We start from the raw sequence: 288,358 nt of genomic DNA, 5'->3' as shown, positions 1-288,358 counted from the left end.
CCGGCTAACACAAACAGGAACGTGGCAATTGGAAAAAACTTTCAATTTCACAAGTTACCCTTAAGCGCCTAAAGAGTGTGACTTAGAAGAATTAAACTATCTGATTACGGTAGATGCATATGTGCACATTACATAGAGATGTTTACGTCCTAAATGGGTTGAACGCAAGAGTGACAATAGGTAACCCAAAGAACCCAAAATACCTAGCAACTTCCGGCTTTGTTGTTCCTGCTAATAAAGTATGTGGGTCTAAAAAGCAATATGAATCGCCTAGACGACAACTCGGGCATTCATAAACAACATCATATACCCGGCTAACACAAACAGGAACGTGGCAATTGGAAAAAACTTTCAATTTCACAAGTTACCCTTTAGCGCCTAAACAGTGTGACTTAGAAGAATTAAACTATCTGATTACAGTAGATGCATAAGTGCACATTACATAGGGATGTTTACGTCCTAAATGGGTTGAACGCAAGAGTGACAATCGAAAACCCAAAAACCTCAAAATACCTAGCAACTTCCGGCTTTGTTGTTCCTGCTAATAAAGTATGTGGGTCTAAAAAGCAATATGAATCGCCTAGACGACAACTCGGGCATTCAATAATTCATATACCCGCCTACCACAAACAGGAACGGGGCAATTGGCAAAAACTTTCAATTTCACAAGTTACCCTTTAGCGCCTAAAGAGTGTGACTTAGAAGAATTAAACTATCTGATTACGGTAGATGCATATGTGCACATTACATAGGGATGTTTACGTCCTAAATGGGTTGAACGCAAGAGTGACAATAGGTAACCCAAAGAACCCAAAATACCTAGCACCTTCCGGTTTTGTTTTTGCGGCTAAGAAATTATGTGGGCCTAAAAAGCAATATGAATCGCCTAGACGACAACTCGGGCATTCATAAACAACATCATATACCCGGCTAACACAAACAGGAACGTGGCAATTGGAAAAAACTTTCAATTTCACAAGTTACCCTTAAGCGCCTAAAGAGTGTGACTTAGAAGAATTAAACTATCTGATTACGGTAGATGCATATGTGCACATTACATAGAGATGTTTACGTCCTAAATGGGTTGAACGCAAGAGTGACAATAGGTAACCCAAAGAACCCAAAATACCTAGCAACTTCCGGCTTTGTTGTTCCTGCTAATAAAGTATGTGGGTCTAAAGAGCAATATGAATCGCCTAGACGACAACTCGGGCATTCACAAACAACATCATATACCCGGCTAACACAAACAGGAACGGGGCAATTGGAAAAAACTTTCAATTTCACAAGTTACCCTTTAGCGCCTAAAGAGTGTGACTTAGAAGAATTAAACTATCTGATTACGGTAGATGCATATGTGCACATTACATAGAGATGTTTACGTCCTAAATGGGTTGGACGCAAGAGTGACAATAGGTAACCCAGAGAAACCAAAATACCTAGCACCTTCCGGTTTTGTTTTTGCGGCTAATAAATTATGTGGGCCTATAAAACAATATGAGTCGCCTAGACGACAACTCGGGCATTTATAATAACAACCATATAACCCCCTACCACAAATAGGAACGTGGCAATTGGCAAAAAACTTTCAATTTCACAAGTTACCCTTTAGCGCCTAAAGAGTGTGACTTAGAAGAATTAAACTATCTGATTACGGTAGATGCATATGTGCACATTACATAGGGATGTTTACGTCCTAAATGGGTTGAACGCAAGAGTGACAATAGGTAACCCAAAGAACCCAAAATACCTAGCAACTTCCGGCTTTGTTGTTCCTGCTAATAAAGTATGTGGGTCTAAAAAGCAATATGAATCGCCTAGACGACAACTCGGGCATTCACAAACAACATCATATACCCGCCTACCACAAACAGGAACGGGGCAATTGGCAAAAAACTTTCAATTTCACAAGTTACCTTTAAGCGCCTAAAGAGTGTGACTTAGAAGAATTAAACTATCTGATTACGGTAGATGCATATGTGCACATTACATAGGGATGTTTACGTCCTAAATGGGTTGAACGCAAGAGTGACAATAGGTAACCCAAAGAACCCAAAATACCTAGCACCTTCCGGTTTTGTTTTTGCGGCTAATAAAGTATGTGGGTCTAAAACGCAATATGAATCGCCTAGACGACAACTCGGGCATTCAATAATTCATATACCCGCCTACCACAAACAGGAACGGGGCAATTGGCAAAAACTTTCAATTTCACAAGTTACCCTTTAGCGCCTAAAGAGTGTGACTTAGAAGAATTAAACTATCTGATTACGGTAGATGCATATGTGCACATTACATAGGGATGTTTTTGTCTTAAATGGGTTGAACGCAAGAGTGACAATAGGTAACCCAAAGAACCCAAAATACCTAGCAACTTCCGGCTTTGTTGTTCCTGCTAATAAAGTATGTGGGTCTAAAAAGCAATATGAATCGCCTAGACGACAACTCGGGCATTCATAAACAACATCATATACCCGGCTAACACAAACAGGAACGGGGCAATTGGAAAAAACTTTCAATTTCACAAGTTACCCTTTAGCGCCTAAAGAGTGTGACTTAGAAGAATTAAACTATCTGATTACGGTAGATGCATATGTGCACATTACATAGAGATGTTTACGTCCTAAATGGGTTGAACGCAAGAGTGACAATCGGTAACACAAAGAACCCAAAATACCTAGCACCTTCCGGTTTTGTTTTTGCGGCTAAGAAATTATGTGGGCCTAAAAAGCAATATGAATCGCCTAGACGACAACTCGGGCATTCATAAACAACATCATATACCCGCCTACCACAAACAGGAACGTGGCAATTGGCAAAAAACTTTCAATTTCACAAGTTACCCTTTAGCGCCTAAACAGTGTGACTTAGAAGAATTAAACTATCTGATTACAGTAGATGCATATGTGCACATTACATAGGGATGTTTACGTCCTAAATGGGTTGAACGCAAGAGTGACAATAGGTAACCCAAAGAACCCAAAATACCTAGCACCTTCCGGTTTTGTTTTTGCGGCTAAGAAATTATGTGGGCCTAAAAAGCAATATGAATCGCCTAGACGGCAACTCGGGCCTTCATAAACAACATCATATACCCGCCTACCACAAACAGGAACGTGGCAATTGGCAAAAAACTTTCAATTTCACAAGTTACCCTTTAGCGCCTAAACAGTGTGACTTAGAAGAATTAAACTATCTGATTACAGTAGATGCATATGTGCACATTACATTGAGATGTTTACGTCCTAAATGGGTTGAACGCAAGAGTGACAATAGGTAACCCAAAGAAACCAAAATACCTAGCACCTTCCGGTTTTGTTTTTGCGGCTAATAAATTATGTGGGCCTATAAAACAATATGAGTCGCCTAGACGACAACTCGGGCATTTATAATCACAACAATATAACCCCCTACCACAAACAGGAACGTGGCAATTGGCACAAAACTTTGAATTTCACAAGTTACCCTTTAGCGCCTAAAGAGTGTGACTTAGAAGAATAAAACTATCTGATTACGGTAGATGCATATGTGCACTTTACATAGGGCTGTTTACGTCCTAAATGGGTTGAACGCAAGAGTGACAATCGAAAACCCCAAGAACCCAAAATACCTAGCACCTTCCGGTTTTGTTTTTGCGGCTATAAAGTATGCGGGCCTTTAAAACAATATGAGTCGCCTAGACGACAACGCGGGCATTCATAATCACAACCATATACCCCCTACCACAAACAGGAACGTGGCAATTGGCAAAAAACTTTCAATTTCCTTTAGCGCCTAAAGAGTGTGACTTTGAAGAATTAAACTATCTGATTACGGTAGATGCATATTTGCACATTACATAGAGATGTTAACGTCCTAAATGGGTTGAACGCAAGAGTGACAATCGAAAACCCAAAAACCTCAAAATACCTAGCAACTTCCGGCTTTGTTGTTCCTGCTAATAAAGTATGTGGGTCTAAAAAGCAATATGAATCGCTTAGACGACAACTCGGGCATTCATAAATAACATCATATACCCGCCTACCACAAACAGGAAAGGGGCAATTGGCAAAAAACTTTCAATTTCACAAGTTACCCTTTAGCGCCTAAACAGTGTGACTTAGAAGAATTAAACTATCTGATTACGGTAGATGCATATGTGCACATTACATAGAGATGTTTACGTCCTAAATGGGTTGAACGCAAGAGTGACAATCGGTAACACAAAGAACCCAAAATACCTAGCACCTTCCGGTTTTGTTTTTGCGGCTAAGAAATTATGTGGGCCTAAAAAGCAATATGAATCGCCTAGACGACAACTCGGGCATTCATAAACAACATCATATACCCGCCTACCACAAACAGGAACGTGGCAATTGGCAAAAAACTTTCAATTTCACAAGTTACCCTTTAGCGCCTAAACAGTGTGACTTAGAAGAATTAAACTATCTGATTACAGTAGATTCATATGCGCACATTACATAGGGATGTTTACGTCCTAAATGGGTTGAACGCAAGAGTGACAATCGAAAACCCAAAAACCTCAAAATACCTAGCAACTTCCGGCTTTGTTGTTCCTGCTAATAAAGTATGTGGGTCTAAAACGCAATATGAATCGCCTAGACGACAACTCGGGCATTCAATAATTCATATACCCGCCTACCACAAACAGGAACGGGGCAATTGGCAAAAACTTTCAATTTCACAAGTTACCCTTTAGCGCCTAAAGAGTGTGACTTAGAAGAATTAAACTATCTGATTACGGTAGATGCATATGTGCACATTACATAGGGATGTTTTTGTCTTAAATGGGTTGAACGCAAGAGTGACAATAGGTAACCCAAAGAACCCAAAATACCTAGCAACTTCCGGCTTTGTTGTTCCTGCTAATAAAGTATGTGGGTCTAAAAAGCAATATGAATCGCCTAGACGACAACTCGGGCATTCATAAACAACATCATATACCCGGCTAACACAAACAGGAACGGGGCAATTGGAAAAAACTTTCAATTTCACAAGTTACCCTTTAGCGCCTAAAGAGTGTGACTTAGAAGAATTAAACTATCTGATTACGGTAGATGCATATGTGCACATTACATAGAGATGTTTACGTCCTAAATGGGTTGAACGCAAGAGTGACAATCGGTAACACAAAGAACCCAAAATACCTAGCACCTTCCGGTTTTGTTTTTGCGGCTAAGAAATTATGTGGGCCTAAAAAGCAATATGAATCGCCTAGACGACAACTCGGGCATTCATAAACAACATCATATACCCGCCTACCACAAACAGGAACGTGGCAATTGGCAAAAAACTTTCAATTTCACAAGTTACCCTTTAGCGCCTAAACAGTGTGACTTAGAAGAATTAAACTATCTGATTACAGTAGATGCATATGTGCACATTACATAGGGATGTTTACGTCCTAAATGGGTTGAACGCAAGAGTGACAATAGGTAACCCAAAGAACCCAAAATACCTAGCACCTTCCGGTTTTGTTTTTGCGGCTAAGAAATTATGTGGGCCTAAAAAGCAATATGAATCGCCTAGACGGCAACTCGGGCCTTCATAAACAACATCATATACCCGCCTACCACAAACAGGAACGTGGCAATTGGCAAAAAACTTTCAATTTCACAAGTTACCCTTTAGCGCCTAAACAGTGTGACTTAGAAGAATTAAACTATCTGATTACAGTAGATGCATATGTGCACATTACATTGAGATGTTTACGTCCTAAATGGGTTGAACGCAAGAGTGACAATAGGTAACCCAAAGAAACCAAAATACCTAGCACCTTCCGGTTTTGTTTTTGCGGCTAATAAATTATGTGGGCCTATAAAACAATATGAGTCGCCTAGACGACAACTCGGGCATTTATAATCACAACAATATAACCCCCTACCACAAACAGGAACGTGGCAATTGGCACAAAACTTTGAATTTCACAAGTTACCCTTTAGCGCCTAAAGAGTGTGACTTAGAAGAATAAAACTATCTGATTACGGTAGATGCATATGTGCACTTTACATAGGGCTGTTTACGTCCTAAATGGGTTGAACGCAAGAGTGACAATCGAAAACCCCAAGAACCCAAAATACCTAGCACCTTCCGGTTTTGTTTTTGCGGCTATAAAGTATGCGGGCCTTTAAAACAATATGAGTCGCCTAGACGACAACGCGGGCATTCATAATCACAACCATATACCCCCTACCACAAACAGGAACGTGGCAATTGGCAAAAAACTTTCAATTTCCTTTAGCGCCTAAAGAGTGTGACTTTGAAGAATTAAACTATCTGATTACGGTAGATGCATATTTGCACATTACATAGAGATGTTAACGTCCTAAATGGGTTGAACGCAAGAGTGACAATCGAAAACCCAAAAACCTCAAAATACCTAGCAACTTCCGGCTTTGTTGTTCCTGCTAATAAAGTATGTGGGTCTAAAAAGCAATATGAATCGCTTAGACGACAACTCGGGCATTCATAAATAACATCATATACCCGCCTACCACAAACAGGAAAGGGGCAATTGGCAAAAAACTTTCAATTTCACAAGTTACCCTTTAGCGCCTAAACAGTGTGGCTTAGAAGAATTAAACTATCTGATTACGGTAGATGCATATGTGCACATTACATAGAGATGTTTACGTCCTAAATGGGTTGAACGCAAGAGTGACAATCGGTAACACAAAGAACCCAAAATACCTAGCACCTTCCGGTTTTGTTTTTGCGGCTAAGAAATTATGTGGGCCTAAAAAGCAATATGAATCGCCTAGACGACAACTCGGGCATTCATAAACAACATCATATACCCGCCTACCACAAACAGGAACGTGGCAATTGGCAAAAAACTTTCAATTTCACAAGTTACCCTTTAGCGCCTAAACAGTGTGACTTAGAAGAATTAAACTATCTGATTACAGTAGATTCATATGCGCACATTACATAGGGATGTTTACGTCCTAAATGGGTTGAACGCAAGAGTGACAATCGAAAACCCAAAAACCTCAAAATACCTAGCAACTTCCGGCTTTGTTGTTCCTGCTAATAAAGTATGTGGGTCTAAAACGCAATATGAATCGCCTAGACGACAACTCGGGCATTCAATAATTCATATACCCGCCTACCACAAACAGGAACGGGGCAATTGGCAAAAACTTTCAATTTCACAAGTTACCCTTTAGCGCCTAAAGAGTGTGACTTAGAAGAATTAAACTATCTGATTACGGTAGATGCATATGTGCACATTACATAGGGATGTTTTTGTCTTAAATGGGTTGAACGCAAGAGTGACAATAGGTAACCCAAAGAACCCAAAATACCTAGCAACTTCCGGCTTTGTTGTTCCTGCTAATAAAGTATGTGGGTCTAAAAAGCAATATGAATCGCCTAGACGACAACTCGGGCATTCATAAACAACATCATATACCCGGCTAACACAAACAGGAACGGGGCAATTGGAAAAAACTTTCAATTTCACAAGTTACCCTTTAGCGCCTAAAGAGTGTGACTTAGAAGAATTAAACTATCTGATTACGGTAGATGCATATGTGCACATTACATAGAGATGTTTACGTCCTAAATGGGTTGAACGCAAGAGTGACAATCGGTAACACAAAGAACCCAAAATACCTAGCACCTTCCGGTTTTGTTTTTGCGGCTAAGAAATTATGTGGGCCTAAAAAGCAATATGAATCGCCTAGACGACAACTCGGGCATTCATAAACAACATCATATACCCGCCTACCACAAACAGGAACGTGGCAATTGGCAAAAAACTTTCAATTTCACAAGTTACCCTTTAGCGCCTAAACAGTGTGACTTAGAAGAATTAAACTATCTGATTACAGTAGATGCATATGTGCACATTACATAGGGATGTTTACGTCCTAAATGGGTTGAACGCAAGAGTGACAATAGGTAACCCAAAGAACCCAAAATACCTAGCACCTTCCGGTTTTGTTTTTGCGGCTAAGAAATTATGTGGGCCTAAAAAGCAATATGAATCGCCTAGACGGCAACTCGGGCCTTCATAAACAACATCATATACCCGCCTACCACAAACAGGAACGTGGCAATTGGCAAAAAACTTTCAATTTCACAAGTTACCCTTTAGCGCCTAAACAGTGTGACTTAGAAGAATTAAACTATCTGATTACAGTAGATGCATATGTGCACATTACATTGAGATGTTTACGTCCTAAATGGGTTGAACGCAAGAGTGACAATAGGTAACCCAAAGAAACCAAAATACCTAGCACCTTCCGGTTTTGTTTTTGCGGCTAATAAATTATGTGGGCCTATAAAACAATATGAGTCGCCTAGACGACAACTCGGGCATTTATAATCACAACAATATAACCCCCTACCACAAACAGGAACGTGGCAATTGGCACAAAACTTTGAATTTCACAAGTTACCCTTTAGCGCCTAAAGAGTGTGACTTAGAAGAATAAAACTATCTGATTACGGTAGATGCATATGTGCACTTTACATAGGGCTGTTTACGTCCTAAATGGGTTGAACGCAAGAGTGACAATAGGTAACCCAAAGAACCCAAAATACCTAGCAACTTCCGGCTTTGTTGTTCCTGCTAATAAAGTATGTGGGTCTAAAAAGCAATATGAATCGCCTAGACGACAACTCGGGCATTCATAAACAACATCATATACCCGGCTAACACAAACAGGAACGGGGCAATTGGAAAAAACTTTCAATTTCACAAGTTACCCTTAAGCGCCTAAAGAGTGTGACTTAGAAGAATTAAACTATCTGATTACGGTAGATGCATATGTGCACATTACATAGGGACGTTTACGTCCTAAATGGGTTGAACGCAAGAGTGACAATAGGTAACCCAAAGAAACCAAAATACCTAGCAACTTCCGACTTTGTTTTTCCGGCTAATAAAGTATGTGGGCCTAAAAAACAATATGAATCGCCTAGACGGCAACTCGGGCCTTCATAAACAACATCATATACCCGCCTACCACAAACAGGAACGGGGCAATTGGCAAAAAACTTTCAATTTTACAAGTTACCCTTTAGCGCCTAAACAGTGTGACTTAGAAGAATAAAACTATCTGATTACGGTAGATGCATATGTGCACCTTACATAGGGCTGTTTACGTCCTAAATGGGTTGAACGCAAGAGTGACAATCGAAAACCCCAAGAACCCAAAATACCTAGCACCTTCCGGTTTTGTTTTTGCGGCTATAAAGTATGCGGGCCTTTAAAACAATATGAGTCGCCTAGACGACAACGCGGGCATTCATAATCACAACCATATACCCCCTACCACAAACAGGAACGTGGCAATTGGCAAAAAACTTTCAATTTCCTTTAGCGCCTAAAGAGTGTGACTTTGAAGAATTAAACTATCTGATTACGGTAGATGCATATTTGCACATTACATAGAGATGTTAACGTCCTAAATGGGTTGAACGCAAGAGTGACAATCGAAAACCCAAAAACCTCAAAATACCTAGCAACTTCCGGCTTTGTTGTTCCTGCTAATAAAGTATGTGGGTCTAAAAAGCAATATGAATCGCTTAGACGACAACTCGGGCATTCATAAATAACATCATATACCCGCCTACCACAAACAGGAAAGGGGCAATTGGCAAAAAACTTTCAATTTCACAAGTTACCCTTTAGCGCCTAAACAGTGTGACTTAGAAGAATTAAACTATCTGATTACGGTAGATGCATATGTGCACATTACATAGAGATGTTAACGTCCTAAATGGGTTGAACTCAAGAGTGACAATCGAAAACCCAAAAACCTCAAAATACCTAGCAACTTCCGGCTTTGTTGTTCCTGCTAATAAAGTATGTGGGTCTAAAAAGCAATATGAATCGCCTAGACGACAACTCGGGCATTCAACAACAACATCATATACCCGCCTACCACAAACAGGAACGGGGCAATTGGCAAAAAACTTTCAATTTCACAAGTTACTCTTTAGCGCCTAAAGAGTGTGACTTAGAAGAATTAAACTATCTGATTACGGTAGATGCATATGTGCACATTACATAGAGATGTTTACGTTCTAAATGGGTTGAACGCAAGAGTGACAATCGGTAACACAAAGAACCCAAAATACCTAGCACCTTCCGGTTTTGTTTTTGCGGCTAAGAAATTATGTGGGCCTAAAAAGCAATATGAATCGCCTAGACGACAACTCGGGCATTCATAAACAACATCATATACCCGCCTACCACAAACAGGAACGTGGCAATTGGCAAAAAACTTTCAATTTCACAAGTTACCCTTTAGCGCCTAAACAGTGTGACTTAGAAGAATTAAACTATCTGATTACAGTAGATGCATAAGTGCACATTACATAGGGATGTTTACGTCCTAAATGGGTTGAACGCAAGAGTGACAATAGGTAACCCAAAGAACCCAAAATACCTAGCAACTTCCGGCTTTGTTGTTCCTGCTAATAAAGTATGTGGGTCTAAAAAGCAATATGAATCGCCTAGACGACAACTCGGGCATTCATAAACAACATCATATACCCGGCTAACACAAACAGGAACGGGGCAATTGGCAAAAACTTTCAATTTCACAAGTTACCCTTTAGCGCCTAAAGAGTGTGACTTAGAAGAATTAAACTATCTGATTACGGTAGATGCATATGTGCACATTACATAGGGATGTTTACGTCCTAAATGGGTTGAACGCAAGAGTGACAATAGGTAACCCAAAGAACCCAAAATACCTAGCAACTTCCGGCTTTGTTGTTCCTGCTAATAAAGTATGTGGGTCTAAAAAGCAATATGAATCGCCTAGACGACAACTCGGGCATTCATAAACAACATCACATACCCGGCTAACACAAACAGGAACGGGGCAATTGGAAAAAACTTTCAATTTCACAAGTTACCCTTTAGCGCCTAAAGAGTGTGACTTAGAAGAATTAAACTATCTGATTACGGTAGATGCATATGTGCACATTACATAGAGATGTTTACGTCCTAAATGGGTTGAACGCAAGAGTGACAATAGGTAACCCAGAGAAACCAAAATACCTAGCACCTTCCGGTTTTGTTTTTGCGGCTAATAAATTATGTGGGCCTATAAAACAATATGAGTCGCCTAGACGACAACTCGGGCATTTATAATAACAACCATATAACCCCCTACCACAAACAGGAACGTGGCAATTGGCAAAAAACTTTCAATTTCACAAGTTACCCTTTAGCGCCTAAAGAGTGTGACTTAGAAGAATTAAACTATCTGATTACGGTAGATGCATATGTGCACATTACATAGGGATGTTTACGTCCTAAATGGGTTGAACGCAAGAGTGACAATAGGTAACCCAAAGAACCCAAAATACCTAGCAACTTCCGGCTTTGTTGTTCCTGCTAATAAAGTATGTGGGTCTAAAAAGCAATATGAATCGCCTAGACGACAACTCGGGCATTCATAAACAACATCATATACCCGCCTACCACAAACAGGAACGGGGCAATTGGCAAAAAACTTTCAATTTCACAAGTTACCCTTAAGCGCCTAAAGAGTGTGACTTAGAAGAATTAAACTATCTGATTACGGTAGATGCATATGTGCACATTACATAGGGATGTTTACGTCCTAAATGGGTTGAACGCAAGAGTGACAATAGGTAACCCAAAGAACCCAAAATACCTAGCACCTTCCGGTTTTGTTTTTGCGGCTAAGAAATTATGTGGGCCTAAAAAGCAATATGAATCGCCTAGACGACAACTCGGGCATTCATAAACAACATCATATACCCGGCTAACACAAACAGGAACGTGGCAATTGGAAAAAACTTTCAATTTCACAAGTTACCCTTAAGCGCCTAAAGAGTGTGACTTAGAAGAATTAAACTATCTGATTACGGTAGATGCATATGTGCACATTACATAGAGATGTTTACGTCCTAAATGGGTTGAACGCAAGGGTGACAATAGGTAACCCAAAGAAACCAAAATACCTAGCACCTTCCGGTTTTGTTTTTGCGGCTAATAAATTATGTGGGCCTATAAAACAATATGAGTCGCCTAGACGACAACTCGGGCATTTATAATCACAACAATATAACCCCCTACCACAAACAGGAACGTGGCAATTGGCACAAAACTTTGAATTTCACAAGTTACCCTTTAGCGCCTAAAGAGTGTGACTTAGAAGAATTAAACTATCTGATTACGGTAGATGCATATGTGCACATTACATAGGGATGTTTACGTCCTAAATGGGTTGAACGCAAGAGTGACAATAGGTAACCCAAAGAACCCAAAATACCTAGCAACTTCCGGCTTTGTTGTTCCTGCTAATAAAGTATGTGGGTCTAAAAAGCAATATGAATCGCCTAGACGACAACTCGGGCATTCATAAACAACATCATATACCCGGCTAACACAAACAGGAACGGGGCAATTGGAAAAAACTTTCAATTTCACAAGTTACCCTTAAGCGCCTAAAGAGTGTGACTTAGAAGAATTAAACTATCTGATTACGGTAGATGCATATGTGCACATTACATAGGGATGTTTACGTCCTAAATGGGTTGAACGCAAGAGTGATAATAGGTAACCCAAAGAAACCAAAATACCTAGCAACTTCCGACTTTGTTTTTCCGGCTAATAAAGTATGTGGGCCTAAAAAACAATATGAATCGCCTAGACGGCAACTCGGGCCTTCATAAACAACATCATATACCCGCCTACCACAAACAGGAACGGGGCAATTGGCAAAAAACTTTCAATTTTACAAGTTACCCTTTAGCGCCTAAACAGTGTGACTTAGAAGAATAAAACTATCTGATTACGGTAGATGCATATGTGCACTTTACATAGGGCTGTTTACGTCCTAAATGGGTTGAACGCAAGAGTGACAATCGAAAACCCCAAGAACCCAAAATACCTAGCACCTTCCGGTTTTGTTTTTGCGGCTATAAAGTATGCGGGCCTTTAAAACAATATGAGTCGCCTAGACGACAACGCGGGCATTCATAATCACAACCATATACCCCCTACCACAAACAGGAACGTGGCAATTGGCAAAAAACTTTCAATTTCCTTTAGCGCCTAAAGAGTGTGACTTTGAAGAATTAAACTATCTGATTACGGTAGATGCATATTTGCACATTACATAGAGATGTTAACGTCCTAAATGGGTTGAACGCAAGAGTGACAATCGAAAACCCAAAAACCTCAAAATACCTAGCAACTTCCGGCTTTGTTGTTCCTGCTAATAAAGTATGTGGGTCTAAAAAGCAATATGAATCGCTTAGACGACAACTCGGGCATTCATAAATAACATCATATACCCGCCTACCACAAACAGGAAAGGGGCAATTGGCAAAAAACTTTCAATTTCACAAGTTACCCTTTAGCGCCTAAACAGTGTGACTTAGAAGAATTAAACTATCTGATTACGGTAGATGCATATGTGCACATTACATAGAGATGTTAACGTCCTAAATGGGTTGAACTCAAGAGTGACAATCGAAAACCCAAAAACCTCAAAATACCTAGCAACTTCCGGCTTTGTTGTTCCTGCTAATAAAGTATGTGGGTCTAAAAAGCAATATGAATCGCCTAGACGACAACTCGGGCATTCAACAACAACATCATATACCCGCCTACCACAAACAGGAACGGGGCAATTGGCAAAAAACTTTCAATTTCACAAGTTACCCTTTAGCGCCTAAAGAGTGTGACTTAGAAGAATTAAACTATCTGATTACGGTAGATGCATATGTGCACATTACATAGAGATGTTTACGTCCTAAATGGGTTGAACGCAAGAGTGACAATCGGTAACACAAAGAACCCAAAGCACCTTCCGGTTTTGTTTTTGCGGCTAAGAAATTATGTGGGCCTAAAAAGCAATATGAATCGCCTAGACGACAACTCGGGCATTCATAAACAACATCATATACCCGCCTACCACAAACAGGAACGTGGCAATTGGCAAAAAACTTTCAATTTCACAAGTTACCCTTTAGCGCCTAAACAGTGTGACTTAGAAGAATTAAACTATCTGATTACAGTAGATTCATATGCGCACATTACATAGGGATGTTTACGTCCTAAATGGGTTGAACGCAAGAGTGACAATCGAAAACCCAAAAACCTCAAAATACCTAGCAACTTCCGGCTTTGTTGTTCCTGCTAATAAAGTATGTGGGTCTAAAACGCAATATGAATCGCCTAGACGACAACTCGGGCATTCAATAATTCATATACCCGCCTACCACAAACAGGAACGGGGCAATTGGCAAAAACTTTCAATTTCACAAGTTACCCTTTAGCGCCTAAAGAGTGTGACTTAGAAGAATTAAACTATCTGATTACGGTAGATGCATATGTGCACATTACATAGGGATGTTTTTGTCTTAAATGGGTTGAACGCAAGAGTGACAATAGGTAACCCAAAGAACCCAAAATACCTAGCAACTTCCGGCTTTGTTGTTCCTGCTAATAAAGTATGTGGGTCTAAAAAGCAATATGAATCGCCTAGACGACAACTCGGGCATTCATAAACAACATCATATACCCGGCTAACACAAACAGGAACGGGGCAATTGGAAAAAACTTTCAATTTCACAAGTTACCCTTTAGCGCCTAAAGAGTGTGACTTAGAAGAATTAAACTATCTGATTACAGTAGATTCATATGCGCACATTACATAGGGATGTTTACGTCCTAAATGGGTTGAACGCAAGAGTGACAATCGAAAACCCAAAAACCTCAAAATTCCTAGCAACTTCCGGCTTTGTTGTTCCTGCTAATAAAGTATGTGGGTCTAAAACGCAATATGAATCGCCTAGACGACAACTCGGGCATTCAATAATTCATATACCCGCCTACCACAAACAGGAACGGGGCAATTGGCAAAAACTTTCAATTTCACAAGTTACCCTTTAGCGCCTAAAGAGTGTGACTTAGAAGAATTAAACTATCTGATTACGGTAGATGCATATGTGCACATTACATAGGGATGTTTTTGTCTTAAATGGGTTGAACGCAAGAGTGACAATAGGTAACCCAAAGAACCCAAAATACCTAGCAACTTCCGGCTTTGTTGTTCCTGCTAATAAAGTATGTGGGCCTAAAAAGCAATATGAATCGCCTAGACGACAACTCGGGCATTCATAAACAACATCATATACCCGCCTACCACAAACAGGAACGTGGCAATTGGCAAAAAACTTTCAATTTCACAAGTTACCCTTTAGCGCCTAAACAGTGTGACTTAGAAGAATTAAACTATCTGATTACAGTAGATTCATATGCGCACATTACATAGGGATGTTTACGTCCTAAATGGGTTGAACGCAAGAGTGACAATCGAAAACCCAAAAACCTCAAAATACCTAGCAACTTCCGGCTTTGTTGTTCCTGCTAATAAAGTATGTGGGTCTAAAACGCAATATGAATCGCCTAGACGACAACTCGGGCATTCAATAATTCATATACCCGCCTACCACAAACAGGAACGGGGCAATTGGCAAAAACTTTCAATTTCACAAGTTACCCTTTAGCGCCTAAAGAGTGTGACTTAGAAGAATTAAACTATCTGATTACGGTAGATGCATATGTGCACATTACATAGGGATGTTTTTGTCTTAAATGGGTTGAACGCAAGAGTGACAATAGGTAACCCAAAGAACCCAAAATACCTAGCAACTTCCGGCTTTGTTGTTCCTGCTAATAAAGTATGTGGGTCTAAAAAGCAATATGAATCGCCTAGACGACAACTCGGGCATTCATAAACAACATCATATACCCGGCTAACACAAACAGGAACGGGGCAATTGGAAAAAACTTTCAATTTCACAAGTTACCCTTTAGCGCCTAAAGAGTGTGACTTAGAAGAATTAAACTATCTGATTACGGTAGATGCATATGTGCACATTACATAGAGATGTTTACGTCCTAAATGGGTTGAACGCAAGAGTGACAATCGGTAACACAAAGAACCCAAAATACCTAGCACCTTCCGGTTTTGTTTTTGCGGCTAAGAAATTATGTGGGCCTAAAAAGCAATATGAATCGCCTAGACGACAACTCGGGCATTCATAAACAACATCATATACCCGCCTACCACAAACAGGAACGTGGCAATTGGCAAAAAACTTTCAATTTCACAAGTTACCCTTTAGCGCCTAAACAGTGTGACTTAGAAGAATTAAACTATCTGATTACAGTAGATGCATATGTGCACATTACATAGGGATGTTTACGTCCTAAATGGGTTGAACGCAAGAGTGACAATAGGTAACCCAAAGAACCCAAAATACCTAGCACCTTCCGGTTTTGTTTTTGCGGCTAAGAAATTATGTGGGCCTAAAAAGCAATATGAATCGCCTAGACGGCAACTCGGGCCTTCATAAACAACATCATATACCCGCCTACCACAAACAGGAACGTGGCAATTGGCAAAAAACTTTCAATTTCACAAGTTACCCTTTAGCGCCTAAACAGTGTGACTTAGAAGAATTAAACTATCTGATTACAGTAGATGCATATGTGCACATTACATTGAGATGTTTACGTCCTAAATGGGTTGAACGCAAGAGTGACAATAGGTAACCCAAAGAAACCAAAATACCTAGCACCTTCCGGTTTTGTTTTTGCGGCTAATAAATTATGTGGGCCTATAAAACAATATGAGTCGCCTAGACGACAACTCGGGCATTTATAATCACAACAATATAACCCCCTACCACAAACAGGAACGTGGCAATTGGCACAAAACTTTGAATTTCACAAGTTACCCTTTAGCGCCTAAAGAGTGTGACTTAGAAGAATAAAACTATCTGATTACGGTAGATGCATATGTGCACTTTACATAGGGCTGTTTACGTCCTAAATGGGTTGAACGCAAGAGTGACAATAGGTAACCCAAAGAACCCAAAATACCTAGCAACTTCCGGCTTTGTTGTTCCTGCTAATAAAGTATGTGGGTCTAAAAAGCAATATGAATCGCCTAGACGACAACTCGGGCATTCATAAACAACATCATATACCCGGCTAACACAAACAGGAACGGGGCAATTGGAAAAAACTTTCAATTTCACAAGTTACCCTTAAGCGCCTAAAGAGTGTGACTTAGAAGAATTAAACTATCTGATTACGGTAGATGCATATGTGCACATTACATAGGGATGTTTACGTCCTAAATGGGTTGAACGCAAGAGTGACAATAGGTAACCCAAAGAAACCAAAATACCTAGCAACTTCCGACTTTGTTTTTCCGGCTAATAAAGTATGTGGGCCTAAAAAACAATATGAATCGCCTAGACGGCAACTCGGGCCTTCATAAACAACATCATATACCCGCCTACCACAAACAGGAACGGGGCAATTGGCAAAAAACTTTCAATTTTACAAGTTACCCTTTAGCGCCTAAACAGTGTGACTTAGAAGAATAAAACTATCTGATTACGGTAGATGCATATGTGCACCTTACATAGGGCTGTTTACGTCCTAAATGGGTTGAACGCAAGAGTGACAATCGAAAACCCCAAGAACCCAAAATACCTAGCACCTTCCGGTTTTGTTTTTGCGGCTATAAAGTATGCGGGCCTTTAAAACAATATGAGTCGCCTAGACGACAACGCGGGCATTCATAATCACAACCATATACCCCCTACCACAAACAGGAACGTGGCAATTGGCAAAAAACTTTCAATTTCCTTTAGCGCCTAAAGAGTGTGACTTTGAAGAATTAAACTATCTGATTACGGTAGATGCATATTTGCACATTACATAGAGATGTTAACGTCCTAAATGGGTTGAACGCAAGAGTGACAATCGAAAACCCAAAAACCTCAAAATACCTAGCAACTTCCGGCTTTGTTGTTCCTGCTAATAAAGTATGTGGGTCTAAAAAGCAATATGAATCGCTTAGACGACAACTCGGGCATTCATAAATAACATCATATACCCGCCTACCACAAACAGGAAAGGGGCAATTGGCACAAAACTTTCAATTTCACAAGTTACCCTTTAGCGCCTAAACAGTGTGACTTAGAAGAATTAAACTATCTGATTACGGTAGATGCATATGTGCACATTACATAGAGATGTTAACGTCCTAAATGGGTTGAACTCAAGAGTGACAATCGAAAACCCAAAAACCTCAAAATACCTAGCAACTTCCGGCTTTGTTGTTCCTGCTAATAAAGTATGTGGGTCTAAAAAGCAATATGAATCGCCTAGACGACAACTCGGGCATTCAACAACAACATCATATACCCGCCTACCACAAACAGGAACGGGGCAATTGGCAAAAAACTTTCAATTTCACAAGTTACCCTTTAGCGCCTAAAGAGTGTGACTTAGAAGAATTAAACTATCTGATTACGGTAGATGCATATGTGCACATTACATAGAGATGTTTACGTCCTAAATGGGTTGAACGCAAGAGTGACAATCGGTAACACAAAGAACCCAAAATACCTAGCACCTTCCGGTTTTGTTTTTGCGGCTAAGAAATTATGTGGGCCTAAAAAGCAATATGAATCGCCTAGACGACAACTCGGGCATTCATAAACAACATCATATACCCGCCTACCACAAACAGGAACGTGGCAATTGGCAAAAAACTTTCAATTTCACAAGTTACCCTTTAGCGCCTAAACAGTGTGACTTAGAAGAATTAAACTATCTGATTACAGTAGATGCATATGTGCACATTACATAGGGATGTTTACGTCCTAAATGGGTTGAACGCAAGAGTGACAATCGAAAACCCAAAAACCTCAAAATACCTAGCAACTTCCGGCTTTGTTGTTCCTGCTAATAAAGTATGTGGGTCTAAAAAGCAATATGAATCGCCTAGACGACAACTCGGGCATTCAATAATTCATATACCCGCCTACCACAAACAGGAACGGGGCAATTGGCAAAAACTTTCAATTTCACAAGTTACCCTTTAGCGCCTAAAGAGTGTGACTTAGAAGAATTAAACTATCTGATTACGGTAGATGCATATGTGCACATTACATAGGGATGTTTACGTCCTAAATGGGTTGAACGCAAGAGTGACAATAGGTAACCCAAAGAACCCAAAATACCTAGCAACTTCCGGCTTTGTTGTTCCTGCTAATAAAGTATGTGGGTCTAAAAAGCAATATGAATCGCCTAGACGACAACTCGGGCATTCATAAACAACATCATATACCCGGCTAACACAAACAGGAACGGGGCAATTGGAAAAAACTTTCAATTTCACAAGTTACCCTTTAGCGCCTAAAGAGTGTGACTTAGAAGAATTAAACTATCTGATTACGGTAGATGCATATGTGCACATTACATAGAGATGTTTACGTCCTAAATGGGTTGAACGCAAGAGTGACAATAGGTAACCCAAAGAAACCAAAATACCTAGCACCTTCCGGTTTTGTTTTTGCGGCTAATAAATTATGTGGGCCTATAAAACAATATGAGTCGCCTAGACGACAACTCGGGCATTTATAATCACAACCATATAACCCCCTACCACAAACAGGAACGTGGCAATTGGCAAAAAACTTTCAATTTCACAAGTTACCCTTTAGCGCCTAAAGAGTGTGACTTAGAAGAATTAAACTATCTGATTACGGCAGATGCATATGTGCACATTACATAGGGATGTTTACGTCCTAAATGGGTTGAACGCAAGAGTGACAATAGGTAACCCAAAGAACCCAAAATACCTAGCAACTTCCGGCTTTGTTGTTCCTGCTAATAAAGTATGTGGGTCTAAAAAGCAATATGAATCGCCTAGACGACAACTCGGGCATTCATAAACAACATCATATACCCGCCTACCACAAACAGGAACGGGGCAATTGGCAAAAAACTTTCAATTTCACAAGTTACCCTTAAGCGCCTAAAGAGTGTGACTTAGAAGAATTAAACTATCTGATTACGGTAGATGCATATGTGCACATTACATAGGGATGTTTACGTCCTAAATGGGTTGAACGCAAGAGTGACAATAGGTAACCCAAAGAACCCAAAATACCTAGCACCTTCCGGTTTTGTTTTTGCGGCTAAGAAATTATGTGGGCCTAAAAAGCAATATGAATCGCCTAGACGACAACTCGGGCATTCATAAACAACATCATATACCCGGCTAACACAAACAGGAACGGGGCAATTGGAAAAAACTTTCAATTTCACAAGTTACCCTTAAGCGCCTAAAGAGTGTGACTTAGAATAATTAAACTATCTGATTACGGTAGATGCGTATGTGCCCATTACATAGGGATGTTTACGTCCTAAATGGGTTGAACGCAAGAGTGACAATAGGTAACCCAAAGAACCCAAAATACCTAGCAACTTCCGGCTTTGTTGTTCCTGCTAATAAAGTATGTGGGTCTAAAGAGCAATATGAATCGCCTAGACGACAACTCGGGCATTCATAAACAACATCATATACCCGGCTAACACAAACAGGAACGGGGCAATTGGAAAAAACTTTCAATTTCACAAGTTACCCTTTAGCGCCTAAAGAGTGTGACTTAGAAGAATTACTCTATCTGATTACACTAGATGCATATGTGCACATTACATAGAGATGTTTACGTCCTAAATGGGTTGAACGCAAGAGTGACAATAGGTAACCCAAAGAAACCAAAATACCTAGCACCTTCCGGTTTTGTTTTTGCGGCTAATAAATTATGTGGGCCTATAAAACAATATGAGTCGCCTAGACGACAACTCGGGCATTTATAATCACAACCATATAACCGCCTACCACAAACAGGAACGTGGCAATTGGCAAAAAACTTTCAATTTCACAAGTTACCCTTTAGCGCCTAAACAGTGTGACTTAGAAGAATTAAACTATCTGATTACGGTAGATGCATATGTGCACATTACATAGGGATGTTTACGTCCTAAATGGGTTGAACGCAAGAGTGACAATCGAAAACCCAAAAACCTCAAAATACCTAGCAACTTCCGGCTTTGTTGTTCCTGCTAATAAAGTATGTGGGTCTAAAAAGCAATATGAATCGCCTAGACGACAACTCGGGCATTCAATAATTCATATACCCGCCTACCACAAACAGGAACGGGGCAATTGGCAAAAAACTTTCAATTTCACAAGTTACCCTTTAGCGCCTAAAGAGTGTGACTTAGAAGAATTAAACTATCTGATTACGGTAGATGCATATGTGCACATTACATAGGGATGTTTACGTCCTAAATGGGTTGAACGCAAGAGTGACAATAGGTAACCCAAAGAACCCAAAATACCTAGCAACTTCCGGCTTTGTTGTTCCTGCTAATAAAGTATGTGGGTCTAAAAAGCAATATGAATCGCCTAGACGACAACTCGGGCATTCATAAACAACATCATATACCCGGCTAACACAAACAGGAACGGGGCAATTGGAAAAAACTTTCAATTTCACAAGTTACCCTTTAGCGCCTAAAGAGTGTGACTTAGAAGAATTAAACTATCTGATTACGGTAGATGCATATGTGCACATTACATAGGGATGTTTACGTCCTAAATGGGTTGAACGCAAGAGTGACAATAGGTAATCCAAAGAACCCAAAATACCTAGCACCTTCCGGTTTTGTTTTTGCGGCTAAGAAATTATGTGGGCCTAAAAAGCAATATGAATCGCCTAGACGACAACTCGGGCATTCATAAACAACATCATATACCCGCCTACAACAAACAGGAACGGGGCAATTGGAAAAAACTTTCAATTTCACAAGTTACCCTTTAGCGCCTAAAGAGAATTAAACTATCTGATTACGGTAGATGCATATGTGCACATTACATAGAGATGTTTACGTCCTCAATGGGTTGAACGCAAGAGTGACAATAGGTAACCCAAAGAAACCAAAATACCTAGCACCTTCCGGTTTTGTTTTTGCGGCTAATAAATTATGTGGGCCTATAAAACAATATGAGTCGCCTAGACGACAACTCGGGCATTTATAATCACAACCATATAACCCCCACCACAAACAGGAACGTGGCAATTGGCAAAAAACTCTCAATTTCCTTTAGCGCCTAAAGGGTATGACTTTGAAGAATTAAACTATCTGATTACGGTAGATACATATGTGCACATTACATAGAGATGTTAACGTCCTAAATGGGTTGAACGCAAGAGTGACATTCGAAAACCCAAAAACCTCAAAATACCTAGCAACTTCCGACTTTGTTTTTCCTGCTAATAAGGTATGTGGGTCTAAACAGCAATATGAATCGCCTAGACGACAACTCGGGCATTCAAAAACAACATCATATACCCGCCTACCACAAACAGGAACGGGGCAATTGGCAAAAAACTTTCAATTTCACAAGTTACCCTTTAGCGCCTAAAGAGTGTGACTTAGAAGAATTAAACTATCTGATTACGGTAGATGCATATGTGCACATTACATAGAGATGTTTACGTCCTAAATGGGTTGAACGCAAGAGTGACAATAGGTAACCCAAAGAAACCAAAATACCTAGCACCTTCCGGTTTTGTTTTTGCGGCTAATAAATTATGTGGGCCTATAAAACAATATGAGTCGCCTAGACGACAACTCGGGCATTTATAATCACAACCATATAACCCCCTACCACAAACAGGAACGTGGCAATTGGCACAAAACTTTCAATTTCACAAGTTACCCTTTAGCGCCTAAAGAGTGTGACTTAGAAGAATTAAACTATCTGATTACGGTAGATGCATATGTGCACATTACATAGGGATGTTTACGTCCTAAATGGGTTGAACGCAAGAGTGACAATAGGTAACCCAAAGAACCCAAAATACCTAGCAACTTCCGGCTTTGTTGTTCCTGCTAATAAAGTATGTGGGTCTAAAAAGCAATATGAATCGCCTAGACGACAACTCGGGCATTCATAAACAACATCATATACCCGGCTAACACAAACAGGAACGGGGCAATTGGAAAAAACTTTCAATTTCACAAGTTACCCTTAAGCGCCTAAAGAGTGTGACTTAGAAGAATTAAACTATCTGATTACGGTAGATGCATATGTGCACATTACATAGGGATGTTTACGTCCTAAATGGGTTGAACGCAAGAGTGACAATAGGTAACCCAAAGAAACCGAAATACCTAGCACCTTCCGGTTTTGTTTTTGCGGCTAATAAATTATGTGGGCCTATAAAACAATATGAGTCGCCTAGACGCCAACTCGGGCATTTATAATCACAACCATATAACCGCCTACCACAAACAGGAACGTGGCAATTGGCAAAAAACTTTCAATTTCACAAGTTACCCTTTAGCGCCTAAACAGTGTGACTTAGAAGAATTAAACTATCTGATTACGGTAGATGCATATGTACACATTACATAGGGATGTTTACGTCCTAAATGGGTTGAACGCAAGAGTGACAATCGAAAACCCAAAAACCTCAGAATACCTAGCAACTTCCGGCTTTGTTGTTCCTGCTAATAAAGTATGTGGGTCTAAAAAGCAATATGAATCGCCTAGACGACAACTCGGGCATTCAATAATTCATATACCCGCCTACCACAAACAGGAACGGGGCAATTGGCAAAAAACTTTCAATTTCACAAGTTACCCTTTAGCGCCTAAAGAGTGTGACTTAGAAGAATTAAACTATCTGATTACGGTAGATGCATATGTGCACATTACATAGAGATGTTTACGTCCTAAATGGGTTGAACGCAAGAGTGACAATAGGTAACCCAAAGAAACCAAAATACCTAGCACCTTCCGGGTTTGTTTTTGCGGCTAAGAAATTATGTGGGCCTAAAAAGCAATATGAATCGCCTAGACGACAACTCGGGCATTCATAAACAACATCATATAACCGCCTACCACAAACAGGAACGTGGCAATTGGCAAAAAACTTTCAATTTCACAAGTTACCTTTTAGCGCCTAAACAGTGTGACTTAGAAGAATTAAACTATCTGATTACGGTAGATGCATATGTGCACATTACATAGGGATGTTTACGTCCTAAATGGGTTGAACGCAAGAGTGACAATAGGTAACCCAAAGAAACCAAAATACCTAGCACCTTCCGGTTTTGTTTTTGCGGCTAATAAATTATGTGGGCCTATAAAACAATATGAGTCGCCTAGACGACAACTCGGGCATTTATAATCACAACCATATAACCGCCTACCACAAACAGGAACGTGGCAATTGGCAAAAAACTTTCAATTTCACAAGTTACCCTTTAGCGCCTAAACAGTGTGACTTAGAAGAATTAAACTATCTGATTACGGTAGATGCATATGTGCACATTACATAGGGATGTTTACGTCCTAAATGGGTTGAACGCAAGAGTGACAATCGAAAACCCAAAAACCTCAAAATACCTAGCAACTTCCGGCTTTGTTGTTCCTGCTAATAAAGTATGTGGGTCTAAAAGCAATATGAATCGCCTAGACGACAACTCGGGCATTCAATAATTCATATACCCGCCTACCACAAACAGGAACGGGGCAATTGGCAAAAAACTTTCAATTTCACAAGTTACCCTTTAGCGCCTAAAGAGTGTGACTTAGAAGAATTAAACTATCTGATTACGGTAGATGCATATGTGCACATTACATAGGGATGTTTACGTCCTAAATGGGTTGAACGCAAGAGTGACAATAGGTAACCCAAAGAACCCAAAATACCTAGCAACTTCCGGCTTTGTTGTTCCTGCTAATAAAGTATGTGGGTCTAAAAAGCAATATGAATCGCCTAGACGACAACTCGGGCATTCATAAACAACATCATATACCCGGCTAACACAAACAGGAACGGGGCAATTGGAAAAAACTTTCAATTTCACAAGTTACCCTTTAGCGCCTAAAGAGTGTGACTTAGAAGAATTAAACTATCTGATTACGGTAGATGCATATGTGCACATTACATAGGGATGTTTACGTCCTAAATGGGTTGAACGCAAGAGTGACAATAGGTAACCCAAAGAACCCAAAATACCTAGCACCTTCCGGTTTTGTTTTTGCGGCTAAGAAATTATGTGGGCCTAAAAAGCAATATGAATCGCCTAGACGACAACTCGGGCATTCATAAACAACATCATATACCCGGCTAACACAAACAGGAACGGGGCAATTGGAAAAAACTTTCAATTTCACAAGTTACCCTTAAGCGCCTAAAGAGTGTGACTTAGAAGAATTAAACTATCTGATTACGGTAGATGCATATGTGCACATTACATAGGGATGTTTACGTCCTAAATGGGTTGAACGCAAGAGTGACAATAGGTAACCCAAAGAAACCAAAATACCTAGCACCTTCCGGTTTTGTTTTTGCGGCTAATAAATTATGTGGGCCTATAAAACAATATGAGTCGCTTAGACGACAACTCGGGCATTTATAATCACAACCATATAACCCCCTACCACAAACAGGAACGTGGCAATTGGCAAAAAACTTTCAATTTCACAAGTTACCCTTTAGCGCCTAAACAGTGTGACTTAGAAGAATTAAACTATCTGATTACGGTAGATGCATATGTGCACATTACATAGGGATGTTTACGTCCTAAATGGGTTGAACGCAAGAGTGACAATCGAAAACCCAAAAACCTCAAAATACCTAAAAACTTTTGGCTTTGTTTTTCCTGCTAATGAAGTATGTGGGCTTAAAAAGCAATATGAATCGCCTAGACGACAACTCGGGCATTCATAAAGGACATCATATACCCGCCTACCACAAACAGGAACGGGGCAATTGGCAAAAAAACTTTCAATTTTACAAGTTACCCTTTAGCGCCTAAACAGTGTGTTTTAGAAGAATTAAACTATCTGATTACGGTAGACGCATATGTGCACTTTACATAGAGATGTTTACGTCCTAAATGGGTTGAACGCAAGAGTGACAATCGAAAACCCAAAGAACCCAAAATACCTAAAAACTTTTGGATTTATTTTTCCTGCTAATGAAGTATGTGGGCTTAAAAAGCAATATGAATCGCCTAGACGACAACTCGGGCATTCAAAAACAACATCATATACATCGCCTACCACAAACAGGAACGGGGCAATTGGCAAAAAACTTTCAATTTCACAAGTTACCCTTTAGCGCCTAAAGAGTGTGACTTAGAAGAATTAAACTATCTGATTACGGTAGATGCATATGTGCACATTACATAGGGATGTTTACGTCCTAAATGGGTTGAACGCAAGAGTGACAATAGGTAACCCAAAAAACCCAAAATACCTAGCAACTTCCGGCTTTGTTGTTCCTGCTAATAAAGTATGTGGGTCTAAAAAGCAATATGAATCGCCTAGACGACAACTCGGGCATTCATAAACAACATCATATACCCGCCTAACACAAACAGGAACGGGGCAATTGGAAAAAACTTTCAATTTCACAAGTTACCCTTTAGCGCCTAAAGAGTGTGACTTAGAAGAATTAAACTATCTGATTACGGTAGATGCATATGTGCACTTTACATAGAGATGTTTACGTCCTAAATGGGTTGAACGCAAGAGTGACAATCGAAAACCCAAAGAACCCAAAATACCTAAAAACTTTTGGCTTTGTTTTTCCTGCTAATGAAGTATGTGGGCTTAAAAAGCAATATGAATCGCCTAGACGACAACTCGGGCATTCATAAAGGACATCATATACCCGCCTACCACAAACAGGAACGGGGCAATTGGCAAAAAAACTTTCAATTTTACAAGTTACCCTTTAGCGCCTAAACAGTGTGTTTTAGAAGAATTAAACTGTCTGATTACGGTAGATGCATATGTGCACTTTACATAGAGATGTTTACGTCCTAAATGGGTTGAACGCAAGAGTGACAATCGAAAACCCAAAGAACCCAAAATACCTAAAAACTTTTGGCTTTGTTGTTCCTGCTAATAAAGTATGTCTAAAAAGCAATATGAATCGCCTAGACGACAACTCGGGCATTCATAAACAACATCATATACCCGCCTAACACAAACAGGAACGGGGCAATTGGAAAAAACTTTCAATTTCACAAGTTACCCTTTAGCGCCTAAAGAGTGTGACTTAGAAGAATTAAACTATCTGATTACGGTAGATGCATATGTGCACTTTACACAGAGATGTTAACGCCCCAAATGGGTTGAACGCAAGAGTGACAATCGGTAACCCACAGAACCCAAAATACCTAGCACCTTCCGGTTTTGTTTTTGCGGCTAAGAAATTATGTGGGCCTAAAAAGCAATATGAATCGCCTAGACGACAACTCGGGCATTCATAAACAACATCATATACCCGCCTACCACAAACAGGAACGTGGCAATTGGCAAAAAACTTTCAATTTCCTTTAGCGCCTAAAGAGTGTGACTTTGAAGAATTAAACTATCTGATTACGGTAGATGCATATGTGCACATTACATAGAGATGTTTACGTCCTAAATGGGTTGAACGCAAGAGTGACAATCGAAAACCCAAAGAACCCAAAATACCTAGCACCTTCCGGTTTTGTTTTTGAGGCTATAAAGTATGTGGGCCTTTAAAACAATATGAGTCGCCTAGACGACAACACGGGCATTCATAATCACAACCATATAACCCCCTACCACAAACAGGAAAGTGGCAATTGGCAAAAAACTTGTAATTTGCTTTAGCGCCTCAAGAGTGTGACCTTGAATAATTAAGCTATCTGATTACGGTAGATGCATATGTGCACATTACATAGAGATGTTTACGTCCTAAATGGGTTGAACGCAAGAGTGACAATCGAAAACCCAAAGAACCCAAAATACCTAAAAACTTTTGGCTTTGTTTTTCCTGCTAATGAAGTATGTGGGCTTAAAAAGCAATATGAATCGCCTAGACGACAACTAGGGCATTCATAAAGGACATCATATACCCGCCTACCACAAACAGGAACGGGGCAATTGGCAAAAAAACTTTCAATTTTACAAGTTACCCTTTAGCGCCTAAACAGTGTGACTTAGAAGAATTAAACTATCTGATTACGGTAGATGCATATGTGCACTTTACATAGAGATGTTTACGTCCTAAATGGGTTGAACGCAAGAGTGACAATCGGTAACCCAAAGAACCCAAAATACCTAGCACCTTCCGGTTTTGTTTTTGCGGCTAATAAATTATGTGGGCCTATAAAACAATATGAGTCGCCTAGACGACAACTCGGGCATTTATAATCACAACCATATAATCACCTACCACAAACAGGAACGTGGCAATTGGCAAAAAACTTTCAATTTCCTTTAGCGCCTAAACAGTGTGACTTTGAAGAATTAAACTATCTGATTACGGTAGATGCATATGTGCACATTACATAAAGATGTTAACGTCCTAAATGGGTTGAACGCAAGAGTGACAATAGGTAACCCAAAGAACCCAAAATACATAGCACCTTCCGGTTTTGTTTTTGCGGCTAAGAAATTATGTGGGCCTATAAAACAAAATGAGTCGCCTAGACGACAACTCGGGCATTCATAAAGGACATCATATACCCGCCTACCACAAACAGGAACGGGGCAATTGGCAAAAAAACTTTCAATTTTACAAGTTACCCTTTAGCGCCTAAACAGTGTGACTTAGAAGAATTAAACTATCTGATTACGGTAGATGCATATGTGCACTTTACATAGAGATGTTTACGTCCTAAATGGGTTGAACGTGACAATCGAAAACCCAAAGAACCCAAAATACCTAAAAACTTTTGGCTTTGTTTTTCCTGCTAATGAAGTATGTGGGCTTAAAAAGCAATATGAATCGCTCAGACGACAACTCGGGCATTCATAAAGGACATCATATACCCGCCTACCACAAACAGGAACGGGGCAATTGGCAAAAAAACTTTCAATTTTACAAGTTATCCTTTAGCGCCTAAACAGTGTGACTTAGAAGAATTAAACTATCTGATTACGGTAGATGCATATGTGCACTTTACATAGAGATGTTTACGTCCTAAATGGGTTGAACGCAAGAGTGACAATCGGTAACCCAAAGAACCCAAAATACCTAGCACCTTCCGGTTTTGTTTTTGCGGCTAATAAATTATGTGGGCCTATAAATCAATATGAGTCGCCTAGACGACAACTCGGGCATTTATAATCACAACCATATAATCACCTACCACAAACAGGAACGTGGCAATTGGCAAAAAACTTTCAATTTCCTTTAGCCTAAAGAGTGTGACTTTGAAGAATTAAACTATCTGATTACGGTAGATGCATATGTGCACATTACATAAAGATGTTAACGTCCTAAATGGGTTGAACGCAAGAGTGACAATAGGTAACCCAAAGAACCCAAAATACCTAGCACCTTCCGGTTTTGTTTTTGCGGCTAAGAAATTATGTGGGCCTATAAAACAATATGAGTCGCCTAGACGACAACTCGGGCATTCATAAAGGACATCATATACCCGCCTACCACAAACAGGAACGGGGCAATTGGCAAAAAAACTTTCAATTTTACAAGTTACCCTTTAGCGCCTAAACAGTGTGACTTAGAAGAATGAAACTATCTGATTACGGTAGATGCATATGTGCACTTTACATAGAGATGTTTACGTCCTAAATGGGTTGAACGCAAGAGTGACAATCGGTAACCCAAAGAAATCAAAATACCTAGCACCTTCCGGTTTTGTTATTGCGGCTATAAAGTATGTGGGCCTAAAAAGCAATATGAATCGCCTAGACGACAACGCGGGCATTCATAATCACAACCATATAACCCCCTACCACAAACAGGAACGTGGCAATTGGCAAAAAACTTGTAATTTCCTTTAGCGCCTCAAGAGTGTGACCTTGAATAATTAAGCTATCTGATTACGGTTGATGCATATGTGCAGATTACATAGAGATGTTAACGTCCTAAATGGGTTGAACGCAAGAGTGACAATCGAAAACCCAAAAACCTCAAAATACCTAGCAACTTCCGGCTTTGTTGTTCCTGCTAATAAAGTATGTGGGTCGAAAAAGCAATATGAATCGCCTAGACGACAACTCGGGCATTCAAAAACAACATCATATACCCGCCTACCACAAACAGGAACGGGGCAATTGGCAAAAAACTTTCAATTTCACAAGTTACCCTTTAGCGCCTAAACAGTGTGACTTAGAAGAATTAAACTATCTGATTACGGTAGATGCATATGTGCACTTTACATAGAGATGTTGACGTCCTAAATGGGTTGAACGCAAGAGTGACAATCGGTAACCCAAAGAACCCAAAATAGCTAGCACCTTCCGGTTTTGTTTTTGCGGCTATAAAGTATGTGGGCCTTTAAAACAATATGAGTCGCCTAGACGACAACGCGGGCATTCATAAACAACATCATATACCCGCCTACCACAAACAGGAACGTGGCAATTGGCAAAAAACTTTCAATTTCCTTTAGCGCCTAAAGAGTGTGACTTAGAAGAATAAAACTATCTGATTACGGTAGATGCATATGTGCACTTTACATAGGGATGTTTACGTCCTAAATGGGTTGAACGCAAGAGTGACAATCGAAAACCCAAAAACCTCAAAATACCTAGCAACTTCCGGCTTTGTTGTTCCTGCTAATAAAGTATGTGGGTCTAAAAAGCAATATGAATCGCCTAGACGACAACTCGGGCATTCAAAACCAACATCATATACCCGCCTACCACAAACAGGAACGGGGCAATTGGCAAAAAACTTTCAATTTCACAAGTTACCCTTTAGCGCCTAAACAGTGTGACATAGAAGAATTAAACTATCTGATTACGGTAGATGCATATGTGCACTTTACATAGAGATGTTTACGTCCTAAATGGGTTGAACGCAAGAGTGACAATCGAAAACCCAAAGAACCCAAAATACCTAGCACCTTCCGGTTTTGTTTTTGCGGCTATAAAGTATGTGGGCCTTTAAAACAATATGAGTCGCCTAGACGACAACGCGGGCATTCATAATCACAACCATATACCCCCTACCACAAACAGGAACGTGGCAATTGGCAAAAAACTTTCAATTTCACAAGTTACCCTTTAGCGCCTAAACAGTGTGACTTAGAAGAATTAAACTATCTGATTACGGTAGATGCATATGTGCACTTTACATAGAGATGTTTACGTCCTAAATGGGTTGAACGCAAGAGTGACAATCGAAAACCCAAAGAACCCAAAATACCTAGCAACTTCCGGCTTTGTTGTTCCTGCTAATAAAGTATGTGGGTCTAAAAAGCAATATGCATCGCCTAGACGACAACTCGGGCATTCATAAACAACATCATTTACCCGCCTAACACAAACCGGAACGGGGCAATTGGAAAATACTTTCAATTTCACAAGTTACCCTTTAGCGCCTAAAGAGTGTGACTTAGAAGAATTAAACTATCTGATTACGGTAGATGCATATGTGCACATTACATAGAGATGTTTACGTCCTAAATGGGTTGAACGCAAGAGTGACAATCGGTAACCCAAAGAACCCAAAATACCTAGCACCTTCCGGTTTTGTTTTTGCGGCTATAAAGTATGTGGGCCTTTAAAACAATATGAGTCGCCTAGACGACAACGCGGGCATTCATAATCACAACCATATACCCCCTACCACAAACAGGAACGTGGCAATTGGCAAAAAACTTTCAATTTCACAAGTTACCCTTTAGCGCCTAAACAGTGTGACTTAGAAGAATTAAACTATCTGATTACGGTAGATGCATATGTGCACTTTACATAGAGATGTTTACGTCCTAAATGGGTTGAACGCAAGAGTGACAATCGAAAACCCAAAGAACCCAAAATACCTAGCAACTTCCGGCTTTGTTGTTCCTGCTAATAAAGTATGTGGGTCTAAAAAGCAATATGCATCGCCTAGACGACAACTCGGGCATTCATAAACAACATCATTTACCCGCCTAACACAAACCGGAACGGGGCAATTGGAAAATACTTTCAATTTCACAAGTTACCCTTTAGCGCCTAAAGAGTGTGACTTAGAAGAATTAAACTATCTGATTACGGTAGATGCATATGTGCACATTACATAGAGATGTTTACGTCCTAAATGGGTTGAACGCAAGAGTGACAATCGAAAACCCAAAGAACCCAAAATACCTAGCAACTTCCGGCTTTGTTGTTCCTGCTAATAAAGTATGTGGGTCTAAAAAGCAATATGAATCGCCTAGACGACAACTCGGGCATTCATAAACAACATCATATACCCGCCTAACACAAACAGGAACGGGGCAATTGGAAAAAACTTTCAATTTCACAAGTTACCCTTTAGCGCCTAAAGAGTGTGACTTAGAAGAATTAAACTATCTGATTACGGTAGATGCATATGTGCACTTTACATAGAGATGTTTACGTCCTAAATGGGTTGAACGCAAGAGTGACAATCGAAAACCCAAAGAACCCAAAATACCTAAAAACTTTTGGCTTTGTTTTTCCTGCTAATGAAGTATGTGGGCTTAAAAGGCAATATGAATCGCCTAGACGACAACTCGGGCATTCATAAAGGACATCATATACCCGCCTACCACAAACAGGAACGGGGCAATTGGCAAAAAAACTTTCAATTTTACAAGTTACCCTTTAGCGCCTAAACAGTGTGTTTTAGAAGAATTAAACTGTCTGATTACGGTAGATGCATATGTGCACTTTACATAGAGATGTTTACGTCCTAAATGGGTTGAACGCAAGAGTGACAATCGAAAACCCAAAGAACCCAAAATACCTAAAAACTTTTGGCTTTGTTGTTCCTGCTAATAAAGTATGTCTAAAAAGCAATATGAATCGCCTAGACGACAACTCGGGCATTCATAAACAACATCATATACCCGCCTAACACAAACAGGAACGGGGCAATTGGAAAAAAACTTTCAATTTCACAAGTTACCCTTTAGCGCCTAAAGAGTGTGACTTAGAAGAATTAAACTATCTGATTACGGTAGATGCATATGTGCACTTTACACAGAGATGTTAACGCCCCAAATGGGTTGAACGCAAGAGTGACAATCGGTAACCCACAGAACCCAAAATACCTAGCACCTTCCGGTTTTGTTTTTGCGGCTAAGAAATTATGTGGGCCTAAAAAGCAATATGAATCGCCTAGACGACAACTCGGGCATTCATAAACAACATCATATACCCGCCTACCACAAACAGGAACGTGGCAATTGGCAAAAAACTTTCAATTTCCTTTAGCGCCTAAAGAGTGTGACTTTGAAGAATTAAACTATCTGATTACGGTAGATGCATATGTGCACATTACATAGAGATGTTTACGTCCTAAATGGGTTGAACGCAAGAGTGACAATCGAAAACCCAAAGAACCCAAAATACCTAGCACCTTCCGGTTTTGTTTTTGAGGCTATAAAGTATGTGGGCCTTTAAAACAATATGAGTCGCCTAGACGACAACGCGGGCATTCATAATCACAACCATATAACCCCCTACCACAAACAGGAAAGTGGCAATTGGCAAAAAACTTGTAATTTGCTTTAGCGCCTCAAGAGTGTGACCTTGAATAATTAAGCTATCTGATTACGGTAGATGCATATGTGCACATTACATAGAGATGTTTACGTCCTAAATGGGTTGAACGCAAGAGTGACAATCGAAAACCCAAAGAACCCAAAATACCTAAAAACTTTTGGCTTTGTTTTTCCTGCTAATGAAGTATGTGGGCTTAAAAAGCAATATGAATCGCCTAGACGACAACTAGGGCATTCATAAAGGACATCATATACCCGCCTACCACAAACAGGAACGGGGCAATTGGCAAAAAAACTTTCAATTTTACAAGTTACCCTTTAGCGCCTAAACAGTGTGACTTAGAAGAATTAAACTATCTGATTACGGTAGATGCATATGTGCACTTTACATAGAGATGTTTACGTCCTAAATGGGTTGAACGCAAGAGTGACAATCGGTAACCCAAAGAACCCAAAATACCTAGCACCTTCCGGTTTTGTTTTTGCGGCTAATAAATTATGTGGGCCTATAAAACAATATGAGTCGCCTAGACGACAACTCGGGCATTTATAATCACAACCATATAATCACCTACCACAAACAGGAACGTGGCAATTGGCAAAAAACTTTCAATTTCCTTTAGCGCCTAAACAGTGTGACTTTGAAGAATTAAACTATCTGATTACGGTAGATGCATATGTGCACATTACATAAAGATGTTAACGTCCTAAATGGGTTGAACGCAAGAGTGACAATAGGTAATCCAAAGAACCCAAAATACATAGCACCTTCCGGTTTTGTTTTTGCGGCTAAGAAATTATGTGGGCCTATAAAACAAAATGAGTCGCCTAGACGACAACTCGGGCATTCATAAAGGACATCATATACCCGCCTACCACAAACAGGAACGGGGCAATTGGCAAAAAAACTTTCAATTTTACAAGTTACCCTTTAGCGCCTAAACAGTGTGACTTAGAAGAATTAAACTATCTGATTACGGTAGATGCATATGTGCACTTTACATAGAGATGTTTACGTCCTAAATGGGTTGAACGTGACAATCGAAAACCCAAAGAACCCAAAATACCTAAAAACTTTTGGCTTTGTTTTTCCTGCTAATGAAGTATGTGGGCTTAAAAAGCAATATGAATCGCTCAGACGACAACTCGGGCATTCATAAAGGACATCATATACCCGCCTACCACAAACAGGAACGGGGCAATTGGCAAAAAAACTTTCAATTTTACAAGTTATCCTTTAGCGCCTAAACAGTGTGACTTAGAAGAATTAAACTATCTGATTACGGTAGATGCATATGTGCACTTTACATAGAGATGTTTACGTCCTAAATGGGTTGAACGCAAGAGTGACAATCGGTAACCCAAAGAACCCAAAATACCTAGCACCTTCCGGTTTTGTTTTTGCGGCTAATAAATTATGTGGGCCTATAAATCAATATGAGTCGCCTAGACGACAACTCGGGCATTTATAATCACAACCATATAATCACCTACCACAAACAGGAACGTGGCAATTGGCAAAAAACTTTCAATTTCCTTTAGCCTAAAGAGTGTGACTTTGAAGAATTAAACTATCTGATTACGGTAGATGCATATGTGCACATTACATAAAGATGTTAACGTCCTAAATGGGTTGAACGCAAGAGTGACAATAGGTAACCCAAAGAACCCAAAATACCTAGCACCTTCCGGTTCTGTTTTTGCGGCTAAGAAATTATGTGGGCCTATAAAACAATATGAGTCGCCTAGACGACAACTCGGGCATTCATAAAGGACATCATATACCCGCCTACCACAAACAGGAACGGGGCAATTGGCAAAAAAACTTTCAATTTTACAAGTTACCCTTTAGCGCCTAAACAGTGTGACTTAGAAGAATGAAACTATCTGATTACGGTAGATGCATATGTGCACTTTACATAGAGATGTTTACGTCCTAAATGGGTTGAACGCAAGAGTGACAATCGGTAACCCAAAGAAATCAAAATACCTAGCACCTTCCGGTTTTGTTATTGCGGCTATAAAGTATGTGGGCCTAAAAAGCAATATGAATCGCCTAGACGACAACGCGGGCATTCATAATCACAACCATATAACCCCCTACCACAAACAGGAACGTGGCAATTGGCAAAAAACTTGTAATTTCCTTTAGCGCCTCAAGAGTGTGACCTTGAATAATTAAGCTATCTGATTACGGTTGATGCATATGTGCAGATTACATAGAGATGTTAACGTCCTAAATGGGTCCAATCGAAAACCCAAAAACCTCAAAATACCTAGCAACTTCCGGCTTTGTTGTTCCTGCTAATAAAGTATGTGGGTCGAAAAAGCAATATGAATCGCCTAGACGACAACTCGGGCATTCAAAAACAACATCATATACCCGCCTACCACAAACAGGAACGGGGCAATTGGCAAAAAACTTTCAATTTCACAAGTTACCCTTTAGCGCCTAAACAGTGTGACTTAGAAGAATTAAACTATCTGATTACGGTAGATGCATATGTGCACTTTACATAGAGATGTTTACGTCCTAAATGGGTTGAACGCAAGAGTGACAATCGGTAACCCAAAGAACCCAAAATAGCTAGCACCTTCCGGTTTTGTTTTTGCGGCTATAAAGTATGTGGGCCTTTAAAACAATATGAGTCGCCTAGACGACAACGCGGGCATTCATAAACAACATCATATACCCGCCTACCACAAACAGGAACGTGGCAATTGGCAAAAAACTTTCAATTTCCTTTAGCGCCTAAAGAGTGTGACTTAGAAGAATAAAACTATCTGATTACGGTAGATGCATATGTGCACTTTACATAGGGATGTTTACGTCCTAAATGGGTTGAACGCAAGAGTGACAATCGAAAACCCAAAAACCTCAAAATACCTAGCAACTTCCGGCTTTGTTGTTCCTGCTAATAAAGTATGTGGGTCTAAAAAGCAATATGAATCGCCTAGACGACAACTCGGGCATTCAAAACCAACATCATATACCCGCCTACCACAAACAGGAACGGGGCAATTGGCAAAAAACTTTCAATTTCACAAGTTACCCTTTAGCGCCTAAACAGTGTGACATAGAAGAATTAAACTATCTGATTACGGTAGATGCATATGTGCACTTTACATAGAGATGTTTACGTCCTAAATGGGTTGAACGCAAGAGTGACAATCGAAAACCCAAAGAACCCAAAATACCTAGCACCTTCCGGTTTTGTTTTTGCGGCTATAAAGTATGTGGGCCTTTAAAACAATATGAGTCGCCTAGACGACAACGCGGGCATTCATAATCACAACCATATACCCCCTACCACAAACAGGAACGTGGCAATTGGCAAAAAACTTTCAATTTCACAAGTTACCCTTTAGCGCCTAAACAGTGTGACTTAGAAGAATTAAACTATCTGATTACGGTAGATGCATATGTGCACTTTACATAGAGATGTTTACGTCCTAAATGGGTTGAACGCAAGAGTGACAATCGAAAACCCAAAGAACCCAAAATACCTAGCAACTTCCGGCTTTGTTGTTCCTGCTAATAAAGTATGTGGGTCTAAAAAGCAATATGCATCGCCTAGACGACAACTCGGGCATTCATAAACAACATCATTTACCCGCCTAACACAAACCGGAACGGGGCAATTGGAAAATACTTTCAATTTCACAAGTTACCCTTTAGCGCCTAAAGAGTGTGACTTAGAAGAATTAAACTATCTGATTACGGTAGATGCATATGTGCACATTACATAGAGATGTTTACGTCCTAAATGGGTTGAACGCAAGAGTGACAATCGGTAACCCAAAGAACCCAAAATACCTAGCACCTTCCGGTTTTGTTTTTGCGGCTATAAAGTATGTGGGCCTTTAAAACAATATGAGTCGCCTAGACGACAACGCGGGCATTCATAATCACAACCATATACCCCCTACCACAAACAGGAACGTGGCAATTGGCAAAAAACTTTCAATTTCACAAGTTACCCTTTAGCGCCTAAACAGTGTGACTTAGAAGAATTAAACTATCTGATTACGGTAGATGCATATGTGCACTTTACATAGAGATGTTTACGTCCTAAATGGGTTGAACGCAAGAGTGACAATCGAAAACCCAAAGAACCCAAAATACCTAGCAACTTCCGGCTTTGTTGTTCCTGCTAATAAAGTATGTGGGTCTAAAAAGCAATATGCATCGCCTAGACGACAACTCGGGCATTCATAAACAACATCATTTACCCGCCTAACACAAACCGGAACGGGGCAATTGGAAAATACTTTCAATTTCACAAGTTACCCTTTAGCGCCTAAAGAGTGTGACTTTGAAGAATTAAACTATCTGATTACGGTAGATGCATATGTGCACATTACATAGAGATGTTTACGTCCTAAATGGGTTAAACGCAAGAGTGACAATCGGTAACCCAAAGAACCAAAAATAACCAGCACCTTCCGGTTTTGTTTTTGCGGCTAATAAATTATGTGGGCCTAAAAGGCAATATGAATCGCCTAGACGACAACTCGGGCATTCATAAACAACATCATATACCCGCCTACCACAAACAAGAACGTGGCAATTGGCAAAAAACGTTCAATTTCCTTTAGCGCCTAAAGAGTGTGACTTTGAAGAATTAAACTATCTGATTACGGTAGATGCATATGTGCACATTTAATAGAGATTTTTACGTCCTAAATGGGTTGAACGCAAGAGTGACAATCGGTAACCCAAAGAACCAAAAATACCTAGCACCTTCCTGCTTTGTTTTTTGCGGCTAATAAAGTCGGGCATTTATAATCACAACCATATAACCCCCTACCACAAACAGGATCGTGGCAATTGGCAAAAAACTTGTAATTTCCTTTAGCGCCTCAAGAGTGTGACCTTGAATAATTAAGCTATCTGATTACGGTAGATGCATATTTGCACATTACATAGAGATTTTTACGTCCTAAATGGGTTGAACGCAAGAGTGACAATCGGTAACCCAAAGAACCAAAAATACCTAGCACCTTCCTGCTTTGTTTTTTGCGGCTAATAAAGTCGGGCATTTATAATCACAACCATATAACCCCCTACCACAAACAGGATCGTGGCAATTGGCAAAAAACTTGTAATTTCCTTTAGCGCCTCAAGAGTGTGACCTTGAATAATTAAGCTATCTGATTACGGTAGATGCATATGTGCACATTACATAGAGATGTTTACGTCCTAAATGGGTTAAACGCAAGAGTGACAATCGGTAACCCAAAGAACCAAAAATAACCAGCACCTTCCGGTTTTGTTTTTGCGGCTAATAAATTATGTGGGCCTAAAAGGCAATATGAATCGCCTAGACGACAACTCGGGCATTCATAAACAACATCATATACCCGCCTACCACAAACAAGAACGTGGCAATTGGCAAAAAACGTTCAATTTCCTTTAGCGCCTAAAGAGTGTGACTTTGAAGAATTAAACTATCTGATTACGGTAGATGCATATGTGCACATTACATAGAGATTTTTACGTCCTAAATGGGTTGAACGCAAGAGTGACAATCGGTAACCCAAAGAACCAAAAATACCTAGCACCTTCCTGCTTTGTTTTTTGCGGCTAATAAAGTCGGGCATTTATAATCACAACCATATAACCCCCTACCACAAACAGGATGGTGGCAATTGGCAAAAAACTTGTAATTTCCTTTAGCGCCTCAAGAGTGTGACCTTGAATAATTAAGCTATCTGATTACGGTAGATGCATATTTGCACATTACATAGAGATGTTTACGTCCTAAATGGGTTGAACGCAAGAGTGACAATCGAAAACCCAAAGAACCCAAAATACCTAAAAACTTTTGGATTTGTTTTTCCTGCTAATGAAGTATGTGGGCATAAAAAGCAATATGAATCGCCTAGACGACAACTCGGGCATTCATAAAGGACATCATATACCCGCCTACCAAAAACAGGAACGGGACAATTGGCAAAAAAACTTTCAATTTTACAAGTTACCCTTTAGCGCCTAAACAGTGTGTTTTAGAAGAATTAAACTATCTGATTACGGTAGATGCATATGTGCACTTTACATAGAGATGTTTACGTCCTAAATGGGTTGAACGCAAGAGTGACAATCGAAAACCCAAAGAACCCAAAATACCTAAAAACTTTTGGCTTTGTTTTTCCTGCTAATGAAGTATGTGGGCTTAAAAAGCAATATGAATCGCCTAGACGACAACTCGGGCATTCATAAAGGACATCATATACCCGCCTACCACAAACAGGAACGGGGCAATTGGCAAAAAAACTTTCAATTTTACAAGTTACCCTTTAGCGCCTAAACAGTGTGTTTTAGAAGAATTAAACTATCTGATTACGGTAGATGCATATGTGCACTTTACATAGAGATGTTTACGTCCTAAATGGGTTGAACGCAAGAGTGACAATCGAAAACCCAAAGAACCCAAAATACCTAAAAACTTTTGGCTTTGTTGTTCCTGCTAATAAAGTATGTGGGTCTAAAAAGCAATATGAATCGCTTAGACGACAACTCGGGCATTCATAAACAACATCATATACCCGCCTAACACAAACAGGAACGGGGCAATTGGAAAAAACTTTCAATTTCACAAGTTACCCTTTAGCGCCTAAAGAGTGTGACTTAGAAGAATTAAACTATCTGATTACGGTAGAGGCATATGTGCACTTTACACAGAGATGTTAACGCCCCAAATGGGTTGAACGCAAGAGTGACAATCGGTAACCCACAGAACCCAAAATACCTAGCACCTTCCGGTTTTGTTTTTGCGGCTAAGAAATTATGTGGGCCTAAAAAGCAATATGAATCGCCTAGACGACAACTCGGGCATTCATAAACAACATCATATACCCGCCTACCACAAACAGGAACGTGGCAATTGGCAAAAAACTTTCAATTTCCTTTAGCGCCTAAAGAGTGTGACTTTGAAGAATTAAACTATCTGATTACGGTAGATGCATATGTGCACATTACATAGAGATGTTTACGTCCTAAATGGGTTAAACGCAAGAGTGACAATCGGTAACCCAAAGAACCAAAAATAACCAGCACCTTCCGGTTTTGTTTTTGCGGCTAATAAATTATGTGGGCCTAAAAGGCAATATGAATCGCCTAGACGACAACTCGGGCATTCATAAACAACATCATATACCTGCCTACCACCAACAGGAAAGTGGCAATTGGCAAAAAACGTTCAATTTCCTTTAGCGCCTAAAGAGTGTGACTTTGAAGAATTAAACTATCTGATTACGGTAGATGCATATGTGCACATTACATAGAGATGTTTACGTCCTAAATGGGTTGAACGCAAGAGTGACAATCGAAAACCCAAAGAACCCAAAATACCTAGCACCTTCCGGTTTTGTTTTTGAGGCTATAAAGTATGTGGGCCTTTAAAACAATATGAGTCGCCTAGACGACAACGCCGCCATTCATAATCACAACCATATAACCCCCTACCACAAACAGGAAAGTGGCAATTGGCAAAAAACTTGTAATTTGCTTTAGCGCCTCAAGAGTGTGACCTTGAATAATTAAGCTATCTGATTACGGTAGATGCATATGTGCACTTTACATAGAGATGTTTACGTCCTAAATGGGTTGAACGCAAGAGTGACAATCGAAAACCCAAAGAACCCAAAATATCTAAAAACTTTTGGCTTTGTTTTTCCTGCTAATGAAGTATGTGGGTCTAAAAAGCAATATGAATCGCCTAGACGACAACTAGGGCATTCATAAAGGACATCATATACCCGCCTACCACAAACAGGAACGGGGCAATTGGCAAAAAAACTTTCAATTTTACAAGTTACCCTTTAGCGCCTAAACAGTGTGACTTAGAAGAATTAAACTATCTGATTACGGTAGATGCATATGTGCACTTTACATAGAGATGTTTACGTCCTAAATGGGTTGAACGCAAGAGTGACAATCGGTAACCCAAAGAACCCAAAATACCTAGCACCTTCCGGTTTTGTTTTTGCGGCTAATAAATTATGTGGGCCTATAAAACAATATGAGTCGCCTAGACGACAACTCGGGCATTTATAATCACAACCATATAATCACCTACCACAAACAGGAACGTGGCAATTGGCAAAAAACTTTCAATTTCCTTTAGCGCCTAAAGAGTGTGACTTTGAAGAATTAAACTATCTGATTACGGTAGATGCATATGTGCACATTACATAAAGATGTTAACGTCCTAAATGGGTTGAACGCAAGAGTGACAATAGGTAACCCAAAGAACCCAAAATACCTAGCACCTTCCGGTTTTGTTTTTGCGGCTAAGAAATTATGTGGGCCTATAAAACAATATGAGTCGCCTAGACGACAACTCGGGCATTCATAAAGGACATCATATACCCGCCTACCACAAACAGGAACGGGGCAATTGGCAAAAAAACTTTCAATTTTACAAGTTACCCTTTAGCGCCTAAACAGTGTGACTTAGAAGAATTAAACTATCTGATTACGGTAGATGCATATGTGCACTTTACATAGAGATGTTTACGTCCTAAATGGGTTGAACGCAAGAGTGACAATCGGTAACCCAAAGAACCCAAAATACCTAGCACCTTCCGGTTTTGTTTTTGCGGCTATAAAGTATGTGGGCCTAAAAAGCAATATGAATCGCCTAGACGACAACGCGGGCATTCATAATCACAACCATATAACCCCCTACCACAAACAGGAACGTGGCAATTGGCAAAAAACTTGTAATTTCCTTTAGCGCCTCAAGAGTGTGACCTTGAATAATTAAGCTATCTGATTACGGTAGATGCATATGTGCACATTACATAGAGATGTTAACGTCCTAAATGGGTTGAACGCAAGAGTGACAATCGAAAACCCAAAAACCTCAAAATACCTAGCAACTTCCGGCTTTGTTGTTCCTGCTAATAAAGTATGTGGGTCTAAAAAGCAATATGAATCGCCTAGACGACAACTCGGGCATTCAAAAACAACATCATATACCCGCCTACCACAAACACGAACGGGGCAATTGGCAAAAAACTTTCAATTTCACAAGTTACCCTTTAGCGCCTAAACAGTGTGACTTAGAAGAATTAAACTATCTGATTACGGTAGATGCATATGTGCACTTTACATAGAGATGTTTACGTCCTAAATGGGTTGAACGCAAGAGTGACAATCGGTAACCCAAAGAACCCAAAATACCTAGCACCTTCCGGTTTTGTTTTTGCGGCTAATAAATTATGTGGGCCTATAAAACAATATGAGTCGCCTAGACGACAACTCGGGCATTTATAATCACAACCATATAATCACCTACCACAAACAGGAACGTGGCAATTGGCAAAAAACTTTCAATTTCCTTTAGCGCCTAAAGAGTGTGACTTTGAAGAATTAAACTATCTGATTACGGTAGATGCATATGTGCACATTACATAAAGATGTTAACGTCCTAAATGGGTTGAACGCAAGAGTGACAATAGGTAACCCAAAGAACCCAAAATACCTAGCACCTTCCGGTTTTGTTTTTGCGGCTAAGAAATTATGTGGGCCTATAAAACAATATGAGTCGCCTAGACGACAACTCGGGCATTCATAAAGGACATCATATACCCGCCTACCACAAACAGGAACGGGGCAATTGGCAAAAAAACTTTCAATTTTACAAGTTACCCTTTAGCGCCTAAACAGTGTGACTTAGAAGAATTAAACTATCTGATTACGGTAGATGCATATGTGCACTTTACATAGAGATGTTTACGTCCTAAATGGGTTGAACGCAAGAGTGACAATCGGTAACCCAAAGAACCCAAAATACCTAGCACCTTCCGGTTTTGTTTTTGCGGCTAATAAATTATGTGGGCCTATAAAACAATATGAGTCGCCTAGACGACAACTCGGGCATTTATAATCACAACCATATAATCACCTACCACAAACAGGAACGTGGCAATTGGCAAAAAACTTTCAATTTCCTTTAGCGCCTAAAGAGTGTGACTTTGAAGAATTAAACTATCTGATTACGGTAGATGCATATGTGCACATTACATAAAGATGTTAACGTCCTAAATGGGTTGAACGCAAGAGTGACAATAGGTAACCCAAAGAACCCAAAATACCTAGCACCTTCCGGTTTTGTTTTTGCGGCTAAGAAATTATGTGGGCCTATAAAACAATATGAGTCGCCTAGACGACAACTCGGGCATTCATAAAGGACATCATATACCCGCCTACCACAAACAGGAACGGGGCAATTGGCAAAAAAACTTTCAATTTTACAAGTTACCCTTTAGCGCCTAAACAGTGTGACTTAGAAGAATTAAACTATCTGATTACGGTAGATGCATATGTGCACTTTACATAGAGATGTTTACGTCCTAAATGGGTTGAACGCAAGAGTGACAATCGGTAACCCAAAGAACCCAAAATACCTAGCACCTTCCGGTTTTGTTTTTGCGGCTATAAAGTATGTGGGCCTAAAAAGCAATATGAATCGCCTAGACGACAACGCGGGCATTCATAATCACAACCATATAACCCCCTACCACAAACAGGAACGGGGCAATTGGCAAAAAACTTTCAATTTCACAAGTTACCCTTTAGCGCCTAAACAGTGTGACTTAGAAGAATTAAACTATCTGATTACGGTAGATGCATATGTGCACTTTACATAGAGATGTTTACGTCCTAAATGGGTTGAACGCAAGAGTGACAATCGGTAACCAAAAGAACCCAAAATAGCTAGCACCTTCCGGTTTTGTTTTTGCGGCTATAAAGTATGTGGGCCTAAAAAGCAATATGAATCGCCTAGACGACAACTCGGGCATTCAAAAACAACATCATATACCCGCCTACCACAAACAGGAACGGGGCAATTGGCAAAAAACTTTCAATTTCACAAGTTACCCTTTAGCGCCTAAACAGTGTGACTTAGAAGAATTAAACTATCTGATTACGGTAGATGCATATGTGCACTTTACATAGAGATGTTTACGTCCTAAATGGGTTGAACGCAAGAGTGACAATGGGTAACCCAAAGAACCCAAAATAGCTAGCACCTTCCGGTTTTGTTTTTGCGGCTATAAAGTATGTGGGCCTTTAAAACAATATGAGTCGCCTAGACGACAACGCGGGCATTCATAAACAACATCATATACCCGCCTACCACAAACAGGAACGTGGCAATTGGCAAAAAACTTTCAATTTCCTTTAGCGCCTAAAGAGTGTGACTTAGAAGAACAAAACTATCTGATTACGGTAGATGCATATGTGCACTTTACATAGGGATGTTTACGTCCTAAATGGGTTGAACGCAAGAGTGACAATCGAAAACCCAAAAACCTCAAAATACCTAGCAACTTCCGGCTTTGTTGTTCCTGCTAATAAAGTATGTGGGTCTAAAAAGCAATATGAATCGCCTAGACGACAACTCGGGCATTCAAAAACAACATCATTTACCCGCCTAACACAAACCGGAACGGGGCAATTGGAAAAAACTGTCAATTTCACAAGTTACCCTTTAGCGCCTAAAGAGTGTGACTTAGAAGAATTAAACTATCTGATTACGGTAGATGCATATGTGCACATTACATAGAGATGTTTACGTCCTAAAAGGGTTGAACGCAAGAGTGACAATCGGTAACCCAAAGAACCCAAAATACCTAGCACCTTCCGGTTTTGTTTTTGCGGCTAAGAAATTATGTGGGCCTAAAAAGCAATATGAATCGCCTAGACGACAACTCGGGCATTCATAAACAACATCATATACCCGCCTACCACAAACAGGAACGTGGCAATTGGCAAAAAACTTTCAATTTCCTTTAGCGCCTTAAGAGTGTGACTTTGAAGAATTAAACTATCTGATTACGGTAGATGCATATGTGCACATTACATAGAGATGTTTACGTCCTAAATGGGTTAAACGCAAGAGTGACAATCGGTAACCCAAAGAACCAAAAATAACCAGCACCTTCCGGTTTTGTTTTTGCGGCTAATAAATTATGTGGGCCTAAAAGGCAATATGAATCGCCTAGACGACAACTCGGGCATTCATAAACAACATCATATACCCGCCTACCACAAACAAGAACGTGGCAATTGGCAAAAAACGTTCAATTTCCTTTAGCGCCTAAAGAGTGTGACTTTGAAGAATTAAACTATCTGATTACGGTAGATGCATATGTGCACATTACATAGAGATTTTTACGTCCTAAATGGGTTGAACGCAAGAGTGACAATCGGTAACCCAAAGAACCCAAAATACCTAGCACCTTCCTGTTTTGTTTTTTGCGGCTAATAAAGTCGGGCATTTATAATCACAACCATATAACCCCCTACCACAAACAGGATCGTGGCAATTGGCAAAAAACTTGTAATTTCCTTTAGCGCCTCAAGAGTGTGACCTTGAATAATTAAGCTATCTGATTACGGTAGATGCATATTTGCACATTACATAGAGATGTTTACGTCCTAAATGGGTTGAACGCAAGAGTGACAATCGAAAACCCAAAGAACCCAAAATACCTAAAAACTTTTGGATTTGTTTTTCCTGCTAATGAAGTATGTGGGCTTAAAAAGCAATATGAATCGCCTAGACGACAACTCGGGCATTCATAAAGGACATCATATACCCGCCTACCAAAAACAGGAACGGGGCAATTGGCAAAAAAACTTTCAATTTTACAAGTTACCCTTTAGCGCCTAAACAGTGTGTTTTAGAAGAATTAAACTATCTGATTACGGTAGATGCATATGTGCACTTTACATAGAGATGTTTACGTCCTAAATGGGTTGAACGCAAGAGTGACAATCGAAAACCCAAAGAACCCAAAATACCTAAAAACTTTTGGCTTTGTTTTTCCTGCTAATGAAGTATGTGGGCTTAAAAAGCAATATGAATCGCCTAGACGACAACTCGGGCATTCATAAAGGACATCATATACCCGCCTACCACAAACAGGAACGGGGCAATTGGCAAAAAAACTTTCAATTTTACAAGTTACCCTTTAATGCCTAAACAGTGTGACTTAGAAGAATTAAACTGTCTGATTACGGTAGATCCATATGTGCACTTTACATTGAGACATTTACGTCCTAAATGGGTTGAACGCAAGAGTGACAATCGGTAACCCAAAGAACCCAAAATACCTAGCACCTTCCGGTTTTGTTTTTGCGGCTAATAAAGTCGGGCATTTATAATCACAACCATATAACCCCCTACCACAAACAGGATCGTGGCAATTGGCAAAAAACTTGTAATTTCCTTTAGCGCCTCAAGAGTGTGACCTTGAATAATTAAGCTATCTGATTACGGTAGATGCATATGTGCACATTACATAAAGATGTTAACGTCCTAAATGGGTTGAACGCAAGAGTGACAATAGGTAACCCAAAATACCTAGCACCTTCCGGTTTTGTTTTTGCGGCTAAGAAATTATGTGGGCCTATAAAACAATATGAGTCGCCTAGACGACAGCTCGGGCATTTATAATCACAACCATATAACCCCCTACCACAAACAGAAACGTGGCAATTGGCAAAAAACTTTCAATTTCCTTTAGCGCCTGAAGAGTGTGACTTTGAAGAATTAAACTATCTGATTACGGTAGATGCATATGTGCACATTACATAGGGATGTTTACGTCCTAAATGGGTTGAACGCAAGAGTGACAATCGAAAACCCAAAGAACCAAAAATAACCAGCACCTTCCGGTTTTGTTTTTGCGGCTAATAAATTATGTGGGCCTAAAAGGCAATATGAATCGCCTAGACGACAACTCGGGCATTCATAAACAACATCATATACCCGCCTACCACAAACAAGAACGTGGCAATTGGCAAAAAACGTTCAATTTCCTTTAGCGCCTAAAGAGTGTGACTTTGAAGAATTAAACTATCTGATTACGGTAGATGCATATGTGCACATTACATAGAGATTTTTACGTCCTAAATGGGTTGAACGCAAGAGTGACAATCGGTAACCCAAAGAACCCAAAATACCTAGCACCTTCCGGTTTTGTTTTTGCGGCTAAGAAATTATGTGGGCCTATAAAACAATATGAGTCGCCTAGACGACAACTCGGGCATTCATAAAGGATATCATATACCCGCCTACCACAAACAGGAACGGGGCAATTGGCAAAAAAACTTTCAATTTTACAAGTTACCCTTTAGCGCCTAAACAGTGTGACTTAGAAGAATTAAACTATCTGATTACGGTAGATGCATATGTGCACTTTACATAGAGATGTTTACGTCCTAAATGGGTTGAACGCAAGAGTGACAATCGGTAACCCAAAGAACCCAAAATACCTAGCACCTTCCGGTTTTGTTTTTGCGGCTAATAAATTATGTGGGCCTATAAAACAATATGAGTCGCCTAGACGACAACTCGGGCATTCATAAAGGACATCATATACCCGCCTACCACAAACAGGAACGGGGCAATTGGCAAAAAAACTTTCAATTTTACAAGTTACCCTTTAGCGCCTAAACAGTGTGACTTAGAAGAATTAAACTATCTGATTACGGTAGATGCATATGTGCACTTTACATAGAGATGTTTACGTCCTAAATGGGTTGAACGCAAGAGTGACAATCGGTAACCCAAAGAACCCAAAATACCTAGCACCTTCCGGTTTTGTTTTTGCGGCTAATAAATTATGTGGGCCTATAAAACAATATGAGTCGCCTAGACGACAACTCGGGCATTTATAATCACAACCATATAATCACCTACCACAAACAGGAACGTGGCAATTGGCAAAAAACTTTCAATTTCCTTTAGCGCCTAAAGAGTGTGACTTTGAAGAATTAAACTATCTGATTACGGTAGATGCATATGTGCACATTACATAAAGATGTTAACGTCCTAAATGGGTTGAACGCAAGAGTGACAATAGGTAACCCAAAGAACCCAAAATACCTAGCACCTTCCGGTTTTGTTTTTGCGGCTAAGAAATTATGTGGGCCTATAAAACAATATGAGTCGCCTAGACGACAACTCGGGCATTCATAAAGGACATCATATACCCGCCTACCACAAACAGGAACGGGGCAATTGGCAAAAAAACTTTCAATTTTACAAGTTACCCTTTAGCGCCTAAACAGTGTGACTTAGAAGAATTAAACTATCTGATTACGGTAGATGCATATGTGCACTTTACATAGAGATGTTTACGTCCTAAATGGGTTGAACGCAAGAGTGACAATCGGTAACCCAAAGAACCCAAAATACCTAGCACCTTCCGGTTTTGTTTTTGCGGCTATAAAGTATGTGGGCCTAAAAAGCAATATGAATCGCCTAGACGACAACGCGGGCATTCATAATCACAACCATATAACCCCCTACCACAAACAGGAACGGGGCAATTGGCAAAAAACTTTCAATTTCACAAGTTACCCTTTAGCGCCTAAACAGTGTGACTTAGAAGAATTAAACTATCTGATTACGGTAGATGCATATGTGCACTTTACATAGAGATGTTTACGTCCTAAATGGGTTGAACGCAAGAGTGACAATCGGTAACCAAAAGAACCCAAAATAGCTAGCACCTTCCGGTTTTGTTTTTGCGGCTATAAAGTATGTGGGCCTAAAAAGCAATATGAATCGCCTAGACGACAACTCGGGCATTCAAAAACAACATCATATACCCGCCTACCACAAACAGGAACGGGGCAATTGGCAAAAAACTTTCAATTTCACAAGTTACCCTTTAGCGCCTAAACAGTGTGACTTAGAAGAATTAAACTATCTGATTACGGTAGATGCATATGTGCACTTTACATAGAGATGTTTACGTCCTAAATGGGTTGAACGCAAGAGTGACAATGGGTAACCCAAAGAACCCAAAATAGCTAGCACCTTCCGGTTTTGTTTTTGCGGCTATAAAGTATGTGGGCCTTTAAAACAATATGAGTCGCCTAGACGACAACGCGGGCATTCATAAACAACATCATATACCCGCCTACCACAAACAGGAACGTGGCAATTGGCAAAAAACTTTCAATTTCTTTTAGCGCCTAAAGAGTGTGACTTAGAAGAACAAAACTATCTGATTACGGTAGATGCATATGTGCACTTTACATAGGGATGTTTACGTCCTAAATGGGTTGAACGCAAGAGTGACAATCGAAAACCCAAAAACCTCAAAATACCTAGCAACTTCCGGCTTTGTTGTTCCTGCTAATAAAGTATGTGGGTCTAAAAAGCAATATGAATCGCCTAGACGACAACTCGGGCATTCAAAAACAACATCATTTACCCGCCTAACACAAACCGGAACGGGGCAATTGGAAAAAACTGTCAATTTCACAAGTTACCCTTTAGCGCCTAAAGAGTGTGACTTAGAAGAATTAAACTATCTGATTACGGTAGATGCATATGTGCACATTACATAGAGATGTTTACGTCCTAAAAGGGTTGAACGCAAGAGTGACAATCGGTAACCCAAAGAACCCAAAATACCTAGCACCTTCCGGTTTTGTTTTTGCGGCTAAGAAATTATGTGGGCCTAAAAAGCAATATGAATCGCCTAGACGACAACTCGGGCATTCATAAACAACATCATATACCCGCCTACCACAAACAGGAACGTGGCAATTGGCAAAAAACTTTCAATTTCCTTTAGCGCCTTAAGAGTGTGACTTTGAAGAATTAAACTATCTGATTACGGTAGATGCATATGTGCACATTACATAGAGATGTTTACGTCCTAAATGGGTTAAACGCAAGAGTGACAATCGGTAACCCAAAGAACCAAAAATAACCAGCACCTTCCGGTTTTGTTTTTGCGGCTAATAAATTATGTGGGCCTAAAAGGCAATATGAATCGCCTAGACGACAACTCGGGCATTCATAAACAACATCATATACCCGCCTACCACAAACAAGAACGTGGCAATTGGCAAAAAACGTTCAATTTCCTTTAGCGCCTAAAGAGTGTGACTTTGAAGAATTAAACTATCTGATTACGGTAGATGCATATGTGCACATTACATAGAGATTTTTACGTCCTAAATGGGTTGAACGCAAGAGTGACAATCGGTAACCCAAAGAACCCAAAATACCTAGCACCTTCCTGTTTTGTTTTTTGCGGCTAATAAAGTCGGGCATTTATAATCACAACCATATAACCCCCTACCACAAACAGGATCGTGGCAATTGGCAAAAAACTTGTAATTTCCTTTAGCGCCTCAAGAGTGTGACCTTGAATAATTAAGCTATCTGATTACGGTAGATGCATATTTGCACATTACATAGAGATGTTTACGTCCTAAATGGGTTGAACGCAAGAGTGACAATCGAAAACCCAAAGAACCCAAAATACCTAAAAACTTTTGGATTTGTTTTTCCTGCTAATGAAGTATGTGGGCTTAAAAAGCAATATGAATCGCCTAGACGACAACTCGGGCATTCATAAAGGACATCATATACCCGCCTACCAAAAACAGGAACGGGGCAATTGGCAAAAAAACTTTCAATTTTACAAGTTACCCTTTAGCGCCTAAACAGTGTGTTTTAGAAGAATTAAACTATCTGATTACGGTAGATGCATATGTGCACTTTACATAGAGATGTTTACGTCCTAAATGGGTTGAACGCAAGAGTGACAATCGAAAACCCAAAGAACCCAAAATACCTAAAAACTTTTGGCTTTGTTTTTCCTGCTAATGAAGTATGTGGGCTTAAAAAGCAATATGAATCGCCTAGACGACAACTCGGGCATTCATAAAGGACATCATATACCCGCCTACCACAAACAGGAACGGGGCAATTGGCAAAAAAACTTTCAATTTTACAAGTTACCCTTTAATGCCTAAACAGTGTGACTTAGAAGAATTAAACTGTCTGATTACGGTAGATCCATATGTGCACTTTACATTGAGACATTTACGTCCTAAATGGGTTGAACGCAAGAGTGACAATCGGTAACCCAAAGAACCCAAAATACCTAGCACCTTCCGGTTTTGTTTTTGCGGCTAATAAAGTCGGGCATTTATAATCACAACCATATAACCCCCTACCACAAACAGGATCGTGGCAATTGGCAAAAAACTTGTAATTTCCTTTAGCGCCTCAAGAGTGTGACCTTGAATAATTAAGCTATCTGATTACGGTAGATGCATATGTGCACATTACATAAAGATGTTAACGTCCTAAATGGGTTGAACGCAAGAGTGACAATAGGTAACCCAAAATACCTAGCACCTTCCGGTTTTGTTTTTGCGGCTAAGAAATTATGTGGGCCTATAAAACAATATGAGTCGCCTAGACGACAGCTCGGGCATTTATAATCACAACCATATAACCCCCTACCACAAACAGAAACGTGGCAATTGGCAAAAAACTTTCAATTTCCTTTAGCGCCTGAAGAGTGTGACTTTGAAGAATTAAACTATCTGATTACGGTAGATGCATATGTGCACATTACATAGAGATGTTTACGTCCTAAATGGGTTGAACGCAAGAGTGACAATCGGTAACCCAAAGAACCCAAAATACCTAGCACCTTCCGGTTTTGTTTTTGCGGCTATATAGTATGTGGGCCTAAAAAGCAATATGAATCGCCTAGACGACAACGCGGGCATTCATAATCACAACCATATAACCCCCTACCACAAACAGGAACGTGGCAATTGGCAAAAAACTTGTAATTTCCTTTAGCGCCTCAAGAGTGTGACCTTGAATAATTAAGCTATCTGATTACGGTAGATGCATATGTGCACATTACATAGAGATGTTTACGTCCTAAATGGGTTGAACGCAAGAGTGACAATCGAAAACCCAAAAACCTCAAAATACCTAGCAACTTCCGGCTTTGTTGTTCTTGCTAATAAAGTATGTGGGCCTAAAAAGCAATATCAATCGCCTAGACGACAACTCGGGCATTCATAAAGGACATCATATACCCGCCTACCACAAACAGGAACGGGGCAATTGGCAAAAAAACTTTCAATTTTACAAGTTACCCTTTAGCGCCTAAACAGTGTGACTTAGAAGAATTAAACTATCTGATTACGGTAGATGCATATGTGCACATTACATAGAGATGTTAACGTCCTAAATGGGTTGAACGCAAGAGTGACAATCGAAAACCCAAAAACCTCAAAATACCTAGCAACTTCCGGCTTTGTTGTTCCTGCTAATAAAGTATGTGGGTCTAAAAAGCAATATGAATCGCCTAGACGACAACTCGGGCATTCAAAAACAACATCATATACCCGCCTACCACAAACAGGAACGGGGCAATTGGCAAAAAACTTTCAATTTCACAAGTTACCCTTTAGCGCCTAAAGAGTGTGACTTAGAAGAATTAAACTATCTGATTACGGTAGATGCATATGTGCACATTACATAGAGATATTTACGTCCTAAATGGGTTGAACGCAAGAGTGACAATCGGTAACCCAAAGAACCCAAAATACCTAGCACCTTCCGGTTTTGTTTTTGCGGCTAATAAAGTCGGGCATTTATAATCACAACCATATAACCCCCTACCACAAACAGGATCGTGGCAATTGGCAAAAAACTTGTAATTTCCTTTAGCGCCTGAAGAGTGTGACTTTGAAGAATTAAACTATCTGATTACGGTAGATGCATATGTGCACATTACATAGAGATGTTTACGTCCTAAATGGGTTGAACGCAAGAGTGACAATCGGTAACCCAAAGAACCCAAAATACCTAGCACCTTCCGGTTTTGTTTTTGCGGCTAATAAAGTCGGGCATTTATAATCACAACCATATAACCCCCTACCACAAACAGGATCGTGGCAATTGGCAAAAAACTTGTAATTTCCTTTAGCGCCTAAAGAGTGTGACTTTGAAGAATTAAACTATCTGATTACGGTAGATGCATATGTGCACATTACATAGAGATGTTAACGTCCTAAATGGGTTGAACGCAAGAGTGACAATCGAAAACCCAAAAACCTCAAAATACCTAGCAACTTCCGGCTTTGTTTTTCCTGCTAATAAAGTATGTGGGTCTAAAAAGCAATATGAATCGCCTAGACGACAACTCGGGCATTCAAAAACAACATCATATACCCGCCTACCACAAACAGGAACGGGGCAATTGGCAAAAAACTTTCAATTTCACAAGTTACCCTTTAGCGCCTAAAGAGTGTGACTTAGAAGAATTAAACTATCTGATTACGGTAGATGCATATGTGCACATTACATAGGGATGTTTGCGTCCTAAATGGGTTGAACGCAAGAGTGACAATCGGTAACCCAAAGAACCCAAAATACCTAGCACCTTCCGGTTTTGTTTTTGCGGCTAATAAAGTCGGGCATTTATAATCGCAACCATATAACCCCCTACCACAAACAGGATCGTGGCAATTGGCAAAAAACTTGTAATTTCCTTTAGCGCCTGAAGAGTGTGACTTTGAAGAATTAAACTATCTGATTACGGTAGATGCATATGTGCACATTACATAGAGATGTTTACGTCCTAAATGGGTTGAACGCAAGAGTGACAATCGGTAACCCAAAGAACCCAAAATACCTAGCACCTTCCGGTTTTGTTTTTGCGGCTATATAGTATGTGGGCCTAAAAAGCAATATGAATCGCCTAGACGACAACGCGGGCATTCATAATCACAACCATATAACCCCCTACCACAAACAGGAACGTGGCAATTGGCAAAAAACTTTCAATTTCCTTTAGCGCCTGAAGAGTGTGACTTTGAAGAATTAAACTATCTGATTACGGTAGATGCATATGTGCACATTACATAGAGATGTTTACGTCCTAAATGGGTTGAACGCAAGAGTGACAATCGGTAACCCAAAGAACCCAAAATACCTAGCACCTTCCGGTTTTGTTTTTGCGGCTATATAGTATGTGGGCCTAAAAAGTAATATGAATCGCCTAGACGACAACGCGGGCATTCATAATCACAACCATATAACCCCCTACCACAAACAGGAACGTGGCAATTGGCAAAAAACTTTCAATTTCCTTTAGCGCCTGAAGAGTGTGACTTTGAAGAATTAAACTATCTGATTACGGTAGATGCATATGTGCACATTACATAGAGATATTTACGTCCTAAATGGGTAGAACGCAAGAGTGACAATCGGTAACCCAAAGAACCCAAAATACCTAGCACCTTCCGGTTTTGTTTTTGCGGCTATATAGTATGTGGGTCTAAAAAGCAATATGAATCGCCTAGACGACAACTCGGGCATTCAAAAACAACATCATATACCCGCCTACCACAAACAGGAACGGGGCAATTGGCAAAAAACTTTCAATTTCACAAGTTACCCTTTAGCGCCTAAAGAGTGTGACTTAGAAGAATTAAACTATCTGATTACGGTAGATGCATATGTGCACATTACATAGAGATATTTACGTCCTAAATGGGTTGAACGCAAGAGTGACAATCGGTAACCCAAAGAACCCAAAATACCTAGCACCTTCCGGTTTTGTTTTTGCGGCTAATAAAGTCGGGCATTTATAATCACAACCATATAACCCCCTACCACAAACAGGATCGTGGCAATTGGCAAAAAACTTGTAATTTCCTTTAGCGCCTGAAGAGTGTGACTTTGAAGAATTAAACTATCTGATTACGGTAGATGCATATGTGCACATTACATAGAGATGTTTACGTCCTAAATGGGTTGAACGCAAGAGTGACAATCGTTAACCCAAAGAACCCAAAATACCTAGCACCTTCCGGTTTTGTTTTTGCGGCTATATAGTATGTGGGCCTAAAAAGCAATATGAATCGCCTAGACGACAACGCGGGCATTCATAATCACAACCATATAACCCCCTACCACAAACAGGAACGTGGCAATTGGCAAAAAACTTTCAATTTCCTTTAGCGCCTGAAGAGTGTGACTTTGAAGAATTAAACTATCTGATTACGGTAGATGCATATGTGCACATTACATAGAGATGTTTACGTCCTAAATGGGTTGAACGCAAGAGTGACAATCGGTAACCCAAAGAACTCAAAATACCTAGCAACTTCCGGCTTTGTTTTTCGTGCTAATAAAGTATGTGGGCCTAAAAAGCAATATGAATCGCCTAGACGACAACTCGGGCATTCATAAAGGACATCATATACCCGCCTACCACAAACAGGAACGGGGCAATTGGCAAAAAAACTTTCAATTTTACAAGTTACCCTTTAGCGCCTAAACAGTGTGACTTAGAAGAATTAAACTATCTGATTACGGTAGATGCATATGTGCACATTACATAGAGATGTTAACGTCCTAAATGGGTTGAACGCAAGAGTGACAATCGAAAACCCAAAAACCTCAAAATACCTAGCAACTTCCGGCTTTGTTGTTCCTGCTAATAAAGTATGTGGGTCTAAAAAGCAATATGAATCGCCTAGACGACAACTCGGGCATTCATAAAGGACATCATATACTCGCCTACCACAAACAGGAACGGGGCAATTGGCAAAAAAACTTTCAATTTTACAAGTTACCCTTTAGCGCCTAAACAGTGTGACTTAGAAGAATTAAACTATCTGATTACGGTAGATGCATATGTGCACATTACATAGAGATGTTTACGTCCTAAATGGGTTGAACGCAAGAGTGACAATCGGTAACCCAAAGAACTCAAAATACCTAGCAACTTCCGGCTTTGTTTTTCCTGCTAATAAAGTATGTGGGTCTAAAAAGCAATATGAATCGCCTAGACGACAACTCGGGCATTCAAAAACAACATCATATACCCGCCTACCACAAACAGGAACCGGGCAATTGGCAAAAAACTTTCAATTTCACAAGTTACCCTTTAGCGCCTAAAGAGTGTGACTTAGAAGAATTAAACTATCTGATTACGGTAGATGCATATGTGCACATTACATAGAGATGTTTACGTCCTAAATGGGTTGAACGCAAGAGTGACAATCGAAAACCCAAAAACCTCAAAATACCTAGCAACTTCCGGCTTTGTTGTTCCTGCTAATAAAGTATGTGGGTCTAAAAAGCAATATGAATCGCCTAGACGACAACTCGGGCATTCATAAAGGACATCATATACTCGCCTACCACAAACAGGAACGGGGCAATTGGCAAAAAAACTTTCAATTTTACAAGTTACCCTTTAGCGCCTAAACAGTGTGACTTAGAAGAATTAAACTATCTGATTACGGTAGATGCATATGTGCACATTACATAGAGATGTTTACGTCCTAAATGGGTTGAACGCAAGAGTGACAATCGGTAACCCAAAGAACTCAAAATACCTAGCAACTTCCGGCTTTGTTTTTCCTGCTAATAAAGTATGTGGGTCTAAAAAGCAATATGAATCGCCTAGACGACAACTCGGGCATTCAAAAACAACATCATATACCCGCCTACCACAAACAGGAACCGGGCAATTGGCAAAAAACTTTCAATTTCACAAGTTACCCTTTAGCGCCTAAAGAGTGTGACTTAGAAGAATTAAACTATCTGATTACGGTAGATGCATATGTGCACATTACATAGGGATGTTTGCGTCCTAAATGGGTTGAACGCAAGAGTGACAATCGGTAACCCAAAGAACCCAAAATACCTAGCACCTTCCGGTTTTGTTTTTGCGGCTAATAAAGTCGGGCATTTATAATCACAACCATATAACCCCCTACCACAAACAGGATCGTGGCAATTGGCAAAAAACTTGTAATTTCCTTTAGCGCCTGAAGAGTGTGACTTTGAAGAATTAAACTATCTGATTACGGTAGATGCATATGTGCACATTACATAGAGATGTTTACGTCCTAAATGGGTTGAACGCAAGAGCGACAATCGGTAACCCAAAGAACCCAAAATACCTAGCACCTTCCGGTTTTGTTTTTGCGGCTATATAGTATGTGGGCCTAAAAAGCAATATGAATCGCCTAGACGACAACGCGGGCATTCATAATCACAACCATATAACCCCCTACCACAAACAGGAACGTGGCAATTGGCAAAAAACTTTCAATTTCCTTTAGCGCCTGAAGAGTGTGACTTTGAAGAATTAAACTATCTGATTACGGTAGATGCATATGTGCACATTACATAGAGATGTTTACGTCCTAAATGGGTTGAACGCAAGAGTGACAATCGGTAACCCAAAGAACCCAAAATACCTAGCACCTTCCGGTTTTGTTTTTGCGGCTATATAGTATGTGGGCCTAAAAAGCAATATGAATCGCCTAGACGACAACGCGGGCATTCATAATCACAACCATATAACCCCCTACCACAAACAGGAACGTGGCAATTGGCAAAAAACTTTCAATTTCCTTTAGCGCCTGAAGAGTGTGACTTTGAAGAATTAAACTATCTGATTACGGTAGATGCATATGTGCACATTACATAGAGATGTTTACGTCCTAAATGGGTTGAACGCAAGAGTGACAATCGGTAACCCAAAGAACTCAAAATACCTAGCAACTTCCGGCTTTGTTTTTCCTGCTAATAAAGTATGTGGGTCTAAAAAGCAATATGAATCGCCTAGACGACAACTCGGGCATTCAAAAACAATATCATATACCCGCCTACCACAAACAGGAACGGGGCAATTGGCAAAAAACTTTCAATTTCACAAGTTACCCTTTAGCGCCTAAAGAGTGTGACTTAGAAGAATTAAACTATCTGATTACGGTAGATGCATATGTGCACATTACATAGAGATATTTACGTCCTAAATGGGTTGAACGCAAGAGTGACAATCGGTAACCCAAAGAACCCAAAATACCTAGCACCTTCCGGTTTTGTTTTTGCGGCTAATAAAGTCGGGCATTTATAATCACAACCATATAACCCCCTACCACAAACAGGATCGTGGCAATTGGCAAAAAACTTGTAATTTCCTTTAGCGCCTGAAGAGTGTGACTTTGAAGAATTAAACTATCTGATTACGGTAGATGCATATGTGCACATTACATAGAGATGTTTACGTCCTAAATGGGTTGAACGCAAGAGTGACAATCGTTAACCCAAAGAACCCAAAATACCTAGCACCTTCCGGTTTTGTTTTTGCGGCTATATAGTATGTGGGCCTAAAAAGCAATATGAATCGCCTAGACGACAACGCGGGCATTCATAATCACAACCATATAACCCCCTACCACAAACAGGAACGTGGCAATTGGCAAAAAACTTTCAATTTCCTTTAGCGCCTGAAGAGTGTGACTTTGAAGAATTAAACTATCTGATTACGGTAGATGCATATGTGCACATTACATAGAGATGTTTACGTCCTAAATGGGTTGAACGCAAGAGTGACAATCGGTAACCCAAAGCACTCAAAATACCTAGCAACTTCCGGCTTTGTTTTTCGTGCTAATAAAGTATGTGGGCCTAAAAAGCAATATGAATCGCCTAGACGACAACTCGGGCATTCATAAAGGACATCATATACCCGCCTACCACAAACAGGAACGGGGCAATTGGCAAAAAAACTTTCAATTTTACAAGTTACCCTTTAGCGCCTAAACAGTGTGACTTAGAAGAATTAAACTATCTGATTACGGTAGATGCATATGTGCACATTACATAGAGATGTTAACGTCCTAAATGGGTTGAACGCAAGAGTGACAATCGAAAACCCAAAAACCTCAAAATACCTAGCAACTTCCGGCTTTGTTGTTCCTGCTAATAAAGTATGTGGGTCTAAAAAGCAATATGAATCGCCTAGACGACAACTCGGGCATTCATAAAGGACATCATATACTCGCCTACCACAAACAGGAACGGGGCAATTGGCAAAAAAACTTTCAATTTTACAAGTTACCCTTTAGCGCCTAAACAGTGTGACTTAGAAGAATTAAACTATCTGATTACGGTAGATGCATATGTGCACATTACATAGAGATGTTTACGTCCTAAATGGGTTGAACGCAAGAGTGACAATCGGTAACCCAAAGAACTCAAAATACCTAGCAACTTCCGGCTTTGTTTTTCCTGCTAATAAAGTATGTGGGTCTAAAAAGCAATATGAATCGCCTAGACGACAACTCGGGCATTCAAAAACAACATCATATACCCGCCTACCACAAACAGGAACCGGGCAATTGGCAAAAAACTTTCAATTTCACAAGTTACCCTTTAGCGCCTAAAGAGTGTGACTTAGAAGAATTAAACTATCTGATTACGGTAGATGCATATGTGCACATTACATAGGGATGTTTGCGTCCTAAATGGGTTGAACGCAAGAGTGACAATCGGTAACCCAAAGAACCCAAAATACCTAGCACCTTCCGGTTTTGTTTTTGCGGCTAATAAAGTCGGGCATTTATAATCACAACCATATAACCCCCTACCACAAACAGGATCGTGGCAATTGGCAAAAAACTTGTAATTTCCTTTAGCGCCTGAAGAGTGTGACTTTGAAGAATTAAACTATCTGATTACGGTAGATGCATATGTGCACATTACATAGAGATGTTTACGTCCTAAATGGGTTGAACGCAAGAGTGACAATCGGTAACCCAAAGAACCCAAAATACCTAGCACCTTCCGGTTTTGTTTTTGCGGCTATATAGTATGTGGGCCTAAAAAGCAATATGAATCGCCTAGACAACAACGCGGGCATTCATAATCACAACCATATAACCCCCTACCACAAACAGGAACGTGGCAATTGGCAAAAAACTTTCAATTTCCTTTAGCGCCTGAAGAGTGTGACTTTGAAGAATTAAACTATCTGATTACGGTAGATGCATATGTGCACATTACATAGAGATGTTTACGTCCTAAATGGGTTGAACGCAAGAGTGACAATCGGTAACCCAAAGAACTCAAAATACCTAGCAACTTCCGGCTTTGTTTTTCTTGCTAATAAAGTATGTGGGTCTAAAAAGCAATATGAATCGCCTAGACGACAACTCGGGCATTCAAAAACAACATCATATACCCGCCTACCACAAACAGGAACGGGGCAATTGGCAAAAAACTTTCAATTTCACAAGTTACCCTTTAGCGCCTAAAGAGTGTGACTTAGAAGAATTAAACTATCTGATTACGGTAGATGCATATGTGCACATTACATAGGGATGTTTGCGTCCTAAATGGGTTGAACGCAAGAGTGACAATCGGTAACCCAAAGAACCCAAAATACCTAGCACCTTCCGGTTTTGTTTTTGCGGCTAATAAAGTCGGGCATTTATAATCACAACCATATAACCCCCTACCACAAACAGGATCGTGGCAATTGGCAAAAAACTTGTAATTTCCTTTAGCGCCTGAAGAGTGTGACTTTGAAGAATTAAACTATCTGATTACGGTAGATGCATATGTGCACATTACATAGAGATGTTTACGTCCTAAATGGGTTGAACGCAAGAGTGACAATCGTTAACCCAAAGAACCCAAAATACCTAGCACCTTCCGGTTTTGTTTTTGCGGCTATATAGTATGTGGGCCTAAAAAGCAATATGAATCGCCTAGACGACAACGCGGGCATTCATAATCACAACCATATAACCCCCTACCACAAACAGGAACGTGGCAATTGGCAAAAAACTTTCAATTTCCTTTAGCGCCTGAAGAGTGTGACTTTGAAGAATTAAACTATCTGATTACGGTAGATGCATATGTGCACATTACATAGAGATGTTTACGTCCTAAATGGGTTGAACGCAAGAGTGACAATCGGTAACCCAAAGCACTCAAAATACCTAGCAACTTCCGGCTTTGTTTTTCGTGCTAATAAAGTATGTGGGCCTAAAAAGCAATATGAATCGCCTAGACGACAACTCGGGCATTCATAAAGGACATCATATACCCGCCTACCACAAACAGGAACGGGGCAATTGGCAAAAAAACTTTCAATTTTACAAGTTACCCTTTAGCGCCTAAACAGTGTGACTTAGAAGAATTAAACTATCTGATTACGGTAGATGCATATGTGCACATTACATAGAGATGTTAACGTCCTAAATGGGTTGAACGCAAGAGTGACAATCGAAAACCCAAAAACCTCAAAATACCTAGCAACTTCCGGCTTTGTTGTTCCTGCTAATAAAGTATGTGGGTCTAAAAAGCAATATGAATCGCCTAGACGACAACTCGGGCATTCATAAAGGACATCATATACTCGCCTACCACAAACAGGAACGGGGCAATTGGCAAAAAAACTTTCAATTTTACAAGTTACCCTTTAGCGCCTAAACAGTGTGACTTAGAAGAATTAAACTATCTGATTACGGTAGATGCATATGTGCACATTACATAGAGATGTTTACGTCCTAAATGGGTTGAACGCAAGAGTGACAATCGGTAACCCAAAGAACTCAAAATACCTAGCAACTTCCGGCTTTGTTTTTCCTGCTAATAAAGTATGTGGGTCTAAAAAGCAATATGAATCGCCTAGACGACAACTCGGGCATTCAAAAACAACATCATATACCCGCCTACCACAAACAGGAACCGGGCAATTGGCAAAAAACTTTCAATTTCACAAGTTACCCTTTAGCGCCTAAAGAGTGTGACTTAGAAGAATTAAACTATCTGATTACGGTAGATGCATATGTGCACATTACATAGGGATGTTTGCGTCCTAAATGGGTTGAACGCAAGAGTGACAATCGGTAACCCAAAGAACCCAAAATACCTAGCACCTTCCGGTTTTGTTTTTGCGGCTAATAAAGTCGGGCATTTATAATCACAACCATATAACCCCCTACCACAAACAGGATCGTGGCAATTGGCAAAAAACTTGTAATTTCCTTTAGCGCCTGAAGAGTGTGACTTTGAAGAATTAAACTATCTGATTACGGTAGATGCATATGTGCACATTACATAGAGATGTTTACGTCCTAAATGGGTTGAACGCAAGAGTGACAATCGGTAACCCAAAGAACCCAAAATACCTAGCACCTTCCGGTTTTGTTTTTGCGGCTATATAGTATGTGGGCCTAAAAAGCAATATGAATCGCCTAGACAACAACGCGGGCATTCATAATCACAACCATATAACCCCCTACCACAAACAGGAACGTGGCAATTGGCAAAAAACTTTCAATTTCCTTTAGCGCCTGAAGAGTGTGACTTTGAAGAATTAAACTATCTGATTACGGTAGATGCATATGTGCACATTACATAGAGATGTTTACGTCCTAAATGGGTTGAACGCAAGAGTGACAATCGGTAACCCAAAGAACTCAAAATACCTAGCAACTTCCGGCTTTGTTTTTCTTGCTAATAAAGTATGTGGGTCTAAAAAGCAATATGAATCGCCTAGACGACAACTCGGGCATTCAAAAACAACATCATATACCCGCCTACCACAAACAGGAACGGGGCAATTGGCAAAAAACTTTCAATTTCACAAGTTACCCTTTAGCGCCTAAAGAGTGTGACTTAGAAGAATTAAACTATCTGATTACGGTAGATGCATATGTGCACATTACATAGGGATGTTTGCGTCCTAAATGGGTTGAACGCAAGAGTGACAATCGGTAACCCAAAGAACCCAAAATACCTAGCACCTTCCGGTTTTGTTTTTGCGGCTAATAAAGTCGGGCATTTATAATCACAACCATATAACCCCCTACCACAAACAGGATCGTGGCAATTGGCAAAAAACTTGTAATTTCCTTTAGCGCCTGAAGAGTGTGACTTTGAAGAATTAAACTATCTGATTACGGTAGATGCATATGTGCACATTACATAAAGATGTTTACGTCCTAAATGGGTTGAACGCAAGAGTGACAATCGGTAACCCAAAGAACTCAAAATACCTAGCAACTTCCGGCTTTGTTTTTCTTGCTAATAAAGTATGTGGGTCTAAAAAGCAATATGAATCGCCTAGACGACAACTCGGGCATTCAAAAATAACATCATATACCCGCCTACCACAAACAGGAACGGGGCAATTGGCAAAAAAACTTTCAATTTTACAAGTTACCCTTTAGCGCCTAAACAGTGTGACTTAGAAGAATTAAACTATCTGATTACGGTAGATGCATATGTGCACATTACATAGGGATGTTTGCGTCCTAAATGGGTTGAACGCAAGAGTGACAATCGGTAACCCAAAGAACCCAAAATACCTAGCACCTTCCGGTTTTGTTTTTGCGGCTAATAAAGTCGGGCATTTATAATCACAACCATATAACCCCCTACCACAAACAGGAACGTGGCAATTGGCAAAAAACTTTCAATTTCCTTTAGCGCCTGAAGAGTGTGACTTTGAAGAATTAAACTATCTGATTACGGTAGATGCATATGTGCACATTACATAGAGATGTTTACGTCCTAAATGGGTTGAACGCAAGAGTGACAATCGGTAACCCAAAGAACTCAAAATACCTAGCAACTTCCGGCTTTGTTTTTCTTGCTAATAAAGTATGTGGGTCTAAAAAGCAATATGAATCGCCTAGACGACAACTCGGGCATTCAAAAACAACATCATATACCCGCCTACCACAAACAGGAACGGGGCAATTGGCAAAAAAACTTTCAATTTTACAAGTTACCCTTTAGCGCCTAAACAGTGTGACTTAGAAGAATTAAACTATCTGATTACGGTAGATGCATATGTGCACATTACATAGAGATGTTTACGTCCTAAATGGGTTGAACGCAAGAGTGACAATCGGTAACCCAAAGAACTCAAAATACCTAGCAACTTCCGGCTTTGTTTTTCCTGCTAATAAAGTATGTGGGTCTAAAAAGCAATATGAATCGCCTAGACGACAACTCGGGCATTCAAAAACAACATCATATACCCGCCTACCACAAACAGGAACCGGGCAATTGGCAAAAAACTTTCAATTTCACAAGTTACCCTTTAGCGCCTAAACAGTGTGACTTAGAAGAATTAAACTATCTGATTACGGTAGATGCATATGTGCACTTTACATAGAGATGTTTACGTCCTAAATGGGTTGAACGCAAGAGTGACAATCGGTAACCCAAAGAACCCAAAATACCTAGCACCTTCCGGTTTTGTTTTTGCGGCTAATAAATTATGTGGGCCTATAAAACAATATGAGTCGCCTAGACGACAACTCGGGCATTTATAATCACAACCATATAATCACCTACCACGAACAGGAACGTGGCAATTGGCAAAAAACTTTCAATTTCCTTTAGCGCCTAAAGAGTGTGACTTTGAAGAATTAAACTATCTGATTACGGTAGATGCATATGTGCACATTACATAAAGATGTTAACGTCCTAAATGGGTTGAACGCAAGAGTGACAATAGGTAACCCAAAGAACCCAAAATACCTAGCACCTTCCGGTTTTGTTTTTGCGGCTAAGAAATTATGTGGGCCTATAAAACAATATGAGTCGCCTAGACGACAACTCGGGCATTCATAAAGGACATCATATACCCGCCTACCACAAACAGGAACGGGGCAATTGGCAAAAAAACTTTCAATTTTACAAGTTACCCTTTAGCGCCTAAACAGTGTGACTTAGAAGAATTAAACTATCTGATTACGGTAGATGCATATGTGCACTTTACATAGAGATGTTTACGTCCTAAATGGGTTGAACGCAAGAGTGACAATCGGTAACCCAAAGAACCCAAAATACCTAGCACCTTCCGGTTTTGTTTTTGCGGCTATAAAGTATGTGGGCCTAAAAAGCAATATGAATCGCCTAGACGACAACGCGGGCATTCATAATCACAACCATATAACCCCCTACCACAAACAGGAACGGGGCAATTGGCAAAAAACTTTCAATTTCACAAGTTACCCTTTAGCGCCTAAACAGTGTGACTTAGAAGAATTAAACTATCTGATTACGGTAGATGCATATGTGCACTTTACATAGAGATGTTTACGTCCTAAATGGGTTGAACGCAAGAGTGACAATCGGTAACCCAAAGAACCCAAAATAGCTAGCACCTTCCGGTTTTGTTTTTGCGGCTATAAAGTATGTGGGCCTAAAAAGCAATATGAATCGCCTAGACGACAACTCGGGCATTCAAAAACAACATCATATACCCGCCTACCACAAACAGGAACGGGGCAATTGGCAAAAAACTTTCAATTTCACAAGTTACCCTTTAGCGCCTAAACAGTGTGACTTAGAAGAATTAAACTATCTGATTACGGTAGATGCATATGTGCACTTTACATAGAGATGTTTACGTCCTAAATGGGTTGAACGCAAGAGTGACAATGGGTAACCCAAAGAACCCAAAATAGCTAGCACCTTCCGGTTTTGTTTTTGCGGCTATAAAGTATGTGGGCCTTTAAAACAATATGAGTCGCCTAGACGACAACGCGGGCATTCATAAACAACATCATATACCCGCCTACCACAAACAGGAACGTGGCAATTGGCAAAAAACTTTCAATTTCCTTTAGCGCCTAAAGAGTGTGACTTAGAAGAACAAAACTATCTGATTACGGTAGATGCATATGTGCACTTTACATAGGGATGTTTACGTCCTAAATGGGTTGAACGCAAGAGTGACAATCGAAAACCCAAAAACCTCAAAATACCTAGCAACTTCCGGCTTTGTTGTTCCTGCTAATAAAGTATGTGGGTCTAAAAAGCAATATGAATCGCCTAGACGACAACTCGGGCATTCAAAAACAACATCATTTACCCGCCTAACACAAACCGGAACGGGGCAATTGGAAAAAACTGTCAATTTCACAAGTTACCCTTTAGCGCCTAAAGAGTGTGACTTAGAAGAATTAAACTATCTGATTACGGTAGATGCATATGTGCACATTACATAGAGATGTTTACGTCCTAAATGGGTTGAACGCAAGAGTGACAATCGGTAACCCAAAGAACCCAAAATACCTAGCACCTTCCGGTTTTGTTTTTGCGGCTAAGAAATTATGTGGGCCTAAAAAGCAATATGAATCGCCTAGACGACAACTCGGGCATTCATAAACAACATCATATACCCGCCTACCACAAACAGGAACGGGACAATTGGCAAAAAACTTTCAATTTCACAAGTTACCCTTTAGCGCCTAAAGAGTGTGACTTAGAAGAATTAAACTATCTGATTACGGTAGATGCATATGTGCACATTACATAGGGATGTTTGCGTCCTAAATGGGTTGAACGCAAGAGTGACAATCGGTAACCCAAAGAACCCAAAATACCTAGCACCTTCCGGTTTTGTTTTTGCGGCTAATAAAGTCGGGCATTTATAATCACAACCATATAACCCCCTACCACAAACAGGATCGTGGCAATTGGCAAAAAACTTGTAATTTCCTTTAGCGCCTGAAGAGTGTGACTTTGAAGAATTAAACTATCTGATTACGGTAGATGCATATGTGCACATTACATAGAGATGTTTACGTCCTAAATGGGTTGAACGCAAGAGTGACAATCGGTAACCCAAAGAACCCAAAATACCTAGCACCTTCCGGTTTTGTTTTTGCGGCTATATAGTATGTGGGCCTAAAAAGCAATATGAATCGCCTAGACGACAACGCGGGCATTCATAATCACAACCATATAACCCCCTACCACAAACAGGAACGTGGCAATTGGCAAAAAACTTTCAATTTCCTTTAGCGCCTGAAGAGTGTGACTTTGAAGAATTAAACTATCTGATTACGGTAGATGCATATGTGCACATTACATAGAGATGTTTACGTCCTAAATGGGTTGAACGCAAGAGTGACAATCGGTAACCCAAAGAACTCAAAATACCTAGCAACTTCCGGCTTTGTTTTTCCTGCTAATAAAGTATGTGGGTCTAAAAAGCAATATGAATCGCCTAGCCGACAACTCGGGCATTCAAAAACAACATCATATACCCGCCTACCACAAACAGGAACGGGACAATTGGCAAAAAACTTTCAATTTCACAAGTTACCCTTTAGCGCCTAAAGAGTGTGACTTAGAAGAATTAAACTATCTGATTACGGTAGATGCATATGTGCACATTACATAGGGATGTTTGCGTCCTAAATGGGTTGAACGCAAGAGTGACAATCGGTAACCCAAAGAACCCAAAATACCTAGCACCTTCCGGTTTTGTTTTTGCGGCTAATAAAGTCGGGCATTTATAATCACAACCATATAACCCCCTACCACAAACAGGATCGTGGCAATTGGCAAAAAACTTGTAATTTCCTTTAGCGCCTGAAGAGTGTGACTTTGAAGAATTAAACTATCTGATTACGGTAGATGCATATGTGCACATTACATAGAGATGTTTACGTCCTAAATGGGTTGAACGCAAGAGTGACAATCGGTAACCCAAAGAACCCAAAATACCTAGCACCTTCCGGTTTTGTTTTTGCGGCTATATAGTATGTGGGCCTAAAAAGCAATATGAATCGCCTAGACGACAACGCGGGCATTCATAATCACAACCATATAACCCCCTACCACAAACAGGAACGTGGCAATTGGCAAAAAACTTTCAATTTCCTTTAGCGCCTGAAGAGTGTGACTTTGAAGAATTAAACTATCTGATTACGGTAGATGCATATGTGCACATTACATAGAGATGTTTACGTCCTAAATGGGTTGAACGCAAGAGTGACAATCGGTAACCCAAAGAACCCAAAATACCTAGCACCTTCCGGTTTTGTTTTTGCGGCTATATAGTATGTGGGCCTAAAAAGCAATATGAATCGCCTAGACGACAACGCGGGCATTCATAATCACAACCATATAACCCCCTACCACAAACAGGAACGTGGCAATTGGCAAAAAACTTTCAATTTCCTTTAGCGCCTGAAGAGTGTGACTTTGAAGAATTAAACTATCTGATTACGGTAGATGCATATGTGCACATTACATAGAGATGTTTACGTCCTAAATGGGTTGAACGCAAGAGTGACAATCGGTAACCCAAAGAACTCAAAATACCTAGCAACTTCCGGCTTTGTTTTTCCTGCTAATAAAGTATGTGGGTCTAAAAAGCAATATGAATCGCCTAGACGACAACTCGGGCATTCAAAAACAATATCATATACCCGCCTACCACAAACAGGAACGGGGCAATTGGCAAAAAACTTTCAATTTCACAAGTTACCCTTTAGCGCCTAAAGAGTGTGACTTAGAAGAATTAAACTATCTGATTACGGTAGATGCATATGTGCACATTACATAGAGATATTTACGTCCTAAATGGGTTGAACGCAAGAGTGACAATCGGTAACCCAAAGAACCCAAAATACCTAGCACCTTCCGGTTTTGTTTTTGCGGCTAATAAAGTCGGGCATTTATAATCACAACCATATAACCCCCTACCACAAACAGGATCGTGGCAATTGGCAAAAAACTTGTAATTTCCTTTAGCGCCTGAAGAGTGTGACTTTGAAGAATTAAACTATCTGATTACGGTAGATGCATATGTGCACATTACATAGAGATGTTTACGTCCTAAATGGGTTGAACGCAAGAGTGACAATCGTTAACCCAAAGAACCCAAAATACCTAGCACCTTCCGGTTTTGTTTTTGCGGCTATATAGTATGTGGGCCTAAAAAGCAATATGAATCGCCTAGACGACAACGCGGGCATTCATAATCACAACCATATAACCCCCTACCACAAACAGGAACGTGGCAATTGGCAAAAAACTTTCAATTTCCTTTAGCGCCTGAAGAGTGTGACTTTGAAGAATTAAACTATCTGATTACGGTAGATGCATATGTGCACATTACATAGAGATGTTTACGTCCTAAATGGGTTGAACGCAAGAGTGACAATCGGTAACCCAAAGAACTCAAAATACCTAGCAACTTCCGGCTTTGTTTTTCGTGCTAATAAAGTATGTGGGCCTAAAAAGCAATATGAATCGCCTAGACGACAACTCGGGCATTCATAAAGGACATCATATACCCGCCTACCACAAACAGGAACGGGGCAATTGGCAAAAAAACTTTCAATTTTACAAGTTACCCTTTAGCGCCTAAACAGTGTGACTTAGAAGAATTAAACTATCTGATTACGGTAGATGCATATGTGCACATTACATAGAGATGTTAACGTCCTAAATGGGTTGAACGCAAGAGTGACAATCGAAAACCCAAAAACCTCAAAATACCTAGCAACTTCCGGCTTTGTTGTTCCTGCTAATAAAGTATGTGGGTCTAAAAAGCAATATGAATCGCCTAGACGACAACTCGGGCATTCATAAAGGACATCATATACTCGCCTACCACAAACAGGAACGGGGCAATTGGCAAAAAAACTTTCAATTTTACAAGTTACCCTTTAGCGCCTAAACAGTGTGACTTAGAAGAATTAAACTATCTGATTACGGTAGATGCATATGTGCACATTACATAGAGATGTTTACGTCCTAAATGGGTTGAACGCAAGAGTGACAATCGGTAACCCAAAGAACTCAAAATACCTAGCAACTTCCGGCTTTGTTTTTCCTGCTAATAAAGTATGTGGGTCTAAAAAGCAATATGAATCGCCTAGACGACAACTCGGGCATTCAAAAACAACATCATATACCCGCCTACCACAAACAGGAACCGGGCAATTGGCAAAAAACTTTCAATTTCACAAGTTACCCTTTAGCGCCTAAAGAGTGTGACTTAGAAGAATTAAACTATCTGATTACGGTAGATGCATATGTGCACATTACATAGGGATGTTTGCGTCCTAAATGGGTTGAACGCAAGAGTGACAATCGGTAACCCAAAGAACCCAAAATACCTAGCACCTTCCGGTTTTGTTTTTGCGGCTAATAAAGTCGGGCATTTATAATCACAACCATATAACCCCCTACCACAAACAGGATCGTGGCAATTGGCAAAAAACTTGTAATTTCCTTTAGCGCCTGAAGAGTGTGACTTTGAAGAATTAAACTATCTGATTACGGTAGATGCATATGTGCACATTACATAGAGATGTTTACGTCCTAAATGGGTTGAACGCAAGAGTGACAATCGGTAACCCAAAGAACCCAAAATACCTAGCACCTTCCGGTTTTGTTTTTGCGGCTATATAGTATGTGGGCCTAAAAAGCAATATGAATCGCCTAGACAACAACGCGGGCATTCATAATCACAACCATATAACCCCCTACCACAAACAGGAACGTGGCAATTGGCAAAAAACTTTCAATTTCCTTTAGCGCCTGAAGAGTGTGACTTTGAAGAATTAAACTATCTGATTACGGTAGATGCATATGTGCACATTACATAGAGATGTTTACGTCCTAAATGGGTTGAACGCAAGAGTGACAATCGGTAACCCAAAGAACTCAAAATACCTAGCAACTTCCGGCTTTGTTTTTCTTGCTAATAAAGTATGTGGGTCTAAAAAGCAATATGAATCGCCTAGACGACAACTCGGGCATTCAAAAACAACATCATATACCCGCCTACCACAAACAGGAACGGGGCAATTGGCAAAAAACTTTCAATTTCACAAGTTACCCTTTAGCGCCTAAAGAGTGTGACTTAGAAGAATTAAACTATCTGATTACGGTAGATGCATATGTGCACATTACATAGGGATGTTTGCGTCCTAAATGGGTTGAACGCAAGAGTGACAATCGGTAACCCAAAGAACCCAAAATACCTAGCACCTTCCGGTTTTGTTTTTGCGGCTAATAAAGTCGGGCATTTATAATCACAACCATATAACCCCCTACCACAAACAGGATCGTGGCAATTGGCAAAAAACTTGTAATTTCCTTTAGCGCCTGAAGAGTGTGACTTTGAAGAATTAAACTATCTGATTACGGTAGATGCATATGTGCACATTACATAAAGATGTTTACGTCCTAAATGGGTTGAACGCAAGAGTGACAATCGGTAACCCAAAGAACTCAAAATACCTAGCAACTTCCGGCTTTGTTTTTCTTGCTAATAAAGTATGTGGGTCTAAAAAGCAATATGAATCGCCTAGACGACAACTCGGGCATTCAAAAATAACATCATATACCCGCCTACCACAAACAGGAACGGGGCAATTGGCAAAAAAACTTTCAATTTTACAAGTTACCCTTTAGCGCCTAAACAGTGTGACTTAGAAGAATTAAACTATCTGATTACGGTAGATGCATATGTGCACATTACATAGGGATGTTTGCGTCCTAAATGGGTTGAACGCAAGAGTGACAATCGGTAACCCAAAGAACCCAAAATACCTAGCACCTTCCGGTTTTGTTTTTGCGGCTAATAAAGTCGGGCATTTATAATCACAACCATATAACCCCCTACCACAAACAGGAACGTGGCAATTGGCAAAAAACTTTCAATTTCCTTTAGCGCCTGAAGAGTGTGACTTTGAAGAATTAAACTATCTGATTACGGTAGATGCATATGTGCACATTACATAGAGATGTTTACGTCCTAAATGGGTTGAACGCAAGAGTGACAATCGGTAACCCAAAGAACTCAAAATACCTAGCAACTTCCGGCTTTGTTTTTCTTGCTAATAAAGTATGTGGGTCTAAAAAGCAATATGAATCGCCTAGACGACAACTCGGGCATTCAAAAACAACATCATATACCCGCCTACCACAAACAGGAACGGGGCAATTGGCAAAAAAACTTTCAATTTTACAAGTTACCCTTTAGCGCCTAAACAGTGTGACTTAGAAGAATTAAACTATCTGATTACGGTAGATGCATATGTGCACATTACATAGAGATGTTTACGTCCTAAATGGGTTGAACGCAAGAGTGACAATCGGTAACCCAAAGAACTCAAAATACCTAGCAACTTCCGGCTTTGTTTTTCCTGCTAATAAAGTATGTGGGTCTAAAAAGCAATATGAATCGCCTAGACGACAACTCGGGCATTCAAAAACAACATCATATACCCGCCTACCACAAACAGGAACCGGGCAATTGGCAAAAAACTTTCAATTTCACAAGTTACCCTTTAGCGCCTAAACAGTGTGACTTAGAAGAATTAAACTATCTGATTACGGTAGATGCATATGTGCACTTTACATAGAGATGTTTACGTCCTAAATGGGTTGAACGCAAGAGTGACAATCGGTAACCCAAAGAACCCAAAATACCTAGCACCTTCCGGTTTTGTTTTTGCGGCTAATAAATTATGTGGGCCTATAAAACAATATGAGTCGCCTAGACGACAACTCGGGCATTTATAATCACAACCATATAATCACCTACCACGAACAGGAACGTGGCAATTGGCAAAAAACTTTCAATTTCCTTTAGCGCCTAAAGAGTGTGACTTTGAAGAATTAAACTATCTGATTACGGTAGATGCATATGTGCACATTACATAAAGATGTTAACGTCCTAAATGGGTTGAACGCAAGAGTGACAATAGGTAACCCAAAGAACCCAAAATACCTAGCACCTTCCGGTTTTGTTTTTGCGGCTAAGAAATTATGTGGGCCTATAAAACAATATGAGTCGCCTAGACGACAACTCGGGCATTCATAAAGGACATCATATACCCGCCTACCACAAACAGGAACGGGGCAATTGGCAAAAAAACTTTCAATTTTACAAGTTACCCTTTAGCGCCTAAACAGTGTGACTTAGAAGAATTAAACTATCTGATTACGGTAGATGCATATGTGCACTTTACATAGAGATGTTTACGTCCTAAATGGGTTGAACGCAAGAGTGACAATCGGTAACCCAAAGAACCCAAAATACCTAGCACCTTCCGGTTTTGTTTTTGCGGCTATAAAGTATGTGGGCCTAAAAAGCAATATGAATCGCCTAGACGACAACGCGGGCATTCATAATCACAACCATATAACCCCCTACCACAAACAGGAACGGGGCAATTGGCAAAAAACTTTCAATTTCACAAGTTACCCTTTAGCGCCTAAACAGTGTGACTTAGAAGAATTAAACTATCTGATTACGGTAGATGCATATGTGCACTTTACATAGAGATGTTTACGTCCTAAATGGGTTGAACGCAAGAGTGACAATCGGTAACCCAAAGAACCCAAAATAGCTAGCACCTTCCGGTTTTGTTTTTGCGGCTATAAAGTATGTGGGCCTAAAAAGCAATATGAATCGCCTAGACGACAACTCGGGCATTCAAAAACAACATCATATACCCGCCTACCACAAACAGGAACGGGGCAATTGGCAAAAAACTTTCAATTTCACAAGTTACCCTTTAGCGCCTAAACAGTGTGACTTAGAAGAATTAAACTATCTGATTACGGTAGATGCATATGTGCACTTTACATAGAGATGTTTACGTCCTAAATGGGTTGAACGCAAGAGTGACAATGGGTAACCCAAAGAACCCAAAATAGCTAGCACCTTCCGGTTTTGTTTTTGCGGCTATAAAGTATGTGGGCCTTTAAAACAATATGAGTCGCCTAGACGACAACGCGGGCATTCATAAACAACATCATATACCCGCCTACCACAAACAGGAACGTGGCAATTGGCAAAAAACTTTCAATTTCCTTTAGCGCCTAAAGAGTGTGACTTAGAAGAACAAAACTATCTGATTACGGTAGATGCATATGTGCACTTTACATAGGGATGTTTACGTCCTAAATGGGTTGAACGCAAGAGTGACAATCGAAAACCCAAAAACCTCAAAATACCTAGCAACTTCCGGCTTTGTTGTTCCTGCTAATAAAGTATGTGGGTCTAAAAAGCAATATGAATCGCCTAGACGACAACTCGGGCATTCAAAAACAACATCATTTACCCGCCTAACACAAACCGGAACGGGGCAATTGGAAAAAACTGTCAATTTCACAAGTTACCCTTTAGCGCCTAAAGAGTGTGACTTAGAAGAATTAAACTATCTGATTACGGTAGATGCATATGTGCACATTACATAGAGATGTTTACGTCCTAAATGGGTTGAACGCAAGAGTGACAATCGGTAACCCAAAGAACCCAAAATACCTAGCACCTTCCGGTTTTGTTTTTGCGGCTAAGAAATTATGTGGGCCTAAAAAGCAATATGAATCGCCTAGACGACAACTCGGGCATTCATAAACAACATCATATACCCGCCTACCACAAACAGGAACGTGGCAATTGGCAAAAAACTTTCAATTTCCTTTAGCGCCTAAAGAGTGTGACTTAGAAGAATTAAACTATCTGATTACGGTAGATGCATATGTGCACATTACATAGAGATGTTTACGTCCTAAATGGGTTAAACGCAAGAGTGACAATCGGTAACCCAAAGAACCAAAAATAACCAGCACCTTCCGGTTTTGTTTTTGCGGCTAATAAATTATGTGGGCCTAAAAGGCAATATGAATCGCCTAGACGACAACTCGGGCATTCATAAACAACATCATATACCCGCCTACCACAAACAAGAACGTGGCAATTGGCAAAAAACGTTCAATTTCCTTTAGCGCCTAAAGAGTGTGACTTTGAAGAATTAAACTATCTGATTACGGTAGATGCATATGTGCACATTACATAGAGATTTTTACGTCCTAAATGGGTTGAACGCAAGAGTGACAATCGGTAACCCAAAGAACCCAAAATACCTAGCACCTTCCTGTTTTGTTTTTTGCGGCTAATAAAGTCGGGCATTTATAATCACAACCATATAACCCCCTACCACAAACAGGATCGTGGCAATTGGCAAAAAACTTGTAATTTCCTTTAGCGCCTCAAGAGTGTGACCTTGAATAATTAAGCTATCTGATTACGGTAGATGCATATTTGCACATTACATAGAGATGTTTACGTCCTAAATGGGTTGAACGCAAGAGTGACAATCGAAAACCCAAAGAACCCAAAATACCTAAAAACTTTTGGATTTGTTTTTCCTGCTAATGAAGTATGTGGGCTTAAAAAGCAATATGAATCGCCTAGACGACAACTCGGGCATTCATAAAGGACATCATATACCCGCCTACCAAAAACAGGAACGGGGCAATTGGCAAAAAAACTTTCAATTTTACAAGTTACCCTTTAGCGCCTAAACAGTGTGTTTTAGAAGAATTAAACTATCTGATTACGGTAGATGCATATGTGCACTTTACATAGAGATGTTTACGTCCTAAATGGGTTGAACACAAGAGTGACAATCGAAAACCCAAAGAACCCAAAATACCTAAAAACTTTTGGCTTTGTTTTTCCTGCTAATGAAGTATGTGGGCTTAAAAAGCAATATGAATCGCCTAGACGACAACTCGGGCATTCATAAAGGACATCATATACCCGCCTACCACAAACAGGAACGGGGCAATTGGCAAAAAAACTTTCAATTTTACAAGTTACCCTTTAATGCCTAAACAGTGTGAAGAATTAAACTGTCTGATTACGGTAGATCCATATGTGCACTTTACATTGAGACATTTACGTCCTAAATGGGTTGAACGCAAGAGTGACAATCGGTAACCCAAAGAACCCAAAATACCTAGCACCTTCCGGTTTTGTTTTTGCGGCTAATAAAGTCGGGCATTTATAATCACAACCATATAACCCCCTACCACAAACAGGATCGTGGCAATTGGCAAAAAACTTGTAATTTCCTTTAGCGCCTCAAGAGTGTGACCTTGAATAATTAAGCTATCTGATTACGGTAGATGCATATGTGCACATTACATAAAGATGTTAACGTCCTAAATGGGTTGAACGCAAGAGTGACAATAGGTAACCCAAAATACCTAGCACCTTCCGGTTTTGTTTTTGCGGCTAAGAAATTATGTGGGCCTATAAAACAATATGAGTCGCCTAGACGACAGCTCGGGCATTTATAATCACAACCATATAACCCCCTACCACAAACAGAAACGTGGCAATTGGCAAAAAACTTTCAATTTCCTTTAGCGCCTGAAGAGTGTGACTTTGAAGAATTAAACTATCTGATTACGGTAGATGCATATGTGCACATTACATAGAGATGTTTACGTCCTAAATGGGTTGAACGCAAGAGTGACAATCGGTAACCCAAAGAACCCAAAATACCTAGCACCTTCCGGTTTTGTTTTTGCGGCTATATAGTATGTGGGCCTAAAAAGCAATATGAATCGCCTAGACGACAACGCGGGCATTCATAATCACAACCATATAACCCCCTACCACAAACAGGAACGTGGAAATTGGCAAAAAACTTGTAATTTCCTTTAGCGCCTCAAGAGTGTGACCTTGAATAATTAAGCTATCTGATTACGGTAGATGCATATGTGCACATTACATAGAGATGTTTACGTCCTAAATGGGTTGAACGCAAGAGTGACAATCGAAAACCCAAAAACCTCAAAATACCTAGCAACTTCCGGCTTTGTTGTTCTTGCTAATAAAGTATGTGGGCCTAAAAAGCAATATCAATCGCCTAGACGACAACTCGGGCATTCATAAAGGACATCATATACCCGCCTACCACAAACAGGAACGGGGCAATTGGCAAAAAAACTTTCAATTTTACAAGTTACCCTTTAGCGCCTAAACAGTGTGACTTAGAAGAATTAAACTATCTGATTACGGTAGATGCATATGTGCACATTACATAGAGATGTTAACGTCCTAAATGGGTTGAACGCAAGAGTGACAATCGAAAACCCAAAAACCTCAAAATACCTAGCAACTTCCGGCTTTGTTGTTCCTGCTAATAAAGTATGTGGGTCTAAAAAGCAATATGAATCGCCTAGACGACAACTCGGGCATTCAAAAACAACATCATATACCCGCCTACCACAAACAGGAACGGGGCAATTGGCAAAAAACTTTCAATTTCACAAGTTACCCTTTAGCGCCTAAAGAGTGTGACTTAGAAGAATTAAACTATCTGATTACGGTAGATGCATATGTGCACATTACATAGAGATATTTACGTCCTAAATGGGTTGAACGCAAGAGTGACAATCGGTAACCCAAAGAACCCAAAATACCTAGCACCTTCCGGTTTTGTTTTTGCGGCTAATAAAGTCGGGCATTTATAATCACAACCATATAACCCCCTACCACAAACAGGATCGTGGCAATTGGCAAAAAACTTGTAATTTCCTTTAGCGCCTGAAGAGTGTGACTTTGAAGAATTAAACTATCTGATTACGGTAGATGCATATGTGCACATTACATAGAGATGTTTACGTCCTAAATGGGTTGAACGCAAGAGTGACAATCGGTAACCCAAAGAACCCAAAATACCTAGCACCTTCCGGTTTTGTTTTTGCGGCTAATAAAGTCGGGCATTTATAATCACAACCATATAACCCCCTACCACAAACAGGAACGTGGCAATTGGCAAAAAACTTTCAATTTCCTTTAGCGCCTGAAGAGTGTGACTTTGAAGAATTAAACTATCTGATTACGGTAGATGCATATGTGCACATTACATAGAGATGTTTACGTCCTAAATGGGTTGAACGCAAGAGTGACAATCGGTAACCCAAAGAACCCAAAATACCTAGCACCTTCCGGTTTTGTTTTTGCGGCTAATAAAGTCGGGCATTTATAATCACAACCATATAACCCCCTACCACAAACAGGATCGTGGCAATTGGCAAAAAACTTGTAATTTCCTTTAGCGCCTAAAGAGTGTGACTTTGAAGAATTAAACTATCTGATTACGGTAGATGCATATGTGCACATTACATAGAGATGTTAACGTCCTAAATGGGTTGAACGCAAGAGTGACAATCGAAAACCCAAAAACCTCAAAATACCTAGCAACTTCCGGCTTTGTTTTTCCTGCTAATAAAGTATGTGGGTCTAAAAAGCAATATGAATCGCCTAGACGACAACTCGGGCATTCAAAAACAACATCATATACCCGCCTACCACAAACAGGAACGGGGCAATTGGCAAAAAACTTTCAATTTCACAAGTTACCCTTTAGCGCCTAAAGAGTGTGACTTAGAAGAATTAAACTATCTGATTACGGTAGATGCATATGTGCACATTACATAGGGATGTTTGCGTCCTAAATGGGTTGAACGCAAGAGTGACAATCGGTAACCCAAAGAACCCAAAATACCTAGCACCTTCCGGTTTTGTTTTTGCGGCTAATAAAGTCGGGCATTTATAATCACAACCATATAACCCCCTACCACAAACAGGATCGTGGCAATTGGCAAAAAACTTGTAATTTCCTTTAGCGCCTGAAGAGTGTGACTTTGAAGAATTAAACTATCTGATTACGGTAGATGCATATGTGCACATTACATAGAGATGTTTACGTCCTAAATGGGTTGAACGCAAGAGTGACAATCGGTAACCCAAAGAACCCAAAATACCTAGCACCTTCCGGTTTTGTTTTTGCGGCTATATAGTATGTGGGCCTAAAAAGCAATATGAATCGCCTAGACGACAACGCGGGCATTCATAATCACAACCATATAACCCCCTACCACAAACAGGAACGTGGCAATTGGCAAAAAACTTTCAATTTCCTTTAGCGCCTGAAGAGTGTGACTTTGAAGAATTAAACTATCTGATTACGGTAGATGCATATGTGCACATTACATAGAGATGTTTACGTCCTAAATGGGTTGAACGCAAGAGTGACAATCGGTAACCCAAAGAACCCAAAATACCTAGCACCTTCCGGTTTTGTTTTTGCGGCTATATAGTATGTGGGCCTAAAAAGCAATATGAATCGCCTAGACGACAACGCGGGCATTCATAATCACAACCATATAACCCCCTACCACAAACGGGAACGTGGCAATTGGCAAAAAACTTTCAATTTCCTTTAGCGCCTGAAGAGTGTGACTTTGAAGAATTAAACTATCTGATTACGGTAGATGCATATGTGCACATTACATAGAGATGTTTACGTCCTAAATGGGTTGAACGCAAGAGTGACAATCGGTAACCCAAAGAACTCAAAATACCTAGCAACTTCCGGCTTTGTTTTTCCTGCTAATAAAGTATGTGGGTCTAAAAAGCAATATGAATCGCCTAGACGACAACTCGGGCATTCAAAAACAACATCATATACCCGCCTACCACAAACAGGAACGGGGCAATTGGCAAAAAACTTTCAATTTCACAAGTTACCCTTTAGCGCCTAAAGAGTGTGACTTAGAAGAATTAAACTATCTGATTACGGTAGATGCATATGTGCACATTACATAGAGATATTTACGTCCTAAATGGGTTGAACACAAGAGTGACAATCGGTAACCCAAAGAACCCAAAATACCTAGCACCTTCCGGTTTTGTTTTTGCGGCTAATAAAGTCGGGCATTTATAATCACAACCATATAACCCCCTACCACAAACAGGATCGTGGCAATTGGCAAAAAACTTGTAATTTCCTTTAGCGCCTGAAGAGTGTGACTTTGAAGAATTAAACTATCTGATTACGGTAGATGCATATGTGCACATTACATAGAGATGTTTACGTCCTAAATGGGTTGAACGCAAGAGTGACAATCGTTAACCCAAAGAACCCAAAATACCTAGCACCTTCCGGTTTTGTTTTTGCGGCTATATAGTATGTGGGCCTAAAAAGCAATATGAATCGCCTAGACGACAACGCGGGCATTCATAATCACAACCATATAACCCCCTACCACAAACAGGAACGTGGCAATTGGCAAAAAACTTTCAATTTCCTTTAGCGCCTGAAGAGTGTGACTTTGAAGAATTAAACTATCTGATTACGGTAGATGCATATGTGCACATTACATAGAGATGTTTACGTCCTAAATGGGTTGAACGCAAGAGTGACAATCGGTAACCCAAAGAACTCAAAATACCTAGCAACTTCCGGCTTTGTTTTTCGTGCTAATAAAGTATGTGGGCCTAAAAAGCAATATGAATCGCCTAGACGACAACTCGGGCATTCATAAAGGACATCATATACCCGCCTACCACAAACAGGAACGGGGCAATTGGCAAAAAAACTTTCAATTTTACAAGTTACCCTTTAGCGCCTAAACAGTGTGACTTAGAAGAATTAAACTATCTGATTACGGTAGATGCATATGTGCACATTACATAGAGATGTTAACGTCCTAAATGGGTTGAACGCAAGAGTGACAATCGAAAACCCAAAAACCTCAAAATACCTAGCAACTTCCGGCTTTATTGTTCCTGCTAATAAAGTATGTGGGTCTAAAAAGCAATATGAATCGCCTAGACGACAACTCGGGCATTCATAAAGGACATCATATACTCGCCTACCACAAACAGGAACGGGGCAATTGGCAAAAAAACTTTCAATTTTACAAGTTACCCTTTAGCGCCTAAACAGTGTGACTTAGAAGAATTAAACTATCTGATTACGGTAGATGCATATGTGCACATTACATAGAGATGTTTACGTCCTAAATGGGTTGAACGCAAGAGTGACAATCGGTAACCCAAAGAACTCAAAATACCTAGCAACTTCCGGCTTTGTTTTTCCTGCTAATAAAGTATGTGGGTCTAAAAAGCAATATGAATCGCCTAGACGACAACTCGGGCATTCAAAAACAACATCATATACCCGCCTACCACAAACAGGAACCGGGCAATTGGCAAAAAACTTTCAATTTCACAAGTTACCCTTTAGCGCCTAAAGAGTGTGACTTAGAAGAATTAAACTATCTGATTACGGTAGATGCATATGTGCACATTACATAGAGATGTTTACGTCCTAAATGGGTTGAACGCAAGAGTGACAATCGAAAACCCAAAAACCTCAAAATACCTAGCAACTTCCGGCTTTGTTGTTCCTGCTAATAAAGTATGTGGGTCTAAAAAGCGATATGAATCGCCTAGACGACAACTCGGGCATTCATAAAGGACATCATATACTCGCCTACCACAAACAGGAACGGGGCAATTGGCAAAAAAACTTTCAATTTTACAAGTTACCCTTTAGCGCCTAAACAGTGTGACTTAGAAGAATTAAACTATCTGATTACGGTAGATGCATATGTGCACATTACATAGAGATATTTACGTCCTAAATGGGTTGAACGCAAGAGTGACAATCGGTAACCCAAAGAACTCAAAATACCTAGCAACTTCCGGCTTTGTTTTTCCTGCTAATAAAGTATGTGGGTCTAAAAAGCAATATGAATCGCCTAGACGACAACTCGGGCATTCAAAAACAACATCATATACCCGCCTACCACAAACAGGAACCGGGCAATTGGCAAAAAACTTTCAATTTCACAAGTTACCCTTTAGCGCCTAAAGAGTGTGACTTAGAAGAATTAAACTATCTGATTACGGTAGATGCATATGTGCACATTACATAGGGATGTTTGCGTCCTAAATGGGTTGAACGCAAGAGTGACAATCGGTAACCCAAAGAACCCAAAATACCTAGCACCTACCGGTTTTGTTTTTGCGGCTAATAAAGTCGGGCATTTATAATCACAACCATATAACCCCCTACCACAAACAGGATCGTGGCAATTGGCAAAAAACTTGTAATTTCCTTTAGCGCCTGAAGAGTGTGACTTTGAAGAATTAAACTATCTGATTACGGTAGATGCATATGTGCACATTACATAGAGATGTTTACGTCCTAAATGGGTTGAACGCAAGAGTGACAATCGGTAACCCAAAGAACCCAAAATACCTAGCACCTTCCGGTTTTGTTTTTGCGGCTATATAGTATGTGGGCCTAAAAAGCAATATGAATCGCCTAGACGACAACGCGGGCATTCATAATCACAACCATATAACCCCCTACCACAAACAGGAACGTGGCAATTGGCAACAAACTTTCAATTTCCTTTAGCGCCTGAAGAGTGTGACTTTGAAGAATTAAACTATCTGATTACGGTAGATGCATATGTGCACATTACATAGAGATGTTTACGTCCTAAATGGGTTGAACGCAAGAGTGACAATCGGTAACCCAAAGAACTCAAAATACCTAGCAACTTCCGGCTTTGTTTTTCCTGCTAATAAAGTATGTGGGTCTAAAAAGCAATATGAATCGCCTAGACGACAACTCGGGCATTCAAAAACAACATCATATACCCGCCTACCACAAACAGGAACGGGACAATTGGCAAAAAACTTTCAATTTCACAAGTTACCCTTTAGCGCCTAAAGAGTGTGACTTAGAAGAATTAAACTATCTGATTACGGTAGATGCATATGTGCACATTACATAGGGATGTTTGCGTCCTAAATGGGTTGAACGCAAGAGTGACAATCGGTAACCCAAAGAACCCAAAATACCTAGCACCTTCCGGTTTTGTTTTTGCGGCTAATAAAGTCGGGCATTTATAATCACAACCATATAACCCCCTACCACAAACAGGATCGTGGCAATTGGCAAAAAACTTGTAATTTCCTTTAGCGCCTGAAGAGTGTGACTTTGAAGAATTAAACTATCTGATTACGGTAGATGCATATGTGCACATTACATAGAGATGTTTACGTCCTAAATGGGTTGAACGCAAGAGTGACAATCGGTAACCCAAAGAACCCAAAATACCTAGCACCTTCCGGTTTTGTTTTTGCGGCTATATAGTATGTGGGCCTAAAAAGCAATATGAATCGCCTAGACGACAACGCGGGCATTCATAATCACAACCATATAACCCCCTACCACAAACAGGAACGTGGCAATTGGCAAAAAACTTTCAATTTCCTTTAGCGCCTGAAGAGTGTGACTTTGAAGAATTAAACTATCTGATTACGGTAGATGCATATGTGCACATTACATAGAGATGTTTACGTCCTAAATGGGTTGAACGCAAGAGTGGCAATCGGTAACCCAAAGAACCCAAAATACCTAGCACCTTCCGGTTTTGTTTTTGCGGCTATATAGTATGTGGGCCTAAAAAGCAATATGAATCGCCTAGACGACAACGCGGGCATTCATAATCACAACCATATAACCCCCTACCACAAACAGGAACGTGGCAATTGGCAAAAAACTTTCAATTTCCTTTAGCGCCTGAAGAGTGTGACTTTGAAGAATTAAACTATCTGATTACGGTAGATGCATATGTGCACATTACATAGAGATGTTTACGTCCTAAATGGGTTGAACGCAAGAGTGACAATCGGTAACCCAAAGAACTCAAAATACCTAGCAACTTCCGGCTTTGTTTTTCCTGCTAATAAAGTATGTGGGTCTAAAAAGCAATATGAATCGCCTAGACGACAACTCGGGCATTCAAAAACAACATCATATACCCGCCTACCACAAACAGGAACGGGGCAATTGGCAAAAAACTTTCAATTTCACAAGTTACCCTTTAGCGCCTAAAGAGTGTGACTTAGAAGAATTAAACTATCTGATTACGGTAGATGCATATGTGCACATTACATAGAGATATTTACGTCCTAAATGGGTTGAACGCAAGAGTGACAATCGGTAACCCAAAGAACCCAAAATACCTAGCACCTTCCGGTTTTGTTTTTGCGGCTAATAAAGTCGGGCATTTATAATCACAACCATATAACCCCCTACCACAAACAGGATCGTGGCAATTGGCAAAAAACTTGTAATTTCCTTTAGCGCCTGAAGAGTGTGACTTTGAAGAATTAAACTATCTGATTACGGTAGATGCATATGTGCACATTACATAGAGATGTTTACGTCCTAAATGGGTTGAACGCAAGAGTGACAATCGTTAACCCAAAGAACCCAAAATACCTAGCACCTTCCGGTTTTGTTTTTGCGGCTATATAGTATGTGGGCCTAAAAAGCAATATGAATCGCCTAGACGACAACGCGGGCATTCATAATCACAACCATATAACCCCCTACCACAAACAGGAACGTGGCAATTGGCAAAAAACTTTCAATTTCCTTTAGCGCCTGAAGAGTGTGACTTTGAAGAATTAAACTATCTGATTACGGTAGATGCATATGTGCACATTACATAGAGATGTTTACGTCCTAAATGGGTTGAACGCAAGAGTGACAATCGGTAACCCAAAGAACTCAAAATACCTAGCAACTTCCGGCTTTGTTTTTCGTGCTAATAAAGTATGTGGGCCTAAAAAGCAATATGAATCGCCTAGACGACAACTCGGGCATTCATAAAGGACATCATATACCCGCCTACCACAAACAGGAACGGGGCAATTGGCAAAAAAACTTTCAATTTTACAAGTTACCCTTTAGCGCCTAAACAGTGTGACTTAGAAGAATTAAACTATCTGATTACGGTAGATGCATATGTGCACATTACATAGAGATGTTAACGTCCTAAATGGGTTGAACGCAAGAGTGACAATCGAAAACCCAAAAACCTCAAAATACCTAGCAACTTCCGGCTTTGTTGTTCCTGCTAATAAAGTATGTGGGTCTAAAAAGCAATATGAATCGCCTAGACGACAACTCGGGCATTCATAAAGGACATCATATACTCGCCTACCACAAACAGGAACGGGGCAATTGGCAAAAAAACTTTCAATTTTACAAGTTACCCTTTAGCGCCTAAACAGTGTGACTTAGAAGAATTAAACTATCTGATTACGGTAGATGCATATGTGCACATTACATAGAGATGTTTACGTCCTAAATGGGTTGAACGCAAGAGTGACAATCGGTAACCCAAAGAACTCAAAATACCTAGCAACTTCCGGCTTTGTTTTTCCTGCTAATAAAGTATGTGGGTCTAAAAAGCAATATGAATCGCCTAGACGACAACTCGGGCATTCAAAAACAACATCATATACCCGCCTACCACAAACAGGAACCGGGCAATTGGCAAAAAACTTTCAATTTCACAAGTTACCCTTTAGCGCCTAAAGAGTGTGACTTAGAAGAATTAAACTATCTGATTACGGTAGATGCATATGTGCACATTACATAGGGATGTTTGCGTCCTAAATGGGTTGAACGCAAGAGTGACAATCGGTAACCCAAAGAACCCAAAATACCTAGCACCTTCCGGTTTTGTTTTTGCGGCTATATAGTATGTGGGCCTAAAAAGCAATATGAATCGCCTAGACGACAACGCGGGCATTCATAATCACAACCATATAACCCCCTACCACAAACAGGAACGTGGCAATTGGCAAAAAACTTTCAATTTCCTTTAGCGCCTGAAGAGTGTGACTTTGAAGAATTAAACTATCTGATTACGGTAGATGCATATGTGCACATTACATAGAGATGTTTACGTCCTAAATGGGTTGAACGCAAGAGTGACAATCGGTAACCCAAAGAACCCAAAATACCTAGCACCTTCCGGTTTTGTTTTTGCGGCTATATAGTATGTGGGCCTAAAAAGCAATATGAATCGCCTAGACGACAACGCGGGCATTCATAATCACAACCATATAACCCCCTACCACAAATGGGAACGTGGCAATTGGCAAAAAACTTTCAATTTCCTTTAGCGCCTGAAGAGTGTGACTTTGAAGAATTAAACTATCTGATTACGGTAGATGCATATGTGCACATTACATAGAGATGTTTACGTCCTAAATGGGTTGAACGCAAGAGTGACAATCGGTAACCCAAAGAACTCAAAATACCTAGCAACTTCCGGCTTTGTTTTTCCTGCTAATAAAGTATGTGGGTCTAAAAAGCAATATGAATCGCCTAGACGACAACTCGGGCATTCAAAAACAACATCATATACCCGCCTACCACAAACAGGAACGGGGCAATTGGCAAAAAACTTTCAATTTCACAAGTTACCCTTTAGCGCCTAAAGAGTGTGACTTAGAAGAATTAAACTATCTGATTACGGTAGATGCATATGTGCACATTACATAGAGATATTTACGTCCTAAATGGGTTGAACACAAGAGTGACAATCGGTAACCCAAAGAACCCAAAATACCTAGCACCTTCCGGTTTTGTTTTTGCGGCTAATAAAGTCGGGCATTTATAATCACAACCATATAACCCCCTACCACAAACAGGATCGTGGCAATTGGCAAAAAACTTGTAATTTCCTTTAGCGCCTGAAGAGTGTGACTTTGAAGAATTAAACTATCTGATTACGGTAGATGCATATGTGCACATTACATAGAGATGTTTACGTCCTAAATGGGTTGAACGCAAGAGTGACAATCGTTAACCCAAAGAACCCAAAATACCTAGCACCTTCCGGTTTTGTTTTTGCGGCTATATAGTATGTGGGCCTAAAAAGCAATATGAATCGCCTAGACGACAACGCGGGCATTCATAATCACAACCATATAACCCCCTACCACAAACAGGAACGTGGCAATTGGCAAAAAACTTTCAATTTCCTTTAGCGCCTGAAGAGTGTGACTTTGAAGAATTAAACTATCTGATTACGGTAGATGCATATGTGCACATTACATAGAGATGTTTACGTCCTAAATGGGTTGAACGCAAGAGTGACAATCGGTAACCCAAAGAACTCAAAATACCTAGCAACTTCCGGCTTTGTTTTTCGTGCTAATAAAGTATGTGGGCCTAAAAAGCAATATGAATCGCCTAGACGACAACTCGGGCATTCATAAAGGACATCATATACCCGCCTACCACAAACAGGAACGGGGCAATTGGCAAAAAAACTTTCAATTTTACAAGTTACCCTTTAGCGCCTAAACAGTGTGACTTAGAAGAATTAAACTATCTGATTACGGTAGATGCATATGTGCACATTACATAGAGATGTTTACGTCCTAAATGGGTTGAACGCAAGAGTGACAATCGGTAACCCAAAGAACTCAAAATACCTAGCAACTTCCGGCTTTGTTTTTCCTGCTAATAAAGTATGTGGGTCTAAAAAGCAATATGAATCGCCTAGACGACAACTCGGGCATTCAAAAACAACATCATATACCCGCCTACCACAAACAGGAACCGGGCAATTGGCAAAAAACTTTCAATTTCACAAGTTACCCTTTAGCGCCTAAAGAGTGTGACTTAGAAGAATTAAACTATCTGATTACGGTAGATGCATATGTGCACATTACATAGAGATGTTTACGTCCTAAATGGGTTGAACGCAAGAGTGACAATCGAAAACCCAAAAACCTCAAAATACCTAGCAACTTCCGGCTTTGTTGTTCCTGCTAATAAAGTATGTGGGTCTAAAAAGCGATATGAATCGCCTAGACGACAACTCGGGCATTCATAAAGGACATCATATACTCGCCTACCACAAACAGGAACGGGGCAATTGGCAAAAAAACTTTCAATTTTACAAGTTACCCTTTAGCGCCTAAACAGTGTGACTTAGAAGAATTAAACTATCTGATTACGGTAGATGCATATGTGCACATTACATAGAGATGTTTACGTCCTAAATGGGTTGAACGCAAGAGTGACAATCGGTAACCCAAAGAACTCAAAATACCTAGCAACTTCCGGCTTTGTTTTTCCTGCTAATAAAGTATGTGGGTCTAAAAAGCAATATGAATCGCCTAGACGACAACTCGGGCATTCAAAAACAACATCATATACCCGCCTACCACAAACAGGAACCGGGCAATTGGCAAAAAACTTTCAATTTCACAAGTTACCCTTTAGCGCCTAAAGAGTGTGACTTAGAAGAATTAAACTATCTGATTACGGTAGATGCATATGTGCACATTACATAGGGATGTTTGCGTCCTAAATGGGTTGAACGCAAGAGTGACAATCGGTAACCCAAAGAACCCAAAATACCTAGCACCTTCCGGTTTTGTTTTTGCGGCTAATAAAGTCGGGCATTTATAATCACAACCATATAACCCCCTACCACAAACAGGATCGTGGCAATTGGCAAAAAACTTGTAATTTCCTTTAGCGCCTGAAGAGTGTGACTTTGAAGAATTAAACTATCTGATTACGGTAGATGCATATGTGCACATTACATAGAGATGTTTACGTCCTAAATGGGTTGAACGCAAGAGTGACAATCGGTAACCCAAAGAACCCAAAATACCTAGCACCTTCCGGTTTTGTTTTTGCGGCTATATAGTATGTGGGCCTAAAAAGCAATATGAATCGCCTAGACGACAACGCGGGCATTCATAATCACAACCATATAACCCCCTACCACAAACAGGAACGTGGCAATTGGCAAAAAACTTTCAATTTCCTTTAGCGCCTGAAGAGTGTGACTTTGAAGAATTAAACTATCTGATTACGGTAGATGCATATGTGCACATTACATAGAGATGTTTACGTCCTAAATGGGTTGAACGCAAGAGTGACAATCGGTAACCCAAAGAACCCAAAATACCTAGCACCTTCCGGTTTTGTTTTTGCGGCTATATAGTATGTGGGCCTAAAAAGCAATATGAATCGCCTAGACGACAACGCGGGCATTCATAATCACAACCATATAACCCCCTACCACAAACAGGAACGTGGCAATTGGCAAAAAACTTTCAATTTCCTTTAGCGCCTGAAGAGTGTGACTTTGAAGAATTAAACTATCTGATTACGGTAGATGCATATGTGCACATTACATAGAGATGTTTACGTCCTAAATGGGTTGAACGCAAGAGTGACAATCGGTAACCCAAAGAACTCAAAATACCTAGCAACTTCCGGCTTTGTTTTTCCTGCTAATAAAGTATGTGGGTCTAAAAAGCAATATGAATCGCCTAGACGACAACTCGGGCATTCAAAAACAACATCATATACCCGCCTACCACAAACAGGAACGGGGCAATTGGCAAAAAACTTTCAATTTCACAAGTTACCCTTTAGCGCCTAAAGAGTGTGACTTAGAAGAATTAAACTATCTGATTACGGTAGATGCATATGTGCACATTACATAGAGATATTTACGTCCTAAATGGGTTGAACGCAAGAGTGACAATCGGTAACCCAAAGAACCCAAAATACCTAGCACCTTCCGGTTTTGTTTTTGCGGCTAATAAAGTCGGGCATTTATAATCACAACCATATAACCCCCTACCACAAACAGGATCGTGGCAATTGGCAAAAAACTTGTAATTTCCTTTAGCGCCTGAAGAGTGTGACTTTGAAGAATTAAACTATCTGATTACGGTAGATGCATATGTGCACATTACATAGAGATGTTTACGTCCTAAATGGGTTGAACGCAAGAGTGACAATCGTTAACCCAAAGAACCCAAAATACCTAGCACCTTCCGGTTTTGTTTTTGCGGCTATATAGTATGTGGGCCTAAAAAGCAATATGAATCGCCTAGACGACAACGCGGGCATTCATAATCACAACCATATAACCCCCTACCACAAACAGGAACGTGGCAATTGGCAAAAAACTTTCAATTTCCTTTAGCGCCTGAAGAGTGTGACTTTGAAGAATTAAACTATCTGATTACGGTAGATGCATATGTGCACATTACATAGAGATGTTTACGTCCTAAATGGGTTGAACGCAAGAGTGACAATCGGTAACCCAAAGAACTCAAAATACCTAGCAACTTCCGGCTTTGTTTTTCGTGCTAATAAAGTATGTGGGCCTAAAAAGCAATATGAATCGCCTAGACGACAACTCGGGCATTCATAAAGGACATCATATACCCGCCTACCACAAACAGGAACGGGGCAATTGGCAAAAAAACTTTCAATTTTACAAGTTACCCTTTAGCGCCTAAACAGTGTGACTTAGAAGAATTAAACTATCTGATTACGGTAGATGCATATGTGCACATTACATAGAGATGTTAACGTCCTAAATGGGTTGAACGCAAGAGTGACAATCGAAAACCCAAAAACCTCAAAATACCTAGCAACTTCCGGCTTTGTTGTTCCTGCTAATAAAGTATGTGGGTCTAAAAAGCAATATGAATCGCCTAGACGACAACTCGGGCATTCATAAAGGACATCATATACTCGCCTACCACAAACAGGAACGGGGCAATTGGCAAAAAAACTTTCAATTTTACAAGTTACCCTTTAGCGCCTAAACAGTGTGACTTAGAAGAATTAAACTATCTGATTACGGTAGATGCATATGTGCACATTACATAGAGATGTTTACGTCCTAAATGGGTTGAACGCAAGAGTGACAATCGGTAACCCAAAGAACTCAAAATACCTAGCAACTTCCGGCTTTGTTTTTCCTGCTAATAAAGTATGTGGGTCTAAAAAGCAATATGAATCGCCTAGACGACAACTCGGGCATTCAAAAACAACATCATATACCCGCCTACCACAAACAGGAACCGGGCAATTGGCAAAAAACTTTCAATTTCACAAGTTACCCTTTAGCGCCTAAAGAGTGTGACTTAGAAGAATTAAACTATCTGATTACGGTAGATGCATATGTGCACATTACATAGGGATGTTTGCGTCCTAAATGGGTTGAACGCAAGAGTGACAATCGGTAACCCAAAGAACCCAAAATACCTAGCACCTTCCGGTTTTGTTTTTGCGGCTAATAAAGTCGGGCATTTATAATCACAACCATATAACCCCCTACCACAAACAGGATCGTGGCAATTGGCAAAAAACTTGTAATTTCCTTTAGCGCCTGAAGAGTGTGACTTTGAAGAATTAAACTATCTGATTACGGTAGATGCATATGTGCACATTACATAGAGATGTTTACGTCCTAAATGGGTTGAACGCAAGAGTGACAATCGGTAACCCAAAGAACCCAAAATACCTAGCACCTTCCGGTTTTGTTTTTGCGGCTATATAGTATGTGGGCCTAAAAAGCAATATGAATCGCCTAGACAACAACGCGGGCATTCATAATCACAACCATATAACCCCCTACCACAAACAGGAACGTGGCAATTGGCAAAAAACTTTCAATTTCCTTTAGCGCCTGAAGAGTGTGACTTTGAAGAATTAAACTATCTGATTACGGTAGATGCATATGTGCACATTACATAGAGATGTTTACGTCCTAAATGGGTTGAACGCAAGAGTGACAATCGGTAACCCAAAGAACTCAAAATACCTAGCAACTTCCGGCTTTGTTTTTCTTGCTAATAAAGTATGTGGGTCTAAAAAGCAATATGAATCGCCTAGACGACAACTCGGGCATTCAAAAACAACATCATATACCCGCCTACCACAAACAGGAACGGGGCAATTGGCAAAAAACTTTCAATTTCACAAGTTACCCTTTAGCGCCTAAAGAGTGTGACTTAGAAGAATTAAACTATCTGATTACGGTAGATGCATATGTGCACATTACATAGGGATGTTTGCGTCCTAAATGGGTTGAACGCAAGAGTGACAATCGGTAACCCAAAGAACCCAAAATACCTAGCACCTTCCGGTTTTGTTTTTGCGGCTAATAAAGTCGGGCATTTATAATCACAACCATATAACCCCCTACCACAAACAGGATCGTGGCAATTGGCAAAAAACTTGTAATTTCCTTTAGCGCCTGAAGAGTGTGACTTTGAAGAATTAAACTATCTGATTACGGTAGATGCATATGTGCACATTACATAAAGATGTTTACGTCCTAAATGGGTTGAACGCAAGAGTGACAATCGGTAACCCAAAGAACTCAAAATACCTAGCAACTTCCGGCTTTGTTTTTCTTGCTAATAAAGTATGTGGGTCTAAAAAGCAATATGAATCGCCTAGACGACAACTCGGGCATTCAAAAACAACATCATATACCCGCCTACCACAAACAGGAACGGGGCAATTGGCAAAAAACTTTCAATTTCACAAGTTACCCTTTAGCGCCTAAAGAGTGTGACTTAGAAGAATTAAACTATCTGATTACGGTAGATGCATATGTGCACATTACATAGAGATATTTACGTCCTAAATGGGTTGAACGCAAGAGTGACAATCGGTAACCCAAAGAACCCAAAATACCTAGCACCTTCCGGTTTTGTTTTTGCGGCTAATAAAGTCGGGCATTTATAATCACAACCATATAACCCCCTACCACAAACAGGATCGTGGCAATTGGCAAAAAACTTGTAATTTCCTTTAGCGCCTGAAGAGTGTGACTTTGAAGAATTAAACTATCTGATTACGGTAGATGCATATGTGCACATTACATAGAGATGTTTACGTCCTAAATGGGTTGAACGCAAGAGTGACAATCGGTAACCCAAAGAACCCAAAATACCTAGCACCTTCCGGTTTTGTTTTTGCGGCTATATAGTATGTGGGCCTAAAAAGCAATATGAATCGCCTAGACGACAACGCGGGCATTCATAATCACAACCATATAACCCCCTACCACAAACAGGAACGTGGCAATTGGCAAAAAACTTTCAATTTCCTTTAGCGCCTGAAGAGTGTGACTTTGAAGAATTAAACTATCTGATTACGGTAGATGCATATGTGCACATTACATAGAGATGTTTACGTCCTAAATGGGTTGAACGCAAGAGTGACAATCGGTAAACCAAAGAACTCAAAATACCTAGCAACTTCCGGCTTTGTTTTTCGTGCTAATAAAGTATGTGGGCCTAAAAAGCAATATGAATCGCCTAGACGACAACTCGGGCATTCATAAAGGACATCATATACCCGCCTACCACAAACAGGAACGGGGCAATTGGCAAAAAAACTTTCAATTTTACAAGTTACCCTTTAGCGCCTAAACAGTGTGACTTAGAAGAATTAAACTATCTGATTACGGTAGATGCATATGTGCACATTACATAGAGATGTTTACGTCCTAAATGGGTTGAACGCAAGAGTGACAATCAGTAACCCAAAGAACTCAAAATACCTAGCAACTTCCGGCTTTGTTTTTCCTGCTAATAAAGTATGTGGGTCTAAAAAGCAATATGAATCGCCTAGACGACAACTCGGGCATTCAAAAACAACATCATATACCCGCCTACCACAAACAGGAACGGGGCAATTGGCAAAAAACTTTCAATTTCACAAGTTACCCTTTAGCGCCTAAAGAGTGTGACTTAGAAGAATTAAACTATCTGATTACGGTAGATGCATATGTGCACATTACATAGGGATGTTTGCGTCCTAAATGGGTTGAACGCAAGAGTGACAATCGGTAACCCAAAGAACCCAAAATACCTAGCACCTTCCGGTTTTGTTTTTGCGGCTAATAAAGTCGGGCATTTATAATCACAACCATATAACCCCCTACCACAAACAGGATCGTGGCAATTGGCAAAAAACTTGTAATTTCCTTTAGCGCCTAAAGAGTGTGACTTTGAAGAATTAAACTATCTGATTACGGTAGATGCATATGTGCACATTACATAGAGATGTTAACGTCCTAAATGGGTTGAACACAAGAGTGACAATCGAAAACCCAAAAACCTCAAAATACCTAGCAACTTCCGGCTTTGTTGTTCCTGCTAATAAAGTATGTGGGTCTAAAAAGCAATATGAATCGCCTAGACGACAACTCGGGCATTCATAAACAACATCATTTACCCGCCTAACACAAACCGGAACGGGGCAATTGGAAAAAACTTTCAATTTCACAAGTTACCCTTTAGCTCCTAAAGAGTGTGACCTTGAATAATTAACCTATCTGATTACGGTAGATGCATATGTGCACATTACATAGAGATGTTTACGTCCTAAATGGGTTGAACGCAAAAGTGACAATCGGTAACCCAAAGAACCAAAAATAACCAGCACCTTCCGGTTTTGTTTTTGCGGCTAATAAATTATGTGGGCCTAAAAGGCAACATGAATCGCCTAGACGACAACTCGGGCATTCATAAACAACATCATATACCCGCCTACCACAAACAAGAACGTGGCAATTGGCAAAAAACGTTCAATTTCCTTTAGCGCCTAAAGAGTGTGACTTTGAAGAATTAAACTATCTGATTACGGTAGATGCATATGTGCACATTACATAGAGATTTTTACGTCCTAAATGGGTTGAACGCAAGAGTGACAATCGGTAACCCAAAGAACCCAAAATACCTAGCACCTTCCTGTTTTGTTTTTTGCGGCTAATAAAGTCGGGCATTTATAATCACAACCATATAACCCCCTACCACAAACAGGATCGTGGCAATTGGCAAAAAACTTGTAATTTCCTTTAGCGCCTCAAGAGTGTGACCTTGAATAATTAAGCTATCTGATTAAGGTAGATGCATATTTGCACATTACATAGAGATGTTTACGTCCTAAATGGGTTGAACGCAAGAGTGACAATCGAAAACCCAAAGAACCCAAAATACCTAAAAACTTTTGGATTTGTTTTTCCTGCTAATGAAGTATGTGGGCTTAAAAAGCAATATGAATCGCCTAGACGACAACTCGGGCATTCATAAAGGACATCATATACCCGCCTACCAAAAACAGGAACGGGGCAATTGGCAAAAAAACTTTCAATTTTACAAGTTACCCTTTAGCGCCTAAACAGTGTGTTTTAGAAGAATTAAACTATCTGATTACGGTAGATGCATATGTGCACTTTACATAGAGATGTTTACATCCTAAATGGGTTGAACACAAGAGTGACAATCGAAAACCCAAAGAACCCAAAATACCTAAAAACTTTTGGCTTTGTTTTTCCTGCTAATGAAGTATGTGGGCTTAAAAAGCAATATGAATCGCCTAGACGACAACTCGGGCATTCATAAAGGACATCATATACCCGCCTACCACAAACAGGAACGGGGCAATTGGCAAAAAAACTTTCAATTTTACAAGTTACCCTTTAATGCCTAAACAGTGTGACTTAGAAGAATTACACTGTCTGATTACGGTAGATGCATATGTGCACATTACATAGAGATGTTTACGTCCTAAATGGGTTAAACGCAAGAGTGACAATCGGTAACCCAAAGAACCCAAAATACCTAGCACCTTCCGGTTTTGTTTTTGCGGCTAATAAATTATGTGGGCCTATAAAACAATATGAGTCGCCTAGACGACAACTCGGGCATTTATAATCACAACCATATAATCACCTACCACAAACAGGAACGTGGCAATTGGCAAAAAACTTTCAATTTCCTTTAGCGCCTAAAGAGTGTGACTTAGAAGAATTAAACTATCTGATTACGGTAGATGCATATGTGCACATTACATAGAGATATTTACGTCCTAAATGGGTTGAACGCAAGAGTGACAATCGGTAACCCAAAGAACCCAAAATACCTAGCACCTTCCGGTTTTGTTTTTGCGGCTAATAAAGTCGGGCATTTATAATCACAACCATATAACCCCCTACCACAAACAGGATCGTGGCAATTGGCAAAAAACTTGTAATTTCCTTTAGCGCCTGAAGAGTGTGACTTTGAAGAATTAAACTATCTGATTACGGTAGATGCATATGTGCACATTACATAGAGATGTTTACGTCCTAAATGGGTTGAACGCAAGAGTGACAATCGGTAACCCAAAGAACCCAAAATACCTAGCACCTTCCGGTTTTGTTTTTGCGGCTATATAGTATGTGGGCCTAAAAAGCAACATGAATCGCCTAGACGACAACTCGGGCATTCATAATCACAACCATATAACCCCCTACCACAAACAGGAACGTGGCAATTGGCAAAAAACTTTCAATTTCCTTTAGCGCCTGAAGAGTGTGACTTTGAAGAATTAAACTATCTGATTACGGTGGATGCATATGTGCACATTACATAGAGATGTTTACGTCCTAAATGGGTTGAACGCAAGAGTGACAATCGGTAACCCAAAGAACTCAAAATACCTAGCAACTTCCGGCTTTGTTTTTCGTGCTAATAAAGTATGTGGGCCTAAAAAGCAATATGAATCGCCTAGACGACAACTCGGGCATTCATAAAGGACATCATATACCCGCCTACCACAAACAGGAACGGGGCAATTGGCAAAAAAACTTTCAATTTTACAAGTTACCCTTTAGCGCCTAAACAGTGTGACTTAGAAGAATTAAACTATCTGATTACGGTAGATGCATATGTGCACATTACATAGAGATGTTTACGTCCTAAATGGGTTGAACGCAAGAGTGACAATCAGTAACCCAAAGAACTCAAAATACCTAGCAACTTCCGGCTTTGTTTTTCCTGCTAATAAAGTATGTGGGTCTAAAAAGCAATATGAATCGCCTAGACGACAACTCGGGCATTCAAAAACAACATCATATACCCGCCTACCACAAACAGGAACGGGGCAATTGGCAAAAAACTTTCAATTTCACAAGTTACCCTTTAGCGCCTAAAGAGTGTGACTTAAAAGAATTAAACTATCTGATTACGGTAGATGCATATGTGCACATTACATAGGGATGTTTGCGTCCTAAATGGGTTGAACGCAAGAGTGACAATCGGTAACCCAAAGAACCCAAAATACCTAGCACCTTCCGGTTTTGTTTTTGCGGCTAATAAAGTCGGGCATTTATAATCACAACCATATAACCCCCTACCACAAACAGGATCGTGGCAATTGGCAAAAAACTTGTAATTTCCTTTAGCGCCTAAAGAGTGTGACTTTGAAGAATTAAACTATCTGATTACGGTAGATGCATATGTGCACATTACATAGAGATGTTAACGTCCTAAATGGGTTGAACACAAGAGTGACAATCGAAAACCCAAAAACCTCAAAATACCTAGCAACTTCCGGCTTTGTTGTTCCTGCTAATAAAGTATGTGGGTCTAAAAAGCAATATGAATCGCCTAGACGACAACTCGGGCATTCATAAACAACATCATTTACCCGCCTAACACAAACCGGAACGGGGCAATTGGAAAAAACTTTCAATTTCACAAGTTACCCTTTAGCTCCTAAAGAGTGTGACCTTGAATAATTAACCTATCTGATTACGGTAGATGCATATGTGCACATTACATAGAGATGTTTACGTCCTAAATGGGTTGAACGCAAGAGTGACAATCGGTAACCCATGGAACCAAAAATAACCAGCACCTTCCGGTTTTGTTTTTGCGGCTAATAAATTATGTGGGCCTAAAAGGCAACATGAATCGCCTAGACGACAACTCGGGCATTCATAAACAACATCATATACCCGCCTACCACAAACAAGAACGTGGCAATTGGCAAAAAACGTTCAATTTCCTTTAGCGCCTAAAGAGTGTGACTTTGAAGAATTAAACTATCTGATTACGGTAGATGCATATGTGCACATTACATAGAGATTTTTACGTCCTAAATGGGTTGAACGCAAGAGTGACAATCGGTAACCCAAAGAACCCAAAATACCTAGCACCTTCCTGTTTTGTTTTTTGCGGCTAATAAAGTCGGGCATTTATAATCACAACCATATAACCCCCTACCACAAACAGGATCGTGGCAATTGGCAAAAAACTTGTAATTTCCTTTAGCGCCTCAAGAGTGTGACCTTGAATAATTAAGCTATCTGATTACGGTAGATGCATATTTGCACATTACATAGAGATGTTTACGTCCTAAATGGGTTGAACGCAAGAGTGACAATCGAAAACCCAAAGAACCCAAAATACCTAAAAACTTTTGGATTTGTTTTTCCTGCTAATGAAGTATGTGGGCTTAAAAAGCAATATGAATCGCCTAGACGACAACTCGGGCATTCATAAAGGACATCATATACCCGCCTACCAAAAACAGGAACGGGGCAATTGGCAAAAAAACTTTCAATTTTACAAGTTACCCTTTAGCGCCTAAACAGTGTGTTTTAGAAGAATTAAACTATCTGATTACGGTAGATGCATATGTGCACTTTACATAGAGATGTTTACATCCTAAATGGGTTGAACGCAAGAGTGACAATCGGAAACCCAAAGAACCCAAAATACCTAAAAACTTTTGGCTTTGTTTTTCTGCTAATGAAGTATGTGGGCTTAAAAAGCAATATGAATCGCCTAGACGACAACTCGGGCATTCATAAAGGACATCATATACCCGCCTACCACAAATAGGAACGGGGCAATTGGCAAAAAAACTTTCAATTTTACAAGTTACCCTTTAATGCCTAAACAGTGTGACTTAGAAGAATTACACTGTCTGATTACGGTAGATCCATATGTGCACTTTACATAGAGACGTTTACGTCCTAAATGGGTTGAACGCAAGAGTGACAATCGGTAACCCAAAGAACCCAAAATACCTAGCACCTTCCGGTTTTGTTTTTGCGGCTAATAAAGTCGGGCTTTTATAATCACAACCATATAACCCCCTACCACAAACAGGATCGTGGCAATTGGCAAAAAACTTGTAATTTCCTTTAGCGCCTCAAGAGTGTGACCTTGAATAATTAAGCTATCTGATTACGGTAGATGCATATGTGCACATTACATAGAGATGTTTACGTCCTAAATGGGTTAAACGCAAGAGTGACAATCGGTAACCCAAAGAACCCAAAATACCTAGCACCTTCCGGTTTTGTTTTTGCGGCTAATAAATTATGTGGGCCTATAAAACAATATGAGTCGCCTAGACGACAACTCGGGCATTTATAATCACAACCATATAATCACCTACCACAAACAGGAACGTGGCAATTTGCAAAAAACTTTCAATTTCCTTAAGCGCCTAAAGAGTGTGACTTTGAAGAATTAAACTATCTGATTACGGTAGATGCATATGTGCACATTACATAAAGATGTTAACGTCCTAAATGGGTTGAACGCAAGAGTGACAATAGGTAACCCAAAGAACCCAAAATACCTAGCACCTTCCGGTTTTGTTTTTGCGGCTAAGAAATTATGTGGGCCTATAAAACAATATGAGTCGCCTAGACGACAACTCGGGCATTCATAATCACAACCATATAACCCCCTACCACAAACAGGAACGTGGCAATTGGCAAAAAACTTGTAATTTCCTTTAGCGCCTCAAGAGTGTGACCTTGAATAATTAAGCTATCTGATTACGGTAGATGCATATGTGCACATTACATAGAGATGTTTACGTCCTAAATGGGTTGAACGCAAGAGTGACAATCGGTAACCCAAAGAACCCAAAATACCTAGCACCTTCCGGTTTTGTTTTTGCGGCTAAGAAATTATGTGGGCCTAAAAAGCAATATGAATCGCCTAGACGACAACTCGGGCATTCATAAACAACATCATATACCCGCCTACCACAAACAGGAACGTGGCAATTGGCAAAAAACTTTCAATTTCCTTTAGCGCCTAAAGAGTGTGACTTAGAAGAATTAAACTATCTGATTACGGTAGATGCATATGTGCACATTACATAGAGATGTTTACGTCCTAAATGGGTTAAACGCAAGAGTGACAATCGGTAACCCAAAGAACCAAAAATAACCAGCACCTTCCGGTTTTGTTTTTGCGGCTAATAAATTATGTGGGCCTAAAAGGCAATATGAATCGCCTAGACGACAACTCGGGCATTCATAAACAACATCATATACCCGCCTACCACAAACAAGAACGTGGCAATTGGCAAAAAACGTTCAATTTCCTTTAGCGCCTAAAGAGTGTGACTTAGAAGAATTAAACTATCTGATTACGGTAGATGCATATGTGCACATTACATAGAGATGTTTACGTCCTAAATGGGTTAAACGCAAGAGTGACAATCGGTAACCCAAAGAACCAAAAATAACCAGCACCTTCCGGTTTTGTTTTTGCGGCTAATAAATTATGTGGGCCTAAAAGGCAATATGAATCGCCTAGACGACAACTCGGGCATTCATAAACAACATCATATACCCGCCTAACACAAACAGGAACGTGGCAATTGGCAAAAAACTTTCAATTTCCTTTAGCGCCTGAAGAGTGTGACTTTGAAGAATTAAACTATCTGATTACGGTAGATGCATATGTGCACATTACATAGAGATGTTTACGTCCTAAATGGGTTGAACGCAAGAGTGACAATCGGTAACCCAAAGAACCCAAAATACCTAGCACCTTCCGGTTTTGTTTTTGCGGCTATATAGTATGTGGGCCTAAAAAGCAATATGAATCGCCTAGACGACAACGCGGGCATTCATAATCACAACCATATAACCCCCTACCACAAACAGGAACGTGGCAATTGGCAAAAAACTTGTAATTTCCTTTAGCGCCTGAAGAGTGTGACTTAGAAGAATTAAACTATCTGATTACGGTAGATGCATATGTGCACATTACATAGGGATGTTTGCGTCCTAAATGGGTTGAACGCAAGAGTGACAATCGGTAACCCAAAGAACCCAAAATACCTAGCACCTTCCGGTTTTGTTTTTGCGGCTAATAAAGTCGGGCATTTATAATCACAACCATATAACCCCCTACCACAAACAGGATCGTGGCAATTGGCAAAAAACTTGTAATTTCCTTTAGCGCCTAAAGAGTGTGACTTTGAAGAATTAAACTATCTGATTACGGTAGATGCATATGTGCACATTACATAGAGATGTTAACGTCCTAAATGGGTTGAACACAAGAGTGACAATCGAAAACCCAAAAACCTCAAAATACCTAGCAACTTCCGGCTTTGTTTTTGCGGCTAAGAAATTATGTGGGCCTAAAAAGCAATATGAATCGCCTAGACGACAACTCGGGCATTCATAAACAACATCATATACCCGCCTACCACAAACAGGAACGTGGCAATTGGCAAAAAACTTTCAATTTCCTTTAGCGCCTAAAGAGTGTGACTTAGAAGAATTAAACTATCTGATTACGGTAGATGCATATGTGCACATTACATAGAGATGTTTACGTCCTAAATGGGTTGAACGCAAGAGTGACAATCGGTAACCCAAAGAACCCAAAATACCTAGCACCTTCCGGTTTTGTTTTTGCGGCTAAGAAATTATGTGGGCCTAAAAAGCAATATGAATCGCCTAGACGACAACTCGGGCATTCATAAACAACATCATATACCCGCCTACCACAAACAGGAACGTGGCAATTGGCAAAAAACTTTCAATTTCCTTTAGCGCCTAAAGAGTGTGACTTAGAAGAATTAAACTATCTGATTACGGTAGATGCATATGTGCACATTACATAGAGATGTTTACGTCCTAAATGGGTTAAACGCAAGAGTGACAATCGGTAACCCAAAGAACCAAAAATAACCAGCACCTTCCGGTTTTGTTTTTGCGGCTAATAAATTATGTGGGCCTAAAAGGCAATATGAATCGCCTAGACGACAACTCGGGCATTCATAAACAACATCATATACCCGCCTAACACAAACAGGAACGTGGCAATTGGCAAAAAACTTTCAATTTCCTTTAGCGCCTGAAGAGTGTGACTTAGAAGAATTAAACTATCTGATTACGGTAGATGCATATGTGCACATTACATAGGGATGTTTGCGTCCTAAATGGGTTGAACGCAAGAGTGACAATCGGTAACCCAAAGAACCCAAAATACCTAGCACCTTCCGGTTTTGTTTTTGCGGCTAATAAAGTCGGGCATTTATAATCACAACCATATAACCCCCTACCACAAACAGGATCGTGGCAATTGGCAAAAAACTTGTAATTTCCTTTAGCGCCTAAAGAGTGTGACTTTGAAGAATTAAACTATCTGATTACGGTAGATGCATATGTGCACATTACATAGAGATGTTAACGTCCTAAATGGGTTGAACACAAGAGTGACAATCGAAAACCCAAAAACCTCAAAATACCTAGCAACTTCCGGCTTTGTTGTTCCTGCTAATAAAGTATGTGGGTCTAAAAAGCAATATGAATCGCCTAGACGACAACTCGGGCATTCATAAACAACATCATTTACCCGCCTAACACAAACCGGAACGGGGCAATTGGAAAAAACTTTCAATTTCACAAGTTACCCTTTAGCTCCTAAAGAGTGTGACCTTGAATAATTAACCTATCTGATTACGGTAGATGCATATGTGCACATTACATAGAGATGTTTACGTCCTAAATGGGTTGAACGCAAGAGTGACAATCGGTAACCCAAAGAACCAAAAATAACCAGCACCTTCCGGTTTTGTTTTTGCGGCTAATAAATTATGTGGGCCTAAAAGGCAACATGAATCGCCTAGACGACAACTCGGGCATTCATAAACAACATCATATACCCGCCTACCACAAACAAGAACGTGGCAATTGGCAAAAAACGTTCAATTTCCTTTAGCGCCTAAAGAGTGTGACTTTGAAGAATTAAACTATCTGATTACGGTAGATGCATATGTGCACATTACATAGAGATTTTTACGTCCTAAATGGGTTGAACGCAAGAGTGACAATCGGTAACCCAAAGAACCCAAAATACCTAGCACCTTCCTGTTTTGTTTTTTGCGGCTAATAAAGTCGGGCATTTATAATCACAACCATATAACCCCCTACCACAAACAGGATCGTGGCAATTGGCAAAAAACTTGTAATTTCCTTTAGCGCCTCAAGAGTGTGACCTTGAATAATTAAGCTATCTGATTACGGTAGATGCATATTTGCACATTACATAGAGATGTTTACGTCCTAAATGGGTTGAACGCAAGAGTGACAATCGAAAACCCAAAGAACCCAAAATACCTAAAAACTTTTGGATTTGTTTTTCCTGCTAATGAAGTATGTGGGCTTAAAAAGCAATATGAATCGCCTAGACGACAACTCGGGCATTCATAAAGGACATCATATACCCGCCTACCAAAAACAGGAACGGGGAAATTGGCAAAAAAACTTTCAATTTTACAAGTTACCCTTTAGCGCCTAAACAGTGTGTTTTAGAAGAATTAAACTATCTGATTACGGTAGATGCATATGTGCACTTTACATAGAGATGTTTACATCCTAAATGGGTTGAACGCAAGAGTGACAATCGGAAACCCAAAGAACCCAAAATACCTAAAAACTTTTGGCTTTGTTTTTCCTGCTAATGAAGTATGTGGGCTTAAAAAGCAATATGAATCGCCTAGACGACAACTCGGGCATTTATAATCACAACCATATAATCACCTACCACAAACAGGAACGTGGCAATTGGCAAAAAACTTTCAATTTCCTTTAGCGCCTAAAGAGTGTGACTTAGAAGAATTAAACTATCTGATTACGGTAGATGCATATGTGCACATTACATAGAGATATTTACGTCCTAAATGGGTTGAACGCAAGAGTGACAATCGAAAACCCAAAGAACCCAAAATACCTAAAAACTTTTGGATTTGTTTTTCCTGCTAATGAAGTATGTGGGCTTAAAAAGCAATATGAATCGCCTAGACGACAACTCGGGCATTCATAAAGGACATCATATACCCGCCTACCAAAAACAGGAACGGGGAAATTGGCAAAAAAACTTTCAATTTTACAAGTTACCCTTTAGCGCCTAAACAGTGTGTTTTAGAAGAATTAAACTATCTGATTACGGTAGATGCATATGTGCACTTTACATAGAGATGTTTACATCCTAAATGGGTTGAACGCAAGAGTGACAATCGGAAACCCAAAGAACCCAAAATACCTAAAAACTTTTGGCTTTGTTTTTCCTGCTAATGAAGTATGTGGGCTTAAAAAGCAATATGAATCGCCTAGACGACAACTCGGGCATTCATAAAGGACATCATATACCCGCCTACCACAAACAGGAACGGGGCAATTGGCAAAAAAACTTTCAATTTTACAAGTTACCCTTTAATGCCTAAACAGTGTGACTTAGAAGAATTACACTGTCTGATTACGGTAGATCCATATGTGCACTTTACATAGAGACGTTTACGTCCTAAATGGGTTGAACGCAAGAGTGACAATCGGTAACCCAAAGAACCCAAAATACCTAGCACCTTCCGGTTTTGTTTTTGCGGCTAATAAAGTCGGGCTTTTATAATCACAACCATATAACCCCCTACCACAAACAGGATCGTGGCAATTGGCAAAAAACTTGTAATTTCCTTTAGCGCCTCAAGAGTGTGACCTTGAATAATTAAGCTATCTGATTACGGTAGATGCATATGTGCACATTACATAGAGATGTTTACGTCCTAAATGGGTTAAACGCAAGAGTGACAATCGGTAACCCAAAGAACCCAAAATACCTAGCACCTTCCGGTTTTGTTTTTGCGGCTAATAAATTATGTGGGCCTATAAAACAATATGAGTCGCCTAGACGACAACTCGGGCATTTATAATCACAACCATATAATCACCTACCACAAACAGGAACGTGGCAATTGGCAAAAAACTTTCAATTTCCTTTAGCGCCTAAAGAGTGTGACTTTGAAGAATTAAACTATCTGATTACGGTAGATGCATATGTGCACATTACATAAAGATGTTAACGTCCTAAATGGGTTGAACGCAAGAGTGACAATAGGTAACCCAAAGAACCCAAAATACCTAGCACCTTCCGGTTTTGTTTTTGCGGCTAAGAAATTATGTGGGCCTATAAAACAATATGAGTCGCCTAGACGACAACTCGGGCATTCATAATCACAACCATATAACCCCCTACCACAAACAGGAACGTGGCAATTGGCAAAAAACTTGTAATTTCCTTTAGCGCCTCAAGAGTGTGACCTTGAATAATTAAGCTATCTGATTACGGTAGATGCATATGCGCACATTACATAGAGATGTTTACGTCCTAAATGGGTTGAACGCAAGAGTGACAATCGAAAACCCAAAGAACCCAAAATACCTAGCATCTTCCGGCTTTGTTTTTCCTGCTAATAAAGTATGTGGGCCTAAAAAGCAATATGAATCGCCTAGACGACAACTCGGGCATTCATAAAGGACATCATATACCCGCCTACCACAAACAGGAACGGGGCAATTGGCAAAAAAACTTTCAATTTTACAAGTTACCCTTTAGCGCCTAAACAGTGTGACTTAGAAGAATTAAACTATCTGATTACGGTAGATGCATATGTGCACTTTACATAGAGATGTTTACGTCCTAAATGGGTTGAACGCAAGAGTGACAATAGGTAACCCAAAATACCTAGCACCTTCCGGTTTTGTTTTTGCGGCTAAGAAATTATGTGGGCCTATAAAACAATATGAGTCGCCTAGACGACAACTCGGGCATTTATAATCACAACCATATAACCCCCTACCACAAACAGGAACGTGGCAATTGGCAAAAAACTTTCAATTTCCTTTAGCGCCTGAAGAGTGTGACTTTGAAGAATTAAACTATCTGATTACGGTAGATGCATATGTGCACATTACATAGAGATGTTTACGTCCTAAATGGGTTGAACGCAAGAGTGACAATCGGTAACCCAAAGAACCCAAAATACCTAGCACCTTCCGGTTTTGTTTTTGCGGCTATATAGTATGTGGGCCTAAAAAGCAATATGAATCGCCTAGACGACAACGCGGGCATTCATAATCACAACCATATAACCCCCTACCACAAACAGGAACGTGGCAATTGGCAAAAAACTTGTAATTTCCTTTAGCGCCTCAAGAGTGTGACCTTGAATAATTAAGCTATCTGATTACGGTAGATGCATATGTGCACATTACATAGAGATGTTTACGTCCTAAATGGGTTGAACGCAAGAGTGACAATCGAAAACCCAAAAACCTCAAAATACCTAGCAACTTCCGGCTTTGTTGTTCTTGCTAATAAAGTATGTGGGCCTAAAAAGCAATATGAATCGCCTAGACGACAACTCGGGCATTCATAAAGGACATCATATACCCGCCTACCACAAACAGGAACGGGGCAATTGGCAAAAAAACTTTCAATTTTACAAGTTACCCTTTAGCGCCTAAACAGTGTGACTTAGAAGAATTACACTATCTGATTACGGTAGATGCATATGTGCACATTACATAGAGATGTTAACGTCCTAAATGGGTTGAACGCAAGAGTGACAATCGAAAACCCAAAAACCTCAAAATACCTAGCAACTTCCGGCTTTGTTGTTCCTGCTAATAAAGTATGTGGGTCTAAAAAGCAATATGAATCGCCTAGACGACAACTCGGGCATTCAAAAACAACATCATATACCCGCCTACCACAAACAGGAACGGGGCAATTGGCAAAAAACTTTCAATTTCACAAGTTACCCTTTAGCGCCTAAAGAGTGTGACTTAGAAGAATTAAACTATCTGATTACGGTAGATGCATATGTGCACATTACATAGAGATATTTACGTCCTAAATGGGTTGAACGCAAGAGTGACAATCGGTAACCCAAAGAACCCAAAATACCTAGCACCTTCCGGTTTTGTTTTTGCGGCTAATAAAGTCGGGCATTTATAATCACAACCATATAACCCCCTACCACAAACAGGATCGTGGCAATTGGCAAAAAACTTGTAATTTCCTTTAGCGCCTGAAGAGTGTGACTTTGAAGAATTAAACTATCTGATTACGGTAGATGCATATGTGCACATTACATAGAGATGTTTACGTCCTAAATGGGTTGAACGCAAGAGTGACAATCGGTAACCCAAAGAACCCAAAATACCTAGCACCTTCCGGTTTTGTTTTTGCGGCTAATAAAGTCGGACATTTATAATCACAACCATATAACCCCCTACCACAAACAGGAACGTGGCAATTGGCAAAAAACTTTCAATTTCCTTTAGCGCCTGAAGAGTGTGACTTTGAAGAATTAAACTATCTGATTACGGTAGATGCATATGTGCACATTACATAGAGATGTTTACGTCCTAAATGGGTTGAACGCAAGAGTGACAATCGGTAACCCAAAGAACCCAAAATACCTAGCACCTTCCGGTTTTGTTTTTGCGGCTATATAGTATGTGGGCCTAAAAAGCAATATGAATCGCCTAGACGACAACGCGGGCATTCATAATCACAACCATATAACCCCCTACCACAAACAGGAACGTGGCAATTGGCAAAAAACTTGTAATTTCCTTTAGCGCCTCAAGAGTGTGACCTTGAATAATTAAGCTATCTGATTACGGTAGATGCATATGTGCACATTACATAGAGATGTTTACGTCCTAAATGGGTTGAACGCAAGAGTGACAATCGAAAACCCAAAAACCTCAAAATACCTAGCAACTTCCGGCTTTGTTGTTCTTGCTAATAAAGTATGTGGGCCTAAAAAGCAATATGAATCGCCTAGACGACAACTCGGGCATTCATAAAGGACATCATATACCCGCCTACCACAAACAGGAACGGGGCAATTGGCAAAAAAACTTTCAATTTTACAAGTTACCCTTTAGCGCCTAAACAGTGTGACTTAGAAGAATTAAACTATCTGATTACGGTAGATGCATATGTGCACATTACATAGAGATGTTAACGTCCTAAATGGGTTGAACGCAAGAGTGACAATCGAAAACCCAAAAACCTCAAAATACCTAGCAACTTCCGGCTTTGTTGTTCCTGCTAATAAAGTATGTGGGTCTAAAAAGCAATATGAATCGCCTAGACGACAACTCGGGCATTCAAAAACAACATCATATACCCGCCTACCACAAACAGGAACGGGGCAATTGGCAAAAAACTTTCAATTTCACAAGTTACCCTTTAGCGCCTAAAGAGTGTGACTTAGAAGAATTAAACTATCTGATTACGGTAGATGCATATGTGCACATTACATAGAGATATTTACGTCCTAAATGGGTTGAACGCAAGAGTGACAATCGGTAACCCAAAGAACCCAAAATACCTAGCACCTTCCGGTTTTGTTTTTGCGGCTAATAAAGTCGGGCATTTATAATCACAACCATATAACCCCCTACCACAAACAGGATCGTGGCAATTGGCAAAAAACTTGTAATTTCCTTTAGCGCCTGAAGAGTGTGACTTTGAAGAATTAAACTATCTGATTACGGTAGATGCATATGTGCACATTACATAGAGATGTTTACGTCCTAAATGGGTTGAACGCAAGAGTGACAATCGGTAACCCAAAGAACCCAAAATACCTAGCACCTTCCGGTTTTGTTTTTGCGGCTAATAAAGTCGGACATTTATAATCACAACCATATAACCCCCTACCACAAACAGGAACGTGGCAATTGGCAAAAAACTTTCAATTTCCTTTAGCGCCTGAAGAGTGTGACTTTGAAGAATTAAACTATCTGATTACGGTAGATGCATATGTGCACATTACATAGAGATGTTTACGTCCTAAATGGGTTGAACGCAAGAGTGACAATCGGTAACCCAAAGAACCCAAAATACCTAGCACCTTCCGGTTTTGTTTTTGCGGCTATATAGTATGTGGGCCTAAAAAGCAATATGAATCGCCTAGACGACAACGCGGGCATTCATAATCACAACCATATAACCCCCTACCACAAACAGGAACGTGGCAATTGGCAAAAAACTTGTAATTTCCTTTAGCGCCTCAAGAGTGTGACCTTGAATAATTAAGCTATCTGATTACGGTAGATGCATATGTGCACATTACATAGAGATGTTTACGTCCTAAATGGGTTGAACGCAAGAGTGACAATCGAAAACCCAAAAACCTCAAAATACCTAGCAACTTCCGGCTTTGTTGTTCTTGCTAATAAAGTATGTGGGCCTAAAAAGCAATATGAATCGCCTAGACGACAACTCGGGCATTCATAAAGGACATCATATACCCGCCTACCACAAACAGGAACGGGGCAATTGGCAAAAAAACTTTCAATTTTACAAGTTACCCTTTAGCGCCTAAACAGTGTGACTTAGAAGAATTAAACTATCTGATTACGGTAGATGCATATGTGCACATTACATAGAGATGTTAACGTCCTAAATGGGTTGAACGCAAGAGTGACAATCGAAAACCCAAAAACCTCAAAATACCTAGCAACTTCCGGCTTTGTTGTTCCTGCTAATAAAGTATGTGGGTCTAAAAAGCAATATGAATCGCCTAGACGACAACTCGGGCATTCAAAAACAACATCATATACCCGCCTACCACAAACAGGAACGGGGCAATTGGCAAAAAACTTTCAATTTCACAAGTTACCCTTTAGCGCCTAAAGAGTGTGACTTAGAAGAATTAAACTATCTGATTACGGTAGATGCATATGTGCACATTACATAGAGATATTTACGTCCTAAATGGGTTGAACGCAAGAGTGACAATAGGTAACCCAAAGAACCCAAAATACCTAGCACCTTCCGGTTTTGTTTTTGCGGCTAATAAAGTCGGGCATTTATAATCACAACCATATAACCCCCTACCACAAACAGGATCGTGGCAATTGGCAAAAAACTTGTAATTTCCTTTAGCGCCTGAAGAGTGTGACTTTGAAGAATTAAACTATCTGATTACGGTAGATGCATATGTGCACATTACATAGAGATGTATACGTCCTAAATGGGTTGAACGCAAGAGTGACAATCGGTAACCCAAAGAACCCAAAATACCTAGCACCTTCCGGTTTTGTTTTTGCGGCTAATAAAGTCGGACATTTATAATCACAACCATATAACCCCCTACCACAAACAGGAACGTGGCAATTGGCAAAAAACTTTCAATTTCCTTTAGCGCCTGAAGAGTGTGACTTTGAAGAATTAAACTATCTGATTACGGTAGATGCATATGTGCACATTACATAGAGATGTTTACGTCCTAAATGGGTTGAACGCAAGAGTGACAATCGGTAACCCAAAGAACCCAAAATACCTAGCACCTTCCGGTTTTGTTTTTGCGGCTATATAGTATGTGGGCCTAAAAAGCAATATGAATCGCCTAGACGACAACGCGGGCATTCATAATCACAACCATATAACCCCCTACCACAAACAGGAACGTGGCAATTGGCAAAAAACTTTCAATTTCCTTTAGCGCCTGAAGAGTGTGACTTTGAAGAATTAAACTATCTGATTACGGTAGATGCATATGTGCACATTACATAGAGATGTTTACGTCCTAAATGGGTTGAACGCAAGAGTGACAATCGGTAACCCAAAGAACTCAAAATACCTAGCAACTTCCGGCTTTGTTTTTCCTGCTAATAAAGTATGTGGGCCTAAAAAGCAATATGAATCGCCTAGACGACAACTCGGGCATTCATAAAGGACATCATATACCCGCCTACCACAAACAGGAACGGGGCAAATGGCAAAAAAACTTTCAATTTTACAAGTTACCCTTTAGCGCCTAAACAGTGTGACTTAGAAGAATTAAACTATCTGATTACGGTAGATGCATATGTGCACATTACATAGAGAAGTTTACGTCCTTAATGGGTTGAACGCAAGAGTGACAATCGGTAACCCAAAGAACTCAAAATACCTAGCAACTTCCGGCTTTGTTTTTCCTGCTAATAAAGTATGTGGGTCTAAAAAGCAATATGAATCGCCTAGACGACAACTCGGGCATTCAAAAACAACATCATATACCCGCCTACCACAAACAGGAACGGGGCAATTGGTAAAAAACTTTCAATTTCACAAGTTACCCTTTAGCGCCTAAAGAGTGTGACTTAGAAGAATTAAACTATCTGATTACGGTAGATGCATATGTGCACATTACATAGGGATGTTTGCGTCCTAAATGGGTTGAACGCAAGAGTGACAATCGGTAACCCAAAGAACCCAAAATACCTAGCACCTTCCGGTTTTGTTTTTGCGGCTAATAAATTATGTGGGCCTAAAAGGCAACATGAATCGCCTAGACGACAACTCGGGCATTCATAAACAACATCATATACCCGCCTACCACAAACAAGAACGTGGCAATTGGCAAAAAACGTTCAATTTCCTTTAGCGCCTAAAGAGTGTGACTTTGAAGAATTAAACTATCTGATTACGGTAGATGCATATGTGCACATTACATAGAGATTTTTACGTCCTAAATGGGTTGAACGCAAGAGTGACAATCGGTAACCCAAAGAACCCAAAATACCTAGCACCTTCCTGTTTTGTTTTTTGCGGCTAATAAAGTCGGGCATTTATAATCACAACCATATAACCCCCTACCACAAACAGGATCGTGGCAATTGGCAAAAAACTTGTAATTTCCTTTAGCGCCTCAAGAGTGTGACCTTGAATAATTAAGCTATCTGATTACGGTAGATGCATATTTGCACATTACATAGAGATGTTTACGTCCTAAATGGGTTGAACGCAAGAGTGACAATCGAAAACCCAAAGAACCCAAAATACCTAAAAACTTTTGGATTTGTTTTTCCTGCTAATGAAGTATGTGGGCTTAAAAAGCAATATGAATCGCCTAGACGACAACTCGGGCATTCATAAAGGACATCATATACCCGCCTACCAAAAACAGGAACGGGGCAATTGGCAAAAAAACTTTCAATTTTACAAGTTACCCTTTAGCGCCTAAACAGTGTGTTTTAGAAGGATTAAACTATCTGATTACGGTAGATGCATATGTGCACTTTACATAGAGATGTTTACATCCTAAATGGGTTGAACGCAAGAGTGACAATCGGAAACCCAAAGAACCCAAAATACCTAAAAACTTTTGGCTTTGTTTTTCCTGCTAATGAAGTATGTGGGCTTAAAAAGCAATATGAATCGCCTAGACGACAACTCGGGCATTCATAAAGGACATCATATACCCGCCTACCACAAACAGGAACGGGGCAATTGGCAAAAAAACTTTCAATTTTACAAGTTACCCTTTAATGCCTAAACAGTGTGACTTAGAAGAATTACACTGTCTGATTACGGTAGATCCATATGTGCACTTTACATAGAGACGTTTACGTCCTAAATGGGTTGAACGCAAGAGTGACAATCGGTAACCCAAAGAACCCAAAATACCTAGCACCTTCCGGTTTTGTTTTTGCGGCTAATAAAGTCGGGCTTTTATAATCACAACCATATAACCCCCTACCACAAACAGGATCGTGGCAATTGGCAAAAAACTTGTAATTTCCTTTAGCGCCTCAAGAGTGTGACCTTGAATAATTAAGCTATCTGATTACGGTAGATGCATATGTGCACATTACATAGAGATGTTTACGTCCTAAATGGGTTGAACGCAAGAGTGACAATCGAAAACCCAAAAACCTCAAAATACCTAGCAACTTCCGGCTTTGTTGTTCTTGCTAATAAAGTATGTGGGCCTAAAAAGCAATATGAATCGCCTAGACGACAACTCGGGCATTCATAAAGGACATCATATACCCGCCTACCACAAACAGGAACGGGGCAATTGGCAAAAAAACTTTCAATTTTACAAGTTACCCTTTAATGCCTAAACAGTGTGACTTAGAAGAATTACACTGTCTGATTACGGTAGATCCATATGTGCACTTTACATAGAGACGTTTACGTCCTAAATGGGTTGAACGCAAGAGTGACAATCGGTAACCCAAAGAACCCAAAATACCTAGCACCTTCCGGTTTTGTTTTTGCGGCTAATAAAGTCGGGCATTTATAATCACAACCATATAACCCCCTACCACAAACAGGATCGTGGCAATTGGCAAAAAACTTGTAATTTCCTTTAGCGCCTGAAGAGTGTGACTTTGAATAATTAAGCTATCTGATTACGGTAGATGCATATGTGCACATTACATAGAGATGTTTACGTCCTAAATGGGTTAAACGCAAGAGTGACAATCGGTAACCCAAAGAACCCAAAATACCTAGCACCTTCCGGTTTTGTTTTTGCGGCTAATAAATTATGTGGGCCTATAAAACAATATGAGTCGCCTAGACGACAACTCGGGCATTTATAATCACAACCATATAATCACCTACCACAAACAGGAACGTGGCAATTGGCAAAAAACTTTCAATTTCCTTTAGCGCCTAAAGAGTGTGACTTTGAAGAATTAAACTATCTGATTACGGTAGATGCATATGTGCACATTACATAAAGATGTTAACGTCCTAAATGGGTTGAACGCAAGAGTGACAATAGGTAACCCAAAGAACCCAAAATACCTAGCACCTTCCGGTTTTGTTTTTGCGGCTAAGAAATTATGTGGGCCTATAAAACAATATGAGTCGCCTAGACGACAACTCGGGCATTCATAATCACAACCATATAACCCCCTACCACAAACAGGAACGTGGCAATTGGCAAAAAACTTGTAATTTCCTTTAGCGCCTCAAGAGTGTGACCTTGAATAATTAAGCTATCTGATTACGGTAGATGCATATGCGCACATTACATAGAGATGTTTACGTCCTAAATGGGTTGAACGCAAGAGTGACAATCGAAAACCCAAAGAACCCAAAATACCTAGCATCTTCCGGCTTTGTTTTTCCTGCTAATAAAGTATGTGGGCCTAAAAAGCAATATGAATCGCCTAGACGACAACTCGGGCATTCATAAAGGACATCATATACCCGCCTACCACAAACAGGAACGGGGCAATTGGCAAAAAAACTTTCAATTTTACAAGTTACCCTTTAGCGCCTAAACAGTGTGACTTAGAAGAATTAAACTATCTGATTACGGTAGATGCATATGTGCACTTTACATAGAGATGTTTACGTCCTAAATGGGTTGAACGCAAGAGTGACAATAGGTAACCCAAAATACCTAGCACCTTCCGGTTTTGTTTTTGCGGCTAAGAAATTATGTGGGCCTATAAAACAATATGAGTCGCCTAGACGACAACTCGGGCATTTATAATCACAACCATATAACCCCCTACCACAAACAGGAACGTGGCAATTGGCAAAAAACTTTCAATTTCCTTTAGCGCCTGAAGAGTGTGACTTTGAAGAATTAAACTATCTGATTACGGTAGATGCATATGTGCACATTACATAGAGATGTTTACGTCCTAAATGGGTTGAACGCAAGAGTGACAATCGGTAACCCAAAGAACCCAAAATACCTAGCACCTTCCGGTTTTGTTTTTGCGGCTATATAGTATGTGGGCCTAAAAAGCAATATGAATCGCCTAGACGACAACGCGGGCATTCATAATCACAACCATATAACCCCCTACCACAAACAGGAACGTGGCAATTGGCAAAAAACTTGTAATTTCCTTTAGCGCCTCAAGAGTGTGACCTTGAATAATTAAGCTATCTGATTACGGTAGATGCATATGTGCACATTACATAGAGATGTTTACGTCCTAAATGGGTTGAACGCAAGAGTGACAATCGAAAACCCAAAAACCTCAAAATACCTAGCAACTTCCGGCTTTGTTGTTCTTGCTAATAAAGTATGTGGGCCTAAAAAGCAATATGAATCGCCTAGACGACAACTCGGGCATTCATAAAGGACATCATATACCCGCCTACCACAAACAGGAACGGGGCAATTGGCAAAAAAACTTTCAATTTTACAAGTTACCCTTTAGCGCCTAAACAGTGTGACTTAGAAGAATTAAACTATCTGATTACGGTAGATGCATATGTGCACATTACATAGAGATGTTAACGTCCTAAATGGGTTGAACGCAAGAGTGACAATCGAAAACCCAAAAACCTCAAAATACCTAGCAACTTCCGGCTTTGTTGTTCCTGCTAATAAAGTATGTGGGTCTAAAAAGCAATATGAATCGCCTAGACGACAACTCGGGCATTCAAAAACAACATCATATACCCGCCTACCACAAACAGGAACGGGGCAATTGGCAAAAAACTTTCAATTTCACAAGTTACCCTTTAGCGCCTAAAGAGTGTGACTTAGAAGAATTAAACTATCTGATTACGGTAGATGCATATGTGCACATTACATAGAGATATTTACGTCCTAAATGGGTTGAACGCAAGAGTGACAATCGGTAACCCAAAGAACCCAAAATACCTAGCACCTTCCGGTTTTGTTTTTGCGGCTAATAAAGTCGGGCATTTATAATCACAACCATATAACCCCCTACCACAAACAGGATCGTGGCAATTGGCAAAAAACTTGTAATTTCCTTTAGCGCCTGAAGAGTGTGACTTTGAAGAATTAAACTATCTGATTACGGTAGATGCATATGTGCACATTACATAGAGATGTTTACGTCCTAAATGGGTTGAACGCAAGAGTGACAATCGGTAACCCAAAGAACCCAAAATACCTAGCACCTTCCGGTTTTGTTTTTGCGGCTAATAAAGTCGGACATTTATAATCACAACCATATAACCCCCTACCACAAACAGGAACGTGGCAATTGGCAAAAAACTTTCAATTTCCTTTAGCGCCTGAAGAGTGTGACTTTGAAGAATTAAACTATCTGATTACGGTAGATGCATATGTGCACATTACATAGAGATGTTTACGTCCTAAATGGGTTGAACGCAAGAGTGACAATCGGTAACCCAAAGAACCCAAAATACCTAGCACCTTCCGGTTTTGTTTTTGCGGCTATATAGTATGTGGGCCTAAAAAGCAATATGAATCGCCTAGACGACAACGCGGGCATTCATAATCACAACCATATAACCCCCTACCACAAACAGGAACGTGGCAATTGGCAAAAAACTTGTAATTTCCTTTAGCGCCTCAAGAGTGTGACCTTGAATAATTAAGCTATCTGATTACGGTAGATGCATATGTGCACATTACATAGAGATGTTTACGTCCTAAATGGGTTGAACGCAAGAGTGACAATCGAAAACCCAAAAACCTCAAAATACCTAGCAACTTCCGGCTTTGTTGTTCTTGCTAATAAAGTATGTGGGCCTAAAAAGCAATATGAATCGCCTAGACGACAACTCGGGCATTCATAAAGGACATCATATACCCGCCTACCACAAACAGGAACGGGGCAATTGGCAAAAAAACTTTCAATTTTACAAGTTACCCTTTAGCGCCTAAACAGTGTGACTTAGAAGAATTAAACTATCTGATTACGGTAGATGCATATGTGCACATTACATAGAGATGTTAACGTCCTAAATGGGTTGAACGCAAGAGTGACAATCGAAAACCCAAAAACCTCAAAATACCTAGCAACTTCCGGCTTTGTTGTTCCTGCTAATAAAGTATGTGGGTCTAAAAAGCAATATGAATCGCCTAGACGACAACTCGGGCATTCAAAAACAACATCATATACCCGCCTACCACAAACAGGAACGGGGCAATTGGCAAAAAACTTTCAATTTCACAAGTTACCCTTTAGCGCCTAAAGAGTGTGACTTAGAAGAATTAAACTATCTGATTACGGTAGATGCATATGTGCACATTACATAGAGATATTTACGTCCTAAATGGGTTGAACGCAAGAGTGACAATAGGTAACCCAAAGAACCCAAAATACCTAGCACCTTCCGGTTTTGTTTTTGCGGCTAATAAAGTCGGGCATTTATAATCACAACCATATAACCCCCTACCACAAACAGGATCGTGGCAATTGGCAAAAAACTTGTAATTTCCTTTAGCGCCTGAAGAGTGTGACTTTGAAGAATTAAACTATCTGATTACGGTAGATGCATATGTGCACATTACATAGAGATGTATACGTCCTAAATGGGTTGAACGCAAGAGTGACAATCGGTAACCCAAAGAACCCAAAATACCTAGCACCTTCCGGTTTTGTTTTTGCGGCTAATAAAGTCGGACATTTATAATCACAACCATATAACCCCCTACCACAAACAGGAACGTGGCAATTGGCAAAAAACTTTCAATTTCCTTTAGCGCCTGAAGAGTGTGACTTTGAAGAATTAAACTATCTGATTACGGTAGATGCATATGTGCACATTACATAGAGATGTTTACGTCCTAAATGGGTTGAACGCAAGAGTGACAATCGGTAACCCAAAGAACCCAAAATACCTAGCACCTTCCGGTTTTGTTTTTGCGGCTATATAGTATGTGGGCCTAAAAAGCAATATGAATCGCCTAGACGACAACGCGGGCATTCATAATCACAACCATATAACCCCCTACCACAAACAGGAACGTGGCAATTGGCAAAAAACTTTCAATTTCCTTTAGCGCCTGAAGAGTGTGACTTTGAAGAATTAAACTATCTGATTACAGTAGATGCATATGTGCACATTACATAGAGATGTTTACGTCCTAAATGGGTTGAACGCAAGAGTGACAATCGGTAACCCAAAGAACTCAAAATACCTAGCAACTTCCGGCTTTGTTTTTCCTGCTAATAAAGTATGTGGGCCTAAAAAGCAATACGAATCGCCTAGACGACAACTCGGGCATTCAAAAACAACATCATATACCCGCCTACCACAAACAGGAACGGGGCAATTGGAAAAAACTTTCAATTTCACAAGTTACCCTTTAGCGCCTAAAGAGTGTGACTTAGAAGAATTAAACTATCTGATTACGGTAGATGCATATGTGCACATTACATAGGGATGTTTACGTCCTAAATGGGTTGAACGCAAGAGTGACAATCGGTAACCCAAAGAACTCAAAATACCTAGCAACTTCCGGCTTTGTTTTTCGTGCTAATAAAGTATGTGGGCCTAAAAAGCAATATGAATCGCCTAGACGACAACTCGGGCATTCATAAAGGACATCATATACCCGCCTACCACAAACAGGAACGGGGCAATTGGCAAAAAAACTTTCAATTTTACAAGTTACCCTTTAGCGCCTAAACAGTGTGACTTAGAAGAATTAAACTATCTGATTACGGTAGATGCATATGTGCACATTACATAGAGATGTTTACGTCCTAAATGGGTTGAACGCAAGAGTGACAATCAGTAACCCAAAGAACTCAAAATACCTAGCAACTTCCGGCTTTGTTTTTCCTGCTAATAAAGTATGTGGGTCTAAAAAGCAATATGAATCGCCTAGACGACAACTCGGGCATTCAAAAACAACATCATATACCCGCCTACCACAAACAGGAACGGGGCAATTGGCAAAAAACTTTCAATTTCACAAGTTACCCTTTAGCGCCTAAAGAGTGTGACTTAGAAGAATTAAACTATCTGATTACGGTAGATGCATATGTGCACATTACATAGGGATGTTTGCGTCCTAAATGGGTTGAACGCAAGAGTGACAATCGGTAACCCAAAGAACCCAAAATACCTAGCACCTTCCGGTTTTGTTTTTGCGGCTAATAAAGTCGGGCATTTATAATCACAACCATATAACCCCCTACCACAAACAGGATCGTGGCAATTGGCAAAAAACTTGTAATTTCCTTTAGCGCCTAAAGAGTGTGACTTTGAAGAATTAAACTATCTGATTACGGTAGATGCATATGTGCACATTACATAGAGATGTTAACGTCCTAAATGGGTTGAACACAAGAGTGACAATCGAAAACCCAAAATACCTAGCAACTTCCGGCTTTGTTGTTCCTGCTAATAAAGTATGTGGGTCTAAAAAGCAATATGAATCGCCTAGACGACAACTCGGGCATTCATAAACAACATCATTTACCCGCCTAACACAAACCGGAACGGGGCAATTGGAAAAAACTTTCAATTTCACAAGTTACCCTTTAGCTCCTAAAGAGTGTGACCTTGAATAATTAACCTATCTGATTACGGTAGATGCATATGTGCACATTACATAGAGATGTTTACGTCCTAAATGGGTTGAACGCAAGAGTGACAATCGGTAACCCAAAGAACCAAAAATAACCAGCACCTTCCGGTTTTGTTTTTGCGGCTAATAAATTATGTGGGCCTAAAAGGCAACATGAATCGCCTAGACGACAACTCGGGCATTCATAAACAACATCATATACCCGCCTACCACAAACAAGAACGTCGCAATTGGCAAAAAACGTTCAATTTCCTTTAGCGCCTAAAGAGTGTGACTTTGAAGAATTAAACTATCTGATTACGGTAGATGCATATGTGCACATTACATAGAGATTTTTACGTCCTAAATGGGTTGAACGCAAGAGTGACAATCGGTAACCCAAAGAACCCAAAATACCTAGCACCTTCCTGTTTTGTTTTTTGCGGCTAATAAAGTCGGGCATTTATAATCACAACCATATAACCCCCTACCACAAACAGGATCGTGGCAATTGGCAAAAAACTTGTAATTTCCTTTAGCGCCTCAAGAGTGTGACCTTGAATAATTAAGCTATCTGATTACGGTAGATGCATATTTGCACATTACATAGAGATGTTTACGTCCTAAATGGGTTGAACGCAAGAGTGACAATCGAAAGCCCAAAGAACCCAAAATACCTAAAAACTTTTGGATTTGTTTTTCCTGCTAATGAAGTATGTGGGCTTAAAAAGCAATATGAATCGCCTAGACGACAACTCGGGCATTCATAAAGGACATCATATACCCGCCTACCAAAAACAGGAACGGGGCAATTGGCAAAAAAACTTTCAATTTTACAAGTTACCCTTTAGCGCCTAAACAGTGTGTTTTAGAAGAATTAAACTATCTGATTACGGTAGATGCATATGTGCACTTTACATAGAGATGTTTACATCCTAAATGGGTTGAACACAAGAGTGACAATCGAAAACCCAAAGAACCCAAAATACCTAAAAACTTTTGGCTTTGTTTTTCCTGCTAATGAAGTATGTGGGCTTAAAAAGCAATATGAATCGCCTAGACGACAACTCGGGCATTCATAAAGGACATCATATACCCGCCTACCACAAACAGGAACGGGGCAATTGGCAAAAAAACTTTCAATTTTACAAGTTACCCTTTAATGCCTAAACAGTGTGACTTAGAAGAATTACACTGTCTGATTACGGTAGATCCATATGTGCACTTTACATAGAGACGTTTACGTCCTAAATGGGTTGAACGCAAGAGTGACAATCGGTAACCCAAAGAACCCAAAATACCTAGCACCTTCCGGTTTTGTTTTTGCGGCTAATAAAGTCGGGCTTTTATAATCACAACCATATAACCCCCTACCACAAACAGGATCGTGGCAATTGGCAAAAAACTTGTAATTTCCTTTAGCGCCTCAAGAGTGTGACCTTGAATAATTAAGCTATCTGATTACGGTAGATGCATATGTGCACATTACATAGAGATGTTTACGTCCTAAATGGGTAAACGCAAGAGTGACAATCGGTAACCCAAAGAACCCAAAATACCTAGCACCTTCCGGTTTTGTTTTTGCGGCTAATAAATTATGTGGGCCTATAAAACAATATGAGTCGCCTAGACGACAACTCGGGCATTTATAATCACAACCATATAATCACCTACCACAAACAGGAACGTGGCAATTGGCAAAAAACTTTCAATTTCCTTTAGCGCCTAAAGAGTGTGACTTTGAAGAATTAAACTATCTGATTACGGTAGATGCATATGTGCACATTACATAAAGATGTTAACGTCCTAAATGGGTTGAACGCAAGAGTGACAATAGGTAACCCAAAGAACCCAAAATACCTAGCACCTTCCGGTTTTGTTTTTGCGGCTAATAAAGTCGGGCATTTATAATCACAACCATATAACCCCCTTCCACAAACAGGATCGTGGCAATTGGCAAAAAACTTGTAATTTTCTTTAGCGCCTAAAGAGTGTGACTTTGAAGAATTAAACTATCTGATTACGGTAGATGCATATGTGCACATTACATAGAGATGTTTACGTCCTAAATGGGTTGAACGCAAGAGTGACAATCGGTAACCCAAAGAACCCAAAATACCTAGCACCTTCCGGTTTTGTTTTTGCGGCTATATAGTATGTGGGCCTAAAAAGCAATATGAATCGCCTAGACGACAACGCGGGCATTCATAATCACAACCATATAACCCCCTACCACAAACAGGAACGTGGCAATTGGCAAAAAACTTTCAATTTCCTTTAGCGCCTGAAGAGTGTGACTTTGAAGAATTAAACTATCTGATTACGGTAGATGCATATGTGCACATTACATAGAGATGTTTACGTCCTAAATGGGTTGAACGCAAGAGTGACAATCGGTAACCCAAAGAACTCAAAATACCTAGCAACTTCCGGCTTTGTTTTTCCTGCTAATAAAGTATGTGGGTCTAAAAAGCAATATGAATCGCCTAGACGACAACTCGGGCATTCAAAAACAACATCATATACCCGCCTACCACAAACAGGAACGTGGCAATTGGCAAAAAACTTTCAATTTCCTTTAGCGCCTAAAGAGTGTGACTTTGAAGAATTAAACTATCTGATTACGGTAGATGCATATGTGCACATTACATAGAGATATTTACGTCCTAAATGGGTTGAACGCAAGAGTGACAATCGGTAACCCAAAGAACCCAAAATACCTAGCACCTTCCGGTTTTGTTTTTGCGGCTAATAAAGTCGGGCATTTATAATCACAACCATATAACCCCCTACCACAAACAGGATCGTGGCAATTGGCAAAAAACTTGTAATTTCCTTTAGCGCCTGAAGAGTGTGACTTTGAAGAATTAAACTATCTGATTACGGTAGATGCATATGTGCACATTACATAGAGATGTTTACGTCCTAAATGGGTTGAACGCAAGAGTGACAATCGGTAACCCAAAGAACCCAAAATACCTAGCACCTTCCGGTTTTGTTTTTGCGGCTATATAGTATGTGGGCCTAAAAAGCAACATGAATCGCCTAGACGACAACTCGGGCATTCATAATCACAACCATATAACCCCCTACCACAAACAGGAACGTGGCAATTGGCAAAAAACTTTCAATTTCCTTTAGCGCCTGAAGAGTGTGACTTTGAAGAATTAAACTATCTGATTACGGTGGATGCATATGTGCACATTACATAGAGATGTTTACGTCCTAAATGGGTTGAACGCAAGAGTGACAATCGGTAACCCAAAGAACTCAAAATACCTAGCAACTTCCGGCTTTGTTTTTCGTGCTAATAAAGTATGTGGGCCTAAAAAGCAATATGAATCGCCTAGACGACAACTCGGGCATTCATAAAGGACATCATATACCCGCCTACCACAAACAGGAACGGGGCAATTGGCAAAAAAACTTTCAATTTTACAAGTTACCCTTTAGCGCCTAAACAGTGTGACTTAGAAGAATTAAACTATCTGATTACGGTAGATGCATATGTGCACATTACATAGAGATGTTTACGTCCTAAATGGGTTGAACGCAAGAGTGACAATCAGTAACCCAAAGAACTCAAAATACCTAGCAACTTCCGGCTTTGTTTTTCCTGCTAATAAAGTATGTGGGTCTAAAAAGCAATATGAATCGCCTAGACGACAACTCGGGCATTCAAAAACAACATCATATACCCGCCTACCACAAACAGGAACGGGGCAATTGGCAAAAAACTTTCAATTTCACAAGTTACCCTTTAGCGCCTAAAGAGTGTGACTTAAAAGAATTAAACTATCTGATTACGGTAGATGCATATGTGCACATTACATAGGGATGTTTGCGTCCTAAATGGGTTGAACGCAAGAGTGACAATCGGTAACCCAAAGAACCCAAAATACCTAGCACCTTCCGGTTTTGTTTTTGCGGCTAATAAAGTCGGGCATTTATAATCACAACCATATAACCCCCTACCACAAACAGGATCGTGGCAATTGGCAAAAAACTTGTAATTTCCTTTAGCGCCTAAAGAGTGTGACTTTGAAGAATTAAACTATCTGATTACGGTAGATGCATATGTGCACATTACATAGAGATGTTAACGTCCTAAATGGGTTGAACACAAGAGTGACAATCGAAAACCCAAAAACCTCAAAATACCTAGCAACTTCCGGCTTTGTTGTTCCTGCTAATAAAGTATGTGGGTCTAAAAAGCAATATGAATCGCCTAGACGACAACTCGGGCATTCATAAACAACATCATTTACCCGCCTAACACAAACCGGAACGGGGCAATTGGAAAAAACTTTCAATTTCACAAGTTACCCTTTAGCTCCTAAAGAGTGTGACCTTGAATAATTAACCTATCTGATTACGGTAGATGCATATGTGCACATTACATAGAGATGTTTACGTCCTAAATGGGTTGAACGCAAGAGTGACAATCGGTAACCCAAAGAACCAAAAATAACCAGCACCTTCCGGTTTTGTTTTTGCGGCTAATAAAGTCGGGCATTTATAATCACAACCATATAACCCCCTACCACAAACAGGATCGTGGCAATTGGCAAAAAACTTGTAATTTCCTTTAGCGCCTCAAGAGTGTGACCTTGAATAATTAAGCTATCTGATTACGGTAGATGCATATTTGCACATTACATAGAGATGTTTACGTCCTAAATGGGTTGAACGCAAGAGTGACAATCGAAAACCCAAAAACCTCAAAATACCTAGCAACTTCCGGCTTTGTTGTTCCTGCTAATAAAGTATGTGGGTCTAAAAAGCAATATGAATCGCCTAGACGACAACTCGGGCATTCATAAACAACATCATTTACCCGCCTAACACAAACCGGAACGGGGCAATTGGAAAAAACTTTCAATTTCACAAGTTACCCTTTAGCGCCTAAAGAGTGTGACTTTGAAGAATTAAACTATCTGATTACGGTAGATGCATATGTGCACATTACATAGAGATTTTTACGTCCTAAATGGGTTGAACGCAAGAGTGACAATCGGTAACCCAAAGAACCCAAAATACCTAGCACCTTCCTGTTTTGTTTTTTGCGGCTAATAAAGTCGGGCATTTATAATCACAACCATATAACCCCCTACCACAAACAGGATCGTGGCAATTGGCAAAAAACTTGTAATTTCCTTTAGCGCCTCAAGAGTGTGACCTTGAATAATTAAGCTATCTGATTACGGTAGATGCATATGTGCACATTACATAGAGATGTTTACGTCCTAAATGGGTTGAACGCAAGAGTGACAATCGGTAACCCAAAGAACCCAAAATACCTAGCACCTTCCGGTTTTGTTTTTGCGGCTATATAGTATGTGGGCCTAAAAAGCAACATGAATCGCCTAGACGACAACTCGGGCATTTATAATCACAACCATATAACCCCCTACCACAAACAGGATCGTGGCAATTGGCAAAAAACTTGTAATTTCCTTTAGCGCCTGAAGAGTGTGACTTTGAAGAATTAAACTATCTGATTACGGTAGATGCATATGTGCACATTACATAGAGATTTTTACGTCCTAAATGGGTTGAACGCAAGAGTGACAATCGGTAACCCAAAGAACCCAAAATACCTAGCACCTTCCTGTTTTGTTTTTTGCGGCTAATAAAGTCGGGCATTTATAATCACAACCATATAACCCCCTACCACAAACAGGATCGTGGCAATTGGCAAAAAACTTGTAATTTCCTTTAGCGCCTCAAGAGTGTGACCTTGAATAATTAAGCTATCTGATTACGGTAGATGCATATTTGCACATTACATAGAGATGTTTACGTCCTAAATGGGTTGAACGCAAGAGTGACAATCGAAAACCCAAAGAACCCAAAATACCTAAAAACTTTTGGATTTGTTTTTCCTGCTAATGAAGTATGTGGGCTTAAAAAGCAATATGAATCGCCTAGACGACAACTCGGGCATTCATAAAGGACATCATATACCCGCCTACCAAAAACAGGAACGGGGCAATTGGCAAAAAAACTTTCAATTTTACAAGTTACCCTTTAGCGCCTAAACAGTGTGTTTTAGAAGGATTAAACTATCTGATTACGGTAGATGCATATGTGCACTTTACATAGAGATGTTTACATCCTAAATGGGTTGAACGCAAGAGTGACAATCGGAAACCCAAAGAACCCAAAATACCTAAAAACTTTTGGCTTTGTTTTTCCTGCTAATGAAGTATGTGGGCTTAAAAAGCAATATGAATCGCCTAGACGACAACTCGGGCATTCATAAAGGACATCATATACCCGCCTACCACAAACAGGAACGGGGCAATTGGCAAAAAAACTTTCAATTTTACAAGTTACCCTTTAATGCCTAAACAGTGTGACTTAGAAGAATTACACTGTCTGATTACGGTAGATCCATATGTGCACTTTACATAGAGACGTTTACGTCCTAAATGGGTTGAACGCAAGAGTGACAATCGGTAACCCAAAGAACCCAAAATACCTAGCACCTTCCGGTTTTGTTTTTGCGGCTAATAAAGTCGGACTTTTATAATCACAACCATATAACCCCCTACCACAAACAGGATCGTGGCAATTGGCAAAAAACTTGTAATTTCCTTTAGCGCCTCAAGAGTGTGACCTTGAATAATTAAGCTATCTGATTACGGTAGATGCATATGTGCACATTACATAGAGATGTTTACGTCCTAAATGGGTTAAACGCAAGAGTGACAATCGGTAACCCAAAGAACCCAAAATACCTAGCACCTTCCGGTTTTGTTTTTGCGGCTAATAAATTATGTGGGCCTATAAAACAATATGAGTCGCCTAGACGACAACTCGGGCATTTATAATCACAACCATATAATCACCTACCACAAACAGGAACGTGGCAATTGGCAAAAAACTTTCAATTTCCTTTAGCGCCTAAAGAGTGTGACTTTGAAGAATTAAACTATCTGATTACGGTAGATGCATATGTGCACATTACATAAAGATGTTAACGTCCTAAATGGGTTGAACGCAAGAGTGACAATAGGTAACCCAAAGAACCCAAAATACCTAGCACCTTCCGGTTTTGTTTTTGCGGCTAAGAAATTATGTGGGCCTATAAAACAATATGAGTCGCCTAGACGACAACTCGGGCATTCATAATCACAACCATATAACCCCCTACCACAAACAGGAACGTGGCAATTGGCAAAAAACTTGTAATTTCCTTTAGCGCCTCAAGAGTGTGACCTTGAATAATTAAGCTATCTGATTACGGTAGATGCATATGCGCACATTACATAGAGATGTTTACGTCCTAAATGGGTTGAACGCTAGAGTGACAATCGAAAACCCAAAGAACCCAAAATACCTAGCATCTTCCGGCTTTGTTTTTCCTGCTAATAAAGTATGTGGGCCTAAAAAGCAATATGAATCGCCTAGACGACAACTCGGGCATTCATAAAGGACATCATATACCCGCCTACCACAAACAGGAACGGGGCAATTGGCAAAAAAACTTTCAATTTTACAAGTTACCCTTTAGCGCCTAAACAGTGTGACTTAGAAGAATTAAACTATCTGATTACGGTAGATGCATATGTGCACTTTACATAGAGATGTTTACGTCCTAAATGGGTTGAACGCAAGAGTGACAATAGGTAACCCAAAATACCTAGCACCTTCCGGTTTTGTTTTTGCGGCTAAGAAATTATGTGGGCCTATAAAACAATATGAGTCGCCTAGACGACAACTCGGGCATTTATAATCACAACCATATAACCCCCTACCACAAACAGGAACGTGGCAATTGGCAAAAAACTTTCAATTTCCTTTAGCGCCTGAAGAGTGTGACTTTGAAGAATTAAACTATCTGATTACGGTAGATGCATATGTGCACATTACATAGAGATGTTTACGTCCTAAATGGGTTGAACGCAAGAGTGACAATCGGTAACCCAAAGAACCCAAAATACCTAGCACCTTCCGGTTTTGTTTTTGCGGCTATATAGTATGTGGGCCTAAAAAGCAATATGAATCGCCTAGACGACAACGCGGGCATTCATAATCACAACCATATAACCCCCTACCACAAACAGGAACGTGGCAATTGGCAAAAAACTTGTAATTTCCTTTAGCGCCTCAAGAGTGTGACCTTGAATAATTAAGCTATCTGATTACGGTAGATGCATATGTGCACATTACATAGAGATGTTTACGTCCTAAATGGGTTGAACGCAAGAGTGACAATCGAAAACCCAAAAACCTCAAAATACCTAGCAACTTCCGGCTTTGTTGTTCTTGCTAATAAAGTATGTGGGCCTAAAAAGCAATATGAATCGCCTAGACGACAACTCGGGCATTCATAAAGGACATCATATACCCGCCTACCACAAACAGGAACGGGGCAATTGGCAAAAAAACTTTCAATTTTACAAGTTACCCTTTAGCGCCTAAACAGTGTGACTTAGAAGAATTAAACTATCTGATTACGGTAGATGCATATGTGCACATTACATAGAGATGTTAACGTCCTAAATGGGTTGAACGCAAGAGTGACAATCGAAAACCCAAAAACCTCAAAATACCTAGCAACTTCCGGCTTTGTTGTTCCTGCTAATAAAGTATGTGGGTCTAAAAAGCAATATGAATCGCCTAGACGACAACTCGGGCATTCAAAAACAACATCATATACCCGCCTACCACAAACAGGAACGGGGCAATTGGCAAAAAACTTTCAATTTCACAAGTTACCCTTTAGCGCCTAAAGAGTGTGACTTAGAAGAATTAAACTATCTGATTACGGTAGATGCATATGTGCACATTACATAGAGATATTTACGTCCTAAATGGGTTGAACGCAAGAGTGACAATCGGTAACCCAAAGAACCCAAAATACCTAGCACCTTCCGGTTTTGTTTTTGCGGCTAATAAAGTCGGGCATTTATAATCACAACCATATAACCCCCTACCACAAACAGGATCGTGGCAATTGGCAAAAAACTTGTAATTTCCTTTAGCGCCTGAAGAGTGTGACTTTGAAGAATTAAACTATCTGATTACGGTAGATGCATATGTGCACATTACATAGAGATGTTTACGTCCTAAATGGGTTGAACGCAAGAGTGACAATCGGTAACCCAAAGAACCCAAAATACCTAGCACCTTCCGGTTTTGTTTTTGCGGCTAATAAAGTCGGACATTTATAATCACAACCATATAACCCCCTACCACAAACAGGAACGTGGCAATTGGCAAAAAACTTTCAATTTCCTTTAGCGCCTGAAGAGTGTGACTTTGAAGAATTAAACTATCTGATTACGGTAGATGCATATGTGCACATTACATAGAGATGTTTACGTCCTAAATGGGTTGAACGCAAGAGTGACAATCGGTAACCCAAAGAACCCAAAATACCTAGCACCTTCCGGTTTTGTTTTTGCGGCTATATAGTATGTGGGCCTAAAAAGCAATATGAATCGCCTAGACGACAACGCGGGCATTCATAATCACAACCATATAACCCCCTACCACAAACAGGAACGTGGCAATTGGCAAAAAACTTGTAATTTCCTTTAGCGCCTCAAGAGTGTGACCTTGAATAATTAAGCTATCTGATTACGGTAGATGCATATGTGCACATTACATAGAGATGTTTACGTCCTAAATGGGTTGAACGCAAGAGTGACAATCGAAAACCCAAAAACCTCAAAATACCTAGCAACTTCCGGCTTTGTTGTTCTTGCTAATAAAGTATGTGGGCCTAAAAAGCAATATGAATCGCCTAGACGACAACTCGGGCATTCATAAAGGACATCATATACCCGCCTACCACAAACAGGAACGGGGCAATTGGCAAAAAAACTTTCAATTTTACAAGTTACCCTTTAGCGCCTAAACAGTGTGACTTAGAAGAATTAAACTATCTGATTACGGTAGATGCATATGTGCACATTACATAGAGATGTTAACGTCCTAAATGGGTTGAACGCAAGAGTGACAATCGAAAACCCAAAAACCTCAAAATACCTAGCAACTTCCGGCTTTGTTGTTCCTGCTAATAAAGTATGTGGGTCTAAAAAGCAATATGAATCGCCTAGACGACAACTCGGGCATTCAAAAACAACATCATATACCCGCCTACCACAAACAGGAACGGGGCAATTGGCAAAAAACTTTCAATTTCACAAGTTACCCTTTAGCGCCTAAAGAGTGTGACTTAGAAGAATTAAACTATCTGATTACGGTAGATGCATATGTGCACATTACATAGAGATATTTACGTCCTAAATGGGTTGAACGCAAGAGTGACAATAGGTAACCCAAAGAACCCAAAATACCTAGCACCTTCCGGTTTTGTTTTTGCGGCTAATAAAGTCGGGCATTTATAATCACAACCATATAACCCCCTACCACAAACAGGATCGTGGCAATTGGCAAAAAACTTGTAATTTCCTTTAGCGCCTGAAGAGTGTGACTTTGAAGAATTAAACTATCTGATTACGGTAGATGCATATGTGCACATTACATAGAGATGTATACGTCCTAAATGGGTTGAACGCAAGAGTGACAATCGGTAACCCAAAGAACCCAAAATACCTAGCACCTTCCGGTTTTGTTTTTGCGGCTAATAAAGTCGGACATTTATAATCACAACCATATAACCCCCTACCACAAACAGGAACGTGGCAATTGGCAAAAAACTTTCAATTTCCTTTAGCGCCTGAAGAGTGTGACTTTGAAGAATTAAACTATCTGATTACGGTAGATGCATATGTGCACATTACATAGAGATGTTTACGTCCTAAATGGGTTGAACGCAAGAGTGACAATCGGTAACCCAAAGAACCCAAAATACCTAGCACCTTCCGGTTTTGTTTTTGCGGCTATATAGTATGTGGGCCTAAAAAGCAATATGAATCGCCTAGACGACAACGCGGGCATTCATAATCACAACCATATAACCCCCTACCACAAACAGGAACGTGGCAATTGGCAAAAAACTTTCAATTTCCTTTAGCGCCTGAAGAGTGTGACTTTGAAGAATTAAACTATCTGATTACAGTAGATGCATATGTGCACATTACATAGAGATGTTTACGTCCTAAATGGGTTGAACGCAAGAGTGACAATCGGTAACCCAAAGAACTCAAAATACCTAGCAACTTCCGGCTTTGTTTTTCCTGCTAATAAAGTATGTGGGCCTAAAAAGCAATATGAATCGCCTAGACGACAACTCGGGCATTCAAAAACAACATCATATACCCGCCTACCACAAACAGGAACGGGGCAATTGGAAAAAACTTTCAATTTCACAAGTTACCCTTTAGCGCCTAAAGAGTGTGACTTAGAAGAATTAAACTATCTGATTACGGTAGATGCATATGTGCACATTACATAGGGATGTTTACGTCCTAAATGGGTTGAACGCAAGAGTGACAATCGGTAACCCAAAGAACTCAAAATACCTAGCAACTTCCGGCTTTGTTTTTCGTGCTAATAAAGTATGTGGGCCTAAAAAGCAATATGAATCGCCTAGACGACAACTCGGGCATTCATAAAGGACATCATATACCCGCCTACCACAAACAGGAACGGGGCAATTGGCAAAAAAACTTTCAATTTTACAAGTTACCCTTTAGCGCCTAAACAGTGTGACTTAGAAGAATTAAACTATCTGATTACGGTAGATGCATATGTGCACATTACATAGAGATGTTTACGTCCTAAATGGGTTGAACGCAAGAGTGACAATCAGTAACCCAAAGAACTCAAAATACCTAGCAACTTCCGGCTTTGTTTTTCCTGCTAATAAAGTATGTGGGTCTAAAAAGCAATATGAATCGCCTAGACGACAACTCGGGCATTCAAAAACAACATCATATACCCGCCTACCACAAACAGGAACGGGGCAATTGGCAAAAAACTTTCAATTTCACAAGTTACCCTTTAGCGCCTAAAGAGTGTGACTTAGAAGAATTAAACTATCTGATTACGGTAGATGCATATGTGCACATTACATAGGGATGTTTGCGTCCTAAATGGGTTGAACGCAAGAGTGACAATCGGTAACCCAAAGAACCCAAAATACCTAGCACCTTCCGGTTTTGTTTTTGCGGCTAATAAAGTCGGGCATTTATAATCACAACCATATAACCCCCTACCACAAACAGGATCGTGGCAATTGGCAAAAAACTTGTAATTTCCTTTAGCGCCTAAAGAGTGTGACTTTGAAGAATTAAACTATCTGATTACGGTAGATGCATATGTGCACATTACATAGAGATGTTAACGTCCTAAATGGGTTGAACACAAGAGTGACAATCGAAAACCCAAAATACCTAGCAACTTCCGGCTTTGTTGTTCCTGCTAATAAAGTATGTGGGTCTAAAAAGCAATATGAATCGCCTAGACGACAACTCGGGCATTCATAAACAACATCATTTACCCGCCTAACACAAACCGGAACGGGGCAATTGGAAAAAACTTTCAATTTCACAAGTTACCCTTTAGCTCCTAAAGAGTGTGACCTTGAATAATTAACCTATCTGATTACGGTAGATGCATATGTGCACATTACATAGAGATGTTTACGTCCTAAATGGGTTGAACGCAAGAGTGACAATCGGTAACCCAAAGAACCAAAAATAACCAGCACCTTCCGGTTTTGTTTTTGCGGCTAATAAATTATGTGGGCCTAAAAGGCAACATGAATCGCCTAGACGACAACTCGGGCATTCATAAACAACATCATATACCCGCCTACCACAAACAAGAACGTGGCAATTGGCAAAAAACGTTCAATTTCCTTTAGCGCCTAAAGAGTGTGACTTTGAAGAATTAAACTATCTGATTACGGTAGATGCATATGTGCACATTACATAGAGATTTTTACGTCCTAAATGGGTTGAACGCAAGAGTGACAATCGGTAACCCAAAGAACCCAAAATACCTAGCACCTTCCTGTTTTGTTTTTTGCGGCTAATAAAGTCGGGCATTTATAATCACAACCATATAACCCCCTACCACAAACAGGATCGTGGCAATTGGCAAAAAACTTGTAATTTCCTTTAGCGCCTCAAGAGTGTGACCTTGAATAATTAAGCTATCTGATTACGGTAGATGCATATTTGCACATTACATAGAGATGTTTACGTCCTAAATGGGTTGAACGCAAGAGTGACAATCGAAAACCCAAAGAACCCAAAATACCTAAAAACTTTTGGATTTGTTTTTCCTGCTAATGAAGTATGTGGGCTTAAAAAGCAATATGAATCGCCTAGACGACAACTCGGGCATTCATAAAGGACATCATATACCCGCCTACCAAAAACAGGAACGGGGCAATTGGCAAAAAAACTTTCAATTTTACAAGTTACCCTTTAGCGCCTAAACAGTGTGTTTTAGAAGAATTAAACTATCTGATTACGGTAGATGCATATGTGCACTTTACATAGAGATGTTTACATCCTAAATGGGTTGAACACAAGAGTGACAATCGAAAACCCAAAGAACCCAAAATACCTAAAAACTTTTGGCTTTGTTTTTCCTGCTAATGAAGTATGTGGGCTTAAAAAGCAATATGAATCGCCTAGACGACAACTCGGGCATTCATAAAGGACATCATATACCCGCCTACCACAAACAGGAACGGGGCAATTGGCAAAAAAACTTTCAATTTTACAAGTTACCCTTTAATGCCTAAACAGTGTGACTTAGAAGAATTACACTGTCTGATTACGGTAGATCCATATGTGCACTTTACATAGAGACGTTTACGTCCTAAATGGGTTGAACGCAAGAGTGACAATCGGTAACCCAAAGAACCCAAAATACCTAGCACCTTCCGGTTTTGTTTTTGCGGCTAATAAAGTCGGGCTTTTATAATCACAACCATATAACCCCCTACCACAAACAGGATCGTGGCAATTGGCAAAAAACTTGTAATTTGCTTTAGCGCCTCAAGAGTGTGACCTTGAATAATTAAGCTATCTGATTACGGTAGATGCATATGTGCACATTACATAGAGATGTTTACGTCCTAAATGGGTTAAACGCAAGAGTGACAATCGGTAACCCAAAGAACCCAAAATACCTAGCACCTTCCGGTTTTGTTTTTGCGGCTAATAAATTATGTGGGCCTATAAAACAATATGAGTCGCCTAGACGACAACTCGGGCATTTATAATCACAACCATATAATCACCTACCACAAACAGGAACGTGGCAATTGGCAAAAAACTTTCAATTTCCTTTAGCGCCTAAAGAGTGTGACTTTGAAGAATTAAACTATCTGATTACGGTAGATGCATATGTGCACATTACATAAAGATGTTAACGTCCTAAATGGGTTGAACGCAAGAGTGACAATAGGTAACCCAAAGAACCCAAAATACCTAGCACCTTCCGGTTTTGTTTTTGCGGCTAATAAAGTCGGGCATTTATAATCACAACCATATAACCCCCTTCCACAAACAGGATCGTGGCAATTGGCAAAAAACTTGTAATTTTCTTTAGCGCCTAAAGAGTGTGACTTTGAAGAATTAAACTATCTGATTACGGTAGATGCATATGTGCACATTACATAGAGATGTTTACGTCCTAAATGGGTTGAACGCAAGAGTGACAATCGGTAACCCAAAGAACCCAAAATACCTAGCACCTTCCGGTTTTGTTTTTGCGGCTATATAGTATGTGGGCCTAAAAAGCAATATGAATCGCCTAGACGACAACGCGGGCATTCATAATCACAACCATATAACCCCCTACCACAAACAGGAACGTGGCAATTGGCAAAAAACTTTCAATTTCCTTTAGCGCCTGAAGAGTGTGACTTTGAAGAATTAAACTATCTGATTACGGTAGATGCATATGTGCACATTACATAGAGATGTTTACGTCCTAAATGGGTTGAACGCAAGAGTGACAATCGGTAACCCAAAGAACTCAAAATACCTAGCAACTTCCGGCTTTGTTTTTCCTGCTAATAAAGTATGTGGGTCTAAAAAGCAATATGAATCGCCTAGACGACAACTCGGGCATTCAAAAACAACATCATATACCCGCCTACCACAAACAGGAACGTGGCAATTGGCAAAAAACTTTCAATTTCCTTTAGCGCCTAAAGAGTGTGACTTTGAAGAATTAAACTATCTGATTACGGTAGATGCATATGTGCACATTACATAGAGATGTTTACGTCCTAAATGGGTTGAACGCAAGAGTGACAATCGGTAACCCAAAGAACTCAAAATACCTAGCAACTTCCGGCTTTGTTTTTCGTGCTAATAAAGTCGGGCATTTATAATCACAACCATATAACCCCCTACCACAAACAGGATCGTGGCAATTGGCAAAAAACTTGTAATTTCCTTTAGCGCCTGAAGAGTGTGACTTTGAAGAATTAAACTATCTGATTACGGTAGATGCATATGTGCACATTACATAGAGATGTTTACGTCCTAAATGGGTTGAACGCAAGAGTGACAATCGGTAACCCAAAGAACCCAAAATACCTAGCACCTTCCGGTTTTGTTTTTGCGGCTATATAGTATGTGGGCCTAAAAAGCAACATGAATCGCCTAGACGACAACTCGGGCATTCATAATCACAACCATATAACCCCCTACCACAAACAGGAACGTGGCAATTGGCAAAAAACTTTCAATTTCCTTTAGCGCCTGAAGAGTGTGACTTTGAAGAATTAAACTATCTGATTACGGTGGATGCATATGTGCACATTACATAGAGATGTTTACGTCCTAAATGGGTTGAACGCAAGAGTGACAATCGGTAACCCAAAGAACTCAAAATACCTAGCAACTTCCGGCTTTGTTTTTCGTGCTAATAAAGTATGTGGGCCTAAAAAGCAATATGAATCGCCTAGACGACAACTCGGGCATTCATAAAGGACATCATATACCCGCCTACCACAAACAGGAACGGGGCAATTGGCAAAAAAACTTTCAATTTTACAAGTTACCCTTTAGCGCCTAAACAGTGTGACTTAGAAGAATTAAACTATCTGATTACGGTAGATGCATATGTGCACATTACATAGAGATGTTTACGTCCTAAATGGGTTGAACGCAAGAGTGACAATCAGTAACCCAAAGAACTCAAAATACCTAGCAACTTCCGGCTTTGTTTTTCCTGCTAATAAAGTATGTGGGTCTAAAAAGCAATATGAATCGCCTAGACGACAACTCGGGCATTCAAAAACAACATCATATACCCGCCTACCACAAACAGGAACGGGGCAATTGGCAAAAAACTTTCAATTTCACAAGTTACCCTTTAGCGCCTAAAGAGTGTGACTTAAAAGAATTAAACTATCTGATTACGGTAGATGCATATGTGCACATTACATAGGGATGTTTGCGTCCTAAATGGGTTGAACGCAAGAGTGACAATCGGTAACCCAAAGAACCCAAAATACCTAGCACCTTCCGGTTTTGTTTTTGCGGCTAATAAAGTCGGGCATTTATAATCACAACCATATAACCCCCTACCACAAACAGGATCGTGGCAATTGGCAAAAAACTTGTAATTTCCTTTAGCGCCTAAAGAGTGTGACTTTGAAGAATTAAACTATCTGATTACGGTAGATGCATATGTGCACATTACATAGAGATGTTAACGTCCTAAATGGGTTGAACACAAGAGTGACAATCGAAAACCCAAAAACCTCAAAATACCTAGCAACTTCCGGCTTTGTTGTTCCTGCTAATAAAGTATGTGGGTCTAAAAAGCAATATGAATCGCCTAGACGACAACTCGGGCATTCATAAACAACATCATTTACCCGCCTAACACAAACCGGAACGGGGCAATTGGAAAAAACTTTCAATTTCACAAGTTACCCTTTAGCTCCTAAAGAGTGTGACCTTGAATAATTAACCTATCTGATTACGGTAGATGCATATGTGCACATTACATAGAGATGTTTACGTCCTAAATGGGTTGAACGCAAGAGTGACAATCGGTAACCCAAAGAACCAAAAATAACCAGCACCTTCCGGTTTTGTTTTTGCGGCTAATAAAGTCGGGCATTTATAATCACAACCATATAACCCCCTACCACAAACAGGATCGTGGCAATTGGCAAAAAACTTGTAATTTCCTTTAGCGCCTCAAGAGTGTGACCTTGAATAATTAAGCTATCTGATTACGGTAGATGCATATTTGCACATTACATAGAGATGTTTACGTCCTAAATGGGTTGAACGCAAGAGTGACAATCGAAAACCCAAAAACCTCAAAATACCTAGCAACTTCCGGCTTTGTTGTTCCTGCTAATAAAGTATGTGGGTCTAAAAAGCAATATGAATCGCCTAGACGACAACTCGGGCATTCATAAACAACATCATTTACCCGCCTAACACAAACCGGAACGGGGCAATTGGAAAAAACTTTCAATTTCACAAGTTACCCTTTAGCGCCTAAAGAGTGTGACTTTGAAGAATTAAACTATCTGATTACGGTAGATGCATATGTGCACATTACATAGAGATTTTTACGTCCTAAATGGGTTGAACGCAAGAGTGACAATCGGTAACCCAAAGAACCCAAAATACCTAGCACCTTCCTGTTTTGTTTTTTGCGGCTAATAAAGTCGGGCATTTATAATCACAACCATATAACCCCCTACCACAAACAGGATCGTGGCAATTGGCAAAAAACTTGTAATTTCCTTTAGCGCCTCAAGAGTGTGACCTTGAATAATTAAGCTATCTGATTACGGTAGATGCATATTTGCACATTACATAGAGATGTTTACGTCCTAAATGGGTTGAACGCAAGAGTGACAATCGAAAACCCAAAGAACCCAAAATACCTAAAAACTTTTGGATTTGTTTTTCCTGCTAATGAAGTATGTGGGCTTAAAAAGCAATATGAATCGCCTAGACGACAACTCGGGCATTCATAAAGGACATCATATACCCGCCTACCAAAAACAGGAACGGGGCAATTGGCAAAAAAACTTTCAATTTTACAAGTTACCCTTTAGCGCCTAAACAGTGTGTTTTAGAAGAATTAAACTATCTGATTACGGTAGATGCATATGTGCACTTTACATAGAGATGTTTACATCCTAAATGGGTTGAACGCAAGAGTGACAATCGGAAACCCAAAGAACCCAAAATACCTAAAAACTTTTGGCTTTGTTTTTCCTGCTAATGAAGTATGTGGGCTTAAAAAGCAATATGAATCGCCTAGACGACAACTCGGGCATTCATAAAGGACATCATATACCCGCCTACCACAAACAGGAACGGGGCAATTGGCAAAAAAACTTTCAATTTTACAAGTTACCCTTTAATGCCTAAACAGTGTGACTTAGAAGAATTACACTGTCTGATTACGGTAGATCCATATGTGCACTTTACATAGAGACGTTTACGTCCTAAATGGGTTGAACGCAAGAGTGACAATCGGTAACCCAAAGAACCCAAAATACCGAGCACCTTCCGGTTTTGTTTTTGCGGCTAATAAAGTCGGGCTTTTATAATCACAACCATATAACCCCCTACCACAAACAGGATCGTGGCAATTGGCAAAAAACTTGTAATTTCCTTTAGCGCCTCAAGAGTGTGACCTTGAATAATTAAGCTATCTGATTACGGTAGATGCATATGTGCACATTACATAGAGATGTTTACGTCCTAAATGGGTTAAACGCAAGAGTGACAATCGGTAACCCAAAGAACCCAAAATACCTAGCACCTTCCGGTTTTGTTTTTGCGGCTAATAAATTATGTGGGCCTATAAAACAATATGAGTCGCCTAGACGACAACTCGGGCATTTATAATCACAACCATATAATCACCTACCACAAACAGGAACGTGGCAATTGGCAAAAAACTTTCAATTTCCTTTAGCGCCTAAAGAGTGTGACTTTGAAGAATTAAACTATCTGATTACGGTAGATGCATATGTGCACATTACATAAAGATGTTAACGTCCTAAATGGGTTGAACGCAAGAGTGACAATAGGTAACCCAAAGAACCCAAAATACCTAGCACCTTCCGGTTTTGTTTTTGCGGCTAAGAAATTATGTGGGCCTATAAAACAATATGAGTCGCCTAGACGACAACTCGGGCATTCATAATCACAACCATATAGCCCCCTACCACAAACAGGAACGTGGCAATTGGCAAAAAACTTGTAATTTCCTTTAGCGCCTCAAGAGTGTGACCTTGAATAATTAAGCTATCTGATTACGGTAGATGCATATGTGCACATTACATAGAGATGTTTACGTCCTAAATGGGTTGAACGCAAGAGTGACAATCGAAAACCCAAAGAACCCAAAATACCTAGCATCTTCCGGCTTTGTTTTTCCTGCTAATAAAGTATGTGGGCCTAAAAAGCAATATGAATCGCCTAGACGACAACTCGGGCATTCATAAAGGACATCATATACCCGCCTACCACAAACAGGAACGGGGCAATTGGCAAAAAAACTTTCAATTTTACAAGTTACCCTTTAGCGCCTAAACAGTGTGACTTAGAAGAATTAAACTATCTGATTACGGTAGATGCATATGTGCACTTTACATAGAGATGTTTACGTCCTAAATGGGTTGAACGCAAGAGTGACAATAGGTAACCCAAAATACCTAGCACCTTCCGGTTTTGTTTTTGCGGCTAAGAAATTATGTGGGCCTATAAAACAATATGAGTCGCCTAGACGACAACTCGGGCATTTATAATCACAACCATATAACCCCCTACCACAAACAGGAACGTGGCAATTGGCAAAAAACTTTCAATTTCCTTTAGCGCCTGAAGAGTGTGACTTTGAAGAATTAAACTATCTGATTACGGTAGATGCATATGTGCACATTACATAGAGATGTTTACGTCCTAAATGGGTTGAACGCAAGAGTGACAATCGGTAACCCAAAGAACCCAAAATACCTAGCACCTTCCGGTTTTGTTTTTGCGGCTATATAGTATGTGGGCCTAAAAAGCAATATGAATCGCCTAGACGACAACGCGGGCATTCATAATCACAACCATATAACCCCCTACCACAAACAGGAACGTGGCAATTGGCAAAAAACTTGTAATTTCCTTTAGCGCCTGAAGAGTGTGACTTAGAAGAATTAAACTATCTGATTACGGTAGATGCATATGTGCACATTACATACGGATGTTTGCGTCCTAAATGGGTTGAACGCAAGAGTGACAATCGGTAACCCAAAGAACCCAAAATACCTAGCACCTTCCGGTTTTGTTTTTGCGGCTAATAAAGTCGGGCATTTATAATCACAACCATATAACCCCCTACCACAAACAGGATCGTGGCAATTGGCAAAAAACTTGTAATTTCCTTTAGCGCCTAAAGAGTGTGACTTTGAAGAATTAAACTATCTGATTACGGTAGATGCATATGTGCACATTACATAGAGATGTTAACGTCCTAAATGGGTTGAACACAAGAGTGACAATCGAAAACCCAAAAACCTCAAAATACCTAGCAACTTCCGGCTTTGTTGTTCCTGCTAATAAAGTATGTGGGTCTAAAAAGCAATATGAATCGCCTAGACGACAACTCGGGCATTCATAAACAACATCATTTACCCGCCTAACACAAACCGGAACGGGGCAATTGGAAAAAACTTTCAATTTCACAAGTTACCCTTTAGCTCCTAAAGAGTGTGACCTTGAATAATTAACCTATCTGATTACGGTAGATGCATATGTGCACATTACATAGAGATGTTTACGTCCTAAATGGGTTGAACGCAAGAGTGACAATCGGTAACCCAAAGAACCAAAAATAACCAGCACCTTCCGGTTTTGTTTTTGCGGCTAATAAATTATGTGGGCCTAAAAGGCAACATGAATCGCCTAGACGACAACTCGGGCATTCATAAACAACATCATATACCCGCCTACCACAAACAAGAACGTGGCAATTGGCAAAAAACGTTCAATTTCCTTTAGCGCCTATAGAGTGTGACTTTGAAGAATTAAACTATCTGATTACGGTAGATGCATATGTGCACATTACATAGAGATTTTTACGTCCTAAATGGGTTGAACGCAAGAGTGACAATCGGTAACCCAAAGAACCCAAAATACCTAGCACCTTCCTGTTTTGTTTTTTGCGGCTAATAAAGTCGGGCATTTATAATCACAACCATATAACCCCCTACCACAAACAGGATCGTGGCAATTGGCAAAAAACTTGTAATTTCCTTTAGCGCCTCAAGAGTGTGACCTTGAATAATTAAGCTATCTGATTACGGTAGATGCATATTTGCACATTACATAGAGATGTTTACGTCCTAAATGGGTTGAACGCAAGAGTGACAATCGAAAACCCAAAGAACCCAAAATACCTAAAAACTTTTGGATTTGTTTTTCCTGCTAATGAAGTATGTGGGCTTAAAAAGCAATATGAATCGCCTAGACGACAACTCGGGCATTCATAAAGGACATCATATACCCGCCTACCAAAAACAGGAACGGGGCAATTGGCAAAAAAACTTTCAATTTTACAAGTTACCCTTTAGCGCCTAAACAGTGTGTTTTAGAAGAATTAAACTATCTGATTACGGTAGATGCATATGTGCACTTTACATAGAGATGTTTACATCCTAAATGGGTTGAACGCAAGAGTGACAATCGGAAACCCAAAGAACCCAAAATACCTAAAAACTTTTGGCTTTGTTTTTCCTGCTAATGAAGTATGTGGGCTTAAAAAGCAATATGAATCGCCTAGACGACAACTCGGGCATTCATAAAGGACATCATATACCCGCCTACCACAAACAGGAACGGGGCAATTGGCAAAAAAACTTTCAATTTTACAAGTTACCCTTTAATGCCTAAACAGTGTGACTTAGAAGAATTACACTGTCTGATTACGGTAGATCCATATGTGCACTTTACATAGAGACGTTTACGTCCTAAATGGGTTGAACGCAAGAGTGACAATCGGTAACCCAAAGAACCCAAAATACCTAGCACCTTCCGGTTTTGTTTTTGCGGCTAATAAAGTCGGGCTTTTATAATCACAACCATATAACCCCCTACCACAAACAGGATCGTGGCAATTGGCAAAAAACTTGTAATTTCCTTTAGCGCCTCAAGAGTGTGACCTTGAATAATTAAGCTATCTGATTACGGTAGATGCATATGTGCACATTACATAGAGATGTTTACGTCCTAAATGGGTTAAACGCAAGAGTGACAATCGGTAACCCAAAGAACCCAAAATACCTAGCACCTTCCGGTTTTGTTTTTGCGGCTAATAAATTATGTGGGCCTATAAAACAATATGAGTCGCCTAGACGACAACTCGGGCATTTATAATCACAACCATATAATCACCTACCACAAACAGGAACGTGGCAATTGGCAAAAAACTTTCAATTTCCTTTAGCGCCTAAAGAGTGTGACTTTGAAGAATTAAACTATCTGATTACGGTAGATGCATATGTGCACATTACATAAAGATGTTAACGTCCTAAATGGGTTGAACGCAAGAGTGACAATAGGTAACCCAAAGAACCCAAAATACCTAGCACCTTCCGGTTTTGTTTTTGCGGCTAAGAAATTATGTGGGCCTATAAAACAATATGAGTCGCCTAGACGACAACTCGGGCATTCATAATCACAACCATATAACCCCCTACCACAAACAGGAACGTGGCAATTGGCAAAAAACTTGTAATTTCCTTTAGCGCCTCAAGAGTGTGACCTTGAATAATTAAGCTATCTGATTACGGTAGATGCATATGCGCACATTACATAGAGATGTTTACGTCCTAAATGGGTTGAACGCAAGAGTGACAATCGAAAACCCAAAGAACCCAAAATACCTAGCATCTTCCGGCTTTGTTTTTCCTGCTAATAAAGTATGTGGGCCTAAAAAGCAATATGAATCGCCTAGACGACAACTCGGGCATTCATAAAGGACATCATATACCCGCCTACCACAAACAGGAACGGGGCAATTGGCAAAAAAACTTTCAATTTTACAAGTTACCCTTTAGCGCCTAAACAGTGTGACTTAGAAGAATTAAACTATCTGATTACGGTAGATGCATATGTGCACTTTACATAGAGATGTTTACGTCCTAAATGGGTTGAACGCAAGAGTGACAATAGGTAACCCAAAATACCTAGCACCTTCCGGTTTTGTTTTTGCGGCTAAGAAATTATGTGGGCCTATAAAACAATATGAGTCGCCTAGACGACAACTCGGGCATTTATAATCACAACCATATAACCCCCTACCACAAACAGGAACGTGGCAATTGGCAAAAAACTTTCAATTTCCTTTAGCGCCTGAAGAGTGTGACTTTGAAGAATTAAACTATCTGATTACGGTAGATGCATATGTGCACATTACATAGAGATGTTTACGTCCTAAATGGGTTGAACGCAAGAGTGACAATCGGTAACCCAAAGAACCCAAAATACCTAGCACCTTCCGGTTTTGTTTTTGCGGCTATATAGTATGTGGGCCTAAAAAGCAATATGAATCGCCTAGACGACAACGCGGGCATTCATAATCACAACCATATAACCCCCTACCACAAACAGGAACGTGGCAATTGGCAAAAAACTTGTAATTTCCTTTAGCGCCTCAAGAGTGTGACCTTGAATAATTAAGCTATCTGATTACGGTAGATGCATATGTGCACATTACATAGAGATGTTTACGTCCTAAATGGGTTGAACGCAAGAGTGACAATCGAAAACCCAAAAACCTCAAAATACCTAGCAACTTCCGGCTTTGTTGTTCTTGCTAATAAAGTATGTGGGCCTAAAAAGCAATATGAATCGCCTAGACGACAACTCGGGCATTCATAAAGGACATCATATACCCGCCTACCACAAACAGGAACGGGGCAATTGGCAAAAAAACTTTCAATTTTACAAGTTACCCTTTAGCGCCTAAACAGTGTGACTTAGAAGAATTAAACTATCTGATTACGGTAGATGCATATGTGCACATTACATAGAGATGTTAACGTCCTAAATGGGTTGAACGCAAGAGTGACAATCGAAAACCCAAAAACCTCAAAATACCTAGCAACTTCCGGCTTTGTTGTTCCTGCTAATGAAGTATGTGGGCTTAAAAAGCAATATGAATCGCCTAGACGACAACTCGGGCATTCATAAAGGACATCATATACCCGCCTACCACAAACAGGAACGGGGCAATTGGCAAAAAAACTTTCAATTTTACAAGTTACCCTTTAATGCCTAAACAGTGTGACTTAGAAGAATTACACTGTCTGATTACGGTAGATCCATATGTGCACTTTACATAGAGACGTTTACGTCCTAAATGGGTTGAACGCAAGAGTGACAATCGGTAACCCAAAGAACCCAAAATACCTAGCACCTTCCGGTTTTGTTTTTGCGGCTAATAAAGTCGGGCTTTTATAATCACAACCATATAACCCCCTACCACAAACAGGATCGTGGCAATTGGCAAAAAACTTGTAATTTCCTTTAGCGCCTCAAGAGTGTGACCTTGAATAATTAAGCTATCTGATTACGGTAGATGCATATGTGCACATTACATAGAGATGTTTACGTCCTAAATGGGTTAAACGCAAGAGTGACAATCGGTAACCCAAAGAACCCAAAATACCTAGCACCTTCCGGTTTTGTTTTTGCGGCTAATAAATTATGTGGGCCTATAAAACAATATGAGTCGCCTAGACGACAACTCGGGCATTTATAATCACAACCATATAATCACCTACCACAAACAGGAACGTGGCAATTGGCAAAAAACTTTCAATTTCCTTTAGCGCCTAAAGAGTGTGACTTTGAAGAATTAAACTATCTGATTACGGTAGATGCATATGTGCACATTACATAAAGATGTTAACGTCCTAAATGGGTTGAACGCAAGAGTGACAATAGGTAACCCAAAGAACCCAAAATACCTAGCACCTTCCGGTTTTGTTTTTGCGGCTAAGAAATTATGTGGGCCTATAAAACAATATGAGTCGCCTAGACGACAACTCGGGCATTCATAATCACAACCATATAGCCCCCTACCACAAACAGGAACGTGGCAATTGGCAAAAAACTTGTAATTTCCTTTAGCGCCTCAAGAGTGTGACCTTGAATAATTAAGCTATCTGATTACGGTAGATGCATATGTGCACATTACATAGAGATGTTTACGTCCTAAATGGGTTGAACGCAAGAGTGACAATCGAAAACCCAAAGAACCCAAAATACCTAGCATCTTCCGGCTTTGTTTTTCCTGCTAATAAAGTATGTGGGCCTAAAAAGCAATATGAATCGCCTAGACGACAACTCGGGCATTCATAAAGGACATCATATACCCGCCTACCACAAACAGGAACGGGGCAATTGGCAAAAAAACTTTCAATTTTACAAGTTACCCTTTAGCGCCTAAACAGTGTGACTTAGAAGAATTAAACTATCTGATTACGGTAGATGCATATGTGCACTTTACATAGAGATGTTTACGTCCTAAATGGGTTGAACGCAAGAGTGACAATAGGTAACCCAAAATACCTAGCACCTTCCGGTTTTGTTTTTGCGGCTAAGAAATTATGTGGGCCTATAAAACAATATGAGTCGCCTAGACGACAACTCGGGCATTTATAATCACAACCATATAACCCCCTACCACAAACAGGAACGTGGCAATTGGCAAAAAACTTTCAATTTCCTTTAGCGCCTGAAGAGTGTGACTTTGAAGAATTAAACTATCTGATTACGGTAGATGCATATGTGCACATTACATAGAGATGTTTACGTCCTAAATGGGTTGAACGCAAGAGTGACAATCGGTAACCCAAAGAACCCAAAATACCTAGCACCTTCCGGTTTTGTTTTTGCGGCTATATAGTATGTGGGCCTAAAAAGCAATATGAATCGCCTAGACGACAACGCGGGCATTCATAATCACAACCATATAACCCCCTACCACAAACAGGAACGTGGCAATTGGCAAAAAACTTGTAATTTCCTTTAGCGCCTGAAGAGTGTGACTTAGAAGAATTAAACTATCTGATTACGGTAGATGCATATGTGCACATTACATACGGATGTTTGCGTCCTAAATGGGTTGAACGCAAGAGTGACAATCGGTAACCCAAAGAACCCAAAATACCTAGCACCTTCCGGTTTTGTTTTTGCGGCTAATAAAGTCGGGCATTTATAATCACAACCATATAACCCCCTACCACAAACAGGATCGTGGCAATTGGCAAAAAACTTGTAATTTCCTTTAGCGCCTAAAGAGTGTGACTTTGAAGAATTAAACTATCTGATTACGGTAGATGCATATGTGCACATTACATAGAGATGTTAACGTCCTAAATGGGTTGAACACAAGAGTGACAATCGAAAACCCAAAAACCTCAAAATACCTAGCAACTTCCGGCTTTGTTGTTCCTGCTAATAAAGTATGTGGGTCTAAAAAGCAATATGAATCGCCTAGACGACAACTCGGGCATTCATAAACAACATCATTTACCCGCCTAACACAAACCGGAACGGGGCAATTGGAAAAAACTTTCAATTTCACAAGTTACCCTTTAGCTCCTAAAGAGTGTGACCTTGAATAATTAACCTATCTGATTACGGTAGATGCATATGTGCACATTACATAGAGATGTTTACGTCCTAAATGGGTTGAACGCAAGAGTGACAATCGGTAACCCAAAGAACCAAAAATAACCAGCACCTTCCGGTTTTGTTTTTGCGGCTAATAAATTATGTGGGCCTAAAAGGCAACATGAATCGCCTAGACGACAACTCGGGCATTCATAAACAACATCATATACCCGCCTACCACAAACAAGAACGTGGCAATTGGCAAAAAACGTTCAATTTCCTTTAGCGCCTATAGAGTGTGACTTTGAAGAATTAAACTATCTGATTACGGTAGATGCATATGTGCACATTACATAGAGATTTTTACGTCCTAAATGGGTTGAACGCAAGAGTGACAATCGGTAACCCAAAGAACCCAAAATACCTAGCACCTTCCTGTTTTGTTTTTTGCGGCTAATAAAGTCGGGCATTTATAATCACAACCATATAACCCCCTACCACAAACAGGATCGTGGCAATTGGCAAAAAACTTGTAATTTCCTTTAGCGCCTCAAGAGTGTGACCTTGAATAATTAAGCTATCTGATTACGGTAGATGCATATTTGCACATTACATAGAGATGTTTACGTCCTAAATGGGTTGAACGCAAGAGTGACAATCGAAAACCCAAAGAACCCAAAATACCTAAAAACTTTTGGATTTGTTTTTCCTGCTAATGAAGTATGTGGGCTTAAAAAGCAATATGAATCGCCTAGACGACAACTCGGGCATTCATAAAGGACATCATATACCCGCCTACCAAAAACAGGAACGGGGCAATTGGCAAAAAAACTTTCAATTTTACAAGTTACCCTTTAGCGCCTAAACAGTGTGTTTTAGAAGAATTAAACTATCTGATTACGGTAGATGCATATGTGCACTTTACATAGAGATGTTTACATCCTAAATGGGTTGAACGCAAGAGTGACAATCGGAAACCCAAAGAACCCAAAATACCTAAAAACTTTTGGCTTTGTTTTTCCTGCTAATGAAGTATGTGGGCTTAAAAAGCAATATGAATCGCCTAGACGACAACTCGGGCATTCATAAAGGACATCATATACCCGCCTACCACAAACAGGAACGGGGCAATTGGCAAAAAAACTTTCAATTTTACAAGTTACCCTTTAATGCCTAAACAGTGTGACTTAGAAGAATTACACTGTCTGATTACGGTAGATCCATATGTGCACTTTACATAGAGACGTTTACGTCCTAAATGGGTTGAACGCAAGAGTGACAATCGGTAACCCAAAGAACCCAAAATACCTAGCACCTTCCGGTTTTGTTTTTGCGGCTAATAAAGTCGGGCTTTTATAATCACAACCATATAACCCCCTACCACAAACAGGATCGTGGCAATTGGCAAAAAACTTGTAATTTCCTTTAGCGCCTCAAGAGTGTGACCTTGAATAATTAAGCTATCTGATTACGGTAGATGCATATGTGCACATTACATAGAGATGTTTACGTCCTAAATGGGTTAAACGCAAGAGTGACAATCGGTAACCCAAAGAACCCAAAATACCTAGCACCTTCCGGTTTTGTTTTTGCGGCTAATAAATTATGTGGGCCTATAAAACAATATGAGTCGCCTAGACGACAACTCGGGCATTTATAATCACAACCATATAATCACCTACCACAAACAGGAACGTGGCAATTGGCAAAAAACTTTCAATTTCCTTTAGCGCCTAAAGAGTGTGACTTTGAAGAATTAAACTATCTGATTACGGTAGATGCATATGTGCACATTACATAAAGATGTTAACGTCCTAAATGGGTTGAACGCAAGAGTGACAATAGGTAACCCAAAGAACCCAAAATACCTAGCACCTTCCGGTTTTGTTTTTGCGGCTAAGAAATTATGTGGGCCTATAAAACAATATGAGTCGCCTAGACGACAACTCGGGCATTCATAATCACAACCATATAACCCCCTACCACAAACAGGAACGTGGCAATTGGCAAAAAACTTGTAATTTCCTTTAGCGCCTCAAGAGTGTGACCTTGAATAATTAAGCTATCTGATTACGGTAGATGCATATGCGCACATTACATAGAGATGTTTACGTCCTAAATGGGTTGAACGCAAGAGTGACAATCGAAAACCCAAAGAACCCAAAATACCTAGCATCTTCCGGCTTTGTTTTTCCTGCTAATAAAGTATGTGGGCCTAAAAAGCAATATGAATCGCCTAGACGACAACTCGGGCATTCATAAAGGACATCATATACCCGCCTACCACAAACAGGAACGGGGCAATTGGCAAAAAAACTTTCAATTTTACAAGTTACCCTTTAGCGCCTAAACAGTGTGACTTAGAAGAATTAAACTATCTGATTACGGTAGATGCATATGTGCACTTTACATAGAGATGTTTACGTCCTAAATGGGTTGAACGCAAGAGTGACAATAGGTAACCCAAAATACCTAGCACCTTCCGGTTTTGTTTTTGCGGCTAAGAAATTATGTGGGCCTATAAAACAATATGAGTCGCCTAGACGACAACTCGGGCATTTATAATCACAACCATATAACCCCCTACCACAAACAGGAACGTGGCAATTGGCAAAAAACTTTCAATTTCCTTTAGCGCCTGAAGAGTGTGACTTTGAAGAATTAAACTATCTGATTACGGTAGATGCATATGTGCACATTACATAGAGATGTTTACGTCCTAAATGGGTTGAACGCAAGAGTGACAATCGGTAACCCAAAGAACCCAAAATACCTAGCACCTTCCGGTTTTGTTTTTGCGGCTATATAGTATGTGGGCCTAAAAAGCAATATGAATCGCCTAGACGACAACGCGGGCATTCATAATCACAACCATATAACCCCCTACCACAAACAGGAACGTGGCAATTGGCAAAAAACTTGTAATTTCCTTTAGCGCCTCAAGAGTGTGACCTTGAATAATTAAGCTATCTGATTACGGTAGATGCATATGTGCACATTACATAGAGATGTTTACGTCCTAAATGGGTTGAACGCAAGAGTGACAATCGAAAACCCAAAAACCTCAAAATACCTAGCAACTTCCGGCTTTGTTGTTCTTGCTAATAAAGTATGTGGGCCTAAAAAGCAATATGAATCGCCTAGACGACAACTCGGGCATTCATAAAGGACATCATATACCCGCCTACCACAAACAGGAACGGGGCAATTGGCAAAAAAACTTTCAATTTTACAAGTTACCCTTTAGCGCCTAAACAGTGTGACTTAGAAGAATTAAACTATCTGATTACGGTAGATGCATATGTGCACATTACATAGAGATGTTAACGTCCTAAATGGGTTGAACGCAAGAGTGACAATCGAAAACCCAAAAACCTCAAAATACCTAGCAACTTCCGGCTTTGTTGTTCCTGCTAATGAAGTATGTGGGCTTAAAAAGCAATATGAATCGCCTAGACGACAACTCGGGCATTCATAAAGGACATCATATACCCGCCTACCACAAACAGGAACGGGGCAATTGGCAAAAAAACTTTCAATTTTACAAGTTACCCTTTAATGCCTAAACAGTGTGACTTAGAAGAATTACACTGTCTGATTACGGTAGATCCATATGTGCACTTTACATAGAGACGTTTACGTCCTAAATGGGTTGAACGCAAGAGTGACAATCGGTAACCCAAAGAACCCAAAATACCTAGCACCTTCCGGTTTTGTTTTTGCGGCTAATAAAGTCGGGCTTTTATAATCACAACCATATAACCCCCTACCACAAACAGGATCGTGGCAATTGGCAAAAAACTTGTAATTTCCTTTAGCGCCTCAAGAGTGTGACCTTGAATAATTAAGCTATCTGATTACGGTAGATGCATATGTGCACATTACATAGAGATGTTTACGTCCTAAATGGGTTAAACGCAAGAGTGACAATCGGTAACCCAAAGAACCCAAAATACCTAGCACCTTCCGGTTTTGTTTTTGCGGCTAATAAATTATGTGGGCCTATAAAACAATATGAGTCGCCTAGACGACAACTCGGGCATTTATAATCACAACCATATAATCACCTACCACAAACAGGAACGTGGCAATTGGCAAAAAACTTTCAATTTCCTTTAGCGCCTAAAGAGTGTGACTTTGAAGAATTAAACTATCTGATTACGGTAGATGCATATGTGCACATTACATAAAGATGTTAACGTCCTAAATGGGTTGAACGCAAGAGTGACAATAGGTAACCCAAAGAACCCAAAATACCTAGCACCTTCCGGTTTTGTTTTTGCGGCTAAGAAATTATGTGGGCCTATAAAACAATATGAGTCGCCTAGACGACAACTCGGGCATTCATAATCACAACCATATAACCCCCTACCACAAACAGGAACGTGGCAATTGGCAAAAAACTTGTAATTTCCTTTAGCGCCTCAAGAGTGTGACCTTGAATAATTAAGCTATCTGATTACGGTAGATGCATATGCGCACATTACATAGAGATGTTTACGTCCTAAATGGGTTGAACGCAAGAGTGACAATCGAAAACCCAAAGAACCCAAAATACCTAGCATCTTCCGGCTTTGTTTTTCCTGCTAATAAAGTATGTGGGCCTAAAAAGCAATATGAATCGCCTAGACGACAACTCGGGCATTCATAAAGGACATCATATACCCGCCTACCACAAACAGGAACGGGGCAATTGGCAAAAAAACTTTCAATTTTACAAGTTACCCTTTAGCGCCTAAACAGTGTGACTTAGAAGAATTAAACTATCTGATTACGGTAGATGCATATGTGCACTTTACATAGAGATGTTTACGTCCTAAATGGGTTGAACGCAAGAGTGACAATAGGTAACCCAAAATACCTAGCACCTTCCGGTTTTGTTTTTGCGGCTAAGAAATTATGTGGGCCTATAAAACAATATGAGTCGCCTAGACGACAACTCGGGCATTTATAATCACAACCATATAACCCCCTACCACAAACAGGAACGTGGCAATTGGCAAAAAACTTTCAATTTCCTTTAGCGCCTGAAGAGTGTGACTTTGAAGAATTAAACTATCTGATTACGGTAGATGCATATGTGCACATTACATAGAGATGTTTACGTCCTAAATGGGTTGAACGCAAGAGTGACAATCGGTAACCCAAAGAACCCAAAATACCTAGCACCTTCCGGTTTTGTTTTTGCGGCTATATAGTATGTGGGCCTAAAAAGCAATATGAATCGCCTAGACGACAACGCGGGCATTCATAATCACAACCATATAACCCCCTACCACAAACAGGAACGTGGCAATTGGCAAAAAACTTGTAATTTCCTTTAGCGCCTCAAGAGTGTGACCTTGAATAATTAAGCTATCTGATTACGGTAGATGCATATGTGCACATTACATAGAGATGTTTACGTCCTAAATGGGTTGAACGCAAGAGTGACAATCGAAAACCCAAAAACCTCAAAATACCTAGCAACTTCCGGCTTTGTTGTTCTTGCTAATAAAGTATGTGGGCCTAAAAAGCAATATGAATCGCCTAGACGACAACTCGGGCATTCATAAAGGACATCATATACCCGCCTACCACAAACAGGAACGGGGCAATTGGCAAAAAAACTTTCAATTTTACAAGTTACCCTTTAGCGCCTAAACAGTGTGACTTAGAAGAATTAAACTATCTGATTACGGTAGATGCATATGTGCACATTACATAGAGATGTTAACGTCCTAAATGGGTTGAACGCAAGAGTGACAATCGAAAACCCAAAAACCTCAAAATACCTAGCAACTTCCGGCTTTGTTGTTCCTGCTAATGAAGTATGTGGGCTTAAAAAGCAATATGAATCGCCTAGACGACAACTCGGGCATTCATAAAGGACATCATATACCCGCCTACCACAAACAGGAACGGGGCAATTGGCAAAAAAACTTTCAATTTTACAAGTTACCCTTTAATGCCTAAACAGTGTGACTTAGAAGAATTACACTGTCTGATTACGGTAGATCCATATGTGCACTTTACATAGAGACGTTTACGTCCTAAATGGGTTGAACGCAAGAGTGACAATCGGTAACCCAAAGAACCCAAAATACCTAGCACCTTCCGGTTTTGTTTTTGCGGCTAATAAAGTCGGGCTTTTATAATCACAACCATATAACCCCCTACCACAAACAGGATCGTGGCAATTGGCAAAAAACTTGTAATTTCCTTTAGCGCCTCAAGAGTGTGACCTTGAATAATTAAGCTATCTGATTACGGTAGATGCATATGTGCACATTACATAGAGATGTTTACGTCCTAAATGGGTTAAACGCAAGAGTGACAATCGGTAACCCAAAGAACCCAAAATACCTAGCACCTTCCGGTTTTGTTTTTGCGGCTAATAAATTATGTGGGCCTATAAAACAATATGAGTCGCCTAGACGACAACTCGGGCATTTATAATCACAACCATATAATCACCTACCACAAACAGGAACGTGGCAATTGGCAAAAAACTTTCAATTTCCTTTAGCGCCTAAAGAGTGTGACTTTGAAGAATTAAACTATCTGATTACGGTAGATGCATATGTGCACATTACATAAAGATGTTAACGTCCTAAATGGGTTGAACGCAAGAGTGACAATAGGTAACCCAAAGAACCCAAAATACCTAGCACCTTCCGGTTTTGTTTTTGCGGCTAAGAAATTATGTGGGCCTATAAAACAATATGAGTCGCCTAGACGACAACTCGGGCATTCATAATCACAACCATATAACCCCCTACCACAAACAGGAACGTGGCAATTGGCAAAAAACTTGTAATTTCCTTTAGCGCCTCAAGAGTGTGACCTTGAATAATTAAGCTATCTGATTACGGTAGATGCATATGCGCACATTACATAGAGATGTTTACGTCCTAAATGGGTTGAACGCAAGAGTGACAATCGAAAACCCAAAGAACCCAAAATACCTAGCATCTTCCGGCTTTGTTTTTCCTGCTAATAAAGTATGTGGGCCTAAAAAGCAATATGAATCGCCTAGACGACAACTCGGGCATTCATAAAGGACATCATATACCCGCCTACCACAAACAGGAACGGGGCAATTGGCAAAAAAACTTTCAATTTTACAAGTTACCCTTTAGCGCCTAAACAGTGTGACTTAGAAGAATTAAACTATCTGATTACGGTAGATGCATATGTGCACTTTACATAGAGATGTTTACGTCCTAAATGGGTTGAACGCAAGAGTGACAATAGGTAACTCAAAATACCTAGCACCTTCCGGTTTTGTTTTTGCGGCTAAGAAATTATGTGGGCCTATAAAACAATATGAGTCGCCTAGACGACAACTCGGGCATTTATAATCACAACCATATAACCCCCTACCACAAACAGGAACGTGGCAATTGGCAAAAAACTTTCAATTTCCTTTAGCGCCTGAAGAGTGTGACTTTGAAGAATTAAACTATCTGATTACGGTAGATGCATATGTGCACATTACATAGAGATGTTTACGTCCTAAATGGGTTGAACGCAAGAGTGACAATCGGTAACCCAAAGAACCCAAAATACCTAGCACCTTCCGGTTTTGTTTTTGCGGCAATATAGTATGTGGGCCTAAAAAGCAATATGAATCGCCTAGACGACAACGCGGGCATTCATAATCACAACCATATAACCCCCTACCACAAACAGGAACGTGGCAATTGGCAAAAAACTTGTAATTTCCTTTAGCGCCTCAAGAGTGTGACCTTGAATAATTAAGCTATCTGATTACGGTAGATGCATATGTGCACATTACATAGAGATGTTTACGTCCTAAATGGGTTGAACGCAAGAGTGACAATCGAAAACCCAAAAACCTCAAAATACCTAGCAACTTCCGGCTTTGTTGTTCTTGCTAATAAAGTATGTGGGCCTAAAAAGCAATATGAATCGCCTAGACGACAACTCGGGCATTCATAAAGGACATCATATACCCGCCTACCACAAACAGGAACGGGGCAATTGGCAAAAAAACTTTCAATTTTACAAGTTACCCTTTAGCGCCTAAACAGTGTGACTTAGAAGAATTAAACTATCTGATTACGGTAGATGCATATGTGCACATTACATAGAGATGTTAACGTCCTAAATGGGTTGAACGCAAGAGTGACAATCGAAAACCCAAAAACCTCAAAATACCTAGCAACTTCCGGCTTTGTTGTTCCTGCTAATAAAGTATGTGGGTCTAAAAAGCAATATGAATCGCCTAGACGACAACTCGGGCATTCAAAAACAACATCATATACCCGCCTACCACAAACAGGAACGGGGCAATTGGCAAAAAACTTTCAATTTCACAAGTTACCCTTTAGCGCCTAAAGAGTGTGACTTAGAAGAATTAAACTATCTGATTACGGTAGATGCATATGTGCACATTACATAGAGATATTTACGTCCTAAATGGGTTGAACGCAAGAGTGACAATCGGTAACCCAAAGAACCCAAAATACCTAGCACCTTCCGGTTTTGTTTTTGCGGCTAATAAAGTCGGGCATTTATAATCACAACCATATAACCCCCTACCACAAACAGGATCGTGGCAATTGGCAAAAAACTTGTAATTTCCTTTAGCGCCTGAAGAGTGTGACTTTGAAGAATTAAACTATCTGATTACGGTAGATGCATATGTGCACATTACATAGAGATGTTTACGTCCTAAATGGGTTGAACGCAAGAGTGACAATCGGTAACCCAAAGAACCCAAAATACCTAGCACCTTCCGGTTTTGTTTTTGCGGCTAATAAAGTCGGACATTTATAATCACAACCATATAGCCCCCTACCACAAACAGGAACGTGGCAATTGGCAAAAAACTTTCAATTTCCTTTAGCGCCTGAAGAGTGTGACTTTGAAGAATTAAACTATCTGATTACGGTAGATGCATATGTGCACATTACATAGAGATGTTTACGTCCTAAATGGGTTGAACGCAAGAGTGACAATCGGTAACCCAAAGAACCCAAAATACCTAGCACCTTCCGGTTTTGTTTTTGCGGCTATATAGTATGTGGGCCTAAAAAGCAATATGAATCGCCTAGACGACAACGCGGGCATTCATAATCACAACCATATAACCCCCTACCACAAACAGGAACGTGGCAATTGGCAAAAAACTTGTAATTTCCTTTAGCGCCTCAAGAGTGTGACCTTGAATAATTAAGCTATCTGATTACGGTAGATGCATATGTGCACATTACATAGAGATGTTTACGTCCTAAATGGGTTGAACGCAAGAGTGACAATCGAAAACCCAAAAACCTCAAAATACCTAGCAACTTCCGGCTTTGTTGTTCTTGCTAATAAAGTATGTGGGCCTAAAAAGCAATATGAATCGCCTAGACGACAACTCGGGCATTCATAAAGGACATCATATACCCGCCTACCACAAACAGGAACGGGGCAATTGGCAAAAAAACTTTCAATTTTACAAGTTACCCTTTAGCGCCTAAACAGTGTGACTTAGAAGAATTAAACTATCTGATTACGGTAGATGCATATGTGCACATTACATAGAGAAGTTTACGTCCTAAATGGGTTGAACGCAAGAGTGACAATCGGTAACCCAAAGAACTCAAAATACCTAGCAACTTCCGGCTTTGTTTTTCCTGCTAATAAAGTATGTGGGTCTAAAAAGCAATATGAATCGCCTAGACGACAACTCGGGCATTCAAAAACAACATCATATACCCGCCTACCACAAACAGGAACGGGGCAATTGGTAAAAAACTTTCCATTTCACAAGTTACCCTTTAGCGCCTAAAGAGTGTGACTTAGAAGAATTAAACTATCTGATTACGGTAGATGCATATGTGCACATTACATAGGGATGTTTGCGTCCTAAATGGGTTGAACGCAAGAGTGACAATCGGTAACCCAAAGAACCCAAAATACCTAGCACCTTCCGGTTTTGTTTTTGCGGCTAATAAATTATGTGGGCCTAAAAGGCAACATGAATCGCCTAGACGACAACTCGGGCATTCATAAACAACATCATATACCCGCCTACCACAAACAAGAACGTGGCAATTGGCAAAAAACGTTCAATTTCCTTTAGCGCCTAAAGAGTGTGACTTTGAAGAATTAAACTATCTGATTACGGTAGATGCATATGTGCACATTACATAAAGATTTTTACGTCCTAAATGGGTTGAACGCAAGAGTGACAATCGGTAACCCAAAGAACCCAAAATACCTAGCACCTTCCTGTTTTGTTTTTTGCGGCTAATAAAGTCGGGCATTTATAATCACAACCATATAACCCCCTACCACAAACAGGATCGTGGCAATTGGCAAAAAACTTGTAATTTCCTTTAGCGCCTCAAGAGTGTGACCTTGAATAATTAAGCTATCTGATTACGGTAGATGCATATTTGCACATTACATAGAGATGTTTACGTCCTAAATGGGTTGAACGCAAGAGTGACAATCGAAAACCCAAAGAACCCAAAATACCTAAAAACTTTTGGATTTGTTTTTCCTGCTAATGAAGTATGTGGGCTTAAAAAGCAATATGAATCGCCTAGACGACAACTCGGGCATTCATAAAGGACATCATATACCCGCCTACCAAAAACAGGAACGGGGCAATTGGCAAAAAAACTTTCAATTTTACAAGTTACCCTTTAGCGCCTAAACAGTGTGTTTTAGAAGAATTAAACTATCTGATTACGGTAGATGCATATGTGCACTTTACATAGAGATGTTTACATCCTAAATGGGTTGAACGCAAGAGTGACAATCGGAAACCCAAAGAACCCAAAATACCTAAAAACTTTTGGCTTTGTTTTTCCTGCTAATGAAGTATGTGGGCTTAAAAAGCAATATGAATCGCCTAGACGACAACTCGGGCATTCATAAAGGACATCATATACCCGCCTACCACAAACAGGAACGGGGCAATTGGCAAAAAAACTTTCAATTTTACAAGTTACCCTTTAATGCCTAAACAGTGTGACTTAGAAGAATTACACTGTCTGATTACGGTAGATCCATATGTGCACTTTACATAGAGACGTTTACGTCCTAAATGGGTTGAACGCAAGAGTGACAATCGGTAACCCAAAGAACCCAAAATACCTAGCACCTTCCGGTTTTGTTTTTGCGGCTAATAAAGTCGGGCTTTTATAATCACAACCATATAACTCCCTACCACAAACAGGATCGTGGCAATTGGCAAAAAACTTGTAATTTCCTTTAGCGCCTCAAGAGTGTGACCTTGAATAATTAAGCTATCTGATTACGGTAGATGCATATGTGCACATTACATAGAGATGTTTACGTCCTAAATGGGTTAAACGCAAGAGTGACAATCGGTAACCCAAAGAACCCAAAATACCTAGCACCTTCCGGTTTTGTTTTTGCGGCTAATAAATTATGTGGGCCTATAAAACAATATGAGTCGCCTAGACGACAACTCGGGCATTTATAATCACAACCATATAATCACCTACCACAAACAGGAACGTGGCAATTGGCAAAAAACTTTCAATTTCCTTTAGCGCCTAAAGAGTGTGACTTTGAAGAATTAAACTATCTGATTACGGTAGATGCATATGTGCACATTACATAAAGATGTTAACGTCCTAAATGGGTTGAACGCAAGAGTGACAATAGGTAACCCAAAGAACCCAAAATACCTAGCACCTTCCGGTTTTGTTTTTGCGGCTAAGAAATTATGTGGGCCTATAAAACAATATGAGTCGCCTAGACGACAACTCGGGCATTCATAATCACAACCATATAACCCCCTACCACAAACAGGAACGTGGCAATTGGCAAAAAACTTGTAATTTCCTTTAGCGCCTCAAGAGTGTGACCTTGAATAATTAAGCTATCTGATTACGGTAGATGCATATGCGCACATTACATAGAGATGTTTACGTCCTAAATGGGTTGAACGCAAGAGTGACAATCGAAAACCCAAAGAACCCAAAATACCTAGCATCTTCCGGCTTTGTTTTTCCTGCTAATAAAGTATGTGGGCCTAAAAAGCAATATGAATCGCCTAGACGACAACTCGGGCATTCATAAAGGACACCATATACCCGCCTACCACAAACAGGAACGGGGCAATTGGCAAAAAAACTTTCAATTTTACAAGTTACCCTTTAGCGCCTAAACAGTGTGACTTAGAAGAATTAAACTATCTGATTACGGTAGATGCATATGTGCACTTTACATAGAGATGTTTACGTCCTAAATGGGTTGAACGCAAGAGTGACAATAGGTAACCCAAAATACCTAGCACCTTCCGGTTTTGTTTTTGCGGCTAAGAAATTATGTGGGCCTATAAAACAATATGAGTCGCCTAGACGACAACTCGGGCATTTATAATCACAACCATATAACCCCCTACCACAAACAGGAACGTGGCAATTGGCAAAAAACTTTCAATTTCTTTTAGCGCCTGAAGAGTGTGACTTTGAAGAATTAAACTATCTGATTACGGTAGATGCATATGTGCACATTACATAGAGATGTTTACGTCCTAAATGGGTTGAACGCAAGAGTGACAATCGGTAACCCAAAGAACCCAAAATACCTAGCACCTTCCGGTTTTGTTTTTGCGGCTATATAGTATGTGGGCCTAAAAAGCAATATGAATCGCCTAGACGACAACGCGGGCATTCATAATCACAACCATATAACCCCCTACCACAAACAGGAACGTGGCAATTGGCAAAAAACTTGTAATTTCCTTTAGCGCCTCAAGAGTGTGACCTTGAATAATTAAGCTATCTGATTACGGTAGATGCATATGTGCACATTACATAGAGATGTTTACGTCCTAAATGGGTTGAACGCAAGAGTGACAATCGAAAACCCAAAAACCTCAAAATACCTAGCAACTTCCGGCTTTGTTGTTCTTGCTAATAAAGTATGTGGGCCTAAAAAGCAATATGAATCGCCTAGACGACAACTCGGGCATTCATAAAGGACATCATATACCCGCCTACCACAAACAGGAACGGGGCAATTGGCAAAAAAACTTTCAATTTTACAAGTTACCCTTTAGCGCCTAAACAGTGTGACTTAGAAGAATTAAACTATCTGATTACGGTAGATGCATATGTGCACATTACATAGAGATGTTAACGTCCTAAATGGGTTGAACGCAAGAGTGACAATCGAAAACCCAAAAACCTCAAAATACCTAGCAACTTCCGGCTTTGTTGTTCCTGCTAATAAAGTATGTGGGTCTAAAAAGCAATATGAATCGCCTAGACGACAACTCGGGCATTCAAAAACAACATCATATACCCGCCTACCACAAACAGGAACGGGGCAATTGGCAAAAAACTTTCAATTTCACAAGTTACCCTTTAGCGCCTAAAGAGTGTGACTTAGAAGAATTAAACTATCTGATTACGGTAGATGCATATGTGCACATTACATAGAGATATTTACGTCCTAAATGGGTTGAACGCAAGAGTGACAATCGGTAACCCAAAGAACCCAAAATACCTAGCACCTTCCGGTTTTGTTTTTGCGGCTAATAAAGTCGGGCATTTATAATCACAACCATATAACCCCCTACCACAAACAGGATCGTGGCAATTGGCAAAAAACTTGTAATTTCCTTTAGCGCCTGAAGAGTGTGACTTTGAAGAATTAAACTATCTGATTACGGTAGATGCATATGTGCACATTACATAGAGATGTTTACGTCCTAAATGGGTTGAACGCAAGAGTGACAATCGGTAACCCAAAGAACCCAAAATACCTAGCACCTTCCGGTTTTGTTTTTGCGGCTAATAAAGTCGGACATTTATAATCACAACCATATAACCCCCTACCACAAACAGGAACGTGGCAATTGGCAAAAAACTTTCAATTTCCTTTAGCGCCTGAAGAGTGTGACTTTGAAGAATTAAACTATCTGATTACGGTAGATGCATATGTGCACATTACATAGAGATGTTTACGTCCTAAATGGGTTGAACGCAAGAGTGACAATCGGTAACCCAAAGAACCCAAAATACCTAGCACCTTCCGGTTTTGTTTTTGCGGCTATATAGTATGTGGGCCTAAAAAGCAATATGAATCGCCTAGACGACAACGCGGGCATTCATAATCACAACCATATAACCCCCTACCACAAACAGGAACGTGGCAATTGGCAAAAAACTTGTAATTTCCTTTAGCGCCTCAAGAGTGTGACCTTGAATAATTAAGCTATCTGATTACGGTAGATGCATATGTGCACATTACATAGAGATGTTTACGTCCTAAATGGGTTGAACGCAAGAGTGACAATCGAAAACCCAAAAACCTCAAAATACCTAGCAACTTCCGGCTTTGTTGTTCTTGCTAATAAAGTATGTGGGCCTAAAAAGCAATATGAATCGCCTAGACGACAACTCGGGCATTCATAAAGGACATCATATACCCGCCTACCACAAACAGGAACGGGGCAATTGGCAAAAAAACTTTCAATTTTACAAGTTACCCTTTAGCGCCTAAACAGTGTGACTTAGAAGAATTAAACTATCTGATTACGGTAGATGCATATGTGCACATTACATAGAGATGTTAACGTCCTAAATGGGTTGAACGCAAGAGTGACAATCGAAAACCCAAAAACCTCAAAATACCTAGCACCTTCCGGCTTTGTTGTTCCTGCTAATAAAGTATGTGGGTCTAAAAAGCAATATGAATCGCCCAGACGACAACTCGGGCATTCAAAAACAACATCATATACCCGCCTACCACAAACAGGAACGGGGCAATTGGCAAAAAACTTTCAATTTCACAAGTTACCCTTTAGCGCCTAAAGAGTGTGACTTAGAAGAATTAAACTATCTGATTACGGTAGATGCATATGTGCACATTACATAGAGATATTTACGTCCTAAATGGGTTGAACGCAAGAGTGACAATAGGTAACCCAAAGAACCCAAAATACCTAGCACCTTCCGGTTTTGTTTTTGCGGCTAATAAAGTCGGGCATTTATAATCACAACCATATAACCCCCTACCACAAACAGGATCGTGGCAATTGGCAAAAAACTTGTAATTTCCTTTAGCGCCTGAAGAGTGTGACTTTGAAGAATTAAACTATCTGATTACGGTAGATGCATATGTGCACATTACATAGAGATGTATACGTCCTAAATGGGTTGAACGCAAGAGTGACAATCGGTAACCCAAAGAACCCAAAATACCTAGCACCTTCCGGTTTTGTTTTTGCGGCTAATAAAGTCGGACATTTATAATCACAACCATATAACCCCCTACCACAAGCAGGAACGTGGCAATTGGCAAAAAACTTTCAATTTCCTTTAGCGCCTGAAGAGTGTGACTTTGAAGAATTAAACTATCTGATTACGGTAGATGCATATGTGCACATTACATAGAGATGTTTACGTCCTAAATGGGTTGAACGCAAGAGTGACAATCGGTAACCCAAAGAACCCAAAATACCTAGCACCTTCCGGTTTTGTTTTTGCGGCTATATAGTATGTGGGCCTAAAAAGCAATATGAATCGCCTAGACGACAACGCGGGCATTCATAATCACAACCATATAACCCCCTACCACAAACAGGAACGTGGCAATTGGCAAAAAACTTTCAATTTCCTTTAGCGCCTGAAGAGTGTGACTTTGAAGAATTAAACTATCTGATTACGGTAGATGCATATGTGCACATTACATAGAGATGTTTACGTCCTAAATGGGTTGAACGCAAGAGTGACAATCGGTAACCCAAAGAACTCAAAATACCTAGCAACTTCCGGCTTTGTTTTTCCTGCTAATAAAGTATGTGGGCCTAAAAAGCAATATGAATCGCCTAGACGACAACTCGGGCATTCATAAAGGACATCATATACCCGCCTACCACAAACAGGAACGGGGCAAATGGCAAAAAAACTTTCAATTTTACAAGTTACCCTTTAGCGCCTAAACAGTGTGACTTAGAAGAATTAAACTATCTGATTACGGTAGATGCATATGTGCACATTACATAGAGAAGTTTACGTCCTAAATGGGTTGAACGCAAGAGTGACAATCGGTAACCCAAAGAATTCAAAATACCTAGCAACTTCCGGCTTTGTTTTTCCTGCTAATAAAGTATGTGGGTCTAAAAAGCAATATGAATCGCCTAGACGACAACTCGGGCATTCAAAAACAACATCATATACCCGCCTACCACAAACAGGAACGGGGCAATTGGTAAAAAACTTTCAATTTTACAAGTTACCCTTTAGCGCCTAAACAGTGTGACTTAGAAGAATTAAACTATCTGATTACGGTAGATGCATATGTGCACATTACATAGAGATGTTTACGTCCTAAATGGGTTGAACGCAAGAGTGACAATCGAAAACCCAAAGAACCCAAAATACCTAAAAACTTTTGGCTTTGTTTTTCCTGCTAATGAAGTATGTGGGCTTAAAAAGCAATATGAATCGCCTAGACGACAACTCGGGCATTCATAAAGGACATCATATACCCGCCTACCACAAACAGGAACGTGGCAATTGGCAAAAAACGTTCAATTTCCTTTAGCGCCTAAAGAGTGTGACTTAGAAGAATTAAACTATCTGATTACGGTAGATGCATATGTGCACTTTACATAGAGATGTTTACGTCCTAAATGGGTTGAACGCAAGAGTGACAATCGGTAACCCAAAGAACCCAAAATACCTAGCACCTTCCGGTTTTGTTTTTGCGGCTAATAAAGTCGGGCATTTATAATCACAACCATATAACCCCCTACCACAAACAGGATCGTGGCAATTGGCAAAAAACTTGTAATTTCCTTTAGCGCCTCAAGAGTGTTACCTTGAATAATTAAGCTATCTGATTACGGTAGATGCATATGTGCGCATTACATAGAGATGTTTACGTCCTAAATGGGTTAAATGCAAGAGTGACAATCGGTAACCCAAAGAACCCAAAATACCTAGCACCTTCCGGTTTTGTTTTTGCGGCTAATAAATTATGCGGGCCTATAAAACAATATGAGTCGCCTAGACGACAACTCGGGCATTTATAATCACAACCATATAATCACCTACCACAAACAGGAACGTGGCAATTGGCAAAAAACTTTCAATTTCCTTTAGCGCCTAAAGAGTGTGACGTTGAAGAATTAAACTATCTGATTACGGTAGATGCATATTTGCACTTTACATAGAGATGTTTACGTCCTAAATGGGTTGAACGCAAGAGTGACAATCGAAAACCCAAAGAACCCAAAATACCTAAAAACTTTTGGCTTTGTTTTTCCTGCTAATGAAGTATGTGGGCTTAAAAAGCAATATGAATCGCCTAGACGACAACTCGGGCATTCATAAAGGACATCATATACCCGCCTACCACAAACAGGAACGGGGCAATTGGCAAAAAAACTTTCAATTTTACAAGTTACCCTTTAGCGCCTAAACAGTGTGTTTTAGAAGAATTAAACTATCTGATTACGGTAGATGCATATGTGCACTTTACATAGAGATGTTTACGTCCTAAATGGGTTGAACGCAAGAGTGACAATCGAAAACCCAAAGAACCCAAAATACCTAAAAACTTTTGGCTTTGTTTTTCCTGCTAATGAAGTATGTGGGCTTAAAAAGCAATATGAATCGCCTAGACGACAACTCGGGCATTCATAAAGGACATCATATACCCGCCTACCACAAACAGGAACGGGGCAATTGGCAAAAAAACTTTCAATTTTACAAGTTACCCTTTAATGCCTAAACAGTGTGACTTAGAAGAATTAAACTGTCTGATTACGGTAGATCCATATGTGCACTTTACATAGAGACGTTTACGTCCTAAATGGGTTGAACGCAAGAGTGACAATCGGTAACCCAAAGAACCCAAAATACCTAGCACCTTCCGGTTTTGTTTTTGCGGCTAATAAAGTCGGGCATTTATAATCACAACCATATAACCCCCTACCACAAACAGGATCGTGGCAATTGGCAAAAAACTTGTAATTTCCTTTAGCGCCTCAAGAGTGTGACCCTGAATAATTAAGCTATCTGATTACGGTAGATGCATATGTGCACATTACATAGAAATGTTTACGTCCTAAATGGGTTAAACGCAAGAGTGACAATCGGTAACCCAAAGAACCCAAAATACCTAGCACCTTCCGGTTTTGTTTTTGCGGCTAATAAATTATGTGGGCCTATAAAACAATATGAGTCGCCTAGACGACAACTCGGGCATTTATAATCACAACCATATAATCACCTACCACAAACAGGAACGTGGCAATTGGCAAAAAACTTTCAATTTCCTTTAGCGCCTAAAGAGTGTGACTTTGAAGAATTAAACTATCTGATTACGGTAGATGCATATGTGCACATTACATAAAGATGTTAACGTCCTAAATGGGTTGAACGCAAGAGTGACAATAGGTAACCCAAAGAACCCAAAATACCTAGCACCTTCCGGTTTTGTTTTTGCGGCTAAGAAATTATGTGGGCCTATAAAACAATATGAGTCGCCTAGACGACAACTCGGGCATTCATAATCACAACCATATAACCCCCTACCACAAACAGGAACGTGGCAATTGGCAAAAAACTTGTAATTTCCTTTAGCGCCTCAAGAGTGTGACCTTGAATAATTAAGCTATCTGATTACGGTAGATGCATATGTGCACATTACATAGAGATGTTTACGTCCTAAATGGGTTGAACGCAAGAGTGACAATCGAAAACCCAAAATACCTAGCAACTTCCGGCTTTGTTTTTCCTGCTAATAAAGTATGTGGGCCTAAAAAGCAATATGAATCGCCTAGACGACAACTCGGGCATTCATAAAGGACATCATATACCCGCCTACCACAAACAGGAACGGGGCAATTGGCAAAAAAACTTTCAATTTTACAAGTTACCCTTTAGCGCCTAAACAGTGTGACTTAGAAGAATTAAACTATCTGATTACGGTAGATGCATATGTGCACATTACATAGAGATGTTAACGTCCTAAATGGGTTGAACGCAAGAGTGACAATCGAAAACCCAAAAACCTCAAAATACCTAGCAACTTCCGGCTTTGTTGTTCCTGCTAATAAAGTATGTGGGTCTAAAAAGCAATATGAATCGCCTAGACGACAACTCGGGCATTCATAAAGGACATCATATACCCGCCTACCACAAACAGGAACGGGGCAATTGGCAAAAAAACTTTCAATTTTACAAGTTACCCTTTAGCGCCTAAACAGTGTGACTTAGAAGAATTAAACTATCTGATTACGGTAGATGCATATGTGCACATTACATAGGGATGTTTACGTCCTAAATGGGTTGAACGCAAGAGTGACAATCGGTAACCCAAAGAACCCAAAGTACCTAGCACCTTCCGGTTTTGTTTTTGCGGCTAATAAAGTCGGGAATTTATAATCACAACCATATAACCCCCTACCACAAACAGGATCGTGGCAATTGGCAAAAAACTTGTAATTTCCTTTAGCGCCTAAAGAGTGTGACTTTGAAGAATTAAACTATCTGATTACGGTAGATGCATATGTGCACATTACATAGAGATGTTAACGTCCTAAATGGGTTGAACGCAAGAGTGACAATCGAAAACCCAAAAACCTCAAAATACCTAGCAACTTCCGGCTTTGTAGTTCCTGCTAATAAAGTATGTGGGTCTAAAAAGCAATATGAATCGCCTAGACGACAACTCGGGCATTCATAAACAACATCATTTACCCGCCTAACACAAACCGGAACGGGGCAATTGGAAAAAACTTTCAATTTCACAAGTTACCCTTTAGCGCCAATAACCAGCACCTTCCGGTTTTGTTTTTGCGGCTAATAAATTATGTGGGCCTAAAAGGCAATATGAGTCGCCTAGACGACAACTCGGGCATTCATAAACAACATCATATACCCGCCTACCACAAACAGGAACGTGGCAATTGGCAAAAAACGTTCAATTTCCTTTAGCGCCTAAAGAGTGTGACTTTGAAGAATTAAACTATCTGATTACGGTAGATGCATATGTGCACATTACATAGAGATTTTTACGTCCTAAATGGGTTGAACGCAAGAGTGACAATCGGTAACCCAAAGAACCCAAAATACCTAGCACCTTCCTGGTTTGTTTTTTGCGGCTAATAAAGTCGGGCATTTATAATCACAACCATATAACCCCCTACCACAAACAGGATCGTGGCAATTGGCAAAAAACTTGTAATTTCCTTTTGCGCCTCAAGAGTGTGACCTTGAATAATTAACCTATCTGATTACGGTAGATGCATATGTGCACATTACATAGAGATGTTTACGTCCTAAATGGGTTGAACGCAAGAGTGACAATCGAAAACCCAAAGAACCCAAAATACCTAAAAACTTTTGGCTTTGTTTTTCCTGCTAATGAAGTATGTGGGCTTAAAAAGCAATATGAATCGCCTAGACGACAACTCGGGCATTCATAAAGGACATCATATACCCGCCTACCACAAACAGGAACGGGGCAATTGGCAAAAAAACTTTCAATTTTACAAGTTACCCTTTAGCGCCTAAACAGTGTGACTTAGAAGAATTAAACTATCTGATTACGGTAGATGCATATGTGCACATTACATAGAGATGTTTACGTCCTAAATGGGTTGAACGCAAGAGTGACAATCGAAAACCCAAAGAACCCAAAATACCTAAAAACTTTTGGCTTTGTTTTTTCTGCTAATGAAGTATGTGGGCTTAAAAAGCAATATGAATCGCCTAGACGACAACTCGGGCATTCATAAAGGACATCATATACCCGCCTACCACAAACAGGAACGGGGCAATTGGCAAAAAAACTTTCAATTTTACAAGTTACCCTTTAGCGCCTAAACAGTGTGACTTAGAAGAATTAAACTATCTGATTACGGTAGATGCATATGTGCTCTTTACATAGAGATGTTTACGTCCTAAATGGGTTGAACGCAAGAGTGACAATCGGTAACCCAAAGAACCCAAAATACCTAGCACCTTCCGGTTTTGTTTTTGCGGCTAATAAAGTCGGGCATTTATAATCACAACCATATAACCCACTACCACAAACAGGATCGTGGCAATTGGCAAAAAACTTGTAATTTCCTTTAGCGCCTCAAGAGTGTGACCTTGAATAATTAAGCTATCTGATTACGGTAGATGCATATGTGCACATTACATAGAGATGTTTACGTCCTAAATGGGTTAAACGCAAGAGTGACAATCGGTAACCCATAGAACCCAAAATACCTAGCACCTTCCGGTTTTGTTTTTGCGGCTAATAAATTATGTGGGCCTATAAAACAATATGAGTCGCCTAGACGACAACTCGGGCATTTATAATCACAACCATATAATCACCTACCACAAACAGGAACGTGGCAATTGGCAAAAAACTTTCAATTTCCTTTAGCGCCTAAAGAGTGTGACTTTGAAGAATTAAACTATCTGATACGGTAGATGCATATGTGCACATTACATAAAGATGTTAACGTCCTAAATAGGTTGAACGCAAGAGTGGCAATAGGTAACCCAAAGAACCCAAAATACCTAGCACCTTCCGGTTTTGTTTTTGCGGCTAAGAAATTATGTGGGCCTATAAAACAATATGAGTCGCCTAGACGACAACTCGGGCATTCATAATCACAACCATATAACCCCCTACCACAAACAGGAACGTGGCAATTGGCAAAAAACTTTCAATTTCCTTTAGCGCCTAAAGAGTGTGACTTTGAAGAATTAAACTATCTGATACGGTAGATGCATATGTGCACATTACATAAAGATGTTAACGTCCTAAATAGGTTGAACGCAAGAGTGGCAATAGGTAACCCAAAGAACCCAAAATACCTAGCACCTTCCGGTTTTGTTTTTGCGGCTAAGAAATTATGTGGGCCTATAAAACAATATGAGTCGCCTAGACGACAACTCGGGCATTTATAATCACAACCATATAACCCCCTACCACAAACAGGAACGTGGCAATTGGCAAAAAACTTTCAATTTCCTTTAGCGCCTAAACAGTGTGACTTAGAAGAATTAAACTATCTGATTACGGTAGATGCATATGTGCACATTACATAGAGATGTTTACGTCCTAAATGGGTTGAACGCAAGAGTGACAATCGAAAACCCAAAGAACCCAAAATACCTAAAAACTTTTGGCTTTGTTTTTTCTGCTAATGAAGTATGTGGGCTTAAAAAGCAATATGAATCGCCTAGACGACAACTCGGGCATTCATAAAGGACATCATATACCCGCCTACCACAAACAGGAACGGGGCAATTGGCAAAAAAACTTTCAATTTTACAAGTTACCCTTTAGCGCCTAAACAGTGTGACTTAGAAGAATTAAACTATCTGATTACGGTAGATGCATATGTGCACTTTACATAGAGATGTTTACGTCCTAAATGGGTTGAACGCAAGAGTGACAATCGGTAACCCATAGAACCCAAAATACCTAGCACCTTCCGGTTTTGTTTTTGCGGCTAATAAATTATGTGGGCCTATAAAACAATATGAGTCGCCTAGACGACAACTCGGGCATTTATAATCACAACCATATAATCACCTACCACAAACAGGAACGTGGCAATTGGCAAAAAACTTTCAATTTCCTTTAGCGCCTAAAGAGTGTGACTTTGAAGAATTAAACTATCTGATACGGTAGATGCATATGTGCACATTACATAAAGATGTTAACGTCCTAAATAGGTTGAACGCAAGAGTGGCAATAGGTAACCCAAAGAACCCAAAATACCTAGCACCTTCCGGTTTTGTTTTTGCGGCTAAGAAATTATGTGGGCCTATAAAACAATATGAGTCGCCTAGACGACAACTCGGGCATTCATAATCACAACCATATAACCCCCTACCACAAACAGGAACGTGGCAATTGGCAAAAAACTTGTAATTTCCTTTAGCGCCTCAAGAGTGTGACCTTGAATAATTAAGCTATCTGATTACGGTAGATGCATATGTGCACATTACATAGAGATGTTTACGTCCTAAATGGGTTGAACGCAAGAGTGACAATCGAAAACCCAAAGAACCCAAAATACCTAGCAACTTCCGGCTTTGTTTTTCCTGCTAATAAAGTATGTGGGCCTAAAAAGCAATATGAATCGCCTAGACGACAACTCGGGCATTCATAAAGGACATCATATACCCGCCTACCACAAACAGGAACGGGGCAATTGGCAAAAAAACTTTCAATTTTACAAGTTACCCTTTAGCGCCTAAACAGTGTGACTTAGAAGAATTAAACTATCTGATTACGGTAGATGCATATGTGCACTTTACATAGAGATGTTTACGTCCTAAATGGGTTGAACGCAAGAGTGACAATAGGTAACTCAAAGAACCCAAAATACCTAGTACCTTCCGGTTTTGTTTTTGCGGCTAAGAAATTATGTGGGCCTATAAAACAATATGAGTCGCCTAGACGACAACTCGGGCATTTATAATCACAACCATATAACCCCCTACCACAAACAGGAACGTGGCAATTGGCAAAAAACTTTCAATTTCCTTTAGCGCCTGAAGAGTGTGACTTTGAAGAAATAAACTATCTGATTACGGTAGATGCATATGTGCACATTACATAGAGATGTTTACGTCCTAAATGGGTTGAACGCAAGAGTGACAATCGGTAACCCAAAGAACCCAAAATACCTAGCACCTTCCGGTTTTGTTTTTGCGGCTATATAGTATGTGGGCCTAAAAAGCAATATGAATCGCCTAGACGACAACGCGGGCATTCATAATCACAACCATATAACCCCCTACCACAAACAGGAACGTGGCAATTGGCAAAAAACTTGTAATTTTCTTTAGCGCCTCAAGAGTGTGACCTTGAATAATTAAGCTATCTGATTACGGTAGATGCATATGTGCACATTACATAGAGATGTTTACGTCCTAAATGGGTTGAACGCAAGAGTGACAATCGAAAATCCAAAGAACCCAAAATACCTAGCAACTTCCGGCTTTGTTTTTCCTGCTAATAAAGTATGTGGGCCTAAAAAGCAATATGAATCGCCTAGACGACAACTCGGGCATTCATAAAGGACATCATATACCCGCCTACCACAAACAGGAACGGGGCAATTGGCAAAAAAACTTTCAATTTTACAAGTTACCCTTTAGCGCCTAAACAGTGTGACTTAGAAGAATTAAACTATCTGATTACGGTAGATGCATATGTGCACATTACATAGAGATGTTAACGTCCTAAATGGGTTGAACGCAAGAGTGACAATCGAAAACCCAAAAACCTCAAAATACCTAGCACCTTTCGGTTTTGTTTTTGCGGCTATATAGTATGTGGGCCTAAAAAGCAATATGAATCGCCTAGACGACAACGCGGGCATTCATAATCACAACCATATAACCCCCTACCACAAACAGGAACGTGGCAATTGGCAAAAAACTTGTAATTTCCTTTAGCGCCTCAAGAGTGTGACCTTGAATAATTAAGCTATCTGATTACGGTAGATGCATATGTGCACATTACATAGAGATGTTTACGTCCTAAATGGGTTGAACGCAAGAGTGACAATCGAAAACCCAAAGAACCCAAAATACCTAGCAACTTCCGGCTTTGTTTTTCCTGCTAATAAAGTATGTGGGCCTAAAAAGCAATATGAATCGCCTAGACGACAACTCGGGCATTCATAAAGGACATCATATACCCGCCTACCACAAACAGGAACGGGGCAATTGGCAAAAAAACTTTCAATTTTACAAGTTACCCTTTAGCGCCTAAACAGTGTGACTTAGAAGAATTAAACTATCTGATTACGGTAGATGCATATGTGCACTTTACATAGAGATGTTTACGTCCTAAATGGGTTGAACGCAAGAGTGACAATAGGTAACCCAAATAACCCAAAATACCTAGCACCTTCCGGTTTTGTTTTTGCGGCTAAGAAATTATGTGGGCCTATAAAACAATATGAGTCGCCTAGACGACAACTCGGGCATTCATAAAGGACATCATATACCCGCCTACCACAAACAGGAACGGGGCAATTGGCAAAAAAACTTTCAATTTTACAAGTTACCCTTTAGCGCCTAAACAGTGTGACTTAGAAGAATTAAACTATCTGATTACGGTAGATGCATATGTGCACATTACATAGAGAAGTTTACGTCCTAAATGGGTTGAACGCAAGAGTGACAATCGGTAACCCAAAGAACTCAAAATACCTAGCAACTTCCGGCTTTGTTTTTCCTGCTAATAAAGTATGTGGGTCTAAAAAGCAATATGAATCGCCTAGACGACAACTCGGGCATTCAAAAACAACATCATATACCCGCCTACCACAAACAGGAACGGGGCAATTGGTAAAAAACTTTCAATTTCACAAGTTACCCTTTAGCGCCTAAAGAGTGTGACTTAGAAGAATTAAACTATCTGATTACGGTAGATGCATATGTGCACTTTACATAGAGATGTTTACGTCCTAAATGGGTTGAACGCAAGAGTGACAATAGGTAACCCAAATAACCCAAAATACCTAGCAACTTCCGGCTTTGTTTTTCCTGCTAATAAAGTATGTGGGCCTAAAAAGCAATATGAATCGCCTAGACGACAACTCGGGCATTCATAAAGGACATCATATACCCGCCTACCACAAACAGGAACGGGGCAATTGGCAAAAAAACTTTCAATTTCACAAGTTACCCTTTAGCGCCTAAACAGTGTGACTTAGAAGAATTAAACTATCTGATTACGGTAGATGCATATGTGCACATTACATAGGGATGTTTACGTCCTAAATGGGTTGAACGCAAGAGTGACAATCGAAAACCCAAAAACCTCAAAATACCTAGCAACTTCCGGCTTTGTTGTTCCTGCTAATAAAGTATGTGGGTCTAAAAAGCAATATGAATCGCCTAGACGACAACTCGGGCATTCATAAAGGACATCATATACCCGCCTACCACAAACAGGAACGGGGCAAATGGCAAATAAACTTTCAATTTTACAAGTTACCCTTTAGCGCCTAAACAGTGTGACTTAGAAGAATTAAACTATCTGATTACGGTAGATGCATATGTGCACATTACATAGAGAAGTTTACGTCCTAAATGGGTTGAACGCAAGAGTGACAATCGGTAACCCAAAGAACTCAAAATACCTAGCAACTTCCGGCTTTGTTTTTCCTGCTAATAAAGTATGTGGGTCTAAAAAGCAATATGAATCGCCTAGACGACAACTCGGGCATTCAAAAACAACATCATATACCCGCCTACCACAAACAGGAACGGGGCAATTGGTAAAAAACTTTCAATTTCACAAGTTACCCTTTAGCGCCTAAAGAGTGTGACTTAGAAGAATTAAACTATCTGATTACGGTAGATGCATATGTGCACATTACATAGGGATGTTTGCGTCCTAAATGGGTTGAACGCAAGAGTGACAATCGGTAACCCAAAGAACCCAAAATACCTAGCACCTTCCGGTTTTGTTTTTGCGGCTAATAAAGTCGGGCATTTATAATCACAACCATATAACCCCCTACCACAAACAGGATCGTGGCAATTGGCAAAAAACTTGTAATTTCCTTTAGCGCCTAAAGAGTGTGACTTTGAAGAATTAAACTATCTGATTACGGTAGATGCATATGAGCACATTACATAGAGATGTTAACGTCCTAAATGGGTTGAACGCAAGAGTGACAATCGAAAACCCAAAAACCTCAAAATACCTAGCAACTTCCGGCTTTGTTGTTCCTGCTAATAAAGTATGTGGGTCTAAAAAGCAATATGAATCGCCTAGACGACAACTCGGGCATTCATAAACAACATCATTTACCCGCCTAACACAAACCGGAACGGGGCAATTGGAAAAAACTTTCAATTTCACAAGTTACCCTTTAGCGCCTAAAGAGTGTGACCTTGAATAATTAACCTATCTGATTACGGTAGATGCATATGTGCACATTACATAGAGATGTTTACGTCCTAAATGGGTTGAACGCAAGAGTGACAATCGAAAACCCAAAGAACCCAAAATACCTAAAAACTTTTGGCTTTGTTTTTCCTGCTAATGAAGTATGTGGGCTTAAAAAGCAATATGAATCGCCTAGACGACAACTCGGGCATTCATAAAGGACATCATATACCCGCCTACCACAAACAGGAACGGGGCAATTGGCAAAAAAACTTTCAATTTTACAAGTTACCCTTTAGCGCCTAAACAGTGTGACTTAGAAGAATTAAACTATCTGATTACGGTAGATGCATATGTGCACATTACATAGAGATGTTTACGTCCTAAATGGGTTGAACGCAAGAGTGACAATCGAAAACCCAAAGAACCCAAAATACCTAAAAACTTTTGGCTTTGTTTTTCCTGCTAATGAAGTATGTGGGCTTAAAAAGCAATATGAATCGCCTAGACGACAACTCGGGCATTCATAAAGGACATCATATACCCGCCTACCACAAACAGGAACGTGGCAATTGGCAAAAAACGTTCAATTTCCTTTAGCGCCTAAAGAGTGTGACTTAGAAGAATTAAACTATCTGATTACGGTAGATGCATATGTGCGCTTTACATAGAGATGTTTACGTCCTAAATGGGTTGAACGCAAGAGTGACAATCGGTAACCCAAAGAACCCAAAATACCTAGCACCTTCCGGTTTTGTTTTTGCGGCTAATAAAGTCGGGCATTTATAATCACAACCATATAACCCCCTACCACAAACAGGATCGTGGCAATTGGCAAAAAACTTGTAATTTCCTTTAGCGCCTCAAGAGTGTTACCTTGAATAATTAAGCTATCTGATTACGGTAGATGCATATGTGCGCATTACATAGAGATGTTTACGTCCTAAAAGGGTTAAATGCAAGAGTGACAATCGGTAACCCAAAGAACCCAAAATACCTAGCACCTTCCGGTTTTGTTTTTGCGGCTAATAAATTATGTGGGCCTATAAAACAATATGAGTCGCCTAGACGACAACTCGGGCATTTATAATCACAACCATATAATCACCTACCACAAACAGGAACGTGGCAATTGGCAAAAAACTTTCAATTTCCTTTAGCGCCTAAAGAGTGTGACGTTGAAGAATTAAACTATCTGATTACGGTAGATGCATATGTGCACTTTACATAGAGATGTTTACGTCCTAAATGGGTTGAACGCAAGAGTGACAATCGAAAACCCAAAGAACCCAAAATACCTAAAAACTTTTGGCTTTGTTTTTTCTGCTAATGAAGTATGTGGGCTTAAAAAGCAATATGAATCGCCTAGACGACAACTCGGGCATTCATAAAGGACATCATATACCCGCCTACCAAAAACAGGAACGGGGCAATTGGCAAAAAAACTTTCAATTTTACAAGTTACCCTTTAGCGCCTAAACAGTGTGTTTTAGAAGAATTAAACTATCTGATTACGGTAGATGCATATGTGCACTTTACATAGAGATGTTTACGTCCTAAATGGGTTGAACGCAAGAGTGACAATCGAAAACCCAAAGAACCCAAAATACCTAAAAACTTTTGGCTTTGTTTTTCCTGCTAATGAAGTATGTGGGCTTAAAAAGCAATATGAATCGCCTAGACGACAACTCGGGCATTCATAAAGGACATCATATACCCGCCTACCACAAACAGGAACGGGGCAATTGGCAAAAAAACTTTCAATTTTACAAGTTACCCTTTAATGCCTAAACAGTGTGACTTAGAAGAATTAAACTGTCTGATTACGGTAGATCCATATGTGCACTTTACATAGAGACGTTTACGTCCTAAATGGGTTGAACGCAAGAGTGACAATCGGTAACCCAAAGAACCCAAAATACCTAGCACCTTCCGGTTTTGTTTTTGCGGCTAATAAAGTCGGGCATTTATAATCACAACCATATAACCCCCTACCACAAACAGGATCGTGGCAATTGGCAAAAAACTTGTAATTTCCTTTAGCGCCTCAAGAGTGTGACCCTGAATAATTAAGCTATCTGATTACGGTAGATGCATATGTGCACATTACATAGAAATGTTTACGTCCTAAATGGGTTAAACGCAAGAGTGACAATCGGTAACCCAAAGAACCCAAAATACCTAGCACCTTCCGGTTTTGTTTTTGCGGCTAAGAAATTATGTGGGCCTATAAAACAATATGAGTCGCCTAGACGACAACTCGGGCATTCATAATCACAACCATATAACCCCCTACCACAAACAGGAACGTGGCAATTGGCAAAAAACTTTCAATTTCCTTTAGCGCCTAAAGAGTGTGACTTTGAAGAATTAAACTATCTGATTACGGTAGATGCATATGTGCACATTACATAAAGATGTTAACGTCCTAAATGGGTTGAACGCAAGAGTGACAATAGGTAACCCAAAGAACCCAAAATACCTAGCACCTTCCGGTTTTGTTTTTGCGGCTAAGAAATTATGTGGGCCTATAAAACAATATGAGTCGCCTAGACGACAACTCGGGCATTCATAATCACAACCATATAACCCCCTACCACAAACAGGAACGTGGCAATTGGCAAAAAACTTGTAATTTCCTTTAGCGCCTCAAGAGTGTGACCTTGAATAATTAAGCTATCTGATTACGGTAGATGCATATGTGCACATTACATAGAGATGTTTACGTCCTAAATGGGTTGAACGCAAGAGTGACAATCGAAAACCCAAAATACCTAGCAACTTCCGGCTTTGTTTTTCCTGCTAATAAAGTATGTGGGCCTAAAAAGCAATATGAATCGCCTAGACGACAACTCGGGCATTCATAAAGGACATCATATACCCGCCTACCACAAACAGGAACGGGGCAATTGGCAAAAAAACTTTCAATTTTACAAGTTACCCTTTAGCGCCTAAACAGTGTGACTTAGAAGAATTAAACTATCTGATTACGGTAGATGCATATGTGCACATTACATAGGGATGTTTACGTCCTAAATGTGTTGAACGCAAGAGTGACAATCGGTAACCCAAAGAACCCAAAATACCTAGCACCTTCCGGTTTTGTTTTTGCGGCTAATAAAGTCGGGCATTTATAATCACAACCATATAACCCCCTACCACAAACAGGATCGTGGCAATTGGCAAAAAACTTGTAATTTCCTTTAGCGCCTAAAGAGTGTGACTTTGAAGAATTAAACTATCTGATTACGGTAGATGCATATGTGCACATTACATAGAGATGTTAACGTCCTAAATGGGTTGAACGCAAGAGTGACAATCGAAAACCCAAAAACCTCAAAATACCTAGCAACTTCCGGCTTTGTAGTTCCTGCTAATAAAGTATGTGGGTCTAAAAAGCAATATGAATCGCCTAGACGACAACTCGGGCATTCATAAACAACATCATTTACCCGCCTAACACAAACCGGAACGGGGCAATTGGAAAAAACTTTCAATTTCACAAGTTACCCTTTAGCGCCAATAACCAGCACCTTCCGGTTTTGTTTTTGCGGCTAATAAATTATGTGGGCCTAAAAGGCAATATGAGTCGCCTAGACGACAACTCGGGCATTCATAAACAACATCATATACCCGCCTACCACAAACAGGAACGTGGCAATTGGCAAAAAACGTTCAATTTCCTTTAGCGCCTAAAGAGTGTGACTTTGAAGAATTAAACTATCTGATTACGGTAGATGCATATGTGCACATTACATAGAGATTTTTACGTCCTAAATGGGTTGAACGCAAGAGTGACAATCGGTAACCCAAAGAACCCAAAATACCTAGCACCTTCCTGGTTTGTTTTTTGCGGCTAATAAAGTCGGGCATTTATAATCACAACCATATAACCCCCTACCACAAACAGGATCATGGCAATTGGCAAAAAACTTGTAATTTCCTTTTGCGCCTCAAGAGTGTGACCTTGAATAATTAACCTATCTGATTACGGTAGATGCATATGTGCACATTACATAGAGATGTTTACGTCCTAAATGGGTTGAACGCAAGAGTGACAATCGAAAACCCAAAGAACCCAAAATACCTAAAAACTTTTGGCTTTGTTTTTCCTGCTAATGAAGTATGTGGGCTTAAAAAGCAATATGAATCGCCTAGACGACAACTCGGGCATTCATAAAGGACATCATATACCCGCCTACCACAAACAGGAACGGGGCAATTGGCAAAAAAACTTTCAATTTTACAAGTTACCCTTTAGCGCCTAAACAGTGTGACTTAGAAGAATTAAACTATCTGATTACGGTAGATGCATATGTGCACATTACATAGAGATGTTTACGTCCTAAATGGGTTGAACGCAAGAGTGACAATCGAAAACCCAAAGAACCCAAAATACCTAAAAACTTTTGGCTTTGTTTTTTCTGCTAATGAAGTATGTGGGCTTAAAAAGCAATATGAATCGCCTAGACGACAACTCGGGCATTCATAAAGGACATCATATACCCGCCTACCACAAACAGGAACGGGGCAATTGGCAAAAAAACTTTCAATTTTACAAGTTACCCTTTAGCGCCTAAACAGTGTGACTTAGAAGAATTAAACTATCTGATTACGGTAGATGCATATGTGCACTTTACATAGAGATGTTTACGTCCTAAATGGGTTGAACGCAAGAGTGACAATCGGTAACCCAAAGAACCCAAAATACCTAGCACCTTCCGGTTTTGTTTTTGCGGCTAATAAAGTCGGGCATTTATAATCACAACCATATAACCCACTACCACAAACAGGATCGTGGCAATTGGCAAAAAACTTGTAATTTCCTTTAGCGCCTCAAGAGTGTGACCTTGAATAATTAAGCTATCTGATTACGGTAGATGCATATGTGCACATTACATAGAGATGTTTACGTCCTAAATGGGTTAAACGCAAGAGTGACAATCGGTAACCCATAGAACCCAAAATACCTAGCACCTTCCGGTTTTGTTTTTGCGGCTAATAAATTATGTGGGCCTATAAAACAATATGAGTCGCCTAGACGACAACTCGGGCATTTATAATCACAACCATATAATCACCTACCACAAACAGGAACGTGGCAATTGGCAAAAAACTTTCAATTTCCTTTAGCGCCTAAAGAGTGTGACTTTGAAGAATTAAACTATCTGATACGGTAGATGCATATGTGCACATTACATAAAGATGTTAACGTCCTAAATAGGTTGAACGCAAGAGTGGCAATAGGTAACCCAAAGAACCCAAAATACCTAGCACCTTCCGGTTTTGTTTTTGCGGCTAAGAAATTATGTGGGCCTATAAAACAATATGAGTCGCCTAGACGACAACTCGGGCATTCATAATCACAACCATATAACCCCCTACCACAAACAGGAACGTGGCAATTGGCAAAAAACTTGTAATTTCCTTTAGCGCCTCAAGAGTGTGACCTTGAATAATTAAGCTATCTGATTACGGTAGATGCATATGTGCACATTACATAGAGATGTTTACGTCCTAAATGGGTTGAACGCAAGAGTGACAATCGAAAACCCAAAGAACCCAAAATACCTAGCAACTTCCGGCTTTGTTTTTCCTGCTAATAAAGTATGTGGGCCTAAAAAGCAATATGAATCGCCTAGACGACAACTCGGGCATTCATAAAGGACATCATATACCCGCCTACCACAAACAGGAACGGGGCAATTGGCAAAAAAACTTTCAATTTTACAAGTTACCCTTTAGCGCCTAAACAGTGTGACTTAGAAGAATTAAACTATCTGATTACGGTAGATGCATATGTGCACTTTACATAGAGATGTTTACGTCCTAAATGGGTTGAACGCAAGAGTGACAATAGGTAACTCAAAGAACCCAAAATACCTAGTACCTTCCGGTTTTGTTTTTGCGGCTAAGAAATTATGTGGGCCTATAAAACAATATGAGTCGCCTAGACGACAACTCGGGCATTTATAATCACAACCATATAACCCCCTACCACAAACAGGAACGTGGCAATTGGCAAAAAACTTTCAATTTCCTTTAGCGCCTGAAGAGTGTGACTTTGAAGAATTAAACTATCTGATTACGGTAGATGCATATGTGCACATTACATAGAGATGTTTACGTCCTAAATGGGTTGAACGCAAGAGTGACAATCGGTAACCCAAAGAACCCAAAATACCTAGCACCTTCCGGTTTTGTTTTTGCGGCTATATAGTATGTGGGCCTAAAAAGCAATATGAATCGCCTAGACGACAACGCGGGCATTCATAATCACAACCATATAACCCCCTACCACAAACAGGAACGTGGCAATTGGCAAAAAACTTGTAATTTTCTTTAGCGCCTCAAGAGTGTGACCTTGAATAATTAAGCTATCTGATTACGGTAGATGCATATGTGCACATTACATAGAGATGTTTACGTCCTAAATGGGTTGAACGCAAGAGTGACAATCGAAAATCCAAAGAACCCAAAATACCTAGCAACTTCCGGCTTTGTTTTTCCTGCTAATAAAGTATGTGGGCCTAAAAAGCAATATGAATCGCCTAGACGACAACTCGGGCATTCATAAAGGACATCATATACCCGCCTACCACAAACAGGAACGGGGCAATTGGCAAAAAAACTTTCAATTTTACAAGTTACCCTTTAGCGCCTAAACAGTGTGACTTAGAAGAATTAAACTATCTGATTACGGTAGATGCATATGTGCACATTACATAGAGATGTTAACGTCCTAAATGGGTTGAACGCAAGAGTGACAATCGAAAACCCAAAAACCTCAAAATACCTAGCACCTTTCGGTTTTGTTTTTGCGGCTATATAGTATGTGGGCCTAAAAAGCAATATGAATCGCCTAGACGACAACGCGGGCATTCATAATCACAACCATATAACCCCCTACCACAAACAGGAACGTGGCAATTGGCAAAAAACTTGTAATTTCCTTTAGCGCCTCAAGAGTGTGACCTTGAATAATTAAGCTATCTGATTACGGTAGATGCATATGTGCACATTACATAGAGATGTTTACGTCCTAAATGGGTTGAACGCAAGAGTGACAATCGAAAACCCAAAGAACCCAAAATACCTAGCAACTTCCGGCTTTGTTTTTCCTGCTAATAAAGTATGTGGGCCTAAAAAGCAATATGAATCGCCTAGACGACAACTCGGGCATTCATAAAGGACATCATATACCCGCCTACCACAAACAGGAACGGGGCAATTGGCAAAAAAACTTTCAATTTTACAAGTTACCCTTTAGCGCCTAAACAGTGTGACTTAGAAGAATTAAACTATCTGATTACGGTAGATGCATATGTGCACTTTACATAGAGATGTTTACGTCCTAAATGGGTTGAACGCAAGAGTGACAATAGGTAACCCAAATAACCCAAAATACCTAGCACCTTCCGGTTTTGTTTTTGCGGCTAAGAAATTATGTGGGCCTATAAAACAATATGAGTCGCCTAGACGACAACTCGGGCATTTATAATCACAACCATATAACCCCCTACCACAAACAGGAACGTGGCAATTGGCAAAAAACTTTCAATTTCCTTTAGCGCCTGAAGAGTGTGACTTTGAAGAATTAAACTATCTGATTACGGTAGATGCATATGTGCACATTACATAGAGATGTTTACGTCCTAAATGGGTTGAACGCAAGAGTGACAATCGGTAACCCAAAGAACCCAAAATACCTAGCACCTTCCGGTTTTGTTTTTGCGGCTATATAGTATGTGGGCCTTAAAAGCAATATGAATCGCCTAGACGACAACGCGGGCATTCATAATCACAACCATATAACCCCCTACCACAAACAGGAACGTGGCAATTGGCAAAAAACTTGTAATTTCCTTTAGCGCCTCAAGAGTGTGACCTTGAATAATTAAGCTATCTGATTACGGTAGATGCATATGTGCACATTACATAGAGATGTTTATGTCCTAAATGGGTTGAACGCAAGAGTGACAATCGAAAACCCAAAGAACCCAAAATACCTAGCAACTTCCGGCTTTGTTTTTCCTGCTAATAAAGTATGTGGGCCTAAAAAGCAATATGAATCGCCTAGACGACAACTCGGGCATTCATAATCACAACCATATAACCCCCTACCACAAACAGGAACGTGGCAATTGGCAAAAAACTTGTAATTTTCTTTACCGCCTCAAGAGTGTGACCTTGAATAATTAAGCTATCTGATTACGGTAGATGCATATGTGCACATTACATAGAGATGTTTACTTCCTAAATGGGTTGAACGCAAGAGTGACAATCGAAAATCCAAAGAACCCAAAATACCTAGCAACTTCCGGCTTTGTTTTTCCTGCTAATAAAGTATGTGGGCCTAAAAAGCAATATGAATCGCCTAGACGACAACTCGGGCATTCATAAAGGACATCATATACCCGCCTACCACAAACAGGAACGGGGCAATTGGCAAAAAAACTTTCAATTTTACAAGTTACCCTTTAGCGCCTAAACAGTGTGACTTAGAAGAATTAAACTATCTGATTACGGTAGATGCATATGTGCACATTACATAGAGATGTTAACGTCCTAAATGGGTTGAACGCAAGAGTGACAATCGAAAACCCAAAAACCTCAAAATACCTAGCACCTTTCGGTTTTGTTTTTGCGGCTATATAGTATGTGGGCCTAAAAAGCAATATGAATCGCCTAGACGACAACGCGGGCATTCATAATCACAACCATATAACCCCCTACCACAAACAGGAACGTGGCAATTGGCAAAAAACTTGTAATTTCCTTTAGCGCCTCAAGAGTGTGACCTTGAATAATTAAGCTATCTGATTACGGTAGATGCATATGTGCACATTACATAGAGATGTTTACTTCCTAAATGGGTTGAACGCAAGAGTGACAATCGGTAACCCAAAGAACCCAAAATACCTAGCACCTTCCGGTTTTGTTTTTGCGGCTAATAAAGTCGGGCATTTATAATCACAACCATATAACCCCCTACCACAAACAGGATCGTGGCAATTGGCAAAAAACTTGTAATTTCCTTTAGCGCCTAAAGAGTGTGACTTTGAAGAATTAAACTATCTGATTACGGTAGATGCATATGTGCACATTACATAGAGATGTTAACGTCCTAAATGGGTTGAACGCAAGAGTGACAATCGAAAACCCAAAAACCTCAAAATACCTAGCAACTTCCGGCTTTGTAGTTCCTGCTAATAAAGTATGTGGGTCTAAAAAGCAATATGAATCGCCTAGACGACAACTCGGGCATTCATAAACAACATCATTTACCCGCCTAACACAAACCGGAACGGGGCAATTGGAAAAAACTTTCAATTTCACAAGTTACCCTTTAGCGCCAATAACCAGCACCTTCCGGTTTTGTTTTTGCGGCTAAGAAATTATGTGGGCCTATAAAACAATATGAGTCGCCTAGACGACAACTCGGGCATTCATAATCACAACCATATAACCCCCTACCACAAACAGGAACGTGGCAATTGGCAAAAAACTTGTAATTTCCTTTAGCGCCTCAAGAGTGTGACCTTGAATAATTAAGCTATCTGATTACGGTAGATGCATATGTGCACATTACATAGAGATGTTTACGTCCTAAATGGGTTGAACGCAAGAGTGACAATCGAAAACCCAAAATACCTAGCAACTTCCGGCTTTGTTTTTCCTGCTAATAAAGTATGTGGGCCTAAAAAGCAATATGAATCGCCTAGACGACAACTCGGGCATTCATAAAGGACATCATATACCCGCCTACCACAAACAGGAACGGGGCAATTGGCAAAAAAACTTTCAATTTTACAAGTTACCCTTTAGCGCCTAAACAGTGTGACTTAGAAGAATTAAACTATCTGATTACGGTAGATGCATATGTGCACATTACATAGGGATGTTTACGTCCTAAATGTGTTGAACGCAAGAGTGACAATCGGTAACCCAAAGAACCCAAAATACCTAGCACCTTCCGGTTTTGTTTTTGCGGCTAATAAAGTCGGGCATTTATAATCACAACCATATAACCCCCTACCACAAACAGGATCGTGGCAATTGGCAAAAAACTTGTAATTTCCTTTAGCGCCTAAAGAGTGTGACTTTGAAGAATTAAACTATCTGATTACGGTAGATGCATATGTGCACATTACATAGAGATGTTAACGTCCTAAATGGGTTGAACGCAAGAGTGACAATCGAAAACCCAAAAACCTCAAAATACCTAGCAACTTCCGGCTTTGTAGTTCCTGCTAATAAAGTATGTGGGTCTAAAAAGCAATATGAATCGCCTAGACGACAACTCGGGCATTCATAAACAACATCATTTACCCGCCTAACACAAACCGGAACGGGGCAATTGGAAAAAACTTTCAATTTCACAAGTTACCCTTTAGCGCCAATAACCAGCACCTTCCGGTTTTGTTTTTGCGGCTAATAAATTATGTGGGCCTAAAAGGCAATATGAGTCGCCTAGACGACAACTCGGGCATTCATAAACAACATCATATACCCGCCTACCACAAACAGGAACGTGGCAATTGGCAAAAAACGTTCAATTTCCTTTAGCGCCTAAAGAGTGTGACTTTGAAGAATTAAACTATCTGATTACGGTAGATGCATATGTGCACATTACATAGAGATTTTTACGTCCTAAATGGGTTGAACGCAAGAGTGACAATCGGTAACCCAAAGAACCCAAAATACCTAGCACCTTCCTGGTTTGTTTTTTGCGGCTAATAAAGTCGGGCATTTATAATCACAACCATATAACCCCCTACCACAAACAGGATCGTGGCAATTGGCAAAAAACTTGTAATTTCCTTTTGCGCCTCAAGAGTGTGACCTTGAATAATTAACCTATCTGATTACGGTAGATGCATATGTGCACATTACATAGAGATGTTTACGTCCTAAATGGGTTGAACGCAAGAGTGACAATCGAAAACCCAAAGAACCCAAAATACCTAAAAACTTTTGGCTTTGTTTTTCCTGCTAATGAAGTATGTGGGCTTAAAAAGCAATATGAATCGCCTAGACGACAACTCGGGCATTCATAAAGGACATCATATACCCGCCTACCACAAACAGGAACGGGGCAATTGGCAAAAAAACTTTCAATTTTACAAGTTACCCTTTAGCGCCTAAACAGTGTGACTTAGAAGAATTAAACTATCTGATTACGGTAGATGCATATGTGCACATTACATAGAGATGTTTACGTCCTAAATGGGTTGAACGCAAGAGTGACAATCGAAAACCCAAAGAACCCAAAATACCTAAAAACTTTTGGCTTTGTTTTTTCTGCTAATGAAGTATGTGGGCTTAAAAAGCAATATGAATCGCCTAGACGACAACTCGGGCATTCATAAAGGACATCATATACCCGCCTACCACAAACAGGAACGGGGCAATTGGCAAAAAAACTTTCAATTTTACAAGTTACCCTTTAGCGCCTAAACAGTGTGACTTAGAAGAATTAAACTATCTGATTACGGTAGATGCATATGTGCACTTTACATAGAGATGTTTACGTCCTAAATGGGTTGAACGCAAGAGTGACAATCGGTAACCCAAAGAACCCAAAATACCTAGCACCTTCCGGTTTTGTTTTTGCGGCTAATAAAGTCGGGCATTTATAATCACAACCATATAACCCACTACCACAAACAGGATCGTGGCAATTGGCAAAAAACTTGTAATTTCCTTTAGCGCCTCAAGAGTGTGACCTTGAATAATTAAGCTATCTGATTACGGTAGATGCATATGTGCACATTACATAGAGATGTTTACGTCCTAAATGGGTTAAACGCAAGAGTGACAATCGGTAACCCATAGAACCCAAAATACCTAGCACCTTCCGGTTTTGTTTTTGCGGCTAAGAAATTATGTGGGCCTATAAAACAATATGAGTCGCCTAGACGACAACTCGGGCATTCATAATCACAACCATATAACCCCCTACCACAAACAGGAACGTGGCAATTGGCAAAAAACTTGTAATTTCCTTTAGCGCCTCAAGAGTGTGACCTTGAATAATTAAGCTATCTGATTACGGTAGATGCATATGTGCACATTACATAGAGATGTTTACGTCCTAAATGGGTTGAACGCAAGAGTGACAATCGGTAACCCAAAGAACCCAAAATACCTAGCACCTTCCGGTTTTGTTTTTGCGGCTATATAGTATGTGGGCCTAAAAAGCAATATGAATCGCCTAGACGACAACGCGGGCATTCATAATCACAACCATATAACCCCCTACCACAAACAGGAACGTGGCAATTGGCAAAAAACTTTCAATTTCCTTTAGCGCCTGAAGAGTGTGACTTTGAAGAATTAAACTATCTGATTACGGTAGATGCATATGTGCACATTACATAGAGATGTTTACGTCCTAAATGGGTTGAACGCAAGAGTGACAATCGGTAACCCAAAGAACCCAAAATACCTAGCACCTTCCGGTTTTGTTTTTGCGGCTATATAGTATGTGGGCCTAAAAAGCAATATGAATCGCCTAGACGACAACGCGGGCATTCATAATCACAACCATATAACCCCCTACCACAAACAGGAACGTGGCAATTGGCAAAAAACTTGTAATTTTCTTTAGCGCCTCAAGAGTGTGACCTTGAATAATTAAGCTATCTGATTACGGTAGATGCATATGTGCACATTACATAGAGATGTTTACGTCCTAAATGGGTTGAACGCAAGAGTGACAATCGAAAATCCAAAGAACCCAAAATACCTAGCAACTTCCGGCTTTGTTTTTCCTGCTAATAAAGTATGTGGGCCTAAAAAGCAATATGAATCGCCTAGACGACAACGCGGGCATTCATAATCACAACCATATAACCCCCTACCACAAACAGGAACGTGGCAATTGGCAAAAAACTTGTAATTTTCTTTAGCGCCTCAAGAGTGTGACCTTGAATAATTAAGCTATCTGATTACGGTAGATGCATATGTGCACATTACATAGAGATGTTTACGTCCTAAATGGGTTGAACGCAAGAGTGACAATCGAAAATCCAAAGAACCCAAAATACCTAGCACCTTCCGGTTTTGTTTTTGCGGCTATATAGTATGTGGGCCTAAAAAGCAATATGAATCGCCTAGACGACAACGCGGGCATTCATAATCACAACCATATAACCCCCTACCACAAACAGGAACGTGGCAATTGGCAAAAAACTTTCAATTTCCTTTAGCGCCTGAAGAGTGTGACTTTGAAGAATTAAACTATCTGATTACGGTAGATGCATATGTGCACATTACATAGAGATGTTTACGTCCTAAATGGGTTGAACGCAAGAGTGACAATCGGTAACCCAAAGAACCCAAAATACCTAGCACCTTCCGGTTTTGTTTTTGCGGCTATATAGTATGTGGGCCTAAAAAGCAATATGAATCGCCTAGACGACAACGCGGGCATTCATAATCACAACCATATAACCCCCTACCACAAACAGGAACGTGGCAATTGGCAAAAAACTTTCAATTTCCTTTAGCGCCTGAAGAGTGTGACTTTGAAGAATTAAACTATCTGATTACGGTAGATGCATATGTGCACATTACATAGAGATGTTTACGTCCTAAATGGGTTGAACGCAAGAGTGGCAATAGGTAACCCAAAGAACCCAAAATACCTAGCACCTTCCGGTTTTGTTTTTGCGGCTAAGAAATTATGTGGGCCTATAAAACAATATGAGTCGCCTAGACGACAACTCGGGCATTCATAATCACAACCATATAACCCCCTACCACAAACAGGAACGTGGCAATTGGCAAAAAACTTGTAATTTCCTTTAGCGCCTCAAGAGTGTGACCTTGAATAATTAAGCTATCTGATACGGTAGATGCATATGTGCACATTACATAAAGATGTTAACGTCCTAAATAGGTTGAACGCAAGAGTGGCAATAGGTAACCCAAAGAACCCAAAATACCTAGCACCTTCCGGTTTTGTTTTTGCGGCTAAGAAATTATGTGGGCCTATAAAACAATATGAGTCGCCTAGACGACAACTCGGGCATTTATAATCACAACCATATAACCCCCTACCACAAACAGGAACGTGGCAATTGGCAAAAAACTTTCAATTTCCTTTAGCGCCTGAAGAGTGTGACTTTGAAGAATTAAACTATCTGATTACGGTAGATGCATATGTGCACATTACATAGAGATGTTTACGTCCTAAATGGGTTGAACGCAAGAGTGACAATCGGTAACCCAAAGAACCCAAAATACCTAGCACCTTCCGGTTTTGTTTTTGCGGCTATATAGTATGTGGGCCTAAAAAGCAATATGAATCGCCTAGACGACAACGCGGGCATTCATAATCACAACCATATAACCCCCTACCACAAACAGGAACGTGGCAATTGGCAAAAAACTTGTAATTTTCTTTAGCGCCTCAAGAGTGTGACCTTGAATAATTAAGCTATCTGATTACGGTAGATGCATATGTGCACATTACATAGAGATGTTTACGTCCTAAATGGGTTGAACGCAAGAGTGACAATCGAAAATCCAAAGAACCCAAAATACCTAGCAACTTCCGGCTTTGTTTTTCCTGCTAATAAAGTATGTGGGCCTAAAAAGCAATATGAATCGCCTAGACGACAACTCGGGCATTCATAAAGGACATCATATACCCGCCTACCACAAACAGGAACGGGGCAATTGGCAAAAAAACTTTCAATTTTACAAGTTACCCTTTAGCGCCTAAACAGTGTGACTTAGAAGAATTAAACTATCTGATTACGGTAGATGCATATGTGCACATTACATAGAGATGTTAACGTCCTAAATGGGTTGAACGCAAGAGTGACAATCGAAAACCCAAAAACCTCAAAATACCTAGCACCTTTCGGTTTTGTTTTTGCGGCTATATAGTATGTGGGCCTAAAAAGCAATATGAATCGCCTAGACGACAACGCGGGCATTCATAATCACAACCATATAACCCCCTACCACAAACAGGAACGTGGCAATTGGCAAAAAACTTGTAATTTCCTTTAGCGCCTCAAGAGTGTGACCTTGAATAATTAAGCTATCTGATTACGGTAGATGCATATGTGCACATTACATAGAGATGTTTACGTCCTAAATGGGTTGAACGCAAGAGTGACAATCGAAAACCCAAAGAACCCAAAATACCTAGCAACTTCCGGCTTTGTTTTTCCTGCTAATAAAGTATGTGGGCCTAAAAAGCAATATGAATCGCCTAGACGACAACTCGGGCATTCATAAAGGACATCATATACCCGCCTACCACAAACAGGAACGGGGCAATTGGCAAAAAAACTTTCAATTTTACAAGTTACCCTTTAGCGCCTAAACAGTGTGACTTAGAAGAATTAAACTATCTGATTACGGTAGATGCATATGTGCACTTTACATAGAGATGTTTACGTCCTAAATGGGTTGAACGCAAGAGTGACAATAGGTAACCCAAATAACCCAAAATACCTAGCACCTTCCGGTTTTGTTTTTGCGGCTAAGAAATTATGTGGGCCTATAAAACAATATGAGTCGCCTAGACGACAACTCGGGCATTTATAATCACAACCATATAACCCCCTACCACAAACAGGAACGTGGCAATTGGCAAAAAACTTTCAATTTCCTTTAGCGCCTGAAGAGTGTGACTTTGAAGAATTAAACTATCTGATTACGGTAGATGCATATGTGCACATTACATAGAGATGTTTACGTCCTAAATGGGTTGAACGCAAGAGTGACAATCGGTAACCCAAAGAACCCAAAATACCTAGCACCTTCCGGTTTTGTTTTTGCGGCTATATAGTATGTGGGCCTTAAAAGCAATATGAATCGCCTAGACGACAACGCGGGCATTCATAATCACAACCATATAACCCCCTACCACAAACAGGAACGTGGCAATTGGCAAAAAACTTGTAATTTCCTTTAGCGCCTCAAGAGTGTGACCTTGAATAATTAAGCTATCTGATTACGGTAGATGCATATGTGCACATTACATAGAGATGTTTATGTCCTAAATGGGTTGAACGCAAGAGTGACAATCGAAAACCCAAAGAACCCAAAATACCTAGCAACTTCCGGCTTTGTTTTTCCTGCTAATAAAGTATGTGGGCCTAAAAAGCAATATGAATCGCCTAGACGACAACTCGGGCATTCATAATCACAACCATATAACCCCCTACCACAAACAGGAACGTGGCAATTGGCAAAAAACTTGTAATTTTCTTTACCGCCTCAAGAGTGTGACCTTGAATAATTAAGCTATCTGATTACGGTAGATGCATATGTGCACATTACATAGAGATGTTTACTTCCTAAATGGGTTGAACGCAAGAGTGACAATCGAAAATCCAAAGAACCCAAAATACCTAGCAACTTCCGGCTTTGTTTTTCCTGCTAATAAAGTATGTGGGCCTAAAAAGCAATATGAATCGCCTAGACGACAACTCGGGCATTCATAAAGGACATCATATACCCGCCTACCACAAACAGGAACGGGGCAATTGGCAAAAAAACTTTCAATTTTACAAGTTACCCTTTAGCGCCTAAACAGTGTGACTTAGAAGAATTAAACTATCTGATTACGGTAGATGCATATGTGCACATTACATAGAGATGTTAACGTCCTAAATGGGTTGAACGCAAGAGTGACAATCGAAAACCCAAAAACCTCAAAATACCTAGCACCTTTCGGTTTTGTTTTTGCGGCTATATAGTATGTGGGCCTAAAAAGCAATATGAATCGCCTAGACGACAACGCGGGCATTCATAATCACAACCATATAACCCCCTACCACAAACAGGAACGTGGCAATTGGCAAAAAACTTGTAATTTCCTTTAGCGCCTCAAGAGTGTGACCTTGAATAATTAAGCTATCTGATTACGGTAGATGCATATGTGCACATTACATAGAGATGTTTACGTCCTAAATGGGTTGAACGCAAGAGTGACAATCGAAAACCCAAAGAACCCAAAATACCTAGCAACTTCCGGCTTTGTTTTTCCTGCTAATAAAGTATGTGGGCCTAAAAAGCAATATGAATCGCCTAGACGACAACTCGGGCATTCATAAAGGACATCATATACCCGCCTACCACCAACAGGAACGGGGCAATTGGCAAAAAAACTTTCAATTTTACAAGTTACCCTTTAGCGCCTAAACAGTGTGACTTAGAAGAATTAAACTATCTGATTACGGTAGATGCATATGTGCACTTTACATAGAGATGTTTACGTCCTAAATGGGTTGAACGCAAGAGTGACAATAGGTAACCCAAAGAACCCAAAATACCTAGCACCTTCCGGTTTTGTTTTTGCGGCTAAGAAATTATGTGGGCCTATAAAACAATATGAGTCGCCTAGACGACAACTCGGGCATTTATAATCACAACCATATAACCCCCTACCACAAACAGGAACGTGGCAATTGGCAAAAAACTTTCAATTTCCTTTAGCGCCTGAAGAGTGTGACTTTGAAGAATTAAACTATCTGATTACGGTAGATGCATATGTGCACATTACATAGAGATGTTTACGTCCTAAATGGGTTGAACGCAAGAGTGACAATCGGTAACCCAAAGAACCCAAAATACCTAGCACCTTCCGGTTTTGTTTTTGCGGCTATATAGTATGTGGGCCTTAAAAGCAATATGAATCGCCTAGACGACAACGCGGGCATTCATAATCACAACCATATAACCCCCTACCACAAACAGGAACGTGGCAATTGGCAAAAAACTTGTAATTTCCTTTAGCGCCTCAAGAGTGTGACCTTGAATAATTAAGCTATCTGATTACGGTAGATGCATATGTGCACATTACATAGAGATGTTTATGTCCTAAATGGGTTGAACGCAAGAGTGACAATCGAAAACCCAAAGAACCCAAAATACCTAGCAACTTCCGGCTTTGTTTTTCCTGCTAATAAAGTATGTGGGCCTAAAAAGCAATATGAATCGCCTAGACGACAACTCGGGCATTCATAAAGGACATCATATACCCGCCTACCACAAACAGGAACGGGGCAATTGGCAAAAAAACTTTCAATTTTACAAGTTACCCTTTAGCGCCTAAACAGTGTGACTTAGAAGAATTAAACTATCTGATTACGGTAGATGCATATGTGCACTTTACATAGAGATGTTTACGTCCTAAATGGGTTGAACGCAAGAGTGACAATAGGTAACCCAAAGAACCCAAAATACCTAGCACCTTCCGGTTTTGTTTTTGCGGCTAAGAAATTATGTGGGCCTATAAAACAATATGAGTCGCCTAGACGACAACTCGGGCATTTATAATCACAACCATATAACCCCCTACCACAAACAGGAACGTGGCAATTGGCAAAAAACTTTCAATTTCCTTTAGCGCCTGAAGAGTGTGACTTTGAAGAATTAAACTATCTGATTACGGTAGATGCATATGTGCACATTACATAGAGATGTTTACGTCCTAAATGGGTTGAACGCAAGAGTGACAATCGGTAACCCAAAGAACCCAAAATACCTAGACCTTCCGGTTTTGTTTTTGCGGCTATATAGTATGTGGGCCTATAAAACAATATGAGTCGCCTAGACGACAACTCGGGCATTCATAATCACAACCATATAACCCCCTACCACAAACAGGAACGTGGCAATTGGCAAAAAACTTGTAATTTATTTTAGCGCCTCAAGAGTGTGACCTTGAATAATTAAGCTATCTGATTACGGTAGATGCATATGTGCACATTTAATAGAGATGTTTACGTCCTAAATGGGTTGAACGCAAGAGTGACAATCGAAAACCCAAAGAACCCAAAATACCTAGCAACTTCCGGCTTTGTTTTTCCTGCTAATAAAGTATGTGGGCCTAAAAAGCAATATGAATCGCCTAGACGACAACTCGGGCATTCATAAAGGACATCATATACCCGCCTATTACAAACAGGAACGGGGCAATTGGCAAAAAAACTTTCAATTTTACAAGTTACCCTTTAGCGCCTAAACAGTGTGACTTAGAAGAATTAAACTATCTGATTACGGTAGATGCATATGTGCACTTTACATAGAGATGTTTACGTCCTAAATGGGTTGAACGCAAGAGTGACAATCGGTAACCCAAAGAACCCAAAATACCTAGACCTTCCGGTTTTGTTTTTGCGGCTATATAGTATGTGGGCCTATAAAACAATATGAGTCGCCTAGACGACAACTCGGGCATTCATAATCACAACCATATAACCCCCTACCACAAACAGGAACGTGGCAATTGGCAAAAAACTTGTAATTTCCTTTAGCGCCTCAAGAGTGTGACCTTGAATAATTAAGCTATCTGATTACGGTAGATGCATATGTGCACATTACATAGAGATGTTTATGTCCTAAATGGGTTGAACGCAAGAGTGACAATCGAAAACCCAAAGAACCCAAAATACCTAGCAACTTCCGGCTTTGTTTTTCCTGCTAATAAAGTATGTGGGCCTAAAAAGCAATATGAATCGCCTAGACGACAACTCGGGCATTCATAATCACAACCATATAACCCCCTACCACAAACAGGAACGTGGCAATTGGCAAAAAACTTGTAATTTTCTTTACCGCCTCAAGAGTGTGACCTTGAATAATTAAGCTATCTGATTACGGTAGATGCATATGTGCACATTACATAGAGATGTTTACTTCCTAAATGGGTTGAACGCAAGAGTGACAATCGAAAATCCAAAGAACCCAAAATACCTAGCAACTTCCGGCTTTGTTTTTCCTGCTAATAAAGTATGTGGGCCTAAAAAGCAATATGAATCGCCTAGACGACAACTCGGGCATTCATAAAGGACATCATATACCCGCCTACCACAAACAGGAACGGGGCAATTGGCAAAAAAACTTTCAATTTTACAAGTTACCCTTTAGCGCCTAAACAGTGTGACTTAGAAGAATTAAACTATCTGATTACGGTAGATGCATATGTGCACATTACATAGAGATGTTAACGTCCTAAATGGGTTGAACGCAAGAGTGACAATCGAAAACCCAAAAACCTCAAAATACCTAGCACCTTTCGGTTTTGTTTTTGCGGCTATATAGTATGTGGGCCTAAAAAGCAATATGAATCGCCTAGACGACAACGCGGGCATTCATAATCACAACCATATAACCCCCTACCACAAACAGGAACGTGGCAATTGGCAAAAAACTTGTAATTTCCTTTAGCGCCTCAAGAGTGTGACCTTGAATAATTAAGCTATCTGATTACGGTAGATGCATATGTGCACATTACATAGAGATGTTTACGTCCTAAATGGGTTGAACGCAAGAGTGACAATCGAAAACCCAAAGAACCCAAAATACCTAGCAACTTCCGGCTTTGTTTTTCCTGCTAATAAAGTATGTGGGCCTAAAAAGCAATATGAATCGCCTAGACGACAACTCGGGCATTCATAAAGGACATCATATACCCGCCTACCACCAACAGGAACGGGGCAATTGGCAAAAAAACTTTCAATTTTACAAGTTACCCTTTAGCGCCTAAACAGTGTGACTTAGAAGAATTAAACTATCTGATTACGGTAGATGCATATGTGCACTTTACATAGAGATGTTTACGTCCTAAATGGGTTGAACGCAAGAGTGACAATAGGTAACCCAAAGAACCCAAAATACCTAGCACCTTCCGGTTTTGTTTTTGCGGCTAAGAAATTATGTGGGCCTATAAAACAATATGAGTCGCCTAGACGACAACTCGGGCATTTATAATCACAACCATATAACCCCCTACCACAAACAGGAACGTGGCAATTGGCAAAAAACTTTCAATTTCCTTTAGCGCCTGAAGAGTGTGACTTTGAAGAATTAAACTATCTGATTACGGTAGATGCATATGTGCACATTACATAGAGATGTTTACGTCCTAAATGGGTTGAACGCAAGAGTGACAATCGGTAACCCAAAGAACCCAAAATACCTAGCACCTTCCGGTTTTGTTTTTGCGGCTATATAGTATGTGGGCCTTAAAAGCAATATGAATCGCCTAGACGACAACGCGGGCATTCATAATCACAACCATATAACCCCCTACCACAAACAGGAACGTGGCAATTGGCAAAAAACTTGTAATTTCCTTTAGCGCCTCAAGAGTGTGACCTTGAATAATTAAGCTATCTGATTACGGTAGATGCATATGTGCACATTACATAGAGATGTTTATGTCCTAAATGGGTTGAACGCAAGAGTGACAATCGAAAACCCAAAGAACCCAAAATACCTAGCAACTTCCGGCTTTGTTTTTCCTGCTAATAAAGTATGTGGGCCTAAAAAGCAATATGAATCGCCTAGACGACAACTCGGGCATTCATAAAGGACATCATATACCCGCCTACCACAAACAGGAACGGGGCAATTGGCAAAAAAACTTTCAATTTTACAAGTTACCCTTTAGCGCCTAAACAGTGTGACTTAGAAGAATTAAACTATCTGATTACGGTAGATGCATATGTGCACTTTACATAGAGATGTTTACGTCCTAAATGGGTTGAACGCAAGAGTGACAATAGGTAACCCAAAGAACCCAAAATACCTAGCACCTTCCGGTTTTGTTTTTGCGGCTAAGAAATTATGTGGGCCTATAAAACAATATGAGTCGCCTAGACGACAACTCGGGCATTTATAATCACAACCATATAACCCCCTACCACAAACAGGAACGTGGCAATTGGCAAAAAACTTTCAATTTCCTTTAGCGCCTGAAGAGTGTGACTTTGAAGAATTAAACTATCTGATTACGGTAGATGCATATGTGCACATTACATAGAGATGTTTACGTCCTAAATGGGTTGAACGCAAGAGTGACAATCGGTAACCCAAAGAACCCAAAATACCTAGACCTTCCGGTTTTGTTTTTGCGGCTATATAGTATGTGGGCCTATAAAACAATATGAGTCGCCTAGACGACAACTCGGGCATTCATAATCACAACCATATAACCCCCTACCACAAACAGGAACGTGGCAATTGGCAAAAAACTTGTAATTTATTTTAGCGCCTCAAGAGTGTGACCTTGAATAATTAAGCTATCTGATTACGGTAGATGCATATGTGCACATTTAATAGAGATGTTTACGTCCTAAATGGGTTGAACGCAAGAGTGACAATCGAAAACCCAAAGAACCCAAAATACCTAGCAACTTCCGGCTTTGTTTTTCCTGCTAATAAAGTATGTGGGCCTAAAAAGCAATATGAATCGCCTAGACGACAACTCGGGCATTCATAAAGGACATCATATACCCGCCTATTACAAACAGGAACGGGGCAATTGGCAAAAAAACTTTCAATTTTACAAGTTACCCTTTAGCGCCTAAACAGTGTGACTTAGAAGAATTAAACTATCTGATTACGGTAGATGCATATGTGCACTTTACATAGAGATGTTTACGTCCTAAATGGGTTGAACGCAAGAGTGACAATAGGTAACCCAAAGAACCCAAAATACCTAGCACCTTCCGGTTTTGTTTTTGCGGCTAAGAAATTATGTGGGCCTATAAAACAATATGAGTCGCCTAGACGACAACTCGGGCATTTATAATCACAACCATATAACCCCCTACCACAAACAGGAACGTGGCAATTGGCAAAAAACTTTCAATTTCCTTTAGCGCCTGAAGAGTGTGACTTTGAAGAATTAAACTATCTGATTACGGTAGATGCATATGTGCACATTACATAGAGATGTTTACGTCCTAAATGGGTTGAACGCAAGAGTGACAATCGGTAACCCAAAGAACCCAAAATACCTAGCACCTTCCGGTTTTGTTTTTGTGGGCCTAAAAAGCAATATGAATCGCCTAGACGACAACGCGGGCATTCATAATCACAACCACATAACCCCCTACCACAAACAGGAACGTGGCAATTGGCAAAAAACTTGTAATTTCCTTTAGCGCCTCAAGAGTGTGACCTTGAATAATTAAGCTATCTGATTACGGTAGATGCATATGTGCACATTACATAGAGATGTTTACGTCCTAAATGGGTTGAACGCAAGAGTGACAATCGAAAACCCAAAGAACCCAAAATACCTAGCAACTTCCGGCTTTGTTTTTCCTGCTAATAAAGTATGAGGGCCTAAAAAGCAATATGAATCGCCTAGACGACAACTCGGGCATTCATAAAGGACATCATATACCCGCCTACCACAAACAGGAACGGGGCAATTGGCAAAAAAACTTTCAATTTTACAAGTTACCCTTTAGCGCCTAAACAGTGTGACTTAGAAGAATTAAACTATCTGATTACGGTAGATGCATATGTGCACATTACATAGAGATGTTAACGTCCTAAATGGGTTGAACGCAAGAGTGACAATCGAAAACCCAAAAACCTCAAAATACCTAGCACCTTTCGGTTTTGTTTTTGCGGCTATATAGTATGTGGGCCTAAAAAGCAATATGAATCGCCTAGACGACAACGCGGGCATTCATAATCACAACCATATAACCCCCTACCACAAACAGGAACGTGGCAATTGGCAAAAAACTTGTAATTTCCTTTAGCGCCTGAAGAGTGTGACTTTGAAGAATTAAACTATCTGATTACGGTAGATGCATATGTGCACATTACATAGAGATGTTTACGTCCTAAATGGGTTAAACGCAAGAGTGACAATCGGTAACCCAAAGAACCCAAAATACCTAGCACCTTCCGGTTTTGTTTTTGCGGCTAATAAATTATGTGGGCCTATAAAACAATATGAGTCGCCTAGACGACAACTCGGGCATTTATAATCACAACCATATAATCACCTACCACAAACAGGAACGTGGCAATTGGCAAAAAACTTTCAATTTCCTTTAGCGCCTAAAGAGTGTGACTTTGAAGAATTAAACTATCTGATTACGGTAGATGCATATGTGCACATTACATAAAGATGTTAACGTCCTAAATGGGTTGAACGCAAGAGTGACAATAGGTAACCCAAAGAACCCAAAATACCTAGCACCTTCCGGTTTTGTTTTTGCGGCTAAGAAATTATGTGGGCCTATAAAACAATATGAGTCGCCTAGACGACAACTCGGGCATTCATAAAGGACATCATATACCCGCCTACCACAAACAGGAACGTGGCAATTGGCAAAAAACTTGTAATTTCCTTTAGCGCCTCAAGAGTGTGACCTTGAATAATTAAGCTATCTGATTACGGTAGATGCATATGTGCACATTACATAGAGATGTTAACGTCCTAAATGGGTTGAACGCAAGAGTGACAATCGAAAACCCAAAAACCTCAAAATACCTAGCAACTTCCGGCTTTGTTGTTCCTGCTAATAAAGTTAGTGGGTCTAAAAAGCAATATGAATCGCCTAGACGACAACTCGGGCATTCAAAAACAACATCATATACCCGCCTACCACAAACAGGAACGGGGCAATTGGCAAAAAACTTTCAATTTCACAAGTTACCCTTTAGCGCCTAAACAGTGTGACTTAGAAGAATTAAACTATCTGATTACGGTAGATGCATATGTGCACTTTACATAGAGATGTTTACGTCCTAAATGGGTTGAACGCAAGAGTGACAATCGGTAACCCAAAGAACCCAAAATAGCTAGCACCTTCCGGTTTTGTTTTTGCGGCTATAAAGTATGTGGGCCTAAAAAGCAATATGAATCGCCTAGACGACAACTGGGGCATTCAAAAACAACATCATATACCCGCCTACCACAAACAGGAACGGGGCAATTGGCAAAAAACTTTCAATTTCACAAGTTACCCTTTAGCGCCTAAACAGTGTGACTTAGAAGAATTAAACTATCTGATTACGGTAGATGCATATGTGCACTTTACATAGAGATGTTTACGTCCTAAATGGGTTGAACGCAAGAGTGACAATCGGTAACCCAAAGAACCCAAAATAGCTAGCACCTTCCGGTTTTGTTTTTGCGGCTATAAAGTATGTGGGCCTTTAAAACAATATGAGTCGCCTAGACGACAACGCGGGCATTCATAAACAACATCATATACCCGCCTACCACAAACAGGAACGTGGCAATTGGCAAAAAACTTTCAATTTCCTTTAGCGCCTAAAGAGTGTGACTTAGAAGAACAAAACTATCTGATTACGGTAGATGCATATGTGCACTTTACATAGGGATGTTTACGTCCTAAATGGGTTGAACGCAAGAGTGACAATCGAAAACCCAAAACCCTCAAAATACCTAGCAACTTCCGGCTTTGTTGTTCCTGCTAATAAAGTATGTGGGTCTAAAAAGCAATATGAATCGCCTAGACGACAACTCGGGCATTCAAAAACAACATCATATACCCGCCTACCACAAACAGGAACGGGGCAATTGGCAAAAAACTTTCAATTTCACAAGTTACCCTTTAGCGCCTAAACAGTGTGACTTAGAAGAATTAAACTATCTGATTACGGTAGATGCATATGTGCACATTACATAGAGATGTTTACGTCCTAAATGGGTTGAACGCAAGAGTGACAATCGAAAACCCAAAGAACCCAAAATACCTAGCACCTTCCGGTTTTGTTTTTGCGGCTATAAAGTATGTGGGCCTTTAAAACAATATGAGTCGCCTAGATGACAACGCGGGCATTCATAATCACAACCATATACCCCCTACCACAAACAGGAACGTGGCAATTGGCAAAAAACTTTCAATTTCACAAGTTACCCTTTAGCGCCTAAACAGTGTGACTTAGAAGAATTAAACTATCTGATTACGGTAGATGCATATGTGCACATTACATAGAGATGTTTACGTCCTAAATGGGTTGAACGCAAGAGTGACAATCGGTAACCCAAAGAACCCAAAATACCTAGCACCCTCCGGTTTTGTTTTTGCGGCTAAGAAATTATGTGGGCCTAAAAAGCAATATGAATCGCCTAGACGACAACTCGGGCATTCATAAACAACATCATTTACCCGCCTAACACAAACCGGAACGGGGCAATTGGAAAAAACTTTCAATTTCACAAGTTACCCTTTAGCGCCTAAAGAGTGTGACTTAGAAGAATTAAACTATCTGATTACGGTAGATGCATATGTGCACATTACATAGAGATGTTTACGTCCTAAATGGGTTGAACGCAAGAGTGACAATCGAAAACCCAAAGAACCCAAAATACCTAGCACCTTCCGGTTTTGTTTTTGCGGCTATAAAGTATGTGGGCCTTTAAAACAATATGAGTCGCCTAGATGACAACGCGGGCATTCATAATCACAACCATATACCCCCTACCACAAACAGGAACGTGGCAATTGGCAAAAAACTTTCAATTTCACAAGTTACCCTTTAGCGCCTAAACAGTGTGACTTAGAAGAATTAAACTATCTGATTACGGTAGATGCATATGTGCACATTACATAGGGATGTTTACGTCCTAAATGGGTTGAACGCAAGAGTGACAATCGGTAACCCAAAGAACCCAAAATACCTAGCACCTTCCGGTTTTGTTTTTGCGGCTAAGAAATTATGTGGGCCTAAAAAGCAATATGAATCGCCTAGACGACAACTCGGGCATTCATAAACAACATCATATACCCGCCTACCACAAACAGGAACGTGGCAATTGGCAAAAAACTTTCAATTTCCTTTAGCGCCTAAAGAGTGTGACTTTGAAGAATTAAACTATCTGATTACGGTAAATGCATATGTGCACATTACATAGAGATGTTTACGTCCTAAATGGGTTAAACGCAAGAGTGACAATCGGTAACCCAAAGAACCAAAAATAACCAGCACCTTCCGGTTTTGTTTTTGCGGCTAATAAATTATGTGGGCCTAAAAGGCAATATGAATCGCCTAGACGACAACTCGGGCATTCAAAAACAACATCATATACCCGCCTACCACAAACAGGAACGGGGCAATTGGCAAAAAACTTTCAATTTCACAAGTTACCCTTTAGCGCCTAAACAGTGTGACTTAGAAGAATTAAACTATCTGATTACGGTAGATGCATATGTGCACTTTACATAGAGATGTTTACGTCCTAAATGGGTTGAACGCAAGAGTGACAATCGGTAACCCAAAGAACCCAAAATAGCTAGCACCTTCCGGTTTTGTTTTTGCGGCTATAAAGTATGTGGGCCTTTAAAACAATATGAGTCGCCTAGACGACAACGCGGGCATTCATAAACAACATCATATACCCGCCTACCACAAACAGGAACGTGGCAATTGGCAAAAAACTTTCAATTTCCTTTAGCGCCTAAAGAGTGTGACTTAGAAGAACAAAACTATCTGATTACGGTAGATGCATATGTGCACTTTACATAGGGATGTTTACGTCCTAAATGGGTTGAACGCAAGAGTGACAATCGAAAACCCAAAAACCTCAAAATACCTAGCAACTTCCGGCTTTGTTGTTCCTGCTAATAAAGTATGTGGGTCTAAAAAGCAATATGAATCGCCTAGACGACAACTCGGGCATTCAAAAACAACATCATATACCCGCCTACCACAAACAGGAACGGGGCAATTGGCAAAAAACTTTCAATTTCACAAGTTACCCTTTAGCGCCTAAACAGTGTGACTTAGAAGAATTAAACTATCTGATTACGGTAGATGCATATGTGCACATTACATAGAGATGTTTACGTCCTAAATGGGTTGAACGCAAGAGTGACAATCGAAAACCCAAAGAACCCAAAATACCTAGCACCTTCCGGTTTTGTTTTTGCGGCTATAAAGTATGTGGGCCTTTAAAACAATATGAGTCGCCTAGATGACAACGCGGGCATTCATAATCACAACCATATACCCCCTACCACAAACAGGAACGTGGCAATTGGCAAAAAACTTTCAATTTCACAAGTTACCCTTTAGCGCCTAAACAGTGTGACTTAGAAGAATTAAACTATCTGATTACGGTAGATGCATATGTGCACATTACATAGAGATGTTTACGTCCTAAATGGGTTGAACGCAAGAGTGACAATCGGTAACCCAAAGAACCCAAAATACCTAGCACCCTCCGGTTTTGTTTTTGCGGCTAAGAAATTATGTGGGCCTAAAAAGCAATATGAATCGCCTAGACGACAACTCGGGCATTCATAAACAACATCATTTACCCGCCTAACACAAACCGGAACGGGGCAATTGGAAAAAACTTTCAATTTCACAGGTTACCCTTTAGCGCCTAAACAGTGTGACTTAGAAGAATTAAACTATCTGATTACGGTAGATGCATATGTGCACTTTACATAGAGATGTTTACGTCCTAAATGGGTTGAACGCAAGAGTGACAATCGGTAACCCAAAGAACCCAAAATACCTAGCACCTTCCGGTTTTGTTTTTGCGGCTAATAAAGTCGGGCATTTATAATCACAACCATATAACCCACTACCACAAACAGGATCGTGGCAATTGGCAAAAAACTTGTAATTTCCTTTAGCGCCTCAAGAGTGTGACCTTGAATAATTAAGCTATCTGATTACGGTAGATGCATATGTGCACATTACATAGAGATGTTTACGTCCTAAATGGGTTAAACGCAAGAGTGACAATCGGTAACCCATAGAACCCAAAATACCTAGCACCTTCCGGTTTTGTTTTTGCGGCTAATAAATTATGTGGGCCTATAAAACAATATGAGTCGCCTAGACGACAACTCGGGCATTTATAATCACAACCATATAATCACCTACCACAAACAGGAACGTGGCAATTGGCAAAAAACTTTCAATTTCCTTTAGCGCCTAAAGAGTGTGACTTTGAAGAATTAAACTATCTGATACGGTAGATGCATATGTGCACATTACATAAAGATGTTAACGTCCTAAATAGGTTGAACGCAAGAGTGGCAATAGGTAACCCAAAGAACCCAAAATACCTAGCACCTTCCGGTTTTGTTTTTGCGGCTAAGAAATTATGTGGGCCTATAAAACAATATGAGTCGCCTAGACGACAACTCGGGCATTCATAATCACAACCATATAACCCCCTACCACAAACAGGAACGTGGCAATTGGCAAAAAACTTGTAATTTCCTTTAGCGCCTCAAGAGTGTGACCTTGAATAATTAAGCTATCTGATTACGGTAGATGCATATGTGCACATTACATAGAGATGTTTACGTCCTAAATGGGTTGAACGCAAGAGTGACAATCGAAAACCCAAAGAACCCAAAATACCTAGCAACTTCCGGCTTTGTTTTTCCTGCTAATAAAGTATGTGGGCCTAAAAAGCAATATGAATCGCCTAGACGACAACTCGGGCATTCATAAAGGACATCATATACCCGCCTACCACAAACAGGAACGGGGCAATTGGCAAAAAAACTTTCAATTTTACAAGTTACCCTTTAGCGCCTAAACAGTGTGACTTAGAAGAATTAAACTATCTGATTACGGTAGATGCATATGTGCACTTTACATAGAGATGTTTACGTCCTAAATGGGTTGAACGCAAGAGTGACAATAGGTAACTCAAAGAACCCAAAATACCTAGTACCTTCCGGTTTTGTTTTTGCGGCTAAGAAATTATGTGGGCCTATAAAACAATATGAGTCGCCTAGACGACAACTCGGGCATTTATAATCACAACCATATAACCCCCTACCACAAACAGGAACGTGGCAATTGGCAAAAAACTTTCAATTTCCTTTAGCGCCTGAAGAGTGTGACTTTGAAGAATTAAACTATCTGATTACGGTAGATGCATATGTGCACATTACATAGAGATGTTTACGTCCTAAATGGGTTGAACGCAAGAGTGACAATCGGTAACCCAAAGAACCCAAAATACCTAGCACCTTCCGGTTTTGTTTTTGCGGCTATATAGTATGTGGGCCTAAAAAGCAATATGAATCGCCTAGACGACAACGCGGGCATTCATAATCACAACCATATAACCCCCTACCACAAACAGGAACGTGGCAATTGGCAAAAAACTTGTAATTTTCTTTAGCGCCTCAAGAGTGTGACCTTGAATAATTAAGCTATCTGATTACGGTAGATGCATATGTGCACATTACATAGAGATGTTTACGTCCTAAATGGGTTGAACGCAAGAGTGACAATCGAAAATCCAAAGAACCCAAAATACCTAGCAACTTCCGGCTTTGTTTTTCCTGCTAATAAAGTATGTGGGCCTAAAAAGCAATATGAATCGCCTAGACGACAACTCGGGCATTCATAAAGGACATCATATACCCGCCTACCACAAACAGGAACGGGGCAATTGGCAAAAAAACTTTCAATTTTACAAGTTACCCTTTAGCGCCTAAACAGTGTGACTTAGAAGAATTAAACTATCTGATTACGGTAGATGCATATGTGCACATTACATAGAGATGTTAACGTCCTAAATGGGTTGAACGCAAGAGTGACAATCGAAAACCCAAAAACCTCAAAATACCTAGCACCTTTCGGTTTTGTTTTTGCGGCTATATAGTATGTGGGCCTAAAAAGCAATATGAATCGCCTAGACGACAACGCGGGCATTCATAATCACAACCATATAACCCCCTACCACAAACAGGAACGTGGCAATTGGCAAAAAACTTGTAATTTCCTTTAGCGCCTCAAGAGTGTGACCTTGAATAATTAAGCTATCTGATTACGGTAGATGCATATGTGCACATTACATAGAGATGTTTACGTCCTAAATGGGTTGAACGCAAGAGTGACAATCGAAAACCCAAAGAACCCAAAATACCTAGCAACTTCCGGCTTTGTTTTTCCTGCTAATAAAGTATGTGGGCCTAAAAAGCAATATGAATCGCCTAGACGACAACTCGGGCATTCATAAAGGACATCATATACCCGCCTACCACAAACAGGAACGGGGCAATTGGCAAAAAAACTTTCAATTTTACAAGTTACCCTTTAGCGCCTAAACAGTGTGACTTAGAAGAATTAAACTATCTGATTACGGTTTATGCATATGTGCACTTTACATAGAGATGTTTACGTCCTAAATGGGTTGAACGCAAGAGTGACAATAGGTAACCCAAATAACCCAAAATACCTAGCACCTTCCGGTTTTGTTTTTGCGGCTAAGAAATTATGTGGGCCTATAAAACAATATGAGTCGCCTAGACGACAACTCGGGCATTTATAATCACAACCATATAACCCCCTACCACAAACAGGAACGTGGCAATTGGCAAAAAACTTTCAATTTCCTTTAGCGCCTGAAGAGTGTGACTTTGAAGAATTAAACTATCTGATTACGGTAGATGCATATGTGCACATTACATAGAGATGTTTACGTCCTAAATGGGTTGAACGCAAGAGTGACAATCGGTAACCCAAAGAACCCAAAATACCTAGCACCTTCCGGTTTTGTTTTTGCGGCTATATAGTATGTGGGCCTTAAAAGCAATATGAATCGCCTAGACGACAACGCGGGCATTCATAATCACAACCATATAACCCCCTACCACAAACAGGAACGTGGCAATTGGCAAAAAACTTGTAATTTCCTTTAGCGCCTCAAGAGTGTGACCTTGAATAATTAAGCTATCTGATTACGGTAGATGCATATGTGCACATTACATAGAGATGTTTATGTCCTAAATGGGTTGAACGCAAGAGTGACAATCGAAAACCCAAAGAACCCAAAATACCTAGCAACTTCCGGCTTTGTTTTTCCTGCTAATAAAGTATGTGGGCCTAAAAAGCAATATGAATCGCCTAGACGACAACTCGGGCATTCATAATCACAACCATATAACCCCCTACCACAAACAGGAACGTGGCAATTGGCAAAAAACTTGTAATTTTCTTTACCGCCTCAAGAGTGTGACCTTGAATAATTAAGCTATCTGATTACGGTAGATGCATATGTGCACATTACATAGAGATGTTTACTTCCTAAATGGGTTGAACGCAAGAGTGACAATCGAAAATCCAAAGAACCCAAAATACCTAGCAACTTCCGGCTTTGTTTTTCCTGCTAATAAAGTATGTGGGCCTAAAAAGCAATATGAATCGCCTAGACGACAACTCGGGCATTCATAAAGGACATCATATACCCGCCTACCACAAACAGGAACGGGGCAATTGGCAAAAAAACTTTCAATTTTACAAGTTACCCTTTAGCGCCTAAACAGTGTGACTTAGAAGAATTAAACTATCTGATTACGGTAGATGCATATGTGCACATTACATAGAGATGTTAACGTCCTAAATGGGTTGAACGCAAGAGTGACAATCGAAAACCCAAAAACCTCAAAATACCTAGCACCTTTCGGTTTTGTTTTTGCGGCTATATAGTATGTGGGCCTAAAAAGCAATATGAATCGCCTAGACGACAACGCGGGCATTCATAATCACAACCATATAACCCCCTACCACAAACAGGAACGTGGCAATTGGCAAAAAACTTGTAATTTCCTTTAGCGCCTCAAGAGTGTGACCTTGAATAATTAAGCTATCTGATTACGGTAGATGCATATGTGCACATTACATAGAGATGTTTACGTCCTAAATGGGTTGAACGCAAGAGTGACAATCGAAAACCCAAAGAACCCAAAATACCTAGCAACTTCCGGCTTTGTTTTTCCTGCTAATAAAGTATGTGGGCCTAAAAAGCAATATGAATCGCCTAGACGACAACTCGGGCATTCATAAAGGACATCATATACCCGCCTACCACCAACAGGAACGGGGCAATTGGCAAAAAAACTTTCAATTTTACAAGTTACCCTTTAGCGCCTAAACAGTGTGACTTAGAAGAATTAAACTATCTGATTACGGTAGATGCATATGTGCACTTTACATAGAGATGTTTACGTCCTAAATGGGTTGAACGCAAGAGTGACAATAGGTAACCCAAAGAACCCAAAATACCTAGCACCTTCCGGTTTTGTTTTTGCGGCTAAGAAATTATGTGGGCCTATAAAACAATATGAGTCGCCTAGACGACAACTCGGGCATTTATAATCACAACCATATAACCCCCTACCACAAACAGGAACGTGGCAATTGGCAAAAAACTTTCAATTTCCTTTAGCGCCTGAAGAGTGTGACTTTGAAGAATTAAACTATCTGATTACGGTAGATGCATATGTGCACATTACATAGAGATGTTTACGTCCTAAATGGGTTGAACGCAAGAGTGACAATCGGTAACCCAAAGAACCCAAAATACCTAGCACCTTCCGGTTTTGTTTTTGCGGCTATATAGTATGTGGGCCTTAAAAGCAATATGAATCGCCTAGACGACAACGCGGGCATTCATAATCACAACCATATAACCCCCTACCACAAACAGGAACGTGGCAATTGGCAAAAAACTTGTAATTTCCTTTAGCGCCTCAAGAGTGTGACCTTGAATAATTAAGCTATCTGATTACGGTAGATGCATATGTGCACATTACATAGAGATGTTTACGTCCTAAATGGGTTGAACGCAAGAGTGACAATCGAAAACCCAAAGAACCCAAAATACCTAGCAACTTCCGGCTTTGTTTTTCCTGCTAATAAAGTATGTGGGCCTAAAAAGCAATATGAATCGCCTAGACGACAACTCGGGCATTCATAAAGGACATCATATACCCGCCTACCACCAACAGGAACGGGGCAATTGGCAAAAAAACTTTCAATTTTACAAGTTACCCTTTAGCGCCTAAACAGTGTGACTTAGAAGAATTAAACTATCTGATTACGGTAGATGCATATGTGCACATTACATAGAGATGTTAACGTCCTAAATGGGTTGAACGCAAGAGTGACAATCGAAAACCCAAAAACCTCAAAATACCTAGCACCTTTCGGTTTTGTTTTTGCGGCTATATAGTATGTGGGCCTAAAAAGCAATATGAATCGCCTAGACGACAACGCGGGCATTCATAATCACAACCATATAACCCCCTACCACAAACAGGAACGTGGCAATTGGCAAAAAACTTGTAATTTCCTTTAGCGCCTCAAGAGTGTGACCTTGAATAATTAAGCTATCTGATTACGGTAGATGCATATGTGCACATTACATAGAGATGTTTACGTCCTAAATGGGTTGAACGCAAGAGTGACAATCGAAAACCCAAAGAACCCAAAATACCTAGCAACTTCCGGCTTTGTTTTTCCTGCTAATAAAGTATGTGGGCCTAAAAAGCAATATGAATCGCCTAGACGACAACTCGGGCATTCATAAAGGACATCATATACCCGCCTACCACCAACAGGAACGGGGCAATTGGCAAAAAAACTTTCAATTTTACAAGTTACCCTTTAGCGCCTAAACAGTGTGACTTAGAAGAATTAAACTATCTGATTACGGTAGATGCATATGTGCACTTTACATAGAGATGTTTACGTCCTAAATGGGTTGAACGCAAGAGTGACAATAGGTAACCCAAAGAACCCAAAATACCTAGCACCTTCCGGTTTTGTTTTTGCGGCTAAGAAATTATGTGGGCCTATAAAACAATATGAGTCGCCTAGACGACAACTCGGGCATTTATAATCACAACCATATAACCCCCTACCACAAACAGGAACGTGGCAATTGGCAAAAAACTTTCAATTTCCTTTAGCGCCTGAAGAGTGTGACTTTGAAGAATTAAACTATCTGATTACGGTAGATGCATATGTGCACATTACATAGAGATGTTTACGTCCTAAATGGGTTGAACGCAAGAGTGACAATCGGTAACCCAAAGAACCCAAAATACCTAGCACCTTCCGGTTTTGTTTTTGCGGCTATATAGTATGTGGGCCTTAAAAGCAATATGAATCGCCTAGACGACAACGCGGGCATTCATAATCACAACCATATAACCCCCTACCACAAACAGGAACGTGGCAATTGGCAAAAAACTTGTAATTTCCTTTAGCGCCTCAAGAGTGTGACCTTGAATAATTAAGCTATCTGATTACGGTAGATGCATATGTGCACATTACATAGAGATGTTTATGTCCTAAATGGGTTGAACGCAAGAGTGACAATCGAAAACCCAAAGAACCCAAAATACCTAGCAACTTCCGGCTTTGTTTTTCCTGCTAATAAAGTATGTGGGCCTAAAAAGCAATATGAATCGCCTAGACGACAACTCGGGCATTCATAAAGGACATCATATACCCGCCTACCACAAACAGGAACGGGGCAATTGGCAAAAAAACTTTCAATTTTACAAGTTACCCTTTAGCGCCTAAACAGTGTGACTTAGAAGAATTAAACTATCTGATTACGGTAGATGCATATGTGCACTTTACATAGAGATGTTTACGTCCTAAATGGGTTGAACGCAAGAGTGACAATAGGTAACCCAAAGAACCCAAAATACCTAGCACCTTCCGGTTTTGTTTTTGCGGCTAAGAAATTATGTGGGCCTATAAAACAATATGAGTCGCCTAGACGACAACTCGGGCATTTATAATCACAACCATATAACCCCCTACCACAAACAGGAACGTGGCAATTGGCAAAAAACTTTCAATTTCCTTTAGCGCCTGAAGAGTGTGACTTTGAAGAATTAAACTATCTGATTACGGTAGATGCATATGTGCACATTACATAGAGATGTTTACGTCCTAAATGGGTTGAACGCAAGAGTGACAATCGGTAACCCAAAGAACCCAAAATACCTAGACCTTCCGGTTTTGTTTTTGCGGCTATATAGTATCTGGGCCTATAAAACAATATGAGTCGCCTAGACGACAACTCGGGCATTCATAATCACAACCATATAACCCCCTACCACAAACAGGAACGTGGCAATTGGCAAAAAACTTGTAATTTATTTTAGCGCCTCAAGAGTGTGACCTTGAATAATTAAGCTATCTGATTACGGTAGATGCATATGTGCACATTTAATAGAGATGTTTACGTCCTAAATGGGTTGAACGCAAGAGTGACAATCGAAAACCCAAAGAACCCAAAATACCTAGCAACTTCCGGCTTTGTTTTTCCTGCTAATAAAGTATGTGGGCCTAAAAAGCAATATGAATCGCCTAGACGACAACTCGGGCATTCATAAAGGACATCATATACCCGCCTATTACAAACAGGAACGGGGCAATTGGCAAAAAAACTTTCAATTTTACAAGTTACCCTTTAGCGCCTAAACAGTGTGACTTAGAAGAATTAAACTATCTGATTACGGTAGATGCATATGTGCACTTTACATAGAGATGTTTACGTCCTAAATGGGTTGAACGCAAGAGTGACAATAGGTAACCCAAAGAACCCAAAATACCTAGCACCTTCCGGTTTTGTTTTTGCGGCTAAGAAATTATGTGGGCCTATAAAACAATATGAGTCGCCTAGACGACAACTCGGGCATTTATAATCACAACCATATAACCCCCTACCACAAACAGGAACGTGGCAATTGGCAAAAAACTTTCAATTTCCTTTAGCGCCTGAAGAGTGTGACTTTGAAGAATTAAACTATCTGATTACGGTAGATGCATATGTGCACATTACATAGAGATGTTTACGTCCTAAATGGGTTGAACGCAAGAGTGACAATCGGTAACCCAAAGAACCCAAAATACCTAGCACCTTCCGGTTTTGTTTTTGTGGGCCTAAAAAGCAATATGAATCGCCTAGACGACAACGCGGGCATTCATAATCACAACCACATAACCCCCTACCACAAACAGGAACGTGGCAATTGGCAAAAAACTTGTAATTTCCTTTAGCGCCTCAAGAGTGTGACCTTGAATAATTAAGCTATCTGATTACGGTAGATGCATATGTGCACATTACATAGAGATGTTTACGTCCTAAATGGGTTGAACGCAAGAGTGACAATCGAAAACCCAAAGAACCCAAAATACCTAGCAACTTCCGGCTTTGTTTTTCCTGCTAATAAAGTATGAGGGCCTAAAAAGCAATATGAATCGCCTAGACGACAACTCGGGCATTCATAAAGGACATCATATACCCGCCTACCACAAACAGGAACGGGGCAATTGGCAAAAAAACTTTCAATTTTACAAGTTACCCTTTAGCGCCTAAACAGTGTGACTTAGAAGAATTAAACTATCTGATTACGGTAGATGCATATGTGCACATTACATAGAGATGTTAACGTCCTAAATGGGTTGAACGCAAGAGTGACAATCGAAAACCCAAAAACCTCAAAATACCTAGCACCTTTCGGTTTTGTTTTTGCGGCTATATAGTATGTGGGCCTAAAAAGCAATATGAATCGCCTAGACGACAACGCGGGCATTCATAATCACAACCATATAACCCCCTACCACAAACAGGAACGTGGCAATTGGCAAAAAACTTGTAATTTCCTTTAGCGCCTGAAGAGTGTGACTTTGAAGAATTAAACTATCTGATTACGGTAGATGCATATGTGCACATTACATAGAGATGTTTACGTCCTAAATGGGTTAAACGCAAGAGTGACAATCGGTAACCCAAAGAACCCAAAATACCTAGCACCTTCCGGTTTTGTTTTTGCGGCTAATAAATTATGTGGGCCTATAAAACAATATGAGTCGCCTAGACGACAACTCGGGCATTTATAATCACAACCATATAATCACCTACCACAAACAGGAACGTGGCAATTGGCAAAAAACTTTCAATTTCCTTTAGCGCCTAAAGAGTGTGACTTTGAAGAATTAAACTATCTGATTACGGTAGATGCATATGTGCATATTACATAAAGATGTTAACGTCCTAAATGGGTTGAACGCAAGAGTGACAATAGGTAACCCAAAGAACCCAAAATACCTAGCACCTTCCGGTTTTGTTTTTGCGGCTAAGAAATTATGTGGGCCTATAAAACAATATGAGTCGCCTAGACGACAACTCGGGCATTCATAAAGGACATCATATACCCGCCTACCACAAACAGGAACGTGGCAATTGGCAAAAAACTTGTAATTTCCTTTAGCGCCTCAAGAGTGTGACCTTGAATAATTAAGCTATCTGATTACGGTAGATGCATATGTGCACATTACATAGAGATGTTAACGTCCTAAATGGGTTGAACGCAAGAGTGACAATCGAAAACCCAAAAACCTCAAAATACCTAGCAACTTCCGGCTTTGTTGTTCCTGCTAATAAAGTTAGTGGGTCTAAAAAGCAATATGAATCGCCTAGACGACAACTCGGGCATTCAAAAACAACATCATATACCCGCCTACCACAAACAGGAACGGGGCAATTGGCAAAAAACTTTCAATTTCACAAGTTACCCTTTAGCGCCTAAACAGTGTGACTTAGAAGAATTAAACTATCTGATTACGGTAGATGCATATGTGCACTTTACATAGAGATGTTTACGTCCTAAATGGGTTGAACGCAAGAGTGACAATCGGTGACCCAAAGAACCCAAAATAGCTAGCACCTTCCGGTTTTGTTTTTGCGGCTATAAAGTATGTGGGCCTAAAAAGCAATATGAATCGCCTAGACGACAACTGGGGCATTCAAAAACAACATCATATACCCGCCTACCACAAACAGGAACGGGGCAATTGGCAAAAAACTTTCAATTTCACAAGTTACCCTTTAGCGCCTAAACAGTGTGACTTAGAAGAATTAAACTATCTGATTACGGTAGATGCATATGTGCACTTTACATAGAGATGTTTACGTCCTAAATGGGTTGAACGCAAGAGTGACAATCGGTAACCCAAAGAACCCAAAATAGCTAGCACCTTCCGGTTTTGTTTTTGCGGCTATAAAGTATGTGGGCCTTTAAAACAATATGAGTCGCCTAGACGACAACGCGGGCATTCATAAACAACATCATATACCCGCCTACCACAAACAGGAACGTGGCAATTGGCAAAAAACTTTCAATTTCCTTTAGCGCCTAAAGAGTGTGACTTAGAAGAACAAAACTATCTGATTACGGTAGATGCATATGTGCACTTTACATAGGGATGTTTACGTCCTAAATGGGTTGAACGCAAGAGTGACAATCGAAAACCCAAAAACCTCAAAATACCTAGCAACTTCCGGCTTTGTTGTTCCTGCTAATAAAGTATGTGGGTCTAAAAAGCAATATGAATCGCCTAGACGACAACTCGGGCATTCAAAAACAACATCATATACCCGCCTACCACAAACAGGAACGGGGCAATTGGCAAAAAACTTTCAATTTCACAAGTTACCCTTTAGCGCCTAAACAGTGTGACTTAGAAGAATTAAACTATCTGATTACGGTAGATGCATATGTGCACATTACATAGAGATGTTTACGTCCTAAATGGGTTGAACGCAAGAGTGACAATCGAAAACCCAAAGAACCCAAAATACCTAGCACCTTCCGGTTTTGTTTTTGCGGCTATAAAGTATGTGGGCCTTTAAAACAATATGAGTCGCCTAGATGACAACGCGGGCATTCATAATCACAACCATATACCCCCTACCACAAACAGGAACGTGGCAATTGGCAAAAAACTTTCAATTTCACAAGTTACCCTTTAGCGCCTAAACAGTGTGACTTAGAAGAATTAAACTATCTGATTACGGTAGATGCATATGTGCACATTACATAGAGATGTTTACGTCCTAAATGGGTTGAACGCAAGAGTGACAATCGGTAACCCAAAGAACCCAAAATACCTAGCACCCTCCGGTTTTGTTTTTGCGGCTAAGAAATTATGTGGGCCTAAAAAGCAATATGAATCGCCTAGACGACAACTCGGGCATTCATAAACAACATCATTTACCCGCCTAACACAAACCGGAACGGGGCAATTGGAAAAAACTTTCAATTTCACAAGTTACCCTTTAGCGCCTAAAGAGTGTGACTTAGAAGAATTAAACTATCTGATTACGGTAGATGCATATGTGCACATTACATAGAGATGTTTACGTCCTAAATGGGTTGAACGCAAGAGTGACAATCGGTAACCCAAAGAACCCAAAATACCTAGCACCTTCCGGTTTTGTTTTTGCGGCTAAGAAATTATGTGGGCCTAAAAAGCAATATGAATCGCCTAGACGACAACTCGGGCATTCATAAACAACATCATATACCCGCCTACCACAAACAGGAACGTGGCAATTGGCAAAAAACTTTCAATTTCCTTTAGCGCCTAAAGAGTGTGACTTTGAAGAATTAAACTATCTGATTACGGTAAATGCATATGTGCACATTACATAGAGATGTTTACGTCCTAAATGGGTTAAACGCAAGAGTGACAATCGGTAACCCAAAGAACCAAAAATAACCAGCACCTTCCGGTTTTGTTTTTGCGGCTAATAAATTATGTGGGCCTAAAAGGCAATATGAATCGCCTAGACGACAACTCGGGCATTCAAAAACAACATCATATACCCGCCTACCACAAACAGGAACGGGGCAATTGGCAAAAAACTTTCAATTTCACAAGTTACCCTTTAGCGCCTAAACAGTGTGACTTAGAAGAATTAAACTATCTGATTACGGTAGATGCATATGTGCACTTTACATAGAGATGTTTACGTCCTAAATGGGTTGAACGCAAGAGTGACAATCGGTAACCCAAAGAACCCAAAATAGCTAGCACCTTCCGGTTTTGTTTTTGCGGCTATAAAGTATGTGGGCCTTTAAAACAATATGAGTCGCCTAGATGACAACGCGGGCATTCATAATCACAACCATATACCCCCTACCACAAACAGGAACGTGGCAATTGGCAAAAAACTTTCAATTTCACAAGTTACCCTTTAGCGCCTAAACAGTGTGACTTAGAAGAATTAAACTATCTGATTACGGTAGATGCATATGTGCACTTTACATAGAGATGTTTACGTCCTAAATGGGTTGAACGCAAGAGTGACAATCGAAAACCCAAAGAACCCAAAATACCTAGCACCTTCCGGTTTTGTTTTTGCGGCTATAAAGTATGTGGGCCTTTAAAACAATATGAGTCGCCTAGATGACAACGCGGGCATTCATAATCACAACCATATACCCCCTACCACAAACAGGAACGTGGCAATTGGCAAAAAACTTTCAATTTCACAAGTTACCCTTTAGCGCCTAAACAGTGTGACTTAGAAGAATTAAACTATCTGATTACGGTAGATGCATATGTGCACATTACATAGAGATGTTTACGTCCTAAATGGGTTGAACGCAAGAGTGACAATCGGTAACCCAAAGAACCCAAAATACCTAGCACCCTCCGGTTTTGTTTTTGCGGCTAAGAAATTATGTGGGCCTAAAAAGCAATATGAGTCGCCTAGATGACAACGCGGGCATTCATAATCACAACCATATACCCCCTACCACAAACAGGAACGTGGCAATTGGCAAAAAACTTTCAATTTCACAAGTTACCCTTTAGCGCCTAAACAGTGTGACTTAGAAGAATTAAACTATCTGATTACGGTAGATGCATATGTGCACTTTACATAGAGATGTTTACGTCCTAAATGGGTTGAACGCAAGAGTGACAATCGGTAACCCAAAGAACCCAAAATAGCTAGCACCTTCCGGTTTTGTTTTTGCGGCTATAAAGTATGTGGGCCTTTAAAACAATATGAGTCGCCTAGATGACAACGCGGGCATTCATAATCACAACCATATACCCCCTACCACAAACAGGAACGTGGAAATTGGCAAAAAACTTTCAATTTCACAAGTTACCCTTTAGCGCCTAAACAGTGTGACTTAGAAGAATTAAACTATCTGATTACGGTAGATGCATATGTGCACATTACATAGAGATGTTTACGTCCTAAATGGGTTGAACGCAAGAGTGACAATCGGTAACCCAAAGAACCCAAAATACCTAGCACCCTCCGGTTTTGTTTTTGCGGCTAAGAAATTATGTGGGCCTAAAAAGCAATATGAATCGCCTAGACGACAACTCGGGCATTCATAAACAACATCATTTACCCGCCTAACACAAACCGGAACGGGGCAATTGGAAAAAACTTTCAATTTCACAAGTTACCCTTTAGCGCCTAAAGAGTGTGACTTAGAAGAATTAAACTATCTGATTACGGTAGATGCATATGTGCACATTACATAGAGATGTTTACGTCCTAAATGGGTTGAACGCAAGAGTGACAATCGGTAACCCAAAGAACCCAAAATACCTAGCACCTTCCGGTTTTGTTTTTGCGGCTAAGAAATTATGTGGGCCTAAAAAGCAATATGAATCGCCTAGACGACAACTCGGGCATTCATAAACAACATCATTTACCCGCCTAACACAAACCGGAACGGGGCAATTGGAAAAAACTTTCAATTTCACAAGTTACCCTTTAGCGCCTAAAGAGTGTGACTTAGAAGAATTAAACTATCTGATTACGGTAGATGCATATGTGCACATTACATAGAGATGTTTACGTCCTAAATGGGTTGAACGCAAGAGTGACAATCGGTAACCCAAAGAACCCAAAATACCTAGCACCTTCCGGTTTTGTTTTTGCGGCTAAGAAATTATGTGGGCCTAAAAAGCAATATGAATCGCCTAGACGACAACTCGGGCATTCATAAACAACATCATATACCCGCCTACCACAAACAGGAACGTGGCAATTGGCAAAAAACTTTCAATTTCCTTTAGCGCCTAAAGAGTGTGACTTTGAAGAATTAAACTATCTGATTACGGTAGATGCATATGTGCACATTACATAAAGATGTTAACGTCCTAAATGGGTTGAACGCAAGAGTGACAATAGGTAACCCAAAGAACCCAAAATACCTAGCACCTTCCGGTTTTGTTTTTGCGGCTAAGAAATTATGTGGGCCTATAAAACAATATGAGTCGCCTAGACGACAACTCGGGCATTCATAATCACAACCATATAACCCCCTACCACAAACAGGAACGTGGCAATTGACAAAAAACTTGTAATTTCCTTTAGCGCCTCAAGAGTGTGACCTTGAATAATTAAGCTATCTGATTACGGTAGATGCATATGTGCACATTACATAGAGATGTTTACGTCCTAAATGGGTTGAACGCAAGAGTGACAATCGAAAACCCAAAGAACCCAAAATACCTAGCATCTTCCGGCTTTGTTTTTCCTGCTAATAAAGTATGTGGGCCTAAAAAGCAATATGAATCGCCTAGACGACAACTCGGGCATTCATAAAGGACATCATATACCCGCCTACCACAAACAGGAACGGGGCAATTGGCAAAAAAACTTTCAATTTTACAAGTTACCCTTTAGCGCCTAAACAGTGTGACTTAGAAGAATTAAACTATCTGATTACGGTAGATGCATATGTGCACTTTACATAGAGATGTTTACGTCCTAAATGGGTTGAACGCAAGAGTGACAATAGGTAACCCAAAATACCTAGCACCTTCCGGTTTTGTTTTTGCGGCTAAGAAATTATGTGGGCCTATAAAACAATATGAGTCGCCTAGACGACAACTCGGGCATTTATAATCACCACCATATAACCCCCTACCACAAACAGGAACGTGGCAATTGGCAAAAAACTTTCAATTTCCTTTAGCGCCTGAAGAGTGTGACTTTGAAGAATTAAACTATCTGATTACGGTAGATGCATATGTGCACATTACATAGAGATGTTTACGTCCTAAATGGGTTGAACGCAAGAGTGACAATCGGTAACCCAAAGAACCCAAAATACCTAGCACCTTCCGGTTTTGTTTTTGCGGCTATATAGTATGTGGGCCTAAAAAGCAATATGAATCGCCTAGACGACAACGCGGGCATTCATAATCACAACCATATAACCCCCTACCACAAACAGGAACGTGGCAATTGGCAAAAAACTTGTAATTTCCTTTAGCGCCTCAAGAGTGTGACCTTGAATAATTAAGCTATCTGATTACGGTAGATGCATATGTGCACATTACATAGAGATGTTTACGTCCTAAATGGGTTGAACGCAAGAGTGACAATCGAAAACCCAAAAACCTCAAAATACCTAGCAACTTCCGGCTTTGTTGTTCTTGCTAATAAAGTATGTGGGCCTAAAAAGCAATATGAATCGCCTAGACGACAACTCGGGCATTCATAAAGGACATCATATACCCGCCTACCACAAACAGGAACGGGGCAACTGGCAAAAAATCTTTCAATTTTACAAGTTACCCTTTAGCGCCTAAACAGTGTGACTTAGAAGAATTAAACTATCTGATTACGGTAGATGCATATGTGCACATTACATAGAGATGTTTACGTCCTAAATGGGTTGAACGCAAGAGTGACAATCGGTAACCCAAAGAACCCAAAATACCTAGCACCCTCCGGTTTTGTTTTTGCGGCTAAGAAATTATGTGGGCCTAAAAAGCAATATGAATCGCCTAGACGACAACTCGGGCATTCATAAACAACATCATTTACCCGCCTAACACAAACCGGAACGGGGCAATTGGAAAAAACTTTCAATTTCACAAGTTACCCTTTAGCGCCTAAACAGTGTGACTTAGAAGAATTAAACTATCTGATTACGGTAGATGCATATGTGCACTTTACATAGAGATGTTTACGTCCTAAATGGGTTGAACGCAAGAGTGACAATCGGTAACCCAAAGAACCCAAAATAGCTAGCACCTTCCGGTTTTGTTTTTGCGGCTATAAAATATGTGGGCCTTTAAAACAATATGAGTCGCCTAGACGACAACGCGGGCATTCATAAACAACATCATATACCCGCCTACCACAAACAGGAACGTGGCAATTGGCAAAAAACTTTCAATTTCCTTTAGCGCCTAAAGAGTGTGACTTAGAAGAACAAAACTATCTGATTACGGTAGATGCATATGTGCACTTTACATAGGGATGTTTACGTCCTAAATGGGTTGAACGCAAGAGTGACAATCGAAAACCCAAAAACCTCAAAATACCTAGCAACTTCCGGCTTTGTTGTTCCTGCTAATAAAGTATGTGGGTCTAAAAAGCAATATGAATCGCCTAGACGACAACTCGGGCATTCAAAAACAACATCATATACCCGCCTACCACAAACAGGAACGGGGCAATTGGCAAAAAACTTTCAATTTCACAAGTTACCCTTTAGCGCCTAAACAGTGTGACTTAGAAGAATTAAACTATCTGATTACGGTAGATGCATATGTGCACTTTACATAGAGATGTTTACGTCCTAAATGGGTTGAACGCAAGAGTGACAATCGAAAACCCAAAGAACCCAAAATACCTAGCACCTTCCGGTTTTGTTTTTGCGGCTATAAAGTATGTGGGCCTTTAAAACAATATGAGTCGCCTAGATGACAACGCGGGCATTCATAATCACAACCATATACCCCCTACCACAAACAGGAACGTGGCAATTGGCAAAAAACTTTCAATTTCACAAGTTACCCTTTAGCGCCTAAACAGTGTGACTTAGAAGAATTAAACTATCTGATTACGGTAGATGCATATGTGCACATTACATAGAGATGTTTACGTCCTAAATGGGTTGAACGCAAGAGTGACAATCGGTAACCCAAAGAACCCAAAATACCTAGCACCCTCCGGTTTTGTTTTTGCGGCTAAGAAATTATGTGGGCCTAAAAAGCAATATGAATCGCCTAGACGACAACTCGGGCATTCATAAACAACATCATTTACCCGCCTAACACAAACCGGAACGGGGCAATTGGAAAAAACTTTCAATTTCACAAGTTACCCTTTAGCGCCTAAAGAGTGTGACTTAGAAGAATTAAACTATCTGATTACGGTAGAGGCATATGTGCACATTACATAGAGATTTACGTCCTAAATGGGTTGAACGCAAGAGTGACAATCGGTAACCCAAAGAACCCAAAATACCTAGCACCTTCCGGTTTTGTTTTTGCGGCTAAGAAATTATGTGGGCCTAAAAAGCAATATGAATCGCCTAGACGACAACTCGGGCATTCATAAACAACATCATTTACCCGCCTAACACAAACCGGAACGGGGCAATTGGAAAAAACTTTCAATTTCACAAGTTACCCTTTAGCGCCTAAAGAGTGTGACTTAGAAGAATTAAACTATCTGATTACGGTAGATGCATATGTGCACATTACATAGAGATGTTTACGTCCTAAATGGGTTGAACGCAAGAGTGACAATCGGTAACCCAAAGAACCCAAAATACCTAGCACCTTCCGGTTTTGTTTTTGCGGCTAAGAAATTATGTGGGCCTAAAAAGCAATATGAATCGCCTAGACGACAACTCGGGCATTCATAAACAACATCATATACCCGCCTACCACAAACAGGAACGTGGCAATTGGCAAAAAACTTTCAATTTCCTTTAGCGCCTAAAGAGTGTGACTTTGAAGAATTAAACTATCTGATTACGGTAAATGCATATGTGCACATTACATAGAGATGTTTACGTCCTAAATGGGTTAAACGCAAGAGTGACAATCAGTAACCCAAAGAACCCAAAATACCTAGCACCTTCCGGTTTTGTTTTTGCGGCTAATAAATTATGTGGGCCTATAAAACAATATGAGTCGCCTAGACGACAACACGGGCATTTATAATCACAACCATATAATCACCTACCACAAACAGGAACGTGGCAATTGGCAAAAAACTTTCAATTTCCTTTAGCGCCTAAAGAGTGTGACTTTGAAGAATTAAACTATCTGATTACGGTAGATGCATATGTGCACATTACATAAAGATGTTAACGTCCTAAATGGGTTGAACGCAAGAGTGACAATAGGTAACCCAAAGAACCCAAAATACCTAGCACCTTCCGGTTTTGTTTTTGCGGCTAAGAAATTATGTGGGCCTATAAAACAATATGAGTCGCCTAGACGACAACTCGGGCATTCATAATCACAACCATATAACCCCCTACCACAAACAGGAACGTGGCAATTGGCAAAAAACTTGTAATTTCCTTTAGCGCCTCAAGAGTGTGACCTTGAATAATTAAGCTATCTGATTACGGTAGATGCATATGTGCACATTACATAGAGATGTTTACGTCCTAAATGGGTTGAACGCAAGAGTGACAATCGAAAACCCAAAGAACCCAAAATACCTAGCATCTTCCGGCTTTGTTTTTCCTGCTAATAAAGTATGTGGGCCTAAAAAGCAATATGAATCGCCTAGACGACAACTCGGGCATTCATAAAGGACATCATATACCCGCCTACCACAAACAGGAACGGGGCAATTGGCAAAAAAACTTTCAATTTTACAAGTTACCCTTTAGCGCCTAAACAGTGTGACTTAGAAGAATTAAACTATCTGATTACGGTAGATGCATATGTGCACTTTACATAGAGATGTTTACGTCCTAAATGGGTTGAACGCAAGAGTGACAATAGGTAACCCAAAATACCTAGCACCTTCCGGTTTTGTTTTTGCGGCTAAGAAATTATGTGGGCCTATAAAACAATATGAGTCGCCTAGACGACAACTCGGGCATTTATAATCACCACCATATAACCCCCTACCACAAACAGGAACGTGGCAATTGGCAAAAAACTTTCAATTTCCTTTAGCGCCTGAAGAGTGTGACTTTGAAGAATTAAACTATCTGATTACGGTAGATGCATATGTGCACATTACATAGAGATGTTTACGTCCTAAATGGGTTGAACGCAAGAGTGACAATCGGTAACCCAAAGAACCCAAAATACCTAGCACCTTCCGGTTTTGTTTTTGCGGCTATATAGTATGTGGGCCTAAAAAGCAATATGAATCGCCTAGACGACAACGCGGGCATTCATAATCACAACCATATAACCCCCTACCACAAACAGGAACGTGGCAATTGGCAAAAAACTTGTAATTTCCTTTAGCGCCTCAAGAGTGTGACCTTGAATAATTAAGCTATCTGATTACGGTAGATGCATATGTGCACATTACATAGAGATGTTTACGTCCTAAATGGGTTGAACGCAAGAGTGACAATCGAAAACCCAAAAACCTCAAAATACCTAGCAACTTCCGGCTTTGTTGTTCTTGCTAATAAAGTATGTGGGCCTAAAAAGCAATATGAATCGCCTAGACGACAACTCGGGCATTCATAAAGGACATCATATACCCGCCTACCACAAACAGGAACGGGGCAACTGGCAAAAAATCTTTCAATTTTACAAGTTACCCTTTAGCGCCTAAACAGTGTGACTTAGAAGAATTAAACTATCTGATTACGGTAGATGCATATGTGCACTTTACATAGGGATGTTTACGTCCTAAATGGGTTGAACGCAAAAGTGACAATCGAAAACCCAAAAACCTCAAAATACCTAGCAACTTCCGGCTTTGTTGTTCCTGCTAATAAAGTATGTGGGTCTAAAAAGCAATATGAATCGCCTAGACGACAACTCGGGCATTCAAAAACAACATCATATACCCGCCTACCACAAACAGGAACGGGGCAATTGGCAAAAAACTTTCAATTTCACAAGTTACCCTTTAGCGCCTAAACAGTGTGACTTAGAAGAATTAAACTATCTGATTACGGTAGATGCATATGTGCACTTTACATAGAGATGTTTACGTCCTAAATGGGTTGAACGCAAGAGTGACAATCGAAAACCCAAAGAACCCAAAATACCTAAAAACTTTTGGCTTTGTTTTTCCTGCTAATGTAGTATGTGGGCTTAAAAAGCAATATGAATCGCCTAGACGACAACGCGGGCATTCATAATCACAACCATATAACCCCCTACCACAAACAGGAACGTGGCAATTGGCAAAAAACTTGTAATTTCCTTTAGCGCCTCAAGAGTGTGACCTTGAAGAATTAAACTATCTGATTACGGTAGATGCATATGTGCACATTACATAGAGATGTTTACGTCCTAAATGGGTTGAACGCAAGAGTGACAATCGGTAACCCAAAGAACCCAAAATACCTAGCACCTTCCGGTTTTGTTTTTGCGGCTAATAAAGTCGGACATTTATAATCACAACCATATAACCCCCTACCACAAACAGGAACGTGGCAATTGGCAAAAAACTTTCAATTTCCTTTAGCGCCTGAAGAGTGTGACCTTGAATAATTAAGCTATCTGATTACGGTAGATGCATATGTGCACATTACATAGAGATGTTTACGTCCTAAATGGGTTGAACGCAAGAGTGACAATCGAAAACCCAAAGAACCCAAAATACCTAGCACCTTCCGGTTTTGTTTTTGCGGCTATAAAGTATGTGGGCCTTTAAAACAATATGAGTCGCCTAGATGACAACGCGGGCATTCATAATCACAACCATATACCCCCTACCACAAACAGGAACGTGGCAATTGGCAAAAAACTTTCAATTTCACAAGTTACCCTTTAGCGCCTAAACAGTGTGACTTAGAAGAATTAAACTATCTGATTACGGTAGATGCATATGTGCACATTACATAGAGATGTTTACGTCCTAAATGGGTTGAACGCAAGAGTGACAATCGGTAACCCAAAGAACCCAAAATACCTAGCACCCTCCGGTTTTGTTTTTGCGGCTAAGAAATTATGTGGGCCTAAAAAGCAATATGAATCGCCTAGACGACAACTCGGGCATTCCTAAACAACATCATTTACCCGCCTAACACAAACCGGAACGGGGCAATTGGAAAAAACTTTCAATTTCACAAGTTACCCTTTAGCGCCTAAAGAGTGTGACTTAGAAGAATTAAACTATCTGATTACGGTAGATGCATATGTGCACATTACATAGAGATGTTTACGTCCTAAATGGGTTGAACGCAAGAGTGACAATCGAAAACCCAAAGAACCCAAAATACCTAGCACCTTCCGGTTTTGTTTTTGCGGCTATAAAGTATGTGGGCCTTTAAAACAATATGAATCGCCTAGACGACAACTCGGGCATTCATAAACAACATCATATACCCGCCTACCACAAACCGGAACGGGGCAATTGGAAAAAACTTTCAATTTCACAAGTTACCCTTTAGCGCCTAAACAGTGTGACTTAGAAGAATTAAACTATCTGATTACGGTAGATGCATATGTGCACTTTACATAGAGATGTTTACGTCCTAAATGGGTTGAACGCAAGAGTGACAATCGGTAACCCAAAGAACCCAAAATAGCTAGCACCTTCCGGTTTTGTTTTTGCGGCTATAAAGTATGTGGGTCTAAAAAGCAATATGAATCGCCTAGACGACAACTCGGGCATTCATAAACAACATCATATACCCGCCTACCACAAACAGGAACGTGGCAATTGGCAAAAAACTTTCAATTTCACAAGTTACCCTTTAGCGCCTAAACAGTGTGACTTAGAAGAATTAAACTATCTGATTACGGTAGATGCATATGTGCACTTTACATAGGGATGTTTACGTCCTAAATGGGTTGAACGCAAGAGTGACAATCGAAAACCCAAAGAACCCAAAATACCTAGCACCTTCCGGTTTTGTTTTTGCGGCTATAAAGTATGTGGGCCTTTAAAACAATATGAGTCGCCTAGATGACAACGCGGGCATTCATAATCACAACCATATACCCCCTACCACAAACAGGAACGTGGCAATTGGCAAAAAACTTTCAATTTCACAAGTTACCCTTTAGCGCCTAAACAGTGTGACTTAGAAGAATTAAACTATCTGATTACGGTAGATGCATATGTGCACTTTACATAGAGATGTTTACGTCCTAAATGGGTTGAACGCAAGAGTGACAATCGGTAACCCAAAGAACCCAAAATAGCTAGCACCTTCCGGTTTTGTTTTTGCGGCTATAAAGTATGTGGGTCTAAAAAGCAATATGAATCGCCTAGACGACAACTCGGGCATTCATAAACAACATCATATACCCGCCTACCACAAACCGGAACGGGGCAATTGGAAAAAACTTTCAATTTCACAAGTTACCCTTTAGCGCCTAAACAGTGTGACTTAGAAGAATTAAACTATCTGATTACGGTAGATGCATATGTGCACTTTACATAGGGATGTTTACGTCCTAAATGGGTTGAACGCAAAAGTGACAATCGAAAACCCAAAAACCTCAAAATACCTAGCAACTTCCGGCTTTGTTGTTCCTGCTAATAAAGTATGTGGGTCTAAAAAGCAATATGAATCGCCTAGACGACAACTCGGGCATTCATAAACAACATCATATACCCGCCTACCACAAACAGGAACGTGGCAATTGGCAAAAAACTTTCAATTTCCTTTAGCGCCTAAAGAGTGTGACTTTGAAGAATTAAACTATCTGATTACGGTAAATGCATATGTGCACATTACATAGAGATGTTTACGTCCTAAATGGGTTAAACGCAAGAGTGACAATCGGTAACCCAAAGAACCAAAAATAACCAGCACCTTCCGGTTTTGTTTTTGCGGCTAATAAATTATGTGGGCCTAAAAGGCAATATGAATCGCCTAGACGACAACTCGGGCATTCAAAAACAACATCATATACCCGCCTACCACAAACAGGAACGGGGCAATTGGCAAAAAACTTTCAATTTCACAAGTTACCCTTTAGCGCCTAAACAGTGTGACTTAGAAGAATTAAACTATCTGATTACGGTAGATGCATATGTGCACTTTACATAGAGATGTTTACGTCCTAAATGGGTTGAACGCAAGAGTGACAATCGGTAACCCAAAGAACCCAAAATAGCTAGCACCTTCCGGTTTTGTTTTTGCGGCTATAAAGTATGTGGGCCTTTAAAACAATATGAGTCGCCTAGATGACAACGCGGGCATTCATAATCACAACCATATACCCCCTACCACAAACAGGAACGTGGCAATTGGCAAAAAACTTTCAATTTCACAAGTTACCCTTTAGCGCCTAAACAGTGTGACTTAGAAGAATTAAACTATCTGATTACGGTAGATGCATATGTGCACTTTACATAGAGATGTTTACGTCCTAAATGGGTTGAACGCAAGAGTGACAATCGAAAACCCAAAGAACCCAAAATACCTAGCACCTTCCGGTTTTGTTTTTGCGGCTATAAAGTATGTGGGCCTTTAAAACAATATGAGTCGCCTAGATGACAACGCGGGCATTCATAATCACAACCATATACCCCCTACCACAAACAGGAACGTGGCAATTGGCAAAAAACTTTCAATTTCACAAGTTACCCTTTAGCGCCTAAACAGTGTGACTTAGAAGAATTAAACTATCTGATTACGGTAGATGCATATGTGCACATTACATAGAGATGTTTACGTCCTAAATGGGTTGAACGCAAGAGTGACAATCGGTAACCCAAAGAACCCAAAATACCTAGCACCCTCCGGTTTTGTTTTTGCGGCTAAGAAATTATGTGGGCCTAAAAAGCAATATGAGTCGCCTAGATGACAACGCGGGCATTCATAATCACAACCATATACCCCCTACCACAAACAGGAACGTGGCAATTGGCAAAAAACTTTCAATTTCACAAGTTACCCTTTAGCGCCTAAACAGTGTGACTTAGAAGAATTAAACTATCTGATTACGGTAGATGCATATGTGCACTTTACATAGAGATGTTTACGTCCTAAATGGGTTGAACGCAAGAGTGACAATCGGTAACCCAAAGAACCCAAAATAGCTAGCACCTTCCGGTTTTGTTTTTGCGGCTATAAAGTATGTGGGCCTTTAAAACAATATGAGTCGCCTAGATGACAACGCGGGCATTCATAATCACAACCATATACCCCCTACCACAAACAGGAACGTGGAAATTGGCAAAAAACTTTCAATTTCACAAGTTACCCTTTAGCGCCTAAACAGTGTGACTTAGAAGAATTAAACTATCTGATTACGGTAGATGCATATGTGCACATTACATAGAGATGTTTACGTCCTAAATGGGTTGAACGCAAGAGTGACAATCGGTAACCCAAAGAACCCAAAATACCTAGCACCCTCCGGTTTTGTTTTTGCGGCTAAGAAATTATGTGGGCCTAAAAAGCAATATGAATCGCCTAGACGACAACTCGGGCATTCATAAACAACATCATTTACCCGCCTAACACAAACCGGAACGGGGCAATTGGAAAAAACTTTCAATTTCACAAGTTACCCTTTAGCGCCTAAAGAGTGTGACTTAGAAGAATTAAACTATCTGATTACGGTAGATGCATATGTGCACATTACATAGAGATGTTTACGTCCTAAATGGGTTGAACGCAAGAGTGACAATCGGTAACCCAAAGAACCCAAAATACCTAGCACCTTCCGGTTTTGTTTTTGCGGCTAAGAAATTATGTGGGCCTAAAAAGCAATATGAATCGCCTAGACGACAACTCGGGCATTCATAAACAACATCATTTACCCGCCTAACACAAACCGGAACGGGGCAATTGGAAAAAACTTTCAATTTCACAAGTTACCCTTTAGCGCCTAAAGAGTGTGACTTAGAAGAATTAAACTATCTGATTACGGTAGATGCATATGTGCACATTACATAGAGATGTTTACGTCCTAAATGGGTTGAACGCAAGAGTGACAATCGGTAACCCAAAGAACCCAAAATACCTAGCACCTTCCGGTTTTGTTTTTGCGGCTAAGAAATTATGTGGGCCTAAAAAGCAATATGAATCGCCTAGACGACAACTCGGGCATTCATAAACAACATCATATACCCGCCTACCACAAACAGGAACGTGGCAATTGGCAAAAAACTTTCAATTTCCTTTAGCGCCTAAAGAGTGTGACTTTGAAGAATTAAACTATCTGATTACGGTAGATGCATATGTGCACATTACATAAAGATGTTAACGTCCTAAATGGGTTGAACGCAAGAGTGACAATAGGTAACCCAAAGAACCCAAAATACCTAGCACCTTCCGGTTTTGTTTTTGCGGCTAAGAAATTATGTGGGCCTATAAAACAATATGAGTCGCCTAGACGACAACTCGGGCATTCATAATCACAACCATATAACCCCCTACCACAAACAGGAACGTGGCAATTGACAAAAAACTTGTAATTTCCTTTAGCGCCTCAAGAGTGTGACCTTGAATAATTAAGCTATCTGATTACGGTAGATGCATATGTGCACATTACATAGAGATGTTTACGTCCTAAATGGGTTGAACGCAAGAGTGACAATCGAAAACCCAAAGAACCCAAAATACCTAGCATCTTCCGGCTTTGTTTTTCCTGCTAATAAAGTATGTGGGCCTAAAAAGCAATATGAATCGCCTAGACGACAACTCGGGCATTCATAAAGGACATCATATACCCGCCTACCACAAACAGGAACGGGGCAATTGGCAAAAAAACTTTCAATTTTACAAGTTACCCTTTAGCGCCTAAACAGTGTGACTTAGAAGAATTAAACTATCTGATTACGGTAGATGCATATGTGCACTTTACATAGAGATGTTTACGTCCTAAATGGGTTGAACGCAAGAGTGACAATAGGTAACCCAAAATACCTAGCACCTTCCGGTTTTGTTTTTGCGGCTAAGAAATTATGTGGGCCTATAAAACAATATGAGTCGCCTAGACGACAACTCGGGCATTTATAATCACCACCATATAACCCCCTACCACAAACAGGAACGTGGCAATTGGCAAAAAACTTTCAATTTCCTTTAGCGCCTGAAGAGTGTGACTTTGAAGAATTAAACTATCTGATTACGGTAGATGCATATGTGCACATTACATAGAGATGTTTACGTCCTAAATGGGTTGAACGCAAGAGTGACAATCGGTAACCCAAAGAACCCAAAATACCTAGCACCTTCCGGTTTTGTTTTTGCGGCTATATAGTATGTGGGCCTAAAAAGCAATATGAATCGCCTAGACGACAACGCGGGCATTCATAATCACAACCATATAACCCCCTACCACAAACAGGAACGTGGCAATTGGCAAAAAACTTGTAATTTCCTTTAGCGCCTCAAGAGTGTGACCTTGAATAATTAAGCTATCTGATTACGGTAGATGCATATGTGCACATTACATAGAGATGTTTACGTCCTAAATGGGTTGAACGCAAGAGTGACAATCGAAAACCCAAAAACCTCAAAATACCTAGCAACTTCCGGCTTTGTTGTTCTTGCTAATAAAGTATGTGGGCCTAAAAAGCAATATGAATCGCCTAGACGACAACTCGGGCATTCATAAAGGACATCATATACCCGCCTACCACAAACAGGAACGGGGCAACTGGCAAAAAATCTTTCAATTTTACAAGTTACCCTTTAGCGCCTAAACAGTGTGACTTAGAAGAATTAAACTATCTGATTACGGTAGATGCATATGTGCACATTACATAGAGATGTTTACGTCCTAAATGGGTTGAACGCAAGAGTGACAATCGGTAACCCAAAGAACCCAAAATACCTAGCACCCTCCGGTTTTGTTTTTGCGGCTAAGAAATTATGTGGGCCTAAAAAGCAATATGAATCGCCTAGACGACAACTCGGGCATTCATAAACAACATCATTTACCCGCCTAACACAAACCGGAACGGGGCAATTGGAAAAAACTTTCAATTTCACAAGTTACCCTTTAGCGCCTAAACAGTGTGACTTAGAAGAATTAAACTATCTGATTACGGTAGATGCATATGTGCACTTTACATAGAGATGTTTACGTCCTAAATGGGTTGAACGCAAGAGTGACAATCGGTAACCCAAAGAACCCAAAATAGCTAGCACCTTCCGGTTTTGTTTTTGCGGCTATAAAATATGTGGGCCTTTAAAACAATATGAGTCGCCTAGACGACAACGCGGGCATTCATAAACAACATCATATACCCGCCTACCACAAACAGGAACGTGGCAATTGGCAAAAAACTTTCAATTTCCTTTAGCGCCTAAAGAGTGTGACTTAGAAGAACAAAACTATCTGATTACGGTAGATGCATATGTGCACTTTACATAGGGATGTTTACGTCCTAAATGGGTTGAACGCAAGAGTGACAATCGAAAACCCAAAAACCTCAAAATACCTAGCAACTTCCGGCTTTGTTGTTCCTGCTAATAAAGTATGTGGGTCTAAAAAGCAATATGAATCGCCTAGACGACAACTCGGGCATTCAAAAACAACATCATATACCCGCCTACCACAAACAGGAACGGGGCAATTGGCAAAAAACTTTCAATTTCACAAGTTACCCTTTAGCGCCTAAACAGTGTGACTTAGAAGAATTAAACTATCTGATTACGGTAGATGCATATGTGCACTTTACATAGAGATGTTTACGTCCTAAATGGGTTGAACGCAAGAGTGACAATCGAAAACCCAAAGAACCCAAAATACCTAGCACCTTCCGGTTTTGTTTTTGCGGCTATAAAGTATGTGGGCCTTTAAAACAATATGAGTCGCCTAGATGACAACGCGGGCATTCATAATCACAACCATATACCCCCTACCACAAACAGGAACGTGGCAATTGGCAAAAAACTTTCAATTTCACAAGTTACCCTTTAGCGCCTAAACAGTGTGACTTAGAAGAATTAAACTATCTGATTACGGTAGATGCATATGTGCACATTACATAGAGATGTTTACGTCCTAAATGGGTTGAACGCAAGAGTGACAATCGGTAACCCAAAGAACCCAAAATACCTAGCACCCTCCGGTTTTGTTTTTGCGGCTAAGAAATTATGTGGGCCTAAAAAGCAATATGAATCGCCTAGACGACAACTCGGGCATTCATAAACAACATCATTTACCCGCCTAACACAAACCGGAACGGGGCAATTGGAAAAAACTTTCAATTTCACAAGTTACCCTTTAGCGCCTAAAGAGTGTGACTTAGAAGAATTAAACTATCTGATTACGGTAGAGGCATATGTGCACATTACATAGAGATTTACGTCCTAAATGGGTTGAACGCAAGAGTGACAATCGGTAACCCAAAGAACCCAAAATACCTAGCACCTTCCGGTTTTGTTTTTGCGGCTAAGAAATTATGTGGGCCTAAAAAGCAATATGAATCGCCTAGACGACAACTCGGGCATTCATAAACAACATCATTTACCCGCCTAACACAAACCGGAACGGGGCAATTGGAAAAAACTTTCAATTTCACAAGTTACCCTTTAGCGCCTAAAGAGTGTGACTTAGAAGAATTAAACTATCTGATTACGGTAGATGCATATGTGCACATTACATAGAGATGTTTACGTCCTAAATGGGTTGAACGCAAGAGTGACAATCGGTAACCCAAAGAACCCAAAATACCTAGCACCTTCCGGTTTTGTTTTTGCGGCTAAGAAATTATGTGGGCCTAAAAAGCAATATGAATCGCCTAGACGACAACTCGGGCATTCATAAACAACATCATATACCCGCCTACCACAAACAGGAACGTGGCAATTGGCAAAAAACTTTCAATTTCCTTTAGCGCCTAAAGAGTGTGACTTTGAAGAATTAAACTATCTGATTACGGTAAATGCATATGTGCACATTACATAGAGATGTTTACGTCCTAAATGGGTTAAACGCAAGAGTGACAATCAGTAACCCAAAGAACCCAAAATACCTAGCACCTTCCGGTTTTGTTTTTGCGGCTAATAAATTATGTGGGCCTATAAAACAATATGAGTCGCCTAGACGACAACACGGGCATTTATAATCACAACCATATAATCACCTACCACAAACAGGAACGTGGCAATTGGCAAAAAACTTTCAATTTCCTTTAGCGCCTAAAGAGTGTGACTTTGAAGAATTAAACTATCTGATTACGGTAGATGCATATGTGCACATTACATAAAGATGTTAACGTCCTAAATGGGTTGAACGCAAGAGTGACAATAGGTAACCCAAAGAACCCAAAATACCTAGCACCTTCCGGTTTTGTTTTTGCGGCTAAGAAATTATGTGGGCCTATAAAACAATATGAGTCGCCTAGACGACAACTCGGGCATTCATAATCACAACCATATAACCCCCTACCACAAACAGGAACGTGGCAATTGGCAAAAAACTTGTAATTTCCTTTAGCGCCTCAAGAGTGTGACCTTGAATAATTAAGCTATCTGATTACGGTAGATGCATATGTGCACATTACATAGAGATGTTTACGTCCTAAATGGGTTGAACGCAAGAGTGACAATCGAAAACCCAAAGAACCCAAAATACCTAGCATCTTCCGGCTTTGTTTTTCCTGCTAATAAAGTATGTGGGCCTAAAAAGCAATATGAATCGCCTAGACGACAACTCGGGCATTCATAAAGGACATCATATACCCGCCTACCACAAACAGGAACGGGGCAATTGGCAAAAAAACTTTCAATTTTACAAGTTACCCTTTAGCGCCTAAACAGTGTGACTTAGAAGAATTAAACTATCTGATTACGGTAGATGCATATGTGCACTTTACATAGAGATGTTTACGTCCTAAATGGGTTGAACGCAAGAGTGACAATAGGTAACCCAAAATACCTAGCACCTTCCGGTTTTGTTTTTGCGGCTAAGAAATTATGTGGGCCTATAAAACAATATGAGTCGCCTAGACGACAACTCGGGCATTTATAATCACCACCATATAACCCCCTACCACAAACAGGAACGTGGCAATTGGCAAAAAACTTTCAATTTCCTTTAGCGCCTGAAGAGTGTGACTTTGAAGAATTAAACTATCTGATTACGGTAGATGCATATGTGCACATTACATAGAGATGTTTACGTCCTAAATGGGTTGAACGCAAGAGTGACAATCGGTAACCCAAAGAACCCAAAATACCTAGCACCTTCCGGTTTTGTTTTTGCGGCTATATAGTATGTGGGCCTAAAAAGCAATATGAATCGCCTAGACGACAACGCGGGCATTCATAATCACAACCATATAACCCCCTACCACAAACAGGAACGTGGCAATTGGCAAAAAACTTGTAATTTCCTTTAGCGCCTCAAGAGTGTGACCTTGAATAATTAAGCTATCTGATTACGGTAGATGCATATGTGCACATTACATAGAGATGTTTACGTCCTAAATGGGTTGAACGCAAGAGTGACAATCGAAAACCCAAAAACCTCAAAATACCTAGCAACTTCCGGCTTTGTTGTTCTTGCTAATAAAGTATGTGGGCCTAAAAAGCAATATGAATCGCCTAGACGACAACTCGGGCATTCATAAAGGACATCATATACCCGCCTACCACAAACAGGAACGGGGCAACTGGCAAAAAATCTTTCAATTTTACAAGTTACCCTTTAGCGCCTAAACAGTGTGACTTAGAAGAATTAAACTATCTGATTACGGTAGATGCATATGTGCACTTTACATAGGGATGTTTACGTCCTAAATGGGTTGAACGCAAAAGTGACAATCGAAAACCCAAAAACCTCAAAATACCTAGCAACTTCCGGCTTTGTTGTTCCTGCTAATAAAGTATGTGGGTCTAAAAAGCAATATGAATCGCCTAGACGACAACTCGGGCATTCAAAAACAACATCATATACCCGCCTACCACAAACAGGAACGGGGCAATTGGCAAAAAACTTTCAATTTCACAAGTTACCCTTTAGCGCCTAAACAGTGTGACTTAGAAGAATTAAACTATCTGATTACGGTAGATGCATATGTGCACTTTACATAGAGATGTTTACGTCCTAAATGGGTTGAACGCAAGAGTGACAATCGAAAACCCAAAGAACCCAAAATACCTAAAAACTTTTGGCTTTGTTTTTCCTGCTAATGTAGTATGTGGGCTTAAAAAGCAATATGAATCGCCTAGACGACAACGCGGGCATTCATAATCACAACCATATAACCCCCTACCACAAACAGGAACGTGGCAATTGGCAAAAAACTTGTAATTTCCTTTAGCGCCTCAAGAGTGTGACCTTGAAGAATTAAACTATCTGATTACGGTAGATGCATATGTGCACATTACATAGAGATGTTTACGTCCTAAATGGGTTGAACGCAAGAGTGACAATCGGTAACCCAAAGAACCCAAAATACCTAGCACCTTCCGGTTTTGTTTTTGCGGCTAATAAAGTCGGACATTTATAATCACAACCATATAACCCCCTACCACAAACAGGAACGTGGCAATTGGCAAAAAACTTTCAATTTCCTTTAGCGCCTGAAGAGTGTGACCTTGAATAATTAAGCTATCTGATTACGGTAGATGCATATGTGCACATTACATAGAGATGTTTACGTCCTAAATGGGTTGAACGCAAGAGTGACAATCGAAAACCCAAAGAACCCAAAATACCTAGCACCTTCCGGTTTTGTTTTTGCGGCTATAAAGTATGTGGGCCTTTAAAACAATATGAGTCGCCTAGATGACAACGCGGGCATTCATAATCACAACCATATACCCCCTACCACAAACAGGAACGTGGCAATTGGCAAAAAACTTTCAATTTCACAAGTTACCCTTTAGCGCCTAAACAGTGTGACTTAGAAGAATTAAACTATCTGATTACGGTAGATGCATATGTGCACATTACATAGAGATGTTTACGTCCTAAATGGGTTGAACGCAAGAGTGACAATCGGTAACCCAAAGAACCCAAAATACCTAGCACCCTCCGGTTTTGTTTTTGCGGCTAAGAAATTATGTGGGCCTAAAAAGCAATATGAATCGCCTAGACGACAACTCGGGCATTCCTAAACAACATCATTTACCCGCCTAACACAAACCGGAACGGGGCAATTGGAAAAAACTTTCAATTTCACAAGTTACCCTTTAGCGCCTAAAGAGTGTGACTTAGAAGAATTAAACTATCTGATTACGGTAGATGCATATGTGCACATTACATAGAGATGTTTACGTCCTAAATGGGTTGAACGCAAGAGTGACAATCGGTAACCCAAAGAACCCAAAATACCTAGCACCTTCCGGTTTTGTTTTTGCGGCTAAGAAATTATGTGGGCCTAAAAAGCAATATGAATCGCCTAGACGACAACTCGGGCATTCATAAACAACATCATATACCCGCCTACCACAAACAGGAACGTGGCAATTGGCAAAAAACTTTCAATTTCCTTTAGCGCCTAAAGAGTGTGACTTTGAAGAATTAAACTATCTGATTACGGTAAATGCATATGTGCACATTACATTGAGATGTTTACGTCCTAAATGGGTTAAACGCAAGAGTGACAATCGGTAACCCAAAGAACCAAAAATAACCAGCACCTTCCGGTTTTGTTTTTGCGGCTAATAAATTATGTGGGCCTAAAAGGCAATATGAATCGCCTAGACGACAACTCGGGCATTCATAAACAACATCATATACCCGCCTACCACAAACAAGAACGTGGCAATTGGCAAAAAACGTTCAATTTCCTTTAGCGCCTAAAGAGTGTGACTTTGAAGAAATTAACTATCTGATTACGGTAGATGCATATGTGCACATTACATAGAGATTTTTACGTCCTAAATGGGTTGAACGCAAGAGTGACAATCGGTAACCCAAAATACCTAGCACCTTCCTGTTTTGTTTTTTGCGGCTAATAAAGTCGGGCATTTATAATCACAACCCTATAACCCCCTACCACAAACAGGATCGTGGCAATTGGCAAAAAACTTGTAATTTCCTTTAGCGCCTCAAGAGTGTGACCTTGAATAATTAAGCTATCTGATTACGGTAGATGCATTACATAGAGATGTTTACGTCCTAAATGGGTTGAACGCAAGAGTGACAATCAAAACCCAAAGAACCCAAAATACCTAAAAACTTTTGGATTTGTTTTTCCTGCTAATGAAGTATGTGGGCTTAAAAAGCAATATGAATCGCCTAGACGACAACTCGGGCATTCATAAAGGACATCATATACCCGCCTACCAAAAACAGGAACGGGGCAATTGGCAAAACAACTTTCAATTTTACAAGTTACCCTTTAGCGCCTAAACAGTGTGTTTTAGAAGAATTAAACTATCTGATTACGGTAGATGCATATGTGCACTTTACATAGAGATGTTTACGTCCTAAATGGGTTGAACGCAAGAGTGACAATCGAAAACCCAAAGAACCCAAAATACCTAAAAACTTTTGGCTTTGTTTTTCCTGCTAATGTAGTATGTGGGCTTAAAAAGCAATATGAATCGCCTAGACGACAACTCGGGCATTCATAAAGGACATCATATACCCGCCTACCACAAACAGGAACGGGGCAATTGGCAAAAAAACTTTCAATTTTACAAGTTACCCTTTAATGCCTAAACAGTGTGACTTAGAAGAATTAAACTGTCTGATTACGGTAGATCCATATGTGCACTTTACATAGAGACGTTTACGTCCTAAATGGGTTGAACGCAAGAGTGACAATCGGTAACCCAAAGAACCCAAAATACCTAGCACCTTCCGGTTTTGTTTTTGCGGCTAATAAAATCGGGCATTTATAATCACAACCATATAACCCCCTACCACAAACAGGATCGTGGCAATTGGCAAAAAAATTGTAATTTCCTTTAGCGCCTCAAGAGTGTGACCTTGAATAATTAAGCTATCTGATTACGGTAGATGCATATGTGCACATTACATAGAGATGTTTACGTCCTAAATGGGTTAAACGCAAGAGTGACAATCGGTAACCCAAAGAACCCAAAATACCTAGCACCTTCCGGTTTTGTTTTTGCGGCTAATAAATTATGTGGGCCTATAAAACAATATGAGTCGCCTAGACGACAACACGGGCATTTATAATCACAACCATATAATCACCTACCACAAACAGGAACGTGGCAATTGGCAAAAAACTTTCAATTTCCTTTAGCGCCTAAAGAGTGTGACTTTGAAGAATTAAACTATCTGATTACGGTAGATGCATATGTGCACATTACATAAAGAGTTTAACGTCCTAAATGGGTTGAACGCAAGAGTGACAATAGGTAACCCAAAGAACCCAAAATACCTAGCACCTTCCGGTTTTGTTTTTGCGGCTAAGAAATTATGTGGGCCTATAAAACAATATGAGTCGCCTAGACGACAACTCGGGCATTCATAATCACAACCATATAACCCCCTACCACAAACAGGAACGTGGCAATTGGCAAAAAACTTGTAATTTCCTTTAGCGCCTCAAGAGTGTGACCTTGAATAATTAAGCTATCTGATTACGGTAGATGCATATGTGCACATTACATAGAGATGTTTACGTCCTAAATGGGTTGAACGCAAGAGTGACAATCGAAAACCCAAAGAACCCAAAATACCTAGCATCTTCCGGCTTTGTTTTTCCTGCTAATAAAGTATGTGGGCCTAAAAAGCAATATGAATCGCCTAGACGACAACTCGGGCATTCATAAAGGACATCATATACCCGCCTACCACAAACAGGAACGGGGCAATTGGCAAAAAAACTTTCAATTTTACAAGTTACCCTTTAGCGCCTAAACAGTGTGACTTAGAAGAATTAAACTATCTGATTACGGTAGATGCATATGTGCACTTTACATAGAGATGTTTACGTCCTAAATGGGTTGAACGCAAGAGTGACAATAGGTAACCCAAAATACCTAGCACCTTCCGGTTTTGTTTTTGCGGCTAAGAAATTATGTGGGCCTATAAAACAATATGAGTCGCCTAGACGACAACTCGGGCATTTATAATCACCACCATATAACCCCCTACCACAAACAGGAACGTGGCAATTGGCAAAAAACTTTCAATTTCCTTTAGCGCCTGAAGAGTGTGACTTTGAAGAATTAAACTATCTGATTACGGTAGATGCATATGTGCACATTACATAGAGATGTTTACGTCCTAAATGGGTTGAACGCAAGAGTGACAATCGGTAACCCAAAGAACCCAAAATACCTAGCACCTTCCGGTTTTGTTTTTGCGGCTATATAGTATGTGGGCCTAAAAAGCAATATGAATCGCCTAGACGACAACGCGGGCATTCATAATCACAACCATATAACCCCCTACCACAAACAGGAACGTGGCAATTGGCAAAAAACTTGTAATTTCCTTTAGCGCCTCAAGAGTGTGACCTTGAATAATTAAGCTATCTGATTACGGTAGATGCATATGTGCACATTACATAGAGATGTTTACGTCCTAAATGGGTTGAACGCAAGAGTGACAATCGAAAACCCAAAAACCTCAAAATACCTAGCAACTTCCGGCTTTGTTGTTCTTGCTAATAAAGTATGTGGGCCTAAAAAGCAATATGAATCGCCTAGACGACAACTCGGGCATTCATAAAGGACATCATATACCCGCCTACCACAAACAGGAACGGGGCAACTGGCAAAAAATCTTTCAATTTTACAAGTTACCCTTTAGCGCCTAAACAGTGTGACTTAGAAGAATTAAACTATCTGATTACGGTAGATGCATATGTGCACTTTACATAGAGATGTTTACGTCCTAAATGGGTTGAACGCAAGAGTGACAATAGGTAACCCAAAGAACCCAAAATACCTAGCACCTTCCGGTTTTGTTTTTGCGGCTAAGAAATTATGTGGGCCTATAAAACAATATGAGTCGCCTAGACGACAACTCGGGCATTTATAATCACAACCATATAACCCCCTACCACAAACAGGAACGTGGCAATTGGCAAAAAACTTTCAATTTCCTTTAGCGCCTGAAGAGTGTGACTTTGAAGAATTAAACTATCTGATTACGGTAGATGCATATGTGCACATTACATAGAGATGTTTACGTCCTAAATGGGTTGAACGCAAGAGTGACAATCGGTAACCCAAAGAACCCAAAATACCTAGACCTTCCGGTTTTGTTTTTGCGGCTATATAGTATGTGGGCCTATAAAACAATATGAGTCGCCTAGACGACAACTCGGGCATTCATAATCACAACCATATAACCCCCTACCACAAACAGGAACGTGGCAATTGGCAAAAAACTTGTAATTTATTTTAGCGCCTCAAGAGTGTGACCTTGAATAATTAAGCTATCTGATTACGGTAGATGCATATGTGCACATTTAATAGAGATGTTTACGTCCTAAATGGGTTGAACGCAAGAGTGACAATCGAAAACCCAAAGAACCCAAAATACCTAGCAACTTCCGGCTTTGTTTTTCCTGCTAATAAAGTATGTGGGCCTAAAAAGCAATATGAATCGCCTAGACGACAACTCGGGCATTCATAAAGGACATCATATACCCGCCTATTACAAACAGGAACGGGGCAATTGGCAAAAAAACTTTCAATTTTACAAGTTACCCTTTAGCGCCTAAACAGTGTGACTTAGAAGAATTAAACTATCTGATTACGGTAGATGCATATGTGCACTTTACATAGAGATGTTTACGTCCTAAATGGGTTGAACGCAAGAGTGACAATAGGTAACCCAAAGAACCCAAAATACCTAGCACCTTCCGGTTTTGTTTTTGCGGCTAAGAAATTATGTGGGCCTATAAAACAATATGAGTCGCCTAGACGACAACTCGGGCATTTATAATCACAACCATATAACCCCCTACCACAAACAGGAACGTGGCAATTGGCAAAAAACTTTCAATTTCCTTTAGCGCCTGAAGAGTGTGACTTTGAAGAATTAAACTATCTGATTACGGTAGATGCATATGTGCACATTACATAGAGATGTTTACGTCCTAAATGGGTTGAACGCAAGAGTGACAATCGGTAACCCAAAGAACCCAAAATACCTAGCACCTTCCGGTTTTGTTTTTGTGGGCCTAAAAAGCAATATGAATCGCCTAGACGACAACGCGGGCATTCATAATCACAACCACATAACCCCCTACCACAAACAGGAACGTGGCAATTGGCAAAAAACTTGTAATTTCCTTTAGCGCCTCAAGAGTGTGACCTTGAATAATTAAGCTATCTGATTACGGTAGATGCATATGTGCACATTACATAGAGATGTTTACGTCCTAAATGGGTTGAACGCAAGAGTGACAATCGAAAACCCAAAGAACCCAAAATACCTAGCAACTTCCGGCTTTGTTTTTCCTGCTAATAAAGTATGAGGGCCTAAAAAGCAATATGAATCGCCTAGACGACAACTCGGGCATTCATAAAGGACATCATATACCCGCCTACCACAAACAGGAACGGGGCAATTGGCAAAAAAACTTTCAATTTTACAAGTTACCCTTTAGCGCCTAAACAGTGTGACTTAGAAGAATTAAACTATCTGATTACGGTAGATGCATATGTGCACATTACATAGAGATGTTAACGTCCTAAATGGGTTGAACGCAAGAGTGACAATCGAAAACCCAAAAACCTCAAAATACCTAGCACCTTTCGGTTTTGTTTTTGCGGCTATATAGTATGTGGGCCTAAAAAGCAATATGAATCGCCTAGACGACAACGCGGGCATTCATAATCACAACCATATAACCCCCTACCACAAACAGGAACGTGGCAATTGGCAAAAAACTTGTAATTTCCTTTAGCGCCTGAAGAGTGTGACTTTGAAGAATTAAACTATCTGATTACGGTAGATGCATATGTGCACATTACATAGAGATGTTTACGTCCTAAATGGGTTAAACGCAAGAGTGACAATCGGTAACCCAAAGAACCCAAAATACCTAGCACCTTCCGGTTTTGTTTTTGCGGCTAATAAATTATGTGGGCCTATAAAACAATATGAGTCGCCTAGACGACAACTCGGGCATTTATAATCACAACCATATAATCACCTACCACAAACAGGAACGTGGCAATTGGCAAAAAACTTTCAATTTCCTTTAGCGCCTAAAGAGTGTGACTTTGAAGAATTAAACTATCTGATTACGGTAGATGCATATGTGCACATTACATAAAGATGTTAACGTCCTAAATGGGTTGAACGCAAGAGTGACAATAGGTAACCCAAAGAACCCAAAATACCTAGCACCTTCCGGTTTTGTTTTTGCGGCTAAGAAATTATGTGGGCCTATAAAACAATATGAGTCGCCTAGACGACAACTCGGGCATTCATAAAGGACATCATATACCCGCCTACCACAAACAGGAACGTGGCAATTGGCAAAAAACTTGTAATTTCCTTTAGCGCCTCAAGAGTGTGACCTTGAATAATTAAGCTATCTGATTACGGTAGATGCATATGTGCACATTACATAGAGATGTTAACGTCCTAAATGGGTTGAACGCAAGAGTGACAATCGAAAACCCAAAAACCTCAAAATACCTAGCAACTTCCGGCTTTGTTGTTCCTGCTAATAAAGTTAGTGGGTCTAAAAAGCAATATGAATCGCCTAGACGACAACTCGGGCATTCAAAAACAACATCATATACCCGCCTACCACAAACAGGAACGGGGCAATTGGCAAAAAACTTTCAATTTCACAAGTTACCCTTTAGCGCCTAAACAGTGTGACTTAGAAGAATTAAACTATCTGATTACGGTAGATGCATATGTGCACTTTACATAGAGATGTTTACGTCCTAAATGGGTTGAACGCAAGAGTGACAATCGGTAACCCAAAGAACCCAAAATAGCTAGCACCTTCCGGTTTTGTTTTTGCGGCTATAAAGTATGTGGGCCTAAAAAGCAATATGAATCGCCTAGACGACAACTGGGGCATTCAAAAACAACATCATATACCCGCCTACCACAAACAGGAACGGGGCAATTGGCAAAAAACTTTCAATTTCACAAGTTACCCTTTAGCGCCTAAACAGTGTGACTTAGAAGAATTAAACTATCTGATTACGGTAGATGCATATGTGCACTTTACATAGAGATGTTTACGTCCTAAATGGGTTGAACGCAAGAGTGACAATCGGTAACCCAAAGAACCCAAAATAGCTAGCACCTTCCGGTTTTGTTTTTGCGGCTATAAAGTATGTGGGCCTTTAAAACAATATGAGTCGCCTAGACGACAACGCGGGCATTCATAAACAACATCATATACCCGCCTACCACAAACAGGAACGTGGCAATTGGCAAAAAACTTTCAATTTCCTTTAGCGCCTAAAGAGTGTGACTTAGAAGAACAAAACTATCTGATTACGGTAGATGCATATGTGCACTTTACATAGGGATGTTTACGTCCTAAATGGGTTGAACGCAAGAGTGACAATCGAAAACCCAAAAACCTCAAAATACCTAGCAACTTCCGGCTTTGTTGTTCCTGCTAATAAAGTATGTGGGTCTAAAAAGCGATATGAATCGCCTAGACGACAACTCGGGCATTCAAAAACAACATCATATACCCGCCTACCACAAACAGGAACGGGGCAATTGGCAAAAAACTTTCAATTTCACAAGTTACCCTTTAGCGCCTAAACAGTGTGACTTAGAAGAATTAAACTATCTGATTACGGTAGATGCATATGTGCACATTACATAGAGATGTTTACGTCCTAAATGGGTTGAACGCAAGAGTGACAATCGAAAACCCAAAGAACCCAAAATACCTAGCACCTTCCGGTTTTGTTTTTGCGGCTATAAAGTATGTGGGCCTTTAAAACAATATGAGTCGCCTAGATGACAACGCGGGCATTCATAATCACAACCATATACCCCCTACCACAAACAGGAACGTGGCAATTGGCAAAAAACTTTCAATTTCACAAGTTACCCTTTAGCGCCTAAACAGTGTGACTTAGAAGAATTAAACTATCTGATTACGGTAGATGCATATGTGCACATTACATAGAGATGTTTACGTCCTAAATGGGTTGAACGCAAGAGTGACAATCGGTAACCCAAAGAACCCAAAATACCTAGCACCCTCCGGTTTTGTTTTTGCGGCTAAGAAATTATGTGGGCCTAAAAAGCAATATGAATCGCCTAGACGACAACTCGGGCATTCATAAACAACATCATTTACCCGCCTAACACAAACCGGAACGGGGCAATTGGAAAAAACTTTCAATTTCACAAGTTACCCTTTAGCGCCTAAAGAGTGTGACTTAGAAGAATTAAACTATCTGATTACGGTAGATGCATATGTGCACATTACATAGAGATGTTTACGTCCTAAATGGGTTGAACGCAAGAGTGACAATCGGTAACCCAAAGAACCCAAAATACCTAGCACCTTCCGGTTTTGTTTTTGCGGCTAAGAAATTATGTGGGCCTAAAAAGCAATATGAATCGCCTAGACGACAACTCGGGCATTCATAAACAACATCATATACCCGCCTACCACAAACAGGAACGTGGCAATTGGCAAAAAACTTTCAATTTCCTTTAGCGCCTAAAGAGTGTGACTTTGAAGAATTAAACTATCTGATTACGGTAAATGCATATGTGCACATTACATAGAGATGTTTACGTCCTAAATGGGTTAAACGCAAGAGTGACAATCGGTAACCCAAAGAACCAAAAATAACCAGCACCTTCCGGTTTTGTTTTTGCGGCTAATAAATTATGTGGGCCTAAAAGGCAATATGAATCGCCTAGACGACAACTCGGGCATTCAAAAACAACATCATATACCCGCCTACCACAAACAGGAACGGGGCAATTGGCAAAAAACTTTCAATTTCACAAGTTACCCTTTAGCGCCTAAACAGTGTGACTTAGAAGAATTAAACTATCTGATTACGGTAGATGCATATGTGCACTTTACATAGAGATGTTTACGTCCTAAATGGGTTGAACGCAAGAGTGACAATCGGTAACCCAAAGAACCCAAAATAGCTAGCACCTTCCGGTTTTGTTTTTGCGGCTATAAAGTATGTGGGCCTTTAAAACAATATGAGTCGCCTAGATGACAACGCGGGCATTCATAATCACAACCATATACCCCCTACCACAAACAGGAACGTGGCAATTGGCAAAAAACTTTCAATTTCACAAGTTACCCTTTAGCGCCTAAACAGTGTGACTTAGAAGAATTAAACTATCTGATTACGGTAGATGCATATGTGCACTTTACATAGAGATGTTTACGTCCTAAATGGGTTGAACGCAAGAGTGACAATCGAAAACCCAAAGAACCCAAAATACCTAGCACCTTCCGGTTTTGTTTTTGCGGCTATAAAGTATGTGGGCCTTTAAAACAATATGAGTCGCCTAGATGACAACGCGGGCATTCATAATCACAACCATATACCCCCTACCACAAACAGGAACGTGGCAATTGGCAAAAAACTTTCAATTTCACAAGTTACCCTTTAGCGCCTAAACAGTGTGACTTAGAAGAATTAAACTATCTGATTACGGTAGATGCATATGTGCACATTACATAGAGATGTTTACGTCCTAAATGGGTTGAACGCAAGAGTGACAATCGGTAACCCAAAGAACCCAAAATACCTAGCACCCTCCGGTTTTGTTTTTGCGGCTAAGAAATTATGTGGGCCTAAAAAGCAATATGAGTCGCCTAGATGACAACGCGGGCATTCATAATCACAACCATATACCCCCTACCACAAACAGGAACGTGGCAATTGGCAAAAAACTTTCAATTTCACAAGTTACCCTTTAGCGCCTAAACAGTGTGACTTAGAAGAATTAAACTATCTGATTACGGTAGATGCATATGTGCACTTTACATAGAGATGTTTACGTCCTAAATGGGTTGAACGCAAGAGTGACAATCGGTAACCCAAAGAACCCAAAATAGCTAGCACCTTCCGGTTTTGTTTTTGCGGCTATAAAGTATGTGGGCCTTTAAAACAATATGAGTCGCCTAGATGACAACGCGGGCATTCATAATCACAACCATATACCCCCTACCACAAACAGGAACGTGGCAATTGGCAAAAAACTTTCAATTTCACAAGTTACCCTTTAGCGCCTAAACAGTGTGACTTAGAAGAATTAAACTATCTGATTACGGTAGATGCATATGTGCACATTACATAGAGATGTTTACGTCCTAAATGGGTTGAACGCAAGAGTGACAATCGGTAACCCAAAGAACCCAAAATACCTAGCACCCTCCGGTTTTGTTTTTGCGGCTAAGAAATTATGTGGGCCTAAAAAGCAATATGAATCGCCTAGACGACAACTCGGGCATTCATAAACAACATCATTTACCCGCCTAACACAAACCGGAACGGGGCAATTGGAAAAAACTTTCAATTTCACAAGTTACCCTTTAGCGCCTAAAGAGTGTGACTTAGAAGAATTAAACTATCTGATTACGGTAGATGCATATGTGCACATTACATAGAGATGTTTACGTCCTAAATGGGTTGAACGCAAGAGTGACAATCGGTAACCCAAAGAACCCAAAATACCTAGCACCTTCCGGTTTTGTTTTTGCGGCTAAGAAATTATGTGGGCCTAAAAAGCAATATGAATCGCCTAGACGACAACTCGGGCATTCATAAACAACATCATTTACCCGCCTAACACAAACCGGAACGGGGCAATTGGAAAAAACTTTCAATTTCACAAGTTACCCTTTAGCGCCTAAAGAGTGTGACTTAGAAGAATTAAACTATCTGATTACGGTAGATGCATATGTGCACATTACATAGAGATGTTTACGTCCTAAATGGGTTGAACGCAAGAGTGACAATCGGTAACCCAAAGAACCCAAAATACCTAGCACCTTCCGGTTTTGTTTTTGCGGCTAAGAAATTATGTGGGCCTAAAAAGCAATATGAATCGCCTAGACGACAACTCGGGCATTCATAAACAACATCATATACCCGCCTACCACAAACAGGAACGTGGCAATTGGCAAAAAACTTTCAATTTCCTTTAGCGCCTAAAGAGTGTGACTTTGAAGAATTAAACTATCTGATTACGGTAGATGCATATGTGCACATTACATAAAGATGTTAACGTCCTAAATGGGTTGAACGCAAGAGTGACAATAGGTAACCCAAAGAACCCAAAATACCTAGCACCTTCCGGTTTTGTTTTTGCGGCTAAGAAATTATGTGGGCCTATAAAACAATATGAGTCGCCTAGACGACAACTCGGGCATTCATAATCACAACCATATAACCCCCTACCACAAACAGGAACGTGGCAATTGACAAAAAACTTGTAATTTCCTTTAGCGCCTCAAGAGTGTGACCTTGAATAATTAAGCTATCTGATTACGGTAGATGCATATGTGCACATTACATAGAGATGTTTACGTCCTAAATGGGTTGAACGCAAGAGTGACAATCGAAAACCCAAAGAACCCAAAATACCTAGCATCTTCCGGCTTTGTTTTTCCTGCTAATAAAGTATGTGGGCCTAAAAAGCAATATGAATCGCCTAGACGACAACTCGGGCATTCATAAAGGACATCATATACCCGCCTACCACAAACAGGAACGGGGCAATTGGCAAAAAAACTTTCAATTTTACAAGTTACCCTTTAGCGCCTAAACAGTGTGACTTAGAAGAATTAAACTATCTGATTACGGTAGATGCATATGTGCACTTTACATAGAGATGTTTACGTCCTAAATGGGTTGAACGCAAGAGTGACAATAGGTAACCCAAAATACCTAGCACCTTCCGGTTTTGTTTTTGCGGCTAAGAAATTATGTGGGCCTATAAAACAATATGAGTCGCCTAGACGACAACTCGGGCATTTATAATCACCACCATATAACCCCCTACCACAAACAGGAACGTGGCAATTGGCAAAAAACTTTCAATTTCCTTTAGCGCCTGAAGAGTGTGACTTTGAAGAATTAAACTATCTGATTACGGTAGATGCATATGTGCACATTACATAGAGATGTTTACGTCCTAAATGGGTTGAACGCAAGAGTGACAATCGGTAACCCAAAGAACCCAAAATACCTAGCACCTTCCGGTTTTGTTTTTGCGGCTATATAGTATGTGGGCCTAAAAAGCAATATGAATCGCCTAGACGACAACGCGGGCATTCATAATCACAACCATATAACCCCCTACCACAAACAGGAACGTGGCAATTGGCAAAAAACTTGTAATTTCCTTTAGCGCCTCAAGAGTGTGACCTTGAATAATTAAGCTATCTGATTACGGTAGATGCATATGTGCACATTACATAGAGATGTTTACGTCCTAAATGGGTTGAACGCAAGAGTGACAATCGAAAACCCAAAAACCTCAAAATACCTAGCAACTTCCGGCTTTGTTGTTCTTGCTAATAAAGTATGTGGGCCTAAAAAGCAATATGAATCGCCTAGACGACAACTCGGGCATTCATAAAGGACATCATATACCCGCCTACCACAAACAGGAACGGGGCAACTGGCAAAAAATCTTTCAATTTTACAAGTTACCCTTTAGCGCCTAAACAGTGTGACTTAGAAGAATTAAACTATCTGATTACGGTAGATGCATATGTGCACATTACATAGAGATGTTTACGTCCTAAATGGGTTGAACGCAAGAGTGACAATCGGTAACCCAAAGAACCCAAAATACCTAGCACCCTCCGGTTTTGTTTTTGCGGCTAAGAAATTATGTGGGCCTAAAAAGCAATATGAATCGCCTAGACGACAACTCGGGCATTCATAAACAACATCATTTACCCGCCTAACACAAACCGGAACGGGGCAATTGGAAAAAACTTTCAATTTCACAAGTTACCCTTTAGCGCCTAAACAGTGTGACTTAGAAGAATTAAACTATCTGATTACGGTAGATGCATATGTGCACTTTACATAGAGATGTTTACGTCCTAAATGGGTTGAACGCAAGAGTGACAATCGGTAACCCAAAGAACCCAAAATAGCTAGCACCTTCCGGTTTTGTTTTTGCGGCTATAAAATATGTGGGCCTTTAAAACAATATGAGTCGCCTAGACGACAACGCGGGCATTCATAAACAACATCATATACCCGCCTACCACAAACAGGAACGTGGCAATTGGCAAAAAACTTTCAATTTCCTTTAGCGCCTAAAGAGTGTGACTTAGAAGAACAAAACTATCTGATTACGGTAGATGCATATGTGCACTTTACATAGGGATGTTTACGTCCTAAATGGGTTGAACGCAAGAGTGACAATCGAAAACCCAAAAACCTCAAAATACCTAGCAACTTCCGGCTTTGTTGTTCCTGCTAATAAAGTATGTGGGTCTAAAAAGCAATATGAATCGCCTAGACGACAACTCGGGCATTCAAAAACAACATCATATACCCGCCTACCACAAACAGGAACGGGGCAATTGGCAAAAAACTTTCAATTTCACAAGTTACCCTTTAGCGCCTAAACAGTGTGACTTAGAAGAATTAAACTATCTGATTACGGTAGATGCATATGTGCACTTTACATAGAGATGTTTACGTCCTAAATGGGTTGAACGCAAGAGTGACAATCGAAAACCCAAAGAACCCAAAATACCTAGCACCTTCCGGTTTTGTTTTTGCGGCTATAAAGTATGTGGGCCTTTAAAACAATATGAGTCGCCTAGATGACAACGCGGGCATTCATAATCACAACCATATACCCCCTACCACAAACAGGAACGTGGCAATTGGCAAAAAACTTTCAATTTCACAAGTTACCCTTTAGCGCCTAAACAGTGTGACTTAGAAGAATTAAACTATCTGATTACGGTAGATGCATATGTGCACATTACATAGAGATGTTTACGTCCTAAATGGGTTGAACGCAAGAGTGACAATCGGTAACCCAAAGAACCCAAAATACCTAGCACCCTCCGGTTTTGTTTTTGCGGCTAAGAAATTATGTGGGCCTAAAAAGCAATATGAATCGCCTAGACGACAACTCGGGCATTCATAAACAACATCATTTACCCGCCTAACACAAACCGGAACGGGGCAATTGGAAAAAACTTTCAATTTCACAAGTTACCCTTTAGCGCCTAAAGAGTGTGACTTAGAAGAATTAAACTATCTGATTACGGTAGATGCATATGTGCACATTACATAGAGATTTACGTCCTAAATGGGTTGAACGCAAGAGTGACAATCGGTAACCCAAAGAACCCAAAATACCTAGCACCTTCCGGTTTTGTTTTTGCGGCTAAGAAATTATGTGGGCCTAAAAAGCAATATGAATCGCCTAGACGACAACTCGGGCATTCATAAACAACATCATTTACCCGCCTAACACAAACCGGAACGGGGCAATTGGAAAAAACTTTCAATTTCACAAGTTACCCTTTAGCGCCTAAAGAGTGTGACTTAGAAGAATTAAACTATCTGATTACGGTAGATGCATATGTGCACATTACATAGAGATGTTTACGTCCTAAATGGGTTGAACGCAAGAGTGACAATCGGTAACCCAAAGAACCCAAAATACCTAGCACCTTCCGGTTTTGTTTTTGCGGCTAAGAAATTATGTGGGCCTAAAAAGCAATATGAATCGCCTAGACGACAACTCGGGCATTCATAAACAACATCATATACCCGCCTACCACAAACAGGAACGTGGCAATTGGCAAAAAACTTTCAATTTCCTTTAGCGCCTAAAGAGTGTGACTTTGAAGAATTAAACTATCTGATTACGGTAAATGCATATGTGCACATTACATAGAGATGTTTACGTCCTAAATGGGTTAAACGCAAGAGTGACAATCAGTAACCCAAAGAACCCAAAATACCTAGCACCTTCCGGTTTTGTTTTTGCGGCTAATAAATTATGTGGGCCTATAAAACAATATGAGTCGCCTAGACGACAACACGGGCATTTATAATCACAACCATATAATCACCTACCACAAACAGGAACGTGGCAATTGGCAAAAAACTTTCAATTTCCTTTAGCGCCTAAAGAGTGTGACTTTGAAGAATTAAACTATCTGATTACGGTAGATGCATATGTGCACATTACATAAAGATGTTAACGTCCTAAATGGGTTGAACGCAAGAGTGACAATAGGTAACCCAAAGAACCCAAAATACCTAGCACCTTCCGGTTTTGTTTTTGCGGCTAAGAAATTATGTGGGCCTATAAAATAATATGAGTCGCCTAGACGACAACTCGGGCATTCATAATCACAACCATATAACCCCCTACCACAAACAGGAACGTGGCAATTGGCAAAAAACTTGTAATTTCCTTTAGCGCCTCAAGAGTGTGACCTTGAATAATTAAGCTATCTGATTACGGTAGATGCATATGTGCACATTACATAGAGATGTTTACGTCCTAAATGGGTTGAACGCAAGAGTGACAATCGAAAACCCAAAGAACCCAAAATACCTAGCATCTTCCGGCTTTGTTTTTCCTGCTAATAAAGTATGTGGGCCTAAAAAGCAATATGAATCGCCTAGACGACAACTCGGGCATTCATAAAGGACATCATATACCCGCCTACCACAAACAGGAACGGGGCAATTGGCAAAAAAACTTTCAATTTTACAAGTCACCCTTTAGCGCCTAAACAGTGTGACTTAGAAGAATTAAACTATCTGATTACGGTAGATGCATATGTGCACTTTACATAGAGATGTTTACGTCCTAAATGGGTTGAACGCAAGAGTGACAATAGGTAACCCAAAATACCTAGCACCTTCCGGTTTTGTTTTTGCGGCTAAGAAATTATGTGGGCCTATAAAACAATATGAGTCGCCTAGACGACAACTCGGGCATTTATAATCACCACCATATAACCCCCTACCACAAACAGGAACGTGGCAATTGGCAAAAAACTTTCAATTTCCTTTAGCGCCTGAAGAGTGTGACTTTGAAGAATTAAACTATCTGATTACGGTAGATGCATATGTGCACATTACATAGAGATGTTTACGTCCTAAATGGGTTGAACGCAAGAGTGACAATCGGTAACCCAAAGAACCCAAAATACCTAGCACCTTCCGGTTTTGTTTTTGCGGCTATATAGTATGTGGGCCTAAAAAGCAATATGAATCGCCTAGACGACAACGCGGGCATTCATAATCACAACCATATAACCCCCTACCACAAACAGGAACGTGGCAATTGGCAAAAAACTTGTAATTTCCTTTAGCGCCTCAAGAGTGTGACCTTGAATAATTAAGCTATCTGATTACGGTAGATGCATATGTGCACATTACATAGAGATGTTTACGTCCTAAATGGGTTGAACGCAAGAGTGACAATCGAAAACCCAAAAACCTCAAAATACCTAGCAACTTCCGGCTTTGTTGTTCTTGCTAATAATTATGTGGGCCTAAAAAGCAATATGAATCGCCTAGACGACAACTCGGGCATTCATAAAGGACATCATATACCCGCCTACCACAAACAGGAACGGGGCAACTGGCAAAAAATCTTTCAATTTTACAAGTTACCCTTTAGCGCCTAAACAGTGTGACTTAGAAGAATTAAACTATCTGATTACGGTAGATGCATATGTGCACTTTACATAGGGATGTTTACGTCCTAAATGGGTTGAACGCAAAAGTGACAATCGAAAACCCAAAAACCTCAAAATACCTAGCAACTTCCGGCTTTGTTGTTCCTGCTAATAAAGTATGTGGGTCTAAAAAGCAATATGAATCGCCTAGACGACAACTCGGGCATTCAAAAACAACATCATATACCCGCCTACCACAAACAGGAACGGGGCAATTGGCAAAAATCTTTCAATTTCACAAGTTACCCTTTAGCGCCTAAACAGTGTGACTTAGAAGAATTAAACTATCTGATTACGGTAGATGCATATGTGCACTTTACATAGAGATGTTTACGTCCTAAATGGGTTGAACGCAAGAGTGACAATCGAAAACCCAAAGAACCCAAAATACCTAAAAACTTTTGGCTTTGTTTTTCCTGCTAATGTAGTATGTGGGCTTAAAAAGCAATATGAATCGCCTAGACGACAACGCGGGCATTCATAATCACAACCATATAACCCCCTACCACAAACAGGAACGTGGCAATTGGCAAAAAACTTGTAATTTCCTTTAGCGCCTCAAGAGTGTGACCTTGAAGAATTAAACTATCTGATTACGGTAGATGCATATGTGCACATTACATAGAGATGTTTACGTCCTAAATGGGTTGAACGCAAGAGTGACAATCGGTAACCCAAAGAACCCAAAATACCTAGCACCTTCCGGTTTTGTTTTTGCGGCTAATAAAGTCGGACATTTATAATCACAACCATATAACCCCCTACCACAAACAGGAACGTGGCAATTGGCAAAAAACTTTCAATTTCCTTTAGCGCCTGAAGAGTGTGACCTTGAATAATTAAGCTATCTGATTACGGTAGATGCATATGTGCACATTACATAGAGATGTTTACGTCCTAAATGGGTTGAACGCAAGAGTGACAATCGAAAACCCAAAGAACCCAAAATACCTAGCACCTTCCGGTTTTGTTTTTGCGGCTATAAAGTATGTGGGCCTTTAAAACAATATGAGTCGCCTAGATGACAACGCGGGCATTCATAATCACAACCATATACCCCCTACCACAAACAGGAACGTGGCAATTGGCAAAAAACTTTCAATTTCACAAGTTACCCTTTAGCGCCTAAACAGTGTGACTTAGAAGAATTAAACTATCTGATTACGGTAGATGCATATGTGCACATTACATAGAGATGTTTACGTCCTAAATGGGTTGAACGCAAGAGTGACAATCGGTAACCCAAAGAACCCAAAATACCTAGCACCCTCCGGTTTTGTTTTTGCGGCTAAGAAATTATGTGGGCCTAAAAAGCAATATGAATCGCCTAGACGACAACTCGGGCATTCCTAAACAACATCATTTACCCGCCTAACACAAACCGGAACGGGGCAATTGGAAAAAACTTTCAATTTCACAAGTTACCCTTTAGCGCCTAAAGAGTGTGACTTAGAAGAATTAAACTATCTGATTACGGTAGATGCATATGTGCACATTACATAGAGATGTTTACGTCCTAAATGGGTTGAACGCAAGAGTGACAATCGGTAACCCAAAGAACCCAAAATACCTAGCACCTTCCGGTTTTGTTTTTGCGGCTAAGAAATTATGTGGGCCTAAAAAGCAATATGAATCGCCTAGACGACAACTCGGGCATTCATAAACAACATCATATACCCGCCTACCACAAACAGGAACGTGGCAATTGGCAAAAAACTTTCAATTTCCTTTAGCGCCTAAAGAGTGTGACTTTGAAGAATTAAACTATCTGATTACGGTAAATGCATATGTGCACATTACATTGAGATGTTTACGTCCTAAATGGGTTAAACGCAAGAGTGACAATCGGTAACCCAAAGAACCAAAAATAACCAGCACCTTCCGGTTTTGTTTTTGCGGCTAATAAATTATGTGGGCCTAAAAGGCAATATGAATCGCCTAGACGACAACTCGGGCATTCATAAACAACATCATATACCCGCCTACCACAAACAAGAACGTGGCAATTGGCAAAAAACGTTCAATTTCCTTTAGCGCCTAAAGAGTGTGACTTTGAAGAAATTAACTATCTGATTACGGTAGATGCATATGTGCACATTACATAGAGATTTTTACGTCCTAAATGGGTTGAACGCAAGAGTGACAATCGGTAACCCAAAGAACCCAAAATACCTAGCACCTTCCTGTTTTGTTTTTTGCGGCTAATAAAGTCGGGCATTTATAATCACAACCCTATAACCCCCTACCACAAACAGGATCGTGGCAATTGGCAAAAAACTTGTAATTTCCTTTAGCGCCTCAAGAGTGTGACCTTGAATAATTAAGCTATCTGATTACGGTAGATGCATTACATAGAGATGTTTACGTCCTAAATGGGTTGAACGCAAGAGTGACAATCAAAACCCAAAGAACCCAAAATACCTAAAAACTTTTGGATTTGTTTTTCCTGCTAATGAAGTATGTGGGCTTAAAAAGCAATATGAATCGCCTAGACGACAACTCGGGCATTCATAAAGGACATCATATACCCGCCTACCAAAAACAGGAACGGGGCAATTGGCAAAACAACTTTCAATTTTACAAGTTACCCTTTAGCGCCTAAACAGTGTGTTTTAGAAGAATTAAACTATCTGATTACGGTAGATGCATATGTGCACTTTACATAGAGATGTTTACGTCCTAAATGGGTTGAACGCAAGAGTGACAATCGAAAACCCAAAGAACCCAAAATACCTAAAAACTTTTGGCTTTGTTTTTCCTGCTAATGTAGTATGTGGGCTTAAAAAGCAATATGAATCGCCTAGACGACAACTCGGGCATTCATAAAGGACATCATATACCCGCCTACCACAAACAGGAACGGGGCAATTGGCAAAAAAACTTTCAATTTTACAAGTTACCCTTTAATGCCTAAACAGTGTGACTTAGAAGAATTAAACTGTCTGATTACGGTAGATCCATATGTGCACTTTACATAGAGACGTTTACGTCCTAAATGGGTTGAACGCAAGAGTGACAATCGGTAACCCAAAGAACCCAAAATACCTAGCACCTTCCGGTTTTGTTTTTGCGGCTAATAAAATCGGGCATTTATAATCACAACCATATAACCCCCTACCACAAACAGGATCGTGGCAATTGGCAAAAAAATTGTAATTTCCTTTAGCGCCTCAAGAGTGTGACCTTGAATAATTAAGCTATCTGATTACGGTAGATGCATATGTGCACATTACATAGAGATGTTTACGTCCTAAATGGGTTAAACGCAAGAGTGACAATCGGTAACCCAAAGAACCCAAAATACCTAGCACCTTCCGGTTTTGTTTTTGCGGCTAATAAATTATGTGGGCCTATAAAACAATATGAGTCGCCTAGACGACAACACGGGCATTTATAATCACAACCATATAATCACCTACCACAAACAGGAACGTGGCAATTGGCAAAAAACTTTCAATTTCCTTTAGCGCCTAAAGAGTGTGACTTTGAAGAATTAAACTATCTGATTACGGTAGATGCATATGTGCACATTACATAAAGAGTTTAACGTCCTAAATGGGTTGAACGCAAGAGTGACAATAGGTAACCCAAAGAACCCAAAATACCTAGCACCTTCCGGTTTTGTTTTTGCGGCTAAGAAATTATGTGGGCCTATAAAACAATATGAGTCGCCTAGACGACAACTCGGGCATTCATAATCACAACCATATAACCCCCTACCACAAACAGGAACGTGGCAATTGGCAAAAAACTTGTAATTTCCTTTAGCGCCTCAAGAGTGTGACCTTGAATAATTAAGCTATCTGATTACGGTAGATGCATATGTGCACATTACATAGAGATGTTTACGTCCTAAATGGGTTGAACGCAAGAGTGACAATCGAAAACCCAAAGAACCCAAAATACCTAGCATCTTCCGGCTTTGTTTTTCCTGCTAATAAAGTATGTGGGCCTAAAAAGCAATATGAATCGCCTAGACGACAACTCGGGCATTCATAAAGGACATCATATACCCGCCTACCACAAACAGGAACGGGGCAATTGGCAAAAAAACTTTCAATTTTACAAGTTACCCTTTAGCGCCTAAACAGTGTGACTTAGAAGAATTAAACTATCTGATTACGGTAGATGCATATGTGCACTTTACATAGAGATGTTTACGTCCTAAATGGGTTGAACGCAAGAGTGACAATAGGTAACCCAAAATACCTAGCACCTTCCGGTTTTGTTTTTGCGGCTAAGAAATTATGTGGGCCTATAAAACAATATGAGTCGCCTAGACGACAACTCGGGCATTTATAATCACCACCATATAACCCCCTACCACAAACAGGAACGTGGCAATTGGCAAAAAACTTTCAATTTCCTTTAGCGCCTGAAGAGTGTGACTTTGAAGAATTAAACTATCTGATTACGGTAGATGCATATGTGCACATTACATAGAGATGTTTACGTCCTAAATGGGTTGAACGCAAGAGTGACAATCGGTAACCCAAAGAACCCAAAATACCTAGCACCTTCCGGTTTTGTTTTTGCGGCTATATAGTATGTGGGCCTAAAAAGCAATATGAATCGCCTAGACGACAACGCGGGCATTCATAATCACAACCATATAACCCCCTACCACAAACAGGAACGTGGCAATTGGCAAAAAACTTGTAATTTCCTTTAGCGCCTCAAGAGTGTGACCTTGAATAATTAAGCTATCTGATTACGGTAGATGCATATGTGCACATTACATAGAGATGTTTACGTCCTAAATGGGTTGAACGCAAGAGTGACAATCGAAAACCCAAAAACCTCAAAATACCTAGCAACTTCCGGCTTTGTTGTTCTTGCTAATAAAGTATGTGGGCCTAAAAAGCAATATGAATCGCCTAGACGACAACTCGGGCATTCATAAAGGACATCATATACCCGCCTACCACAAACAGGAACGGGGCAACTGGCAAAAAATCTTTCAATTTTACAAGTTACCCTTTAGCGCCTAAACAGTGTGACTTAGAAGAATTAAACTATCTGATTACGGTAGATGCATATGTGCACATTACATAGAGATGTTAACGTCCTAAATGGGTTGAACGCAAGAGTGACAATCGAAAACCCAAAAACCTCAAAATACCTAGCAACTTCCGGCTTTGTTGTTCCTGCTAATAAAGTATGTGGGTCTAAAAAGCAATATGAATCGCCTAGACGACAACTCGGGCATTCAAAAACAACATCATATACCCGCCTACCACAAACAGGAACGGGGCAATTGGCAAAAAACTTTCAATTTCACAAGTTACCCTTTAGCGCCTAAAGAGTGTGACTTAGAAGAATTAAACTATCTGATTACGGTAGATGCATATGTGCACATTACATAGAGATATTTACGTCCTAAATGGGTTGAACGCAAGAGTGACAATCGGTAACCCAAAGAACCCAAAATACCTAGCACCTTCCGGTTTGGTTTTTGCGGCTAATAAAGTCGGGCATTTATAATCACAACCACATAACCCCCTACCACAAACAGGATCGTGGCAATTGGCAAAAAACTTGTAATTTCCTTTAGCGCCTGAAGAGTGTGACTTTGAAGAATTAAACTATCTGATTACGGTAGATGCATATGTGCACATTACATAGGGATGTTTACGTCCTAAATGGGTTGAACGCAAGAGTGACAATCGGTAACCCAAAAAACCCAAAATACCTAGCACCTTCCGGTTTTGTTTTTGCGGCTATATAGTATGTGGGCCTAAAAAGCAATATGAATCGCCTAGACGACAACGCGGGCATTCATAATCACAACCATATAACCCCCTACCACAAACAGGAACGTGGCAATTGGCAAAAAACTTGTAATTTTCTTTAGCGCCTGAAGAGTGTGACTTTGAAGAATTAAACTATCTGATTACGGTAGATGCATATGTGCACATTACATAGGGATGTTTACGTCCTAAATGGGTTGAACGCAAGAGTGACAATCGAAAACCCAAAGAACCCAAAATACCTAGCAACTTCCGGCTTTGTTTTTCCTGCTAATAAAGTATGTGGGCCTAAAAAGCAATATGAATCGCCTAGACGACAACTCGGGCATTCATAATCACGACCATATAACCCCCTACCACAAACAGGAACGTGGCAATTGGCAAAAAACTTGTAATTTTCTTTAGCGCCTCAAGAGTGTGACCTTGAATAATTAAGCTATCTGATTACGGTAGATGCATATGTGCACATTACATAGAGATGTTTACGTCCTAAATGGGTTGAACGCAAGAGTGACAATCGAAAACCCAAAAACCTCAAAATACCTAGCACCTTTCGGTTTTGTTTTTGCGGCTATATAGTATGTGGGCCTAAAAAGCAATATGAATCGCCTAGACGACAACGCGGGCATTCATAATCACAACCATATAACCCCCTACCACAAACAGGAACGTGGCAATTGGCAAAAAACTTGTAATTTCCTTTAGCGTCTCAAGAGTGTGACCTTGAATAATTAAGCTATCTGATTACGGTAGATGCATATGTGCACATTACATAGAGATGTTTACGTCCTAAATGGGTTGAACGCAAGAGTGACAATCGAAAACCCAAAGAACCCAAAATACCTAGCAACTTCCGGCTTTGTTTTTCCTGCTAATAAAGTATGTGGGCCTAAAAAGCAATATGAATCGCCTAGACGACAACTCGGGCATTCATAATCACAACCATATACCCGCCTACCACAAACAGGAACGGGGCAATTGGCAAAAAAACTTTCAATTTTACAAGTTACCCTTTAGCGCCTAAACAGTGTGACTTAGAAGAATTAAACTATCTGATTACGGTAGATGCATATGTGCACATTACATAGAGATGTTAACGTCCTAAATGGGTTGAACGCAAGAGTGACAATCGAAAACCCAAAAACCTCAAAATACCTAGCACCTTTCGGTTTTGTTTTTGCGGCTATATAGTATGTGGGCCTAAAAAGCAATATGAATCGCCTAGACGACAACGTGGGCATTCATAATCACAACCATATAACCCCCTACCACAAACAGGAACGTGGCAATTGGCAAAAAACTTGTAATTTCCTTTAGCGCCTCAAGAGTGTGACCTTGAATAATTAAGCTATCTGATTACGGTAGATGCATATGTGCACATTACATAGAGATGTTTACGTCCTAAATGGGTTGAACGCAAGAGTGACAATCGAAAACCCAAAGAACCCAAAATACCTAGCAACTTCCGGCTTTGTTTTTCCTGCTAATAAAGTATATGGGCCTAAAAAGCAATATGAATCGCCTAGACGACAACTCGGGCATTCATAAAGGACATCATATACCCGCCTACCACCAACAGGAACGGGGCAATTGGCAAAAAAACTTTCAATTTTACAAGTTCCCTTTAGCGCCTAAACAGTGTGACTTAGAAGAATTAAACTATCTGATTACGGTAGATGCATATGTGCACTTTACATAGAGATGTTTACGTCCTAAATGGGTTGAACGCAAGAGTGACAATAGGTAACCCAAAGAACCCAAAATACCTAGCACCTTCCGGTTTTGTTTTTGCGGCTAAGAAATTATGTGGGCCTATAAAACAATATGAGTCGCCTAGACGACAACTCGGGCATTTATAATCACAACCATATAACCCCCTACCACAAACAGGAACGTGGCAATTGGCAAAAAACTTTCAATTTCCTTTAGCGCCTGAAGAGTGTGACTTTGAAGAATTAAACTATCTGATTACGGTAGATGCATATGTGCACATTACATAGAGATGTTTACGTCCTAAATGGGTTGAACGCAAGAATGACAATCGGTAACCCAAAGAACCCAAAATACCTAGCACCTTCCGGTTTTGTTTTTGCGGCTATATAGTATGTGGGCCTTAAAAGCAATATGAATCGCCTAGACGACAACGCGGGCATTCATAATCACAACCATATAACCCCCTACCACAAACAGGAACGTGGCAATTGGCAAAAAACTTGTAATTTCCTTTAGCGCCTCAAGAGTGTGACCTTGAATAATTAAGCTATCTGATTACGGTAGATGCATATGTGCACATTACATAGAGATGTTTATGTCCTAAATGGGTTGAACGCAAGAGTGACAATCGAAAACCCAAAGAACCCAAAATACCTAGCAACTTCCGGCTTTGTTTTTCCTGCTAATAAAGTATGTGGGCCTAAAAAGCAATATGAATCGCCTAGACGACAACTCGGGCATTCATAAAGGACATCATATACCCGCCTACCACAAACAGGAACGGGGCAATTGGCAAAAAAACTTTCAATTTTACAAGTTACCCTTTAGCGCCTAAACAGTGTGACTTAGAAGAATTAAACTATCTGATTACGGTAGATGCATATGTGCACTTTACATAGAGATGTTTACGTCCTAAATGGGTTGAACGCAAGAGTGACAATAGGTAACCCAAAGAACCCAAAATACCTAGCACCTTCCGGTTTTGTTTTTGCGGCTAAGAAATTATGTGGGCCTATAAAACAATATGAGTCGCCTAGACGACAACTCGGGCATTTATAATCACAACCATATAACCCCCTACCACAAACAGGAACGTGGCAATTGGCAAAAAACTTTCAATTTCCTTTAGCGCCTGAAGAGTGTGACTTTGAAGAATTAAACTATCTGATTACGGTAGATGCATATGTGCACATTACATAGAGATGTTTACGTCCTAAATGGGTTGAACGCAAGAGTGACAATCGGTAACCCAAAGAACCCAAAATACCTAGACCTTCCGGTTTTGTTTTTGCGGCTATATAGTATGTGGGCCTATAAAACAATATGAGTCGCCTAGACGACAACTCGGGCATTCATAATCACAACCATATAACCCCCTACCACAAACAGGAACGTGGCTATTGGCAAAAAACTTGTAATTTATTTTAGCGCCTCAAGAGTGTGACCTTGAATAATTAAGCTATCTGATTACGGTAGATGCATATGTGCACATTTAATAGAGATGTTTACGTCCTAAATGGGTTGAACGCAAGAGTGACAATCGAAAACGCAAAGAACCCAAAATACCTAGCAACTTCCGGCTTTGTTTTTCCTGCTAATAAAGTATGTGGGCCTAAAAAGCAATATGAATCGCCTAGACGACAACTCGGGCATTCATAAAGGACATCATATACCCGCCTATTACAAACAGGAACGGGGCAATTGGCAAAAAAACTTTCAATTTTACAAGTTACCCTTTAGCGCCTAAACAGTGTGACTTAGAAGAATTAAACTATCTGATTACGGTAGATGCATATGTGCACTTTACATAGAGATGTTTACGTCCTAAATGGGTTGAACGCAAGAGTGACAATAGGTAACCCAAAGAACCCAAAATACCTAGCACCTTCCGGTTTTGTTTTTGCGGCTAAGAAATTATGTGGGCCTATAAAACAATATGAGTCGCCTAGACGACAACTCGGGCATTTATAATCACAACCATATAACCCCCTACCACAAACAGGAACGTGGCAATTGGCAAAAAACTTTCAATTTCCTTTAGCGCCTGAAGAGTGTGACTTTGAAGAATTAAACTATCTGATTACGGTAGATGCATATGTGCACATTACATAGAGATGTTTACGTCCTAAATGGGTTGAACGCAAGAGTGACAATCGGTAACCCAAAGAACCCAAAATACCTAGCACCTTCCGGTTTTGTTTTTGCGGCTATATAGTATGTGGGCCTAAAAAGCAATATGAATCGCCTAGACGACAACGCGGGCATTCATAATCACAACCATATAACCCCCTACCACAAACAGGAACGTGGCAATTGGCAAAAAACTTGTAATTTCCTTTAGCGCCTCAAGAGTGTGACCTTGAATAATTAAGCTATCTGATTACGGTAGATGCATATGTGCACATTACATAGAGATGTTTACGTCCTAAATGGGTTGAACGCAAGAGTGACAATCGAAAACCCAAAGAACCCAAAATACCTAGCAACTTCCGGCTTTGTTTTTCCTGCTAATAAAGTATGAGGGCCTAAAAAGCAATATGAATCGCCTAGACGACAGCTCGGGCATTCATAGAGGACATCATATACCCGCCTACCACAAACAGGAACGGGGCAATTGGCAAAAAAACTTTCAATTTTACAAGTTACCCTTTAGCGCCTAAACAGTGTGACTTAGAAGAATTAAACTATCTGATTACGGTAGATGCATATGTGCACATTACATAGAGATGTTAACGTCCTAAATGGGTTGAACGCAAGAGTGACAATCGAAAACCCAAAAACCTCAAAATACCTAGCACCTTTCGGTTTTGTTTTTGCGGCTATATAGTATGTGGGCCTAAAAAGCAATATGAATCGCCTAAACGACAACGCGGGCATTCATAATCACAACCATATAACCCCCTACCACAAACAGGAACGTGGCAATTGGCAAAAAACTTGTAATTTCCTTTAGCGCCTAAACAGTGTGACTTAGAAGAATTAAACTATCTGATTACGGTAGATGCATATGTGCACTTTACATAGAGATGTTTACGTCCTAAATGGGTTGAACGCAAGAGTGACAATCGGTAACCCAAAGAACCCAAAATAGCTAGCACCTTCCGGTTTTGTTTTTGCGGCTATAAAGTATGTGGGTCTAAAAAGCAATATGAATCGCCTAGACGACAATTCGGGCATTCAAAAACAACATCATATACCCGCCTACCACAAACAGGAACGGGGCAATTGGCAAAAAACTTTCAATTTCACAAGTTACCCTTTAGCGCCTAAACAGTGTGACTTAGAAGAATTAAACTATCTGATTACGGTAGATGCATATGTGCACTTTACATAGAGATGTTTACGTCCTAAATGGGTTGAACGCAAGAGTGACAATCGAAAACCCAAAGAACCCAAAATACCTAGCACCTTCCGGTTTTGTTTTTGCGGCTATAAAGTATGTGGGCCTTTAAAACAATATGAGTCGCCTAGATGACAACGCGGGCATTCATAATCACAACCATATACCCCCTACCACAAACAGGAACGTGGCAATTGGCAAAAAACTTTCAATTTCACAAGTTACCCTTTAGCGCCTAAACAGTGTGACTTAGAAGAATTAAACTATCTGATTACGGTAGATGCATATGTGCACATTACATAGAGATGTTTACGTCCTAAATGGGTTGAACGCAAGAGTGACAATCGGTAACCCAAAGAACCCAAAATACCTAGCACCCTCCGGTTTTGTTTTTGCGGCTAAGAAATTATGTGGGCCTAAAAAGCAATATGAATCGCCTAGACGACAACTCGGGCATTCATAAACAACATCATTTACCCGCCTAACACAAACCGGAACGGGGCAATTGGAAAAAACTTTCAATTTCACAAGTTACCCTTTAGCGCCTAAAGAGTGTGACTTAGAAGAATTAAACTATCTGATTACGGTAGATGCATATGTGCACATTACATAGAGATTTACGTCCTAAATGGGTTGAACGCAAGAGTGACAATCGGTAACCCAAAGAACCCAAAATACCTAGCACCTTCCGGTTTTGTTTTTGCGGCTAAGAAATTATGTGGGCCTAAAAAGCAATATGAATCGCCTAGACGACAACTCGGGCATTCATAAACAACATCATTTACCCGCCTAACACAAACCGGAACGGGGCAATTGGAAAAAACTTTCAATTTCACAAGTTACCCTTTAGCGCCTAAAGAGTGTGACTTAGAAGAATTAAACTATCTGATTACGGTAGATGCATATGTGCACATTACATAGAGATGTTTACGTCCTAAATGGGTTGAACGCAAGAGTGACAATCGGTAACCCAAAGAACCCAAAATACCTAGCACCTTCCGGTTTTGTTTTTGCGGCTAAGAAATTATGTGGGCCTAAAAAGCAATATGAATCGCCTAGACGACAACTCGGGCATTCATAAACAACATCATATACCCGCCTACCACAAACAGGAACGTGGCAATTGGCAAAAAACTTTCAATTTCCTTTAGCGCCTAAAGAGTGTGACTTTGAAGAATTAAACTATCTGATTACGGTAAATGCATATGTGCACATTACATAGAGATGTTTACGTCCTAAATGGGTTAAACGCAAGAGTGACAATCAGTAACCCAAAGAACCCAAAATACCTAGCACCTTCCGGTTTTGTTTTTGCGGCTAATAAATTATGTGGGCCTATAAAACAATATGAGTCGCCTAGACGACAACACGGGCATTTATAATCACAACCATATAATCACCTACCACAAACAGGAACGTGGCAATTGGCAAAAAACTTTCAATTTCCTTTAGCGCCTAAAGAGTGTGACTTTGAAGAATTAAACTATCTGATTACGGTAGATGCATATGTGCACATTACATAAAGATGTTAACGTCCTAAATGGGTTGAACGCAAGAGTGACAATAGGTAACCCAAAGAACCCAAAATACCTAGCACCTTCCGGTTTTGTTTTTGCGGCTAAGAAATTATGTGGGCCTATAAAACAATATGAGTCGCCTAGACGACAACTCGGGCATTCATAATCACAACCATATAACCCCCTACCACAAACAGGAACGTGGCAATTGGCAAAAAACTTGTAATTTCCTTTAGCGCCTCAAGAGTGTGACCTTGAATAATTAAGCTATCTGATTACGGTAGATGCATATGTGCACATTACATAGAGATGTTTACGTCCTAAATGGGTTGAACGCAAGAGTGACAATCGAAAACCCAAAGAACCCAAAATACCTAGCATCTTCCGGCTTTGTTTTTCCTGCTAATAAAGTATGTGGGCCTAAAAAGCAATATGAATCGCCTAGACGACAACTCGGGCATTCATAAAGGACATCATATACCCGCCTACCACAAACAGGAACGGGGCAATTGGCAAAAAAACTTTCAATTTTACAAGTTACCCTTTAGCGCCTAAACAGTGTGACTTAGAAGAATTAAACTATCTGATTACGGTAGATGCATATGTGCACTTTACATAGAGATGTTTACGTCCTAAATGGGTTGAACGCAAGAGTGACAATAGGTAACCCAAAATACCTAGCACCTTCCGGTTTTGTTTTTGCGGCTAAGAAATTATGTGGGCCTATAAAACAATATGAGTCGCCTAGACGACAACTCGGGCATTTATAATCACCACCATATAACCCCCTACCACAAACAGGAACGTGGCAATTGGCAAAAAACTTTCAATTTCCTTTAGCGCCTGAAGAGTGTGACCTTGAATAATTAAGCTATCTGATTACGGTAGATGCATATGTGCACTTTACATAGGGATGTTTACGTCCTAAATGGGTTGAACGCAAAAGTGACAATCGAAAACCCAAAAACCTCAAAATACCTAGCAACTTCCGGCTTTGTTGTTCCTGCTAATAAAGTATGTGGGTCTAAAAAGCAATATGAATCGCCTAGACGACAACTCGGGCATTCAAAAACAACATCATATACCCGCCTACCACAAACAGGAACGGGGCAATTGGCAAAAAACTTTCAATTTCACAAGTTACCCTTTAGCGCCTAAACAGTGTGACTTAGAAGAATTAAACTATCTGATTACGGTAGATGCATATGTGCACTTTACATAGAGATGTTTACGTCCTAAATGGGTTGAACGCAAGAGTGACAATCGAAAACCCAAAGAACCCAAAATACCTAGCACCTTCCGGTTTTGTTTTTGCGGCTATAAAGTATGTGGGCCTTTAAAACAATATGAGTCGCCTAGATGACAACGCGGGCATTCATAATCACAACCATATACCCCCTACCACAAACAGGAACGTGGCAATTGGCAAAAAACTTTCAATTTCACAAGTTACCCTTTAGCGCCTAAACAGTGTGACTTAGAAGAATTAAACTATCTGATTACGGTAGATGCATATGTGCACATTACATAGAGATGTTTACGTCCTAAATGGGTTGAACGCAAGAGTGACAATCGGTAACCCAAAGAACCCAAAATACCTAGCACCCTCCGGTTTTGTTTTTGCGGCTAAGAAATTATGTGGGCCTAAAAAGCAATATGAATCGCCTAGACGACAACTCGGGCATTCCTAAACAACACCATTTACCCGCCTAACACAAACCGGAACGGGGCAATTGGAAAAAACTTTCAATTTCACAAGTTACCCTTTAGCGCCTAAAGAGTGTGACTTAGAAGAATTAAACTATCTGATTACGGTAGATGCATATGTGCACATTACATAGAGATGTTTACGTCCTAAATGGGTTGAACGCAAGAGTGACAATCGGTAACCCAAAGAACCCAAAATACCTAGCACCTTCCGGTTTTGTTTTTGCGGCTAAGAAATTATGTGGGCCTAAAAAGCAATATGAATCGCCTAGACGACAACTCGGGCATTCATAAACAACATCATATACCCGCCTACCACAAACAGGAACGTGGCAATTGGCAAAAAACTTTCAATTTCCTTTAGCGCCTAAAGAGTGTGACTTTGAAGAATTAAACTATCTGATTACGGTAAATGCATATGTGCACATTACATTGAGATGTTTACGTCCTAAATGGGTTAAACGCAAGAGTGACAATCGGTAACCCAAAGAACCAAAAATAACCAGCACCTTCCGGTTTTGTTTTTGCGGCTAATAAATTATGTGGGCCTAAAAGGCAATATGAATCGCCTAGACGACAACTCGGGCATTCATAAACAACATCATATACCCGCCTACCACAAACAAGAACGTGGCAATTGGCAAAAAACGTTCAATTTCCTTTAGCGCCTAAAGAGTGTGACTTTGAAGAAATTAACTATCTGATTACGGTAGATGCATATGTGCACATTACATAGAGATTTTTACGTCCTAAATGGGTTGAACGCAAGAGTGACAATCGGTAACCCAAAGAACCCAAAATACCTAGCACCTTCCTGTTTTGTTTTTTGCGGCTAATAAAGTCGGGCATTTATAATCACAACCCTATAACCCCCTACCACAAACAGGATCGTGGCAATTGGCAAAAAACTTGTAATTTCCTTTAGCGCCTCAAGAGTGTGACCTTGAATAATTAAGCTATCTGATTACGGTAGATGCATTACATAGAGATGTTTACGTCCTAAATGGGTTGAACGCAAGAGTGACAATCAAAATCCAAAGAACCCAAAATACCTAAAAACTTTTGGATTTGTTTTTCCTGCTAATGAAGTATGTGGGCTTAAAAAGCAATATGAATCGCCTAGACGACAACTCGGGCATTCATAAAGGACATCATATACCCGCCTACCAAAAACAGGAACGGGGCAATTGGCAAAACAACTTTCAATTTTACAAGTTACCCTTTAGCGCCTAAACAGTGTGTTTTAGAAGAATTAAACTATCTGATTACGGTAGATGCATATGTGCACTTTACATAGAGATGTTTACGTCCTAAATGGGTTGAACGCAAGAGTGACAATCGAAAACCCAAAGAACCCAAAATACCTAAAAACTTTTGGCTTTGTTTTTCCTGCTAATGTAGTATGTGGGCTTAAAAAGCAATATGAATCGCCTAGACGACAACTCGGGCATTCATAAAGGACATCATATACCCGCCTACCACAAACAGGAACGGGGCAATTGGCAAAAAAACTTTCAATTTTACAAGTTACCCTTTAATGCCTAAACAGTGTGACTTAGAAGAATTAAACTGTCTGATTACGGTAGATCCATATGTGCACTTTACATAGAGACGTTTACGTCCTAAATGGGTTGAACGCAAGAGTGACAATCGGTAACCCAAAGAACCCAAAATACCTAGCACCTTCCGGTTTTGTTTTTGCGGCTAATAAAATCGGGCATTTATAATCACAACCATATAACCCCCTACCACAAACAGGATCGTGGCAATTGGCAAAAAAATTGTAATTTCCTTTAGCGCCTCAAGAGTGTGACCTTGAATAATTAAGCTATCTGATTACGGTAGATGCATATGTGCACATTACATAGAGATGTTTACGTCCTAAATGGGTTAAACGCAAGAGTGACAATCGGTAACCCAAAGAACCCAAAATACCTAGCACCTTCCGGTTTTGTTTTTGCGGCTAATAAATTATGTGGGCCTATAAAACAATATGAGTCGCCTAGACGACAACACGGGCATTTATAATCACAACCATATAATCACCTACCACAAACAGGAACGTGGCAATTGGCAAAAAACTTTCAATTTCCTTTAGCGCCTAAAGAGTGTGACTTTGAAGAATTAAACTATCTGATTACGGTAGATGCATATGTGCACATTACATAAAGAGTTTAACGTCCTAAATGGGTTGAACGCAAGAGTGACAATAGGTAACCCAAAGAACCCAAAATACCTAGCACCTTCCGGTTTTGTTTTTGCGGCTAAGAAATTATGTGGGCCTATAAAACAATATGAGTCGCCTAGACGACAACTCGGGCATTCATAATCACAACCATATAACCCCCTACCACAAACAGGAACGTGGCAATTGGCAAAAAACTTGTAATTTCCTTTAGCGCCTCAAGAGTGTGACCTTGAATAATTAAGCTATCTGATTACGGTAGATGCATATGTGCACATTACATAGAGATGTTTACGTCCTAAATGGGTTGAACGCAAGAGTGACAATCGAAAACCCAAAGAACCCAAAATACCTAGCATCTTCCGGCTTTGTTTTTCCTGCTAATAAAGTATGTGGGCCTAAAAAGCAATATGAATCGCCTAGACGACAACTCGGGCATTCATAAAGGACATCATATACCCGCCTACCACAAACAGGAACGGGGCAATTGGCAAAAAAACTTTCAATTTTACAAGTTACCCTTTAGCGCCTAAACAGTGTGACTTAGAAGAATTAAACTATCTGATTACGGTAGATGCATATGTGCACTTTACATAGAGATGTTTACGTCCTAAATGGGTTGAACGCAAGAGTGACAATAGGTAACCCAAAATACCTAGCACCTTCCGGTTTTGTTTTTGCGGCTAAGAAATTATGTGGGCCTATAAAACAATATGAGTCGCCTAGACGACAACTCGGGCATTTATAATCACCACCATATAACCCCCTACCACAAACAGGAACGTGGCAATTGGCAAAAAACTTTCAATTTCCTTTAGCGCCTGAAGAGTGTGACTTTGAAGAATTAAACTATCTGATTACGGTAGATGCATATGTGCACATTACATAGAGATGTTTACGTCCTAAATGGGTTGAACGCAAGAGTGACAATCGGTAACCCAAAGAACCCAAAATACCTAGCACCTTCCGGTTTTGTTTTTGCGGCTATATAGTATGTGGGCCTAAAAAGCAATATGAATCGCCTAGACGACAACGCGGGCATTCATAATCACAACCATATAACCCCCTACCACAAACAGGAACGTGGCAATTGGCAAAAAACTTGTAATTTCCTTTAGCGCCTCAAGAGTGTGACCTTGAATAATTAAGCTATCTGATTACGGTAGATGCATATGTGCACATTACATAGAGATGTTTACGTCCTAAATGGGTTGAACGCAAGAGTGACAATCGAAAACCCAAAAACCTCAAAATACCTAGCAACTTCCGGCTTTGTTGTTCTTGCTAATAAAGTATGTGGGCCTAAAAAGCAATATGAATCGCCTAGACGACAACTCGGGCATTCATAAAGGACATCATATACCCGCCTACCACAAACAGGAACGGGGCAACTGGCAAAAAATCTTTCAATTTTACAAGTTACCCTTTAGCGCCTAAACAGTGTGACTTAGAAGAATTAAACTATCTGATTACGGTAGATGCATATGTGCACATTACATAGAGATGTTAACGTCCTAAATGGGTTGAACGCAAGAGTGACAATCGAAAACCCAAAAACCTCAAAATACCTAGCAACTTCCGGCTTTGTTGTTCCTGCTAATAAAGTATGTGGGTCTAAAAAGCAATATGAATCGCCTAGACGACAACTCGGGCATTCAAAAACAACATCATATACCCGCCTACCACAAACAGGAACGGGGCAATTGGCAAAAAACTTTCAATTTCACAAGTTACCCTTTAGCGCCTAAAGAGTGTGACTTAGAAGAATTAAACTATCTGATTACGGTAGATGCATATGTGCACATTACATAGAGATATTTACGTCCTAAATGGGTTGAACGCAAGAGTGACAATCGGTAACCCAAAGAACCCAAAATACCTAGCACCTTCCGGTTTGGTTTTTGCGGCTAATAAAGTCGGGCATTTATAATCACAACCACATAACCCCCTACCACAAACAGGATCGTGGCAATTGGCAAAAAACTTGTAATTTCCTTTAGCGCCTGAAGAGTGTGACTTTGAAGAATTAAACTATCTGATTACGGTAGATGCATATGTGCACATTACATAGGGATGTTTACGTCCTAAATGGGTTGAACGCAAGAGTGACAATCGGTAACCCAAAGAACCCAAAATACCTAGCACCTTCCGGTTTTGTTTTTGCGGCTATATAGTATGTGGGCCTAAAAAGCAATATGAATCGCCTAGACGACAACGCGGGCATTCATAATCACAACCATATAACCCCCTACCACAAACAGGAACGTGGCAATTGGCAAAAAACTTGTAATTTTCTTTAGCGCCTGAAGAGTGTGACTTTGAAGAATTAAACTATCTGATTACGGTAGATGCATATGTGCACATTACATAGGGATGTTTACGTCCTAAATGGGATGAACGCAAGAGTGACAATCGAAAACGCAAAGAACCCAAAATACCTAGCAACTTCCGGCTTTGTTTTTCCTGCTAATAAAGTATGTGGGCCTAAAAAGCAATATGAATCGCCTAGACGACAACTCGGGCATTCATAATCACGACCATATAACCCCCTACCACAAACAGGAACGTGGCAATTGGCAAAAAACTTGTAATTTTCTTTAGCGCCTCAAGAGTGTGACCTTGAATAATTAAGCTATCTGATTACGGTAGATGCATATGTGCACATTACATAGAGATGTTTACGTCCTAAATGGGTTGAACGCAAGAGTGACAATCGAAAACCCAAAAACCTCAAAATACCTAGCACCTTTCGGTTTTGTTTTTGCGGCTATATAGTATGTGGGCCTAAAAAGCAATATGAATCGCCTAGACGACAACGCGGGCATTCATAATCACAACCATATAACCCCCTACCACAAACAGGAACGTGGCAATTGGCAAAAAACTTGTAATTTCCTTTAGCGTCTCAAGAGTGTGACCTTGAATAATTAAGCTATCTGATTACGGTAGATGCATATGTGCACATTACATAGAGATGTTTACGTCCTAAATGGGTTGAACGCAAGAGTGACAATCGAAAACCCAAAGAACCCAAAATACCTAGCAACTTCCGGCTTTGTTTTTCCTGCTAATAAAGTATGTGGGCCTAAAAAGCAATATGAATCGCCTAGACGACAACTCGGGCATTCATAATCACAACCATATACCCGCCTACCACAAACAGGAACGGGGCAATTGGCAAAAAAACTTTCAATTTTACAAGTTACCCTTTAGCGCCTAAACAGTGTGACTTAGAAGAATTAAACTATCTGATTACGGTAGATGCATATGTGCACATTACATAGAGATGTTAACGTCCTAAATGGGTTGAACGCAAGAGTGACAATCGAAAACCCAAAAACCTCAAAATACCTAGCACCTTTCGGTTTTGTTTTTGCGGCTATATAGTATGTGGGCCTAAAAAGCAATATGAATCGCCTAGACGACAACGTGGGCATTCATAATCACAACCATATAACCCCCTACCACAAACAGGAACGTGGCAATTGGCAAAAAACTTGTAATTTCCTTTAGCGCCTCAAGAGTGTGACCTTGAATAATTAAGCTATCTGATTACGGTAGATGCATATGTGCACATTACATAGAGATGTTTACGTCCTAAATGGGTTGAACGCAAGAGTGACAATCGAAAACCCAAAGAACCCAAAATACCTAGCAACTTCCGGCTTTGTTTTTCCTGCTAATAAAGTATATGGGCCTAAAAAGCAATATGAATCGCCTAGACGACAACTCGGGCATTCATAAAGGACATCATATACCCGCCTACCACCAACAGGAACGGGGCAATTGGCAAAAAAACTTTCAATTTTACAAGTTACCCTTTAGCGCCTAAACAGTGTGACTTAGAAGAATTAAACTATCTGATTACGGTAGATGCATATGTGCACTTTACATAGAGATGTTTACGTCCTAAATGGGTTGAACGCAAGAGTGACAATAGGTAACCCAAAGAACCCAAAATACCTAGCACCTTCCGGTTTTGTTTTTGCGGCTAAGAAATTATGTGGGCCTATAAAACAATATGAGTCGCCTAGACGACAACTCGGGCATTTATAATCACAACCATATAACCCCCTACCACAAACAGGAACGTGGCAATTGGCAAAAAACTTTCAATTTCCTTTAGCGCCTGAAGAGTGTGACTTTGAAGAATTAAACTATCTGATTACGGTAGATGCATATGTGCACATTACATAGAGATGTTTACGTCCTAAATGGGTTGAACGCAAGAATGACAATCGGTAACCCAAAGAACCCAAAATACCTAGCACCTTCCGGTTTTGTTTTTGCGGCTATATAGTATGTGGGCCTTAAAAGCAATATGAATCGCCTAGACGACAACGCGGGCATTCATAATCACAACCATATAACCCCCTACCACAAACAGGAACGTGGCAATTGGCAAAAAACTTGTAATTTCCTTTAGCGCCTCAAGAGTGTGACCTTGAATAATTAAGCTATCTGATTACGGTAGATGCATATGTGCACATTACATAGAGATGTTTATGTCCTAAATGGGTTGAACGCAAGAGTGACAATCGAAAACCCAAAGAACCCAAAATACCTAGCAACTTCCGGCTTTGTTTTTCCTGCTAATAAAGTATGTGGGCCTAAAAAGCAATATGAATCGCCTAGACGACAACTCGGGCATTCATAAAGGACATCATATACCCGCCTACCACAAACAGGAACGGGGCAATTGGCAAAAAAACTTTCAATTTTACAAGTTACCCTTTAGCGCCTAAACAGTGTGACTTAGAAGAATTAAACTATCTGATTACGGTAGATGCATATGTGCACTTTACATAGAGATGTTTACGTCCTAAATGGGTTGAACGCAAGAGTGACAATAGGTAACCCAAAGAACCCAAAATACCTAGCACCTTCCGGTTTTGTTTTTGCGGCTAAGAAATTATGTGGGCCTATAAAACAATATGAGTCGCCTAGACGACAACTCGGGCATTTATAATCACAACCATATAACCCCCTACCACAAACAGGAACGTGGCAATTGGCAAAAAACTTTCAATTTCCTTTAGCGCCTGAAGAGTGTGACTTTGAAGAATTAAACTATCTGATTACGGTAGATGCATATGTGCACATTACATAGAGATGTTTACGTCCTAAATGGGTTGAACGCAAGAGTGACAATCGGTAACCCAAAGAACCCAAAATACCTAGACCTTCCGGTTTTGTTTTTGCGGCTATATAGTATGTGGGCCTATAAAACAATATGAGTCGCCTAGACGACAACTCGGGCATTCATAATCACAACCATATAACCCCCTACCACAAACAGGAACGTGGCAATTGGCAAAAAACTTGTAATTTATTTTAGCGCCTCAAGAGTGTGACCTTGAATAATTAAGCTATCTGATTACGGTAGATGCATATGTGCACATTTAATAGAGATGTTTACGTCCTAAATGGGTTGAACGCAAGAGTGACAATCGAAAACCCAAAGAACCCAAAATACCTAGCAACTTCCGGCTTTGTTTTTCCTGCTAATAAAGTATGTGGGCCTAAAAAGCAATATGAATCGCCTAGACGACAACTCGGGCATTCATAAAGGACATCATATACCCGCCTATTACAAACAGGAACGGGGCAATTGGCAAAAAAACTTTCAATTTTACAAGTTACCCTTTAGCGCCTAAACAGTGTGACTTAGAAGAATTAAACTATCTGATTACGGTAGATGCATATGTGCACTTTACATAGAGATGTTTACGTCCTAAATGGGTTGAACGCAAGAGTGACAATAGGTAACCCAAAGAACCCAAAATACCTAGCACCTTCCGGTTTTGTTTTTGCGGCTAAGAAATTATGTGGGCCTATAAAACAATATGAGTCGCCTAGACGACAACTCGGGCATTTATAATCACAACCATATAACCCCCTACCACAAACAGGAACGTGGCAATTGGCAAAAAACTTTCAATTTCCTTTAGCGCCTGAAGAGTGTGACTTTGAAGAATTAAACTATCTGATTACGGTAGATGCATATGTGCACATTACATAGAGATGTTTACGTCCTAAATGGGTTGAACGCAAGAGTGACAATCGGTAACCCAAAGAACCCAAAATACCTAGCACCTTCCGGTTTTGTTTTTGCGGCTATATAGTATGTGGGCCTAAAAAGCAATATGAATCGCCTAGACGACAACGCGGGCATTCATAATCACAACCATATAACCCCCTACCACAAACAGGAACGTGGCAATTGGCAAAAAACTTGTAATTTCCTTTAGCGCCTCAAGAGTGTGACCTTGAATAATTAAGCTATCTGATTACGGTAGATGCATATGTGCACATTACATAGAGATGTTTACGTCCTAAATGGGTTGAACGCAAGAGTGACAATCGAAAACCCAAAGAACCCAAAATACCTAGCAACTTCCGGCTTTGTTTTTCCTGCTAATAAAGTATGAGGGCCTAAAAAGCAATATGAATCGCCTAGACGACAGCTCGGGCATTCATAAAGGACATCATATACCCGCCTACCACAAACAGGAACGGGGCAATTGGCAAAAAAACTTTCAATTTTACAAGTTACCCTTTAGCGCCTAAACAGTGTGACTTAGAAGAATTAAACTATCTGATTACGGTAGATGCATATGTGCACATTACATAGAGATGTTAACGTCCTAAATGGGTTGAACGCAAGAGTGACAATCGAAAACCCAAAAACCTCAAAATACCTAGCACCTTTCGGTTTTGTTTTTGCGGCTATATAGTATGTGGGCCTAAAAAGCAATATGAATCGCCTAGACGACAACGCGGGCATTCATAATCACAACCATATAACCCCCTACCACAAACAGGAACGTGGCAATTGGCAAAAAACTTGTAATTTCCTTTAGCGCCTGAAGAGTGTGACTTTGAAGAATTAAACTATCTGATTACGGTAGATGCATATGTGCACATTACATAGAGATGTTTACGTCCTAAATGGGTTAAACGCAAGAGTGACAATCGGTAACCCAAAGAACCCAAAATACCTAGCACCTTCCGGTTTTGTTTTTGCGGCTAATAAATTATGTGGGCCTATAAAACAATATGAGTCGCCTAGACGACAACTCGGGCATTTATAATCACAACCATATAATCACCTACCACAAACAGGAACGTGGCAATTGGCAAAAAACTTTCAATTTCCTTTAGCGCCTAAAGAGTGTGACTTTGAAGAATTAAACTATCTGATTACGGTAGATGCATATGTGCACATTACATAAAGATGTTAACGTCCTAAATGGGTTGAACGCAAGAGTGACAATAGGTAACCCAAAGAACCCAAAATACCTAGCACCTTCCGGTTTTGTTTTTGCGGCTAAGAAATTATGTGGGCCTATAAAACAATAAGAGTCGCCTAGACGACAACTCGGGCATTCATAAAGGACATCATATACCCGCCTACCACAAACAGGAACGTGGCAATTGGCAAAAAACTTGTAATTTCCTTTAGCGCCTCAAGAGTGTGACCTTGAATAATTAAGCTATCTGATTACGGTAGATGCATATGTGCACACTACATAGAGATGTTAACGTCCTAAATGGGTTGAACGCAAGAGTGACAATCGAAAACCCAAAAACCTCAAAATACCTAGCAACTTCCGGCTTTGTTGTTCCTGCTAATAAAGTATGTGGGTCTAAAAAGCAATATGAATCGCCTAGACGACAACTCGGGCATTCAAAAACAACATCATATACCCGCCTACCACAAACAGGAACGGGGCAATTGGCAAAAAACTTTCAATTTCACAAGTTACCCTTTAGCGCCTAAACAGTGTGACTTAGAAGAATTAAACTATCTGATTACGGTAGATGCATATGTGCACTTTACATAGAGATGTTTACGTCCTAAATGGGTTGAACGCAAGAGTGACAATCGGTAACCCAAAGAACCCAAAATAGCTAGCACCTTCCGGTTTTGTTTTTGCGGCTATAAAGTATGTGGGCCTAAAAAGCAATATGAATCGCCTAGACGACAACTCGGGCATTCAAAAACAACATCATATACCCGCCTACCACAAACAGGAACGGGGCAATTGGCAAAAAACTTTCAATTTCACAAGTTACCCTTTAGCGCCTAAACAGTGTGACTTAGAAGAATTAAACTATCTGATTACGGTAGATGCATATGTGCACTTTACATAGAGATGTTTACGTCCTAAATGGGTTGAACGCAAGAGTGACAATCGGTAACCCAAAGAACCCAAAATAGCTAGCACCTTCCGGTTTTGTTTTTGCGGCTATAAAGTATGTGGGCCTTTAAAACAATATGAGTCGCCTAGACGACAACGCGGGCATTCATAAACAACATCATATACCCGCCTACCACAAACAGGAACGTGGCAATTGGCAAAAAACTTTCAATTTCCTTTAGCGCCTAAAGAGTGTGACTTAGAAGAACAAAACTATCTGATTACGGTAGATGCATATGTGCACTTTACATAGGGATGTTTACGTCCTAAATGGGTTGAACGCAAGAGTGACAATCGAAAACCCAAAAACCTCAAAATACCTAGCAACTTCTGGCTTTGTTGTTCCTGCTAATAAAGTATGTGGGTCTAAAAAGCAATATGAATCGCCTAGACGACAACTCGGGCATTCAAAAACAACATCATATACCCGCCTACCACAAACAGGAACGGGGCAATTGGCAAAAAACTTTCAATTTCACAAGTTACCCTTTAGCGCCTAAACAGTGTGACTTAGAAGAATTAAACTATCTGATTACGGTAGATGCATATGTGCACATTACATAGAGATGTTTTCGTCCTAAATGGGTTGAACGCAAGAGTGACAATCGAAAACCCAAAGAACCCAAAATACCTAGCACCTTCCGGTTTTGTTTTTGCGGCTATAAAGTATGTGGGCCTTTAAAACAATATGAGTCGCCTAGATGACAACGCGGGCATTCATAATCACAACCATATACCCCCTACCACAAACAGGAACGTGGCAATTGGCAAAAAACTTTCAATTTCACAAGTTACCCTTTAGCGCCTAAACAGTGTGACTTAGAAGAATTAAACTATCTGATTACGGTAGATGCATATGTGCACATTACATAGAGATGTTTACGTCCTAAATGGGTTGAACGCAAGAGTGACAATCGGTAACCCAAAGAACCCAAAATACCTAGCACCCTCCGGTTTTGTTTTTGCGGCTAAGAAATTATGTGGGCCTAAAAAGCAATATGAATCGCCTAGACGACAACTCAGGCATTCATAAACAACATCATTTACCCGCCTAACACAAACCGGAACGGGGCAATTGGAAAAAACTTTCAATTTCACAAGTTACCCTTTAGCGCCTAAAGAGTGTGACTTAGAAGAATTAAACTATCTGATTACGGTAGATGCATATGTGCACATTACATAGAGATGTTTACGTCCTAAATGGGTTGAACGCAAGAGTGACAATCGGTAACCCAAAGAACCCAAAATACCTAGCACCCTCCGGTTTTGTTTTTGCGGCTAAGAAATTATGTGGGCCTAAAAAGCAATATGAATCGCCTAGACGACAATTCGGGCATTCATAAACAACATCATATACCCGCCTACCACAAACAGGAACGTGGCAATTGGCAAAAAACTTTCAATTTCCTTTAGCGCCTAAAGAGTGTGACTTTGAAGAATTAAACTATCTGATTACGGTAAATGCATATGTGCACATTACATAGAGATGTTTACGTCCTAAATGGGTTAAACGCAAGAGTGACAATCGGTAACCCAAAGAACCAAAAATAACCAGCACCTTCCGGTTTTGTTTTTGCGGCTAATAAATTATGTGGGCCTAAAAGGCAATATGAATCGCCTAGACGACAACTCGGGAATTCAAAAACAACATCATATACCCGCCTACCACAAACAGGAACGGGGCAATTGGCAAAAAACTTTCAATTTCACAAGTTACCCTTTAGCGCCTAAACAGTGTGACTTAGAAGAATTAAACTATCTGATTACGGTAGATGCATATGTGCACTTTACATAGAGATGTTTACGTCCTAAATGGGTTGAACGCAAGAGTGACAATCGGTAACCCAAAGAACCCAAAATAGCTAGCACCTTCCGGTTTTGTTTTTGCGGCTATAAAGTATGTGGGCCTTTAAAACAATATGAGTCGCCTAGACGACAACGCGGGCATTCATAAACAACATCATATACCCGCCTACCACAAACAGGAACGGGGCAATTGGCAAAAAACTTTCAATTTCACAAGTTACCCTTTAGCGCCTAAACAGTGTGACTTAGAAGAATTAAACTATCTGATTACGGTAGATGCATATGTGCACTTTACATAGAGATGTTTACGTCCTAAATGGGTTGAACGCAAGAGTGACAATCGAAAACCCAAAGAACCCAAAATACCTAGCACCTTCCGGTTTTGTTTTTGCGGCTATAAAGTATGTGGGCCTTTAAAACAATATGATTCGCCTAGATGACAACGCGGGCATTCATAATCACAACCATATACCCCCTACCACAAACAGGAACGTGGCAATTGGCAAAAAACTTTCAATTTCACAAGTTACCCTTTAGCGCCTAAACAGTGTGACTTAGAAGAATTAAACTATCTGATTACGGTAGATGCATATGTGCACATTACATAGAGATGTTTACGTCCTAAATGGGTTGAACGCAAGAGTGACAATCGGTAACCCAAAGAACCCAAAATACCTAGCACCCTCCGGTTTTGTTTTTGCGGCTAAGAAATTATGTGGGCCTAAAAAGCAATATGAATCGCCTAGACGACAACTCAGGCATTCATAAACAACATCATTTACCCGCCTAACACAAACCGGAACGGGGCAATTGGAAAAAACTTTCAATTTCACAAGTTACCCTTTAGCGCCTAAAGAGTGTGACTTAGAAGAATTAAACTATCTGATTACGGTAGATGCATATGTGCACATTACATAGAGATGTTTACGTCCTAAATGGGTTGAACGCAAGAGTGACAATCGGTAACCCAAAGAACCCAAAATACCTAGCACCCTCCGGTTTTGTTTTTGCGGCTAAGAAATTATGTGGGCCTAAAAAGCAATATGAATCGCCTAGACGACAATTCGGGCATTCATAAACAACATCATATACCCGCCTACCACAAACAGGAACGTGGCAATTGGCAAAAAACTTTCAATTTCCTTTAGCGCCTAAAGAGTGTGACTTTGAAGAATTAAACTATCTGATTACGGTAAATGCATATGTGCACATTACATAGAGATGTTTACGTCCTAAATGGGTTAAACGCAAGAGTGACAATCGGTAACCCAAAGAACCAAAAATAACCAGCACCTTCCGGTTTTGTTTTTGCGGCTAATAAATTATGTGGGCCTAAAAGGCAATATGAATCGCCTAGACGACAACTCGGGAATTCAAAAACAACATCATATACCCGCCTACCACAAACAGGAACGGGGCAATTGGCAAAAAACTTTCAATTTCACAAGTTACCCTTTAGCGCCTAAACAGTGTGACTTAGAAGAATTAAACTATCTGATTACGGTAGATGCATATGTGCACTTTACATAGAGATGTTTACGTCCTAAATGGGTTGAACGCAAGAGTGACAATCGGTAACCCAAAGAACCCAAAATAGCTAGCACCTTCCGGTTTTGTTTTTGCGGCTATAAAGTATGTGGGCCTTTAAAACAATATGAGTCGCCTAGACGACAACGCGGGCATTCATAAACAACATCATATACCCGCCTACCACAAACAGGAACGGGGCAATTGGCAAAAAACTTTCAATTTCACAAGTTACCCTTTAGCGCCTAAACAGTGTGACTTAGAAGAATTAAACTATCTGATTACGGTAGATGCATATGTGCACTTTACATAGAGATGTTTACGTCCTAAATGGGTTGAACGCAAGAGTGACAATCGAAAACCCAAAGAACCCAAAATACCTAGCACCTTCCGGTTTTGTTTTTGCGGCTATAAAGTATGTGGGCCTTTAAAACAATATGATTCGCCTAGATGACAACGCGGGCATTCATAATCACAACCATATACCCCCTACCACAAACAGGAACGTGGCAATTGGCAAAAAACTTTCAATTTCACAAGTTACCCTTTAGCGCCTAAACAGTGTGACTTAGAAGAATTAAACTATCTGATTACGGTAGATGCATATGTGCACATTACATAGAGATGTTTACGTCCTAAATGGGTTGAACGCAAGAGTGACAATCGGTAACCCAAAGAACCCAAAATACCTAGCACCCTCCGGTTTTGTTTTTGCGGCTAAGAAATTATGTGGGCCTAAAAAGCAATATGAATCGCCTAGACGACAACTCGGGCATTCATAAACAACATCATTTACCCGCCTAACACAAACCGGAACGGGGCAATTGGAAAAAACTTTCAATTTCACAAGTTACCCTTTAGCGCCTAAAGAGTGTGACTTAGAAGAATTAAACTATCTGATTACGGTAGATGCATATGTGCACATTACATAGAGATGTTTACGTCCTAAATGGGTTGAACGCAAGAGTGACAATCGGTAACCCAAAGAACCCAAAATACCTAGCACCTTCCGGTTTTGTTTTTGCGGCTAAGAAATTATGTGGGCCTAAAAAGCAATATGAATCGCCTAGACGACAACTCGGGCATTCATAAACAACATCATATACCCGCCTCCCACAAACAGGAACGTGGCAATTGGCAAAAAACTTTCAATTTCCTTTAGCGCCTAAAGAGTGTGACTTTGAAGAATTAAACTATCTGATTACGGTAAATGCATATGTGCACATTACATAGAGATGTTTACGTCCTAAATGGGTTAAACGCAAGAGTGACAATCGGTAACCCAAAGAACCAAAAATAACCAGCACCTTCCGGTTTTGTTTTTGCGGCTAATAAATTATGTGGGCCTAAAAGGCAATATTAATCGCCTAGACGACAACTCGGGCATTCAAAAACAACATCATATACCCGCCTACCACAAACAGGAACGGGGCAATTGGCAAAAAACTTTCAATTTCACAAGTTACCCTTTAGCGCCTAAACAGTGTGACTTAGAAGAATTAAACTATCTGATTACGGTAGATGCATATGTGCACTTTACATAGAGATGTTTACGTCCTAAATGGGTTGAACGCAAGAGTGACAATCGAAAACCCAAAGAACCCAAAATACCTAGCACCTTCCGGTTTTGTTTTTGCGGCTATAAAGTATGTGGGCCTTTAAAACAATATGAGTCGCCTAGATGACAACGCGGGCATTCATAATCACAACCATATACCCCCTACCACAAACAGGAACGTGGCAATTGGCAAAAAACTTTCAATTTCACAAGTTACCCTTTAGCGCCTAAACAGTGTGACTTAGAAGAATTAAACTATCTGATTACGGTAGATGCATATGTGCACATTACATAGAGATGTTTACGTCCTAAATGGGTTGAACGCAAAAGTGACAATCGGTAACCCAAAGAACCCAAAATACCTAGCACCCTCCGGTTTTGTTTTTGCGGCTAAGAAATTATGTGGGCCTAAAAAGCAATATGAATCGCCTAGACGACAACTCGGGCATTCATAAACAACATCATTTACCCGCCTAACACAAACCGGAACGGGGCAATTGGAAAAAACTTTCAATTTCACAAGTTACCCTTTAGCGCCTAAAGAGTGTGACTTAGAAGAATTAAACTATCTGATTACGGTAGATGCATATGTGTACATTACATAGAGATGTTTACGTCCTAAATGGGTTGAACGCAAGAGTGACAATCGGTAACCCAAAGAACCCAAAATACCTAGCACCTTCCGGTTTTGTTTTTGCGGCTAAGAAATTATGTGGGCCTAAAAAGCAATATGAATCGCCTAGACGACAACTCGGGCATTCATAAACAACATCATATACCCGCCTACCACAAACAGGAACGTGGCAATTGGCAAAAAACTTTCAATTTCCTTTAGCGCCTAAAGAGTGTGACTTTGAAGAATTAAACTATCTGATTACGGTAAATGCATATGTGCAAATTACATTGAGATGTTTACGTCCTAAATGGGTTAAACGCAAGAGTGACAATCGGTAACCCAAAGAACCAAAAATAACCAGCACCTTCCGGTTTTGTTTTTGCGGCTAATAAATTATGTGGGCCTAAAAGGCAATATGAATCGCCTAGACGACAACTCGGGCATTCATAAACAACATCATATACCCGCCTACCACAAACAAGAACGTGGCAATTGGCAAAAAACGTTCAATTTCCTTTAGCGCCTAAAGAGTGTGACTTTGAAGAAATTAACTATCTGATTACGGTAGATGCATATGTGCACATTACATAGAGATTTTTACGTCCTAAATGGGTTGAACGCAAGAGTGACAATCGGTAACCCAAAGAACCCAAAATACCTAGCACCTTCCTGTTTTGTTTTTTGCGGCTAATAAAGTCGGGCATTTATAATCACAACCCTCTAACCCCCTACCACAAACAGGATCGTGGCAATTGGCAAAAAACTTTCAATTTCCTTTAGCGCCTAAAGAGTGTGACTTTGAAGAATTAAACTATCTGATTACGGTAGATGCATATGTGCACATTACATAAAGATGTTAACGTCCTAAATGGGTTGAACGCAAGAGTGACAATAGGTAACCCAAAGAACCCAAAATACCTAGCACCTTCCGGTTTTGTTTTTGCGGCTAAGAAATTATGTGGGCCTATAAAACAATATGAGTCGCCTAGACGACAACTCGGGCATTCATAATCACAACCATATAACCCCCTACCACAAACAGGAACGTGGCAATTGGCAAAAAACTTGTAATTTCCTTTAGCGCCTCAAGAGTGTGACCTTGAATAATTAAGCTATCTGATTACGGTAGATGCATATGTGCACATTACATAGAGATGTTTACGTCCTAAATGGGTTGAACGCAAGAGTGACAATCGAAAACCCAAAGAACCCAAAATACCTAGCATCTTCCGGCTTTGTTTTTCCTGCTAATAAAGTATGTGGGCCTAAAAAGCAATATGAATCGCCTAGACGACAACTCGGGCATTCATAAAGGACATCATATACCCGCCTACCACAAACAGGAACGGGGCAATTGGCAAAAAAACTTTCAATTTTACAAGTTACCCTTTAGCGCCTAAACAGTGTGACTTAGAAGAATTAAACTATCTGATTACGGTAGATGCATATGTGCACTTTACATAGAGATGTTTACGTCCTAAATGGGTTGAACGCAAGAGTGACAATAGGTAACCCAAAATACCTAGCACCTTCCGGTTTTGTTTTTGCGGCTAAGAAATTATGTGGGCCTATAAAACAATATGAGTCGCCTAGACGACAACTCGGGCATTTATAATCACCACCATATAACCCCCTACCACAAACAGGAACGTGGCAATTGGCAAAAAACTTTCAATTTCCTTTAGCGCCTGAAGAGTGTGACTTTGAAGAATTAAACTATCTGATTACGGTAGATGCATATGTGCACATTACATAGAGATGTTTACGTCCTAAATGGGTTGAACGCAAGAGTGACAATCGGTAACCCAAAGAACCCAAAATACCTAGCACCTTCCGGTTTTGTTTTTGCGGCTATATAGTATGTGGGCCTAAAAAGCAATATGAATCGCCTAGACGACAACGCGGGCATTCATAAAGGACATCATATACCCGCCTACCACAAACAGGAACGGGGCAACTGGCAAAAAATCTTTCAATTTTACAAGTTACCCTTTAGCGCCTAAACAGTGTGACTTAGAAGAATTAAACTATCTGATTACGGTAGATGCATATGTGCACATTACATAGAGATGTTAACGTCCTAAATGGGTTGAACGCAAGAGTGACAATCGAAAACCCAAAAACCTCAAAATACCTAGCAACTTCCGGCTTTGTTGTTCTTGCTAATAAAGTATGTGGGCCTAAAAAGCAATATGAATCGCCTAGACGACAACTCGGGCATTCATAAAGGACATCATATACCCGCCTACCACAAACAGGAACGGGGCAACTGGCAAAAAATCTTTCAATTTTACAAGTTACCCTTTAGCGCCTAAACAGTGTGACTTAGAAGAATTAAACTATCTGATTACGGTAGATGCATATGTGCACATTACATAGAGATGTTAACGTCCTAAATGGGTTGAACGCAAGAGTGACAATCGAAAACCCAAAAACCTCAAAATACCTAGCAACTTCCGGCTTTGTTGTTCCTGCTAATAAAGTATGTGGGTCTAAAAAGCAATATGAATCGCCTAGACGACAACTCGGGCATTCAAAAACAACATCATATACCCGCCTACCACAAACAGGAACGGGGCAATTGGCAAAAAACTTTCAATTTCACAAGTTACCCTTTAGCGCCTAAAGAGTGTGACTTAGAAGAATTAAACTATCTGATTACGGTAGATGCATATGTGCACATTACATAGAGATATTTACGTCCTAAATGGGTTGAACGCAAGAGTGACAATCGGTAACCCAAAGAACCCAAAATACCTAGCACCTTCCGGTTTGGTTTTTGCGGCTAATAAAGTCGGGCATTTATAATCACAACCACATAACCCCCTACCACAAACAGGATCGTGGCAATTGGCAAAAAACTTGTAATTTCCTTTAGCGCCTGAAGAGTGTGACTTTGAAGAATTAAACTATCTGATTACGGTAGATGCATATGTGCACATTACATAGGGATGTTTACGTCCTAAATGGGTTGAACGCAAGAGTGACAATCGGTAACCCAAAGAACCCAAAATACCTAGCACCTTCCGGTTTTGTTTTTGCGGCTATATAGTATGTGGGCCTAAAAAGCAATATGAATCGCCTAGACGACAACGCGGGCATTCATAATCACAACCATATAACCCCCTACCACAAACAGGAACGTGGCAATTGGCAAAAAACTTTCAATTTCCTTTAGCGCCTGAAGAGTGTGACTTTGAAGAATTAAACTATCTGATTACGGTAGATGCATATGTGCACATTACATAGAGATGTTTACGTCCTAAATGGGTTGAACGCAAGTGTGACAATCGGTAACCCAAAGAACTCAAAATACCTAGCACCTTCCGGTTTTGTTTTTGCGGCTAATAAAGTCGGGCATTTATAATCACAACCATATAACCCCCTACCGCAAACAGGAACGTGGCAATTGGCAAAAAACTTTCAATTTCCTTTAGCGCCTGAAGAGTGTGACTTTGAAGAATTAAACTATCTGATTACGGTAGATGCATATGTGCACATTACATAGAGATGTTTACGTCCTAAATGGGTTGAACGCAAGAGTGACAATCGGTAACCCAAAGAACCCAAAATACCTAGCACCTTCCAGTTTTGTTTTTGCGGCTATATAGTATGTGGGCCTAAAAAGCAATATGAATCGCCTAGACGACAACGCGGGCATTCATAATCACAACCATATAACCCCCTACCACAAACAGGAACGTGGCGATTGGCAAAAAACTTTCAATTTCCTTTAGCGCCTGAAGAGTGTGACTTTGAAGAATTAAACTATCTGATTACGGTAGATGCACATGTGCACATTACATAGAGATGTTTACGTCCTAAATGGGTTGAACGCAAGAGTGACAATCGGTAACCCAAAGAACTCAAAATACCTAGCAACTTCCGGCTTTGTTTTTCCTGCTAATAAAGTATGTGGGCCTAAAAAGCAATATGAATCGCCTAGACGACAACTCGGGCATTCATAAAGGACATCATATACCCGCCTACCACAAACAGGAACGGGGCAATTGGCAAAAAAACTTTCAATTTTACAAGTTACCCTTTAGCGCCTAAACAGTGTGACTTAGAAGAATTAAACTATCTGATTACGGTAGATGCATATGTGCACATTACATAGGGATGTTTACGTCCTAAATGGGTTGAACGCAAGAGTGACAATCGGTAACCCAAAGAACCCAAAATACCTAGCACCTTCCGGTTTTGTTTTTGCGGCTAATAAAGTCGGGCATTTATAATCACAACCATATAACCCCCTACCACAAACAGGAACGTGGCAATTGGCAAAAAACTTTCAATTTCCTTTAGCGCCTGAAGAGTGTGACTTTGAAGAATTAAACTATCTGATTACGGTAGAATCATATGTGCACATTACATAGAGATGTTTACGTCCTAAATGGGTTGAACGCAAGAGTGACAATCGGTAACCCAAAGAACTCAAAATACCTAGCAACTTCCGGCTTTGTTTTTCCTGCTAATAAAGTATGTGGGTCTAAAAAGCAATATGAATCGCCTAGACGACAACTCGGGCATTCATAAACAACATCATTTACCCGCCTAACACAAACCGGAACGGGGCAATTGGCAAAAAACTTTCAATTTCACAAGTTACCCTTTAGCGCCTAAAGAGTGTGACTTAGAAGAATTAAACTATCTGATTACGGTAGATGCATATGTGCACATTACATAGGGATGTTTACGTCCTAAATGGGTTGAACGCAAGAGTGACAATCGGTAACCCAAAGAACCCAAAATACCTAGCACCTTCCGGTTTTGTTTCTGCGGCTAATAAAGTCGGGCATTTATAATCACAACCATATAACCCCCTACCACAAACAGGAACGTGGCAATTGGCAAAAAACTTTCAATTTCCTTTAGCGCCTGAAGAGTGTGACTTTGAAGAATTAAACTATCTGATTACGGTAGATGCATATGTGCACATTACATAGAGATGTTTACGTCCTAAATGGGTTGAACGCAAGAGTGACAATCGGTAACCCAAAGAACCCAAAATACCTAGCACCTTCCGGTTTTGTTTTTGCGGCTATATAGTATGTGGGCCTAAAAAGCAATATGAATCGCCTAGCCGACAACGCGGGCATTCATAATCACAACCATATAACCCCCTACCACAAACAGGAACGTGGCAATTGGCAAAAAACTTTCAATTTCCTTTAGCGCCAGAAGAGTGTGACTTTGAAGAATTAAACTATCTGATTACGGTAGATGCATATGTGCACATTACATAGAGATGTTTACGTCCTAAATGGGTTGAACGCAAGAGTGACAATCGGTAACCCAAAGAACTCAAAATACCTAGCAACTTCCGGCTTTGTTTTTCCTGCTAATAAAGTATGTGGGCCTAAAAAGCAATATGAATCGCCTAGACGACAACTCGGGCATTCATAAAGGTCATCATATACCCGCCTACCACAAACAGGAACGGGGCAATTGGCAAAAAAACTTTCAATTTTACAAGTTACCCTTAAGCGCCTAAACAGTGTGACTTAGAAAAATTAAACTATCTGATTACGGTAGATGCATATGTGCACATTACATAGAGATGTTTACGTCCTAAATGGGTTGAACGCAAGAGTGACAATCGGTAACCCAAAGAACTCAAAATACCTAGCAACTTCCGGCTTTGTTTTTCCTGCTAATAAAGTATGTGGGTCTAAAAAGCAATATGAATCGCCTAGACGACAACTCGGGCATTCAAAAACAACATCATATACCCGCCTACCACAAACAGGAACGGGGCAATTGGCAAAAAACTTTCAATTTCACAAGTTACCCTTTAGCGCCTAAAGAGTGTGACTTAGAAGAATTAAACTATCTGATTACGGTAGATGCATATGTGCACATTACATAGGGATGTTTGCGTCCTAAATGGGTTGAACGCAAGAGTGACAATCGGTAACCCAAAGAACCCAAAATACCTAGCACCTTCCGGTTTTGTTTTTGCGGCTAATAAAGTCGGGCATTTATAATCACAACCATATAACCCCCTACCACAAACAGGATCGTGGCAATTGGCAAAAAACTTGTAATTTCCTTTAGCGCCTAAAGAGTGTGACTTTGAAGAATTAAACTATCTGATTACGGTAGATGCATATGTGCACATTACATAGAGATGTTAACGTCCTAAATGCGTTGAACGCAAGAGTGACAATCGAAAACCCAAAAACCTCAAAATACCTAGCAACTTTCGGCTTTGTTGTTCCTGCTAATAAAGTATGTGGGTCTAAAAAGCAATATGAATCGCCTAGACGACAACTCGGGCATTCATAAACAACATCATTTACCCGCCTAACACAAACCGGAACGGGGCAATTGGAAAAAACTTTCAATTTCACAAGTTACCCTTTAGCTCCTAAAGAGTGTGACCTTGAATAATTAACCTATCTGATTACGGTAGATGCATATGTGCACATTACATAGAGATGTTTACGTCCTAAATGGGTTAAACGCAAGAGTGACAATCGGTAACCCAAAGAACCAAAAATAACCAGCACCTTCCGGTTTTGTTTTTGCGGCTAATAAATTATGTGGGCCTAAAAGGCAACATGAATCGCCTAGACGACAACTCGGGCATTCATAAACAACATCATATACCCGCCTACCACAAACAAGAACGTGGCAATTGGCAAAAAACGTTCAATTTCCTTTAGCGCCTAAAGAGTGTGACTTTGAAGAATTAAACTATCTGATTACGGTAGATGCATATGTGCACATTACATAGAGATTTTTACGTCCTAAATGGGTTAAACGCAAGAGTGACAATCGGTAACCCAAAGAACCAAAAATAACCAGCACCTTCCGGTTTTGTTTTTGCGGCTAATAAATTATGTGGGCCTAAAAGGCAATATGAATCGCCTAGACGACAACTCGGGCATTCATAAAGGACATCATATACCCGCCTACCACAAACAGGAACGGGGCAATTGGCAAAAAAACTTTCAATTTTACAAGTTACCCTTTAGCGCCTAAACAGTGTGACTTAGAAGAATTAAACTATCTGATTACGGTAGATGCATATGTGCACTTTACATAGAGATGTTTACGTCCTAAATGGGTTAAACGCAAGAGTGACAATCGGTAACCCAAAGAACCAAAAATAACCAGCACCTTCCGGTTTTGTTTTTGCGGCTAATAAATTATGTGGGCCTAAAAGGCAACATGAATCGCCTAGACGACAACTCGGGCATTCATAAACAACATCATATACCCGCCTACCACAAACAAGAACGTGGCAATTGGCAAAAAACGTTCAATTTCCTTTAGCGCCTAAAGAGTGTGACTTTGAAGAATTAAACTATCTGATTACGGTAGATGCATATGTGCACATTACATAGAGATTTTTACGTCCTAAATGGGTTGAACGCAAGAGTGACAATCGGTAACCCAAAGAACCCAAAGAACCCAAAATACCTAGCACCTTCCTGTTTTGTTTTTTGCGGCTAATAAAGTCGGGCATTTATAATCACAACCATATAACCCCCTACCACAAACAGGATCGTGGCAATTGGCAAAAAACTTGTAATTTCCTTTAGCGCCTCAAGAGTGTGACCTTGAATAATTAAGCTATCTGATTACGGTAGATGCATATTTGCACATTACATAGAGATGTTTACGTCCTAAATGGGTTGAACGCAAGAGTGACAATCGAAAACCCAAAGAACCCAAAATACCTAAAAACTTTTGGATTTGTTTTTCCTGCTAATGAAGTATGTGGGCTTAAAAAGCAATATGAATCGCCTAGACGACAACTCGGGCATTCATAAAGGACATCATATACCCGCCTACCAAAAACAGGAACGGGGCAATTGGCAAAAAAACTTTCAATTTTACAAGTTACCCTTTAGCGCCTAAACAGTGTGTTTTAGAAGAATTAAACTATCTGATTACGGTAGATACATATGTGCACTTTACATAGAGATGTTTACATTCTAAATGGGTTGAACGCAAGAGTGACAATCGAAAACCCAAAGAACCCAAAGTACCTAAAAACTTTTGGCTTCGTTTTTCCTGCTAATGAAGTATGTGGGCTTAAAAAGCAATATGAATCGCCTAGACGACAACTCGGGCATTCATAAAGGACATCATATACCCGCCTACCACAAACAGGAACGGGGCAATTGGCAAAAAAACTTTCAATTTTACAAGTTACCCTTTAATGCCTAAACAGTGTGACTTAGAAGAATTACACTGTCTGATTACGGTAGATCCATATGTGCACTTTACATAGAGACGTTTACGTCCTAAATGGGTTGAACGCAAGAGTGACAATCGGTAACCCAAAGAACCCAAAATACCTAGCACCTTCCGGTTTTGTTTTTGCGGCTAATAAAGTCGGGCATTTATAATCACAACCATATAACCCCCTACCACAAACAGGATCGTGGCAATTGGCAAAAAACTTGTAATTTCCTTTAGCGCCTCAAGAGTGTGACCTTGAATAATTAAGCTATCTGATTACGGTAGATGCATATGTGCACATTACATAGAGATGTTTACGTCCTAAATGGGTTAAACGCAAGAGTGACAATCGGTAACCCAAAGAACCCAAAATACCTAGCACCTTCCGGTTTTGTTTTTGCGGCTAATAAATTATGTGGGCCTATAAAACAATATGAGTCGCCTAGACGACAACTCGGGCATTTATAATCACAACCATATAATCACCTACCACAAACAGGAACGTGGCAATTGGCAAAAAACTTTCAATTTCCTTTAGCGCCTTAAGAGTGTGACTTTGAAGAATTAAACTATCTGATTACGGTAGATGCATATGTGCACATTACATAAAGATGTTAACGTCCTAAATGGGTTGAACGCAAGAGTGACAATAGGTAACCCAAAGAACCCAAAATACCTAGCACCTTCCGGTTTTGTTTTTGCGGCTAAGAAATTATGTGGGCCTATAAAACAATATGAGTCGCCTAGACGACAACTCGGGCATTCATAATCACAACCATATAACCCCCTACCACAAACAGGAACGTGGCGATTGGCAAAAAACTTCTAATTTCCTTTAGCGCCTCAAGAGTGTGACCTTGAATAATTAAGCTATCTGATTACGATAGATGCATATGTGCACATTACATAGAGATGTTTACGTCCTAAATGGGTTGAACGCAAGAGTGACAATCGAAAACCCAAAGAACCCAAAATACCTAGCATCTTCCGGCTTTGTTTTTCCTGCTAATAAAGTATGTGGGCCTAAAAAGCAATATGAATCGCCTAGACGACAACTCGGGCATTCATAAAGGACATCATATACCCGCCTACCACAAACAGGAACGGGGCAATTGGCAAAAAAACTTTCAATTTTACAAGTTACCCTTTAGCGCCTAAACAGTGTGACTTAGAAGAATTAAACTATCTGATTACGGTAGATGCATATGTGCACTTTACATAGAGATGTTTACGTCCTAAATGGGTTGAACGCAAGAGTGACAATAGGTAACCCAAAATACCTAGCACCTTCCGGTTTTGTTTTTGCGGCTAAGAAATTATGTGGGCCTATAAAACAATATGAGTCGCCTAGACGACAACTCGGGCATTTATAATCACAACCATATAACCCCCTACCACAAACAGGAACGTGGCAATTGGCAAAAAACTTTCAATTTCCTTTAGCGCCTGAAGAGTGTGACTTTGAAGAATTAAACTATCTGATTACGGTAGATGCATATGTGCACATTACATAGAGATGTTTACGTCCTAAATGGGTTGAACGCAAGAGTGACAATCGGTAACCCAAAGAACCCAAAATACCTAGCACCTTCCGGTTTTGTTTTTGCGGCTATATAGTATGTGGGCCTAAAAAGCAATATGAATCGCCTAGACGACAACGCGGGCATTCATAATCACAACCATATAACCCCCTACCACAAACAGGAACGTGGCAATTGGCAAAAAACTTGTAATTTCCTTTAGCGCCTCAAGAGTGTGACCTTGAATAATTAAGCTATCTGATTACGGTAGATGCATATGTGCACATTACATAGAGATGTTTACGTCCTAAATGGGTTGAACGCAAGAGTGACAATCGAAAACCCAAAAACCTCAAAATACCTAGCAACTTCCGGCTTTGTTGTTCTTGCTAATAAAGTATGTGGGTCTAAAAAGCAATATGAATCGCCTAGACGACAATTCG

The sequence above is a fragment of the Bactrocera oleae genome, chromosome 6 (assembly GCF_042242935.1).
Source record: "Bactrocera oleae isolate idBacOlea1 chromosome 6, idBacOlea1, whole genome shotgun sequence".
NCBI lineage: Eukaryota > Metazoa > Arthropoda > Insecta > Diptera > Tephritidae > Bactrocera > Bactrocera oleae.
The sequence above is the reverse complement of the archived record's forward strand: the minus strand, read 5'-3'. Positions refer to the sequence as shown.